Source organism: Myxine glutinosa, chromosome 3 (assembly GCF_964187855.1).
Source record: "Myxine glutinosa chromosome 3, kmMyxGlut1.1, whole genome shotgun sequence".
Classification (NCBI taxonomy): domain Eukaryota; kingdom Metazoa; phylum Chordata; class Myxini; order Myxiniformes; family Myxinidae; genus Myxine; species Myxine glutinosa.
Genome location: NC_136263.1, coordinates 37,948,791 through 38,224,613, shown reverse-complemented (window position 1 = coordinate 38,224,613; position 275,823 = coordinate 37,948,791). Strand labels below are relative to the sequence as shown.

General features: G+C 44.8%; 2 protein-coding genes across 4 annotated transcripts; one reads left to right on the top strand and one right to left on the bottom strand.

Moving 5' to 3' along the window:
* The first annotated feature begins 41,533 nt into the window (after positions 1–41,533).
* On the top strand, positions 41,534–254,997 carry LOC137417138 (CMP-N-acetylneuraminate-beta-galactosamide-alpha-2,3-sialyltransferase 1). 3 transcript variants are annotated; one of them, XM_078773902.1, is made up of 7 exons: positions 65,571–65,711; positions 74,554–75,119; positions 80,397–80,593; positions 89,871–90,035; positions 220,157–220,202; positions 236,805–236,924; positions 254,431–254,997. In XM_078773902.1, exons 2-7 carry the CDS (start codon positions 74,769–74,771, stop codon positions 254,599–254,601), a joined length of 1,050 nt encoding a protein of 349 aa, XP_078630028.1. In that variant the 5' UTR covers positions 65,571–65,711; positions 74,554–74,768; the 3' UTR covers positions 254,602–254,997. The 3 variants fall into 3 exon arrangements, with proteins under 3 accessions (XP_067959021.2, XP_078630028.1, XP_067959022.2); XM_068102920.2 differs by lacking the exons at positions 65,571–65,711; positions 74,554–75,119 and adding an exon at positions 41,534–42,139; XM_068102921.2 differs by lacking the exon at positions 65,571–65,711 and having other exon boundaries at positions 74,530–75,119.
* Positions 254,998–268,053: 13,056 nt separating this feature from the next.
* Positions 268,054–270,688, bottom strand: LOC137417137 (THAP domain-containing protein 1-like). Its single transcript, XM_068102919.2, has 3 exons — positions 270,492–270,688; positions 269,583–269,778; positions 268,054–269,246 (listed from the first exon to the last, which is right to left on the bottom strand). Exons 1-3 carry the CDS (start codon positions 270,557–270,559, stop codon positions 268,647–268,649), a joined length of 864 nt encoding a protein of 287 aa, XP_067959020.1. The 5' UTR covers positions 270,560–270,688; the 3' UTR covers positions 268,054–268,646.
* Between the last annotated feature and the right edge of the window lie 5,135 nt (positions 270,689–275,823).

Here is a 275,823-nt window from a genome sequence, read left to right as displayed (position 1 = left end):
TGGTGGGTTTTGTGAGGTTAAAGAAAACGAATTTAGAATACTGTTGTGAGATACTGATTGTTTCTTATTTGATGATCATTGGGTGCTTCTTCTTTTTCTTTTTCTTTTTATTGGCATTATTGATTTCATTGCAAAACGTGTATATTGTTACTTTTATATTTTTATATTTTTGTAATAAAAGGACTAAAAAGTCAAAGTCTCTCTCTCTTTCTCTCTCTCTTCTCTCAATCTTTCTCTCTCTCTTTCTCTCTCTCTTTCTCTCTCTCTTTCTCTCTCTCTCTCTCTCTCTCTCTCTCTCTCTCTCTCTCTCTCTCTCTCTCTCTCTCTCTCTCTCTCTCTCTCTTTTCTCTCTCTCTTTCTCTCTCTCTTTCTCTCTCTCTTTCTTTCTCTGTTTCTCTCTCTCTTTCTCTCTCTCTTCTCTCTCTGTTTCTCTCTCTCTCTCTTTCTCTCCCCCTCTCTCTCTCTCTCTCTCTCCTTTTCTCTCTCTCTCTCCCTCTCTCTCTCCCTCTCTCAATGTTTCGCTTAATTTAATTAAACGCTTAATTTGCTCTTGATGTGGTCATAGCACTTGCATGAGCATTTCCTTTAAAATTGTTTGTGGTTTTGTTTGTGTCTTCACCTTTGGTTTGTAAATTTTTTATACTTGCTGGTTTCCTTTAAATATCCTTTGCTCCTTTTGGTGAATTCATGATCCTTACGAAATGTTTCTTTAAACTGGTTGCTTTGCTTACAACCGCTTTGTGGAAATGGCTTGTATTTTTATAATAAAAGGGCACAAAAGTCTCTCTCTCTCTCTCTCTCTCTCTCTCTCTCTCTCTTTCTCTCTCTCTCTCTCTCTCTCTCTCTCTCTCCCTCTCTCTCCTTTTTCTTAAGTAGACCTTAGCTGCTTTGTTCTCGCTCCATTGGAATTCCGAAGTCACTTAACACAAGCCTTTCGGGCACCAAAGTCCATCTGGTTTCCATTATGGAGGACACAAAGAACTGATAAAATCCCTCCCCAAGTCCCACTAATGGTGGGATACATTCCAACTCCGCGTTCACATCCTTGGAGGTCACTGGGTCATCTCACAGATGGTTGCCTGCTTGGTCGAAGTTCTTTGCACATTTCCTTGCATGCTTTAAGAACAAAGTTCACATTGACGTACAATTAACTACTTGCATAACTCGCCGACCCTAATGAATATAGAAATCTGCCATAATTCCTCAATTTTTTTCTCTTTTGTTAAATTTAACAATTAATTAAAACAACTACCTACTAAATATTCAAACCACAAATTTGGTAATCCAATTTTCAATACATAAGGCATACACCGTCATCCTGGAAGAATCTGATCACAAAACATTTCTTTGTTCGTTGACTCTTCCATATTGATAATTCAGTTCATTTCATTTGCATCACAATATCTCTGCAAACAACACTTCACCTTCACCAAGACACAACAATTTTAATTTACCATTTTAAAATAATAAAGCATCTGCAACATTTGGCAATATAGTGCAGCAGATAAACACAAAAATTGTGCATTTTATGAGAAAGCATGAAATTTTTAACATAGTTAGTGCATACCATAAGGTTTATTTTCAGATGTGGAGGGAAGTCAGATTTGACCTCTCACGGTCCTCAGAGGTCAAATCTGACTTCCCTCCACATCTGAAAATAAACCTTATGGTATATACTAAATATGCTAGAAATTTCATGCTTTTCTCAAAAAATGCACAATTTGTTAAAATATGAGAGCTTATCCGCTGTACTAATAGTTTTTGCTTCAAAACAAATGTTGACTTTTTTGTTTGAAAAGAAGAGGCTGATCACTTATGTTTGAAATTCAAGTATGAAACATTTTCTTCTGATGTCTTCATAACACCTTCACTATTTCGTGTAGGGTTCCGCTGTTGTAATAGCTGAGCGGAGTCATAAACTGACCCTGCTCTGCATGTAGCACCCTTGCCACTCTTGCTGTGAGCCATAGTAGTTCTTGAAAAAGGCCTTCGTCCAGTTGTAGTCGACTTGCCTCCTCACTCATCATGAGTGGGCAGCAAGTATTGATGTGATGTTGGTTGACCAGCAAGATGTGGAACAGAGATGCCAGATGCATCCACAACGATGTTAGGACCATGGTGTTCAAGTTGTCCATGGTCCTTACCAGGAGCAACCAGCAGAATCGTGCACAGCCGTTGTGGAGGAAGAAACACAGCCGTTCGCTTATGGCCCCACGCTGGTTCCCCGGAAGTTGGTGGAGCAATGACACGTCACCGCATCCAGTAGAAGTTGCAGGTAAAATGTCGTCCCGCAATTACTGACGTGATGAATGTTCGAGGCATTCGAACAAAAATAAGTGATCGCCTTTCTTCCATACGTTGCAATGTGATCCAGGCAAATGGTCACATACATTTTCCTTGGTGAAGGTAAACATCCGTCTCCAATCTTGCAAAGGAGAATGTCTTCATCATTCTTTGAGAAGGAGGGTGTATGCCAAGATTAACTTCATTTTTAGCCACAAATTTTCTTTCTCGAACTTCTTCGCAATTTCCGTTATCACATCATTTGAGATGTGATCTGGTCTTATCCTCTACTCAGCCACATCTTTATCTGCTTTCCACACACACTGAATCAGATAGGGTACATCTTGACATGAAATTACCATGTATTAACTAATCATGTATATCTTATTACAGCTTCACATTTGACAATTTATTGTTTTCCTCAAAACATTCAAAAAGTTATATTCATTTATATACTTTACACGAATAATATCCAAATCTGTATTGATGTATTTTTACTGTATTGATGTAAAATCTGTATTGTACTGATGTATTTGAAACAAATACAGATCCAAATCTGTATTGATGTATTTGGATATTTAATAATATCCAAAATATATTTTGACTACTAAACTAAGAAGAGCATTTAAAGTTGCTTTCAGGTTAATATAATTTGAAAAACTAAACTCATGCAGTTATTTTAACACTACTCAAAGAAAATAAATGCATTAATAATGAGTATATATGATTAAAATCACAAACAGGAATATCTAATTCCCAACAAATTTTGCAAACAAACAAACTATGCATACTGCATCCATTATCATAGTTTCTCCCCCCCCCCCCCCCTTTAAAAAAAAAGGAAAAAAAAGAGTAATTAATGGTATAGTGTTAACTACTAGTATGTACCTTCATCACTTTAATTTTCATGGTGTGTAGCTTGTAGTAATACGAGTTCACTGATCTTGTAAAACTGACACAATTCATAACATTTTCGTTATGCCTTTATCTTAATTCTACTGTACTCATTTGCAACATTACTTGATTCAATCTTTTAATCTCGGTATTCATGTCATCATAAAAGTCTTCCTCTTTTGGTTCCACATTTTATTTCCTCATTTGTTTCTATTCTCATCAACATCCTATGATTTATCAATTGGTTCCAAAATGCTAGTTAAACAACAATTAGAAGAATTAACTTCAAAGGGTCAACAAATTCATTTTATAATCAGATCTAATTTTCATCCAATAGTTTTCCTTGCCAAATGTCATATTGTAACACTTTAATAAACCTTCGAAAAATGTCTCCCAGATCAATAAATTCCCTTTTTACTTTACAAATACCCATCTGTAAATTACGTATTCAATTACAGTTTCTCCCAATTTGTTTGGCCCAAATGGCCACAGAAGTGGCTGCCAACATGCAGTACCTTTTTATCTACCAAGCAAGTATTCTTCCACATAAGACCTCTACCAAATTTTTTTAAATCTGGGATTTCTAAATATATGGATGCACACTCTCAGGACATTTCAGGCTGCTGTTAACAATCCACTATGATAAATTAATTCCTTTACCCACAATTAATTAATTAATACAAATTGAGGATATTATCCCTATCACATTCATTTATAGTGTAACGAATTTGAGAAGTGTAACGGATTTGAGAAGTGTAACGAATTTGAGAAGTGTAACAATTTTGAGAAAGTGTAACGAATGTGAAAAGTATGGTTTTGTTATGTGTAACTGACCCTCGTAATGTAAAGAATGGTCGCAGCTCATCCTCTTAATTAATTCCATAAACCTACACACAGGACACGATATATCCTTTTAAATAGTTAGTCCCTTATTCTCTGTAGGTTAAGGATGTGTTTCCCACTAGTTTGACTCTTCATTGCACCGAATTAAATAAGAGTAGGCCCTCCGACGCCCCATGGCAGCTTCCAAGTGCCAGGTTTGCCACTTTGTTGCAATTGACACTTTAGGCACTTTGCTGCATTTTCATCTGCCGTCCACTTTGCAGCATTTGACTCCATTACGCACGAGGTAACGCCGAAGAAGAAAGGCGGGTCTCCACCTCGTCATAGAGGGGAGGAGTAAGTCGGCCCCGCTCATCCAACCCAGAACGAGGGGTTTGGCTTGAGAGGGCGGAGCGAGAACGCTTGGGGGAGGTTCGCCAAGGGTGAAGGGTGGGGCCTATATAACCCGCCACGGGACGCTCCCCAAGAGATGAGCTGAGAGGAGGGATGAGAGATGGGTCCAGGAGATGCGCTGGAGACGAGCAGGTGTGACCGAGCCGCCGTGAGACGTGCCGCGCAGCAGGAAAAGCGGACCGGGGCAACGCAAGGAGCGCACGAGGCAGCAGTACGGAGAAAGGAACTTCGCCCGCGCAGTTTGGGACCAAAGCTCGGCTTCTTGAGGGCGGTGCCTTCTGGCCCGACCGTGCCAGGTACCCGCTGAACCTTCCTTGCCTCTAAAAGCTACCCATTTCCAAGCCATTCCTTCCGGCCTGCATTTCCCCGTGTAAGTGTGATCGTCCGTCTGTCTTTCACGTTGTCCTGGGGTTTATTAATTAAGCTTGTATAGGTAAGCTAATGATTTCACTGTGTGTCTGCTCCTTCCATTTTCTGTATATAACCAACTGCTCTCTTTGCCTTGGCTTGTGAAAATAATTAATAAAACCTGTTATTCCTCCGTACGTCTTCTTCTTCTTCCTCTTTACATTCGGTCGCTTTAGAGGTTTCCAAATTGAATATCTGTGGCGCGATTTCGGCCAACGTCCAGGAATCGGGTTAGTCGGGGTAACTGTTATGGCCGCGGGGCCTCCGCTCGGCAAACCAACATCCTTAACCGTGGACCGTAACAATTGGTGTCATGAGTGGGATACGAGGCCCGAACCAAATTTTAAAAACATCTAGACAAAATCTGGTCAAAATTTGGAGCGGCCGAAATTTGTTTTGTTTTACAAAACACGAATTTTGAAATCGTGCCATGGCTGGTCAAGGCGACGGGATGTCGGTGGGAGAGATAGACGGGGTAGAATCGACCCAGGACCTTGGGGAAATGTATGTGGAGGAAAGAGAGGAGGAGAACATTGGCAATGTGGTTGAGGAGGTATCAGGCGCGCAAAATGGCGCTCTCGCGCACGAGGTTACGGGCGCGCAAAATGGCGCCTCACACATGGCTACGGCGACGGCGCCCGTGACCGTAGTATTGTTGGATTCGAACCTTTTGCTACAAATGGAGGCCCTCATGCTAAAAATGGAAAACAGAATAATCGAAATGAGGGCCGATAGGGAGGAAATGGAGCAGAGGGACAGAGACCGCAGGTTGGGCGAAAGGGTCCCAGGGGTGCACGAGGAGGTAACGCGGGTCGAGAAGCGCTGGTTGAGCGAAGCGGAGAAAAGCGCGGGTACAATGACGGGGGTAGAAATCGCGACACGGGGTTTGGAAAAGCCGGCGACCGATGAGGTAGAGGGAATTTTATTAAAGCCAACGGTCGTCGAGGTGAGTAAAGAAAAAGTGGAAGTGGGCATTGAAATTGAAGAGACCGGGGACTTAGAAAACCACTCGCAGCGGGAGGAAAAGATGGAATATGTACAAAGTCCCTGCTCAAATCATGATTATGTGCTCACTAACCAAATAAAGAGTTTGCTGGTGCGCGTGGAGAAAAGGATCCCCCCAGGTGAGTCGTGCTGTATATTGTGCGGGTAGATTTTGTAGAAGGGGGTTTGGCGCGACGAGAATAGTCGCGCGATTGGGATCGATATGGCACCCGGGCGTTGGTAAAGGGTCCCGTGTGAATGGAAATGGCACGCGTGTGAAAAAAAAGTGTGCATCAAGGGGTGAGCGTGTTACGCAGTGCGAGTGCGATACCGAGTGCGAGCGAGAATGCACGTCGGGGTGTACGGAGTGTGACACAGGGAGTGAGAGCAATACGGAGTGTACGTGCGAGGGTGAGTGTGACACGGAGAGTAAGGTGGTGGTCGAACGTGTGCGAGGAAGCACACCTGAGTTGGTGGTAGCGCGAGTGTGGGAGAGCCCATCTGAGCGCGTTAGTGGGTGGATGCCAGAGTGCACGCCTATGGTGAGTGGTACAGAGTACGTACCAAGGGAGAGTGCGCAAAACGGTGCGCGAGGTGTGTTAAAAGAGTGTGCGAACGGTGAGTGTGCGCGAGAGGTGTGGTGTGTAATGGGGAGAGCGTTGGTGGAATGTACGGACGGCGTTGTAGCACCGAGCTCGGTGAGGGTGAAAGAGGTAGCGTATGCGTGTGAGCATGCAGGTGAAGCATCGACGGTAACCGGGTTAGCGGTTAGGGCGACGGATAGCCGATGCGAGCACTCGGGGCGCGGTGTGCTTTGTTGGATGCCAGGCCCGGGGCGGATCGATGCTGCGTCGCTTCTCTTCGAAGCGTCGTTGTCGATTCGGGCTTGGCCCCGCCCCGCACGGTCGAGTCCGGGCCTTTTCGGGCGAGGCGTCCGGTCCGGTTCAAGGGCGAGTGGGAGGAAGCGGAACGGTGCCCCCTGGCGGGGACGGGGTTCCGACCAGGGGAGATTGAACCATCAGGCCCGGGACCGCAAGGTACCGCGCCGAGATGGTGCGTGGAATCTCGGCCCGACCAAACCACCTCCCTTGAACCGAAAGCCGGACGGATTCAACCTGCAGGTGACCAAACCACCCGAATTCATTGCTCGGCTTTACGAAGCCGAGTTTAATGATGTCATGACGCACTGAGGCTAGGATATAGCGGACTGTAATGATGATAATAGTGATAGTGGTTTTGATCCGAAATTTAGAAAAGTGAATAGAATTGGCAGTAATTGGAAAATTTTTGATTGGTTGGAATTTGGACGAGCCAAATTGGTAGTGGGTAATGCCCGATGTGGTGGGATGGCAACTCTGCCATCTCTCTCACATCGGGGGCAAAGGAGCACTAGATTTATGGGGTTTATGGCAGTGTAAGCTCGCCGAGGGAGGGTTTGGATAATGTGTAGGGACCTAGAAGATGACCTTAGGTGACGTTAAGATTAGGTAGTGACAATGACACCTGTAGTGGGGATGCAGAGAGGGTAGTGTGGATGATAATGACGTGGTATGTGCTTAGTTTAAAGGGAAGACGGGGAGCACTAAGTTAGCAGGGCACCAGGTAGATTAGATGATGCCGTGTGTATGGTGACCAGGTGTGATTGCACAGGTGTGCAACTGAACAGGTGTATGGAGCAGTGTATGAGGGAGTCGTGGTGATTGCATGTGGTGTTGACCAAATGGTCCAGGAAGGAAGGAGGGTGCAGGTGTGCACCAACAGGTGTATGGAATAAATGGTTGTGTGAAATACATGGAATGTGGAATACATGGAGTGTGGAGTATATGGAGTATTGGAATGGATGGTCGTGGAGTGAGTATGGTGGAAACTATGGAGTGGAGTGGATGGTGCGAAGGTGTGAGTGGGGGAAGGATGGACCCCCATCACGAATACCCGGGGAGGGTAGTGTAAGTGTTAGGTAGAGGGTATAGGTAAATTGTGGTTGGATATTGGCATCTGTGGTGCGTGGTGGAAGAATGGTATTTGGATGGGTGCATTAGTGTTGTGGAAATGGCTGGGCGTGTAGCCTGTTAGTGTGTGTAGTTGGTTTGGGCACTCCACCACTGTGAGGATGTCGGCCAGGTGAGGCCGCAGGTGGGCTCTGGGAGCCGGTAGTTGTGGATGGGGCCCGAGGATCCGGAGGACGGACCCGGGTAGCCCAGTGCCAGAGGGCACCAAGGGGTGACAGAGCCAGGAGGGGCCTTCCCCAGTTAGTTAGGTTAGGGTGAGGAGCTAGGTAAGCTCGGGTGGCAACTACAGTGCTGGAGGTGTGCAGGTGGGTAGACCTGCTGGGAGAGCTACACGTCTCAGCCCAGAAATTGTGCAAGGGCACCGGGAGATGAATCGGGGGAGTGAGACCCCAAATTGAGAAGCACCACAGTTTGGTCAATGGGAATTGGTTTTTAGAACCCATAGTGTAAGTTGGCCAATGGATTGGCAGGGAAAGACCCCGGGTAGTGTAAAGTGTGTTAATGTCATTTAGAAAGTAGTTAGGATGAAAATCTCCTTGCACAATCTGCATCCACTCACCTGAGGTGACAGGTACTCCACACCATGCCAGGTGGTTTTTATTATTTTTATTGATGCAAATGTTTGGAGTGTGAGACGCATCATGACGTGGGTGTGACATTGTGCCTTGATGTTCCATCTCTTCCTCCTTATGAGGGTTGATGATGAATTGGGTGATGGCAAATTTTGGATAGACGGATTGTGGAGACGAATTTGGTGTAGGGGAAATATGGGGAAGATGTGACGGTAGCGACGGATTTGTAAAGGTGTAGATTTTGTAAATATGGGGTAAGGGCAAGGGTAGAGTAGGTGACCGGGGGGGGGGGGGGTGACGTACGGTAGGGACGAGCTTTCTCACTTCGCTCTCCGTACGCACTTCGCCTTGCATTGCCTTGTTTGATGTGTACCCTTGTGACCTTACCCCTCGCTCATCTGTCTTTCCCCCCTTTTGTCTCCCACCTGAGGACTGTGCGCCACTGGGTGTTGAGGGGAGCGTGCGGAGGTCGTCTTGTGTGCCAGGACCCTCTCAACCAGCATGCATTGCATTGATGTACCACTTTATGGACCGCTGTTCTGCGGCCGAGTACCACTTGATGGACCCCAGGTTCTGGGGCAGGGCACCTCTGTTGGAGACCGGCCATAGTGGCCAGGTAATCTTGCTTGCGGACCTCGGTAAGGTGGCACCTATGCCAAACAGGTGGACCACCCTTAGTTGGCCCCTGTGGCCCTAAATAAAAATGGACACGGTTTGTGCTTTTTATATTTCCAAGTAGGCCGCATGAAGCAAGAAGACATCGGGAAGAACATCGGCCCAGCTGAGAAAAAGAAGACCACCACCAGTTGTTTTTTTTTGTGTGTTTATTGCAAACAGTAATGACTGTGCACTGGTTGGTGCGTTTGGGTGCTTTTGGGTGCTTTGGTGTTATTGGTACTGGTGCATCGATGCAATGCGTGCTGTCTCCTCCCTCCCAACAGGAATTTCCTTCTCTTTGTTTCCCTAAAAAGAAAAAAAGAAAAAAAGAAAAAAAAACACAGGTCCTGGGTTGCGTTGTAAATAAGAAAGAACATCACTGTAAATAATGCTCCCCACCGTAAATGTATAGCTTGAAAACAATTCCGTAATTCGGTTATCCTGTGGGCGCAAATCTGTTAGGCAGGGTGCAATGCAGCAGGGGGACATATTTATTTGTGTTTTAAGATTGTCACACTCAGGGTCAGGTTAATTGTAGAGGGAATTACACCTACGTGTCACACTAAGTTAAAGTTGTGTAGGCCCGAGGACGGGCCTGAAGAAAGGAGGGTGCAGTGTAACGAATTTGAGATGTGTAACGGATTTGAGAAGTGTAACGAATTTGAGAAGTGTAACAATTTTGAGAAGGTGTAACGAATGTGAAAAGTATGGTTTTGTTGTGTGTAACTGACCCTCGTAATGTAAAGAATGGTCGCAGCTCGTCCTCTTAGTTAATTCCATAAACCTACACACAGGACACAATATATCCTTTTAAATAGTTAGTCCCTTATTCTCTTTGGCTAAGGATGTGTTTCCCACTAGTTTGACTCTTCATTGCACCGAATTAAATAAGTGTAGGCCCTCCGACGCCCCATGGCAGCTTCCAAGTGCCAGGTTTGCCACTTTGTTGCAATTGACACTTAAGGCACTTTGCTGCATTTTCATCTGCCGTCCACTTTGCAGCATTTGACTCCATTATGCACGAGGTAACGCCGAAGAAGAAAGGCGGGTCTCCACCTCATCATAGAGGGGAGGAGTAAGTCGGCCCCGCTCATCCAACCCAGAACGAGGGGTTTGGCTTGAGAGGGCGGAGCGAGAACGCTTGGGGGAGGTTCGCCAAGGGTGAAGGGCGGGGCCTATATAACCCGCCACGGGACGCTCCCCAAGAGATGAGCTGAGAGGAGGGATGAGAGATGGGTCCAGGAGATCCGCTGGAGACGAGCAGGTGTGACCGAGCCGCCGTGAGACGTGCCGCGCAGCAGGAAAAGCGGCCCGGGGCAACGCAAGGAGCGCACGAGGCAGCAGTACGGAGAAAGGAACTTCGCCCGCGCAGTTTGGGACCAAAGCTCGGCTTCTTGACGGCGGTGCCTTCTGGCCCGACCGTGCCCAGTACCCGCTGAACCTTCCTTGCCTCTAAAAGCCACGCATCTCCAAGCCATTCCTTCCGGCCTGCATTTCCCCGTGTAAGTGTGATCGTCCGTCTGTCTTTCACGTTGTCCTGGGGTTTATTAATTAAGCTTGTATAGGTAAGCTAATGATTTCACTGTGTGTCTGCTCCTTCCATTTTCTGTATATAACCAACTGCTCTCTTTGCCTTGGCTTGTGAAAATAATTAATAAAACCTGTTATTCCTCCGTACGTCTTCTTCTTCTTCCTCTTTACATTCGGTCGCTTTAGAGGTTTCCAAATTGAATATCTGTGGCGCGATTTCGGCCAACGTTTGGGAATCGAGATAGTCGGGAAAAACTGTTCGGCCGCGGTGCCTCCGCTCGGCAAACCAACATCCTTAACCGCGGACCGTAACAATTGATTCATTGTTTTGGATCTGTCTTTCAACTGCTGCAAGGAAGAATAATAGCTCTTATGAGTCTTCGTAATATCTCACTTAATTTACCCAGCATCTAAAAATTATTTACTATCCATTCTCCTTCTGTTAACCAGCGACTTTGTTTAAACTCCAAAGCTTAATTTGGTGAATCACATGTGTACAACCACTACTTATTCAAACCCTTTTTTTTTATGTTGTAGAAAATATCCAAGTAGATGTTACACCCCCATAGCTGTTTCTCATCTATTTCTATGCAACTAGTGAGTACTAATGACACCAGTATGCCAATATAGGTGTTCCAGATTAACAAAATATGTTGCAGGTACACGTAACATTGCGTTCTGAGTTTGAACTACGTAACAACGCATTCATGTCTGTCCCTTGGTTTAAGATTCACAATGCATTCCGTTTTTAAAAACTCACAATAGTTCAATTCAGCAAGATTTTCTTTACTATTTTCCCATATCATCTACGTCTAATACACATACATACAACACAATTTGTATGCTGATAAAATTCAAGTTCATATATATCAAAAATCCGTGAACAGGGTATTCTGATAAATCCATGTAAGATCTCTTACAAATTTAGCTAATTTTGTACTCCCACATTTTTTATGAAGCTCATATCCATAAATAGCTTTTATTATCATATAAATTATATCAAAAATGGAATCCCAAGATTACTCACAATTTCTTTACTATTAATTAATGGCTGCTTATAACTCAGCACATCAAATCTTTATATTCCATCTGCCTTGACAAAAGAGATAATCTTCATAATCAAATTATGTTTTTATTTTATTTTACAGATTCTCTGGATATTTAATCCCATCCACATGAAACTATCTATTTCAAGACAGGCACACTGTCGGTTTCAACAATCTTTTGAGATTGACACAAAAAAACAAACAAAAACACAAACATTGACACACAAACAACAAACACACACAATTGACACACACACACACACACACACACACACACACACACACACACACACAACACCTTGACACACAAAAAATACACAAACTCATGCATTATGTATATTTGTTTGCGTTGGAACCATTATTTGCAGATCAAGATGGGTGTCAATTTCATTTCAATTTCATAAAATTTGTCCCTTAATTTTAGAAACGCAGATCCACAAACAGACAAAAAAAAAATTCTTCTTAGAAAACCCCGATTATGGCCACATTGAAATCACCCTTCTGTTTCCCACAATAATATCCAAATTTGAAAACACTCCCGTTTACATGTCAGTCGACCACTGACCTATCAATCATGCAAAACAATTAGTCCGAAATTCCCACCTGATCATCATGTGACTCTTGTCACTTGATTCCCAAAAATAATAATTTTGCAAAGCAATTATTCCAAACTCTGTAAATTCAAAAATTGTTTTGCCCAAAATGCTCCCTAAAGCCACATTTATAATTGGCAAATATGAGGCTTCCAGAATGAACTCTAATCCTGGATCTTTTAATTCTATGTTCCAAAAAATGTCCAATTTCGGCATTTGATCAATTAATTATTATTTTGCTAATAAGCAAAAAATAAATCATTCTTGGTCCGAAAACCTTTCAGACACAAGAAGCATCGACAGTTACTCATGTTAGTCTAGTGATCTAATCTGTTGAGGCCAATCGTAATTTGGGATCTGCAGCAATGAAGGCCTAATCGTTGTCTGAGGTACCAGTAAGCACTGGTACCCTTGATCTTGGTTTTTCCCTATGAACTAGTCTCCTATTTGAATATGGACAACGTCGTCTCCAGTGTCCCATATTTCCACAATTAAAACACCTGGTCTTGTCATTGCCTGTTCTTTCAGGGCTACCTATCCTATTACTTCCTAGTTTTCAGTTCTTGTACTAATCTATCCAATCGACTTCGTTCAAATGTACCATCTCTTGGAAACTCCTTGGCATGTCACCTTTGTCCACAAATACCAATTCTCAATCTCCCTAATGGCCTCTACACCATAATGGTTGTACATATAAGATGTACAAGTACCTTTTCGTGGAATATCTGGTTCAGCTTTTCTACCCCGACAGGCCCTATTTCCCATTTTCGCCTATAGGAATGTATTAGGCAAACCGCTGTGTGGTGTGTCTTCTGAGGTTGGTATGACAGTCGTTCTTCACTGGTGATTCCAGGAAGAGTCTCTCCAACTTTCAATTGATGATGGCAGCTGAGTCCAGGAACACCTCCTTTTTGTACCACCGTTTCACCAACCGATCCCCCAAACTGATCGGACAGGTAAATGACCACCGATAGGTGGGGAACCACGTATCTGTCCCTTGTCACCAAAGCCAAAACACTTTTGCGGAGGCCAGGTAATTGTGTTCCCTGTCAAAAAGGCACGCCAGATATTAAGCACAAATATAAAATATATTGTTGCGGATATGAGATTGGCATCCATCCATATCCGCTTGTAAATATTCCCCTATTTCCTCCATACTTCCCAACTATCCCCAATCCCCCATTCCCTAGTCCCATTTTCTGTAAACAACACTCTGTAGACCCGACCTCCCCCTATTTCCCCCATTAAATGTCGCATCCAGGTCCACCGCATCTCACGTAGACAACTATAGGACATCTTGCTAGTTATTCTTAGTCTATGTCAGTTAAGGACTCGTTTCCATTAATTGTGACTCTTCGTTGCACCAGAATGTGATTGTATGGCACCGTTAGGAAGTTTAGGACCTCCCAATACCTCCCCGCAGCTCTTCCTCACGGTTCAGCAACAACAACAGCAACAGCAACAACAACAACAGCGGCGGCGGCGCGGGGAGTGTGCGTCCTCACTCCGGCTTGGTTGGTGGGGGGTGTTGGGAGGGCACCATGCCTTTCCAACGAGCCGCCATCGAGCATGTTCTCGACGGGGTTACCAAGTAGGGGCTCGCTGTCAGTTCCTCGTCAAGGGCGGAGCCCGGTAACCCCTGCACCCAATAGAAGCGGCGGACCGATCCCATCTGGGGCGGAGCCAACGAGCCGAGGGCGTGTCACTCCCCGCTGAGCATGCGCAGGAAGAGGGAGGTGACATCAGATGCGCCCTGAGCTGGGAGAGAGAAGGACGCCACCTCCGAGCGCTGCAATACCTCCCCGCATCTCTGGACCGGACCGTGGTTGATTCTGCCCCTGAGCCAAGGTGCACCTTGTGCTATCGACTGCCTGTCCTTCCCTGCCATCAATCCCTGTGTAAGCCAGTCTTGTTCCGTTTGTCTGTGGTCTGTCTGGGATAGATAAGATTGTGTCTAAGTGCCTATCTCTTCTGTGTCTTTACCTCATTGCCTTGTAATCTACCCCTTTTCTCCCCCACTAATTATATCCTCCTCCGGAGGTCTTGAGATCTGTACCCCTTGCGTCGTTTCATTTATCCCAGTCGTTGTGTCCTTTCCTTCATTGATTTAGCATAGCGCGATTTGGTCAACGTCGGGTGGAATCGGGTAAGTTGGGGAAGAATCGGGTAAACTGTGCGAACACGGCGGCCATTCCGCTCGGCCCATCATAACATCTTAAGCCGTGTCCGTAACAATTGGTGTCGAGGAGTGAGATCGGACCCGAAGCGCGCTTAACGCGCTCAAAATTACAAGTAACCGAAATTTGTTTTGTTGTAAAATAAAAACCCGAATTTTGAAAGTCGCGCTATGGCGGATCAAGACGGCTGGGTTCCGGTAGAGGAGAGTGAGGCAGGGTCGATCCAGGACCAAATTGAGGGACATGAGGAGAGCGAAGCAGTGAGGGCGGTAGGTTCGCAAAATGGCGTGCTCGTGCACGAGGTTGCGGGCGCGCAAAATGGCGCCTCGCACATGACTACGGCGGCCGCACCCGCTGCACAAGTGGGAGGGATGGCCCAAATCCAGGCCCTCATGGAGCAATTTATGGCGCAAATGCAGGCGTCCCTCAAACTGCAGAGTGAGCAATTGGGGGTAATGGGGAACCGGATGGATGCTCAGGGTGAGCAATTGTGGGTAATGAGGGACAAAGCGAGGGGTACCAGTGAGGGGTTAGACAATGGGATAAAAGAGGTAAAGAATGGGTTAATGGGGGTAGAAAACAGAATGGCCGCTCAAGAGAATCAAATGGAAGGGATGCAAAAGGGGTTAGAGGGGTTAGAAAACAGTATGGAAGGCAAATTGAGGGACATGAGGGACCAAGCGGAAAGGGAAGTTAAAAAAATGGGGCAGCAGATAGAGGGAGTCAGAATGGGGGTAGAAACTAAATTGGATGCTCACAGGGAGGAAATGGAGCAGATGAGGGTGGCATCTGGGCAGGAGATGCAGGTGATGGGAGAAGAGATCAGAAGAGGTGTGAGTGAGGAGGTCGGAGGAGTGCGCGAGGAGGTGAGGCACTGTAAGGAGCGCATGGAGAAGGAGGTGAGAAAGGGGACTGTAAAATTGCAAGGTGGTATAGAGGAGTTGACGCTGGAAGTGGAACAGCTGACGGAGGGACAAAAAGAACTAACGGAGCAGGTTCAAAGGAACACTGCGGTACTAGGAGGGTTAAGAGCGACACAAAACGACATAAAAAATGACTTGATAGCGACACAGAGGCAATGTCAGATGGTACGTGAGGGACTGACAACGAGGTTGGACGAGGTGACAGAGGTAATGGAGACGAAGGACCGGCAGGTGAGGACGCACATAGAAACGGCCAAGGTGGCCTTAGAGGACGAACTTGAGGAGATGCACCGGGAAATAAAAGAGGTGAAGCAGAAATTAGAAGAAGTGGAGGAAGGGGTGAGCGAAATTAAGAAGCGACGGAGAGAGGATAAGAAAGAGATGAAGGAGGAAGTAAAAGAATTGGTCCAAAGTCTGTGTTCGGATCGTGATGATGTGCTCATTAACCGGATGAGGGATTCGCAGGTGATGGAGGAGAAGCGAAGGGAAAGAGGACCCGGTGTAAGTGGTGACCAATATGGTCGTGCGTATGATGTGCCAGGTGATTTAATGAGCTTGGGGGTCGAGATGGACCCGGGTGTTCGTGAGAGGCCGTTGGTGAAGTGTGCGACAGGTCCGGTGTGCGAAAAAAGAGGTGTGTGAGAATGTCCGACCATGGGGTGTGTGAGGAAAAAGTGCACGCCAAGGAGTGAGTGTGCCGTCGAGAGTGAGTCGGTCGTAGCGCGTGTGCGAGGGAGCATATGGAAGCGCGTAGTGAGGAGTGTTACGGAGGGTGTAAAGGGAGAATGCACGCCTGTGGTGAGTGTTACAGAGGATGTAATGGGAGAGGGTGTGCGAGAAAGATGTGTGACGGACAGGTGCATGGGGAAAGAGTGCGCTGTCAAAAGTAAGGAAGAGTGTACACCTGTGGTGAGTGTTACAGAGGGTGTAACGGGAGAGTGTGCGCGGGAAAGGTGTGTAACGGACAGGTGCATGAGGAAAGAGTGCGCTGTCGAGAGTAAGGGTGAGTGCGTTGTCAAGAGTAGAGGTGAGAGTAGTGAGAGTGACACGGAGCATGAGTTGGTTGTGACAGGTGAGAAAGGAAGCACACCTGGAATGGTAGAGCGTGTGTGGGAATGCACGCTGGAATTGGTAGTGAGGCACGTGGTTGGGTGTGCGAGTGAAAGCACACCTGTGATTGTCACAGAGGAGGTGACCGAGGAAGGGGCGCGAAGAGGTGTGTTGGTGAGGTGTGCGACCAACGAATGTGTGCCAAAGTGTTCGGTGGTCAGGTGTGTGACCAAGGCTGTGAGTGGAATGAGTGTACCGAGGTGTGTAAGGAAAGGTACGAGGAGCATGGGAACAGCTGGAGGTATGAGCAAGAAAGGGGTAGCGTATGCGTGTAAGCATGCAGGTGAGGCATCGACGGTAACCGGGTTAGCGGTTAGAGCGACTTATAGCCGAATCGGGCCCTCGGTGCGTGCCGGGCTTCCGTGCCGCGAGAACCAGCGGGAATCCGAGCCACGGCGGGTTCGAAAGGACCGCCGTACGCGATCCACGCTGGGCCTCGCTTTGAACGGCCGCGTCCGTGCTCCACTAGGCGGAGCGGGCAGCCCGATAGGAAGGGTCGTCATGGCGACCACTTTTTGGTGAGGCATTCCGGCAGGTCGAGATCGGGCCATGGGATGGCTCCGTGCCGAGATGGTGCGTGGGACCTCGGCCCGGGTAAACCTCCTTCCCTGCACCGAATGCGGGACGTATCCAGCCGCTGGCACCAAACAACCCGCATTCATGGCTTGGCTGTACGAAGCCGAGCTTTAGAAGTAAATTGGCGCACCGAGAGGCATTAGTAAGTAGACTGTAATGACGAGGATAGTGTTTTGGCCCCGAAATTAGAAAAACAAAATTTGATGATTGGCAAAGGATTGGCAGTAATGATTGGCAGATGATGGGTAGTGATTGGCAAATTTTTGATTTGTTGAAATTTGATGTGCAAAATTGGTAGTGGGAGATGCCCGATGTGGTGGGATGGCAACTCTGTCATCCCTCACAAAAGGGGGCAGATGCGCTATAGATTATGGGGTGTATGGCAGTGAAAACTAGCCCGGGTGGGTTAGGATATTGTGTGTAGGGGTCTAGCGAAGATGACATTAGGTAACGTTAAGGTTTAGATAGTGACTGATACCTGTAGTGGGGACGCAGGTAGATTAGAGTGGATGATAATGACGAGGGACCGCAATAGTTTAAAGGGGCGACTGGGAAGCGCAAGTTTCAGAGGGGAGTAGTTAGATGAGATGATGCCGTGTGTTTGAGGATTGAACAGGTGTGATTGAACAGGTGTGATTGCACAGGTGTGCAACTGAACAGGTGTATGGAGCAGTGTATGAGTGGTGAGTGTTGTGGATCAGCGCGAATGCGCTTGGGGGAGAGAAGGGTGCAGGCGGCACCAAGTATGAGAGCACAGGTGTGCAAGTACAGGTGTGTGGAATACATGGAGTATTGGAATGAGTGGTGTGGAGAGAGTTGGAGTAAGTGGTACGGAGTGGTGTGCATGGTGCGAAGGTGTGGATGGGGGAAGATTGGACCCCTTTCACGAGTACCCGGGGCGGGTAGTGTAAGTGTTAGGTAGAGGGTATAGGTAAATTGTGGTTGGATATTGGCATTTGTGGTGCGGTTGCAGAATGGTATTGTGGATGGGTGCATTAGTGTTGTGGAAATGGCTGGGCGTGTAGCCTGTTAGTGTGTGTAGTTGGTTTGGGCACTCCACCACTGTGAGGATGTCGGCCAGGTGAGGCCGCAGGTGGGCTCTGGGAGCCGTTAGTGTCAGTGGGTGCCTGAGGATCCCGGGTGTGGATCGGGCAGCCCGTGCCAGAGAGGGCACTGAGGGGGTGAGAGTGCGAGAGGGCCTTCCCCAGTTAGTTAGGTTAGGGTGAGGAGCAGGTAAGCTCGGGTGGCAACTACAGTGGTGGAGGTGTGCAGGTGGGTAGACCTGCTGGGAGAGCTACACGTCACAGCCCAGAAATTGTGCGAGGGCACCGGGAGATGAATCGGGGGAGTGAGACCCCAACTTGAGAAGCACCACAGTTTGGTCAATGGGAATTGGTTTTTAGAACCCATAGTGTAAATTGGCCAATGGATTGGCAGGGAAAGACCCCGGGTAATGTAAAGTTGTTAAAGTCATTTAGGAAATAGTTAGGATTGATGAACCTGTCGCACCATATGCAGCCATTTACCTGAGGTGATGATGATGACTCCACACCTGTGTTCCTTTGTTCTGTGTTGCAGGAAGGGAGAATTGCTGTTTGGATTTGTGAGACGCATCACGACGTGGATAAGATATTGGGGTGATTCCATCTCTCCCTCCTTAGGAGGGACTGATGATGAGTTGGTGATGGCAAATTTTGATGTTGAGTTGGAAATGGCAAATTTGATTGGTTAGGAGGGAGAGAAGACGAATTTGGTTTATGGGAGGAACGGGGAAGACAGTAGGGACGGTGGTTGATGTGTAAAGTAGATGTTTATGGGTAGTGTTGTGTTTTGTGGATACAGTAAGGGGTAAGGGAGGGGCAATGTAGGTTACCTGGTGGGGGGGGGGGGGCGTACGGTAGGAACGTACCTGTCTCACCTGGTTCCCATGTGCCCCCAGTGTGCATTACCTTGTATTGCGTGCACTTTTGCGCCCTTACCACCTTACTCACTTGTTTCTTTTGTCTCCCACCTCCGAGGATCTGGCTTTGGGGCGGAGAGAGAGGAGAGAGAGGTGCTGGCTCCGCAGTTGTGGGCCTGTACTTTCGCTGCTTGCTGCCTGGATCGATACACCATATGGACCGCAATTTTTGTGGCCGCCCACAATGGACCGCAGTTCTTTTGCGGGCAAGCACCACCCGTTGATGGACCTCTGGGTCAACGTGGCACCTATGCCATACAGGTGAACCACTTATAGTTGGCCCCCCTGACGGCCACAATTCAGAAATGGACGCGGTTGGCGCCTTTCTTTATTTTTAAAGAAGCCAGAAGGCCAAGTGCACTCCAGGAAGGCAAGACCAGCGGCAGAACCTCGGCCGGCTGCGACACCACCGGTGACCATGGACAATTAATTGTGCATTTTTATGAACACTTTATTGGTGCACCGGATGGTGCTGACTGTGTGTATGGGGTGGTGCTTTTGGTGCTTGGATGGGGTGCTCTGCACATTATTAAAGGCCGTAGGGCCACAGGGCACTCGTGGGTTGGTGTATCGATGCTGGCATGCGTGCTCTCTCTCTATGCATAACATCTGCATGTGTTCCTCAAAGAACAGGTCCTGGATCGTAGTGTAAATATCAGTCTTGTATAAATGATGCTCCCTACCGGCTGTATGTTTAGTTTGAGGATTCTTTCCTCGATTCGGTTATCCTGTGGGTGTGTTTCTGTTAGGAGAAGGGTGCAACGTCGCAGGGGGACATATTTACTCATTTGTGAACATCTGTAAAACTGTCGCACTCAGGGTTGAGTTAATAGTAGAGGGAACTACATCTGAGTGCCACACTAACGTAGGTAAAAATTTATCGGGTCGGGACGCCCCGAGGTAGAGAAGGGTGCAATGTTGCGGATATGAGATTGGCATCCATCCATATCCGCTTGTAAATATTCCCCTATTTCCTCCATACTTCCCAACTATCCCCAATCCCCCATTCCCTAGTCCCATTTTCTGTAAACAACACTCTGTAGACCCGACCTCCCCCTATTTCCCCCATTAAATGTCGCATCCAGGTCCACCGCATCTCACGTAGACAACTATAGGACATCTTGCTAGTTATTCTTAGTCTATGTCAGTTAAGGACTCGTTTCCATTAATTGTGACTCTTCGTTGCACCAGAATGTGATTGTATGGCACTGTTAGGAAGTTTAGGACCTCCCAATACCTCCCCGCAGCTCTTCCTCACGGTTCAGCAACAACAACAGCAACAGCAACAACAGCGGCGGCGGTGCGGGGAGTGTGCGTCCTCACTCCGGCTTGGTTGGTGGGGGGTGTTGGGAGGGCACCATGCCTTTCCAACGAGCCGCCATCGAGCATGTGCTCGACGGGGTTACCAAGTAGGGGCTCGCTGTCAGCTCCTCGTCAAGGGCGGAGCCCGGTAACCCCTGCACCCAATAGAAGCGGCGGACCGATGCCATCTGGGGCGGAGCCAACGAGCCGAGGGCGTGTCACTCCCCGCTGAGCATGCGCAGGAAGAGGGAGGTGACGTCAGATGCGCCCTGAGCTGGGAGAGAGAAGGACGCCACCTCCGAGCGCTGCAATACCTCCCCGCATCTCTGGACCGGACCGTGGTTGATTCTGCCCCTGAGCCAAGGTGCACCTTGTGCTATCGACTGCCTGTCCTTCCCTGCCATCAATCCCTGTGTAAGTCAGTCTTGTTCCGTTTGTCTGTGGTCTGTCTGGGATAGATAAGATTGTGTCTAAGTGCCTATCTCTTCTGTGTCTTTACCTCATTGCCTTGTAATCTACCCCTTTTCTCCCCCACTAATTATATCCTCCTCCGGAGGTCTTGAGAACTGTACCCCTTGCGTCGTTTCATTTATCCCAGTCGTTGTGTCCTTTCCTTCATTGATTTAGCATAGCGTGATTTGGTCAACGTCGGGTGGAATCGGGTAAGTTGGGGAAGAATCGGGTAAACTGTGCGAACACGGCGGCCATTCTGCTCGGCCCATCATAACATCTTAAGCCGTGTCCGTAACAATATATTCGGACCTTTCCTTCACTTTTACCTGCAGGACATATGTCCACCCAGGCAAAACCTACCCCAGTCAGTTCAACAAAACCCCCCAAAAAACTTATATAACGCTGATCTGGACCACACCCTACCACAAAACACCCACCAGCCTTTTTGGTGGGGTGTGGGTGGAGAAAAATGGATGATGAAAGGAATCAATTGTATCCAACACCAATCCATGTTGAACAAGGGAGGAATTCATGGTTAACATGCATCACATAGATTCATTCGTGAGACAAAATTAATCAGACAGATGTGAGACAGTTCATTGGAAAAAAATGTCTCAAATTTGTCAGATGTCATGTTTCAGTATGGCTGCATAATGAAAGCCACACCTTCACTAGTGGCTGCAGAATTGTCAACCTGTTGACTTTCCGATGGAAACAGTGCAAACAGGTAATACAGGTAGATTGGGAAGAGAAAGGTTTTTTTTTTTTTTTTTTTTTTTTTTTTCTATACTGAATCGAGGCTCGTAAAAGAGCTGACAACCGCGAGGGAAAGACAGCACATGGGGACCACGAGGGAAAGACAAAGACAGTACAGTGGGACCGCGAGGGAAAGACAGCACATGGGGACCACGAGGGAAAGACAAAGACAGTACAGTGGGACCGCGAGGGAAAGACAGCACATGGGGACCACGAGGGAAAGACAAAGACAGTACAGTGGGACCGCGAGGGAAAGACAGCACATGGGGACCACGAGGGAAAGACAAAGACAGTACAGTGGGACCGCGAGGGAAAGACAGCACATGGGGACCACGAGGGAAAGACAAAGACAGTACAGTGGGACCGCGAGGGAAAGACAGCACATGGGGACCACGAGGGAAAGACCAAGCTCTCCGCTTGTCGCTGTGTCGCATTTAAAGACCAACCGGCCTCGTTTGCAATGCCATGATCGAGGCAATGGATTGACGTGCGAAAGCGCGATTTTGCTAGAAAAACGACAAGCGCCGTCAAAAACCGGAAGCGGCGCTTCGAGGAGTCGCTGAGCACGGGCGAGGAAGGAGGCGGAAAGACGCATGCGCGGATGGCGTGTGGACAGGCCTTCGTGGCGGGTTCCTGCCGGAGAGCTCTCTCCGTGCGTGATTGAGCGGGAGAAACGGAAAATCGTGCTGATCGCGTGGCCGATAAGGAGAGCGGGTGGCCGCCATTTCGCGACGCTTGATGCGTGGCCGATAAGAGGGCGGGCCGCCATTTGGCAGACTGCAGGCCCAAGCGGGGCCTTCGAATCCGGCGACATCGGCTTGTTACGAGCTGCATTCGCCCTTTTCACATCTTCACCTCTCGTCCATCAACACCACCAAGTACCCCCTGTCTTGTATGAATGTTGTCCAGGCCTAAGGTTTATCTCGTTAGGGTCACCCCGCGAAACCCTTAATTGTAGCTCCCTAGATAAGAGCGGGTTATTACTCATAGTTGAATTATAATGTTATCATGAACGCCTTGCTTGTTTTGTGTACCCTAATGTTCCCCCATTAAATCTGGTTGATTCGTATGGAAGTTGCCGCACTGCATTCATCTGTGTCGCATTGAAGAGCAATCCGCTCGATTTGTAATTAAAACCAAGCTGGCTACAGGTTGCGGCAGACTTCGCTCGGTCTCTGACAAAACCCAACCTGTAGCGACGGGTGTCTCCCCAACTGGCAAGGCACAGGTGTAATTTGGTATCGCGATAGAGGCGCGTAACCCGAGATCTGTGTCGAACCAGCCGGCGTTGCACCCGTGGGACGGCCGTGCCGGGAGGCACGACCCGTCACCTACAACACTGGTTACCCAACCCAACAACAGATGCGCCCCCAGCTTGAAGAAGAGCCAGTCACCACCTCCGAGCGCTGAGTGAGACCTCCCGCATCTTTGGACTGGACCGGGTCGATTTTGCCCCTGAGCCAAGGTGCACCTTGAGCCATCGAAGACCTGCCCCTCCTTGCCATCAATCCCCGTGTGAGTCAGTTTTGTCCCGTTTATCTGTCGTCTGTCGGGGCTAATATAAGAGTGTGTCTAAGTGCCTGCCTTTCTATGCTGTCCCTCTTGTCGTTGTAATCTGACCTTCCGCCCTAATATAACCTCCTCCGGAGGTCTTGAGAACCGTATCCCTGGTGTCGTGTCATTTTAATCCCAGCCGTTGTGTCCTTTTCCTTCATTGATTTAGCGTAGCGCGACTCGGCAACGTTCGAGTATAATCGGGTAACTTGTGCGGACACGGCGGCCATTCCGCTCGGCCCACCATAACATCAAAGTCGTGTCTGTAACAATTGTTTGAATTGGTCGGACCGACCAACCTGGAGTCGGAGTTGGTCGGAGATGCCCCAGAGGAGTTGGTGAGAGATGCACTCTGAGTTGGTCTGAGTCGGTTGCCAGTAGAGGGTCTGAGTCGGTTGGTCACAAAGGGTTGGTCTTGGTGAGAGAGGTCTGAGTTGGTCTGAGTTGGTCGTCAAGAGAGTGGTGGTAAAGAGTGAGGGACCAAGAAAGAGTTGAGGGTTTAGACGAGTGGGACAAGGCCTGGCAAGGCAAGTGGAGGCGGCAGCAGCAGCGACACCCGGCAGCCGCTTGGGGCCTGGGCGGCGGTTTGGAGCAGGGCCGAAAAGGAACGGCGGCTGCTAAACGCGCCGATCGTGCTGCATGACCCCCCTTTGGACCTCCCTCTCCCTCCAGCCCTCCACATCCTGCGATTCCTGCAATTCCCCGCGTGAGTCAGTGTCTTTTGTTTGTTCTGTCCTGGGATAAGTTAAGCCTGTAGATAAGCTAGTATTTGCACTGTGTCACCTGCGTCTTATGTGTTGTAAATAAACTTAATTGCTCCTTTTTGCTTGTGTGTGTAAATAATAAACCCCATTACTCGTCTGTACGTCTTCTCGTTTTAATTCCTTTTCCTCTTTGCATTCGTCGTTTTTGTCTTTTCCCTCATTGAGCAGCTACGGTGCGATACGGCCAAAGTTCTGGGTGAATCGGGTGAGTTTTGTTAGGTCGCGGTCTTACACCACCGCTCGGTCTATAACATCTGTCCGCGACCTGTAACAATTGGTGTAACAAACACCAATGACACCTGAATGACCAATGAAACGTTCCACCAATTGTTACAGGTCGCGGACAGATGTTATAGACCGAGCGGTGGTGTAAGACCGCGACCTAACAAAACTCACCCGATTCACCCAGAACTTTGGCCGTATCGCACCGTAGCTGCTCAATGAGGGAAAAGACAAAAACGACGAATGCAAAGAGGAAAAGGAATTAAAACGAGAAGACGTACAGACGAGTAATGGGGTTTATTATTTACACACACAAGCAAAAAGGAGCAATTAAGTTTATTTACAACACATAAGACGCAGGTGACACAGTGCAAATACTAGCTTATCTACAGGCTTAACTTATCCCAGGACAGAACAAACAAAAGACACTGACTCACGCGGGGAATTGCAGGAATCGCAGGATGTGGAGGGCTGGAGGGAGAGGGAGGTCCAAAGGGGGGTCATGCAGCACGATCGGCGCGTTTAGCAGCCGCCGTTCCTTTTCGGCCCTGCTCCAAACCGCCGCCCAGGCCCCAAGCGGCTGCCGGGTGTCGCTGCTGCTGCCGCCTCCACTTGCCTTGCCAGGCCTTGTCCCACTCGTCTAAACCCTCAACTCTTTCTTGGTCCCTCACTCTTTACCACCACTCTCTTGACGACCAACTCAGACCAACTCAGACCTCTCTCACCAAGACCAACCCTTTGTGACCAACCGACTCAGACCCTCTACTGGCAACCGACTCAGACCAACTCAGAGTGCATCTCTCACCAACTCCAGCGTGCATTCCCACTCACGCTCTACCATTCCAGGTGTGCATCCTTTCTCACCTGTCACAACCAACTCACGCTCCTTGTCACTCTCACTACTCTCACCTCCATTCTTGACATCGCACTCACCCTTACTCTTGACAGCGCACTCTTTCCTCATACACCCCAGAGTCGGACTTTCTCGCACACCCCCTTTTCCGCACACCAGACCTGTCGCACACTTCACCAACGGCCTCTCACGAACACCCGGGTCCATCTCGACCCCCAAGCTTCTTAAATCCCCTGGCGCATCATACGCACGACCATATTGGTCACCACTTACACCGGGTCCTCTTCCTCTTCGCTTCTCCTCCATCACCTGCGAATCCCTCATCCGGTTAATGAGCACATCATCACGATCCAAACACAGACTTTGGACCAATTCTTTTATCTCCTCTTTTATCTCTTTCTTATCCCCTCTCCGTCGCTTCTTAATTTCGCTCACCCCTTCTTCCACTTCTTCTAATTTCTGCTTCACCTCCTTTATTCCCCGGTACGTCTCCTCAAGCTCGTCCTCCAAGGCTACCTTGACCGTTTCCATGTGCGTCCTCACCTGCCGGTCCTTCGTCTCCATTACCTCTATCACCTCGTCCAACCTCGTTGTCAGTCCCTCACGTACCATCTGACATTCCCTCTCCGTCGCTATCAAGTCATCTTTTAGTTCTTTCTGTGTCGCCTTTAAACCTCCTAATACCGCAGTGTTCCTTTGAACCTGCTCCACTAACTCCATCTGTCCCACCGTCAGCTGCTCCACCTCCTGCGTCAGGTCCTCTATGCCCCCTTGTAACTTTACAGTCCCCTTTCTCACCTCCTTCTCCATGTGCTCCTTACAGTGCCTCACCTCCTCGCGCACTCCTCCGACCTCCTCACTCACTCCTCTTCTGATCTCCTCTCCCATCACTTGCATCTCCTGCCCAGATGCCACCCTCATCTGCTCCATTTCCTCCCTGTGAGCATCCAGTTTGGTTTCTACCCCCATTCTGACCCCCTCTATCTGCTGCCCCATTTGTTTAACTTCCCTTTCCGCTTGGTCCCTCATGTCCCTCAATTTGCCTTCCATGGTGTTTTCTAACCCCTCTAACCCTTTTTGCATCCCTTCCATTTGATTCTCTTGAGCGGCCATTCTGTTTTCTACCCCCATTAACCCCTCCTGTATTTCCCCTAATCTATTGTCTAATTTCCCAAATTTCTCGTCTAATCCCTTAAAATTATTGTCTAACCCCTCACCGGTACCCCTCGCTTCGTCCCTCATTACCCCCATTTCGTTTCCCATTACCCCTATTTTTCCCTCCAATCGCTCACCCTGAGCTTCTATACTGTTTTTCAAACCTCCAATTTGGTCTCCCATTTGTTCCATAAAGGCCCTCATTTGCAGGAGGAAAAGGTTCGAATCCACCAGGGGCGCTGCCACGGTCGCGGGCGCGGTCGCCGTGACCAGCGAGGCGCCATTTTGTGCGTCCGCAACGTCGGGCGCAACGACGCTATTTTGTGCGTCTGCTACCCTCACTGCTTCGCTCTCCTTATGTCCCTCATTTTGGTCCTGGACCGACCCTGCCTCACTCTCCTCTACCGGACCCCAGCCGACTTGGTCTGCCATAGCGCGACTTTCAAAATTCGGGTTTTTATATTTTGTAAAACACAATCGAATTTCGCCGTTATAATTTCGAGCGCGGGAAACGCGCTCCGGATCGAATTCTACCTCCCCAACACCAATTGTTACCCTAGTGGTACAATTGGTGTTCCAAAATTTGGGCTAAATGAATTTAGTCCCAGGTCCGAATCCGACACTCCTGACACCAATACCATTCTTTCACCTCGCACCACAGATGCCAATATCCAACCACAATTTACCTATACCCTCTACCTAACACTTGCACTACCCGCCCCGGGTATCCGTGATGGGGGTCCACTCTTCCCCCATTCACACCTTCGCACCATCCACTCCACTCCACAATTTCCACCATACTCACTCCACGACCATCCATTCCAATACTCCATACCATTTATTCCATACACCTGTCTTTCATTCACCTGTCGTTGCACACCTGTGCAATCCTACCTGGTGCCACCTGCACCCTCCTCCTCTTCCTGGACCAGTTGGTCAACACAACACACAATCACCACTACTCCCTCATACACTGCTCCACACACCTGTTCAGTTGCACACCTGTGCAATCACACCTGTTCAATTCTCACACACACGGCATCATCTCAGCTAACTACTCCCTTCTGAATCTTGCGCTTCCCAGTCGTCCCTTTAAACTATTGCGCTCCCACGTCATTATAATCCACACTAAGCTACCTGCGTCCCCACTACAGGTATCAGTCACTAACTAACCTTAACGTCACCTAATGTCATCTTCTAGGGCCCTATCCATATAACCTAACCCACCCGGGCTAGTTTTCACTGCCATACACCCCATAAGCTATTGCTCCTTTGCCCCCACTCTGTGAGGGATGGTGGATTTGCCATCCCACCACATCGGGGGTCTCTCACTATCAATTTTGTTCGTCCAGATTCCAACCAATTCAAAAATTTTCCATTTACTGCCAATTCTACCCACCTTTCGAAATTTCGTATCAATTCACTATCACTATCACCATCACCCGTCTACTTATTACATCCTCTCGGTGCGCCAATTCACGTCTACAGCCCGGCTTCGTACAGCCGAGCAATGAACGCGGATTCTTTTGTGCCGGCGGCTGGATGCGTCCCGCATTCGGGGCAGGGGCGGGGGCTTACCCGGGCCGAGATCCCACGCACCACCTCGGCGTGGAGCCATCCAATGTCCCGATCTCGACCTGCCGGCACGTCTCAATAGAAAGTGGTCGCCATGACGACCCTTCCTATCGGGCGGTCCGCTCCGTCTAGTGGAGCCCGGACGCGGCCGTTCCACGCGAGGCCCAGCGTGGATCGCGCACGGCGGTCCTTTCGAACCCGCCGTGGCTCGGATCCCCGCTGGTTCTCGCGGCACGCGAAGCTGCCCGACGCGCACCGAGGGCCCGAGTCGGCTATAAGTCGTTCTAACCTCTAGCCTGGTTACCGTCGACGCTTCACCTGGATTCTTACAAGCATACGCTACCCCTTTCTTGCTCATACATGCAGCTGTTCCCATTCTCCTCGTACCTTTCCTTACACACCTCGGTACACTCATTCCGCTCGCCGACTTGGTCACACACCTGACCACCGAACACTTTGGCACACATTCGTTGGTCGCACACCTCACCAACACACCTCTTCGCGCCCCCTCCTCGGTCACTTCCTCTGTGACAATCACAGGTGTGCTCTCATTCGCACACCCAACCACGTGCCTCACTACCAACTCAAATGTGCCTTCCCACACACGCTCTACCATTCCAGGTGTGCATCCTTCCATTCCAGGTGTACATCCTCGCTCACCTGTCATAACCAACTCACGCTCCGTTTCACTCTCACTACTCTCACCTCCACTCTCGGTCGCGCACTCACCCTTACTCTCGACAGCACACTCTTTCCTCATGCACCCGTCCGTTACACACCTTTCTCACGCACACCCTCCCGTTACATCCTCTGTAACACTCACCACAGGCGTACACTTCCTCGTTACATCCTCTGTAACACTCACCACAGGTGTACACTCTCTCGTTACATCCTCTGTAACACTCACCACAGGTGTACACTCTCTCGTTACTTCCTCCGTAACACTCACCACACCGCGCTTCCATGTACCCCCTCGCACACGCGCTTCGACCAACTCGCTCTTGACGGCACACTCACTCCTCGGCGTGCACTTTTTCCTCACACACCCCATGGTCGGACATTCTCGCACACCTCTTTTTTCGCACACCTGACCTGTCACATACTTCACCAACGGCCTTTCACGAACACCCGGATCCAAACCAATCCCCAAGCCGACTGAAGCTTTCCTCACATCATATACATTGCCACTCACCTCCGTACTTCGTCTCCGCACCTCCTTTGCCACCTGCAAACTCTTTATTTGGTTAGTGAGCATCACATTATGAGTTGAGCACCGACCTTGCACATATTCCATTACCTCCTCCTGGATTTCTCTCTTAGTTTCTGTCCGTCCCTTCTTAATTTCACTCACCTCTTCTTCCACTTCCTCTAGTTTTTGTTTAACCTCTTTTATTTCTCGGTGCGTCTCCTCAAGTTCGTCCTCTAGGGCTACCGTGACCGTCTCTATGTGCATCCTCACCTGCCGATCCTTTGTCTCCATTATCTCTGTCACCTCGTCCACCCTCATTGTCAGTTCCTCCCGTACCATCTGACATTGCCTCTGTGTCGCTATTAATTCGTTTTTAATTTCTTTTTGTGTCGCCTTTAACCCTCCGAGTACTGCAGTGTTCCTTTGAACCTGCTCCACTAACTTAGTTTGTCCCTCTGTCAGCTGTTCCACCTCCTCCGTCAGATCTTCTATTCCCCCTTGTAATTTAGCCGTATTATTTCTCACCTCTTCCTCTATACGCTTTTCACCTCGCTTTACCTCCCCGCGTAGCCCCGAAACCTCCTCACCCACACCCCGTCGTATCTCCTCCTTCATCTCCCCCATCTCTTTTGTAGATGCCACCCTCATCTGTCCCAATTCATCCCTCTGAGCATCCAGTTTGGTTTCTACCCCGATTTTTACCTCCTCTATCTGCTCTCCCATTTGTTTAATTTCTCGGGCGGATTGCTCCCCTATCTCCCGCAATTTGCCTTCCATCCTGTTTTCTAGCCCCATTAACCCATTTTTCACCCCTTCTAACTGATTCTCCTGGGCAGCCATTCTATTTTCCACCCCCGTTAACCCATTCTTTACTTCTTTTATCCCGTTGTCTAACCCCTCAAAATTATTGTCTAACTTCCCAAATTTCTTGTCTAACTCCTCCCCAGTACCCCTCGCTTCGTCCCTCATTACCCCCATTTGGCCCTCCAATCGCTCACCCAATCGCTCATTATCAGCCCTCATTTCCTCCCTCATTTTCTCGCTATTCTGGGCCATAAGGGCCTTCATTTGTATGAAAAAAAGGCCCCAATCCATCGGCGGCGCTGCTACGGTCACGGGCGTGGCTAAATTTGGCGCCACAATAACCATGTGCGCGAGGCCGCCATTTTGTGCACCTGATACACACCCACCCTCATACAAGCATTACCATGGGCCACAAGACCCCGCACTTAATGGAGTCAGGAGTCAGGATAGTACTCAGTCAGACAACACATACATCCTATGGTAGGGGAGGGGGGAAAAGTGAGGCAAAGAAATGGGGCGGAGGAGTAGAGGGATGGATGGAGGAGGGAGGAGGGATGGGAGGAGTGGGAGGAGTAATGCTTGGGGGGGGGGGGGGGATGGGGCGGGGGAAGAAGAGAGATGAAGCATGGGGATTTGATAGGAAAGAGAAGTGATTTATGGGCGAAGTCAGACAAGGCATAGAAAAATAACAACAATAAAACTCTGGAAATTATTTGCACCATCGGAAGCATTCTTGACACATACATCCTATCTATAAACCCCATTGATGATTGACGTGAGGTATGAGAGACGGAGGATGGGTGGGGTGGGGTGGATGAGATGAGGGTGGATGAGGGGTGGGGGAGGCAGGAAGGCTGGGACAAGGGAAAAAGGAAAGATAGAAAGATAGGGAGAGAGAGGGATAGAGGAAGAGAGATGAAGAGGGGTACCAAACTCTCCTCCTATGGTATCCGTGGAAATCTCCACGCATGGCTTGCGGGCTTCTTCTCTGGTCATAGTCAACGTGTGGCCCTGAATGGTTTTCTCTCATCTCCCCTTCCTGTTCAGGCTGGAGATCCCCAAGGCAGTGTTCTGGGCCCTGTGCTTTTTCTGGTCTTCATCAATGATCTCTCCGACTCACTGGAAAATCCTCTCTATCTCCTTGCTGATTATTCCACTCTCTGCCACTCCATACCTCATCCCTAAGATCGGCAGTCTGCAGCCTCCTCACTCTCTGCAGACCTGGACAAAATCACAAGCCCACTCCATCCTTTACTGGTCAAACATGTGGAACATGTCTTTCAATCCTGACAAATCTCACACTCTTACTATGTCTCTCCGAAAAGAGCGACTAGACAACCCTCCCATCTACTTTCTGAACAATCCTCTCCAAGAAGTTCTGTCACTCAAGCTTTTGGGTCTCACTATGTGCCATGATCTTTCCTGGGAAAACCACATTTCTAAGCTGGCTTCCAAAGCCAGTCGCCGACTGGGCATCCTCCGTCATGTGAAGTCCTTCCTTGGCACACCTGAGCTCCAAACCACATGTACAAGGCTTTCATCTGCAGCTCAATGGAATACTGTATTCACCTCTGGGCCGGTGCTCCTGCCTCACACCTAGCTCAGCTTTACACTTTTGAAACAAAAGCTTTCAGAATCATTGGAATCTCCCGCCAGGAAGCTAACTCCAAGGGCCGTTCACTCACCCACTGCAGGCAGTTTGGTCGTCTTTCTGTCTTCTACCAACTCCTCTCTGGCCTTGCTCCCCCAGCTCTGTCTGTGCTCTGTCCCCCAAATATTCTTACAGGTCGCACAAGATCTGCCAGCAACCCTCTTATGGTTAAACTGCCAAAATCAAGACTCTCTATTCACCTTCACTCTTTCATTCCTCTTTTCTCCCGCCTCTGGAACAAACTCCCTCACTCTCTTCAATCACACTCCTACCTCCAGGTCTTTAAAATAGCTGTTCACCACCATCTCTTATCTTCCCCGATCCAAACCTTGATCTTTTCTACCCCCGTTAATTCACCCAAGAGCCACTTTTTTGAAATACCGACTTCTTTCCTGGAAGTCTTAGCAGTGTCCATGTGTTTTTTTTTTTAACCTCTTCCACCCCCCCCCCTTCCCATGCCTCCTCCCCCCAAGCCCCCCCCCGCCCATCCTACAGATCTCCCGATGTCGCTGCTCTCAAATGTTGTACTTGTGTGCTTCCCTCTCCCTCCCCATCTTGTCTCCCGCTCCCTTTATCATGTTTTTTATTTTATGTGTCATTTTGTCTTTTTGTGATCAATGTTAGCTCTTACACGAGCCTCGATCTTGTACACAAAAAAAAGAAGAAAAAAAAAAGAATTGATGAATGTGTAAAATTCGTTATATATGCTGATTTCGAGAGTATATTGGAATCAGTTGAAGATATTAAAAAGTATCAGAAACATGTTCCTTGTGGATTTTGTTATTATATTAAATCATCGGTTGGTGAAGATTATAACAAGTTCGAACTTTACAGAGGAGAAAATGCAGCTGAGGAGTTTGTTAAGAGACTTGAAGATGATTGTGTAAGACGTGTTAATATAATGTATAAAACAAATCAAGAAATGTCATTATCTAGTGAAGAAGAAGAAGATTATAAAAATAGTCATACTTGTCATATATGTTGAGATATTATTGAAGATAAAAAAGTTCGAGATCATTGCCATATATCGGGAAAGTTTAGAGGAGCAGTTCTTGTAATCTAAATTACAAAACAACTTCATTTATACCCGTAGTCCTTCATAACAATTTTCATTATGATACACATTTAATTTATTAAACAACTTAGTAAGACGCCTGGTGATATTTCAGCTATTCCAAACACGGATCAAAACTACATTTCATTTACAAAGAATATAAATACAAATCCTAGAACAAATATTAGATTTATTGATTCATATAAATTCATCTGACCCTAACCCTAACCCTAACCACAACCACAACCACAACCCTAACCCTAACCCTAACCCTAACCCTAACCCTAACCCTAACCCTAACAACAACCCTAACCCTAACCCTAACCCTAACCCTAACCCTAACCCTAACCCTAACCCTAACCTCCAGCTTCTCCAGTATCAAACATTATATCATTTCCTATTCTTTCAAATCATTTTAAAGATACCGACTTGTTAACTAAGAAGGGTATTTATCCTTGTGATTATATCAGTTCATTTGAATAATTTTTTGATACAAAACTTCCATCAAAATATTTTTTTATAATGAACTTAACAAGGCAAATATAACTGATGAAGAGTATAAAAGAGCACAGGAGGTATGGGCTAAATTAAACATAAATAATATGGGTGAGTATCATGATCTTTATTTAAAAACGGATGTTCTTTTGTTGGCTGATGTGTTTGAAACATTCAGACATGTTTGCCAAAATAAAGAATGATACGGTCTTGATCCTGTAAATTATTTCACAGCACCTGGTTTAGCTTGGTCTGCTATGTTGAAGATGACAAAACAACCGTTGGATTTATTAAGTGATGTTGACATGTTATTGATGATTGAGAAAGCAAAGAGGGGTGGTATATCACAAGTATGTAGTAAGAGGTATGCTAAAGCAAATAATAAATATCTTCCAGATTATGAGAAGGAAAAAGATTCATCATATCTTATGTATTTTGATGCTAATAATCTTTATGGATGGGCATTGGGCAATGTTGGAAGCATTACCATATGGTGGTTTTAAATGGATCAATGAGAATAAGCATGATGAGGTATTGAGAGATGTTCTAAGGCATACTGATAAAATTTTAGATAAAATAAAGTTTGGTTATTACTTTGAAGTTGATTTAAAATATCAGAAGAGAATTCATAATAAACATAAGGATCTTCCATTTGGTCCTAGTGGTGAAATTCCAAATTCGGATTTGTTTAGTGATTATCAAAAGTCATTCTTTGAAACAGCTAAATATGTTCCAACATCAAAACATTATATGATTAAAAGATTGAGGTTGTTCATCAAAGGAACCTTGTTCAAATGGTGGATTCTGTACTTGTAGTTAAGAAGAATATGAATGAATATTAAGTTTAATCAAAGGCATTGGTTGGGTAAATATTGTCGTGTGACTACCCTTGGTGAACACCGTAGGGTAGCACGGAGGACCAAACGAGCTTTAACACTCCAAGGCATTCAGTAACAAAAAATATAGCGGAGTTGATACGTGTGGGGAGCAAACGGGGAAGAAACCGGAGAGCTTACCTTTATGGATCCCACCGGCAGCCCTCAAAGCTGTAATAAATAAACTCATGCGAAATAGAATTAAATTGTACAAAAATAAACAGATTTGCCGGTCACAAAATAATGCATGATGAATAAAACTAAAATCCTAAATGGAACATCCCCACAAACAGACCCAAAGACAGACAAAAAGGGAAAAGAAATATGCATCTGTGTGCACTTAACTCTGAGCGTCTCCGAAACCTTGTCAGGATCGTCCAGGCCTCCACCCCCCCCCCTCCCCAAGCGCGCAGTGCGGACACGGCTCTGGTGTTCGCAGGAAAAAGGCCTCTCTACACCCTCGTTCCCTAGGCCGTGATCGCTGGCGTGAAACAGGCCTTACATGCAAAGAGAACGGAAGATGTGCAGCCAGCTCTTCCATGCCGTGCTCGTCCACCCGTCCTCTGCACGGAGAACCGCAATTCCCGGGCCGCAGCTCTTCCTCCGCACAACCACCAGCAAGATCCTGGAACATGGCCGTCCATGATAAAGCCTCCACAATGAGAGAAGGCAGGCGTGAGCAAGAGGGAAGGAAGAGAATACGCCGGCACACAACTGTTCACTGCCAGACCAAAACCGAGAAGGCGAGATGCACAACCGTTCACTATGACATCCAGTTCCAGAAGGGAAAATGTCCGCTGCTCCAACTCTTTTTACATGTGGCTCTGACGTCATCCGTGCCTGGTTCACCAGTCAGCGAGTGCCACCTCTTTGTAGTCCATCTCTGCTCCTATCAGCAAGTCCCATCTTACCCAAGCTTGTGCCAATCAACTCCCCCCCCATCCAATCACAGCTCCTCGGGCCGTGGCTCTCGGCCTTGCCTGCTTCGATGTTGCTATCCAAGTTGGGGTCGTCAGCGGTAGGGCTTGATGCATGATTTCCGGGGTGTTTTATTATTGATTAGTGTAGTTTAATGGCCGATTTTGGCTAGTGTCTAGTGCGGTGTCATTAGGAACAAAGGTATAGCTTATAGAGGTATTTACACACAGGGGATTAATTTACCCATAATCCCTGAGCTCCACCTGAGCTCCATTTACCCATAATCCCTGAACAATACCCCACCCCTCGTGATGGGAACGAAGATACACCTTACATAACATCCGGGCTAAACAAGTACTTATTGCATGGTGGTTCTTCTTCTTCATCGTGACATGCAGAGCATGCTAATTTATGCAAATCTACCTGGTTCTAGGTTATCACTACCCACAACATACTGTTATGGATTCGTCACTTCCGCTGGGGTGGTTTTCACCCACTGGACATGTTTCTGATATTATGTATTATTATTATTTTCAAAAGGTTTATTATTCACGAACGGTTATCAAAAGTTAAAAAGGATACCTGTAAGTGAAACAGGAAACCGAACGAGAAGACAATGAGGTGAAGAGGAAGAAGTGGGAGCAAAGTCGGAGAGGACACGTGACGTCAGCGCTCCATAACGGGCAAGGTTTACTGACAGCCGTGAGGGGATTTTGAGTTCCTGGAAGGGACATCCGGCGATAAGAATATTCGCTGGAGTGGAGAAATCTGCGTAGACAGATTTGGGGCGCTGAGATTCTGACGAATCCTCGCCTCATTGCATCGGCTCAAGCCAGAGCCGTCGGCCATCTTGAACCATGCTTCGGACACCTGTGAAGGTTTGCTTCGTGTCATCTTCACCCCAACATCCTACCGTCTGTCGGGGATGTGGGTGTGCGACCGCTTCATCTCCAATTACGTTGCGGTTTGCTGAGGGAGCGGTGAAGGTGCGCCTCTGGAGGGCGCCGTTGTACATTTTGGCGGGAAGAGCACCCTTGCCCACTGCACACGCTTCGGATATCGACTGGAGAGCGAGATTCAGGCTTCGACCGGATTTCGTTCCATCTACCGCTGGAGCGAATCCCATTCACCTTGGGAAAAGTCATAGAGACATTGAGGAGTGTCGTTGCACTCGCTGGCCGTGCCGTGAGTGACCTGACTTTATATAAGAGATATATAGAGTGCACTCTTAATGGCCATTTGTAGTACCGTTATACCTGTGTGTGATTTATAATACAAGTTTGTTCATTTATAATCATTGGTGTGGTTTCAGTATTGATTTTCAACACAGGGTAACATATTTTTTTACCGGGGTTCCTCTCGGGTTTCGGAGGTTACCGCGACCAGGAGATCCCTGAGGATTCCGTAACAATACGTAACAATATATCTTACTATAATTCACCAAATGTCCGTCCGTCCGTTCGAAGGTACCGCAAAAACGGCTCAACAGATCACTACGATATTTTGGCTCTGTATTCCTGGGACCCCTGGGAGTAAAATAGGCTATATTGTTTTTCCAATTTTTCCAAGTTTTCTAATTTTCCAATTTTCCCAAACACGATGGAATAATATTTACCGATATGAACAGTGATGTGGCATTTGTTGAAATTCTACAAATACTGTTTATTCTACGTACCAGGAGAGAGTAGATCGACTCCTGAAGAACTCTTCCTATATAAACGTGCGGCTCCGAAGTAACATGGCAGCGTGTGCAAAGCGACTGAGAAACAGGTGTAGTGGCCGCTTCCATGTTACAGATTCGGCGGGCACTCTTCACACATAAAGGTGCGACTGAGAAAGACGTGTAGCGGCCGCTTCCGTTTTGCAGAATTCAATCTTTTTTCAAAATGTGCGCCATGTACTGTTTAGATTTTGATGATTTGCATGTCATATGATTCAACGGATGTTTATATGAATCGTTTAAAACAAAAAAGCCTTCAATTTCTGATATTTTGCCTTTTCATTTGGGCTTCTCAATTGAAGCCGTGCCAATAGGGCGGGTACCGTTGCTAGTTGATTATAATACACAGATGAGAACAAAGGCAAATAATGATTTAGAAAAGGATTTTTACAAGTTGATGAATAATGCTGTATTTGGGAAAACTATGGAGAATCTAAGAAATAGACAAAATGTAAGATTAGCTACAACAAGAGAGAAACATTTTTATGTTTCTATTTACAGACTTGGCATTTAATATGGAATATTTTTTTTTCTTGACTTGGGTTTACTTTCTGAACTCGGTATATCAATCTGGTGAGTTTCTTTTACGCTTCGGTGATTTCTTTGTTAAAAGAACCATGTCACTGATTGTCTGTCGCAGCAAGAAGGCAATAACAGGATTATATCACAGGTGGCGTGACAAAATGTACGAACAGGTACATTTGACGATTGGCTTCACAATCGGGTATATAAGGGTTGTTGCGTTCTGTATTAGTGGAAAACAACTGCTGCACAGCTACAAAGGTTATTGCCGCTTCCTCTGGAGATGGTCCGTCAACTCGACAATGCTGTTTGTCATGGAGTGGTGGCTTTACGAAATTCCGGCATGAAACAGCGTGCTATTGCTTGGCAGTATGGCATCACTCAAGGTCAGCTGTCAAAGATCCTGAAACGAAATGCTCAGAGGGGTGTCCCTACTCCAATACCGAGGCCAGGACGTCCCCGCAGAACCACAAGGAGGGATGATCACCAGCTGCACCGGTTAGTCCGCAATGGCCGTACCAAGTCAGCTAATCGGCTTAGGGCTGAGTGGCAGCAACTGACAAATGTGCCTGTATCCACAAGGTTAGTCAACCAACGACTGGTTCAAGCAGGCTATCGTGCCAGGCGTCTCCTGAGAAAGCCACGTCTGACCAGATAACACCACCAGCGCTGATTGCAGTGGGCCAGAGAGCACCGTCAATGGCAGCCAGGACACTGGAATCACGTGATCTTCAGTGACGAGTCTAGATTTCTGGTCTATCGTCAAGATGGCCGCGTCCGAGTGTGCAGACAAGTGCATGAAGCCTACAACGAAGATTGTGTAGTGCCAAGAGTCCAAGCTGGAGGTGGTGGGGTGACCGTTTTGGCTGCTTTTCATGCAGGGGGCAAAACTGACCTGGTTGTTCTGAATGGAAACCTGAACCAGTTCAATCACAGGGCCATTCTGGAAGAAACATTGCTTCCATTTGTTCGTGCAGCCTTTCGAGGAAACTTTGTCTTCCAAGATGACAATGCACGGCCTCATCGTGCTCGCATGATCCAACACTTTCTTGCTGACCGTGGTGTAAAGCATATGGAGTGGCCTGCCATGTCCCCGGATATGAATCCGATAGAGAACTTGTGGGCAGAATTAACGCGTCAAATCGACAACTTGGACCAGCAGCCTGCCTCTGTGCGTGAATTGCAGCAGGCTATTGTAACTGCATGGCAAGCGATTCCTGTCCAAACCTTGGCAAATCTCGTGAACAGCATGCCTCAACATGTACGTGCTCTCCTGAATGCTCGTGGGGGTTACACGAAGTACTGAACTGTAATTTTACTGTGCGTAATTCCAGTCGTAATTTAACTTTTGTTTTAGTTTAAAAAAAATTGGCTAATGTGCAAAATAAAGAGATACTTCTGGAAAACGCACAGAAGTTTAACACAGTACTGTCCGTGAATTGAGTTCGATATCAGTTTACATCACTTTCAAGGATCAATTTATTTGCTTCGAAATGTCAAATGTGGTTTTTGTTTCTTTTAAAGGTCACATTAACAAAATCTAGAATAATTTCAACATAATTCCAATGAACTTTTGGTTCGAAGTCACCTTGAAAAGTAAGTTCACCCCCACAAAAAAAATATTCCATATTAAATGCCAAGTCTGTATATAGAAAAACAATCTACAACAAGGTTAGCTACAACCTAGTTTTAAAAGAGTTGTAATTTTCACTGAAAACTTTTGTGCAGTTCATCTAGTTAAAGAGTGTATACTTTTTTTTTCTTTTTTTTTGGGGATACAGAGTCGAGGCTCGTGAAAGAGCTAACATTTATCAAACAAACAAATCAAACAAGCAAGCAAACAAAGTATATAAAAAGGGGAGCGGTCGAAAAGATGGGGAGAGAAGGGGAGGAAGCACACAAACACAACATTTGAGAGCAGGGACATCAGGAGATGTGTGGGAGGGAGAGGGCCTGGGGGGAGGCAGGATAGGTATGAAACGTAAGGACACCAAGGACTTCCAGGAAAGAAGTCAAAAGTCACCTCAAAAAAGTGGATTTGGGGTGAAATTAGCGGGGGTAGAAAGATCAAGGTTTTGGATTGGGGAAGATAAGAGATGGTGGTGAACAGCCGTTTTAAAGACCTAGAGGGAGGAGTGGGATTGAAGAGAGTGAGGGAGTTTGTTCCAGAGGCGGGAGAAAAGAGGAATGAAGGAGTGAAGGTGAGCAGAGAGTCTTGATTTTGGCAGTTTAACCATAAGAGGGTTGCAGGCAGATCTTGTGCGACCTGTAGGAATATTTGGGGGACAGAACCCAGAGAGAGCTGGGGGAGCAAGGCCGGAGAGGAGTCGGTAGAAGACGGAAAGACCACCAACCTGCCTGCGGTGTGTAAGTGAAAGGCCGTCGGAGATAGCGTCATCGCGGGAGATTCCAATGATTCTGAAAATGGATAAACCAATTTATGTTGGAACAACGGTATTTGATTTATCAAAATATCTTATGTATGATAATCAGTATAATAATATAAAGAGAAGGTATGAAATTGAAGCATGTTTATTGTATATGGATACTGTTAGTTTTATATTAGAGATAAAAACTGATGATATTTATAATGATCTTAAAGAAGATATAGATTCTTATGATATGAGTAATTATAAGTAAAATAATGATTTATACTCTTCAAAGAATAAGAAGGTAATTGGTAAATTTAAAGATGAACTCGGAGGTAATATTCCAAGTGAATTTGTTGGGGTTAGATCAAAAGCATATGCTTATAAATATTTGGATGGAGGTAAATACAAGACTGATAAAAATACTAAAAGGTATTAAAAAGGGAATATTGAAGGAAACAATAAACTTTGATCATTATTATGATTGTATACATAAAGATGATGTAATCTTTAGAGAGATTAACCTTTTTAGAAGTTATGGTCATGAGATTTTTTAGAGACTGTTAATGAGAAAGCTCTTTCTTAATTTGATGATAAAAGGTATATAAAAGATGATAAAATAAATGCACATTCATACGGGTTTAAATCTATATAAATGAATCAAACTAAAGAATGGAGGAACAGTTCAGATTGGTATGTTAATGGTAAACATCACGAATGTGAAAAGTATCAAGCCAATTTAATTGAAGTAGAAACAGGTGTTAAACTATATAAAACAAATAAAAGAATAAATGTTGAAACAAATGAGTTAGCTTCTGTTTCTAGAAATTTTTACATTTTAAAATTGACTGAAGATTTCGATTATTGTCAATTCCTTAATGGTAATATTATTTATTATAATCTTAAGATGGTGTGTGGTTCTGGAGGAGCTCAGAAGAGAACTCTGAGAGAAGTTTATTATTTTATTAATCAACAAAAGAATTATCTTGAAGAAGAAAAAGATAAAGATGTTTTATTTGTAAATATTATTGATGGTGATTCCTGTGCTAAAAGGATGGATCTTATCATAGAGATAAAACATGATCAAATATTTATTGGATCTATGAATAGTTTTCTTAAATTCAATAAACTTGAATTTAGTTCTATATAAATATAAATTTTATTTTTAAAACTACTGTAAATGGCGAAGACAAGCCCCCGCGCAGTGGAGTAGGGACCTAAAGGAGGGACTGGACTGTGATTTGGTATCGGGGACTAAAAAGGAATGATAGTGAAAGGAGCGAAGCGAGTTGAGCTATTATGAGTTTTTGGGCTACGGTACCAAATCACGGGCCAGTCCCTCCTTTAGGTCCCTACTGGGGTGTAACTGTTGGGCGTTTGTTTCTCACGCGTTGATCAGGTCCAGATGTCTCGCGGCGCCCAGGATCACGTGTCATGTTAGCCATGACGTATGACGTGTGACGTATGATGTAGACATGTGTTTGAGGGGAAAAAGCGAAGGTGCTGGTGCTCCAAGGGACTGGACACAAAGGTAAACATGGTGAGAGCGAGCAAAGGTAAACGTGGTGACTGGTGAAAGTGAGACGCCTCAGCAAGTGTGATGGATTGGAAGGATACCTTTGAGGTAGCACAATCACCTTCAAGCTGTCCAGCCTGGGTTTGAATCCCGACCCAGATATAAACTGTTATCCTGGTATTTAACTGGAGGAGTGATTCATCAGTGTGTGCGCCATCCTTGGATGGACGTTAAGCTGGCCGTCCCATCTGTCAGCATTGTTTGATGGACGTTAAGCTGGCCGTCCCATCTGGCAGCATTGGTTGGTGGGCATTAAGCTGGCCGTCCCATCTGTCGGCATTAGTTGGTGGACGTTAAAGATCCCACGGTGTTTTTCGGAAAGAGTCGGGGAGATGTCCCCAGCCCAAGGCCTAATTACAGACAAGACAGTTTGCTTGGCTACTGAGGCCTACAACTACAATATTAATACCTTCGTGTTAATTTGTGATTGGAATGATGAATGATGCTGTTTGGAATGAAAATATAGTGTTTGAGGGGAAACACCAGGAAAAAAAATGCTGAGGGGAAAAATTCTATATAAATTTAACATTTTAAAGCTGGGGTTTAAGTATAAATTTAAGTATAAATTTAACATTCCCCATTTATTTATTTATTTAACATAACATTTAACATTTCCAGCTTGGCAAGCTTAAGCTCTTTCATATGGCTGGGGAAGCCTCAATAGGAATTTGTGACTATGTCAGCACCTGCAGGGGGCGTTATTTTTGGCTTTGGCCCAGCGCCGCAAAGCATTCCCAAGCCACTGGGCACACCCCCAAATTCCTATCCATATCAACACATCATCCCTCACCTGTAACCCGTTTAGCCCGGATGTCTCAGTACTGGTACCTTCTTTCCCCTGCAGGGACTACAAGGACCGTTTTGTGCGGTTTGGTGAACGATTAACATTTTATTTTTTTGAATCGTTACCTCGTAGATTACTAAATAAATAAATAAATAAAACGAAGTGAAAACGATTTTTTTTTAATTGTGGTTATTTTCACGGTAATTCGATCTACAGACTGTATAAGCGTCATGGCGATCAGAGTGAAACTGTTCTTTGGGATTTTGGCCATCGGCACCTTTTCCTGTAGTTTTCTCTTCTCGATGGTGAATCGATATTACGGGTTGAATATTTTGAACAATGCGATCGTGATGTCGATATTTGGAGAGAGAAACGACGAGACGGGATTTAGCGACAGTTGCCCAATGGGCATGACGAACTCATCTCACCTGTCCAGTTTCTTCAAACAGCTCTGCAACCGGGACACCTACGAGGAGATCCGCAATAACAGGTCGTCGCCCTGGTTCGTGAAGAGGTCCAACACATCCATCCGGCCATTCTTGTCACCTCTCTCACAAAGAATCGCTCGGGAAGACTTCAACTGGTGGCAGGTAAGATTGTTTTCACCCCTTTGGCTTTACCACTGCGTGAAAACGAATATTCTGTACGGTACACCTGGAGTTTGCTTCAAAATAATTATTTGTGTCATCTTGAAAAGTTTCTTGTGAAATCCATTTGTATTGTATTAAAGCGCGGCGTTACGCGCGCTGCTTGTGAGCAAGGAGGAAGCGGACAAGCGGTAACATATAAACGCCTTTATTCAAGACTACACTGTAACACTGTACCGCTCCGGGCTGGGCGCCCGGTGTCTCTCATGAGGCCACGCCTACCCCTCGGACGTGGCCACCGCCCACTTGGTGCGTGGAATGATGTCACCACGCCAGTGGGCTTTTGTGTCCGCCACACGCGCCCCCCCAGAATTCCCGCGCACCTGGAGGGCCAGTTTGCGGGGCAGACGAATGACCCGGCCGAAGCGCCCCCTGGCGATCGGCGGCGTCCGGGGTGCAGGGATGCCAGGTGGGATGCCCCTGGCTGCTCCTGGGATGGGTGCAGGACCGGGGGGCGGCGTGGCGGCGGGGCTGGGCGGTGCCGGGGGTCCGCCCGCAGGAGGGCGGCCCCGACGTGGGGGTCGGGCCACTGGCGGTGGATGGTCCACATCGAGGTGGGCCGGCTTGAGGCGGTCTACCGAAACGCGGTCAGGAGTACCGCCGATGTCCAGGGTGAAGTGCTTCGCCCCGGTCTCCAGCACGCGGAAAGGCCCGTCGTACGGGGGCCGCAGTGGTGTCCGATGGGCATCGTGGCGGACGAAGACGTACTCCGCCGTGCGAAGCTCCGGGGCGACGTGCGTCGGTGGGTGCCCGTGGCATGCCGTTGGCACCGGGGCGAACCTCTGGGCGGTCTCTTGCAGAGCGGAGCGCTGCTGTGCCGCGGACCATGGTGCCGTGGAGTCGGGGAGGAACTCGCCCGGCACCCGCAGCGGTTGCCCGAAGACCAACTCCGCCGCGGATGCGCGCAGGTCCTCCTTGGGCGCCGTCCGGAGGCCCAGCAGGACCCAGGGGAGCCTGTCGACCCAGCCGCCGTCGCGGAGGGTGGCCCGGAGCGCGGCCTTCAATGAGCGGTGAAATCGCTCACACAGGCCGTTAGCCTGGGGGTGGTAGGCCGTGGTTCGGTGCAGCCGGACCCCGAGCCCCTGCGCAACCGCCCCCCAGAGCTCCGAGGTGAACTGGGGGCCGCGGTCGGATGAGATGTCTGAGGGGGCGCCGAACCGGGCGACCCAGGTGGCGATGAAAGCCTGCGCGACATCGGCCGCCGTTGTCGACGCCAAGGGCACGGCCTCCGGCCACCGGGTGGTGCGGTCCACCATGGTGAGGACGTGGGTGAAACCCCGCGAGGGGGGCAGAGGTCCCACCAGGTCCACGTGGACGTGGTCAAACCGGCGTTCCGGCACCGTGAACGGGGCCAACGGGGCCTGGGTGTGCCGGTGCACCTTGGCGCGCTGGCACGCGAGGCATGTCCTGGCCCAGCCGCGGACGGCCTTCCGGAGGCCATGCCAGACGAACTTGTCGGCGATCAGCCTTTGGGAGGCCCTCGCGCCCGGGTGGGACAGGCCGTGGATGGCGTCAAACACCTGGCGCTGCCAGCCCGCGGGCACAATGGGGCGAGGACGCCCGAGGGAGACGTCGCACAAGAGGGCCGCGCCCGCGCCGTCGAACGGCACCTCGGTGACGCGGAGGCCCGTGACGGCGGTCCGCAAGGCCTGGACGTCGGGGTCAGCGGCCTGGTCCGCTGACATCCGGGCATAGTCGATGCCGAGGTGGACTGCGTGGGCGACGGCCCGGGAAAGGCAATCCGCCACCGGGTTGTCCTTCCCCGCGACGTGCTGGATGTCCGTCGTGTACTCGGACACGGCCGAGAGGTGACGCTGCTGCCGGGCCGACCACGGCTCGGTGACCTTGCCCATCGCGAAGATCAGCGGCTTGTGGTCGACGAAGGCAGTGAACGCCCGGCCCTCGAGCAGATGGCGGAAGTGCCTGACCGCCAAGTGAAGTCCGAGCAACTCGCGGTCGAAGGTACTGTAACGGCGTTCGGGCGGGCGAAGCTGCCGGCTAAAGAACGCCAGCGGTTGCCAAGCTCCACGCACCCATTGCTCGTGCACCGCGCCCACCGCGTAGTCCGAGGCATCGGTGGTGAGGGCGATCGGTGCATCGGGCGCCGGGTGCGCGAGCATGGTGGCGTTAGCCAAGGCGAGCTTCGCGCCCGTGAACGCCGTGTGCATCTGCTCGGTCCAGGTAACGTCGCCTTTGCCCGGCTTACCTCGGAGAGCTTCGTGCAGGGGGCGCAGGAGCTGGGCGATACGGGGCAGGAACCGATGGTAAAAGTTCACCATGCCCAGGAACTCCTGCAGCCCTCTGATCGTGCGGGGGCGCGGAAACCCCTTCACCGCCTCCACCTTGGCCGGCAGGGGGACGGCTCCGTGCCTGGTGACACGGCGCCCCAGAAAATCGATTGTGGCGGCGCCGAACCGGCACTTTGCGGGGTTCACAATCAGGCCATGCTGGCCCAGGCGTTCGAAGAGCGTGCGGAGGTGGCGTAGGTGCTCTTCGCGGGACGCGCTGGCGACGAGGATATCGTCCAGGTAGACGTAGACAAAATCCAAGTCGCGCAGGACGCTGTCCATCAGTCGCTGGAACGCCTGAGCCGCATTCTTCAGACCGAAGGGCATGCGCAGGAACTCGAAGAGTCCGAATGGCGTGATGACCGCCGTCTTCGGGACGTCCTCCGGCCTGACGGGGACCTGATGGTAGCCGCGTATGAGGTCCACCTTCGAGAAGAAGGACCTGCCCGCCAAACGGGCGGAAAAGTCCTGAATGTGGGGGACGGGGTAGCGGTCGGGAGTCGTGGCGTCATTGAGACGGCGATAGTCCCCGCACGGTCGCCATCCCCCGCCGGGCTTCGGCACGATGTGCAGCGGCGACGCCCAAGCGCTCTCTGAGCGCCGAACGATGCCGAGTCGCTCCAGGGTAGCGAACTCCGCTTTTGCCACCGCCAGCTTCGTCGGCTCGAGGCGGCGTGCCCGGGCGTAGACCGGTGGCCCGACGGTGGGGATGTGATGGGCCACCCCGTGCTTGACGGCCCCCGCCGAGAAGGTGGGCCGCGTGAGGGCCGGGAAACCAGCGAGGAGGCGGGTGAATGCGTCCGCTGCCGGAAGCGTACAGACCAACGTGGCCGGAACCGAATCGTTCGGCAAGCCGCTTGGCAAGCCGCTCGTTGAGCTGGGCAACGCACATGCGAGCGAGCTGAACGTCTCGGCCTGGAAAAGCCATCTGCGCTTGACGTCGACCAGGAGCCCATTAGCGCACAGGAAGTCCGCGCCAAGCAGTGCCATGGGCACGTCGGCGGTGACGAACGTCCATCGGAAAACCTGCCCTCCAAACCGCAGAGAGAGGCAGCGTTTTCCGTACGTACGGATGGGCGTCCCGTTCGCGGCAAGCAGCGCGGGGCCCCCACCCGCGGCGTGCTTGTCTGACATGCCGGCGGGAATGACACTCACCTGTGCTCCCGTGTCGCACAGGTAACGGCGCCCGGAGAAGGTGTCCGTTATGAACAGCAGGCTGCTCGAACGGCCGGCGCTCATCGCCACAATTGAGCGCCGGCCCGGGCGTTTCCCGACCCGTTGAAGGAGCACGGCGGATGACACCGCCGAGCTTCGTGGCCGAACTTGGCGTGGAACCAGCACCAGGTGGTGGAGCTGGAGGAGCGCGGCTGGCTCCGCCAGGCCGGTGGAGTCGACGGGTTTCCCCGCGGTGGCGGTTTTCGCCGCGGCGGTGGGCGGGGCGTGGCGGCGTTCACGAGGTGCGTATCAGCATGCTGCTGAACCACAGCGTGCTGTAGAAGATGATGCTGTGGAACATCAGCGTGCTGTAGAAGATGATGCTGTGGAACATCAGCGTGCTGTAGAAGATGATGCTGTGGAACATCAGCGTGCTGTAGAAGATGATGCTGTGGAACAGCAGCGTCGAAGGCCGTGACGGCCACGCCAACGCTCGCCCGCGTGTCCGAAGCGGCGAAGTACTTGTCCGCCTCGGCCGCCAATGCTCGGGGTTCCGTTAGCCCGGTCCCGGCCAACGCGAGGCGAACCTGCGCTGGAAGTTGGCGACGGAAAAGCGCCCGGAATAACGAACCGGGGGCTTCGTCGCCCAACAGTGACAGCATATGGTCCATTCGGACCGACGGGCGCGTCTCACCGAGCTCGGGGAGATCCAGGAGGCGGTCGGCCCGTGCGTCGTCCGTGAGGCTGAACGTGGCTAGGAGTAGCCGCTTGAGTGCCTCGTACTTGTGGCCGTCCGGTGGGTGGCGAAGGACGGACACAACTCGAGCGGCCGTGCCGGGCCCGAGGGAGGCGACGACGTGGCAGTAGCGCGTGTCATCGCCGGTGAGGTGCCGAAGCTGAAATTGGGCTTCGGCCTGGACGAACCAGACTTCGGCCTGAGCCTCCCAAAATTCCGGAAGTTTGACGAAGGCGGCCATGGCGATGGCGTCGCGTGTGGAAGGATCGCTCCGGCAGATCCAACGTCGAGGGTCACCAATAAAGCGCGGCGTTACGCGCGCTGCTTGTGAGCAAGGAGGAAGCGGACAAGCGGTAACATATAAACGCCTTTATTCAAGACTACACTGTAACACTGTACCGCTCCGGGCTGGGCGCCCGGTGTCTCTCATGAGGCCACGCCTACCCCTCGGACGTGGCCACCGCCCACTTGGTGCGTGGAATGATGTCACCACGCCAGTGGGCTTTTGTGTCCGCCACAGTATTAACGAAACCCTTGTCAATGCTATTTTGTATTTGTACTCTATTTCTGCTACGTATTCTTTTATATGTTCTTACCTGCGACACGTATTCTTTTATATGTTCTTACCTGCGACGCGTATTCTTTTATACATTCTTACCTGCGACGCGTATTCTTTTATACGTTCTTACCTGCGACATGTCGCACGTCCATAAGAGATTCGCGTTGCTGTTGTTGCGGTTCTTGTTGCACTTCGAATCCTGAAACGTGCACTGTACCACACCCGCATGTTTGAAAACTTTCCGAGAATGGTGAAAGTGTGAAATTATGAAATTGTAATATGGGTGCCAAACTACAAGCAAAGCAAGATATTCTGAAAGTTATGAAAGAGTGAAAAATGTTATCCAGGTCAATGTGCAACCATTTCTCAATTGCTAGAGATTTCCATGAAGAGCGCCATTTGGAATCTCAAAGATTGGTGTTTAACACTGATCTCCATACTAACTGGATTGGGGGTAATGCAACAGTAAACGAAGTCAATGAGCCGCCATCTCGGGACCATCAACAAAACATCACTTTGTAGTGTGTGCTGTGTTATAATCAGAGTATTGATATATTGAGACTGCAACATACTACATACTACTACTACAACATACTACCACGACAACATACTACTTCTACGACAACATACTACTACAACATACTACATACTACTACAACATACTACATACTACAACATACTTATACTACTACAACATACTACTACTGCAACATACTACATACTACTACTACAACATACTATATACGACTACAACATACTACTACTACTACTATTACTACATACTACTATTACTACATACTACTACTACTACTACTACTACTACTACTACTACTACTACTACTACTACTACTACTACATACTACTACTAATACAACATAGTAATACTACTACAACATACTAATACTACTACAACATACGAACACTACTACAACATACTATGACTACAACATACTAATACTACCACAACATACTAATACTACTACAACATACTTATACTACTAGAACATACTACTACTACAACATACTACATACTACTACAACTACAACATGCTACTACAACATACTACTACTGCAACATACTACCACTACAACATACTACTACTACTACTACAACATACTACTACTACTACTACAACATACTACTACCACTACTACTACATACTGCATACTACAATGACAACTTGGCACTACAACTACTCCTACTACCACTACATACTATTACTACCACTTCATACTACCACAACATACTACTACTACCGACATAATTACTACCTACATACATACTACCTACATACTTACTACCTATAAACATACTACCTACAAACATACTACCTACAAACATACTACCTGCACACATACCACCTACATACATACTACCTACATACATAATACCTACATACTTACTGTTGTCGTTTCCATTGTCCATTGTTTTTGTTGTTGACATGTTCTAATCCATTGTTTTTGTTGTTGACATGTTCTAACCCATTGTTTTTTGTTGTTGCCATGTTCTAACCCATTGTTTTTGTTGTTGACATGTTCTAATCCATTGTTTTTGTTGGTGCCATGTTCTAACCCATTGTTTTTGTTGAAATCCATGTTCCAGTTTATTGTTTTTGTTGTTTGGTCGATCATCTTTTCACTGCATACGTGCGTTGTGTTGGGTTCTCTGGACAGTCGCGAGCAAAATGAGTAGACTGATGACAGACATAGCAATCACAGAAACGAACAGACTTTCTTTCATCTGGTGTTGGAGACTGTGTTGAGAAACCATTAGAGTATTCTTGTGGGCTCGGGTAATGGTTATGAGATCTGTACTTGTTGCATGGGCTGGAATCTCTCTCCAGTTGATCGCTGATATGGCCTTGGGTTAGGGCAGAATACTTTCCTTTCCATCGAGGGGAATAGCGGCATGGTCCTGTCTTCTGGTGAGATAGACCCGTGTCGACCAGAAGCATGTGTCCGAAGCTCGTCGTCATATCCATGAGGTTCGTGAGTGTCTCCACAGGTATCATTATCGAAGTTATTTGAAGATAAATAAACAGATGTTTGATACTACAGAACTTTAATATACAGGAAAACAAACACGACATTGAAGGAGCTGTGCTCCAACTCGAATCGAAAGAATGGACGCGACAAAAAGCTGGAATTCGTCCGAGATTCTTTATTGCATCAAATCAACTCGGGTACTCTGAAAAGCCCGTTTATCGGGCAGCATTATATACAAGCACTCCAATATCTCATGCCAGAGCGTTTGCCCTTAAAAGGCGCGACTGGGCGTGTCCGGGAGACCTGGGCGAGTCTGGACATGCCCGGGAACGGCGAGACTGGGTGTCGCCGGACGGGCCGGGCGTGCCTGGACATGCCCGGGAACGGCGAGACTGGGTGTCGCCGAATGGGCCGGGCGAGCCCGGGAAAAGCGAGTCCGGGCATGCCCAGGAAAGGCGAGACTGAGCGTCTCCGGGCGGTCTGGGCGAGCCCGGCACAGCAATCGCTCCGTGGTTGCGTCCTCGGCAGGTGTAAGGCGATTGTGTATGTTCAGCGGCCACCGCTACAACATCTTCATATTAAAATACGCCATTTGCTGTCTGTCTGTCTGATGAATTTTTGACCGTGATACATTCCGTTCTTACTTATCCAATCTCAACCAAATTTGACAGGATGACCAAGGGTTACATAATGAAGGTTGTAGCGCATTCATTTTCCCCACCTCCCCAAGGGGGTTTTCTCCCCCGAGCGGGGTTTCCCCACCATTGCCGTCAATGGGTTGCGTGTTGAGGTGTATAGCCGTATTAAGTGAGCTTTATCGTGGCGTTTGTTCAAAGAAGAAGCTTTATCCTGGCGTTTTTCCAAAGACGCTTTGAATAACAAAATTAATGATAATCGCATATTATTAATGTTATGACAAAACAATATTAATACTAATAATGTCCCACTTCCCCAAGATGTTTTTCCTGCAGTGATAACGTGTTTAAATAGCTTATCGTTATAATGGCGTTTCCATGTGAGCAATGGCTTCTACAGGAAGTAAAAATATTATAAACCACAAACACGTATGATTTGCTTTTTAAACAGTCGCTAATGCTGTTTATAACACTAAATGAAGAAATTTGGAGGAATCCCGACATCCATGAAGTAAGGTTTACTTACAGAACTGAGCAAAGATCTATGGTACTCTATATAACCCACAAATGTTGAGTTCATAACATGGCCCTTTCTACCACTACCGTGGCATTTTTTGTCGCAAACTTTTGAAACTCGCTCCGCTGTTTAATACGAAACAAAGGGAGGAAGACCGGGATGTGCTCATTTACCAAGCAGCGATCTAGCGCATGCTAAGCCAGTCGTTCCTTAACGGTTTTGAATTCAGTGCTTGCTTGAATGCTTGAACAACTTGGGGATCTCTCCACAGGAAACTTGGTAAATGAACACACACCCAATGTTCTTGAGATCCGACCATAGATCGACTGTAATCTATATACCCCAAAGAGGAATGACCCTTTCTGCAACTCCCGTAGTGTGCAGGTGTACTCGTCCTAAAAATCTGAAATTGTATGCACATGATCTATTACCCATTTGTATTGCAATATTAAATATATGACATCATAGGTCACATGGTTTGGCAGCCATATTGGATTTAACCTAAAACCCCCAAAAAAACATCTTCTCCCAAATCACCAAATCGATTGACTCGAAAACTGACATGTGTCATTGACTAGGCATAGCAATTAAAAGATGACCACAAAAACATCATTGGTCACATGGTGTGGCAGCCATATTGGATTGAAGGAAAATATTAAATAATTATATCTCTGAAACCGCTTACCCTATCAACGCGAAACTTTACAAATAACATCTTCATTAATGTAATATTATTTATAATCAAAATTTATAAATGATATAAACAAATATCATTTATAATTATTTATAATCCTGTTCATTAATGTAATAGCAAATACACATTTTTCAAGAGCGTCAACAACAAAATTGGAGTATAGTCACAAATAACCATATCAATCCTATTATATTGTGAATAGCAGGCAGTCTAGCATAGAAAATGAACCAGGAAATGACACTTGTTCATATGATAACTTATTTGTATGTATCAGTACAGTTTGACATCATTCCAAGCCAAAACTGTACAAAGCCAAAATACAGCATGACGCAAAATCTTGATATTGCACTTATGGGGAGGAGGGGAGGGGGTGTACCCTCCACTTCAAGAGCAAATTGTGGAAAAACGTCCAAGTTGATTTTTGTCAGAAATGGATATTTGAATTCTACAGATAATTATACCCTGGAAACAACTCTCAGACCTTTTGGTAAATAAAAGGCAAATAAAACCCCCTGAGCTCTGGGACTAAAAGTAAAAAGACACAAAAGAGCAGACTTATCCTAGCAATTATTCTTACACAATCTTAAGACACAGAGAAAAACAATGTACCTGCATTCATTATGCAAAGAAAAAGAAAGAAGAAAACGAAAGAGGCAATCTGGAGTACCCTCGCTTTCCTCATCCAAACAGGAGGTTGGATCGGACCGAATAATATAATATAGGGGGGCATTCTCCAGACACGCGGGCATCCTCCAAGAATGTATGGCTTGCCCAAGACCCACAAAGAAAATGTCCCACTAAGACCGATATTGTCCAAGGATGGTTCAGCACAACATGAACTGGCCAAGTGGTTGGGAGAGGAACTGCAACCAGTACTGGATTCACTTTCACATTGCGTGATCAAAGAATCTTTCGCATTTGCACAAGCAATTTGTTCTACAACACCGACAAGTGCGGACAACATAATCACCTCCTTTGATATACAAAGTTTGTTCACAAATGTCCCACTGACGGAGACTATTGATATATGTGCACATCTGCTGTATCAGTGATCTGGAACAACCACAGATCTCAGAACAAGTCTTTGTGGAGTTAATGAACACAGCAACGAGGCAAGTTTTGACCTGTCAGATTTAACCTGTCTCCTTCCTCCAAATCCTGGTGGCGTCTGGTCAAATCCGTTTCTGGTGTTTGTTCCCCCTCAATCCCCTCCCTATATCAGGATGCCATGGAAAGGACAATCATCACGAAGGTTTGAAGAACAAATCAAACATACGATATCAAACGTGCAGTCACGGCTGAAAAATATTGCCACCCTTGCACTTTCTCAAATATCTCACAATTTTCTCTAAAAATAAGTTGAAATTAACAAAAGTATTTGGTCTCCACAATTCTTTATTTCACTGTTAATATTACAGAACCTTTGTTTTTGATTCAGAACCTAATATATCCTTTTAAATCAGAAAATAAAATGAAATGGCATTGACAAAATTATTGACACCCTAGACTTAATATTTGGTAGCACGGCCTTTGGACAAACTAACTGCAGTCAAGCGCTTCCTGTAGCAATGAATGAGCTTCCTACACCTATCTACTGGCAGTTTGGCCCACTCTTCTTGTGCAAACTGCTTCAGTTCTCCCAGATTTGAAGGGTGCCTTCTCCCAACTGCTGTTTTCAGATCTCCCCACAGGTGTTCAATGGGAGTTAGATCTGGACTCATTGCTGGCAACTTCAGAACAGTCCAGCGTTTTGTCTTGAACCATTCCTGGGTGCTTTTTGAAGTGTGTTTGGGGTCATTGTCCTGCTGCAACACCCATGACCTTCGACCCAGCTTTCTGACACTGGTTTGAACATTGTGCTCCAAAATGCCTTGGTAAACTCCCGATTTAATGATGCCCTGCACACATTCAAGGCACCCAGTGCCAGAGGCAGCACAGCAACCCCAAAACATCACTGAACCTCCTCCATGTTTGACTGTAGGGAAGGTGTTTTTTACTTTGAAGGCTTCATTTTGTTTTCTGTAAACATATAGGTGATGTGCTTTACCAAAAAGCTCTAATTTGGTCTCATCTGTCCACAGGACATTCTCCCAGAAGGATTTTGGCTTGTTCAGGTGTGTTTTGGAAAACTCCAGTCGGGCTTTCTTATGTCTCTCTCAGCAGTGGGGTCCTCCTGGGTCTCCTACCATAGAACCCCCTTTCATTGAGTGGGCGATGGATGGTGCGAGTTGAAACTGTCGTACCTTGTGTCTGAAGGTCAGCTTGAATTTGTTTGGCAGTTGATCAAGGTGCTTTCTCCAGCTATCGAACAATCCTTCGCTGCAATCATCGATCAAGTTTTCTCTTGCGGCCACGTCCAGGGTGGTTGGCTACAGTGCCATGGGCCTTAAACTTCCGGATAGCATTGCATACGGTGGACACAGGAACATCAAGGTCTCTGGAGATGGACTTGTAGCCGTGGGATTGTCCATGCTTGGCTATAATCTTGTGTATGGCCTCCTCAGACAATTCTCTGGTTTTCTTGCTTTTCTCCATCCTCATTGCGGTACACACAGCAACACAAACCAGCAGAGTGACTCCTTTTCTCTATTCAAACTGGTTGAATGATTGACTTTCATATTCCAGTCACCTGCAACTCACCACAGGTAAGTTCAATTCCCAAGTAAGGGAGAATCATCTGCTTGAAATCTAGTTATTTCTTACAACTTCTAAAAGGTGCCAATAATATTGTCCAGGCCATTTTAGGATTTCTGTGTGGAATAAGCTGAGAATTAATATTTTTTTCAGCTTTTTTTGTTTTACTGTATGAATGAATGAATGATCGTTTTAAGGCCATTTTTCCCCGCTAGAGCGGGGGTTAGCCTTGCGGGCCCCATTTCAATCATGGTTCTGTGGGAGCTGTGCTCGCACGATAAAATCGGACAAAATGGACGACGCCAGGAATTAGGTTTCTCTGAGCTATTTATTCCCAGCTCACTCAAACGAACTCCAAAGCACTGAATCAACCCATCGAACGGGCGGCAATATATATCAGAAACTCAACACACAAAAGCCACGCCTCTCAGGCGGGGCATGGTATGCAAATAGATAAGCCACGCCTCTCAACGGGGCGTGGTATGCAGGGCAAGCGTTCGCCTGGTAAAGGCAAGTCTCAACACGCCTGGGCGAGTCCGGACACGTGACCGCTCGCCGGTTGCGTCATCGGCCGGTGCAGGGTAATTGTGTCATGCTACCGGTAACCGCTACACGCACCCCCCCAGAATTAACATGCACCGGGAGAGTCAGTTTGAGGGGGGTCTTGATGACCCGGCCGAAACGACCCCTGACGATTCGTGTGGGGGTGGTAGGTGGCGGGGCGGTGGATGGTCGGGCGGGGGGCCTGGTTGACGGGGGACGGCCCTGACGTGGAGGAAGGGCCAACCGTGGACGTTGGTCGAGGTCCAAATGGGCCGGCTTGAGGCGGTCCACGGAGATGCGGTCTGCCTTGCCGCCGATGTCGATGGTGAACGACTTGTCGTCCCTCTTCAGGACCCGGAAAGGTCCATCGTATGGCGGCTGGAGCGGTCCCCGGTGTGCGTCGTGCCAGATAAAAACGTACTCCGCAGTGCGAAGTGCTGGGGGGACGTGGGGTTGGGGGCAGCCGTGGTGGGACGTGGGCACGGGGGCAAATCTCCTGGCGGCCTCCTGGAGGACCGAGCGTTGGCGAGCCGCGGACCAGGGGCCGGTGGTGTCAGGGATGAATTCGCCCGGCACGCGCAGTGTGTGGCCGTAGACCAGCTCGGCGGTGGAAGCCTGGAGGTCCTCTTTAGTGGCCGTTTGGATGCCCAATAGGACCCACGGGAGCCTGTAGGCCCAACCGTCATCCTGGAGGCTGGCCCTGAGAGCGGCCTTCATCGAGCGGTGGAACCGCTCGCACAAGCCGTTGGCTTGGGGGTGGTAGGCCGTGGTGCGGTGAAGCTTGACCCCCAAGGCCTGGGCGACCGCGCCCCAAAGCTCGGAGGTGAATTGCGGGCCTCTATCGGAGGAGATGTCTGAGGGGGCGCCGAAACGGGCAATCCAGGTGCCAATGAAGGCCTGTGCCACGTCGGCAGATGATGTTGATGCCAGCGGGACGGCCTCCGGCCACCTGGTGGTCCTGTCCACCATTGTGAGGAGGTGGGTGAAGCCCCGCGAGGAGGGAAGGGGTCCCACCAGGTCCACATTGACGTGGTCGAAGCACCGCGCGGGCACGTCGAATGGTGCCAATGGGACCTGGGTGTGCCGGTGGACCTTCGCGCGCTGGCAGGCAACACAGGTATTGGCCCAGTCGTGGACGTCTTTACGGAGCCCGTGCCAGACGAATTTCGCTGCCACGAGCTTCTGTGATGCTTTCCGGCCCGGGTGGGAAAGGCCGTGGAGGGCGTCAAAAATGTGCCGCCGCCATCCGGTGGGCACGATGGGGCGAGGTTGGCCCAGGGAGACGTCACACAGGAGAACTGTGCCTGTGTCCTCGAAGGGGACGTCGGCCAACCGCAGGCCTGTGTCCGCTGTCCGGAGGGCTTGCACCGTGGGGTCGGCGGTCTGGTCGGCCGCCATGCGGATGAAGTCCACACCCAGGTGGACGGCGTTTGCACCAGACCGGGAGAGGCAATCGGCCACAGCGTTGTCCTTGCCCGCGACATGCCAGATGTCCGTCGTAAATTCGGACACGGCGGAGAGGTGGCGCTGCTGGCGGGCCGACCACGGCTCCATAACCTTGGCCCTGGCAAAGACCAGGGGTTTGTGGTCCACAAACGCCGTGAACGGGCGGCCCTCCAAAAGATGGCGGAAGTGGGGAACAGCCAGGTAAAGGCCGAGGAGCTCGCGGTCGAAAGCGCTATACTTGCGCTCGTTAGGGCGAAGCTGCCGGCTGAAGAAGGCCAGCGGTTGCCAAGCTCTGTTCACCCACTGTTCATACACTGCGCCCACCACGTAGTCGGAAGCGTCCGTGGTAAGGGCGATGGGTGCGTCGAGCGCCGGGTGCACCAGCATGGTCGCGTTGGCGAGGGCCAGCTTAGCGCCCGTGAACGCCGCGTCCATCTCTGTGGTCCAGGCGACGACATGCTTGGCTGGCTTGCCCCGGAGGGCTTCGTACAGGGGGCGCATGAGTTGGGCGGCGCGAGGCACGAACCGGTGGTAGAAATTTACCATCCCCAAAAATTCCTGTAGGGCCTTGATGGAGCGAGGGCGTGGGAAACTTGTAACTGCCTCCACCTTGGTAGGCAGCGGGACGGCCCCGCGCTTCGTGATGCGGTGCCCCAGGAAGTCGACCAAAAGGTGTAATTACAGCCGTCTTCGGAATGTCGGCCGGCCGGACAGGTACCTGGTGGTAGCCCCGAATGAGGTCGACCTTGGAGAAGATCACCCGCCCCACCAAACGGGCGGAAAAGTCCTGTATGTGTGGTATCGGGTACCGGTCGGGGGTGGTGGCGTCATTGAGGCGGTGGTAATCGCCGCATGGTCGCCATCCGCCACCCGGTTTGGGCACGATGTGCAGGGGTGAGGCCCACATGCTATTCGAGCGCCGCACAATTCCCAATCGCTCCAGCACGTCGAATTCCGCCTTCGCTACGGTGAGTTTGGCCGGGTCGAGGCGGCGAGCCCTGGCGTAGACCGGTGGACCTGTGGTCGGGATGTGGTGTTCGACGCCGTGCTTGACGGCGACGGCCGAAAACGTCGGCTGCGTGAGGGCGGGAAACTCGGCGAGTAGGCGGGTGAAATCATCCACGGCCGGGAGCGCGCAGGCTAGCTCGGTCGGAGCGGAGCCGCTCAATGAGCAAGCGAGCGAGCTGAAGGTCTCCGCGTTGATGAGCCGACGCCGTTTGACGTCGACCAAAAGCCCATGCGCGCAAAGAAAATCTGCACCCAGCAAGGCCATGGGCACGTTCGCTGTGATGAAGTCCCACCTGAAGCGCTGGCCCCCAAAGCAGAATGCGACGCCGCGCGAACCGAAGGTGCGGATGGAGGAACCGTTTGCGGCGACCAAAGCGGGGCGCAAAGCGTGGCCTGTTTGTCCTCCACCGAGGCGGGTATCACGCTCAGCTGAGCGCCGGTGTCACACAAAAAATGCCGCCCGGACTCCGTGTCCGTGATAAAACAGAAGGCTGCCTGAATGGCCGACGCTCATGGCAGGCAGCGAGCGCCGGCCTGGTCGTTTCCCGATCCGCCGAAAGTGCATGGTGGGTGGCACGTTCTGGCCTTCTGCCCGAACCTGGCATGGTAATAGCACATGGTCCGCTCTTGTGGAGGCTCTGGCGGTCGAGTCGGGTTCGGTCGACGGGGCGTCGCGGCGGCCGCTGCCGCCAGTGGTGCTGACTCGGCTGGTGGAGTCGCCGGTCATGGCGCGGGCGTTGCCTCGGTCGGCCCAGGGTCCCAGGCGGCCGCTCCGACGTGCCGCCTGGCCGAGCAAAATTTATCGGCCTCCTTGGCCAGGGCGCGAGGGTCCGTGATGGGCGAATTAGCCAAAGCTAACCGTACCTGCCCGGGTAGCGGCTGGAGGAACAGCTCACGGAAGAGGAAGTCCGGGCTGTGGTCACCGAGAAGAGCAAGCATGTGGTCCATGCTTTCGGACGGATGGGCCTCGCCCAGCTCCGGGAGGTCGAGTAGTTGTCGTGCGCGTTCGGTCTCCGTGAGTCCAAACGCACCGAGGAGTAGGTCTTTGAGCGCGCCGTATTTGTCGGCGTTCGGCGGGTGCTGGAGGAAGCTCAGAACCCGGGCAGCGGAGGAGGCGGTGAGCGCAGAGACCACATGGTGGTAGCGCGTCGTGTCCTCCGTGATGTTCCGCAGGGCGAATTGAGAATCGGCTTGAGCAAACCAAACGGCCGCATGAGATTCCCAAAAGCCCGGGAGCTTCAAAGCTACAGCTGACTCCATCGCCTTGTTCGTAGAAAGGGGTTCACCAATTGTGGGAGCTGTGCTCGCACGATAAAATCGGACAAAATGGACGACGCCAGGAATTAGGTTTCTCTGAGCTATTTATTCCCGGCTCACTCAAACGAACTCCAAAGCACTGAATCAGCCCATCGAACGGGCGGCAATATATATCAGAAACTCAACACACAAAAGCCACGCCTCTCAGGTGGGGCGTGGTATGCAAATAGATAAGCCACGCCTCTCAATGGGGCGTGGTATGCAGGGCAAGCGTTCGCCCGGTAAAGGCAAGTCTCAACACGCCCGGGCGAGTCCGGACACGTGACCGCTCGCGTCATCGGCCGGTGTAGGGTAATTGTGTCATGCTACCGGTAACCACTACAGTTCCCTGTTTTGAGGCAATGATTTTTATGGCCGGATGCCCTTCCTGACGCCAACCCTTGGTCACGCTCTTACGATGCGCAGGGATACAGTGTGCATATTCTAAATCGGGGTACACACCGTGATCATTCATCCCAGCAAGCTGGTACTCAATTTGCCGACCTTGGAAGGATGACAGGCTGAGTCAACCCCCCTGGCGTTAATTCAGCGATCGACCGGGATTCGAACCCAGGATCCTAGGATCCCAAGCCGGCACCCTAACCGCTAAGCCAACACCAGGCTGTAAACAAAAGAAATACATATGTGGATACCAAATGGATATTTTGGGTCTAAAGGGTCTTTAAGGGTCTTCGGGGTCTTCAGTGTGTTTTGGGTCTTCAGGGTGTTTTGGGTCTTCAGGGTCTTTTGGGTCTTCATGGTCTTTTGGGTCTTCGAGGCCATTTGGGTCTTCAGGGTCCTTTTGGATCCTCAGGGCCTTTAATGGTATTTTGGGTCGTTGGGGGTATTTTGGGTCTTTGGGGGTGTTTTGGGTCTTTTGGGTCTTCAGGGTCTCTTTGGTCTTCAGGGTATTTTGGGTCCTCAAGGGTATTTTGGGTCTTCAGGGGTCTTGGTGGTCTTAAGGGTCTTGGGGGACTTAAAGGGTCGTCAAAGGTGTGAGGGTTCTCAGCAGTCTAAACGTAGTTAAGAGTTCACGGACTGTGTTTTGGGTGGTAATTTATTTGAAGAAGAATAAGACGTTTTGGTTGCATTTAAACATACATAAGCATATACGTTTGGTCTCTTAAAATACGAGTACACCCGCTAACTACGGAAGGGGCAGGAAGGGTCATTCCTCTTTGGGGTATATAGATTACAGTCGATCTATGGTCTGGTCTCAAAAACATTGGGTCTGTGTTCATTTACCAAGTTTCTTGTAGAGAGATCGTTAAGTGGTTGAAGCATTCGAGCAAGCACTCCATGCAAAACCCTTAATGAACGGCTGGCTTGGCAAGCGCTAGCAAGCTGCTTGGTAAATGAGCACATCCCGGTCTTCCTCGCTTTCAGTTTCGTATTAAACAGAAGGAGTGAGTTTCAAATGTTCACTACGAAAAACGCCACGGTAGAGGAAGGAAGGGTCATGTTATTAATCCAACACTTATGGGGTACCTAGAGTACAGTAGATCTTCGCTCAGTTCTTTAAGTGAAACGTACCTCAAGCATGTCGGGATTCCTCCAAATTTCTTCATTTAGTGTTATAAACAGCATCAGCGACTGTTTAAAAAGCAAATCATACGTGTTTGTGGTTCATAATATTTTTACTGTTCATTAATGTTCATTACCTCTGGTAGAGGCCGTTGCTCCCACGAGAAACGCCATGATAAGGCCAGATAAAAAAAAAGAGTTGGTGATCGTCCCCGCCCGACCCTACGAAACACACCCGACCCGAAACTTTTTTTATTTTTTATTTTGAAAAAAATCATTAAAAAACGATCTTTTCGCAGTCAAATTTGGCGCCGTTCTGCACCGCATGCGCAGTGCGTGCTGCGCAGAGCGTCGCAAGTGCCTCGGGCAACTTCACCCATTTTACGTTGGCCATTCATGGCGGCTATTGTGTGAGATTTTTCCCGCTGAAATCTATTGATTCGTGCTAGAATCGGCTTGAAATGCCTATTGTGATCGCATCAATAGCCCGTGAGGGCTCTTCCAAGATGGTGAAGGACTGGTTTGCGTGCAATATCGAGTTGGATGTGACAATCTCGGGACTTCTATGCAGAGTTCTCAGACGGCAAGTATGATGGGGATAGGGAGCCATTGCCTGACGATACACGCGGTACTTTTGTCAAAGTATTCGCCGGCCCCAGTAAAACTGACGTGACGAAAGTTTCACCAGCTTGCAAAGTTTCTGATGTGACAAAGACTCTTGGCTCATTTCTCAAATTTGTGTTGGCTGCAGACACGGCCACGGATCACAGGATGGAACCCGATAGTCGACCAACTGTTTTTAGTGTCCTCATGAATGCTGCCCACGATGATGCTTCTTGTACTTGCTTGCCACCTATATTCAGACTCGCTGATCTTTATGTTCGTGCCAATCTGAACTGTGCTTCCCCTATAGAACTAGCGTACTACTCTGCTGGCTATGAAATGCTCTGCGTCCACTGTGGTACTGAGGAGAATTTGGTTGAAAAGGCTGGGCAATACCCTCAATGTAACATTTGTACTGCAAAGCCAGTACCAAAGCGTGGCAGAAATCTTGTTCAACATGCTCAATAGTTTCAAGGTGCCAAGGGCATGGTGTTTATCTGTTTTTCCGATGTCATGGTGTATATACATGTACAGGTGTCTTGCCCTTTCACTACCAAGCTCAGCTAGGACATTCAACATCATCCAAAATCACACAAACACTGTTTCATAGAGATTTGGGCAATGTCTGTAAATCTGTGAGATGAATGAAGAAATTAAATCATTTTGAGGAGAAAGGAGTCTTTATTTCATATTTTTCCATGTCAACAAAACTCAATGGAAAGTAGGAAAAAAAAAACCCAAAAAATACCTCCCTCCCTACCCGAACTTTTGAGAAAAAAGGACGATCACCAACTCTTTTTTTTAATCTGGCCTAAGCTATTTATATACGTTGACTCACATTGTGTAACCAAACTTCATTGTGTAACCCTTAGTCATCCTGTCAAGTTGGGTTGAGATTGGATAAGTAAGAACGGAATGTATCAGGGTCAAAATTCATCAGACAGACAGACAGAGAGACACCAAATGGTGTATTTTAATATGAAGATGTCGTGTTTGTTTTCCTGTATATTAAAGTTCTGTAGTACCAAACATCTGTTTATTTATCTTCGAATAACTTCGATAATGATACCTGTGGTCTGTGGAGACACTCACGAACCTCATGGATATGGCGACGAGCTTCGGACACGTGCTTCCGGTCGACACGGGTCTATCTCACCAGAAGACAGGACCATGCCGCGATTCCCCTCGATGGAAAGGAAAGTATTCTGCCCGAACCCAAGGCCATATCAGCGATCAACTGGAGAGAGATTCCAGCCCATGCAACAAGTACAGATCTCATAACCATTACCCGAGCCCACAAGAATACTCTAATGGTTTCTCAACACAGTCTCCAACACCAGATGAAAGAAAGTCTGTTCGTTTCTGTGATTGCTATGTCTGTCATCAGTCTACTCATTTTGCTCGCTACTGTCCAGAGTACCAAACACAACGCACCTATGCAGTGAAAAGATGGTCGACCAAACAACAAAAACAATAAACTGGAACATGGCATCAACAAAAACAATGGGTTAGAACATGGCAACAACAAAAACAATGGATTAGAACATGTCAACAACAAAAACTGGGTTAGAATATGGCAACAACAAAAACAATGGATTAGAACATGTCAACAACAAAAACAATGGATTAGAGCATGTCAACAACAAAAACAATGGGTTAGAACATGGCAACAACAAAAACAATGGATTAGAACATGTCAACAACAAAAACAATGGGTTAGAACATGGCAACAACAAATACAATGGATTAGAACATGCCCACAACAAAAAACAATGGGTTAGAACATGGCAACAACAAAAACAATGGATTAGAACATGTCCACAAAAACAAACAAACAATGGGTTAGAACATGGCAACAACAAAAACAATGGGTTAGAACATGGCAACAACAAAAACAATGGGTTAGAACATGGCAACAACAAAAACAATGGGTTAGAACATGGCAACAACAAATACAATGGATTAGAACATGTAAACAACAAAAACAATGGATTAGAACATGTCAACAACAAAAACAATGGGTTAGAACATGGCAACAACAAATACAATGGATTAGAACATGGCCACAAAAAAAAACAATGGGTTAGAACACGGCAACAACAAAAACAATGGGGTATAACATGGCAACAACAAAAACAATGGGGTAGAACATGGCAACAACAAAAACAATGGGTTAGAACATGGCAACAACAAATACAATGGATTAGAACATGTAAACAACAAAAACAATGGGTTAGAACATGGCAACAACAAATACAATGGATTAGAACATGGCCACAAAAAAAAAACAATGGGTTAGAACACGGCAACAACAAAAACAATGGGGTAGAACATGGCAACAACAAAAACAATGGGTTAGAACATGGCAACAACAAATACAATGGATTAGAACATGTCCACAACAAAAAACAATGGGTTAGAACGTGGCAACAACAAAAACAATGGATTAGAACATGTCCACAACAAAAAACAATGGGTTAGAACATGTCAACAGGACTGTGTTGCGTCCAATATTGTTCTTGGTATATATCGATGATCTCCCTGATTGTATTCTTTCTCAATTAAGCATTTACGCTGATGACGCAACACGATACGACCTATCCAGAAACCTTGTCTCCTCCTACCTGTAACTATGCCAGTAACCCTCTCAATCAGAACCGAGAGAGTGTGATAAACTGTGGAAAAGACTGGCTTTTTACTTTCAACCAAAAAAGTTTGATGTGTCGAGTTCAAGATCACCTTGTTTTCCAACCTTGTCTGACTGCATCGTTCCTGGGCCATTTAAACCCTGGGTGATTTATTTATCACAACAGTCCTGTGAACAGACTGCGCAGGGAGGCAGGTGGAGTTTATTTTTCTCGACTCCATTCACATCAAATTGCACTTTGTGCCTGTTGGTGAGTGTTCTGAATGTGGACACTTCCCTTTTCCCTGCCACAAAGCCCTCCCCCTTCCTTAAAGCCTCAGCACGTGCATTTCTTTATCGGAACAAACAGTTTCAGCAGGAAATTGTGTTATCACAGTCAGCATGAAAGTGGTGCTTGCAGAGTTCAATATTTAAGCCAATGACCTCACCAGCAACTGAATTACGTACCAAGATCTGGAAACGTTTGTAAAATGTCTCGTGTCTATACCATTGTTCATTGTTGTGGTGGTTTGGGATCCCATTGTTGGGTCAGGGTTACTTTTATTCAAACTAGTCATGCCTCCCGTCATTTTGCTAACTTGTTTGATCAAAAGAGCATTTTGTACTTGTCACAAACATATTGCATGTCCATCTGTGAATGTCATCATATAGAAATATTTCATAAACACGCAATTGTTGTCGTTGTTGTTTGTTGTGCTCCTTAGTGAGCTCTTATATATTTTTTATTGCTTTGAGAAGTAACAAGTCAGGAGATGACGATGGTTCACGAGCGAGCGGTATTCAATGACAAAGGATGGACTATAACCGAAACAGGCCCAGACAGGCCAGGCTCGGGAATGTCAAAACGAAGGTTACTGACATTGAAATGAGATAGAAAATAATGTATAATCAGTTATGAGGTTAGTTAGCGACACAATACCGAAAATTCGGTGAAAAATGAAAAAAAAAAAAAAAAAAAAAGGAAAAATCGAGCTCTGTGGGGCTAGACACATGACATTGGCCTAACCAAATATCGAAACCCCTGTCAGATTCCACCAAACACCTCGGAGAAGATGTAGCTTGAAATCGATTACCCCCTAAAAAGACATCTTTTTCGGGCGTGGCTCCGCCCACAATGGACGCAATACGCCCACTCCAGGCAGGACACAACTAGATCATGATATCAACCTCCCACCCAAGTTTCATCAAGACCGGATGATATCATCGGGTAGTTATGCTGCGGACAGACAGACAGACACACACACAGACAGACAGACACACACACATGACGAATATAGTGGTCACTTGATAACTCGTGAACCAATTATTATATTTCCTTTTGTATGCTCCTCCCCCGTGGCCTTGTAAAGTGTTCCTGCTGTTGCAGAATAATAAATGTTTCTGTTGGAAGCGCTATATTAAAGCTCAAGGTCCCGCTTCTACTTCCTCAATCACAGAAACAGGCTTTCAACCCATAAAGCCCATCAGGCCACAATCGCGGCCGAAGCGCACAGGTCAACCGGCCACGATTGCGGCCCTACCAAATATGGTCATTATATGGGCGTGTTCAATTACTATTTGTATGCAAATTAGTTTAAACTGACGTCCACCCAAAGAACGAATCATGACCTTTCTTGAAATACTTAACTTATGTATAATACTGAAATTATGAAACTAATGAAATTATGAAAACTTATGAAACTTATGAAACTTTATGAGGAATGTAACTTACGAAAGCTTGCTTCTAATTGGCTGATCACAAAAAAGCATTTCTGGGTTACTAACCAGTAAATCCAGCACTTTATGGGTTAAAAGAGGAAAGTAAGTGTGATTAAAGGAACGATTTTTGTTCCAAGCAAATAGATTATTAATTTTCCAACCAAATAAATGGATTATTACCTTTTCAAGGGTACCCTTTTGTATTATTGTATGACAGTAGACGCTCTTTTGAATAAAGTGTTACGGACGGAGAAACTTGGCTCCTTTTATATACAAATGGGGCAAAGAATCCCATGATTTGTTATGATATATCTGTCATGGATCTCATGTTTTGTTATCTGTTGCGATGGATGTAAGGGAGGTCATATTGTAAGGGAGGCTGCCTTCATTGGCAGCTTGATGGAATACTGCTCTCCACTTTGGGCTGGCACCTCTAACTCACACATTGCCCTTATTGATTTTCTGTAAAGCAAGGCCCACAAAATCATTGTGATCTCCCGTGACGAAGCTGAGTGTCTAGGCCTGTTACTTTGCATCGCAGACACGTTGGTGACCTCTTTGTATTATACCCGGTCTTGCACCACTTGCCCTCTCTTGGCTCTGTCCCTCCCAGGTTTCTGCAGGGCCTACATGGTCTGCCAGTACAACCATCTTCTTGTTAAACTCCCAAAATCCAGGCTCACTGCTTACCTCCACTAATTTATTCCTCTTTTCTCTCGCATGTGGCCAAAACTTATGCAGCCTGTTTGCTCCCATTCTTCCTGCCAGAGCTTAAAGACAGTTGTTCACCTCTACCGCCATCCATACACATGATCTTCCCCAAATGACCCCATTCCCAAGTACTCCCTTTTTCCAGATAATTGTGATTTATCCCCCTGTCCTTCATGTTTTCATTTGTTAGTTGTCGATTGGTTTGCCCCTCTTGTTTTTTATCCCCACTTTCCTCTTTCTCTTCTTGCTGTGTTTCATTCTTCGTTGTGATGCTTCTTGTCCCCCAGCTCCAAGTGTCCTCCTCCCCCCCCCCCCCCCCCCCCAATTGATCTCACTCTCACTTCTACTCTGCTGTTGGTGTTTCCATCTTTTCATTTTGCTTCGTTACTTTTCTGCTCTAGCTCTACCACGAGCCTCAATCATGTATACAAAAAAGAGGAGGAACGATAAGCCACTGATGGTGAGAGGAGAGAAGCAAGGAGTGTAACTGAATTCAGGGAAGCCTTTCAGAGAGAGGGATGCATTTGTGTCAGGCCCACAGTGGAGAGGCCAGTTCATCGCTTTCCTGCCTTGCTCGGCTGGGCTACCGCATGCTTGGTGTGCTATGCCTTTGGTTCATGGGTCTAGAGGTGTTCTCAGGGTGTGCTGAATGTGGGGAATTGACCATGTTATTGGGGTGCGATTCTGTGGTGTAGGAGTCAGACTGCTTCCCATCACGAACCAGCTGACCCTCCGCTGGAATCCATCAACTCTTTCATGCTAAGGATTGTTTGCTTATGGAACATGCCACCTCTACACATGCTCAGCAGCTCCGTGAATAAACCCTGAAACCCAGGTGAACACCATAGCAGTGAAATCAAATACTCCCGATACCATCAATCCCCATTCCTAAGTGCAGACATAATTAATGCATTGCAATTCCACCTCGTGTACACCGTCCTTGTATCGAATGTGGGAAAGTGATGAGTACCTGTGTATAAAGGAATAATTGAGTTCAGGAAATTACCGATCGTTTGACTTTAGAAAGATATTTATCGAATTCGCTGTGGGACTAACTGTCATTAATACATTGATACATTGCTAGAGGGGCCCACCTAGCAACCCTCCCTCCCCCCAACCAATCAACGAAACTGTATTCTTTTGAAAGTTCGAAATGTACTGTTTGAGAAATTATATGTTAACATGCGATAAATTGGGACTTAGTATGGATTTTGATAGACTGAAAGTTGCTATTTCCTCTGTTATGCTGGTATATTGGTTATACTGTTATGTACAGATTGTTATATTGTTATGATGGTATATTGGTTATTTTGGATGTTATGATGGTTATACACGATGGTATACAAAAGCGGCGGATTTTGTTTTTTAATCCAACCAAAGATGGCTGACGAACAGCCTTTAACTACAGTGCATTCAGAAAGTATTCAGACCCCTTCACTTTTTTCACATTTTGTTGTGTTGCAGCAGCACCACAACAACAACATGCATTTTAAGGCCATTTTCCCTGCTAGAGCGGGGGTTAGCCTTGCGGTCCCCATGACAATCTTCTCCATTTTGCCCTATTTTCTGCATCTCCCCTTGTTAACCCCCTTGCCGGCATTTCTTCTTCCACCATCTTTAGCCAAGTCTTTCTCGGTCTTCCCCGTCCTCTACTTCCTTCTACATTCATTTCCATCACTCTTCTCAACCAGTCACTTTCATCCTTCCTCAACACATGACCAAACTATCTCAACCTGTTCCTCTTCACAGCATCAATCACAGGCTCTATTCCCATCATCTTTCGCAATTCATCATTTGTCTTTCTCTCTCTCAACGATACTCCGCACATCCACCGAACCATTCGCATTTCCACCCTTTCCAGCCTTCGTTGCTGCTCTACGTTCATTACCCATATCTCGCTCCCATAAATCAGAACACTTCTCACACATGCAGCATACACCTTTCTCTTCAGCTTCAACGACACTCCCCTCCTCATCAGCACGCCACTCAGTTCCCGAAACTTCTTCCATGCACATCTCACTCTTGCAACCGTTGCCGAGTCTGATCCACCTTCTCCATTCAGCATGTCTCCGAGGTAGCAAAATGTTTTCACACCTTCCAGCTTCACGCCGTCTCCAAGATCCAACTCAACATTTCCTCCATCTGCAGCTCCCTCTGTGCACACCTTACATTTGAATGTAGCTGCCATACTGGTTAATGACCCTCTCAGACCAATACATTTTTGATGAACCCACTCAGCGCACATTGTACACTGAATGGAGTTCACGCCGACACCCTTCCTGCACACAGCAGAAGGCCACTTCCCAGTTCTTTCCAACTCACCACATGCTTTACCACTTGCCATCACCTTCGTCTTTCCTATATTCACGTTCAGACCTTTTGTCTCCATACATTCCTTCCACTTGTTCATCTTTTCCTTCAGTCCATCCATACTTTCCGCAATCAACACCAGATCATCTGCATACTACAACTCCCACGGTAAACCCTCCTTTACGTTCTGAGCCAGCACCTCCATCACAGCTACAAATAGTAGTGGACTTAGTACCGACCCCTGATGCACTCCCACCTTCACCTCAAACTCACCACTGTTCCCATCCTTCGTCCTTACAGCTGTGCGCGCTCTTTTGTACATTGCCATCACTACTCTGATCAACCATTCCTCCACTCCTAACTTCCTCAAAGCCTTAGGTTGCAGCCTTATGCTGAAATCGTTTAAGTTCATTTTTTCCCTCATCAATCTACACTCAATACCCCATAATGACAAAGAGAAAACACGAATTTACAAAGTTTTGCAAATTTATTAAAAATAAAAAACTTAAATATCACATTGACATAAGTATTCATACACTTTGCTATGACACTTGAAATTTAGCTCAGGTGCCTCCCATTTCTCTTGATCATCTTTGAGATGTTTATTCACCTTGATTGGAGTCCACCTGTGGTAAATTCAATTGATTGGACATGATTTGGAAAGGCACACACCTGTCTATATAAGGTCTCACAGCTGACAATGCGTATCAGAACAAAAACCAAGCCATGAGGTCGAAGGAACTGCCTGCAGAGCTCAGAGACAGGATTGTTTCGAGGCACAGATCTGGGGAAGCCTACAAAAAAATCTCTGCTGCATTGAAGGTTCCCAAGAGCACAGTGGCCTCCATAATTCTTAAATGTAAGAAGTTTGGAACAATCAGGACTCTTCCTAGAGCTGGCCGCCCGGCCAAACTAAGCAATCGGGGGAGAAGGGCCTTGGTAAGAGAGGTGACCAAGAACCCGATGGTCACTCTGGCTGAGCTCCAGAGATCCTGTGTGGAGATGGGAGAAACTTCCAGAAGGACAACCATCACTGCAACACTCCACCGATCTGGGCTTTATGGTAGATTGGCCAGACGGAAGCCTCTCTTCAGTGAAAGACACATGAAAGCCCGCTTGGAGTTTGCAAAAAAGCACCTAAAGGACTCTCAGACTGAGAAACAAGATTCTGTGGTCTGATGAAATCAAGATTGAACTGTTTGGTGAAGCTAAATTTCAAGTGTCATAGCAAAGGGTATGAATACTTATGTCAAAGTGATATTTCAGTTTTTTCTTTTTAATAAATTTGCAAAACGTTCTAAAATCCTATTTTCTCTGTCATTATGGGGTATTGAGTGTAGATTGATGAGGGAAAAAATGAATTTAAACGATTTCAGCATAAGGCTGCAACATAACAAAATGTGAAAAAAGTGAAGGGGTCTGAATACTTTCTGAATGCACTGTAGTTAAAGGCTGTTCGTCAGCCATCTTTGGTTGGATTAAAAAACAAAATCTTCTGCTTATGTATACCATCGTGTATAACCATCATAACATCCAATATAACCAATATACCATCATAACAATATAACAATATATACTTGACAGTGAAAACCAATATACCATCATAACAATATAACAATATATACATGACAGTATAACCAATATACCATCATAACAATATAGCAATGTATACATCACAGTATAACCAATATACCATCATAACAATATGACAATATATACTTAACAGTATAACCAATATACCATCATAACAATATAACAATGTATACATAACAGTATAACCAATATACCATCATAACAACATAACAATATATACATAACAGTATAACCAATATACTGTAGCGGTTACCGCTGGATGCACACAATCGCCTTGCACCAGCCAGAACACGGCCAGACGCGCCTCTCCCGGGCATGCCCGGACTCACTGTTCCCGGGCACGCCCGAACCTCCCGGGCACGCCCGGTCTCGTCTTTCCCGGGCATGCCCGCTCTCGCCTTTCCAGGGCTCGCCCAGAGCGTCCGGGCATGCCCGCTATCGCCTTTTCAGGGCTCGCCCAGAGCGTCCGGGCATGCCCGCTATCGCCTTTCCAGGGCTCGCCCAGAGCGTCCGGGCATGCCCGCTATCGCCTTTCCAGGGCTCGCCCAGAGCGTCCGGGCATGCCCGCTATCACCTTTCCAGGGCTCGCCCAGAGCGCCCGGGCACGCCCAGCCTCGACTTGCCAGGCCGCAGCCAAACACGCCCGGGCAGGTCCAGACTCGCCTTTCCAAGGCTCGCCCTTGACACCCGGGCATGCCCGGTATAGCTTTTGCCGGGCAAACTTCCCGACATAAATGTGTATATATATTGCTGCCCGATAAACGGGCTTGTCAGAATACCTGAGTTGTTTTGTTTCAATAAAGCAACTCGGACGAATTCCGTCTTTGGTCGCGTCAATTCTTTCGACTCGCGTTGGAGCACAGTTCCTTCATTGGTGACCTACCGACATGGATACGGCAGTGACGCTTAAACTGCCTACCTTCTGGGAGGCTCACGCCGCTGTTTGGTTCGCTCAGGCGGACTCTCAGTTCGCCCTGCGAGGCATCACCGCGGACGACACTCGCTTCCACCATGTTGTGGCGGCGCTCGGTTCCGCCACCGCGGCCCGCGCCTTGAGCCTCCTCGAGCACCCGCCGGCTGCTGACAAATACGATGTGCTGAAGACACTCCTCCTCGATGCTTTCGCCCTCTCACCGGCAGCACGCGCACGGCGCCTGCTCGCTCTGCCCGAGCTCGGCGACACGCGCCCGTCAGAGCGCATGGACTATATGCTCTCGTTGCTCGGTGAGCACTCTCCGGATTTTCTGTTCCGCGAGCTGTTCCTTCGCCAGCTGCCTCACCTGGTACGCCTCGCCCTGGCTGGCACGTTGATCACGGATTCCCGCGCCCTCGCCAGGGAAGCCGATAAGATCTCCTCGGCGGGCCAGCACATCGGCGCGGTTACTTGGAGCCCGCCGCCGTCCGAGGCGACGCCCACGACGCCCGAGCGCCCTGCGCGGTTGGAGGCCGAACTGCCGGTGCAACTGGCGGCCGCCACGCCGCACCGCCCGCTTCCGACACGACGGCCGGGGCCTCCACCTGACCGTGCGTGGTGTTATTACCACGCCAGGTTCGGACACAAGGCTCGGACGTGCCGGCCCCCGTGCACTTTCGGCAGGTCGGGAAACGGCCGGGCCGGCGTTCATTCCCAGCCATGAGCGCCGGCCACTTGGGCAACTTGCTGTTTATTCGGGACAAAGCGTCTGGGCGGCGTTTCCTGTGTGACACCGGCGCCCAACTGAGCGTCATACCCGCCTCCGAGCAGGACAGGCGGGACGCCGTTTGCGGCCCCTCTTTGGTCGCTGCTAATGGCTCGGCCATACGCACTTTCGGCCCACGCGTCGTCACCCTCTGCTTCGGCAGCCAGCGTTTTCAATGGACTTTTGTGACCGCCTGCGTCCCCATGGCTTTGCTGGGCGCCGACTTCCTCTGCGCGCACGGGCTGCTGGTCGACGTCAAACGTCGTCGCCTTGTCAACGCCGAGACCTTCAGCTCCCTGGCGTGCACGATGAGCAGCTCCGCACCGACCGAACTGGCGTGCGCCCTCCCGGCAGCGAACGAGTTCGCTCGCCTGCTCGCGGAATTCCCGGCCCTCACGCGGCCGACGTTTTCGGCCGTCGCGGTGCGGCACGGGATCGAGCACCACATACCCACTACGGGCCTGCCGGTCTACGCCAGGGCCCGCCGCCTCGACCCGGCCAAGCTCGCCGTGGCGAAGGCCGAGTTCGACGCGTTGGAGCACCTCGGCATCGTGCGGCGCTCCGATAGCGCGTGGGCCTCGCCACTGCACATCGTGCCAAAGCCGGGGGGTGGATGGCGCCCGTGTGGTGACTACCGCCGTCTCAACGATGCTACCACCCCCGACAGGTACCCGATCCCGCATATTCAGGACTTTTCCGCCCGTTTGGCGGGACGGGTCATCTTTTCGAAAATTGACCTGATACGGGGCTACCACCAGGTACCTGTCCGGGCGGCCGACGTCCCGAAGACGGCCGTCATCACGCCGTTCGGCCTGTTCGAATTTTTGCGGATGCCGTTTGGCCTCAAGAATGCGGCCCAGGCGTTCCAGCGCTTGATGGACGGCGTGCTGCGCGACCTGCCGTTTCTTTTCGTCTATCTGGACGATATCCTCGTCGCCAGCACGTCCCGCGCCGAGCACCTCCTCCACCTCCGAACACTGTTCGGTCGCCTCAGCGAGCACGGCTTAATTGTCAACCCGGTCAAATGCCACTTCGGCGCGACGACCGTTGACTTTTTGGGCCACCGCATCACCAAGACCGGGGCCGTGCCGCTGCCGACCAAGGTCGAGGCCATCACCACGTTCCCGCGTCCCCGTTCCATCAAGGCCCTCCAAGAGTTCCTCGGCATGGTGAATTTTTATCACCGATTCGTGCCCCGCGCTGCTCAGCTCATGCGGCCCCTTTACGAGGCCCTCCGGGGCAAGCCGGCCAAGCATGACATTGTTTGGTCCGCGGCCATGGACGCGGCCTTCGCCAGCGCCAAACGGGCCCTCGCCGACGCAACGCTGCTGGCTCACCCGGTGCTCAACGCGCCCATCGCCCTCACTACGGACGCCTCCAACTACGCGGTGGGCGCCGTCCATGAGCAATGGGTGGACGGGGTTTGGCAGCCACTCGCTTTTTTCAGCCGGCAACTCCGGCCGACCGAGTTAAACTACAGCACGTTCGACCGCGAGCTGCTCGGGCTATTCCTGGCCGTTCGCCATTTCCGACACCTCCTGGAGGGCCGCCCGTTCACGGCTTTCGTCGACCACAAGCCGTTGGTCTACGCAATGGCTAAGGTCACGGAGCCGTGGTCGGCCCGCCAGCAGCGCCACCTCTCCGCCGTGTCGGAGTTCACCACGGACATCCAGCACGTCGCCGGCAAAGACAACGCCGTGGCCGACTGCCTTTCGCGGGCCAGCGCGAACGCGGTCCACCTCGGCGTGGACTTCACGCTCATGGCGGCCGACCAGACCACCGACGCCTCGGTGCAGGCACTCCGCGTGGCGGACACGGGCCTCCGCCTGGCCGACATCCCCTTCGCGGGCACCGTCCTGCTCTGCGACGTCTCCCAGGGCCAGCCACGCCCCATCGTGCCCGTTTCCTGGCAGCGCCGCATCTTCGCCTCCATCCACGGCCTTTCTCACCCGAGCCGGAAAGCTTCTCAGAAGCTGGTGTCGGCGCGTTTCGTCTGGCACGGCCTTCGACGAAACATCCGCGACTGGGCCAACGCCTGCACGGCCTGCCAGCGAGCCAAGGTCCACCGCCACACCCAGGCCCCGCTGGCACCTTTCGCCGTGCCTGAACGGCGTTTCGACCACGTCCACGTGGACCTGGTGGGTCCCCTGCCCCCCTCGCGGGGGTTCACCCACCTGCTCACCATGGTGGACAGGACCACCAGGTGGCCGGAGGCCGTGCCCCTCACCTCCACCACCACCGCCGACGTGGCGCAGGCGTTCATCGCCACCTGGGTCGCGCGCTTCGGCGCACCAGCGGACATCTCGTCCGACCGCGGCCCACAGTTCACGTCTGAGCTTTGTGGCGCGGTCGCCCGTTCGTTGGGGGTCACGCTGCACTGCACCATGGCCTACCACCCCCAAGCCAATGGGTTGTGCGAGCGGTTTCACCGCTCCATGAAGGCCGCACTCATGGCCGGCCTTCAGGACGACGGTTGGGCCGACCGGCTGCCGTGGGTCCTTTTGGGCCTTCGCACGGCCCCCAAGGAAGACCTCCAGGCGTCCGCCGCCGAGCTCGTCTACGGCCAGCCACTCCGCGTCCCGGGCGAATTCGTGCCTGACGCTACCAGTCCCTGGTCCGCCGCTCGCCAGCGCTCGGACCTCCAGGAGGCCGCCCGACGATTTGCCCCCGTGCCGACGTCCCGCCACGGTGGCCCCCAGTCCTACGTCCCCCCGGCGCTGCACACAGCGGAGTACGTCTTTGTGCGTCATGACGTGCACCGGGGGCCACTCCGGCCGCCGTACGACGGGCCCTTCCGGGTCCTGCGACGGGGCGACAAGTCTTTCATCGTCGACTTCGGCGGCCGGCCGGACCGGATTTCTGTGGACCGCCTCAAACCGGCGCACATGGACGTCGACCGACCACCACGGTTGGCCCTTCCTCCGCGGCGAGGCCGCCCCCCGTCCACAGTTCCCCCCGCTCGACCACCCACCACCACGTCAGACCCCTCCCCACGACCCTCCAGGGGTCGCTTCGGCCGGGTCATCCGGACCCCCCTTAAATTGACCCTGCCGGTGCAGGTCGATTCTGGAGGGGCGTGTGTAGCGGTTACCGCTGGATGTACATAATCGCCTTGCACCGGCCAGAACACGGCCAGACGCGCCTCTCCCGGGCATGCCCGGACTCACTGTTCCCGGGCATGCCCGAACCTCCCGGGCACGCCCGGTCTCGTCTTTCCCGGGCATGCCCGCTCTCGCCTTTCCAGGGCTCGCCCAGAGCGTCCGGGCATGCCCGCTATCGCCTTTCCAGGGCTCGCCCAGAGCGTCCGGGCATGCCCGCTATCACCTTTCCAGGGCACGCCCAGAGCGTCCGGGCATGCCCGCTATCGCCTTTCCAGGGCTCGCCCAGAGCGTCCGGGCATGCCCGCTATCGCCTTTCCAGTGCTCGCCCAGAGCGCCCGGGCACGCCCAGCCTCGACTTGCCAGGCCGCAGCCAAACACGCCCGGGCAGGTCCAGACTCGCCTTTCCAAGGCTCGCCCTTGATACCCGGGCATGCCCGGTATAGCTTTTGCCGGGCAAACTTCCCGACATAAATGTGTATATATATTGTTGCCCGAAAAACGGGCTTGTGAGAATACCTGAGCTGTTTGGTTTCAATAAAGCAACTCGGACGAATTCCGTCTTTGGTCGCGTCAATTCTTTCGACTCGCGTTGGAGCGCAGTTCCTTCAACATAACAGTATAACCAATATACCATCATAACAGAGGAAATAGCAACTTTCAGTCTCTCAAAATCCATACTGAGTCCCAATTTATCGCATGTTAACATATAATTTCTCATACAGTGCATTTCAAACTTTCAAAAAAATATAGTTTCGTTGATTGATGGGGGGGGGGGGGGGGGTGGGGGTGGTAGGTGGGCCCCTCTAGCTCATGGACTAATTATGTGATACCTTCACGTGGCTGTTATATGTTTGTGCCGGTTATCCCAATGGGATTATTTTGATGATTGTCAAGGACATTGGTTTTGCAGTCATGGTGTAAAATAAATTGGTAGTTTTTGCTTTTGAACTGCGTTTGTTTTAGACCTCATGGACTGGGCTATACTGTATTCCAGGGCGGTTATCCCTCATGGCGAGATGCAGTTGATAGCACCAGCATTCAGGATACAAAAGTTCCCTTCCGTCCTTCTGACTGCCCATACGCCACGACCCACAAAAGTGGAACGTCAGGGCCTCCCGAGTAAGTCAACTAGGATTTCTGGAGTCAATCGTTTTAAATACCTCCTGGGGTCTCAACACCAACCTACTGTATCTGTTTCGAGGCAGTGTTATGGAGAGGAAAGTGAAACTGTTTCTTTGGCTCATGGTAATCGGAGCTTTGTCCTACATCTTCAAGTTAACCATGGATCTTCAGCTTGGATTGAAAACCCAGGACAGTAATATCATGTGGTCGATATTCAAATTGGAAAATAAAGAATCGGATTTCATCGAAGGCTGCCCGAGGGATGTCGCTGACTCATCTCACTCGTTTGAATTATTTAAACGGCTTTTCAAGGTGCCCTGTGAGCCAGTCCGCAGTAAAAGGTCCCCTTGGTTCATGAAGCGATTCAACGCATCGATCCAACCATTTCTGTCGCCCCTCTCACAAGGAATTGTTCGAGAAGACTTTGACTGGTGGCAGGTAAGCTTGTTTTCCTTTGGTGGCGTGAGGGTGAGCTTATTTTCGTCCTCACACTTCCCGGTGTGGTTGATGTTTGCTGATTAAAATACATTTTCCATAGCAACAGAAATGAAGGTAAATGTTTTCAGGAACCCCGGTGCGGCGATATATGCGTGCACACACACATACATGAATCGTGATTTACATATATACACAAAGAATTAAGTTAAGCACCCCCCCCCCGTTTTTTTACAACCTCGCACATTACAAGTTTGTTGTCGTCAAAACAGTGTAATATACCCATGATATTGCTATATTTTCTGGAGAAGTGATATTATGGTCACATAAAAACATAACAATCATGCCGTTTTCAATATTTTATTCTGAATAATTTAAGGTGAAATTTTTTGGGAATTTTAGGCATATTTTCACCTCAATTTAAGTATGGAGCTATAGGTCCATCACGGACAGTGTGGATGACGTTTATGTTTTCTAACGTACAGTCATTGTTCTGAGAAGACCTCTAGCGATCTTTGCGTCAATAACGTGTGTAGGACCCACGTGATCGGATCACTGACTCAACCCTACGTCTCATAGACCCTGTAAGCCGTCGTATGCGTTGCTGTGGCAGGTTGTTCCATTCCCGATGTAATGCACGTTCCAATTCATCCAGATTGGCTATTGGAGGGACCATCTTCGCAATTTGTCGTCCCAACATGTCCCAAACGTGCTCGAGGGGGTTCAGGTTCAGGACAGGATTAGGGGGTGCTTAACTTAATTCTTTGTGTAGGGGTGCTTAACTTAATTCTTTGTGTATACAAATGCACGATTGTGATTTATACATATTATGTACATACATATTGATATGTGATCATACATATATACGTGACATATTATACACACACACATACGTACAAACACACACACATACGTACAAACACACGCACATCCACACAGGAGCATTAACAGAGACTAGCAACGGTACCCCGCCCTACGGGTGGGGCTTCAATTGGGAAGCCCAAATGAAAAGGTAAAATATCAGATATTGAAGGCTTTTTGATTTTAAACGATTCATATGAACATCCGTTGAATCATATCACATGCAAATCATCAAAATCTAAACAGTACATGGCTAAACAGTACATGGACGATGTACCACGTACGTCTTGCGTCTCGCTCACTCTCATGTTGTCCCGATAATGATCCTTCCGCAGGTTCACCGACGGAAATCTTGTTACGACTTTTACTTCCTCTAGACAGTCAAGTTCGCTCATCTTTTCGGTGCACCGGCACGAGCCGAGAACGGCCCGTGCAGGGGCTGATCCGAGGATCTCATCAAACCGTCCGATCGGTAGTAGCGACGGGCAGTGTGTACAAAGGGCAGGGACTTCATCAACGCGAACTGATGACTTGCGCTTCCTGGGAATTCCTCGTTCGTGGGACACTGTCTCAAGCCCCAGTCCCCATCACGGATGGGGCTCAGTGGTTTACCCGAGCCTGACGGCGAAGGGCAAGGTACACACTGGCCCATCCAGTGTAGCGCGCGTGCAACCCCGGACATCGAAGGGCATTGAACGTTCATTAAACATTAAACGTTCATTAAACATTAAATGTTCATTAAAGGATTACAAAACGAAAAACATTACGAAATTACGTTCACACCGTCATGTCAAACACTACCGTGAACACATACATCGTCAGAACATCGTCACAATGAACGTTATGCGAACGCGAATGTTTTGCGGGAGTACAAACCTGAGAATGCTGGAGATGAAAGCTGAAATTGGGAAAACTAAATAGCCTATTCTACTCCCAGGGGTCCCAAGATTACCCACCCAAAATATCTTTGCGATCGGTTCAGCAGTTTTTACGGTACCTTCGAACAGACAGATGGACATATGGTGAATTATAGTAAGATGGACACTTTGAGATCTGGTAGGTCTCCATTCCATCTCCTCAAACCAACCCACATGTGGAGGTATATATATCTATATATATAAAACACAGTTTGTGTGTGTGTAATGTTACCGATAGACTCCTAAACGGAGAGGCTCACGTGCTTGATATTTGGCATAGACATGGCCATTGAGCCTGGGAAGGACATGGCCTACCTAAAAATATTTGACAAGATCCATATTTTTTATTCATATTTACCTCAGCGCATTTCAGCGAGGAATATTATACACGGAATCTGAGCCGGTGGCAGAGCAGCGCGCTGATTCGCTCAGAGCGATCACGTGATGTTCCAGCCTTGCCGCCATAATCTCACAGTTACGTGTTCGCACGTAATTCAGAGCGAAAAGCGATTGCGTTTTTTCACATTTCAGCGAGGAACATTGCCATTCACACCACATAGGTTTTTTCTTTCTTTCATCTTTAGATCCATATTTTTAGCCATAACGTAGTGAACGTAGCGTAACGTAGCGAAGAATATTATACACGGAATCTGAGCCGGTCTATATATATAAAACACAGTTTGTGTGTGTGTAATGTTACCGATAGACTCCTAAACGGAGAGGCTCATGTGCTTGATATTTGGCATAGACATGGCCATTGAGCCTGGGAAGGACATGGCATACCTAAAAATATTTGATGAGATCCATATTTTTTATTCATATTTACCTCAGCGCATTTCAGCGAGGAATATTATACACGGAATCTGAGCCGGTGGCAGAGCAGCACGCTGATTCGCTCAGAGCGATCACGTGATGTTCCAGCCTTGCCACCATAATCTCACAGTTACGCGTTCGCACGTAATTCAGAGCGAAAAGCGATTGCGTTTTTTCACATTTCAGCGAGGAACATTGCCATTCACACCACATAGGTTTTTTTTTCTTTCATCTTTAGATCCATATTTTTAGCCATAACATAGCGAATGTAGCGTAACGTAGCGAGGAATATTATACACAGAATCTGAGCGGGTGGCAGAGCAGCGCGCTGATTCGCTCAGAGCGATCACGTGATGTTCCATCCTTGCTGCCATAATCTCACAGTTACACGTTCGCACGTAATTCAGAGCGAAAAGCGATTGCGTTTTTTCACATTTCAGCGAGGAACATTGCCATTCACACCACATGGGTTTTTTTTTCTTTCATCTTTAGATCCATATTTTTTAGCCATAACGTAGCGAACGTAGCGTAACATAGCGTAGCTAATGTAGCGTTAGCATAACGTGGCATAGCGTAGCGTAGCGATCCTCGCTCAGGATCTTCGTCAGGTTCACGAGCGAGTTAGCCAAAACGTAAAAGTGAAAATATATCGAATGCTGTTTTGATGCTTTTTACTGCTGTTTTGATGCTTTTACATTGCTGTTTTGATGCTTTTTCACTGCAGTTCTGATGCTTCTTCACTGCTGTTTTGATGCTTTTTCACAGCTGTTCCGATGCTTTTTTGCCGTTTTTTTAAATATAAAAATCTCATTTCAAAAAAAAAAAATCCAAAAAAATCTCACAATGATGACATATAATTCACAGAAAACGTTGAAGCAACCGCGTAATATTGCAGTGATGTTTAACTCTGAGTGAGAATAGTTCTATATTTTAAAAACTTTCATCTGATATTTGTGATTTATTTCAAGCAAACTGTATTTCCCATCTACACGGCCATGTATTCCTATTAACGTTATGTAAAGTACATAAATTGTGTGGATTACATCATTTGTGGATGTGATCAATTGCCAGTAACCATCAAAATCCCTCCCCTCCCCTTCCCCCCTCCCCTTCCCCCCTCCCCCTTCCCCTACCCCCTCCCCTTCCCCCTCCCTTTCCCTCTACCCCTTCCTTTCCCCCCTACCCCTTCCCCTTCCCCTCCCCCTCTCCCTCCCCCTGCCCTCCCCCCTCCCCTTCCCCCCTCCCTTCCCCCTCCATTCCCCCTCCCTTCCCCCTCCACCCTACTCTCTCCCCTTACCCCCTCTCCCTCCCCTCCCTCTCCCCTCCCCCTCCCCGTCAAAAAGGTCCCCCCGTCGAGGAAGTGATGTGAGTTGACAAAGTGCAAGACGCAGAAAACATGCTATGATATGATATTTCGCTCACAAGGTTCAGACATACATGGAGGCGGCCATCTTGGATTTTGACGTGGCGACCCAATTTGCAATAGCGTTCTTCCTTATGCCTAGATACACCGACACACCAGAGTAGAAGTTGGTACTTCGCTTATTTTTCAAGATATTCAGCTCACAACGTTCAGACATACATGGCGGTGGCCATCTTGGATTTTGACGTGGCGACCCAATTTTCAATAGAGTTCTTCCTTATGCCTAGGTGCACCCACACACCAGATTAGAAGTCGGTACTTCGCTTATTTTTCAAGATATTCCGCTCACAAGGTACAGACATACATGGCTTCAGACATACATGGCGGCGGCCATCTTGGATTTTGACGTGGGTTGCACCCACACACCAAATTCGAATGCGGTCCTTCGCTTATGCACGCACGCACGTACGCACGCACGCCCGCACGGACGGACGGACGGACGGACACACGGACGGAGGGGAAAACCATAGTCCGCCTTTCGCTCCGCGGTGCGACGGGGGACAAAAACAGGAAGGTTGTAGAAGGGGTGGTTAAAGTCGACCTAACAACAGCCCTCATTATGCATATGCCCCGTTTCCCTTAGACCATGGGTGGGGGGGTCTACCTGCAAAATACTCACAATATATCTAACTAGGGAACCTATGTGTCATGGAGTTTTCTTCACCAGGGGGCCGGTTTCCATAACCATCACAGTGAAGAGCCGGGCTCTTGCTTGAGACGGACAAAGTGACGGGCAAGACACAAACTCGTCCGAGAAGATGTTTATTGGAAAAACCAACTCGGGAACTCTCTCAAAAGCCCGTTTATCGGGCTGCATATATATCCACAACCAGAAAGCATAACCAAAACCGAAAGCCACGCCTCTCAGGCGAGGCGTGTTTCGGTGGTCACGTGACCGACAGGTGCAAAGGATTATAACCGCACGCGCGGCACGCTTTGGTGGTCACGTGACCAGCCACCCCGGCGCCGAGGTTGTCCGCCGGTGACGTCACCGGCTGGAGCAAGGAGATTCTGCTGCTGGTCTCGCTTGGGGGACCCATGGGTCGCTACAACAGTATGATTCTCTGATAATAAATAGTTACTTAATTGTTTATACATACAATTTCTAGCCCGATAAAGTGATGGTAACTGGAGTATTGCACATGGGTCTAGATTGAGTTGTGTACAATGAAAGATGATGAATTGTGCAAACACTGAACATTTTGGTGTTACCCTGCCCTCATTCCCTTTTCTCTCTCCCCCCCCCCCCCCCCCCCACACGCCCAGAAATTGCAGAAAAATGACATCAGCTATGAAGCATTTCTTGATTTCCTAAGAAAATGGGACAAGGTTCTGCCAAACTCAGAACTGCTGTTCAAAGAGAAGAGGAGCATATGTACAAGTTGTGCCGTAGTAGGAAATTCTCAGAACCTAAATGGATCAGGTTTTGGAAAAGCTATTGACTGCCATGACTACGTGTTCAGGTAGCTACCTATTATAGGGACTGAAAGATAGCTGCTGATATATGCATATAGCATGATTACCGTTGAACTGTCTTGGCCTGCTTCGTTCTTGATAAGGTATATAGTCTATAGATCAAACACCAACTATTAAAATATTGGTGAACTACCGTCCCCTACCTGCAGTTAGTCATTTGGTTAGTCATTATAGTCATTTGGGGGCCACATGCAAAATGCAATGGTGACAAAGTGGGGCCCCTGTGAGCCCTGCCAATCTGTCATCACGCTAAAATATGTAATTTGGTGTCCGTCTGTCTGATGTCGATGTATTCGGTAGTTGCTTATGCAATTTCAAACAACTAAACTTGTCAAGGGGATTACGTGTTGCAAGGCAAAGGTTGCAGCGACTCCAATATTCCGCCTCACCAGGAGTTCCGAAGGTGGGGTGATGCAAATTATCTTCGCAAATGTGTACTGCATACCGTGTAGTACCGATCCTGGTGGTAGTGATGCTTCAGAAACCACCATTGTATCATGAGTAAGAGGACTATGTACTATTTTCGCACTCTCTTAGCCTATGCTGTCTCTGCAGACTTGATGACAAAAAAATCTGGAGGAATTCCCATGTTAAGGTGTATATATAGCAGCTTGCATGTCGTTCCACCTTATATTGGCATCTTTTCAATGCCACTTCAAATGACAAAAGTAATAACAATAATATAATAGCATAATAATATTATGCAATAATAACATAATAATAATATTATTGCAAAATAATGATATTAACAATAATAATAGTACAGTAATTGTCAATCATTAAAATAATAATAGTGTAATCCCCACCTAACTGAAAAAACATAAAATGATGATATGATCGCAACCATTGAACTGAAAATACATGGAAATTATCATTGCCATTCACAACACACAGACCGCGGTGCAGTGCAGCTCCCGGGCGCCATCTTGTTTGGCACTAGATGCTGGGGGAAGAGCATTTCTGTCTTGCGTTTGCGTGTAATTCAGAACGAAAAACGATCGAGTTTTTACACCTTTTGTGCGATAGTTTTTCAATTATAAACTTATCATAGTAACTACTAGTACCCGACTGCAAAGCCGCAATGAGCCGGCGAAGCCAAAGCCTCTTGCCACTATTTTACCCATCACGATGGCATCAGTGGGTTAGGTAGTTGGTAGTAGGTAGGTGTAGTACTAGTAGGTACCGTACCTGGTAAGACTTGGTAAAAGAGAAGAGCAGACAGTCCTTCCCAATACCTACATACAATAAATGTCACAAAAAGCTTAAGGAAGTCTTTAAGGAAGGAAGTCTTAAGGAAGCTTAAGGAACTTAAGGAAATCCCCCCCCCCCCCCCTTCAAATGCCTCCCCCCCAAAGCCCTCTCCCTCCCACAGATCTCTCGATGTCTCCATGTCTCTCGGTCCCTGCTCTCAAATGTTGTGTTTGTGTCCTTCCCCCTCTCTCCCCATCTTGTCTACCGCTCCCGATGTTATTTGTTTTATGTGTCTGTTTGTCTTTCTGTGTGATTAATGTTCGCTCTTTCACGAGCCTCGATCTTGTATACAAAAAAAAAGAAAAAAAGAAAAGAAAAAAAAGGAACTATACGATGTGCTAGCTTAGGGCCTATTTTAAGAAATTTTAACTGGGCTTAATATACGTTTTCACAATATGTGTGTAGTCTTCTAACTTCAGTCGCTGTCAGGACTGGTTCTCTCCGGGCACTGGCTTCCTCCACCAGAGGAAGTTAGCTTGCAGTAAGATCAGTGCCGACAGATCAGATGATAGCGCCGTTTCAACGGCAATGTGTGACTGTCGTTAATCAAACCGTGTCGATGGCGCTGATTAGCTGACCTAAGCTGATCGATGATTGGTCAGCTCACAAAATTTCGCAAATTCAGACCTAAAATGACACCATTTGCATTCTGGATGAGATTAAAATTGATAAAATTTACTTCTTGATTAATTAGGTGAATTCCGTCTCAACTTCGGATATTTCCGGCCGTGAAAAACCATCCCCTACGGCCGCGAGATTTCTAAAAAATAATTCTTCGTCAATTTTAGAACATTTGATGCCGTTTTCAGCCTCCGAAACGCGTAATAAGCTTTTTTGAAGAATTTTTTCAAATGCTCGAATCTCATTGGTTCCGGTGTTTGGTGACGATTTTCGTTGAAGATAGCGAGGTTGGTCTAAAAGTATTTTAATTACAAATTAGAGGTGCATAAGATTGTAAATCAAACAAAGACAGGTGAAACAAACTCCTATTGAACTTTTTCGCAATTTTGTTATGCATACTTCCGCATCCAGAAGATGGCGGCCTCCATTGAGTGATTTGGTTTTTGAAATATTTTTTCAAATGCTCGAATCTCATTGGTTCCGGTGTTTGGTGACGATTTTCGTTTAAGATAACCAGGCCCGTGCGGGCCGAGGTTGGTCTTAAAGTATTTTAATTACAAATTAGAGGTGCATAAGAATGTGAATCAAACAAAGACGGGTGAAACAAACTCCTTTGGAACTTTTTCAAATTTGTTATGCATACTTCCGCATCCGCAAGATGGCGGCCTCCATTGAGCGATTTGGTGCGTCAAGGCTTCGAAATTCTCAAGCCAAAGGATCCAGCATAATCTGTTTTTTCAACATAATACATACGCGTTCATTGACAACACCGGCTTCGCCGGCTATAACACTTTACTTTGTACATTCCTTTTCACAATAACGTTTGAGAACAAATATTGTTCATTTGGGAGCGTGAAGAAGAAAACTGGGCCATTTTAATGAACCTTACGAAGATCACGTCTGTCCCGTTTATTTCACAAGGATTTGTTTTCGGTCAAAATTTAACAAATTAATTTAGGTACTTGCCGTTTTTAGGTTATTTCTAAGAAATATCGTACCTAGTTCAAAATGACACCATTTGCATTCTGGATGAGATTAAATTTATAAAATTTCCTTCTTGATTAATTCGGTGAATTCCGTCTCAACTTCGGATATTTCTGGCCGTGAAAAACTATCCCCTACAGCCGCGAGATTTCTAAAAAAATAATTCTTCGTCAATTTTAGAATATTTGACGCCGTTTTCAGCCTCCGAAACGCGGTAATAAGCTTTTTTGAAATAATTTATCAAATGCTCGAATCTCATTGGTTTCGGTGTTTGGTGAAGATTTTCGTTGAAGATAACCAGGGCCCGTGCGGGCCCGGGGAACGAGGTTGGTCTTAAAGTATTTATTATATTATTATATATTAATTATATTATTTCTAAGAAATAACCTCAAAGAGTGGGTCCCAGTGTCCGTCCATCCATATATGTCCATCCGTCCATACATCCGTCCGTTAACATTTGACTAAAACATCTCACAAGCTACCCGACTGATGTGGACCAAATTGGGTATGATGCATCAGGACAGCCAGGTCGCATGAGTTTGTGCTCCCCATTCCCATCCAGATGCACCTCCTATGGAGGGGGTTAAAGGGAATTTTGTTCCAAATGTTAGTATTTCATTCAAAAATCTTCTTCTCAAAAACTTCCAGACAGATCCAGACCAAACTCACCATGAGGCATCGTGACCATGCCCAAACTTTAAGTTGTGCTCCCCATCACCGTATCTCCCCTGGACAAAGGACTATGGGTTCCCTCCTCTAATCCCTTGTGGTGAGGCAGTTGCCATGAAACAACTTGCCTTCGCCTCAGCTGCTCCTGGACTCTGTGGCCTTCTCTCCTGACAAGGTATCGCTCTCTGTACCCACCTTACCCAGTCAAACCCAGCCGCTCCTGGACTCTGTGTCCTTCTCTCCTGACAAAGTGGAGAAGTTTTGTCAAACCTCGACTGATTCTGCAACTGGACCAGACGGCATCAGCCCACGAGTCCGAAAACTCTGCTCTGCCACTCTATCTCACCCTCTCTCTGTTCTCTTCAACCTCTCTTTTTGCTCAAGGTCATCTGCCATCTGCTTGAAAAATCAGCCATCACAAACAATTTACACAAAAAGGTGCAAAAAAAGAAACTTACAACTACAGAACAATCAGCCTGCTCCTAATTATCACAAAGTCATGGAATCCATCATTGCTTCGGATATCAAATCCTTCCTCTTCTCCAATGGCTTGGTCTCGGATCATCAATTTGGATTCAGACCCGGTCACTCTACTCTGGACATGCTGCTTCTGCTGTCTCAACAATGGATGGAGGTCCTCAATGCCAAACAGCAAATTAGAGCTGTCTCCCTTGACATATCACGTGCCTTCAATGCGGTCTGGCACCCAGGTCTGCTCACCAAACTCTCCTCCTGTGGTATCCATGGAAACCTCCATGCATGGCTTGCGGACTTCCTCTCCGGTTGCAGTCAACGTGTGGCCCTGAATGGAATTCTCTCATCTCCCCTTCCTGTCCAGGATGGAGTTTCTCAGGGCAGTGTTCTGGGCCCTGTGGTTTTTCTGGTCTTCATCAATGATCTCTCCGACTCTCTGGAAAATCCTCTCTATCTCTTTGCTGATGACTCCCACTCTCTGCCGTTCCATATCTCAACCCTCGGATTGGCAGGCAGCAGCCTCTTCACCTTCTGCAGACCTGAACAATATCACAAACTGGTTAAACAAGTGGAACATGTCTTTCAATCCTGACAAATCTCACACTCTCCAGATGTCTCTCTGTAAAGACTGTCTGGACAACCCTCCCATCTACTTTCTCAACAATCCTCTCAAAGAAGTTCTGTCACTCAAGCTTTTGGGTCTCACTATCTGCCATGATCTTTTCTGGGAAAACCATATTTACAAGCTGGCCTCCAAAGCCAGTCTCAGACTGGGCATCCTCCGTCATGCGAAGTCCTTTCTAGGCACTTCTGAGCTCCTCACAACATAGAAAGCTTTCATCTGCAGCTCAATGGAATACTGCTCTCCCCTCTGGCCTGGGGCTCCTGCCTCCCACCTAGCTCAGCTTCACGTGGTTGAAACCATAGCATTCAGAATCATTGGTGTCTCCCATGATAAAGCTGATTCTGAGGGCCTTTCACTCGCTCGCCGCTGTCAGGTTGGTGGCTTTTCTGTCTTCTACCGACTCCTCTCTGGCCTCACTCTGCCAGCTCTGTCTGTGCTCTGTCCCCCAAATGTTCCTACAGGTCACACAACATCTGCCAGCAACCCTCTTCTGGTGAAACTGCCAAAATCAAGACTCTCTGCTCACCTTCACTCTTTCATTCCTCTTTTCTTCCTCCTTTGGAACAAACTCCCTCACTCTCTTCCATCCCTCTCCTCCATCCAGGTCTTTAAAACTGCTGTTCACCACCATCTCTTATCTGTGCATCTTCCCCCATCCAAAACCTTGATCTTTTCTATCCCGTTAAAACACCCCAAATCCACCTGTTTCAATCTCCAATTTCTTTGCTGAAATTTCTAATAGTGTTCATTTGCTTTATACCGTGTAACCCTCCCTCATTCCCTAGTCCTCCCCCTTCCACAGATCTACAGACGTCCCTGTTCACTACTGTTGTTGTGCTTGTGTTCTTCCCTCTCTCTCCCTCTTGTCTCCCGCTCGCTTAATTGCATGTTTTATGTGTCTGTGCATGTTTTCATGTTCAATGTGTTAGTTCTTACACGAGCCTCGATTCTGTATTTAAAAAAAGAAGAAGAAGAAAAAAAAGTTTATTTTGCTTTCTTTGCCGCCTTTCTCGCCGGAAACGAAACAACATCTACGGCTGTTAATGGTACAGTTTCAAACTTTACAGAAAATGGTTATTAACCAGAAATGTGCATTACAAAGAAATGGGTTTGTGTCCTCTTGGTCCAAAAAAATAATGAACCATCTTCACACGTATTTTCTTGCCAACCTTATGGAGAAATAGTGTTCAACAGTCGAGGGTGCGAATTGATTCGATCGGTCCAAACGTCCCGCTATCTCCTTTATTTTTGATCATACGGCTAAATAAAAGTGACCATTTGTTTTTAAAAAGCTTTTTGTTTTTCATATGAAAGAAAGTTCCTTAAAAAGTTATAAAAGAGAGAAAGGGTGGGGTTGGGGGCCCCGAGGTTGTTTGTGCTGGGGCCTGTGCTGGCTCTAGACGCTCCTGCAGACGGGTGGGTGTTTGTTGTTAGATACCGCAACTGTATTAATACATGATGTTTCAAAAGTGAAAAATAATTAATAGGGATAATTATTTTACATATTGTATTATATTATAATGATTGCTAAATGATAATGTATTGTATTATAATGATTGCTAAAATTTTGACCCCTGCCATGCATACACGATTACGCGTATCAATTATTGTAGGTAAGTTTCTTTGAATGTTTCTTAACATTGACTCATCCATTTTAAGCATATTCCTTTCTGATTTAATCCTCTACATATCCAACTGTACATGGTCTCGGGCTATAAAGTACTGAATGCAGGTGCCCCCAAAGTGGCATTAAATGTGGACTACTGGGGGGCCATTCTCGGGGTCGGTGATGTTTTTTCCATCTCACAGGCATCGTCGATTTATTTTTTTGATTTTTTTTAACCTAAAACTATGAGGAGCATTAATAAACAAGTGCATATTGTACTTATTTTTGCAAAATGGTATCTATCTATAATTCCAGTAATCTCTGTACGTTTGTACGTTTGTCTGTGACCGCTGTTTCTCGACAACCACGGGTCCGATATACTTTTAACTTGCCAGGTATATTGCTGGGGACCCGAGGATGTGCCTTTTCAAGGTTTCATATTAATCGGACAATTACTTACCGAGCTATGTCCAAAAAACGATTCAACCAATCAGAGAGCAGCGAACTATCGCGTGTGCCGAACGTGGCGGACACACTCTGCCTCGGATGGCACATTTGAGAGCGTATTCATTTATTTCACGTTTGCAAACTATGTTGGCGCTATGTTGGCGTTAAACTATGTTTTAAAACTAATAAAAACGAATTTGCGATTCATTCGCTTTCCTGCGCGTTTGTGCACGCGATGGCGATTTCTTTACCAAACTCCGGAAGCCGTTCGCTTTGGACCAAACCATTTCATGTAAATAGAGGGGGGGGGGATATAATTTTAGATATAGATATAGTACGGGCAATGCCCTAGTGTTCCAAAAGAGTATTGTACACCGCTCCTTTCCTATGCCATCTCCAGGCATTGCAAATCGTCATTGCCGGGCACCAAAGGGGGCTCGGCAGTGACGCACGCTGAAAGAGAGTACTCAGTTTTCACTCTGGTTGTTTGTTTGTTGTACACCGCTCCTTTCCTATGCCATCTCCAGGCATTGCAAATCGTCATTGCCGGGCACCAAAGGGGGCTCGGCAGTGACGCACGCTGAAAGAGAGTACTCAGTTTTCACTCTGGTTTCTTTCTTTCTTGTTTGTTTTCTTTCTTGTTTTCTTTCTTTCTTGGTTGTCCGGGCGATATCTCAGCCATCCTTTGAGCTATGAGGCTGAAATTTCGGCACAGTAGTGAGCAAGTCTTTTGTCAAAAACAGTATTTTTTTTTTTTGATTAATCAATAAATTGAGGAGTTATTTAATTATTAGCGATTAATTAAGTACTTATTTAATTAATCAAATTTCCTTTCTCTTCTGACCATTAACTCAGGCACCTTTTGAGTTAGGAAGCTGATATTTGGACATGCCAATGACCAGGTGATTAGACTGCAAAGGATATTTTTGATTTATTAATTAATCAATTAATCGATTGATTATTTAATTATTCGATTAATGACAAAAAAATTTTTTTTTTTTAAGTTACAGATTCTGATGAAATAGTGGTAGTTTATGTGTTCTCTGACCAAATTGATTAATAATTTAATTTTTTTATGATTATTATTTATTTATTTTCATTATTAATCATTTATTTATTTTCTTTCTCATTTGGCCAATATCTCAGGCACCTTTTGAGCTGGCAAGCTAATATTTGGACATGAGTGACCAAGTGATGTGGCTATCAAGGATATTTTTGATTTATTGATTAATCATTTCATCTATTAATTATTTATTGATGAATCGATTAATTATTTATTGAGTAATCAATTAATTATTTAATTTTTTATAAATGACTTATTTAATTAAATTTCTAAAAGATACATCTTCGGACGAAGCACTAGTGGTTTAGTTATGCGATTAGCCAATTGATTATGAAAATATTTTGTGATAATCTTTTATTGATTTTAATTATACAATTAATCAATCAGTGTACACCTCTCCCTCCCAATGCAGCCTCAATGAGCTGCACTGCGGTATTGCCGGGCGCCAGAGGCGCCCCGGCAATGCCGCGCTGCAGCATATTTAATTATTTGGCATGGGGCGGTGTACTTTGAATGTATGTGTACTTGTTTGTTTTCTTGTTTGTTTTCTTTCTTGTTTCCTTGGTTGTCCGGAAGATATCTCAGCCATCCTTTGAGCTAGGAAGCTGAAATTTCGGCACAATGGTGAGCAAGTCCTTTGTCAAAAACAGTATTTTTTTTTTTGATTAATCAATTAATTGAGGAGTTATTTAATTATTAGCGATTAATTAAGTACTTATTTAATTAATCAAATTTCCTTTCTCTTCTGACCATTAACTCAGGCACCTTTTGAGTTAGGAAGCTGATATTTGGACATGCCAATGACCAGGTGATTTGGCTGCAAAGGATATTTTTGATTTATTAATTAATCAATTAATCGATTAATTATTTAATTATTCGATTAATGACAAAAACTTTTTTTTTTTTTTAAGTTACAGATTCTGATGAAATAGTGGTAGTTTATGTGTTCTCTGACCAAATTGATTAATAATTTAATTTTTTTATGATTATTATTTATTTATTTTCATTATTAATCATTTATTTATCTTCTTTCTCATTTGGCCAATATCTCAGGCACCTTTTGAGCTGGGAAGCTAATATTTGGACATGAGTGACCAAGTGATGTGGCTATCAAGGATATTTTTGATTTATTGATTAATCATTTCATCTATTAATTATTTATTGATTAATCGATTAATTATTTATTGAGTAATCAATTAATTATTTAATTTTTTATAAATGACTTATTTAATTAAATTTATAAAAGATACATCTTCGGATGAAGCACTAGTGGTTTAGTTATGCGATTAGCCAATTGATTATGAAAATATTTTGTGATAATCTTTTATTGATTTTAATTATACAATTAATCAATCAATTAGTGTACAGCTTTCCCTCCCAATGCAGCCTCAATGAGCTGCACTGCGGTATTGCCGGGCGCCGGAGGCGCCCCGGCAATGCCGCGCTGCAGCATATTTAATTATTTGGCATGGGGCGGTGTACTTTGAATGTATGTGTACTTGTTTCTATTTTTGTTTCATACAGAATGAACCGAGGTCCAGTAGAAGGCTTTGAGAATGATGTGGGGACCTTCACCACACATCGCTTTATGTATCCTGTGAGTGCCACAAAAGTTCCCCCAGGAACAGGTCTCATCTTCATCCCTTTCAAGATGAGTGATCTGAAATGGCTGAACAACACGCTGATGAAGTACGCTGGTATACCGACCCTTATTATCCAAAGGGAGAATGTTGTTTTCGACTTACTGAAACCTGTCGAGCTGTTATAATTTAAGGCCCAAGGTATTTTTTCTCAAATTCACAATATCGTAGGTTTCAATGCGAGTTCTTAAAGGTTCCGACAAAATGGGGGTAAATTATTAGATCAAAATTAGGAGACTTTACACAGAGCAGCACAAGCATAATGGTGTTTCGGGTGGGAGAGGGGGGGAAGATGTAAAATCGGATCGATTAGTATAGTATAGTATAGTTATTTATTGATGCATATGAAATAGTGTAAGTGTACTGTCATTTCCTGTGATAGGTAAAGTGTTCATTTGAGCTCTCGTCTTTCCTACCCAAATATCGGTTTCTGGGCCCCAGGCCTCCCCCTCCCCACATTCTTGAATCTTTCCCGATGTTTCTGTCCATATATGGTGTTTTCCTTTCAGTTAACGGCCAATAGGTGCACCCCACACTCCCTCCGCTGCGATCACTGGGGTGAGTGGCAGGTTGTCAGACAAGACAAGTGGTACCAGATGATGGCATGTCTGGTATGTGCCCAATCAGCACATAGCACAAGTATGCTGAACCCCAGAGGTAGGAGTATAAAAGAGCAACCAACACAGCATAACTGCACAAGGTTCTGTCCATCGTTCTCATGCATTCATGTTCTGGGCTCCCTGTGATATTTGTGGCTTTGGGGTTCTGTTCTGGAGTGTTCGTGCTGGAGAGAGTTGGTCCTGGTTCGGTCCCTTGTGCTGCAAAGCACAGCTGTCCAGTGATCTTGTCCAGCGGTGATCCTGCTCCGCTGTCCGGTGGTCCTGTACAGTGGTGATCCCGCACAGCTCTCCGGTGGTCCTGCATAGCTTTGGTGTGGTTATTCCTCTCAACTTGGCTGAGCGTGGTGAGCACAGCATGAGAAGCAGCCTGCACGGACCACTATACAAGCCCCTCCCCCCACCATGTGGCGATCAATTGCCTCCAGCTGAATCACATGTTTCCCGATATGAATGCGTTGTCATTATCCCCGCACTAAAAAAAAAAACCAGAGGGATATTGTAATTGGCTCCATCTGTCTGTCTCTCTGTCTGTCCATCCGTCACACCATCTCCTCCTAAACAGATGTGCAGAAATTCAAACTTGGTAGTTATGATCACCACACGGCAAGAAAGTGCCAGAGCAGTATAATTTTGGCCCCGCCGCTGGGGCCCTTGAGTGGGATCAAAAGTTAAAATACCAAAAATGCAATTACGGGTGCATTTTTAAACATTTTGTGATGAAACTGTGTATGCAATTAACATTGGGGGACATGAAATATGTCACGACTTTTCGACCGAAAGCACTGCGTAGAAAAATTGAGACATGGCTCATTGTAAAGAACTCTCCATGGGGAATAAAATATGTTAATGATGATGTCATAGGTGCCTCCATTATGACGTCATAATTCGACAAGTACAAAACTTCATCCGATCAAGATGAAATTTCTTGAGCATCATGAAGGCATAAATTGGTGGAGAAAAAAACCAATGATGACGTCATCGGTCTCGTGGTTCGGCCGCCATATTTGTTTTAACACAAAAGCCTTTAAAACCACTGAAAATACATCCTGGCGAGGGTTTGCAATCTCTGATTGCTCTTTTTCTTGTTTGATACTGTTGTTTCACACATGAGTTGTTATCTCCTCTTTCTCCCTAACCCCATTTTCTTGCAAATAAATCTTGTTACCTCTGCCACCAAAGGTGGATGGAGGTTATGTTTTCACCCCTGTCTGTTTGTCTGTCCGTCCGTTTGTTTGTAACTTGGCAAAAATATATGTTTTTTTGCAAGTATGTTGATCACGGTTTGTGTGCTTGTTACTTGCCGGAAAAAAATTCCGGCAAGTATGTTGATCTGTTCGTTTGTTCGTTTGTTACTCGCCGGAAAAGATTCCGGCAAGTATGTTGATCTGTTCGTTTGTTACTTGCCGGAAAAGATTCCGGCAAGTATGTTGATCTGTTCGTTTGTTTGTTACTTGCCGGAAAAGATTCCGGCAAGTATGTTGATCTGTTCGTTACTTGCCGGAAAAAATTCCGGCAAGTATGTTGATCTGTTCGTTTGTTTGTTACTTGCCGGAAAAATTTTCCGGCAAGTATGTTGATCTGTTCGTTTGTTACTTGCCGGAAAAATTTTCCGACAAGTATGTTGATCTGTTCGTTTGTTTGTCTGTCTGTCTGTTTGTCTGTCTGTTTGTCTGTCTGTTTGTCTGTTTGCAGCACTGCGTCTACACCGTTGCACGGAGAATCGCCAAACTTTGCACACATAATGGTCTTGCCCTCTAATATACTGTGCCTCAATGATGACGTCATCGGTGACGTGGTTCGGCCGCCATCTTGGAAAAACCGAATAAATTTGCACCTCTATATCTCCGAAAGTACTGAACAGAAAAAATTGAGACATGGCTCATTGTAAAGAACTCTCCATGGGGAATAAAATATGTTAATGATGACGTCATATGTCACGTGGTCGGCCGCCATCTTGGAAAAACGGCAAAAATTTGCACCACTATATCTCCAAAAGTGCTGAACAGAAAAAATTGAGACATGGCTCATTGTAAAGAACTCTCCATGGGGAATAAAATATGTTAATGATGACGTCATCAGTCACGTGGTCGGCCGCCATCTTGGAAAAACCGAAAAACTTAGCACCTCCATATCTCCGAAAGTGCTGAATAGAAAAAATTGAGACATGGCTCATTGTAAAGAACTCTCCATGGGGAACAAAATATGTTAATGATGATGTCATCGGTCAGGTGGTTCGGCCGCCATATTTGTCCTAAATGGCCGATAAAAAAGTAAATTCCGGCAAGTCCTCGGTCTCTGACCGATTTTTCATCTTTTTATTTGATTAACAGGCATTTCATCACGGTCCGGGCACCACTGTTGCATACATTCCCGCAATTCCTTTCGTAACTCATTCTCTGTCTCTCCTGTCTTTTTAATTTCTATTATTTCTTCTTATTCCACCTCCTCCAGCTTCTGTTTCCCCTCTGTTTCCCGTCGCGCCTCTACTATTTCCCCCTCTAACTCTACCATCGTCGGTTCCTCTACCTCCCGCGTCACTACTTCCATTGTCCCGGTCAGTTTGGCCATACTCTCCTTCAACTCTCGCTGGACGCTCATCTCACACCGCTTTACCTCGTCACGTGCACCCGCGACCTCCTCGCTCATTCTTCACCCAAACTCCTCTCCTTCACCCGCGACCTCCTCGTCCATCTGACTACCCCTTTTATTCATCTGTCTGTCTGTCTGTCTGTCTGTTTGTCTGTCTGTTTGCAGCACTGCGTCTACACCGTTGCACGTAGAATCGCCAAACTTTGCACACATATTGGTCTTGCCCTGGAATAGACTGTGCCCAATTGATGACGTCATCGGTCACGTGGTTCGGCCGCCATCTTGGAAAAACCGAAAAACTTTGCACCACTATATCTCCAAAAGTGCTGAACAGACAAAATTGAGACATGGCTCATTGTAAAGAACTCTATGGGGAATAAAATATGTTAATGATGACGTCATCAGTCACGTGGTCGGCCGCCATCTTGGAAAAACGGCAAAACTTTGCACCACTATATCTCCAAAAGTGCTGAACAGAAAAAATTGAGACATGGCTCATTGGAAAGAACTCTCCATGGGGAATAAAATATGTTAATGATGTCATATGTCACGTGGTCGGCCGCCATCTTGGAAAAACGGCAAAACTTTGCACCACTATATCTCCAAAAGTGCTGAACAGAAAAAATTGAGACATGGCTCATTGTGAAGAACTCTCCATGTGGAATAAAATATGTAAATGATGACGTCATCAGTCAAGTGGTTGGCCGCCATCTTGGAAAAACGGAAAAAAATTTCACCTCCATATCTCCGAAAGTGCTGAATAGAAAAAATTGAGACATGGCTCATTGGAAAGAACTCTCCAGGGGGAATAAAATATGTTAATGATGACGTCATCAGTCACGTCGTTCTGCTGCCATCTTGGAAAATTCGAAAAACTTTGCACCTCCATATCTCCGAAGGTGCTGAATAGAAAAAATTGAGACATGGCTCATTGGAAAGAACTCTCCATGGGGAATAAAATATGTTAATTATGACGTCATCGGTCACGTGGTTCGGCCGCCATCTTGGAAAATCCGAAAAACGTTGCACCTCTATCTCCAAAAGTTCTGAACAGAAAAAATTGAGACATGGCTCATTGTAAAGAACTCTCCATGGGGAGTAAAATATGTTAATGATGACGTCATATGTCACGTGGTCGGCCGCCATCTTGGAAAAACGGCAAAACTTTGCACCACTATATCTCCAAATGTGCTGAACAGAAAAAATTGAGACATGGCTCATTGTAAAGAACTCTCCATGGGGAATAAAATATGTTAATAATGACGTCATAGGTCACGTGGTCCGGCCGCCATCTTGGAAAAACCGTAAAACCTAGCACCATATCTCTGAAAGTGCTGAATAGAAAAAATTGAGACATGACTCATTGTAAAGAACTCTCCATGGGGAATAAAATATGTTAATAATGACGTCATAGGTCACGTGGTTCGGCCGCCATCTTGGAAAAACCGTAAAACCTAGCACCTCCATATCTGTGAAAGTGCTGAATAGAAAAAATTGAGACATGACTCATTGTAAAGAACTCTCCATGGGGAATAAAACATGTTAATAATGACGTCATCGGTCACGTGGTTTAGCCGCCATCTTGGAAAAACCTAGCACCTCCAGATCTCCAAAAGTGCTGAATAGAAAAAATTGAGACATGGCTCATTGTAAAGAACTCTCCATGGGGAATCAAATATGGTAATGATGACGTCATCAGTCACGTGGTTCGGCCGCCATCTTGGAAAAACCGAAAAATTTTGCACCACTATAGCTCCAAAATTGCTCAACAGAAAAAATTGAGACATGGCTCATTGTAAAGAACTCTCCATGGGGAATCAAATATGGTAATAATGACGTCATCGGTCACGTGGTTTAGCCGCCATCTTGGAAAAACCTAGCACCTCCAGATCTCCAAAAGTGCTGAATAGAAAAAATTGAGACATGGCTCATTGTAAAGAACTCTCCATGGGGAATAAAATATGTTAATGATGACGTCATCGTTCACGTGTTTCGGCCGCCATATTTGTCCTAAATGGCCGATAAAAAGTAAATTCCGGCAAGTCCTCGGTCTCTGACCGATTTTTCGTTTGTCTGTTTGTCTGTTTGTTACTTGCCGGAAAAGATTCGGGCAAGTATGTTGATCTGTTCGTTACTTGCCGGAAAAGATTCCGGCAAGTATGTTGATCTCTTCGTTTGTCTGTTTGTCTGTTTGCAGCACTACGTCTACACCGTTGCACGTAGAATCACCAAACTTTGCACACGTATTTGTCTTGCCCTCTAATATACTGTGCCCAAATGATGACGTCATAGGTCACGTGGTTCGGCCGCCATCTTGGAAAAACCGAAAAACTTAGCACCTCTATATCTCCAAAAGTGCTGAATAGAAAAAATTGAGACATGGCTCATTGTAAAGAACTCTCCATGCGGAATAAAATATGTTAATGATGACGTCATCGGTCATGTGGTTCGGCCGCCATATTTGTCCTAAATGGCCGATAAAAAAGTAAATTCCGGCAAGTCCTCGGTCTCTGACCGATTTTTCATTACTTGCCGGAAAGGATTCCGGCAAGTATGTTGATCTGTTCGTTTGTTTGTTACTTGCCGGAAAAATTTTTCCGGCAAGTATGTTGATCTGTTCGTTTGTTACTTGCCGGAAAAGATTCCGGCAAGTATGTTGATCTGTTCGTTTGTTACTTGCCGGAAAAGATTCCGGCAAGTATGTTGATCTGTTCGTTTGTCCGTTTGTTACTTGCCGGAAAAATTTTTCCGGCAAGTATGTTGATCTGTTCGTTTGTTACTTGCCGGAAAAAATTCCGGCAAGTATGTTGATCTGTTCGTTTGTTTGTCTGTCTGTCTGTCTGTCTGTCTGTTTGTCTGTCTGTTTGCAGCACTGCGTCTACACCGTTGCACGTAGAATCGCCAAACTTTGCACACATATTGGTCTTGCCCTGGAATAGACTGTGCCCAATTGATGACGTCATCGGTCACGTGGTTCGGCCGCCATCTTGGAAAAACCGAAAAACTTTGCACCACTATATCTCCAAAAGTGCTGAACAGACAAAATTGAGACATGGCTCATTGTAAAGAACTCTATGGGGAATAAAATATGTTAATGATGACGTCATCAGTCACGTGGTCGGCCGCCATCTTGGAAAAACGGCAAAACTTTGCACCACTATATCTCCAAAAGTGCTGAACAGAAAAAATTGAGACATGGCTCATTGGAAAGAACTCTCCATGGGGAATAAAATATGTTAATGATGTCATATGTCACGTGGTCGGCCGCCATCTTGGAAAAACGGCAAAACTTTGCACCACTATATCTCCAAAAGTGCTGAACAGAAAAAATTGAGACATGGCTCATTGTGAAGAACTCTCCATGTGGAATAAAATATGTAAATGATGACGTCATCAGTCAAGTGGTTGGCCGCCATCTTGGAAAAACGGAAAAAAATTTCACCTCCATATCTCCGAAAGTGCTGAATAGAAAAAATTGAGACATGGCTCATTGGAAAGAACTCTCCAGGGGGAATAAAATATGTTAATGATGACGTCATCAGTCACGTCGTTCTGCTGCCATCTTGGAAAATTCGAAAAACTTTGCACCTCCATATCTCCGAAGGTGCTGAATAGAAAAAATTGAGACATGGCTCATTGGAAAGAACTCTCCATGGGGAATAAAATATGTTAATTATGACGTCATCGGTCACGTGGTTCGGCCGCCATCTTGGAAAATCCGAAAAACGTTGCACCTCTATCTCCAAAAGTTCTGAACAGAAAAAATTGAGACATGGCTCATTGTAAAGAACTCTCCATGGGGAGTAAAATATGTTAATGATGACGTCATATGTCACGTGGTCGGCCGCCATCTTGGAAAAACGGCAAAACTTTGCACCACTATATCTCCAAATGTGCTGAACAGAAAAAATTGAGACATGGCTCATTGTAAAGAACTCTCCATGGGGAATAAAATATGTTAATAATGACGTCATAGGTCACGTGGTCCGGCCGCCATCTTGGAAAAACCGTAAAACCTAGCACCATATCTCTGAAAGTGCTGAATAGAAAAAATTGAGACATGACTCATTGTAAAGAACTCTCCATTGGGAATAAAATATGTTAATAATGACGTCATAGGTCACGTGGTTCGGCCGCCATCTTGGAAAAACCGTAAAACCTAGCACCTCCATATCTGTGAAAGTGCTGAATAGAAAAAATTGAGACATGACTCATTGTAAAGAACTCTCCATGGGGAATAAAACATGTTAATAATGACGTCATCGGTCACGTGGTTTAGCCGCCATCTTGGAAAAACCTAGCACCTCCAGATCTCCAAAAGTGCTGAATAGAAAAAATTGAGACATGGCTCATTGTAAAGAACTCTCCATGGGGAATCAAATATGGTAATGATGACGTCATCAGTCACGTGGTTCGGCCGCCATCTTGGAAAAACCGAAAAATTTTGCACCACTATAGCTCCAAAATTGCTCAACAGAAAAAATTGAGACATGGCTCATTGTAAAGAACTCTCCATGGGGAATCAAATATGGTAATAATGACGTCATCGGTCACGTGGTTTAGCCGCCATCTTGGAAAAACCTAGCACCTCCAGATCTCCAAAAGTGCTGAATAGAAAAAATTGAGACATGGCTCATTGTAAAGAACTCTCCATGGGGAATAAAATATGTTAATGATGACGTCATCGTTCACGTGTTTCGGCCGCCATATTTGTCCTAAATGGCCGATAAAAAGTAAATTCCGGCAAGTCCTCGGTCTCTGACCGATTTTTCATCTGTTTGTCTGTCTGTCTGTCTGTCTGTCTGTTTGTCTGTCTGTTTGCAGCACTGCGTCTACACCGTTGCACGTAGAATCGCCAAACTTTGCACACTTATTGGTCTTGCCCTGGAATAGACTGTGCCCAATTGATGACGTCATCGGTGACGTGGTTCGGCCGCCATCTTGGAAAAACCAAAAAACTTTGCACCTCTTTATCTCCGAAAGTACTGAACAGAAAAAATTGAGAAATGGCTCATTGTAAAGAACTCTCCATGGGGAATAAAATATGTAAATGATGACGTCATCAGTCACGTGGTTCGGTCGCCATCTTGGAAAAACGGCAAAACGTTGCGCCACTGTATCTCCAAAAGTGCTCAACAGAAAAAATTGAGACATGGCTCATTGTAAAGAACTCTCCATGGGGAATAAAATATGTTAATGATGACGTCATCGGTCACGTGGTCGGCCGCCATCTTGGAAAAACGGCAAAACTTTGCACCACGAAATCTCCAAAAGTGCTGAACAGAAAAAATTGAGACATGGCTCAATGTAAAGAATTCTCCATGGGGAATAAAATATGTTAATGATGATGTCATATGTCACGTGGTCGGCCGCCATCTTGGAAAAACGGCAAAACTTTGCACCACGAAATCTCCAAAAGTGCTGAACAGAAAAAATTGAGACATGCCTCATTGTAAAGAACTCTCCATGGGGAATAAAATATGTTAATGATGACGTCATAGGTCACGTCGTTCGGCCGCCATCTTGGAAAAACGGCAAAACTTTGCACCTCCATATCTCCAAAAGTGCTGAATAGAAAAAATTGAGACATGGCTCATTGTAAAGAACTCTCCATGGGGAATAAAACATGTTGATGACGTCATCTGTCACGTGGTTCGGCCGCCATCTTGGAAAAACCGAAAAACTTTGCACCTCCATATCTCCAAAAGTGCTGAATAGAAAAAATTGAGACATGGCTCATTGTAAAGAACTCTCCATGGGGAATAAAATTTGTTAATGATGACGTCATCAGTCAGGTGGTTCGGCCGCCATCTTGGAAAAACCGAAAAACTTTGCACCTCTATATCTCCGAAAGTACTGAACAGAAAAAATTTAGACATGGCTCATTGTAAAGAACTCTCCATGGGGAATAAAATATGTAAATGATGACGTTATCAGTCACGTGGTTCGGTCGCCATCTTGGAAAAACGGCAAAACGTTGCGCCACTATATCTCCAAAAGTGCTGAACAGAAAAAATTGAGACGTGGCTCATTGTAAAGAACTCTCCATGGGGAATAAAATATGTTAATGATGACGTCATATGTCACGTGGTCGGCCGCCATCTTCGAAAAACGGCAAAACTTTGCACCACTATATCTCCAAAAGTGCTGAACAGAAAAAATTGAAACATGGCTCATTGTAAAGAACTCTCCATGGGGAATAAAATATGTTAATGATGACGTCATCAGTCACGTGGTCGGCCGCCATCTTGGAAAAACGGCAAACTTTGCACCACGAAATCTCCAAAAGTGCTGAACAGAAAAAATTGAGACATGGCTCATTGTAAAGAACTCTCCATGGGGAATAAAATATGTTAATAATGACGTCATCGGTCACGTGGTTCGGCCGCCATCTTGGAAAAACCAAAAAACTTAGCACCTCGATATATCTCCGGAAGTGCTGAATAGAAAAAATTGAGACGTGGCTCATTGTAAAGAACTCTCCATGGGGAATAAAATATGTTAATGATGATGTCATCGGTCACATGGTTCGGCCGCCATATTTGTCCTAAATGGCCGACAAAAAAGTAAATTCCGGCAAGTCCTCGGTCTCTGACCGATTTTTCATCTGTTTGTCTGTCTGTTTGTCTGTCTGTCTGTTTGCAGCACTGCGTCTACACCGTTGCACGGAGAATCGCCAAACTTTGCAAACATATTGGTCTTGCCCTGGAATAGACTGTGCCCAATTGATGACGTCATCGGTGACGGTGTTCGGCCGCCATCTTGGAAAAACCGAAAAACTTTGCACCTCTATATCTCCGAAAGTACTGTACAGATAAAATTGAGACATGGCTCATTGTAAAGAACTCTCCATGGGGAATAAAATATGTTAATGATGACGTCATATGTCACGTGGTCGGCCGCCATCTTGGAAAAACGGCAAAAATTTGCACCACTATATCTCCAAAAGTGCTGAACAGAAAAAATTGAGACATGGCTCATTGTAAAGAACTCTCCATGGGGAATAAAATATGTTAATGATGACGTCATCAGTCACGTGGTCGGCCGCCATCTTGGAAAAACCGAAAAACTTAGCACCTCCATATCTCCAAAAGTGCTGAACAGAAAAAATTGAGACATGACTCATTGTAAAGAACTCCCCATGGGGAATAAAATATGTTAATGATGACGTCATCAGTCACGTGGTCGGCTGCCATCTTGGAAAAACGGCAAAACTTTGCACCACTAAATCTCCAAAAGTGCTGAACAGAAAAAATTGAGACATGGCTCAATGTAAAGAACTCTCCATGGGGAATAAAATATGTTAATGATGATGTCATATGTCACGTGGTCGGCCGCCATCTTGGAAAAACGGCAAAACTTTGCACCACTATATCTCCAAAAGTGCTGAACAGAAAATATTGAGATATGGCTCATTGTAAAGAACTCTCCATGGGGAATAAAATATGTTAATGATGACGTCATATGTCACGTGGTCGGCCGCCATCTTGGAAAAACGGCAAAAATTTGCACCACTATATCTCCAAAAGTGCTGAACAGAAAAAATTGAGACATGGCTCATTGTAAAGAACTCTCCATGGGGAATAAAATATGTTAATGATGACGTCATCAGTCACGTGGTCGGCCGCCATCTTGGAAAAACCGAAAAACTTAGCACCTCCATATCTCCAAAAGTGCTGAACAGAAAAAATTGAGACATGACTCATTGTAAAGAACTCCCCATGGGGAATAAAATATGTTAATGATGACGTCATCAGTCACGTGGTCGGCTGCCATCTTGGAAAAACGGCAAAACTTTGCACCACTAAATCTCCAAAAGTGCTGAACAGAAAAAATTGAGACATGGCTCAATGTAAAGAACTCCATGGGGAATAAAATATGTTAATGATGATGTCATATGTCACGTGGTCGGCCGCCATCTTGGAAAAACGGCAAAACTTTGCACCACTATATCTCCAAAAGTGCTGAACAGAAAATATTGAGACATGGCTCATTGTAATGAACTCTCCATGGGGAATAAAATATGTTAATGATGACGTCATCAGTCACGTGGTCGGCCGCCATCTTGGAAAAACGGCAAAACTTTGCACCACTATATCTCCAAAAGTGCTGAATAGAAAAAATTGAGACATGGCTCATTGCAAAGAACTCTCCATGGGGAATAAAATATGTTAATGATGACGTCATCGGTCACGTGGTTCGGCCGCCATCTTGGAAAAAACGAAAAACTTTGCACCTCCATATCCCCGAAAGTGCTGAATAGAAAAAATTGAGACATGGCTCATTGTAAAGAACTCTCCATGGGGAATCAAATATGTTCATCATGACGTCATTGGTCACGTGGTTCGGCTGCCATATTTGTCCTAAATGGCCAATAAAAAAGTACATTCCGGCAAGTCCTCGGTCGCTGACCGATTTTTCATCTGTTTGTCTGTTTGTCTGTTTGTCTGTTTGCAGCACTGCGTCTACACCGTTGCACGGAGAATCGCCAAACTTTGCACACATATTGGTCTTGCCCTGGAATAGACTGTGCCCAATTGATGACGCCATCGGTGACGTGGTTCGGCCGCCATCTTGGAAAAACCGAAAAACTTGGCACCTCTATATCTCCGAAAGTACTGTACAGAAAAAATTGAGACATGGCTCATTGTAAAGAACTCTCCATGGGGAATAAAATATGTTACTGATGACGTCATATGTCACGTGGTTCTGCCGCCATCTTGGAAAATCCGAAAAACTTTGCACCTCCATATCTCCGAAGGTGCTGAACAGAAAAAATTGAGACATGGCTCATTGGAAAGAACTCTCCATGGGAAATAAAATATGTTAATGATGACGTCATCGGTCACGTGGTTCGGCCGCCATCTTGGAAAATCCGAAAAACGTTGCACCTCTATCTCCAAAAGTGCTGAACAGAAAAAATTGAGACATGGCTCATTGTAAAGAACTCTCCGTGGGGAATAAAATATGTTAATGATGACGTCATCGGTCAGGTGGTTCAGCCGCCATATTTGTCCTAAATGGCCGATAAAAAAGTAAATTCCGGCAAGTCCTCGGTCTCTGACCGATTTTTCATTACTTGCCGGAAAAGATTCCGGCAAGTATGTTGATCTGTTCGTTTGTTTGTTACTTGCCGGAAAAGATTCCGGCAAGTATGTTGATCTGTTCGTTTGTTACTTGCCGGAAAAGATTCCGGCAAGTATGTTGATCTGTTCGTTTGTTACTTGCCGGAAAAATATTTCCGGCAAGTATGTTGATCTGTTCGTTTGTCTGTTTGTCTGTCTGTCTGTCTGTCTGTCTGTTTGTCTGTCTGTTTGCAGCACTGCGTCTACACCGTTGCACGTAGAATCGCCAAACTTTGCACACATATTGGTCTTGCCCTGGAATAGACTGTGCCCAATTGATGACGTCATCGGTGACGTGGTTCGGCCGCCATCTTGGAAAAACCGAAAAAATTTTGCACTTCTATATCTCCGAAAGTACTGAACAGAAAAAATTGAGACATGGCTCATTGTAAAGAACTCTCCATGGGGAATAAAATATGTAAATGATGACGTCATCAGTCACGTGGTTCGGTCGCCATCTTGGAAAAACGGCAAAAATTTGCACCACGATATCTCCAAAAGTGCTGAACAGAAACAATTGAAACATGGCTCATTGTAAAGAACTCTCCATGGGAAATAAAATATGTTAATGATGACGTCATCCGTCACGTGGTCGGCCGCCATCTTGGAAAAACGGCAAAACTTTGCACCACTATATCTCCAAAAGTGCTGAACAGGAAAAAATCAGACATGGCTCATTGTAAAGAACTCCATGGGGAATAAAATATGTTAATGATGACGTCATATGTCACGTGGTTCGGCCGCCATCTTGGAAAAACGGCAAAACTTTGCACCACAAAATCTCCAAAAGTGCTGAACAGAAAAAATTGAGACATGGCTCATTGTAAAGAACTCTCCATGGGGAATAAAATTTGTTAATGATGACGTCATATGTCAGGTGGTTCGGCCGCCATCTTGGAAAAACCGAAAAATTTTGCACCTCCATATCTCTGAATGTGCTGAATAGAAAAAATTGAGACATGGCTCATTGTAAAGAACTCTCCATGGGGAATAAAATATGTTAATGATGATGCCATCGGTCACGTGGTCGGCCGCCATCTTGGAAAAACGGCAAAACTTTGCACCACTATATCTCCAAAAGTGCTGAACAGAAAAAATTGAGACATGGCTCATTGTAAAGATCTCTCCATGGGGAATAAAATATGTTAATGATGACGTCATCAGTCACGTGGTCGGCCGCCATCTTGGAAAAACGGCAAAACTTTGCACCACGAAATCTCCAAAAGTGCTGAACAGAAAAAATTGAGACATGGCTCATTGTAAAGAACTCTCCATGCGGAATAAAATATGTTAATGATGATGTCATATGTCACGTGGTCGGCCGCCATCTTGGAAAAACGGCAAAACTTTGCACCGCTATATCTCCAAAAGTGCTGAACAGAAAAAATTGAGACATGGCTCATTGTAAAGAACTCTCCATGGGTAATAAAATTTGTTAATGATGATGTCATATGTCACGTGGTTCGGCCGCCATCTTGGAAAAACCGAAAAAATTTGCACCTCCATATCTCTGAATGTGCTGAATAGAAAAAATTGGGACATGGCTCATTGTAAATAATTCTCCATGGGGAATAAAATATGTTAATGATGATGCCATCGGTCACGTGGTTCGGCCGCCATCTTGGAAAAACGGCAATAACTTTGCACCACTATATCTCCAAAAGTGCAGAATGGAAAAAATTGAGACATGGCTCATTGTCAAGAACTCTCCATGCGGAATAAAATATGTTAATGATGACATCATATGTCACGTGGTTCGGCCGCCATCTCGGAAAAACCGAAACCTCCACATCTCCGAAAGTGCTGAATAGAAAAAATTGAGACATGGCTCATTGAAAAGAACTCTCCATGGGGAATAAAATATGTTAATGATGACGTCATCGGTCACGTGGTTCGGCCGCCATATTTGTCCTAAATGGCCAATAAAAAAGTACATTCCGGCAAGTCCTCGGTCTCTGACCGATTTTTCATCTGTTTGTTACTTGCCGGAAAAATTTTCCGGCAAGTATGTTGATCTGTTCGTTTGTTACTTGCCGGAAAAGATTCCGGCAAGTATGTTGATCTGTTCGTTTGTTTGTCTGTCTGTTTGTCTGTTTGCAGCACTGCGTCTACACCGTTGCACGTAGAATCGCCAAACTTTGCACACATATTGGTCTTGCCCTGGAATAGACTGTGCCCAATTGATGACGTCATCGGTGACGTGGTTCGGCCGCCATCTTGGAAAAACCGAAAAACTTTGCACCTCTATATCTCCGAAAGTACTGAACAGAAAAAATTGAGACATGGCTCATTGTAAAGAACTCTCCATGGGGAATAAAATATGTAAATGATGACGTCATCAGTCACGTGGTTCGGTCGCCATCTTGGAAAAACGGCAAAACGTTGCGCCACTATATCTCCAAAAGTGCTGAACAGAAAAAATTGAGACATGGCTCATTGTAAAGAACTCTCCATGGGGAATAAAATATGTTAATGATGACGTCATATGTCACGTGGTCGGCCGCCATCTTGGAAAAACGGCAAAACTTTGCACCACTATATCTCCAAAAGTGCTGAACAGAAAAAATTGAGACATGGCTCATTCTAAAGAACTCTCCATGGGGAATAAAATATGTTAATGATGACGTCATCAGTCACGTGGTCGGCCGCCATCTTGGAAAAACCGAAAAACTCTGCACCTCCACATCTCCAAAAGTCCTGCATAGAAAAAATTGAGGTATGGCTCATTGTAAAGAACTCTCCATGGGGAATAAAATATGTTAATGATGATGTCATCGGTCACGTGGTTCGGCCACCATATTTGTCCTAAATGGCCGATAAAAAAGTACAATCCGGCAAGTCCTCGGTCTCTGACCGATTTTTCATTTGTTACTTGCCGGAAAAGATTCCGGCAAGTATGTTGATCTGTTCGTTTGTTTGTCTGTCTGTTTGTCTGTCTGTTTGTCTGTCTGTTTGCAGCACTGCGTCTACACCGTTGCACGGAGAATCGCCAAACTTTGCACACATATTCGTCTTGCCCTGGAATAGACTGTGCCCAATTTATGACGTCATCGGTCACGTGTTTCGGCCGCCATCTTGGAAAAACCGAAAACATTTGCACCTCCATATCTCCGGAAGTGCTGAATAGAACAAATTGAGACATGGCTCATTGTTAAGAACTCTCCATGGGGAATAAAATATGTTAATGATGACGTCATCAGTCACGTGGTTCGGCCGCCATCTTGGAAAAACCGAAAATTTTTGCACCTCCATATCTCCGAAAGTCCTGAACAGAAAAAATTGAGACATGGCTCATTGTAAAGAACTCTCCATGAGGAATAAAATATGTTAATGATGACGTCATCAGTCACGTGGTTCGGCCGCCATCTTGGGAAAACCGAAAAACGTTGCACCACTATATCTCCAAAAGTGCTGAAAAGAAAAAATGGAGACATGGCTCATTGTGAAGAACTCTCCATGTGGAATAAAATATGTTAATGATGACGTCATCAGTCACGTGGTTCGGCCGCCATCTTGGAAAAACCGAAAAACTTTGCACATCCATATCTCTGAATGTACTGAATAGAAAAAATTGAGACATGGCTCATTGCAAAGAACTCTCCATGGAGAATACAATATGTTAATGATGACGTCATTGGTCACGTGATTCGGCCGCCATCTTGGAAAATCCGAAAAACTTTGCACCTCCATATCTCCGAAAGTGCTGAATAGAAAAAATTGAGACATGGCTCATTGTAAAGAACTCTCCATGGGGAATAAAATATGTTAATGATGACGTCATCGGCCATGTGGTTCGGCCGCCATATTTGTCCTAAATGGCCAATAAAAAAGTATATTCCGGCAAGTCCTCGGTCTCTGACCGATTTTTCATCTGTCTGTTTGTTACTTGCCGGAAAAATTTTCCGGCAAGTATGTTGATCTGTTCGTTTGTTTGTCTGTCTGTTTGTCTGTCTGTCTGTCTGTCTGTCTGTTTGTCTGTCTGTCTGTCTGTTTGCAGCACTGCGTCTACACCGTTGCACGTAGAATCGCCAAACTTTGCACACATATTGGTCTTGCCTTGGAATAGACTGTGCCCAATTGATGACGTCATCGGTGACGTGGTTCGGCCGCCATCTTGGAAAAACCGAAAAACTTTGCACCTCTATATCTCCGAAAGTACTGAACAGAAAAAATTGAGACATGGCTCATTGTAAAGAACTCTCCATGGGGAATAAAATATGTAAATGATGACGTCATCAGTCACGTGGTTCGGCCGCCATCTTGGAAAAACGGCAAAACGTTGCGCCACTATATCTCCAAAAGTGCTGAACAGAAAAAATTGAGACATGGCTCATTGTAAAGAACTCTCCATGGGGAATAAAATATGTTAATGATGACGTCATATGTCACGTGGTCGGCCGCCATCTTGGAAAAACGGCAAAACTTTGCACCGCTATATCTCCAAAAGTGCTGAACAGAAAAAATTGAGACATGGCTCATTGTAAAGAACTCTCCATGGGTAATAAAATTTGTTAATGATGATGTCATATGTCACGTGGTTCGGCCGCCATCTTGGAAAAACCGAAAAATTTTGCACCTCCATATCTCTGAATGTGCTGAATAGAAAAAATTGGGACATGGCTCATTGTAAAGAACTCTCCATGGGGAATAAAATATGTTAATGATGACGTCATCAGTCACGTGGTTCGGCCGCCATATTTGTCCTAAATGGCCGATAAAAAAGTACATTCCGGCAAGTCCTCGGTCTCTGACCGATTTTTCATCTGTCTGTTTGTCTGTCTGTTTGCAGCACTGCGTCTACACCGTTGCACGGAGAATCGCCAAACTTTGCACACATATTGGTCTTGCCCTGGAATAGACTGTGCCCAATTGATGACGTCATCGGTGACGTGGTTCGGCCGCCATCTTGGAAAAACCGAAAAACTTTGCACTTCTATATCTCCGAAAGTACTGAACAGAAAAAATTGAGACATGGCTCATTGTAAAGAACTCTCCATGGGGAATAAAATATGTTAATGATGACGTCATCAGTCACGTGGTCGGCCGCCATCTTGGAAAAACGGCAAAACTTTGCACCACGAAATCTCCAAAAGTGCTGAACAGAAAAAATTGAGACATGGCTCATTGTAAAGAACTCTCCATGGGGAATAAAATATGTTAATGATGATGTCATATGTCACGTGGTCGGCTGCCATCTTGGAAAAACGGCAAAACTTTGCACCACTATATCTCCAAAAGTGCTGAACAGAAAAAATTGAGACATGGCTCATTGTAAAGAACTCTCCATGGGGAATAAAATTTGTTAATGATGACGTCATATGTCACGTGGTTCGGCCGCCATCTTGGAAAAACCGAAAAACCTGGCACCTCCATATCTCTGAAAGTGCTGAACAGAAAAAATTGAGACCGCTCATTGTAAAGAACTCTCCATGGGGAATAAAATGTTAATGTTGACGTCATAGGTCACGTGGTTCGGCTGCCATCTTGGAAAAACCGAAAAATTTTGCACCTCCATATCTCCAAAAGTGCTGAATAGAAAAAATTGAGACATGGCTCATTGTGAAGAACTCTCCATGGGGAATAAAATATGTTAATGATGACGTCATCGGTCACGTGGTTTGGCCGCCATCTTGGAAAAACGGCAAAACTTTGCTCCTCCATATCTCTGAAAGTACTGAATAGAAAAAATTGAGACATGGCTCATTGTAAAGAACTCTCCATGTGGAATAAAAAATGTTAATGATGACGTCATCGGTCACGTGGTTCGGCCGCCATATTTGTCCTAAATCCCCAATGAAAAAGTAAATTCCGGCAAGTCCTCGGTCTCTGACCGATTTTTCATTACTTGCCGGAAAAGATTCCGGCAAGTATGTTGATCTGTTCGTTTGTTACTTGCCGGAAAAATTTTCCGGCAAGTATGTTGATCTGTTCGTTTGTTTGTCTGTCTGTCTGTTTGTCTGTCTGTTTGTCTGTCTGTTTGTCTGTTTGCAGCACTGCGTCTACACCGTTGCACGGAGAATCGCCAAACTTTGCACACATAATGGTCTTGCCCTCTAATATACTGTGCCTCAATGATGACGTCATCAGTGACGTGGTTCGGCCGCCATCTTGGAAAAACCGAATAAATTTGCACCTCTATATCTCCGAAAGTACTGAACAGAAAAAATTGAGACATGGCTCATTGTAAAGAACTCTCCATGGGGAATAAAATATGTTAATGATGACGTCATATGTCACGTGGTCGGCCGCCATCTTGGAAAAACGGCAAAAATTTGCACCACTATATCTCCAAAAGTGCTGAACAGAAAAAATTGAGACATGGCTCATTGTAAAGAACTCTCCATGGGGAATAAAATATGTAAATGATGACGTCATCAGTCACGTGGTTCGGTCGCCATCTTGGAAAAACGGCAAATCGTTGCGCCACTATATCTCCAAAAGTGCTGAACAGAAAAAATTGAGACATGGCTCATTGGAAAGAACTCTCCATGGGGAATAAAATATGTTAATGATGACGTCATATGTCACGTGGTCGGCCGCCATCTTGGAAAAACGGCAAAACTTTGCACCACTATATCTCCAAAAGTGCTGAACAGAATAATTGAGACATGGCTCATTGTAAAGAACTCTCCATGGGGAATAAAATATGTTAATGATGACGTCATCAGTCACGTGGTCGGCCGCCATCTTGGAAAAACGGCAAAACTTTGCACCACAAAATCTCCAAAAGTGCTGAACAGAAAAAATTGAGACATGGCTCATTGTAAAGAACTCTCCATGGGGAATAAAATATGTTAATGCTGACGTCATCGGTCACGTGGTTCGGCCGCCATATTTGTCCTAAATGGCCGATAAAAAAGTACATTCCGGCAAGTCCTCGGTCTCTGACCGATTTTTCATTTGTCTGTTTGTCTGTTTGTCTGTTTGTCTGTTTGTCTGTTTGCAGCACTGCGTCTACACCGTTGCACGTAGAATCGCCAAACTTAGCACACATATTGGTCTTGCCCTCTAATATACTGTGCCCAAATGATGACGTCATCGGTCACGTGGTTCGGCCGCCATCTTGGAAAAACCGAAAAAATTTGCACCTCGATATCTCAAAGTGCTGAACAGAAAAAATTGAGACATGGCTCATTGTGAAGAACTCTCCATGGGGAATAAAAGATGTTAATGATGACGTCATCAGTCGCGTGGTTCGGCCGCCATCTTGGAAAAACCGAAAAAATTTGCACCTCCATATTTCCAAAAGTACTGAACCAAAAAAATTGAGACATGGCTCATTGTAAAGAACTCTCCATGGGGAATCAAATATGTTAATGATGACGTCATCAGTCACGTGGTTCGGCCGCCATCTTGGAAAAACTTTGCACCTCTATATCTCCGAAAGTGCTGAACAGAAAAAATTGAGACATGGCTCATTGTAAAGAACTCTCCATGGGGAATAAAATATGTAAATGATGATGTCATATGTCACGTGGTCGGCCGCCATCTTGGAAAAACGGCAAAAAATTTGCACCACTATATCTCCAAAAGTGCTGAACAGAAAAAATTGAGACATGGCTCATTGTAAAGAACTCTCCATGGGGAATAAAATTTGTTAATGATGACGTCATATGTCACGTGGTTCGGCCGCCATCTTGGAAAAACCGAAAAACCTAACACCTCCATATCTCTGAAAGTGCTGAATAGAAAAAATTGAGACATGACTCATTGTAAAGAACTCTCCATGGGGAATACAATATGTTAATAATGACGTCATCGGTCACGTGGTTTAGCCGCCATCTTGGAAAAACCTAGCACCTCCATATCTCCAAAAGTGCTGAATAGAAAAAATTGAGACATGGCTCATTGTAATGAACTCTCCATGGGGAATAAAATATGTTAATAATGACGTCATCGGTCACGTGGGTTAGCCGCCATCTTGGAAAAACCTAGCACCTCCATATCTCCGAAAGTGCTGAATAGAAAAAATTGAGACATGACTCATTGTAAAGAACTCTCCATGGGGAATAATATATGTTAATGATGACGTCATCGGTCACATGGTTCGGCCGCCATATTTGGCCTAAATGGCCGATAAAAAAGTACATTCCGGCAAGTCCTCGGTCTCTGACCGATTTTTCATTTGTCTGTCTGTTTGTCTGTCTGTCTGTCTGTTTGCAGCACTGCGTCTACACCGTTGCACGTAGAATCGCCAAACTTTGCACACATATTGGTCTTGCCCTGGAATAGACTGTGCCCAATTGATGACGTCATCGGTGACGTGGTTCGGCCGCCATCTTGGAAAAACCGAAAAACTTTGCACCTCTATATCTCCGAAAGTACTGAACAGAAAAAATTGAGACATGGCTCATTGTAAAGAACTCTCCATGGGGAATAAAATATGTAAATGATGACGTCATCAGTCACGTGGTTCGGTCGCCATCTTGGAAAAACGGCAAAACGTTTCGCCACTATATCTCCAAAAGTGCTGAACAGAAAAAATTGAGACATGGCTCATTGTAAAGAACTCTCCATGGGGAATAAAATATGTAAATGATGACGTCATCAGTCACGTGGTTCGGTCGCCATCTTGGAAAAACGGCAAAACGTTGCGCCACTATATCTCCAAAAGTGCTGAACAGAAAAAATTGAGACATGGCTCATTGTAAAGAACTCTCCATGGGGAATAAAATATGTTAATGATGACGTCATATGTCACGTGGTCGGCCGCCATCTTGGAAAAACGGCAAAACTTTGCACCACTATATCTCCAAAAGTGCTGAACAGAAAAAATTGAGACATGGCTCATTCTAAAGAACTCTCCATGGGGAATAAAATATGTTAGTGATGACGTCATCAGTCACGTGGTCGGCCGCCATCTTGGAAAAACCGAAAAACTCTGCACCTCCACATCTCCAAAAGTCCTGTATAGAAAAAATTGAGGTATGGCTCATTGTAAAGAACTCTCCATGGGGAATAAAATATGTTAATGATGATGTCATCGGTCACGTGGTTCGGCCGCCATATTTGTCCTAAATGGCCGATAAAAAAGTACAATCCGGCAAGTCCTCGGTCTCTGACCGATTTTTCATTACTTGCCGGAAAAATATTTCCGGCAAGTATGTTGATCTGTTCGTTTGTTACTTGCCGGAAAAATATTTCCGGCAAGTATGTTGATCTGTTCGTTTGTCTGTTTGTCTGTCTGTCTGTCTGTCTGTCTGTCTGTCTGTCTGTTTGTCTGTCTGTTTGCAGCACTGCGTCTACACCGTTGCACGGAGAATCGCCAAACTTTGCACACATATTGGTCTTGCCCTGGAATAGACTGTGCCCAATTGATGACGTCATCGGTGACGTGGTTCGGCCGCCATCTTGGAAAAACCGAAAAACTTTGCACTTCTATATCTCCGAAAGTACTGAACAGAAAAAATTGAGACATGGCTCATTGTAAAGAACTCTCCATGGGGAATAAAATATGTTAATGATGACGTCATCAGTCACGTGGTCGGCCGCCATCTTGGAAAAACGGCAAAACTTTGCACCACGAAATCTCCAAAAGTGCTGAACAGAAAAAATTGAGACATGGCTCATTGTAAAGAACTCTCCATGGGGAATAAAATATGTTAATGATGATGTCATATGTCACGTGGTCGGCTGCCATCTTGGAAAAACGGCAAAACTTTGCACCACTATATCTCCAAAAGTGCTGAACAGAAAAAATTGAGACATGGCTCATTGTAAAGAACTCTCCATGGGGAATAAAATTTGTTAATGATGACGTCATATGTCACGTGGTTCGGCCGCCATCTTGGAAAAACCGAAAAACCTGGCACCTCCATATCTCTGAAAGTGCTGAACAGAAAAAATTGAGACCGCTCATTGTAAAGAACTCTCCATGGGGAATAAAATGTTAATGATGACGTCATCGGTCACGTGGTTTGGCCGCCATCTTGGAAAAACGGCAAAACTTTGCTCCTCCATATCTCTGAAAGTACTGAATAGAAAAAATTGAGACATGGCTCATTGTAAAGAACTCTCCATGTGGAATAAAAAATGTTAATGATGACGTCATCGGTCACGTGGTTCGGCCGCCATATTTGTCCTAAATCCCCAATGAAAAAGTAAATTCCGGCAAGTCCTCGGTCTCTGACCGATTTTTCATCTGTTTGTTACTTGCCGGAAAAAATTCCGGCAAGTATGTTGATCTGTTCGTTTGTTTGTCTGTCTGTCTGTCTGTCTGTCTGTTTGTCTGTCTGTTTGCAGCACTGCGTCTACACCGTTGCACGTAGAATCGCCAAACTTTGCACACATATTGGTCTTGCCCTGGAATAGACTGTGCCCAATTGATGACGTCATCGGTGACGTGGTTCGGCCGCCATCTTGGAAAAACCGAAAAACTTTGCACCACTATATCTCCAAAAGTGCTGAACAGACAAAATTGAGACATGGCTCATTGTAAAGAACTCTATGGGGAATAAAATATGTTAATGATGACGTCATCAGTCACGTGGTCGGCCGCCATCTTGGAAAAACGGCAAAACTTTGCACCACTATATCTCCAAAAGTGCTGAACAGAAAAAATTGAGACATGGCTCATTGGAAAGAACTCTCCATGGGGAATAAAATATGTTAATGATGTCATATGTCACGTGGTCGGCCGCCATCTTGGAAAAACGGCAAAACTTTGCACCACTGTATCTCCAAAAGTGCTGAACAGAAAAAATTGAGACATGGCTCATTGTGAAGAACTCTCCATGTGGAATAAAATATGTAAATGATGACGTCATCAGTCAAGTGGTTGGCCGCCATCTTGGAAAAACGGAAAAAAATTTCACCTCCATATCTCCGAAAGTGCTGAATAGAAAAAATTGAGACATGGCTCATTGGAAAGAACTCTCCAGGGGGAATAAAATATGTTAATGATGACGTCATCAGTCACGTCGTTCTGCTGCCATCTTGGAAAATTCGAAAAACTTTGCACCTCCATATCTCCGAAGGTGCTGAATAGAAAAAATTGAGACATGGCTCATTGGAAAGAACTCTCCATGGGGAATAAAATATGTTAATTATGACGTCATCGGTCACGTGGTTCGGCCGCCATCTTGGAAAATCCGAAAAACGTTGCACCTCTATCTCCAAAAGTGCTGAACAGAAAAAATTGAGACATGGCTCATTGTAAAGAACTCTCCATGGGGAATAAAATATGTTAATGATGACGTCATATGTCACGTGGTCGGCCGCCATCTTGGAAAAACGGCAAAACTTTGCACCACTATATCTCCAAAAGTGCTGAACAGAAAAAATTGAGACATGGCTCATTCTAAAGAACTCTCCATGGGGAATAAAATATGTTAATGATGACGTCATCAGTCACGTGGTCGGCCGCCATCTTGGAAAAACCGAAAAACTCTGCACCTCCACATCTCCAAAAGTCCTGCATAGAAAAAATTGAGGTATGGCTCATTGTAAAGAACTCTCCATGGGGAATAAAATATGTTAATGATGATGTCATCGGTCACGTGGTTCGGCCACCATATTTGTCCTAAATGGCCGATAAAAAAGTACAATCCGGCAAGTCCTCGGTCTCTGACCGATTTTTCATTTGTTACTTGCCGGAAAAGATTCCGGCAAGTATGTTGATCTGTTCGTTTGTTTGTCTGTCTGTTTGTCTGTCTGTTTGTCTGTCTGTTTGCAGCACTGCGTCTACACCGTTGCACGGAGAATCGCCAAACTTTGCACACATATTCGTCTTGCCCTGGAATAGACTGTGCCCAATTTATGACGTCATCGGTCACGTGTTTCGGCCGCCATCTTGGAAAAACCGAAAACATTTGCACCTCCATATCTCCGGAAGTGCTGAATAGAACAAATTGAGACATGGCTCATTGTTAAGAACTCTCCATGGGGAATAAAATATGTTAATGATGACGTCATCAGTCACGTGGTTCGGCCGCCATCTTGGAAAAACCGAAAATTTTTGCACCTCCATATCTCCGAAAGTCCTGAACAGAAAAAATTGAGACATGGCTCATTGTAAAGAACTCTCCATGAGGAATAAAATATGTTAATGATGACGTCATCAGTCACGTGGTTCGGCCGCCATCTTGGGAAAACCGAAAAACGTTGCACCACTATATCTCCAAAAGTGCTGAAAAGAAAAAATGGAGACATGGCTCATTGTGAAGAACTCTCCATGTGGAATAAAATATGTTAATGATGACGTCATCAGTCACGTGGTTCGGCCGCCATCTTGGAAAAACCGAAAAACTTTGCACATCCATATCTCTGAATGTACTGAATAGAAAAAATTGAGACATGGCTCATTGCAAAGAACTCTCCATGGAGAATACAATATGTTAATGATGACGTCATTGGTCACGTGATTCGGCCGCCATCTTGGAAAATCCGAAAAACTTTGCACCTCCATATCTCCGAAAGTGCTGAATAGAAAAAATTGAGACATGGCTCATTGTAAAGAACTCTCCATGGGGAATAAAATATGTTAATGATGACGTCATCGGCCATGTGGTTCGGCCGCCATATTTGTCCTAAATGGCCAATAAAAAAGTATATTCCGGCAAGTCCTCGGTCTCTGACCGATTTTTCATCTGTCTGTTTGTTACTTGCCGGAAAAATTTTCCGGCAAGTATGTTGATCTGTTCGTTTGTTTGTCTGTCTGTTTGTCTGTCTGTCTGTCTGTCTGTCTGTTTGTCTGTCTGTCTGTCTGTTTGCAGCACTGCGTCTACACCGTTGCACGTAGAATCGCCAAACTTTGCACACATATTGGTCTTGCCTTGGAATAGACTGTGCCCAATTGATGACGTCATCGGTGACGTGGTTCGGCCGCCATCTTGGAAAAACCGAAAAACTTTGCACCTCTATATCTCCGACAGTACTGAACAGAAAAAATTGAGACATGGCTCATTGTAAAGAACTCTCCATGGGGAATAAAATATGTAAATGATGACGTCATCAGTCACGTGGTTCGGCCGCCATCTTGGAAAAACGGCAAAACGTTGCGCCACTATATCTCCAAAAGTGCTGAACAGAAAAAATTGAGACATGGCTCATTGTAAAGAACTCTCCATGGGGAATAAAATATGTTAATGATGACGTCATATGTCACGTGGTCGGCCGCCATCTTGGAAAAACGGCAAAACTTTGCACCGCTATATCTCCAAAAGTGCTGAACAGAAAAAATTGAGACATGGCTCATTGTAAAGAACTCTCCATGGGTAATAAAATTTGTTAATGATGATGTCATATGTCACGTGGTTCGGCCGCCATCTTGGAAAAACCGAAAAATTTTGCACCTCCATATCTCTGAATGTGCTGAATAGAAAAAATTGGGACATGGCTCATTGTAAAGAACTCTCCATGGGGAATAAAATATGTTAATGATGACGTCATCAGTCACGTGGTTCGGCCGCCATATTTGTCCTAAATGGCCGATAAAAAAGTACATTCCGGCAAGTCCTCGGTCTCTGACCGATTTTTCATCTGTCTGTTTGTCTGTCTGTTTGCAGCACTGCGTCTACACCGTTGCACGGAGAATCGCCAAACTTTGCACACATATTGGTCTTGCCCTGGAATAGACTGTGCCCAATTGATGACGTCATCGGTGACGTGGTTCGGCCGCCATCTTGGAAAAACCGAAAAACTTTGCACTTCTATATCTCCGAAAGTACTGAACAGAAAAAATTGAGACATGGCTCATTGTAAAGAACTCTCCATGGGGAATAAAATATGTTAATGATGACGTCATCAGTCACGTGGTCGGCCGCCATCTTGGAAAAACGGCAAAACTTTGCACCACGAAATCTCCAAAAGTGCTGAACAGAAAAAATTGAGACATGGCTCATTGTAAAGAACTCTCCATGGGGAATAAAATATGTTAATGATGATGTCATATGTCACGTGGTCGGCTGCCATCTTGGAAAAACGGCAAAACTTTGCACCACTATATCTCCAAAAGTGCTGAACAGAAAAAATTGAGACATGGCTCATTGTAAAGAACTCTCCATGGGGAATAAAATTTGTTAATGATGACGTCATATGTCACGTGGTTCGGCCGCCATCTTGGAAAAACCGAAAAACCTGGCACCTCCATATCTCTGAAAGTGCTGAACAGAAAAAATTGAGACCGCTCATTGTAAAGAACTCTCCATGGGGAATAAAATGTTAATGTTGACGTCATAGGTCACGTGGTTCGGCTGCCATCTTGGAAAAACCGAAAAATTTTGCACCTCCATATCTCCAAAAGTGCTGAATAGAAAAAATTGAGACATGGCTCATTGTGAAGAACTCTCCATGGGGAATAAAATATGTTAATGATGACGTCATCGGTCACGTGGTTTGGCCGCCATCTTGGAAAAACGGCAAAACTTTGCTCCTCCATATCTCTGAAAGTACTGAATAGAAAAAATTGAGACATGGCTCATTGTAAAGAACTCTCCATGTGGAATAAAAAATGTTAATGATGACGTCATCGGTCACGTGGTTCGGCCGCCATATTTGTCCTAAATCCCCAATGAAAAAGTAAATTCCGGCAAGTCCTCGGTCTCTGACCGATTTTTCATTACTTGCCGGAAAAGATTCCGGCAAGTATGTTGATCTGTTCGTTTGTTTGTCTGTTTGTCTGTTTGTCTGTTTGTCTGTTTGTCTGTTTGCAGCACTGCGTCTACACCGTTGCACGTAGAATCGCCAAACTTAGCACACATATTGGTCTTGCCCTCTAATATACTGTGCCCAAATGATGACGTCATCGGTCACGTGGTTCGGCCGCCATCTTGGAAAAACCGAAAAAATTTGCACCTCGATATCTCAAAGTGCTGAACAGAAAAAATTGAGACATGGCTCATTGTGAAGAACTCTCCATGGGGAATAAAAGATGTTAATGATGACGTCATCAGTCGCGTGGTTCGGCCGCCATCTTGGAAAAACCGAAAAAATTTGCACCTCCATATTTCCAAAAGTACTGAACCAAAAAAATTGAGACATGGCTCATTGTAAAGAACTCTCCATGGGGAATCAAATATGTTAATGATGACGTCATCAGTCACGTGGTTCGGCCGCCATCTTGGAAAAACTTTGCACCTCTATATCTCCGAAAGTGCTGAACAGAAAAAATTGAGACATGGCTCATTGTAAAGAACTCTCCATGGGGAATAAAATATGTAAATGATGATGTCATATGTCACGTGGTCGGCCGCCATCTTGGAAAAACGGCAAAAAATTTGCACCACTATATCTCCAAAAGTGCTGAACAGAAAAAATTGAGACATGGCTCATTGTAAAGAACTCTCCATGGGGAATAAAATTTGTTAATGATGACGTCATATGTCACGTGGTTCGGCCGCCATCTTGGAAAAACCGAAAAACCTAACACCTCCATATCTCTGAAAGTGCTGAATAGAAAAAATTGAGACATGACTCATTGTAAAGAACTCTCCATGGGGAATACAATATGTTAATAATGACGTCATCGGTCACGTGGTTTAGCCGCCATCTTGGAAAAACCTAGCACCTCCATATCTCCAAAAGTGCTGAATAGAAAAAATTGAGACATGGCTCATTGTAATGAACTCTCCATGGGGAATAAAATATGTTAATAATGACGTCATCGGTCACGTGGGTTAGCCGCCATCTTGGAAAAACCTAGCACCTCCATATCTCCGAAAGTGCTGAATAGAAAAAATTGAGACATGACTCATTGTAAAGAACTCTCCATGGGGAATAATATATGTTAATGATGACGTCATCGGTCACATGGTTCGGCCGCCATATTTGGCCTAAATGGCCGATAAAAAAGTACATTCCGGCAAGTCCTCGGTCTCTGACCGATTTTTCATTTGTCTGTCTGTTTGTCTGTCTGTCTGTCTGTTTGCAGCACTGCGTCTACACCGTTGCACGTAGAATCGCCAAACTTTGCACACATATTGGTCTTGCCCTGGAATAGACTGTGCCCAATTGATGACGTCATCGGTGACGTGGTTCGGCCGCCATCTTGGAAAAACCGAAAAACTTTGCACCTCTATATCTCCGAAAGTACTGAACAGAAAAAATTGAGACATGGCTCATTGTAAAGAACTCTCCATGGGGAATAAAATATGTAAATGATGACGTCATCAGTCACGTGGTTCGGTCGCCATCTTGGAAAAACGGCAAAACGTTTCGCCACTATATCTCCAAAAGTGCTGAACAGAAAAAATTGAGACATGGCTCATTGTAAAGAACTCTCCATGGGGAATAAAATATGTAAATGATGACGTCATCAGTCACGTGGTTCGGTCGCCATCTTGGAAAAACGGCAAAACGTTGCGCCACTATATCTCCAAAAGTGCTGAACAGAAAAAATTGAGACATGGCTCATTGTAAAGAACTCTCCATGGGGAATAAAATATGTTAATGATGACGTCATATGTCACGTGGTCGGCCGCCATCTTGGAAAAACGGCAAAACTTTGCACCACTATATCTCCAAAAGTGCTGAACAGAAAAAATTGAGACATGGCTCATTCTAAAGAACTCTCCATGGGGAATAAAATATGTTAGTGATGACGTCATCAGTCACGTGGTCGGCCGCCATCTTGGAAAAACCGAAAAACTCTGCACCTCCACATCTCCAAAAGTCCTGTATAGAAAAAATTGAGGTATGGCTCATTGTAAAGAACTCTCCATGGGGAATAAAATATGTTAATGATGATGTCATCGGTCACGTGGTTCGGCCGCCATATTTGTCCTAAATGGCCGATAAAAAAGTACAATCCGGCAAGTCCTCGGTCTCTGACCGATTTTTCATTACTTGCCGGAAAAATATTTCCGGCAAGTATGTTGATCTGTTCGTTTGTTACTTGCCGGAAAAATATTTCCGGCAAGTATGTTGATCTGTTCGTTTGTCTGTTTGTCTGTCTGTCTGTCTGTCTGTCTGTCTGTCTGTCTGTTTGTCTGTCTGTTTGCAGCACTGCGTCTACACCGTTGCACGGAGAATCGCCAAACTTTGCACACATATTGGTCTTGCCCTGGAATAGACTGTGCCCAATTGATGACGTCATCGGTGACGTGGTTCGGCCGCCATCTTGGAAAAACCGAAAAACTTTGCACTTCTATATCTCCGAAAGTACTGAACAGAAAAAATTGAGACATGGCTCATTGTAAAGAACTCTCCATGGGGAATAAAATATGTTAATGATGACGTCATCAGTCACGTGGTCGGCCGCCATCTTGGAAAAACGGCAAAACTTTGCACCACGAAATCTCCAAAAGTGCTGAACAGAAAAAATTGAGACATGGCTCATTGTAAAGAACTCTCCATGGGGAATAAAATATGTTAATGATGATGTCATATGTCACGTGGTCGGCTGCCATCTTGGAAAAACGGCAAAACTTTGCACCACTATATCTCCAAAAGTGCTGAACAGAAAAAATTGAGACATGGCTCATTGTAAAGAACTCTCCATGGGGAATAAAATTTGTTAATGATGACGTCATATGTCACGTGGTTCGGCCGCCATCTTGGAAAAACCGAAAAACCTGGCACCTCCATATCTCTGAAAGTGCTGAACAGAAAAAATTGAGACCGCTCATTGTAAAGAACTCTCCATGGGGAATAAAATGTTAATGTTGACGTCATAGGTCACGTGGTTCGGCTGCCATCTTGGAAAAACCGAAAAATTTTGCACCTCCATATCTCCAAAAGTGCTGAATAGAAAAAATTGAGACATGGCTCATTGTGAAGAACTCTCCATGGGGAATAAAATATGTTAATGATGACGTCATCGGTCACGTGGTTTGGCCGCCATCTTGGAAAAACGGCAAAACTTTGCTCCTCCATATCTCTGAAAGTACTGAATAGAAAAAATTGAGACATGGCTCATTGTAAAGAACTCTCCATGTGGAATAAAAAATGTTAATGATGACGTCATCGGTCACGTGGTTCGGCCGCCATATTTGTCCTAAATCCCCAATGAAAAAGTAAATTCCGGCAAGTCCTCGGTCTCTGACCGATTTTTCATCTGTTTGTTACTTGCCGGAAAAAATTCCGGCAAGTATGTTGATCTGTTCGTTTGTTTGTCTGTCTGTCTGTCTGTCTGTCTGTTTGTCTGTCTGTTTGCAGCACTGCGTCTACACCGTTGCACGTAGAATCGCCAAACTTTGCACACATATTGGTCTTGCCCTGGAATAGACTGTGCCCAATTGATGACGTCATCGGTCACGTGGTTCGGCCGCCATCTTGGAAAAACCGAAAAACTTTGCACCACTATATCTCCAAAAGTGCTGAACAGACAAAATTGAGACATGGCTCATTGTAAAGAACTCTATGGGGAATAAAATATGTTAATGATGACGTCATCAGTCACGTGGTCGGCCGCCATCTTGGAAAAACGGCAAAACTTTGCACCACTATATCTCCAAAAGTGCTGAACAGAAAAAATTGAGACATGGCTCATTGGAAAGAACTCTCCATGGGGAATAAAATATGTTAATGATGTCATATGTCACGTGGTCGGCCGCCATCTTGGAAAAACGGCAAAACTTTGCACCACTGTATCTCCAAAAGTGCTGAACAGAAAAAATTGAGACATGGCTCATTGTGAAGAACTCTCCATGTGGAATAAAATATGTAAATGATGACGTCATCAGTCAAGTGGTTGGCCGCCATCTTGGAAAAACGGAAAAAAATTTCACCTCCATATCTCCGAAAGTGCTGAATAGAAAAAATTGAGACATGGCTCATTGGAAAGAACTCTCCAGGGGGAATAAAATATGTTAATGATGACGTCATCAGTCACGTCGTTCTGCTGCCATCTTGGAAAATTCGAAAAACTTTGCACCTCCATATCTCCGAAGGTGCTGAATAGAAAAAATTGAGACATGGCTCATTGGAAAGAACTCTCCATGGGGAATAAAATATGTTAATTATGACGTCATCGGTCACGTGGTTCGGCCGCCATCTTGGAAAATCCGAAAAACGTTGCACCTCTATCTCCAAAAGTTCTGAACAGAAAAAATTGAGACATGGCTCATTGTAAAGAACTCTCCATGGGGAGTAAAATATGTTAATGATGACGTCATATGTCACGTGGTCGGCCGCCATCTTGGAAAAACGGCAAAACTTTGCACCACTATATCTCCAAATGTGCTGAACAGAAAAAATTGAGACATGGCTCATTGTAAAGAACTCTCCATGGGGAATAAAATATGTTAATAATGACGTCATAGGTCACGTGGTCCGGCCGCCATCTTGGAAAAACCGTAAAACCTAGCACCATATCTCTGAAAGTGCTGAATAGAAAAAATTGAGACATGACTCATTGTAAAGAACTCTCCATGGGGAATAAAATATGTTAATAATGACGTCATAGGTCACGTGGTTCGGCCGCCATCTTGGAAAAACCGTAAAACCTAGCACCTCCATATCTGTGAAAGTGCTGAATAGAAAAAATTGAGACATGACTCATTGTAAAGAACTCTCCATGGGGAATAAAACATGTTAATAATGACGTCATCGGTCACGTGGTTTAGCCGCCATCTTGGAAAAACCTAGCACCTCCAGATCTCCAAAAGTGCTGAATAGAAAAAATTGAGACATGGCTCATTGTAAAGAACTCTCCATGGGGAATCAAATATGGTAATGATGACGTCATCAGTCACGTGGTTCGGCCGCCATCTTGGAAAAACCGAAAAATTTTGCACCACTATAGCTCCAAAATTGCTCAACAGAAAAAATTGAGACATGGCTCATTGTAAAGAACTCTCCATGGGGAATCAAATATGGTAATAATGACGTCATCGGTCACGTGGTTTAGCCGCCATCTTGGAAAAACCTAGCACCTCCAGATCTCCAAAAGTGCTGAATAGAAAAAATTGAGACATGGCTCATTGTAAAGAACTCTCCATGGGGAATAAAATATGTTAATGATGACGTCATCGTTCACGTGTTTCGGCCGCCATATTTGTCCTAAATGGCCGATAAAAAGTAAATTCCGGCAAGTCCTCGGTCTCTGACCGATTTTTCATCTGTCTGTCTGTCTGTCTGTCTGTCTGTCTGTCTGTTTGTCTGTCTGTTTGCAGCACTGCGTCTACACCGTTGCACGTAGAATCGCCAAACTTTGCACACATATTGGTCTTGCCCTGGAATAGACTGTGCCCAATTGATGACGTCATCGGTGACGTGGTTCGGCCGCCATCTTGGAAAAACCGAAAAAAATTTGCACTTCTATATCTCCGAAAGTACTGAACAGAAAAAATTGAGACATGGCTCATTGTAAAGAACTCTCCATGGGGAATAAAATATGTAAATGATGATGTCATCAGTCACGTGGTTCGGTCGCCATCTTGGAAAAACGGCAAAAATTTGCACCACGATATCTCCAAAAGTGCTGAACAGAAACAATTGAAACATGGCTCATTGTAAAGAACTCTCCATGGGAAATAAAATATGTTAATGATGACGTCATCCGTCACGTGGTCGGCCGCCATCTTGGAAAAACGGCAAAACTTTGCACCACTATATCTCCAAAAGTGCTGAACAGGAAAAAATCAGACATGGCTCATTGTAAAGAACTCCATGGGGAATAAAATATGTTAATGATGACGTCATATGTCACGTGGTTCGGCCGCCATCTTGGAAAAACGGCAAAACTTTGCACCACGAAATCTCCAAAAGTGCTGAACAGAAAAAATTGAGACATGGCTCATTGTAAAGAACTCTCCATGGGGAATAAAATTTGTTAATGATGACGTCATATGTCAGGTGGTTCGGCCGCCATCTTGGAAAAACCGAAAAATTTTGCACCTCCATATCTCTGAATGTGCTGAATAGAAAAAATTGAGACATGGCTCATTGTAAAGAACTCTCCATGGGGAATAAAATATGTTAATGATGATGCCATCGGTCACGTGGTCGGCCGCCATCTTGGAAAAACGGCAAAACTTTGCACCACTATATCTCCAAAAGTGCTGAATAGAAAAAATTGGGACATGGCTCATTGTAAAGAACTCTCCATGGGGAATAAAATATGTTAATGATGACGTCATCAGTCACGTGGTTCGGCCGCCATATTTGTCCTAAATGGCCAATAAAAAAGTACATTCCGGCAAGTCCTCGGTCTCTGACCGATTTTTCATCTGTCTGTTTGTCTGTCTGTTTGCAGCACTGCGTCTACACCGTTGCACGGAGAATCGCCAAACTTTGCACACATATTGGTCTTGCCCTGGAATAGACTGTGCCCAATTGATGACGTCATCGGTGACGTGGTTCGGCCGCCATCTTGGAAAAACCGAAAAACTTTGCACTTCTATATCTCCGAAAGTACTGAACAGAAAAAATTGAGACATGGCTCATTGTAAAGAACTCTCCATGGGGAATAAAATATGTTAATGATGACGTCATCAGTCACGTGGTCGGCCGCCATCTTGGAAAAACGGCAAAACTTTGCACCACGAAATCTCCAAAAGTGCTGAACAGAAAAAATTGAGACATGGCTCATTGTAAAGAACTCTCCATGGGGAATAAAATATGTTAATGATGATGTCATATGTCACGTGGTCGGCTGCCATCTTGGAAAAACGGCAAAACTTTGCACCACTATATCTCCAAAAGTGCTGAACAGAAAAAATTGAGACATGGCTCATTGTAAAGAACTCTCCATGGGGAATAAAATTTGTTAATGATGACGTCATATGTCACGTGGTTCGGCCGCCATCTTGGAAAAACCGAAAAACCTGGCACCTCCATATCTCTGAAAGTGCTGAACAGAAAAAATTGAGACCGCTCATTGTAAAGAACTCTCCATGGGGAATAAAATGTTAATGTTGACGTCATAGGGCACGTGGTTCGGCTGCCATCTTGGAAAAACCGAAAAATTTTGCACCTCCATATCTCCAAAAGTGCTGAATAGAAAAAATTGAGACATGGCTCATTGTGAAGAACTCTCCATGGGGAATAAAATATGTTAATGATGACGTCATCGGTCACGTGGTTTGGCCGCCATCTTGGAAAAACGGCAAAACTTTGCTCCTCCATATCTCTGAAAGTACTGAATAGAAAAAATTGAGACATGGCTCATTGTAAAGAACTCTCCATGTGGAATAAAAAATGTTAATGATGACGTCATCGGTCACGTGGTTCGGCCGCCATATTTGTCCTAAATCCCCAATGAAAAAGTAAATTCCGGCAAGTCCTCGGTCTCTGACCGATTTTTCATTTGTCTGTCTGTTTGTCTGTCTGTCTGTCTGTTTGCAGCACTGCGTCTACACCGTTGCACGTAGAATCGCCAAACTTTGCACACATATTGGTCTTGCCCTGGAATAGACTGTGCCCAATTGATGACGTCATCGGTGACGTGGTTCGGCCGCCATCTTGGAAAAACCGAAAAAATTTTGCACCTCTATATCTCCGAAAGTACTGAACAGAAAAAATTGAGACATGGCTCATTGTAAAGAACTCTCCATGGGGAATAAAATATGTAAATGATGACGTCATCAGTCACGTGGTTCGGTCGCCATCTTGGAAAAACGGCAAAACGTTGCGCCACTATATCTCCAAAAGTGCTGAACAGAAAAAATTGAGACATGGCTCATTGTAAAGAACTCTCCATGGGGAATAAAATATGTTAATGATGACGTCATATGTCACGTGGTCGGCCGCCATCTTGGAAAAACGGCAAAACTTTGCACCACTATATCTCCAAAAGTGCTGAACAGAAAAAATTGAGACATGGCTCATTCTAAAGAACTCTCCATGGGGAATAAAATATGTTAGTGATGACGTCATCAGTCACGTGGTTCGGTCGCCATCTTGGAAAAACGGCAAAACGTTGCGCCACTATATCTCCAAAAGTGCTGAACAGAAAAAATTGAGACATGGCTCATTGTAAAGAACTCTCCATGGGGAATAAAATATGTTAATGATGACGTCATATGTCACGTGGTCGGCCGCCATCTTGGAAAAACGGCAAAACTTTGCACCACTATATCTCCAAAAGTGCTGAACAGAAAAAATTGAGACATGGCTCATTCTAAAGAACTCTCCATGGGGAATAAAATATGTTAGTGATGACGTCATCAGTCACGTGGTCGGCCGCCATCTTGGAAAAACCGAAAAACTCTGCACCTCCACATCTCCAAAAGTCCTGTATAGAAAAAATTGAGGTATGGCTCATTGTAAAGAACTCTCCATGGGGAATAAAATATGTTAATGATGATGTCATCGGTCACGTGGTTCGGCCGCCATATTTGTCCTAAATGGCCGATAAAAAAGTACAATCCGGCAAGTCCTCGGTCTCTGACCGATTTTTCATTACTTGCCGGAAAAATATTTCCGGCAAGTATGTTGATCTGTTCGTTTGTCTGTTTGTCTGTCTGTCTGTCTGTCTGTCTGTTTGTCTGTCTGTTTGCAGCACTGCGTCTACACCGTTGCACGTAGAATCGCCAAACTTTGCACACATATTGGTCTTGCCCTGGAATAGACTGTGCCCAATTGATGACGTCATCGGTGACGTGGTTCGGCCGCCATCTTGGAAAAACCGAAAAAATTTTGCACTTCTATATCTCCGAAAGTACTGAACAGAAAAAATTGAGACATGGCTCATTGTAAAGAACTCTCCATGGGGAATAAAATATGTAAATGATGACGTCATCAGTCACGTGGTTCGGTCGCCATCTTGGAAAAACGGCAAAAATTTGCACCACGATATCTCCAAAAGTGCTGAACAGAAACAATTGAAACATGGCTCATTGTAAAGAACTCTCCATGGGAAATAAAATATGTTAATGATGACGTCATCCGTCACGTGGTCGGCCGCCATCTTGGAAAAACGGCAAAACTTTGCACCACTATATCTCCAAAAGTGCTGAACAGGAAAAAATCAGACATGGCTCATTGTAAAGAACTCCATGGGGAATAAAATATGTTAATGATGACGTCATATGTCACGTGGTTCGGCCGCCATCTTGGAAAAACGGCAAAACTTTGCACCACGAAATCTCCAAAAGTGCTGAACAGAAAAAATTGAGACATGGCTCATTGTAAAGAACTCTCCATGGGGAATAAAATTTGTTAATGATGACGTCATATGTCAGGTGGTTCGGCCGCCATCTTGGAAAAACCGAAAAATTTTGCACCTCCATATCTCTGAATGTGCTGAATAGAAAAAATTGAGACATGGCTCATTGTAAAGAACTCTCCATGGGGAATAAAATATGTTAATGATGATGCCATCGGTCACGTGGTCGGCCGCCATCTTGGAAAAACGGCAAAACTTTGCACCACTATATCTCCAAAAGTGCTGAACAGAAAAAATTGAGACATGGCTCATTGTAAAGATCTCTCCATGGGGAATAAAATATGTTAATGATGACGTCATCAGTCACGTGGTCGGCCGCCATCTTGGAAAAACGGCAAAACTTTGCACCACGAAATCTCCAAAAGTGCTGAACAGAAAAAATTGAGACATGGCTCATTGTAAAGAACTCTCCATGCGGAATAAAATATGTTAATGATGATGTCATATGTCACGTGGTCGGCCGCCATCTTGGAAAAACGGCAAAACTTTGCACCGCTATATCTCCAAAAGTGCTGAACAGAAAAAATTGAGACATGGCTCATTGTAAAGAACTCTCCATGGGTAATAAAATTTGTTAATGATGATGTCATATGTCACGTGGTTCGGCCGCCATCTTGGAAAAACCGAAAAATTTTGCACCTCCATATCTCTGAATGTGCTGAATAGAAAAAATTGGGACATGGCTCATTGTAAATAATTCTCCATGGGGAATAAAATATGTTAATGATGATGCCATCGGTCACGTGGTTCGGCCGCCATCTTGGAAAAACGGCAATAACTTTGCACCACTATATCTCCAAAAGTGCAGAATGGAAAAAATTGAGACATGGCTCATTGTCAAGAACTCTCCATGCGGAATAAAATATGTTAATGATGACATCATATGTCACGTGGTTCGGCCGCCATCTCGGAAAAACCGAAACCTCCACATCTCCGAAAGTGCTGAATAGAAAAAATTGAGACATGGCTCATTGAAAAGAACTCTCCATGGGGAATAAAATATGTGAATGATGACGTCATCGGTCACGTGGTTCGACCGCCATATTTGTCCTAAATGGCCAATAAAAAAGTACATTCCGGCAAGTCCTCGGTCTCTGACCGATTTTTCATCTGTCTGTTTGTCTGTCTGTTTGCAGCACTGCGTCTACACCGTTACACGGAGAATCGCCAAACTTTGCACACATATTGGTCTTGCCCTGGAATAGACTGTGCCCAATTGATGACGTCATCGGTGACGTGGTTCGGCCGCCATCTTGGAAAAACCGAAAAACTTTGCACTTCTATATCTCCGAAAGTACTGAACAGAAAAAATTGAGACATGGCTCATTGTAAAGAACTCTCCATGGGGAATAAAATATGTTAATGATGACGTCATCAGTCACGTGGTCGGCCGCCATCTTGGAAAAACGGCAAAACTTTGCACCACGAAATCTCCAAAAGTGCTGAACAGAAAAAATTGAGACATGGCTCATTGTAAAGAACTCTCCATGGGGAATAAAATATGTTAATGATGATGTCATATGTCACGTGGTCGGCTGCCATCTTGGAAAAACGGCAAAACTTTGCACCACTATATCTCCAAAAGTGCTGAACAGAAAAAATTGAGACATGGCTCATTGTAAAGAACTCTCCATGGGGAATAAAATTTGTTAATGATGACGTCATATGTCACGTGGTTCGGCCGCCATCTTGGAAAAACCGAAAAACCTGGCACCTCCATATCTCTGAAAGTGCTGAACAGAAAAAATTGAGACCGCTCATTGTAAAGAACTCTCCATGGGGAATAAAATGTTAATGTTGACGTCATAGGTCACGTGGTTCGGCTGCCATCTTGGAAAAACCGAAAAATTTTGCACCTCCATATCTCCAAAAGTGCTGAATAGAAAAAATTGAGACATGGCTCATTGTGAAGAACTCTCCATGGGGAATAAAATATGTTAATGATGACGTCATCGGTCACGTGGTTTGGCCGCCATCTTGGAAAAACGGCAAAACTTTGCTCCTCCATATCTCTGAAAGTACTGAATAGAAAAAATTGAGACATGGCTCATTGTAAAGAACTCTCCATGTGGAATAAAAAATGTTAATGATGACGTCATCGGTCACGTGGTTCGGCCGCCATATTTGTCCTAAATCCCCAATGAAAAAGTAAATTCCGGCAAGTCCTCGGTCTCTGACCGATTTTTCATTTGTCTGTCTGTTTGTCTGTCTGTCTGTCTGTTTGCAGCACTGCGTCTACACCGTTGCACGTAGAATCGCCAAACTTTGCACACATATTGGTCTTGCCCTGGAATAGACTGTGCCCAATTGATGACGTCATCGGTGACGTGGTTCGGCCGCCATCTTGGAAAAACCGAAAAAATTTTGCACCTCTATATCTCCGAAAGTACTGAACAGAAAAAATTGAGACATGGCTCATTGTAAAGAACTCTCCATGGGGAATAAAATATGTAAATGATGACGTCATCAGTCACGTGGTTCGGTCGCCATCTTGGAAAAACGGCAAAACGTTGCGCCACTATATCTCCAAAAGTGCTGAACAGAAAAAATTGAGACATGGCTCATTGTAAAGAACTCTCCATGGGGAATAAAATATGTTAATGATGACGTCATATGTCACGTGGTCGGCCGCCATCTTGGAAAAACGGCAAAACTTTGCACCACTATATCTCCAAAAGTGCTGAACAGAAAAAATTGAGACATGGCTCATTCTAAAGAACTCTCCATGGGGAATAAAATATGTTAGTGATGACGTCATCAGTCACGTGGTTCGGTCGCCATCTTGGAAAAACGGCAAAACGTTGCGCCACTATATCTCCAAAAGTGCTGAACAGAAAAAATTGAGACATGGCTCATTGTAAAGAACTCTCCATGGGGAATAAAATATGTTAATGATGACGTCATATGTCACGTGGTCGGCCGCCATCTTGGAAAAACGGCAAAACTTTGCACCACTATATCTCCAAAAGTGCTGAACAGAAAAAATTGAGACATGGCTCATTCTAAAGAACTCTCCATGGGGAATAAAATATGTTAGTGATGACGTCATCAGTCACGTGGTCGGCCGCCATCTTGGAAAAACCGAAAAACTCTGCACCTCCACATCTCCAAAAGTCCTGTATAGAAAAAATTGAGGTATGGCTCATTGTAAAGAACTCTCCATGGGGAATAAAATATGTTAATGATGATGTCATCGGTCACGTGGTTCGGCCGCCATATTTGTCCTAAATGGCCGATAAAAAAGTACAATCCGGCAAGTCCTCGGTCTCTGACCGATTTTTCATTACTTGCCGGAAAAATATTTCCGGCAAGTATGTTGATCTGTTCGTTTGTCTGTTTGTCTGTCTGTCTGTCTGTCTGTCTGTTTGTCTGTCTGTTTGCAGCACTGCGTCTACACCGTTGCACGTAGAATCGCCAAACTTTGCACACATATTGGTCTTGCCCTGGAATAGACTGTGCCCAATTGATGACGTCATCGGTGACGTGGTTCGGCCGCCATCTTGGAAAAACCGAAAAAATTTTGCACTTCTATATCTCCGAAAGTACTGAACAGAAAAAATTGAGACATGGCTCATTGTAAAGAACTCTCCATGGGGAATAAAATATGTAAATGATGACGTCATCATTCACGTGGTTCGGTCGCCATCTTGGAAAAACGGCAAAAATTTGCACCACGATATCTCCAAAAGTGCTGAACAGAAACAATTGAAACATGGCTCATTGTAAAGAACTCTCCATGGGAAATAAAATATGTTAATGATGACGTCATCCGTCACGTGGTCGGCCGCCATCTTGGAAAAACGGCAAAACTTTGCACCACTATATCTCCAAAAGTGCTGAACAGGAAAAAATCAGACATGGCTCATTGTAAAGAACTCCATGGGGAATAAAATATGTTAATGATGACGTCATATGTCACGTGGTTCGGCCGCCATCTTGGAAAAACGGCAAAACTTTGCACCACGAAATCTCCAAAAGTGCTGAACAGAAAAAATTGAGACATGGCTCATTGTAAAGAACTCTCCATGGGGAATAAAATTTGTTAATGATGACGTCATATGTCAGGTGGTTCGGCCGCCATCTTGGAAAAACCGAAAAATTTTGCACCTCCATATCTCTGAATGTGCTGAATAGAAAAAATTGAGACATGGCTCATTGTAAAGAACTCTCCATGGGGAATAAAATATGTTAATGATGATGCCATCGGTCACGTGGTCGGCCGCCATCTTGGAAAAACGGCAAAACTTTGCACCACTATATCTCCAAAAGTGCTGAACAGAAAAAATTGAGACATGGCTCATTGTAAAGATCTCTCCATGGGGAATAAAATATGTTAATGATGACGTCATCAGTCACGTGGTCGGCCGCCATCTTGGAAAAACGGCAAAACTTTGCACCACGAAATCTCCAAAAGTGCTGAACAGAAAAAATTGAGACATGGCTCATTGTAAAGAACTCTCCATGCGGAATAAAATATGTTAATGATGATGTCATATGTCACGTGGTCGGCCGCCATCTTGGAAAAACGGCAAAACTTTGCACCGCTATATCTCCAAAAGTGCTGAACAGAAAAAATTGAGACATGGCTCATTGTAAAGAACTCTCCATGGGTAATAAAATTTGTTAATGATGATGTCATATGTCACGTGGTTCGGCCGCCATCTTGGAAAAACCGAAAAATTTTGCACCTCCATATCTCTGAATGTGCTGAATAGAAAAAATTGGGACATGGCTCATTGTAAATAATTCTCCATGGGGAATAAAATATGTTAATGATGATGCCATCGGTCACGTGGTTCGGCCGCCATCTTGGAAAAACGGCAATAACTTTGCACCACTATATCTCCAAAAGTGCAGAATGGAAAAAATTGAGACATGGCTCATTGTCAAGAACTCTCCATGCGGAATAAAATATGTTAATGATGACATCATATGTCACGTGGTTCGGCCGCCATCTCGGAAAAACCGAAACCTCCACATCTCCGAAAGTGCTGAATAGAAAAAATTGAGACATGGCTCATTGAAAAGAACTCTCCATGGGGAATAAAATATGTGAATGATGACGTCATCGGTCACGTGGTTCGACCGCCATATTTGTCCTAAATGGCCAATAAAAAAGTACATTCCGGCAAGTCCTCGGTCTCTGACCGATTTTTCATCTGTTTGTTACTTGCCGGAAAAATTTTCCGGCAAGTATGTTGATCTGTTCGTTTGTTACTTGCCGGAAAAGATTCCGGCAAGTATGTTGATCTGTTCGTTTGTTTGTCTGTCTGTTTGTCTGTCTGTCTGTTTGCAGCACTGCGTCTACACCGTTGCACGTAGAATCGCCAAACTTTGCACACATATTGGTCTTGCCCTGGAATAGACTGTGCCCAATTGATGACGTCATCGGTGACGTGGTTCGGCCGCCATCTTGGAAAAACCGAAAAACTTTGCACCTCTATATCTCCGAAAGTACTGAACAGAAAAAATTGAGACATGGCTCATTGTAAAGAACTCTCCATGGGGAATAAAATATGTAAATGATGACGTAATCAGTCACGTGGTTCGGTCGCCATCTTGGAAAAACGGCAAAACGTTGCGCCACTATATCTCCAAAAGTGCTGAACAGAAAAAATTGAGACATGGCTCATTGTAAAGAACTCTCCATGGGGAATAAAATATGTTAATGATGACGTCATATGTCACGTGGTCGGCCGCCATCTTGGAAAAACGGCAAAACTTTGCACCACTATATCTCCAAAAGTGCTGAACAGAAAAAATTGAGACATGGCTCATTCTAAAGAACTCTCCATGGGGAATAAAATATGTTAGTGATGACGTCATCAGTCACGTGGTCGGCCGCCATCTTGGAAAAACCGAAAAACTCTGCACCTCCACATCTCCAAAAGTCCTGTATAGAAAAAATTGAGGTATGGCTCATTGTAAAGAACTCTCCATGGGGAATAAAATATGTTAATGATGATGTCATCGGTCACGTGGTTCGGCCGCCATATTTGTCCTAAATGGCCGATAAAAAAGTACAATCCGGCAAGTCCTCGGTCTCTGACCGATTTTTCATTACTTGCCGGAAAAATATTTCCGGCAAGTATGTTGATCTGTTCGTTTGTCTGTTTGTCTGTCTGTCTGTCTGTCTGTCTGTCTGTCTGTCTGTTTGTCTGTCTGTTTGCAGCACTGCGTCTACACCGTTGCACGTAGAATCGCCAAACTTTGCACACATATTGGTCTTGCCCTGGAATAGACTGTGCCCAATTGATGACGTCATCGGTGACGTGGTTCGGCCGCCATCTTGGAAAAACCGAAAAAATTTTGCACTTCTATATCTCCGAAAGTACTGAACAGAAAAAATTGAGACATGGCTCATTGTAAAGAACTCTCCATGGGGAATAAAATATGTAAATGATGATGTCATCAGTCACGTGGTTCGGTCGCCATCTTGGAAAAACGGCAAAAATTTGCACCACGATATCTCCAAAAGTGCTGAACAGAAACAATTGAAACATGGCTCATTGTAAAGAACTCTCCATGGGAAATAAAATATGTTAATGATGACGTCATCCGTCACGTGGTCGGCCGCCATCTTGGAAAAACGGCAAAACTTTGCACCACTATATCTCCAAAAGTGCTGAACAGGAAAAAATCAGACATGGCTCATTGTAAAGAACTCCATGGGGAATAAAATATGTTAATGATGACGTCATATGTCACGTGGTTCGGCCGCCATCTTGGAAAAACGGCAAAACTTTGCACCACGAAATCTCCAAAAGTGCTGAACAGAAAAAATTGAGACATGGCTCATTGTAAAGAACTCTCCATGGGGAATAAAATTTGTTAATGATGACGTCATATGTCAGGTGGTTCGGCCGCCATCTTGGAAAAACCGAAAAATTTTGCACCTCCATATCTCTGAATGTGCTGAATAGAAAAAATTGAGACATGGCTCATTGTAAAGAACTCTCCATGGGGAATAAAATATGTTAATGATGATGCCATCGGTCACGTGGTCGGCCGCCATCTTGGAAAAACGGCAAAACTTTGCACCACTATATCTCCAAAAGTGCTGAATAGAAAAAATTGGGACATGGCTCATTGTAAAGAACTCTCCATGGGGAATAAAATATGTTAATGATGACGTCATCAGTCACGTGGTTCGGCCGCCATATTTGTCCTAAATGGCCGATAAAAAAGTACATTCCGGCAAGTCCTCGGTCTCTGACCGATTTTTCATCTGTCTGTTTGTCTGTCTGTTTGCAGCACTGCGTCTACACCGTTGCACGGAGAATCGCCAAACTTTGCACACATATTGGTCTTGCCCTGGAATAGACTGTGCCCAATTGATGACGTCATCGGTGACGTGGTTCGGCCGCCATCTTGGAAAAACCGAAAAACTTTGCACTTCTATATCTCCGAAAGTACTGAACAGAAAAAATTGAGACATGGCTCATTGTAAAGAACTCTCCATGGGGAATAAAATATGTTAATGATGACGTCATCAGTCACGTGGTCGGCCGCCATCTTGGAAAAACGGCAAAACTTTGCACCACGAAATCTCCAAAAGTGCTGAACAGAAAAAATTGAGACATGGCTCATTGTAAAGAACTCTCCATGGGGAATAAAATATGTTAATGATGATGTCATATGTCACGTGGTCGGCTGCCATCTTGGAAAAACGGCAAAACTTTGCACCACTATATCTCCAAAAGTGCTGAACAGAAAAAATTGAGACATGGCTCATTGTAAAGAACTCTCCATGGGGAATAAAATTTGTTAATGATGACGTCATATGTCACGTGGTTCGGCCGCCATCTTGGAAAAACCGAAAAACCTGGCACCTCCATATCTCTGAAAGTGCTGAACAGAAAAAATTGAGACCGCTCATTGTAAAGAACTCTCCATGGGGAATAAAATGTTAATGTTGACGTCATAGGTCACGTGGTTCGGCTGCCATCTTGGAAAAACCGAAAAATTTTGCACCTCCATATCTCCAAAAGTGCTGAATAGAAAAAATTGAGACATGGCTCATTGTGAAGAACTCTCCATGGGGAATAAAATATGTTAATGATGACGTCATCGGTCACGTGGTTTGGCCGCCATCTTGGAAAAACGGCAAAACTTTGCTCCTCCATATCTCTGAAAGTACTGAATAGAAAAAATTGAGACATGGCTCATTGTAAAGAACTCTCCATGTGGAATAAAAAATGTTAATGATGACGTCATCGGTCACGTGGTTCGGCCGCCATATTTGTCCTAAATCCCCAATGAAAAAGTAAATTCCGGCAAGTCCTCGGTCTCTGACCGATTTTTCATTTGTCTGTCTGTTTGTCTGTCTGTCTGTCTGTTTGCAGCACTGCGTCTACACCGTTGCACGTAGAATCGCCAAACTTTGCACACATATTGGTCTTGCCCTGGAATAGACTGTGCCCAATTGATGACGTCATCGGTGACGTGGTTCGGCCGCCATCTTGGAAAAACCGAAAAAATTTTGCACCTCTATATCTCCGAAAGTACTGAACAGAAAAAATTGAGACATGGCTCATTGTAAAGAACTCTCCATGGGGAATAAAATATGTAAATGATGACGTCATCAGTCACGTGGTTCGGTCGCCATCTTGGAAAAAACGGCAAAACGTTGCGCCACTATATCTCCAAAAGTGCTGAACAGAAAAAATTGAGACATGGCTCATTGTAAAGAACTCTCCATGGGGAATAAAATATGTTAATGATGACGTCATATGTCACGTGGTCGGCCGCCATCTTGGAAAAACGGCAAAACTTTGCACCACTATATCTCCAAAAGTGCTGAACAGAAAAAATTGAGACATGGCTCATTCTAAAGAACTCTCCATGGGGAATAAAATATGTTAGTGATGACGTCATCAGTCACGTGGTCGGCCGCCATCTTGGAAAAACCGAAAAACTCTGCACCTCCACATCTCCAAAAGTCCTGTATAGAAAAAATTGAGGTATGGCTCATTGTAAAGAACTCTCCATGGGGAATAAAATATGTTAATGATGATGTCATCGGTCACGTGGTTCGGCCGCCATATTTGTCCTAAATGGCCGATAAAAAAGTACAATCCGGCAAGTCCTCGGTCTCTGACCGATTTTTCATTACTTGCCGGAAAAATATTTCCGGCAAGTATGTTGATCTGTTCGTTTGTCTGTTTGTCTGTCTGTCTGTCTGTCTGTCTGTTTGTCTGTCTGTTTGCAGCACTGCGTCTACACCGTTGCACGTAGAATCGCCAAACTTTGCACACATATTGGTCTTGCCCTGGAATAGACTGTGCCCAATTGATGACGTCATCGGTGACGTGGTTCGGCCGCCATCTTGGAAAAACCGAAAAAATGTTGCACTTCTATATCTCCGAAAGTACTGAACAGAAAAAATTGAGACATGGCTCATTGTAAAGAACTCTCCATGGGGAATAAAATATGTAAATGATGACGTCATCAGTCACGTGGTTCGGTCGCCATCTTGGAAAAACGGCAAAAATTTGCACCACGATATCTCCAAAAGTGCTGAACAGAAACAATTGAAACATGGCTCATTGTAAAGAACTCTCCATGGGAAATAAAATATGTTAATGATGACGTCATCCGTCACGTGGTCGGCCGCCATCTTGGAAAAACGGCAAAACTTTGCACCACTATATCTCCAAAAGTGCTGAACAGGAAAAAATCAGACATGGCTCATTGTAAAGAACTCCATGGGGAATAAAATATGTTAATGATGACGTCATATGTCACGTGGTTCGGCCGCCATCTTGGAAAAACGGCAAAACTTTGCACCACGAAATCTCCAAAAGTGCTGAACAGAAAAAATTGAGACATGGCTCATTGTAAAGAACTCTCCATGGGGAATAAAATTTGTTAATGATGACGTCATATGTCAGGTGGTTCGGCCGCCATCTTGGAAAAACCGAAAAATTTTGCACCTCCATATCTCTGAATGTGCTGAATAGAAAAAATTGAGACATGGCTCATTGTAAAGAACTCTCCATGGGGAATAAAATATGTTAATGATGATGCCATCGGTCACGTGGTCGGCCGCCATCTTGGAAAAACGGCAAAACTTTGCACCACTATATCTCCAAAAGTGCTGAACAGAAAAAATTGAGACATGGCTCATTGTAAAGATCTCTCCATGGGGAATAAAATATGTTAATGATGACGTCATCAGTCACGTGGTCGGCCGCCATCTTGGAAAAACGGCAAAACTTTGCACCACGAAATCTCCAAAAGTGCTGAACAGAAAAAATTGAGACATGGCTCATTGTAAAGAACTCTCCATGCGGAATAAAATATGTTAATGATGATGTCATATGTCACGTGGTCGGCCGCCATCTTGGAAAAACGGCAAAACTTTGCACCGCTATATCTCCAAAAGTGCTGAACAGAAAAAATTGAGACATGGCTCATTGTAAAGAACTCTCCATGGGTAATAAAATTTGTTAATGATGATGTCATATGTCACGTGGTTCGGCCGCCATCTTGGAAAAACCGAAAAATTTTGCACCTCCATATCTCTGAATGTGCTGAATAGAAAAAATTGGGACATGGCTCATTGTAAATAATTCTCCATGGGGAATAAAATATGTTAATGATGATGCCATCGGTCACGTGGTTCGGCCGCCATCTTGGAAAAACGGCAATAACTTTGCACCACTATATCTCCAAAAGTGCAGAATGGAAAAAATTGAGACATGGCTCATTGTCAAGAACTCTCCATGCGGAATAAAATATGTTAATGATGACATCATATGTCACGTGGTTCGGCCGCCATCTCGGAAAAACCGAAACCTCCACATCTCCGAAAGTGCTGAATAGAAAAAATTGAGACATGGCTCATTGAAAAGAACTCTCCATGGGGAATAAAATATGTGAATGATGACGTCATCGGTCACGTGGTTCGACCGCCATATTTGTCCTAAATGGCCAATAAAAAAGTACATTCCGGCAAGTCCTCGGTCTCTGACCGATTTTTCATCTGTTTGTTACTTGCCGGAAAAATTTTCCGGCAAGTATGTTGATCTGTTCGTTTGTTACTTGCCGGAAAAGATTCCGGCAAGTATGTTGATCTGTTCGTTTGTTACTTGCCGGAAATTTTTTTCCGGCAAGTATGTTGATCTGTTCGTTTGTTTGTCTGTCTGTCTGTTTGTCTGTCTGTTTGTCTGTCTGTTTGTCTGTTTGCAGCACTGCGTCTACACCGTTGCACGGAGAATCGCCAAACTTTGCACACATAATGGTCTTGCCCTCTAATATACTGTGCCTCAATGATGACGTCATCGGTGACGTGGTTCGGCCGCCATCTTGGAAAAACCGAATAAATTTGCACCTCTATATCTCCGAAAGTACTGAACAGAAAAAATTGAGACATGGCTCATTGGAAAGAACTCTCCATGCGGAATAAAATATGTAAATGATGACGTCATCAGTCACGTGGTTCGGTCGCCATCTTGGAAAAACGGCAAAAAGGTTGCGCCACTATATCTCCAAAAGTGCTGAACAGAAAAAATTGAGACATGGCTCATTGGAAAGAACTCTCCATGGGGAATAAAATATGTAAATGATGACGTCATCAGTCACGTGGTTCGGTCGCCATCTTGGAAAAACGGCAAAACGTTGCGCCACTATATCTCCAAAAGTGCTGAACAGAAAAAATTGAGACATGGCTCATTGGAAAGAACTCTCCATGGGGAATAAAATATGTTAATGATGCCATCATATGTCACGTGGTCGGCCGCCATCTTGGAAAAACGGCAAAACTTTGCACCACTATATCTCCAAAAGTGCTGAACAGAAATAATTGAGACATGGCTCATTGTAAAGAACTCTCCATGGGGAATAAAATATGTTAATGATGACGTCATCAGTCACGTGGTCGGCCGCCATCTTGGAAAAACGGCAAAACTTTGCACCACAAAATCTCCAAAAGTGCTGAACAGAAAAAATTGAGACATGGCTCATTGTAAAGAACTCTCCATGGGGAATAAAATATGTTAATGATGACGCCATCGGTCACGTGGTTCGGCCGCCATCTTGGAAAAATGGGAAAACTTTGCACCACTATATCTCCAAAAGTGCAGAATGGAAAAAATTGCGACATGGCTCATTGTAAAGAACTCTCCATGGGGAATAAAATATGTTAATGATGACATCATAGGTCACGTGGTTCGGCTGCCATCTTGGAAAAACCGAAAAACGTAGCACCTCCATATCTCCAAAAGTGCTGAATAGAAAAAGTTGAGACATGGCTCTTTGTAAAGAACTCTCCATGGGGAATAATATATGTTAATGATGACGTCATCTATCACGTGGTTCGGACGCCATATTTGTCTTAAATGGCCGATAAAAGAGTACATTCCGGCAAGTCCTCGGTCTCTGACCGATTTTTCATTTGTCTGTCTGTTTGTCTGTCTGTCTGTCTGTTTGCAGCACTGCGTCTACACCGTTGCACGTAGAATCGCCAAACTTTGCACACATATTGGTCTTGCCCTGGAATAGACTGTGCCCAATTGATGACGTCATCGGTGACGTGGTTCGGCCGCCATCTTGGAAAAACCGAAAAACTTTGCACCTCTATATCTCCGAAAGTACTGAACAGAAAAAATTGAGACATGGCTCATTGTAAAGAACTCTCCATGGGGAATAAAATATGTTAATGATGACGTCATATGTCACGTGGTCGGCCGCCATCTTGGAAAAACGGCAAAACTTTGCACCACTATATCTCCAAAAGTGCTGAACAGAAAAAATTGAGACATGGCTCATTCTAAAGAACTCTCCATGGGGAATAAAATATGTTAGTGATGACGTCATCAGTCACGTGGTCGGCCGCCATCTTGGAAAAACCGAAAAACTCTGCACCTCCACATCTCCAAAAGTCCTGTATAGAAAAAATTGAGGTATGGCTCATTGTAAAGAACTCTCCATGGGGAATAAAATATGTTAATGATGATGTCATCGGTCACGTGGTTCGGCCGCCATATTTGTCCTAAATGGCCGATAAAAAAGTACAATCCGGCAAGTCCTCGGTCTCTGACCGATTTTTCATTACTTGCCGGAAAAATATTTCCGGCAAGTATGTTGATCTGTTCGTTTGTCTGTTTGTCTGTCTGTCTGTCTGTCTGTCTGTTTGTCTGTCTGTTTGCAGCACTGCGTCTACACCGTTGCACGTAGAATCGCCAAACTTTGCACACATATTGGTCTTGCCCTGGAATAGACTGTGCCCAATTGATGACGTCATCGGTGACGTGGTTCGGCCGCCATCTTGGAAAAACCGAAAAAAATTTGCACTTCTATATCTCCGAAAGTACTGAACAGAAAAAATTGAGACATGGCTCATTGTAAAGAACTCTCCATGGGGAATAAAATATGTAAATGATGACGTCATCAGTCACGTGGTTCGGTCGCCATCTTGGAAAAACGGCAAAAATTTGCACCACGATATCTCCAAAAGTGCTGAACAGAAACAATTGAAACATGGCTCATTGTAAAGAACTCTCCATGGGAAATAAAATATGTTAATGATGACGTCATCCGTCACGTGGTCGGCCGCCATCTTGGAAAAACGGCAAAACTTTGCACCACTATATCTCCAAAAGTGCTGAACAGGAAAAAATCAGACATGGCTCATTGTAAAGAACTCCATGGGGAATAAAATATGTTAATGATGACGTCATATGTCACGTGGTTCGGCCGCCATCTTGGAAAAACGGCAAAACTTTGCACCACGAAATCTCCAAAAGTGCTGAACAGAAAAAATTGAGACATGGCTCATTGTAAAGAACTCTCCATGGGGAATAAAATTTGTTAATGATGACGTCATATGTCAGGTGGTTCGGCCGCCATCTTGGAAAAACCGAAAAATTTTGCACCTCCATATCTCTGAATGTGCTGAATAGAAAAAATTGAGACATGGCTCATTGTAAAGAACTCTCCATGGGGAATAAAATATGTTAATGATGATGCCATCGGTCACGTGGTCGGCCGCCATCTTGGAAAAACGGCAAAACTTTGCACCACTATATCTCCAAAAGTGCTGAACAGAAAAAATTGAGACATGGCTCATTGTAAAGATCTCTCCATGGGGAATAAAATATGTTAATGATGACGTCATCAGTCACGTGGTCGGCCGCCATCTTGGAAAAACGGCAAAACTTTGCACCACGAAATCTCCAAAAGTGCTGAACAGAAAAAATTGAGACATGGCTCATTGTAAAGAACTCTCCATGCGGAATAAAATATGTTAATGATGATGTCATATGTCACGTGGTCGGCCGCCATCTTGGAAAAACGGCAAAACTTTGCACCGCTATATCTCCAAAAGTGCTGAACAGAAAAAATTGAGACATGGCTCATTGTAAAGAACTCTCCATGGGTAATAAAATTTGTTAATGATGATGTCATATGTCACGTGGTTCGGCCGCCATCTTGGAAAAACCGAAAAATTTTGCACCTCCATATCTCTGAATGTGCTGAATAGAAAAAATTGGGACATGGCTCATTGTAAATAATTCTCCATGGGGAATAAAATATGTTAATGATGATGCCATCGGTCACGTGGTTCGGCCGCCATCTTGGAAAAACGGCAATAACTTTGCACCACTATATCTCCAAAAGTGCAGAATGGAAAAAATTGAGACATGGCTCATTGTCAAGAACTCTCCATGCGGAATAAAATATGTTAATGATGACATCATATGTCACGTGGTTCGGCCGCCATCTCGGAAAAACCGAAACCTCCACATCTCCGAAAGTGCTGAATAGAAAAAATTGAGACATGGCTCATTGAAAAGAACTCTCCATGGGGAATAAAATATGTTAATGATGACGTCATCGGTCACGTGGTTCGGCCGCCATATTTGTCCTAAATGGCCAATAAAAAAGTACATTCCGGCAAGTCCTCGGTCTCTGACCGATTTTTCATCTGTTTGTTACTTGCCGGAAAAATTTTCCGGCAAGTATGTTGAGCTGTTCATTTGTTACTTGCCGGAAAAGATTCCGGCAAGTATGTTGATCTGTTCGTTTGTTTGTCTGTCTGTTTGTCTGTCTGTCTGTCTGTTTGCAGCACTGCGTCTACACCGTTGCACGTAGAATCGCCAAACTTTGCACACATATTGGTCTTGCCCTGGAATAGACTGTGCCCAATTGATGACGTCATCGGTGACGTGGTTCGGCCGCCATCTTGGAAAAACCGAAAAACTTTGCACCTCTATATCTCCGAAAGTACTGAACAGAAAAAATTGAGACATGGCTCATTGTAAAGAACTCTCCATGGGGAATAAAATATGTAAATGATGACGTAATCAGTCACGTGGTTCGGTCGCCATCTTGGAAAAACGGCAAAACGTTGCGCCACTATATCTCCAAAAGTGCTGAACAGAAAAAATTGAGACATGGCTCATTGTAAAGAACTCTCCATGGGGAATAAAATATGTTAATGATGACGTCATATGTCACGTGGTCGGCCGCCATCTTGGAAAAACGGCAAAACTTTGCACCACTATATCTCCAAAAGTGCTGAACAGAAAAAATTGAGACATGGCTCATTCTAAAGAACTCTCCATGGGGAATAAAATATGTTAGTGATGACGTCATCAGTCACGTGGTCGGCCGCCATCTTGGAAAAACCGAAAAACTCTGCACCTCCACATCTCCAAAAGTCCTGTATAGAAAAAATTGAGGTATGGCTCATTGTAAAGAACTCTCCATGGGGAATAAAATATGTTAATGATGATGTCATCGGTCACGTGGTTCGGCCGCCATATTTGTCCTAAATGGCCGATAAAAAAGTACAATCCGGCAAGTCCTCGGTCTCTGACCGATTTTTCATTACTTGCCGGAAAAATATTTCCGGCAAGTATGTTGATCTGTTCGTTTGTCTGTTTGTCTGTCTGTCTGTCTGTCTGTCTGTTTGTCTGTCTATTTGCAGCACTGCGTCTACACCGTTGCACGTAGAATCGCCAAACTTTGCACACATATTGGTCTTGCCCTGGAATAGACTGTGCCCAATTGATGACGTCATCGGTGACGTGGTTCGGCCGCCATCTTGGAAAAACCGAAAAATTTTTGCACTTCTATATCTCCGAAAGTACTGAACAGAAAAAATTGAGACATGGCTCATTGTAAAGAACTCTCCATGGGGAATAAAATATGTAAATGATGACGTCATCAGTCACGTGGTTCGGTCGCCATCTTGGAAAAACGGCAAAAATTTGCACCACGATATCTCCAAAAGTGCTGAACAGAAACAATTGAAACATGGCTCATTGTAAAGAACTCTCCATGGGAAATAAAATATGTTAATGATGACGTCATCCGTCACGTGGTCGGCCGCCATCTTGGAAAAACGGCAAAACTTTGCACCACTATATCTCCAAAAGTGCTGAACAGGAAAAAATCAGACATGGCTCATTGTAAAGAACTCCATGGGGAATAAAATATGTTAATGATGACGTCATATGTCACGTGGTTCGGCCGCCATCTTGGAAAAACGGCAAAACTTTGCACCACGAAATCTCCAAAAGTGCTGAACAGAAAAAATTGAGACATGGCTCATTGTAAAGAACTCTCCATGGGGAATAAAATTTGTTAATGATGACGTCATATGTCAGGTGGTTCGGCCGCCATCTTGGAAAAACCGAAAAATTTTGCACCTCCATATCTCTGAATGTGCTGAATAGAAAAAATTGAGACATGGCTCATTGTAAAGAACTCTCCATGGGGAATAAAATATGTTAATGATGATGCCATCGGTCACGTGGTCGGCCGCCATCTTGGAAAAACGGCAAAACTTTGCACCACTATATCTCCAAAAGTGCTGAACAGAAAAAATTGAGACATGGCTCATTGTAAAGATCTCTCCATGGGGAATAAAATATGTTAATGATGACGTCATCAGTCACGTGGTCGGCCGCCATCTTGGAAAAACGGCAAAACTTTGCACCACGAAATCTCCAAAAGTGCTGAACAGAAAAAATTGAGACATGGCTCATTGTAAAGAACTCTCCATGCGGAATAAAATATGTTAATGATGATGTCATATGTCACGTGGTCGGCCGCCATCTTGGAAAAACGGCAAAACTTTGCACCGCTATATCTCCAAAAGTGCTGAACAGAAAAAATTGAGACATGGCTCATTGTAAAGAACTCTCCATGGGTAATAAAATTTGTTAATGATGATGTCATATGTCACGTGGTTCGGCCGCCATCTTGGAAAAACCGAAAAATTTTGCACCTCCATATCTCTGAATGTGCTGAATAGAAAAAATTGGGACATGGCTCATTGTAAATAATTCTCCATGGGGAATAAAATATGTTAATGATGATGCCATCGGTCACGTGGTTCGGCCGCCATCTTGGAAAAACGGCAATAACTTTGCACCACTATATCTCCAAAAGTGCAGAATGGAAAAAATTGAGACATGGCTCATTGTCAAGAACTCTCCATGCGGAATAAAATATGTTAATGATGACATCATATGTCACGTGGTTCGGCCGCCATCTCGGAAAAACCGAAACCTCCACATCTCCGAAAGTGCTGAATAGAAAAAATTGAGACATGGCTCATTGAAAAGAACTCTCCATGGGGAATAAAATATGTTAATGATGACGTCATCGGTCACGTGGTTCGGCCGCCATATTTTTCCTAAATGGCCAATAAAAAAGTACATTCCGGCAAGTCCTCGGTCTCTGACCGATTTTTCATCTGTTTGTTACTTGCCGGAAAAATTTTCCGGCAAGTATGTTGATCTGTTCGTTTGTTACTTGCCGGAAAAGATTCCGGCAAGTATGTTGATCTGTTCGTTTGTTTGTTACTTGCCGGAAAAATTTTCCGGCAAGTATGTTGATCTGTTCGTTTGTTACTTGCCGGAAAAGATTCCGGCAAGTATGTTGATCTGTTCGTTTGTCTGTCTGTCTGTCTGTTTGTCTGTCTGTCTGTTTGCAGCACTGCGTCTACACCGTTGCACGGAAAATCGCCAAACTTTGCACACATATTCGTCTTGCCCTGGAATAGACTGTGCCCAATTTATGACGTCATCGGTCACGTGTTTCGGCGGCCATCTTGGAAAAACCGAAATAATTTGCACCTCCATATCTCTGAAAGTACTGAATAGAAAAAATTGAGACATGGCTCATTGTAAAGAACTCTCCATGGGGAATAAAATATGTGATTGATGACGTCATCAGTCACGTGGTCGGCCGCCATCTTGGAAAAACCGAAAAACTCTACACCTCCACATCTCCAAAAGTCCTGAATAGAAAAAATTGAGGTATGGCTCATTGTAAAGAACTCTCCATGGGGAATAAAATATGTTAATGATGATGTCATCGGTCACGTGGTTCGGCCGCCATATTTGTCCTAAATGGCCGATAAAAAAGTACATTCCGGCAAGTCCTCGGTCTCTGACCGATTTTTCATTTGTCTGTTTGTCTGTTTGTCTGTCTGTTTGTCTGTCTGTCTGTCTGTCTGTTTGCAGCACTGCGTCTACACCGTTGCACGTAGAATCGCCAAACTTTGCACACATATTGGTCTTGCCCTGGAATAGACTGTGCCCAATTGATGACGTCATCGGTGACGTGGTTCGGCCGCCATCTTGGAAAAACCGAAAAACTTTGCACCTCTATATCTCCGAAAGTACTGAACAGAAAAAATTGAGACATGGCTCATTGTAAAGAACTCTCCATGGGGAATAAAATATGTTAATGATGACGTCATCAGTCACATGGTCGGCCGCCATCTTGGAAAAACGGCAAAACTTTGTACCACGAAAGCTCCAAAAGTGCTGAACAGAAAAAATTGAGACATGGCTCATTGTAAAGAACTCTCCATGGGGAATAAAATATCTTAATGATGATGTCATATGTCACGTGGTTCGGCCGCCATCTCGGAAAAACCGAAACCTCCACATCTCCGAAAGTGCTGAATAGAAAAAATTGAGACATGGCTCATTGAAAAGAACTCTCCATGGGGAATAAAATATGTTAATGATGACGTCATCGGTCACGTGGTTCGGCCGCCATATTTGTCCTAAATGGCCAATAAAAAAGTACATTCCGGCAAGTCCTCGGTCTCTGACCGATTTTTCATCTGTTTGTCTGTTTGTCTGTTTGTCTGTTTGTCTGTTTGCAGCACTACGTCGACACCGTTGCACGTAGAATCACCAAACTTTGCACATGTATTTGTGTTGCCCTCTAATATACTGTGCCCAAATGATGACGTCATCGGTCACGTGGTTCGGCCGCCATCTTGGAAAAACCGAAAAATTTTGCACCTCGATATCTCCGAAAGTCCTGAACAGAAAAAATTGAGACATGGCTCATTGTAAAGAACTCTCCATGGGGAATAAAATATGTTAATGATGACGTCATCAGTCACGTGGTTCGGCCGCCATCTTGGAAAAACCGAAAATTTTTGCACCTCCATATCTCCGAAAGTCCTGAACAGAAAAAATTGATACATGGCTCATTGTAAAGAACTCTCCATGGGGAATAAAATATGTTAATGATGACGTCATCGGTCACGTGGTTCGGCCGCCATCTTGGGAAAACCGAAAAAATTTGAACCACTTTATCTCCAAAAGTGCTGAACAGAAAAAATGGAGACATGGCTCATTGTGAAGAACTCTCCATGTGGAATAAAATATGTTAATGATGACGTCATCAGTCACGCGGTTCGGCCGCCATCTTGGAAAAACCAAAAAACTTTGCACATCCATATCTCTGAATGTACTGAATAGAAAAAATTGAGACATGGCTCATTGCAAAGAACTCTCCATGGAGAATACAATATGTTAATGATGACCTCATCAGTCACGTGGTTCGGCCGCCATCTTGGAAAAACGGCAAAACTTTGCACCACTATATCTCCAAAAGTGCTGAACAGAAAAAATTGAGACATGGCTCATTGTAAAGAACTCTCCATGGAGAATAAAATATGTTAATAATGACGTCATCTATCACGTGGTTCAGCCGCCATATTTGTTCTAAATGGCCGATAAAAAAGTACATTCCGGCAAGTCCTCGGTCTCTGACCGATTTTTCATTACTTGCCGGAAAAAAATTTCCGGCAAGTATGTTGATCTGTTCGTTTGTCTGTCTGTCTGTCTGTTTGTCTGTTTGTCTGTCTGTCTGTTTGCAGCACTGCGTCTACACCGTTGCACAGAAAATCGCCAAACTTTGCACACATATTCGTCTTGCCCTGGAATAGACTGTGCCCAATTTATGACGTCATCGGTCACGTGTTTCGGCGGCCATCTTGGAAAAACCGAAATAATTTGCACCTCCATATCTCTGAAAGTACTGAATAGAAAAAATTGAGACATGGCTCATTGTAAAGAACTCTCCATGGGGAATAAAATATGTGATTGATGACGTCATCAGTCACGTGGTCGGCCGCCATCTTGGAAAAACCGAAATAATTTGCACCTCCACATCTCCAAAAGTCCTGAATAGAAAAAATTGAGGTATGGCTCATTGTAAAGAACTCTCCATGGGGAATAAAATATGTTAATGATGATGTCATCGGTCACGTGGTTCGGCCGCCATATTTGTCCTAAATGGCCGATAAAAAAGTACATTCCGGCAAGTCCTCGGTCTCTGACCGATTTTTCATTTGTTACTTGCCGGAAATTTTTTTCCGGCAAGTATGTTGATCTGTTCGTTTGTTACTTGCCGGAAAAAATTCCGGCAAGTATGTTGATCTGTTCGTTTGTTTGTCTGTCTGTCTGTCTGTCTGTCTGTTTGTCTGTCTGTTTGCAGCACTGCGTCTACACCGTTGCACGTAGAATCGCCAAACTTTGCACACATATTGGTCTTGCCCTGGAATAGACTGTGCCCAATTGATGACGTCATCGGTCACGTGGTTCGGCCGCCATCTTGGAAAAACCGAAAAACTTTGCACCACTATATCTCCAAAAGTGCTGAACAGACAAAATTGAGACATGGCTCATTGTAAAGAACTCTATGGGGAATAAAATATGTTAATGATGACGTCATCAGTCACGTGGTCGGCCGCCATCTTGGAAAAACGGCAAAACTTTGCACCACTATATCTCCAAAAGTGCTGAACAGAAAAAATTGAGACATGGCTCATTGGAAAGAACTCTCCATGGGGAATAAAATATGTTAATGATGTCATATGTCACGTGGTCGGCTGCCATCTTGGAAAACGGCAAAACTTTGCACCACTATATCTCCAAAAGTGCTGAACAGAAAAAATTGAGACATGGCTCATTGTGAAGAACTCTCCATGTGGAATAAAATATGTAAATGATGACGTCATCAGTCAAGTGGTTGGCCGCCATCTTGGAAAAACGGAAAAAAATTTCACCTCCATATCTCCGAAAGTGCTGAATAGAAAAAATTGAGACATGGCTCATTGGAAAGAACTCTCCAGGGGGAATAAAATATGTTAATGATGACGTCATCAGTCACGTCGTTCTGCTGCCATCTTGGAAAATTCGAAAAACTTTGCACCTCCATATCTCCGAAGGTGCTGAATAGAAAAAATTGAGACATGGCTCATTGGAAAGAACTCTCCATGGGGAATAAAATATGTTAATTATGACGTCATCGGTCACGTGGTTCGGCCGCCATCTTGGAAAATCCGAAAAACGTTGCACCTCTATCTCCAAAAGTTCTGAACAGAAAAAATTGAGACATGGCTCATTGTAAAGAACTCTCCATGGGGAGTAAAATATGTTAATGATGACGTCATATGTCACGTGGTCGGCCGCCATCTTGGAAAAACGGCAAAACTTTGCACCACTATATCTCCAAATGTGCTGAACAGAAAAAATTGAGACATGGCTCATTGTAAAGAACTCTCCATGGGGAATAAAATATGTTAATAATGACGTCATAGGTCACGTGGTCCGGCCGCCATCTTGGAAAAACCGTAAAACCTAGCACCATATCTCTGAAAGTGCTGAATAGAAAAAATTGAGACATGACTCATTGTAAAGAACTCTCCATGGGGAATAAAATATGTTAATAATGACGTCATAGGTCACGTGGTTCGGCCGCCATCTTGGAAAAACCGTAAAACCTAGCACCTCCATATCTGTGAAAGTGCTGAATAGAAAAAATTGAGACATGACTCATTGTAAAGAACTCTCCATGGGGAATAAAACATGTTAATAATGACGTCATCGGTCACGTGGTTTAGCCGCCATCTTGGAAAAACCTAGCACCTCCAGATCTCCAAAAGTGCTGAATAGAAAAAATTGAGACATGGCTCATTGTAAAGAACTCTCCATGGGGAATCAAATATGGTAATGATGACGTCATCAGTCACGTGGTTCGGCCGCCATCTTGGAAAAACCGAAAAATTTTGCACCACTATAGCTCCAAAATTGCTCAACAGAAAAAATTGAGACATGGCTCATTGTAAAGAACTCTCCATGGGGAATCAAATATGGTAATAATGACGTCATCGGTCACGTGGTTTAGCCGCCATCTTGGAAAAACCTAGCACCTCCAGATCTCCAAAAGTGCTGAATAGAAAAAATTGAGACATGGCTCATTGTAAAGAACTCTCCATGGGGAATAAAATATGTTAATGATGACGTCATCGTTCACGTGTTTCGGCCGCCATATTTGTCCTAAATGGCCGATAAAAAGTAAATTCCGGCAAGTCCTCGGTCTCTGACCGATTTTTCATCTGTTTGTCTGTCTGTCTGTCTGTCTGTCTGTTTGTCTGTCTGTTTGCAGCACTGCGTCTACACCGTTGCACGTAGAATCGCCAAACTTTGCACACTTATTGGTCTTGCCCTGGAATAGACTGTGCCCAATTGATGACGTCATCGGTGACGTGGTTCGGCCGCCATCTTGGAAAAACCAAAAAACTTTGCACCTCTTTATCTCCGAAAGTACTGAACAGAAAAAATTGAGAAATGGCTCATTGTAAAGAACTCTCCATGGGGAATAAAATATGTAAATGATGACGTCATCAGTCACGTGGTTCGGTCGCCATCTTGGAAAAACGGCAAAACGTTGCGCCACTGTATCTCCAAAAGTGCTCAACAGAAAAAATTGAGACATGGCTCATTGTAAAGAACTCTCCATGGGGAATAAAATATGTTAATGATGACGTCATCGGTCACGTGGTCGGCCGCCATCTTGGAAAAACGGCAAAACTTTGCACCACGAAATCTCCAAAAGTGCTGAACAGAAAAAATTGAGACATGGCTCAATGTAAAGAATTCTCCATGGGGAATAAAATATGTTAATGATGATGTCATATGTCACGTGGTCGGCCGCCATCTTGGAAAAACGGCAAAACTTTGCACCACGAAATCTCCAAAAGTGCTGAACAGAAAAAATTGAGACATGCCTCATTGTAAAGAACTCTCCATGGGGAATAAAATATGTTAATGATGACGTCATAGGTCACGTCGTTCGGCCGCCATCTTGGAAAAACGGCAAAACTTTGCACCTCCATATCTCCAAAAGTGCTGAATAGAAAAAATTGAGACATAGCTCATTGTAAAGAACTCTCCATGGGGAATAAAACATGTTGATGACGTCATCTGTCACGTGGTTCGGCCGCCATCTTGGAAAAACCGAAAAACTTTGCACCTCCATATCTCCAAAAGTGCTGAATAGAAAAAATTGAGACATGGCTCATTGTAAAGAACTCTCCATGGGGAATAAAATTTGTTAATGATGACGTCATCAGTCAGGTGGTTCGGCCGCCATCTTGGAAAAACCGAAAAACTTTGCACCTCTATATCTCCGAAAGTACTGAACAGAAAAAATTTAGACATGGCTCATTGTAAAGAACTCTCCATGGGGAATAAAATATGTAAATGATGACGTTATCAGTCACGTGGTTCGGTCGCCATCTTGGAAAAACGGCAAAACGTTGCGCCACTATATCTCCAAAAGTGCTGAACAGAAAAAATTGAGACGTGGCTCATTGTAAAGAACTCTCCATGGGGAATAAAATATGTTAATGATGACGTCATATGTCACGTGGTCGGCCGCCATCTTCGAAAAACGGCAAAACTTTGCACCACTATATCTCCAAAAGTGCTGAACAGAAAAAATTGAAACATGGCTCATTGTAAAGAACTCTCCATGGGGAATAAAATATGTTAATGATGACGTCATCAGTCACGTGGTCGGCCGCCATCTTGGAAAAACGGCAAACTTTGCACCACGAAATCTCCAAAAGTGCTGAACAGAAAAAATTGAGACATGGCTCATTGTAAAGAACTCTCCATGGGGAATAAAATATGTTAATAATGACGTCATCGGTCACGTGGTTCGGCCGCCATCTTGGAAAAACCAAAAAACTTAGCACCTCGATATATCTCCGGAAGTGCTGAATAGAAAAAATTGAGACGTGGCTCATTGTAAAGAACTCTCCATGGGGAATAAAATATGTTAATGATGATGTCATCGGTCACATGGTTCGGCCGCCATCTTGGAAAAACGGCAAAACTTTGCACCACTATATCTCCAAAAGTGCTGAACAGAAAAAATTGAGACATGGCTCATTGTAAAGACCTCTCCATGGGGAATAAAATATGTTAATGATGATGCCATCGGTCACGTGGTTCGGCCGCCATCTTGGAAAAACGGCAAAAACTTTGCACCACTATATCTCCAAAAGTGCAGAATGGAAAAAATTGAGACATGGCTCATTGTAAAGACCTCTCCATGGGGAATAAAATTTGTTAATGATGACATCATATGTCACGTGGTTCGGCCGCCATCTTGGAAAAACCGAAACCTCCACATCTCCGAAAGTGCTGAATAGAAAAAATTGAGACATGGCTCATTGAAAAGAACTCTCCATGGGGAATAAAATATGTTAATGATGACGTCATCGGTCACGTGGTTCGGCCGCCATATTTGTCCTAAATGGCCAATAAAAAAGTACATTCCGGCAAGTCCTCGGTCTCTGACCGATTTTTCATTACTTGCCGGAAAAAATTCCGGCAAGTATGTTGATCTGTTCGTTACTTGCCGGAAAAATTTCCGGCAAGTATGTTGATCTGTTCGTTTGTTACTTGCCGGAAAATTTTTTCCGGCAAGTATGTTGATCTGTTCGTTTGTTACTTGCCGGAAATTTTTTTCCGGCAAGTATGTTGATCTGTTCGTTTGTCTGTCTGTTTGTCTGTTTGTCTGTTTGTCTGTCTGTCTGTCTGTCTGTCTGTCTGTCTGTCTGTTTGCAGCACTGCGTCTACACCGTTGCACGGAGAATCGCCAAACTTTGCACACATATTCGTCTTGCCCTGGAATAGACTGTGCCCAATTGATGACGTCATCGGTGACGTGGTTCGGCCGCCATCTTGGAAAAACCGAAAAACCTTGCACCTCTATATCTCCGAAAGTACTGAACAGAAAAAATTGAGACATGGCTCATTGTAAAGAACTCTCCATGGGGAATAAAATATGTAAATGATGACGTCATCAGTCACGTGGTTCGGTCGCCATCTTGGAAAAACGGAAAAACGTTGCGCCACTATATCTCCAAAAGTGCTGAACAGAAAAAATTGAGACATGGCTCATTGTAAAGAACTCTCCATGGGGAATAAAATATGTTAATGATGACGTCATATGTCACGTGGTCGGCCGCCATCTTGGAAAAACGGCAAAACTTTGCACCACTATATCTCCAAAAGTGCTGAACAGAAAAAATTGAGACATGGCTCATTGTAAAGAACTCTCCATGGGGAATAAAATATGTTAATGATGACGTCATCAGTCGCGTGGTCGGCCGCCATCTTGGAAAAACCGAAAAACCTAGCACCTCCATATCTCCGAAAGTGCTGAATAGAAAAAATTGAGACATGGCTCATTGTAAAGAACTCTCCATGGGGAATAAAATATGTTAATGATGACGTCATCGGTCACGTGGTCGGCCGCCATCTTGGAAAAACCGAAAAACTTAGCACCACGAAATCTCCGAAAGTGCTGAATAGAAAAAATTGAGACATGGCTCATTGTAAAGAACTCTCCATGGACAATAAAATATGTTAATGATGATGTCATATGTCACGTGGTCGGCCGCCATCTTGGAAAAACCGAAAAACTCTGCACCTCCACATCTCCAAAAGTCCTGAATAGAAAAAATTGAGGTATGGCTCATTGTAAAGAACTCTCCATGGGGAATAAAATATGTTAATGATGACGTCATCGGTCACGTGGTTCGGCCGCCATCTTGGAAAAACTTAGCACCTCTATGTGTCCAAAAGTGCTGAATAGAAAAAATTGAGACATGCCTCATTGTAATGAACTCTCCATGGGGAATAAAATATGTTAATGATGACGTCATCGGTCACGTGGTTCGGCCGCCATATTTGTCCTCAATGGCCAATAAAAAAGTACATTCCGGCAAGTCCTCGGTCTCTGACCGATTTTTCATCTGTTTGTCTGTCTGTCTGTCTGTCTGTCTGTCTGTTTGTCTGTCTGTTTGCAGCACTGCGTCTACACCGTTGCACGTAGAATCGCCAAACTTTGCACACATATTGGTCTTGCCCTGGAATCGACTGTGCCCAATTGATGACGTCATCGGTGACGTGGTTCGGCCGCCATCTTGGAAAAACCGAAAAACTTTGCACTTCTATATCTCCGAAAGTACTGAACAGAAAAAATTGAGACATGGCTCATTGTAAAGAACTCTCCATGGGGAATAAAATATGTTAATGATGACATCATCAGTCACGTGGTCGGCCGCCATCTTGGAAAAACGGCAAAACTTTGCACCACGAAATCTCCAAAAGTGCTGAACAGAAAAAATTGAGACATGGCTCATTGTAAAGAACTCTCGATGGGGAATAAAATATGTTAATGATGACATCATCAGTCACGTGGTCGGCCGCCATCTTGGAAAAACGGCAAAACTTTGCACCACGAAATCTCCAAAAGTGCTGAACAGAAAAAATTGAGACATGGCTCATTGTAAAGAACTCTCCATGGGGAATAAAATTTGTTAATGATGACGTCATATGTCAGGTGGTTCGGCCGCCATCTTGGAAAAACCGAAAAATTTTGCACCTCCATATCTCTGAATGTGCTGAATAGAAAAAATTGAGACATGGCTCATTGTACAGAACTCTCCATGGGGAATACAATATGTTAATGATGATGTCATTGGTCACGTGGTTCGGCCGCCATCTTGGAAAAACCGAAAAACTCTGCACCTCCACATCTCCAAAAGTCCTGAATAGAAAAATTGAGGCATGGCTCATTGTAAAGAACTCTCCATGGGGAATAAAATATGTTAATGATGTCATCAGTCACGTGGTCGGCCGCCATCTTGGAAAAACCGAAAAACTTAGCACCTCCATATCTCCGAAAGTGCTGAATAGAAAAAATTGAGACATGGCTCATTGTAAAGAACTCTCCATGGGGAATAAAATATGTTAATGATGATGTCATCGGTCACGTGGTTCGGTCGCCATCTTGGAAAAACCGAAAAACTCTGCACCTCCACATCTCCAAAAGTCCTGAATAGAAAAAATTGAGGTATGGCTCATTGTAAAGAACTCTCCATGGGGAATAAAATATGTTAATGATGACATCATCGGTCACGTGGTCGGCCGCCATCTTGGAAAAACGGCAAAATTTTGCACCACTATATCTCCGAAAGTACTGTACAGAAAAAATTGACACATGGCTCATTGTAAAGAACTCTCCATGGGGAATAAAATATGTAAATGATGACGTCATCAGTCACGTGGTTCGGTCGCCATCTTGGAAAAACGGCAAAACGTTGCGCCACTGTATCTCCAAAAGTGCTCAACAGAAAAAATTGAGACATGGCTCATTGTAAAGAACTCTCCATGGGGAATAAAATATGTTAATGATGACGTCATCGGTCACGTGGTCGGCCGCCATCTTGGAAAAACGGCAAAACTTTGCACCACGAAATCTCCAAAAGTGCTGAACAGAAAAAATTGAGACATGGCTCAATGTAAAGAATTCTCCATGGGGAATAAAATATGTTAATGATGATGTCATATGTCACGTGGTCGGCCGCCATCTTGGAAAAACGGCAAAACTTTGCACCACGAAATCTCCAAAAGTGCTGAACAGAAAAAATTGAGACATGCCTCATTGTAAAGAACTCTCCATGGGGAATAAAATATGTTAATGATGACGTCATAGGTCACGTCGTTCGGCCGCCATCTTGGAAAAACGGCAAAACTTTGCACCTCCATATCTCCAAAAGTGCTGAATAGAAAAAATTGAGACATGGCTCATTGTAAAGAACTCTCCATGGGGAATAAAACATGTTGATGACGTCATCTGTCACGTGGTTCGGCCGCCATCTTGGAAAAACCGAAAAACTTTGCACCTCCATATCTCCAAAAGTGCTGAATAGAAAAAATTGAGACATGGCTCATTGTAAAGAACTCTCCATGGGGAATAAAATTTGTTAATGATGACGTCATCAGTCAGGTGGTTCGGCCGCCATCTTGGAAAAACCGAAAAACTTTGCACCTCTATATCTCCGAAAGTACTGAACAGAAAAAATTTAGACATGGCTCATTGTAAAGAACTCTCCATGGGGAATAAAATATGTAAATGATGACGTTATCAGTCACGTGGTTCGGTCGCCATCTTGGAAAAACGGCAAAACGTTGCGCCACTATATCTCCAAAAGTGCTGAACAGAAAAAATTGAGACGTGGCTCATTGTAAAGAACTCCACATGGGGAATAAAATATGTTAATGATGACGTCATCAGTCACGTGGTCGGCCGCCATCTTGGAAAAACGGCAAAACTTTGCACTACGAAATCTCCAAAAGTGCTGAACAGAAAAAATTGAGACATGGCTCATTGTAAAGAACTCTCCATGGGGAATAAAATATGTTAATGATGACGTCATCGGTCACGTGGTTCGGCCGCCATATTTGTCCTAAATGGCCGACAAAAAAGTAAATTCCGGCAAGTCCTCGGTCTCTGACCGATTTTTCATCTGTTTGTCTGTCTGTTTGTCTGTTTGTCTGTTTGTCTGTCTGTTTGCAGCACTGCGTCTACACCGTTGCACGTAGAATCGCCAAACTTTGCACACATATTGGTCTTGCCCTGGAATAGACTGTGCCCAATTGATGACGTCATCAGTCACGTGGTTCGGTCGCCATCTTGGAAAAACGGCAAAACGTTGCGCCACTATATCTCCAAAAGTGCTGAACAGAAAAAATTGAGACATGGCTCATTGTAAAGAACTCCACATGGGGAATAAAATATGTTAATGATGACGTCATCAGTCACGTGGTCGGCCGCCATCTTGGAAAAACGGCAAAACTTTGCACTACGAAATCTCCAAAAGTGCTGAACAGAAAAAATTGAGACATGGCTCATTGTAAAGAACTCTCCATGGGGAATAAAATATGTTAATGATGACGTCATCGGTCACGTGGTTCGGCCGCCATATTTGTCCTAAATGGCCGACAAAAAAGTAAATTCCGGCAAGTCCTCGGTCTCTGACCGATTTTTCATCTGTTTGTCTGTCTGTTTGTCTGTTTGTCTGTTTGTCTGTCTGTTTGCAGCACTGCGTCTACACCGTTGCACGTAGAATCGCCAAACTTTGCACACATATTGGTCTTGCCCTGGAATAGACTGTGCCCAATTGATGACGTCATCAGTCACGTGGTTCGGTCGCCATCTTGGAAAAACGGCAAAACGTTGCGCCACTATATCTCCAAAAGTGCTGAACAGAAAAAATTGAGACGTGGCTCATTGTAAAGAACTCTCCATGGGGAATAAAATATGTTAATGATGACGTCATATGTCACGTGGTCGGCCGCCATCTTCGAAAAACGGCAAAACTTTGCACCACTATATCTCCAAAAGTGCTGAACAGAAAAAATTGAAACATGGCTCATTGTAAAGAACTCTCCATGGGGAATAAAATATGTTAATGATGACGTCATCAGTCACGTGGTCGGCCGCCATCTTGGAAAAACGGCAAACTTTGCACCACGAAATCTCCAAAAGTGCTGAACAGAAAAAATTGAGACATGGCTCATTGTAAAGAACTCTCCATGGGGAATAAAATATGTTAATAATGACGTCATCGGTCACGTGGTTCGGCCGCCATCTTGGAAAAACCAAAAAACTTAGCACCTCGATATATCTCCGGAAGTGCTGAATAGAAAAAATTGAGACGTGGCTCATTGTAAAGAACTCTCCATGGGGAATAAAATATGTTAATGATGATGTCATCGGTCACATGGTTCGGCCGCCATATTTGTCCTAAATGGCCGACAAAAAAGTAAATTCCGGCAAGTCCTCGGTCTCTGACCGATTTTTCATCTGTCTGTCTGTCTGTTTGCAGCACTGCGTCTACACCGTTGCACGTAGAATCGCCAAACTTTACACACATATTGGTCTTGCCCTGGAATAGACTGTGCCCAATTGATGACGTCATCGGTGACGTGGTTCGGCCGCCATCTTGGAAAAACCGAAAAACGTTGCACCTCTATATCTCCGAAAGTACTGAACAGAAAAAATTGAGACATGGCTCATTGTAAAGAACTCTCCATGGGGAATAAAATATGTTAATGATGACGTCATATGTCACGTGGTCGGCCGCCATCTTGGAAAAACGGCAAAACTTTGCACCACTATATCGCCAAAAGTGCTGAACAGAAAAAATTGAGACATGGCTCATTGTAAAGAACTCCACATGGGGAATAAAATATGTTAATGATGACGTCATCAGTCACGTGGTCGGCCGCCATCTTGGAAAAACGGCAAAACTTTGCACTACGAAATCTCCAAAAGTGCTGAACAGAAAAAATTGAGACATGGCTCATTGTAAAGAACTCTCCATGGGGAATAAAATATGTTAATGATGACGTCATCGGTCACGTGGTTCGGCCGCCATATTTGTCCTAAATGGCCGACAAAAAAGTAAATTCCGGCAAGTCCTCGGTCTCTGACCGATTTTTCATCTGTTTGTCTGTCTGTTTGTCTGTTTGTCTGTTTGTCTGTCTGTTTGCAGCACTGCGTCTACACCGTTGCACGTAGAATCGCCAAACTTTGCACACATATTGGTCTTGCCCTGGAATAGACTGTGCCCAATTGATGACGTCATCGGTGACGTGGTTCGGCCGCCATCTTGGAAAAAGCGAAAAATTTTGCACCTCTATATCTCCGAAAGTACTGAACAGAAAAAATTGAGACATGGCTCATTGTAAAGAACTCTCCATGGGGAATAAAATATGGAAATGATGACGTCATCAGTCACGTGGTTCGGTCGCCATCTTGGAAAAACGGCAAAACGTTGCGCCACTATATCTCCAAAAGTGCTGAACAGAAAAAATTGAGACATGGCTCATTGTAAAGAACTCTCCATGGGGTATAAAATATGTTAATGATGACGTCATATGTCACGTGGTCGGCCGCCATCTTGGAAAAACGGCAAAACTTTGCACCACTATATCTCCAAAAGTGCTGAACAGAAAAAATTGAGACATGGCTCATTGTAAAGAACTCTCCATGGGGAATAAAATATGTTAATGATGACGTCATCAGTCACGTGGTCGGCCGCCATCTTGGAAAAACGGCAAAACTTTGCACCACGAAATCTCCAAAAGTGCTGAACAGAAAAAATTGAGACATGGCTCATTGTAATGAACTCTCCATGGGGAATAAAATATGTTAATGATGACGTCATCGGTCACGTGGTTCGGCCGCCATATTTGTCCTCAATGGCCAATAAAAAAGTACATTCCGGCAAGTCCTCGGTCTCTGACCGATTTTTCATCTGTTTGTCTGTCTGTCTGTCTGTCTGTCTGTCTGTTTGTCTGTCTGTTTGCAGCACTGCGTCTACACCGTTGCACGTAGAATCGCCAAACTTTGCACACATATTGGTCTTGCCCTGGAATCGACTGTGCCCAATTGATGACGTCATCGGTGACGTGGTTCGGCCGCCATCTTGGAAAAACCGAAAAACTTTGCACTTCTATATCTCCGAAAGTACTGAACAGAAAAAATTGAGACATGGCTCATTGTAAAGAACTCTCCATGGGGAATAAAATATGTTAATGATGACATCATCAGTCACGTGGTCGGCCGCCATCTTGGAAAAACGGCAAAACTTTGCACCACGAAATCTCCAAAAGTGCTGAACAGAAAAAATTGAGACATGGCTCATTGTAAAGAACTCTCGATGGGGAATAAAATATGTTAATGATGACATCATCAGTCACGTGGTCGGCCGCCATCTTGGAAAAACGGCAAAACTTTGCACCACGAAATCTCCAAAAGTGCTGAACAGAAAAAATTGAGACATGGCTCATTGTAAAGAACTCTCCATGGGGAATAAAATTTGTTAATGATGACGTCATATGTCAGGTGGTTCGGCCGCCATCTTGGAAAAACCGAAAAATTTTGCACCTCCATATCTCTGAATGTGCTGAATAGAAAAAATTGAGACATGGCTCATTGTACAGAACTCTCCATGGGGAATACAATATGTTAATGATGATGTCATTGGTCACGTGGTTCGGCCGCCATCTTGGAAAAACCGAAAAACTCTGCACCTCCACATCTCCAAAAGTCCTGAATAGAAAAATTGAGGCATGGCTCATTGTAAAGAACTCTCCATGGGGAATAAAATATGTTAATGATGTCATCAGTCACGTGGTCGGCCGCCATCTTGGAAAAACCGAAAAACTTAGCACCTCCATATCTCCGAAAGTGCTGAATAGAAAAAATTGAGACATGGCTCATTGTAAAGAACTCTCCATGGGGAATAAAATATGTTAATGATGATGTCATCGGTCACGTGGTTCGGTCGCCATCTTGGAAAAACCGAAAAACTCTGCACCTCCACATCTCCAAAAGTCCTGAATAGAAAAAATTGAGGTATGGCTCATTGTAAAGAACTCTCCATGGGGAATAAAATATGTTAATGATGACATCATCGGTCACGTGGTCGGCCGCCATCTTGGAAAAACGGCAAAATTTTGCACCACTATATCTCCGAAAGTACTGTACAGAAAAAATTGACACATGGCTCATTGTAAAGAACTCTCCATGGGGAATAAAATATGTAAATGATGACGTCATCAGTCACGTGGTTCGGTCGCCATCTTGGAAAAACGGCAAAACGTTGCGCCACTGTATCTCCAAAAGTGCTCAACAGAAAAAATTGAGACATGGCTCATTGTAAAGAACTCTCCATGGGGAATAAAATATGTTAATGATGACGTCATCGGTCACGTGGTCGGCCGCCATCTTGGAAAAACGGCAAAACTTTGCACCACGAAATCTCCAAAAGTGCTGAACAGAAAAAATTGAGACATGGCTCAATGTAAAGAATTCTCCATGGGGAATAAAATATGTTAATGATGATGTCATATGTCACGTGGTCGGCCGCCATCTTGGAAAAACGGCAAAACTTTGCACCACGAAATCTCCAAAAGTGCTGAACAGAAAAAATTGAGACATGCCTCATTGTAAAGAACTCTCCATGGGGAATAAAATATGTTAATGATGACGTCATAGGTCACGTCGTTCGGCCGCCATCTTGGAAAAACGGCAAAACTTTGCACCTCCATATCTCCAAAAGTGCTGAATAGAAAAAATTGAGACATGGCTCATTGTAAAGAACTCTCCATGGGGAATAAAACATGTTGATGACGTCATCTGTCACGTGGTTCGGCCGCCATCTTGGAAAAACCGAAAAACTTTGCACCTCCATATCTCCAAAAGTGCTGAATAGAAAAAATTGAGACATGGCTCATTGTAAAGAACTCTCCATGGGGAATAAAATTTGTTAATGATGACGTCATCAGTCAGGTGGTTCGGCCGCCATCTTGGAAAAACCGAAAAACTTTGCACCTCTATATCTCCGAAAGTACTGAACAGAAAAAATTTAGACATGGCTCATTGTAAAGAACTCTCCATGGGGAATAAAATATGTAAATGATGACGTTATCAGTCACGTGGTTCGGTCGCCATCTTGGAAAAACGGCAAAACGTTGCGCCACTATATCTCCAAAAGTGCTGAACAGAAAAAATTGAGACGTGGCTCATTGTAAAGAACTCTCCATGGGGAATAAAATATGTTAATGATGACGTCATATGTCACGTGGTCGGCCGCCATCTTCGAAAAACGGCAAAACTTTGCACCACTATATCTCCAAAAGTGCTGAACAGAAAAAATTGAAACATGGCTCATTGTAAAGAACTCTCCATGGGGAATAAAATATGTTAATGATGACGTCATCAGTCACGTGGTCGGCCGCCATCTTGGAAAAACGGCAAACTTTGCACCACGAAATCTCCAAAAGTGCTGAACAGAAAAAATTGAGACATGGCTCATTGTAAAGAACTCTCCATGGGGAATAAAATATGTTAATAATGACGTCATCGGTCACGTGGTTCGGCCGCCATCTTGGAAAAACCAAAAAACTTAGCACCTCGATATATCTCCGGAAGTGCTGAATAGAAAAAATTGAGACGTGGCTCATTGTAAAGAACTCTCCATGGGGAATAAAATATGTTAATGATGATGTCATCGGTCACATGGTTCGGCCGCCATATTTGTCCTAAATGGCCGACAAAAAAGTAAATTCCGGCAAGTCCTCGGTCTCTGACCGATTTTTCATCTGTCTGTCTGTCTGTTTGCAGCACTGCGTCTACACCGTTGCACGTAGAATCGCCAAACTTTACACACATATTGGTCTTGCCCTGGAATAGACTGTGCCCAATTGATGACGTCATCGGTGACGTGGTTCGGCCGCCATCTTGGAAAAACCGAAAAACGTTGCACCTCTATATCTCCGAAAGTACTGAACAGAAAAAATTGAGACATGGCTCATTGTAAAGAACTCTCCATGGGGAATAAAATATGTTAATGATGACGTCATATGTCACGTGGTCGGCCGCCATCTTGGAAAAACGGCAAAACTTTGCACCACTATATCGCCAAAAGTGCTGAACAGAAAAAATTGAGACATGGCTCATTGTAAAGAACTCCACATGGGGAATAAAATATGTTAATGATGACGTCATCAGTCACGTGGTCGGCCGCCATCTTGGAAAAACGGCAAAACTTTGCACTACGAAATCTCCAAAAGTGCTGAACAGAAAAAATTGAGACATGGCTCATTGTAAAGAACTCTCCATGGGGAATAAAATATGTTAATGATGACGTCATCGGTCACGTGGTTCGGCCGCCATATTTGTCCTAAATGGCCGACAAAAAAGTAAATTCCGGCAAGTCCTCGGTCTCTGACCGATTTTTCATCTGTTTGTTACTTGCCGGAAAAATTTTCCGGCAAGTATGTTGATCTGTTCGTTTGTTTGTCTGTCTGTCTGTCTGTCTGTCTGTTTGTCTGTCTGTTTGCAGCACTGCGTCTACACCGTTGCACGTAGAATCGCCAAACTTTGCACACATATTGGTCTTGCCCTGGAATAGACTGTGCCCAATTGATGACGTCATCGGTGACGTGGTTCGGCCGCCATCTTGGAAAAACCGAAAAACTTTGCACCTCTATATCTCCGAAAGTACTGAACAGAAAAAATTGAGACATGGCTCATTGTAAAGAACTCTCCATGGGGAATAAAATATGTAAATGATGACGTCATCAGTCACGTGGTTCGGTCGCCATCTTGGAAAAACGGCAAAACGTTGCGCCACTATATCTCCAAACGTGCTGAACAGAAAAAATTGAGACATGGCTCATTGTAAAGAACTCTCCATGGGGAATAAAATATGTTAATGATGACGTCATATGTCACGTGGTTGGCCGCCATCTTGGAAAAACGGCAAAACTTTGCACCACTATATCTCCAAAAGTGCTGAACAGAAAAAATTGAGACATGGCTCATTGTAAAGAACTCTCCATGGGGAATAAAATATGTTAATGATGACGTCATCAGTCACGTGGTCGGCCGCCATCTTGGAAAAACGGCAAAACTTTGCACCACGAAATCTCCAAAAGTCCTGAACAGAAAAAATTGAGACATGGCTCATTGTAAAGAACTCTCCATGGGGAATAAAATATGTTAATGATGACGTCATCAGTCACGTGGTTCGGCCGCCATCTTGGAAAAACCGAAAAACTCTGCACCTCCACATCTCCAAACGTCCTGAATAGAAAAAATTGAGACATGACTCATTGTAAAGAACTCTCCATGGGGAATAAAATATGTTAATGATGATGTCATAGGTTCCTCCATTATGACGTCATAATTCGCCAAGTACAAAACTTCATCCGATCAAGATGAAATTTCTTGAGCATCATCAAGGAATAAATTAGTTTAGAAAACAAGTAATGATGACGTCATCGGTCACGTGGTTCGGCCGCCATATTTGTCCTCAATGGCCGATAAAAAAGTACATTCCGGCAAGTCCTCGGTCTCTGACCGATTTTTCATCTGTCTGTTTGTCTGTTTGCAGCACTGCGTCTACACCGTTGCACGGAGAATCGCCAAACTTTGCACACATAATGGTCTTGCCCTCTAATATACTGTGCCTCAATGATGACGTCATCGGTGACGTGGTTCGGCCGCCATCTTGGAAAAACCGAATAAATTTGCACCTCTATATCTCCGAAAGTACTGAACAGAAAAAATTGAGACATGGCTCATTGTAAAGAACTCTCCATGGGGAATAAAATATGTTAATGATGACGTCATATGTCACGTGGTCGGCCGCCATCTTGGAAAAACGGCAAAAATTTGCACCTCCATATCTCCGAAAGTGCTGAATAGAAAAAATTGAGACATGGCTCATTGTAAAGAACTCTCCATGGGGAACAAAATATGTTAATGATGATGTCATCGGTCACGTGGTTCGGCCGCCATCTTGGAAAAACCGAAAAACTCTGCACCTCCACATCTCCAAAAGTCCTGAATAGAAAAAATTGAGGTATGGCTCATTGTGAAGAACTCTCCATGGGGAATAAAATATGTTAATGATGACGTCATCGGTCACGTGGTTCGGCTGCCATCTTGGAAAAACCAAAAAACTTAGCACCTCGATATATCTCCGGAAGTGCTGAATAGAAAAAATTGAGAGGTGGCTCATTGTAAAGAACTCTCCATGGGGAATAAAATATGTTAATGATGATGTCATCGGTCACATAGTTCGGCCGCCATATTTGTCCTAAATGGCCTACAAAAAAGTAAATTCCGGCAAGTCCTCGGTCTCTGACCGATTTTTCATCTGTCTGTTTGTCTGTTTGTCTGTTTGTCTGTCTGTTTGCAGCACTGCGTCTACACCGTTGCACGTAGAATCGCCAAACTTTGCACACATATTGGTCTTGCCCTGGAATAGACTGTGCCCAATTGATGACGTCATCGGTGACGTGGTTCGGCCGCCATCTTGGAAAAAGCGAAAAATTTTGCACCTCTATATCTCCGAAAGTACTGAACAGAAAAAATTGAGACATGGCTCATTGTAAAGAACTCTCCATGGGGAATAAAATATGGAAATGATGACGTCATCAGTCACGTGGTTCGGTCGCCATCTTGGAAAAACGGCAAAACGTTGCGCCACTATATCTCCAAAAGTGCTGAACAGAAAAAATTGAGACATGGCTCATTGTAAAGAACTCTCCATGGGGTATAAAATATGTTAATGATGACGTCATATGTCACGTGGTCGGCCGCCATCTTGGAAAAACGGCAAAACTTTGCACCACTATATCTCCAAAAGTGCTGAACAGAAAAAATTGAGACATGGCTCATTGTAAAGAACTCTCCATGGGGAATAAAATATGTTAATGATGACGTCATCAGTCACGTGGTCGGCCGCCATCTTGGAAAAACGGCAAAACTTTGCACCACGAAATCTCCAAAAGTGCTGAACAGAAAAAATTGAGACATGGCTCATTGTAAAGAACTCTCCATGGGGAATAAAATATGTTAATGATGATGTCATATGTCACGTGGTCGGCCGCCATCTTGGAAAAACGGCAAAACTTTGCACCACTATATCTCCAAAAGTGCTGAACAGAAAAAATTGAGACATGGCTCATTGTAAAGAACTCTCCATGGGGAATAAAATATGTTAATGATGACGTCATCGGTCACGTGGTTCGGCCTCCATATTTGTCCTAAATGGCCGATAAAAAAGTACATCCCGGCAAGTCCTCGGTCTCTGACCGATTTTTTCTGTCTGTTTGTTACTTGCCGGAAAAGATTCCGGCAAGTATGTTGATCTGTTCGTTTGTCTGTTTGTCTGTTTGTCTGTTTGTCTGTTTGCAGCACTACATCCACACCGTTGCACGTAGAATCGCCAAACTTTGCACACGTATTTGTCTTGCCCTCTAATATACTGTGCCCAAACAATGACGTCATCAGTCACGTGGTTCGGCCGCCATCTTGGAAAAACGGCAAAAATTTGCACCACTATATCTCCAAAAGTGCTGAACAGAAAAAATTGAGACATGGCTCATTGTAAAGAACACTCCATGGAGAATAAAATATGTTAATGATGACGTCATAGATAACGTGGTTCGGCCGCCATTTTGGAAAAACCGAAAAACTTAGCACCTCCATATCTCCGAAAGTGCTGAATAGAAAAAATTGAGACATGGCTCATTGAAAAGAACTCTCCATGGGGAACAAAATATGTTAATGATGACGTCATCAGTCACGTGGTTCGGTCGCCATCTTGGAAAAACGTCAAAAATTTGCACCACCATATCTCCAAAAGTGCTGAACAGAAAAAATTGAGACATGGCTCATTGTAAAGAACACTCCATGGAGAATAAAATATGTTAATGATGACGTCATAGATAACGTGGTTCGGCCGCCATTTTGGAAAAACCGAAAAACTTAGCACCTCCATATCTCCGAAAGTCCTGAATAGAAAAAATTGAGACATGGCTCATTGTAAAGAAATCTCCATGGGGAATAAAATATGTTAATGATGATGTCATCAGTCACGTGGTTTGGCCGCCATCTTGGAAAAACCGAAAAACTTTGCACGTCCATATCTCCGAAAGTGCTGAATAGAAAAAATTGAGACATGGCTTATTGAAAAGAACTCTCCATGGGGAATAAAATATGTTTATGATGACGTCATCGTTCACGTGTTTCGGCCGCCATATTTGTCCAAAATGGCCGATAAAAAGTACATTCCGGCAAGTCTTCGGTCTCTGACCGATTTTTCATTACTTGCCGGAAAAATTTTCCGGCAAGTATGTTGATCTGTTCGTTTGTTACTTGCCGGAAAAGATTCCGGCAAGTATGTTGATCTGTTCGTTTGTTTGTCTGTTTGTCTGTCTGTCTGTTTGTCTGTTTGTCTGTCTGTTTGCAGCACTGCGTCTACACCGTTGCACGTAGAATCGCCAAACTTTGCACACATATTGGGCTTGCCCTGGAATAGACTGTGCCCAATTGATGACGTCATCGGTGACGTGGTTCGGCCGCCATCTTGGAAAAACCGAAAAACTTTGCACTTCTATATCTCCGAAAGTACTGAACAGAAAAAATTGAGACATGGCTCATTGTAAAGAACTCTCCATGGGGAATAAAATATGCTAATGATGACGTCATCAGTCACGTGGTTCGGCCGCCATCTTGGAAAAACCGAAAAACTTTGCACCTCCATTTCTCCGGAAGTGCTGAATAGAAAAAATTGATACATGGCTCATTGGAAAGAACTCTCCAGGGGGAATAAAATATGTTAATGATGACGTCATCAGTCACGTGGTTCTGCTGCCATCTTGGAAAATCCGAAAAACTTTGCACCTCCATATCTCCAAAAGTGCTGAATAGAAAAAATTGAGACATGGCTCATTGGAAAGAACTCTCCATGGGGAATAAAATATGTTAATGATGACGTCATCGGTCACGTGGTTCGGCCGCCATCTGGGGAAAACTTTGCACCTCGATATCTCCGAAAGTGCTGAACAGAAAAAATTGAGACATGGCTCATTGTGAAGAACTATCCATGGGGAATAAAATATGTTAATGATGACGTCATCGGTCACGTGGTTCAGCCACCATATTTGTCCTAAATGGCCGATAAAAAAGTAAATTCCGGCAAGTCCTCGGTCTCTGACCGATTTTTCATCTGTTTGTCTGTCTGTCTGTCTGTTTGCAGCACTGCGTCTACACCGTTGCACGGAGAATCGCCAAACTTTGCACACATATTGGTCATGCCCTGGAATAGACTGTGCCCAATTGATGACGTCATCGGTGACGTGGTTCGGCCGCCATCTTGGAAAAACCGAAAAACGTTGCACCTCTATATCTCCGAAAGTACTGTACAGAAAAAATTGAGACATGGCTCATTGTAAAGAACTCTCCATGGGGAATAAAATATGTTAATGATGACGTCATATGTCACGTGGTCGGCCGCCATCTTGGAAAAACGGCAAAACTTTGCACCACTATATCTCCAAAAGTGCTGAACAGAAAAAATTGAGACATGGCTCATTGTAAAGAACTCTCCATGGGGAATAAAATATGTTAATGATGACGTCATCAGTCACGTGGTCGGCCGCCATCTTGGAAAAACGGCAAAACTTTGCACCACGAAATCTCCAAAAGTGCTGAACAGAAAAAATTGAGACATGGCGCATTGTAAAGAACTCTCCATGGGGAATAAAATATGTTAATAATGACGTCATATGTCACGTGGTTTAGCCGCCATCTTGGAAAAACCTAGCACCTCCATATCTCCGAAAGTGCTGAATAGAAAAAATTGAGACATGACTCATTGTAAAGAACTCTCCATGGGGAATAAAATATGTTAATGATGACGTCATCGGTCACGTGGTTCAGCCGCCATATTTGTCCTAAATGGCCGATAAAAAAGTAAATTCCGGCAAGTCCTCGGTCTCTGACCGATTTTTCATTACTTGCCGGAAAAAATTTCCGGCAAGTATGTTGATCTGTTCGTTTGTTTGTTACTTGCCAGAAAAAATTTTCCGGCAAGTATGTTGATCTGTTCGTTTGTCTGTTTGTCTGTTTGTCTGTTTGTCTGTTTGTTACTTGCCGGAAAAAATTCCGGCAAGTATGTTGATCTGTTCGTTTGTTTGTCTGTCTGTCTGTCTGTCTGTCTGTTTGTCTGTCTGTTTGCAGCACTGCGTCTACACCGTTGCACGTAGAATCGCCAAACTTTGCACACATATTGGTCTTGCCCTGGAATAGACTGTGCCCAATTGATGACGTCATCGGTCACGTGGTTCGGCCGCCATCTTGGAAAAACCGAAAAACTTTGCACCACTATATCTCCAAAAGTGCTGAACAGACAAAATTGAGACATGGCTCATTGTAAAGAACTCTATGGGGAATAAAATATGTTAATGATGACGTCATCAGTCACGTGGTCGGCCGCCATCTTGGAAAAACGGCAAAACTTTGCACCACTATATCTCCAAAAGTGCTGAACAGAAAAAATTGAGACATGGCTCATTGTAAAGAACTCTCCATGGGGAATAAAATATGTTAATGATGATGTCATATGTCACGTGGTCGGCCGCCATCTTGGAAAAACGGCAAAACTTTGCACCACTATATCTCCAAAAGTGCTGAACAGACAAAATTGAGACATGGCTCATTGGAAAGAACTCTCCATGGGGAATAAAATATGTTAATGATGTCATATGTCACGTGGTCGGCCGCCATCTTGGAAAAACGGCAAAACTTTGCACCACTATATCTCCAAAAGTGCTGAACAGAAAAAATTGAGACATGGCTCATTGTGAAGAACTCTCCATGTGGAATAAAATATGTAAATGATGACGTCATCAGTCAAGTGGTTGGCCGCCATCTTGGAAAAACGGAAAAAAATTTCACCTCCATATCTCCGAAAGTGCTGAATAGAAAAAATTGAGACATGGCTCATTGGAAAGAACTCTCCAGGGGGAATAAAATATGTTAATGATGACGTCATCAGTCACGTCGTTCTGCTGCCATCTTGGAAAATTCGAAAAACTTTGCACCTCCATATCTCCGAAGGTGCTGAATAGAAAAAATTGAGACATGGCTCATTGGAAAGAACTCTCCATGGGGAATAAAATATGTTAATTATGACGTCATCGGTCACGTGGTTCGGCCGCCATCTTGGAAAATCCGAAAAACGTTGCACCTCTATCTCCAAAAGTTCTGAACAGAAAAAATTGAGACATGGCTCATTGTAAAGAACTCTCCATGGGGAGTAAAATATGTTAATGATGACGTCATCAGTCACGTGGTCGGCCGCCATCTTGGAAAAACGGCAAAACTTTGCACCACTATATCTCCAAATGTGCTGAACAGAAAAAATTGAGACATGGCTCATTGTAAAGAACTCTCCATGGGGAATAAAATATGTTAATAATGACGTCATAGGTCACGTGGTCCGGCCGCCATCTTGGAAAAACCGTAAAACCTAGCACCATATCTCTGAAAGTGCTGAATAGAAAAAATTGAGACATGACTCATTGTAAAGAACTCTCCATGGGGAATAAAATATGTTAATAATGACGTCATAGGTCACGTGGTTCGGCCGCCATCTTGGAAAAACCGTAAAACCTAGCACCTCCATATCTGTGAAAGTGCTGAATAGAAAAAATTGAGACATGACTCATTGTAAAGAACTCTCCATGGGGAATAAAACATGTTAATAATGACGTCATCGGTCACGTGGTTTAGCCGCCATCTTGGAAAAACCTAGCACCTCCAGATCTCCAAAAGTGCTGAATAGAAAAAATTGAGACATGGCTCATTGTAAAGAACTCTCCATGGGGAATCAAATATGGTAATGATGACGTCATCAGTCACGTGGTTCGGCCGCCATCTTGGAAAAACCGAAAAATTTTGCACCACTATAGCTCCAAAATTGCTCAACAGAAAAAATTGAGACATGGCTCATTGTAAAGAACTCTCCATGGGGAATCAAATATGGTAATAATGACGTCATCGGTCACGTGGTTTAGCCGCCATCTTGGAAAAACCTAGCACCTCCAGATCTCCAAAAGTGCTGAATAGAAAAAATTGAGACATGGCTCATTGTAAAGAACTCTCCATGGGGAATAAAATATGTTAATGATGTCATCGTTCACGTGTTACGGCCGCCATATTTGTCCTAAATGGCCGATAAAAAGTAAATTCCGGCAAGTCCTCGGTCTCTGACCGATTTTTCATCTGTTTGTCTGTCTGTCTGTCTGTCTGTTTGTCTGTCTGTTTGCAGCACTGCGTCTACACCGTTGCACGTAGAATCGCCAAACTTTGCACACTTATTGGTCTTGCCCTGGAATAGACTGTGCCCAATTGATGACGTCATCGGTGACGTGGTTCGGCCGCCATCTTGGAAAAACCAAAAAACTTTGCACCTCTTTATCTCCGAAAGTACTGAACAGAAAAAATTGAGAAATGGCTCATTGTAAAGAACTCTCCATGGGGAATAAAATATGTAAATGATGACGTCATCAGTCACGTGGTTCGGTCGCCATCTTGGAAAAACGGCAAAACGTTGCGCCACTGTATCTCCAAAAGTGCTCAACAGAAAAAATTGAGACATGGCTCATTGTAAAGAACTCTCCATGGGGAATAAAATATGTTAATGATGACGTCATCGGTCACGTGGTCGGCCGCCATCTTGGAAAAACGGCAAAACTTTGCACCACGAAATCTCCAAAAGTGCTGAACAGAAAAAATTGAGACATGGCTCAATGTAAAGAATTCTCCATGGGGAATAAAATATGTTAATGATGATGTCATATGTCACGTGGTCGGCCGCCATCTTGGAAAAACGGCAAAACTTTGCACCACGAAATCTCCAAAAGTGCTGAACAGAAAAAATTGAGACATGCCTCATTGTAAAGAACTCTCCATGGGGAATAAAATATGTTAATGATGACGTCATAGGTCACGTCGTTCGGCCGCCATCTTGGAAAAACGGCAAAACTTTGCACCTCCATATCTCCAAAAGTGCTGAATAGAAAAAATTGAGACATGGCTCATTGTAAAGAACTCTCCATGGGGAATAAAACATGTTGATGACGTCATCTGTCACGTGGTTCGGCCGCCATCTTGGAAAAACCGAAAAACTTTGCACCTCCATATCTCCAAAAGTGCTGAATAGAAAAAATTGAGACATGGCTCATTGTAAAGAACTCTCCATGGGGAATAAAATTTGTTAATGATGACGTCATCAGTCAGGTGGTTCGGCCGCCATCTTGGAAAAACCGAAAAACTTTGCACCTCTATATCTCCGAAAGTACTGAACAGAAAAAATTTAGACATGGCTCATTGTAAAGAACTCTCCATGGGGAATAAAATATGTAAATGATGACGTTATCAGTCACGTGGTTCGGTCGCCATCTTGGAAAAACGGCAAAACGTTGCGCCACTATATCTCCAAAAGTGCTGAACAGAAAAAATTGAGACGTGGCTCATTGTAAAGAACTCTCCATGGGGAATAAAATATGTTAATGATGACGTCATATGTCACGTGGTCGGCCGCCATCTTCGAAAAACGGCAAAACTTTGCACCACTATATCTCCAAAAGTGCTGAACAGAAAAAATTGAAACATGGCTCATTGTAAAGAACTCTCCATGGGGAATAAAATATGTTAATGATGACGTCATCAGTCACGTGGTCGGCCGCCATCTTGGAAAAACGGCAAACTTTGCACCACGAAATCTCCAAAAGTGCTGAACAGAAAAAATTGAGACATGGCTCATTGTAAAGAACTCTCCATGGGGAATAAAATATGTTAATAATGACGTCATCGGTCACGTGGTTCGGCCGCCATCTTGGAAAAACCAAAAAACTTAGCACCTCGATATATCTCCGGAAGTGCTGAATAGAAAAAATTGAGACGTGGCTCATTGTAAAGAACTCTCCATGGGGAATAAAATATGTTAATGATGATGTCATCGGTCACATGGTTCGGCCGCCATATTTGTCCTAAATGGCCGACAAAAAAGTAAATTCCGGCAAGTCCTCGGTCTCTGACCGATTTTTCATCTGTCTGTCTGTCTGTTTGCAGCACTGCGTCTACACCGTTGCACGTAGAATCGCCAAACTTTACACACATATTGGTCTTGCCCTGGAATAGACTGTGCCCAATTGATGACGTCATCGGTGACGTGGTTCGGCCGCCATCTTGGAAAAACCGAAAAACGTTGCACCTCTATATCTCCGAAAGTACTGAACAGAAAAAATTGAGACATGGCTCATTGTAAAGAACTCTCCATGCGGAATAAAATATGTAAATGATGACGTCATCAGTCACGTGGTTCGGTCGCCATCTTGGAAAAACGGCAAAACGTTGCGCCACGATATCTCCAAAAGTGCTGAACAGAAAAAATTGAGACATGGCTCATTGTAAAGAACTCTCCATGGGGAATAAAATATGTTAATGATGACGTCATATGTCACGTGGTCGGCCGCCATCTTGGAAAAACGGCAAAACTTTGCACCACTATATCGCCAAAAGTGCTGAACAGAAAAAATTGAGACATGGCTCATTGTAAAGAACTCCACATGGGGAATAAAATATGTTAATGATGACGTCATCAGTCACGTGGTCGGCCGCCATCTTGGAAAAACGGCAAAACTTTGCACTACGAAATCTCCAAAAGTGCTGAACAGAAAAAATTGAGACATGGCTCATTGTAAAAAACTCTCCATGGGGAATAAAATATGTTAATGATGTCATATGTCACGTGGTCGGCCGCCATCTTGGAAAAACGGCAAAACTTTGCACCACTATAACTCCAAAAGTGCTGAACAGAAAAAATTGAGACATGGCTCATTGTAAAGACCTCTCCATGGGGAATAAAATATGTTAATGATGATGCCATCGGTCACGTGGTTCGGCCGCCATCTTGGAAAAACGGCAAAAACTTTGCACCACTATATCTCCAAAAGTGCAGAATGGAAAAAATTGAGACATGGCTCATTGTAAAGACCTCTCCATGGGGAATAAAATTTGTTAATGATGACATCATATGTCACGTGGTTCGGCCGCCATCTTGGAAAAACCGAAACCTCCACATCTCCGAAAGTGCTGAATAGAAAAAATTGAGACATGGCTCATTGAAAAGAACTCTCCATGGGGAATAAAATATGTTAATGATGACGTCATCGGTCACGTGGTTCGGCCGCCATATTTGTCCTAAATGGCCAATAAAAAAGTACATTCCGGCAAGTCCTCGGTCTCTGACCGATTTTTCATTACTTGCCGGAAAAAATTCCGGCAAGTATGTTGATCTGTTCGTTACTTGCCGGAAAAATTTCCGGCAAGTATGTTGATCTGTTCGTTTGTTACTTGCCGGAAAATTTTTTCCGGCAAGTATGTTGATCTGTTCGTTTGTTACTTGCCGGAAATTTTTTTCCGGCAAGTATGTTGATCTGTTCGTTTGTCTGTTTGTCTGTCTGTCTGTCTGTCTGTCTGTCTGTCTGTCTGTTTGCAGCACTGCGTCTACACCGTTGCACGGAGAATCGCCAAACTTTGCACACATATTCGTCTTGCCCTGGAATAGACTGTGCCCAATTGATGACGTCATCGGTGACGTGGTTCGGCCGCCATCTTGGAAAAACCGAAAAACCTTGCACCTCTATATCTCCGAAAGTACTGAACAGAAAAAATTGAGACATGGCTCATTGTAAAGAACTCTCCATGGGGAATAAAATATGTAAATGATGACGTCATCAGTCACGTGGTTCGGTCGCCATCTTGGAAAAACGGAAAAACGTTGCGCCACTATATCTCCAAAAGTGCTGAACAGAAAAAATTGAGACATGGCTCATTGTAAAGAACTCTCCATGGGGAATAAAATATGTTAATGATGACGTCATATGTCACGTGGTCGGCCGCCATCTTGGAAAAACGGCAAAACTTTGCACCACTATATCTCCAAAAGTGCTGAACAGAAAAAATTGAGACATGGCTCATTGTAAAGAACTCTCCATGGGGAATAAAATATGTTAATGATGACGTCATCAGTCGCGTGGTCGGCCGCCATCTTGGAAAAACCGAAAAACCTAGCACCACGAAATCTCCGAAAGTGCTGAATAGAAAAAATTGAGACATGGCTCATTGTAAAGAACTCTCCATGGGGAATAAAATATGTTAATGATGATGTCATATGTCACGTGGTCGGCCGCCATCTTGGAAAAACCGAAAAACTCTGCACCTCCACATCTCCAAAAGTCCTGAATAGAAAAAATTGAGGTATGGCTCATTGTAAAGAACTCTCCATGGGGAATAAAATATGTTAATGATGACGTCATCGGTCACGTGGTTCGGCCGCCATCTTGGAAAAACTTAGCACCTCTATGTGTCCAAAAGTGCTGAATAGAAAAAATTGAGACATGCCTCATTGTAAAGAACTCTCCATGGGGAATAAAATATGTTAATGATGACGTCATCGGTCACGTGGTTCGGCCGCCATATTTGTCCTCAATGGCCAATAAAAAAGTACATTCCGGCAAGTCCTCGGTCTCTGACCGATTTTTCATCTGTTTGTCTGTCTGTCTGTCTGTCTGTCTGTCTGTTTGTCTGTCTGTTTGCAGCACTGCGTCTACACCGTTGCACGTAGAATCGCCAAACTTTGCACACATATTGGTCTTGCCCTGGAATCGACTGTGCCCAATTGATGACGTCATCGGTGACGTGGTTCGGCCGCCATCTTGGAAAAACCGAAAAACTTTGCACTTCTATATCTCCGAAAGTACTGAACAGAAAAAATTGAGACATGGCTCATTGTAAAGAACTCTCCATGGGGAATAAAATATGTTAATGATGACATCATCAGTCACGTGGTCGGCCGCCATCTTGGAAAAACGGCAAAACTTTGCACCACGAAATCTCCAAAAGTGCTGAACAGAAAAAATTGAGACATGGCTCATTGTAAAGAACTCTCGATGGGGAATAAAATATGTTAATGATGACATCATCAGTCACGTGGTCGGCCGCCATCTTGGAAAAACGGCAAAACTTTGCACCACGAAATCTCCAAAAGTGCTGAACAGAAAAAATTGAGACATGGCTCATTGTAAAGAACTCTCCATGGGGAATAAAATTTGTTAATGATGACGTCATATGTCAGGTGGTTCGGCCGCCATCTTGGAAAAACCGAAAAATTTTGCACCTCCATATCTCTGAATGTGCTGAATAGAAAAAATTGAGACATGGCTCATTGTACAGAACTCTCCATGGGGAATACAATATGTTAATGATGATGTCATTGGTCACGTGGTTCGGCCGCCATCTTGGAAAAACCGAAAAACTCTGCACCTCCACATCTCCAAAAGTCCTGAATAGAAAAATTGAGGCATGGCTCATTGTAAAGAACTCTCCATGGGGAATAAAATATGTTAATGATGTCATCAGTCACGTGGTCGGCCGCCATCTTGGAAAAACCGAAAAACTTAGCACCTCCATATCTCCGAAAGTGCTGAATAGAAAAAATTGAGACATGGCTCATTGTAAAGAACTCTCCATGGGGAATAAAATATGTTAATGATGATGTCATCGGTCACGTGGTTCGGTCGCCATCTTGGAAAAACCGAAAAACTCTGCACCTCCACATCTCCAAAAGTCCTGAATAGAAAAAATTGAGGTATGGCTCATTGTAAAGAACTCTCCATGGGGAATAAAATATGTTAATGATGACATCATCGGTCACGTGGTCGGCCGCCATCTTGGAAAAACGGCAAAATTTTGCACCACTATATCTCCGAAAGTACTGTACAGAAAAAATTGACACATGGCTCATTGTAAAGAACTCTCCATGGGGAATAAAATGTGTAAATGATGACGTCATCAGTCACGTGGTTCGGTCGCCATCTTGGAAAAACGGCAAAACGTTGCGCCACTGTATCTCCAAAAGTGCTCAACAGAAAAAATTGAGACATGGCTCATTGTAAAGAACTCTCCATGGGGAATAAAATATGTTAATGATGACGTCATCGGTCACGTGGTCGGCCGCCATCTTGGAAAAACGGCAAAACTTTGCACCACGAAATCTCCAAAAGTGCTGAACAGAAAAAATTGAGACATGGCTCAATGTAAAGAATTCTCCATGGGGAATAAAATATGTTAATGATGATGTCATATGTCACGTGGTCGGCCGCCATCTTGGAAAAACGGCAAAACTTTGCACCACGAAATCTCCAAAAGTGCTGAACAGAAAAAATTGAGACATGCCTCATTGTAAAGAACTCTCCATGGGGAATAAAATATGTTAATGATGACGTCATAGGTCACGTCGTTCGGCCGCCATCTTGGAAAAACGGCAAAACTTTGCACCTCCATATCTCCAAAAGTGCTGAATAGAAAAAATTGAGACATGGCTCATTGTAAAGAACTCTCCATGGGGAATAAAACATGTTGATGACGTCATCTGTCACGTGGTTCGGCCGCCATCTTGGAAAAACCGAAAAACTTTGCACCTCCATATCTCCAAAAGTGCTGAATAGAAAAAATTGAGACATGGCTCATTGTAAAGAACTCTCCATGGGGAATAAAATTTGTTAATGATGACGTCATCAGTCAGGTGGTTCGGCCGCCATCTTGGAAAAACCGAAAAACTTTGCACCTCTATATCTCCGAAAGTACTGAACAGAAAAAATTTAGACATGGCTCATTGTAAAGAACTCTCCATGGGGAATAAAATATGTAAATGATGACGTTATCAGTCACGTGGTTCGGTCGCCATCTTGGAAAAACGGCAAAACGTTGCGCCACTATATCTCCAAAAGTGCTGAACAGAAAAAATTGAGACGTGGCTCATTGTAAAGAACTCTCCATGGGGAATAAAATATGTTAATGATGACGTCATATGTCACGTGGTCGGCCGCCATCTTCGAAAAACGGCAAAACTTTGCACCACTATATCTCCAAAAGTGCTGAACAGAAAAAATTGAAACATGGCTCATTGTAAAGAACTCTCCATGGGGAATAAAATATGTTAATGATGACGTCATCAGTCACGTGGTCGGCCGCCATCTTGGAAAAACGGCAAACTTTGCACCACGAAATCTCCAAAAGTGCTGAACAGAAAAAATTGAGACATGGCTCATTGTAAAGAACTCTCCATGGGGAATAAAATATGTTAATAATGACGTCATCGGTCACGTGGTTCGGCCGCCATCTTGGAAAAACCAAAAAACTTAGCACCTCGATATATCTCCGGAAGTGCTGAATAGAAAAAATTGAGACGTGGCTCATTGTAAAGAACTCTCCATGGGGAATAAAATATGTTAATGATGATGTCATCGGTCACATGGTTCGGCCGCCATATTTGTCCTAAATGGCCGACAAAAAAGTAAATTCCGGCAAGTCCTCGGTCTCTGACCGATTTTTCATCTGTCTGTCTGTCTGTTTGCAGCACTGCGTCTACACCGTTGCACGTAGAATCGCCAAACTTTACACACATATTGGTCTTGCCCTGGAATAGACTGTGCCCAATTGATGACGTCATCGGTGACGTGGTTCGGCCGCCATCTTGGAAAAACCGAAAAACGTTGCACCTCTATATCTCCGAAAGTACTGAACAGAAAAAATTGAGACATGGCTCATTGTAAAGAACTCTCCATGGGGAATAAAATATGTTAATGATGACGTCATATGTCACGTGGTCGGCCGCCATCTTGGAAAAACGGCAAAACTTTGCACCACTATATCGCCAAAAGTGCTGAACAGAAAAAATTGAGACATGGCTCATTGTAAAGAACTCCACATGGGGAATAAAATATGTTAATGATGACGTCATCAGTCACGTGGTCGGCCGCCATCTTGGAAAAACGGCAAAACTTTGCACTACGAAATCTCCAAAAGTGCTGAACAGAAAAAATTGAGACATGGCTCATTGTAAAGAACTCTCCATGGGGAATAAAATATGTTAATGATGACGTCATCGGTCACGTGGTTCGGCCGCCATATTTGTCCTAAATGGCCGACAAAAAAGTAAATTCCGGCAAGTCCTCGGTCTCTGACCGATTTTTCATCTGTTTGTCTGTCTGTTTGTCTGTTTGTCTGTTTGTCTGTCTGTTTGCAGCACTGCGTCTACACCGTTGCACGTAGAATCGCCAAACTTTGCACACATATTGGTCTTGCCCTGGAATAGACTGTGCCCAATTGATGACGTCATCGGTGACGTGGTTCGGCCGCCATCTTGGAAAAAGCGAAAAATTTTGCACCTCTATATCTCCGAAAGTACTGAACAGAAAAAATTGAGACATGGCTCATTGTAAAGAACTCTCCATGGGGAATAAAATATGGAAATGATGACGTCATCAGTCACGTGGTTCGGTCGCCATCTTGGAAAAACGGCAAAACGTTGCGCCACTATATCTCCAAAAGTGCTGAACAGAAAAAATTGAGACATGGCTCATTGTAAAGAACTCTCCATGGGGTATAAAATATGTTAATGATGACGTCATATGTCACGTGGTCGGCCGCCATCTTGGAAAAACGGCAAAACTTTGCACCACTATATCTCCAAAAGTGCTGAACAGAAAAAATTGAGACATGGCTCATTGTAAAGAACTCTCCATGGGGAATAAAATATGTTAATGATGACGTCATCAGTCACGTGGTCGGCCGCCATCTTGGAAAAACGGCAAAACTTTGCACCACGAAATCTCCAAAAGTGCTGAACAGAAAAAATTGAGACATGGCTCATTGTAAAGAACTCTCCATGGGGAATAAAATATGTTAATGATGATGTCATATGTCACGTGGTCGGCCGCCATCTTGGAAAAACGGCAAACTTTGCACCACTATATCTCCAAAAGTGCTGAACAGAAAAAATTGAGACATGGCTCATTGTAAAGAACTGTCCATGGGGAATAAAATATGTTAATGATGACGTCATCGGTCACGTGGTTCGGCCTCCATATTTGTCCTAAATGGCCGATAAAAAAGTACATCCCGGCAAGTCCTCGGTCTCTGACCGATTTTTTCTGTCTGTTTGTCTGTTTGTCTGTCTGTCTGTCTGTTTGCAGCACTGCGTCTACACCATTGCACGGAGAATCGCCAAACTTTGCACACATATTGGTCATGCCCTGGAATAGACTGTGCCCAATTGATGACGTCATCGGTGACGTGGTTCGGCCGCCATCTTGGAAAAACCGAAAAACGTTGCACCTCTATATCTCCGAAAGTACTGTACAGAAAAAATTGAGACATGGCTCATTGTAAAGAACTCTCCATGGGGAATAAAATATGTTAATGATGACGTCATATGTCACGTGGTCGGCCGCCATCTTGGAAAAACGGCAAAACTTTGCACCACTATATCTCCAAAAGTGCTGAACAGAAAAAATTGAGACATGGCTCATTGTAAAGAACTCTCCATGGGGAATAAAATATGTTAATGATGACGTCATCAGTCACGTGGTCGGCCGCCATCTTGGAAAAACGGCAAAACTTTGCACCACGAAATCTCCAAAAGTGCTGAACAGAAAAAATTGAGACATGGCGCATTGTAAAGAACTCTCCATGGGGAATAAAATATGTTAATAATGACGTCATAGGTCACGTGGTTTAGCCGCCATCTTGGAAAAACCTAGCACCTCCATATCTCCGAAAGTGCTGAATAGAAAAAATTGAGACATGACTCATTGTAAAGAACTCTCCATGGGGAATAAAATATGTTAATGATGACGTCATCGGTCACGTGGTTCAGCCGCCATATTTGTCCTAAATGGCCGATAAAAAAGTAAATTCCGGCAAGTCCTCGGTCTCTGACCGATTTTTCATTACTTGCCGGAAAAAATTTCCGGCAAGTATGTTGATCTGTTCGTTTGTTTGTTACTTGCCAGAAAAAATTTTCCGGCAAGTATGTTGATCTGTTCGTTTGTCTGTTTGTCTGTTTGTCTGTTTGTCTGTTTGTCTGTTTGTCTGTCTGTTTGCAGCACTGCGTCTACACCGTTGCACGGAGAATCGCCAAACTTTGCACACATATTGGTCTTGCCCTGGAATAGACTGTGCCCAATTGATGACGTCATCGGTGACGTGGTTCGGCCGCCATCTTGGAAAAACCGAAAAACTTTGCACCTCTATATCTCCGAAAGTACTGTACAGAAAAAATTGAGACATGGCTCATTGTAAAGAACTCTCCATGGGGAATAAAATATGTAAATGATGACGTCATCAGTCACGTGGTTCGGGCGCCATCTTGGAAAAACGGCAAAACGTTGCGCCACTATATCTCCAAAAGTGCTGAACAGAAAAAATTGAGACATGGCTCATTGTAAAGAACTCGCCATGGGGAATAAAATATGTTAATGATGACGTCATCAGTCACGTGGTCGGCCGCCATCTTGGAAAAACCGAAAAACTTAGCACCTCCATATCTCCGAAAGTGCTGAATAGAAAAAATTGAGACATGGCTCATTGTAAAGAACTCTCCATGGGGAATAAAATATGTAAATGATGATGTCATCGGTCACGTGGTTCGGCCGCCATCTTGGAAAAACCGAAAAACTCTGCACCTCCACATCTCCAAAAGTCCTGAATAGAAAAAATTGAGGTATGGCTCATTGTAAAGAACTCTCCATGGGGAATAAAATATGTTAATGATGACGTCATCGGTCACGTGGTTCGGCCGCCATATTTGTCCTAAATGGCCGATAAAAAAGTACATTCCGGCAAGTCCTCGGTCTCTGACCGATTTTTCATTACTTGCCGGAAAAATATTTCCGGCAAGTATGTTGATCTGTTCGTTTGTCTGTTTGTCTGTCTGTCTGTCTGTCTGTCTGTTTGTCTGTCTGTTTGCAGCACTGCGTCTACACCGTTGCACGTAGAATCGCCAAACTTTGCACACATATTGGTCTTGCCCTGGAATAGACTGTGCCCAATTGATGACGTCATCGGTGACGTGGTTCGGCCGCCATCTTGGAAAAACCGAAAAACTTTGCACTTCTATATCTCCGAAAGTACTGAACAGAAAAAATTGAGACATGGCTCATTGTAAAGAACTCTCCATGGGGAATAAAATATGTAAATGATGACGTCATCAGTCACGTGGTTCGGTCGCCATCTTGGAAAAACGGCAAAACTTTGCACCACGATATCTCCAAAAGTGCTGAACAGAAACAATTGAGACATGGCTCATTGTAAAGAACTCCATGGGGAATAAAATATGTTAATGATGACGTCATCAGTCACGTGGTTCGGCCGCCATCTTGGAAAAACCGAAAAACTTTGCACATCCATATCTCTGAATGTACTGAATAGAAAAAATTGAGACATGGCTCATTGCAAAGAACTCTCCATGGAGAATACAATATGTTAATGATGACGTCATCGGTCACGTGATTCGGCCGCCATCTTGGAAAATCCGAAAAACTATGCACCTCCATATCTCCGAAAGTGCTGAATAGAAAAAATTGAGACATGGCCCATTGTAAAGAACTCTCCATGGGGAATAAAATATGTTAATGATGATGTCATCAGTCACGTGGTTCGGCCGCCATCTTGGAAAAACCGAAAAACTCTGCACCTCCACATCTCCAAAAGTCCTGAATAGAAAAAATTGAGGTATGGCTCATTGTAAACAACTCTCCACGTGGAATAAAATATGTTAATGATGACATCATCGGTCACGTGGTTCGGCCGCCATATTTGTCCTAAATGGCCGATAAAAAAGTACATTCCGGCAAGTCCTCGGTCTCTGACCGATTTTTCATTTGTCTGTCTGTCTGTTTGTCTGTCTGTCTGTTTGTCTGTCTGTTTGCAGCACTGCGTCTACACCGTTGCACGGAGAATCGCCAAACTTTGCACACATATTGGTCTTGCCCTGGAATAGACTGTGCCCAATTGATGACGTCATCGGTGAGGTGGTTCGGCCGCCATCTTGGAAAAACCGAAAAACTTTGCACTTCTATATCTCCGAAAGTACTGAACAGAAAAAATTGAGACATGGCTCATTGTAAAGAACTCTCCATGGGGAATAAAATATGTTAATGATGACATCATCAGTCACGTGGTCGGCCGCCATCTTGGAAAAACGGCAAAACTTTGCACCACGAAATCTCCAAAAGTGCTGAACAGAAAAAATTGAGACATGGCTCATTGTAAAGAACTCTCCATGGGGAATAAAATATGTTAATGATGATGTCATATGTCACGTGGTCGGCCGCCATCTTGGAAAAACGGCAAAACTTTGCACCACTATATCTCCAAAAGTGCTGAACAGAAAAAATTGAGACATGGCTCATTGTAAAGAACTCTCCATGGGGAATAAAATATGTTAATGATGACGTCATCAGTCACGTGGTCGGCCGCCATCTTGGAAAAACCGAAAAACTTAGCACCTCCATATCTCCAAAAGTGCTGAACAGAAAAAATTGAGACATGACTCATTGTAAAGAACTCCCCATGGGGAATAAAATGTGTTAATGATGACGTCATCAGTCACGTGGTCGGCCGCCATCTTGCTAAAACGGCAAAACTTTGCACCACAATATCTCCAAAAGTGCTGAATAGAAAAAATTGAGACATGGCTCATTGCAAAGAACTCTCCATGGGGAATAAAATATGTTAATTATGACGTCATCGGTGACGTGGTTCGGCCGCCATCTTGGAAAAACCGAAAAACTTTGCACCTCTATATCTCCGAAAGTACTGAACAGAAAAAATTGAGACATGGCTCATTGTAAAGAACTCTCCATGGGGAATAAAATACGTTAATGATGACGTCATCGGTCACGTGGTTCGGCCGCCATATTTGTCCTCAATGGCCAATAAAAAAGTACATTCCGGCAAGTCCTCGGTCTCTGACCGATTTTTCATTTGTCTGTTTGTCTGTCTGTTTGCAGCACTGCGTCTACACCGTTGCACGTAGAATCGCCAAACTTTGCACACATATTGGTCTTGCCCTGGAATAGACTGTGCCCAATTGATGACGTCATCGGTGACGTGGTTCGGCCGCCATCTTGGAAAAACCGAAAAACTTTGCACTTCTATATCTCCGAAAGTACTGAACAGAAAAAATTGAGACATGGCTCATTGTAAAGAACTCTCCATGGGGAATAAAATATGTTAATGATGACATCATCAGTCACGTGGTCGGCCGCCATCTTGGAAAAACGGCAAAACTTTGCACCACGAAATCTCCCAAAGTGCTGAACAGAAAAAATTGAGACATGGCTCATTGTAAAGAACTCTCCATGGGGAATAAAATATGTTAATGATGACGTCATCAGTCACGTGGTCGGCCGCCATCTTGGAAAAACCGAAAAACTTAGCACCTCCATATCTCCGAAAGTGCTGAATAGAAAAAATTGAGACATGGCTCATTGTAAAGAACTCTCCATGGGGAATAAAATATGTTAATGATGATGTCATCGGTCACGTGGTTCGGCCGCCATCTTGGAAAAACCGAAAAACTCTGCACCTCCACATCTCCAAAAGTCCTGAATAGAAAAAATTGAGGTATGGCTCATTGTAAAGAACTCTCCATGGGGAATAAAATATGTTAATGATGACGTCATCGGTCACGTGGTTCGGCCGCCATATTTGTCCTAAATGGCCGATAAAAAAGTACATTCCGGCAAGTCCTCGGTCTCTGACCGATTTTTCATTTGTCTGTTTGTCTGTCTGTCTGTCTGTTTGTCTGTCTGTCTGTTTGCAGAACTGCGTCTACACCGTTGCACGGAGATTCGCCAAACTTTGCAAACATATTGGTCTTGCCCTGGAATAGACTGTGCCCAATTGATGACGTCATCGGTGACGTGGTTCGGCCGCCATCTTGGAAAAACCGAAAAACTTTGCACTTCTATATCTCCGAAAGTACTGAACAGAAAAAATTGAGACATGGCTCATTGTAAAGAACTCTCCATGGGGAATAAAATATGTTAATGATGACATCATCAGTCACGTGGTCGGCCGCCATCTTGGAAAAACGGCAAAACTTTGCACCACGAAATCTCCAAAAGTGCTGAACAGAAAAAATTGAGACATGGCTCATTGTAAAGAACTCTCCATGCGGAATAAAATACGTTAATGATGATGTCATACGTCACGTGGTCGGCCGCCATCTTGGAAAAACGGCAAAACTTTGCACCGCTATATCTCCAAAAGTGCTGAACAGAAAAAATTGAGACATGGCTCATTGTAAAAGAACTCTCCATGGGTAATAAAATTTGATAATGATGATGTCATATGTCACGTGGTTCGGCCGCCATCTTGGAAAAACCGAAAAATTTTGCACCTCCATATCTCTGAAAGTGCTGAATAGAAAAAATTGAGACATGGCTCATTGTAAAGAACTCTCCATGGGGAATAAAATATGTTAATGATGACATCATAGGTCACGTGGTTCGGCCGCCATCTTGGAAAAACCGAAAAACGTAGCACCTCCATATCTCCAAAAGTGCTGAATAGAAAAAATTGAGACATGGCTCATTGCAAAGAACTCTCCATGGAGAATACAATATGTTAATGATGACGTCATCGGTCACGTGATTCGGCCGCCATCTTGGAAAATCCGAAAAACTATGCACCTCCATATCTCCGAAAGTGCTGAATAGAAAAAATTGAGACATGGCCCATTGTAAAGAACTCTCCATGGGGAATAAAATATGTTAATGATGATGTCATCAGTCACGTGGTTCGGCCGCCATCTTGGAAAAACCGAAAAACTCTGCACCTCCACATCTCCAAAAGTCCTGAATAGAAAAAATTGAGGTATGGCTCATTGTAAACAACTCTCCACGTGGAATAAAATATGTTAATGATGACATCATCGGTCACGTGGTTCGGCCGCCATATTTGTCCTAAATGGCCGATAAAAAAGTACATTCCGGCAAGTCCTCGGTCTCTGACCGATTTTTCATTTGTCTGTCTGTCTGTTTGTCTGTCTGTCTGTTTGTCTGTCTGTTTGCAGCACTGCGTCTACACCGTTGCACGGAGAATCGCCAAACTTTGCACACATATTGGTCTTGCCCTGGAATAGACTGTGCCCAATTGATGACGTCATCGGTGAGGTGGTTCGGCCGCCATCTTGGAAAAACCGAAAAACTTTGCACTTCTATATCTCCGAAAGTACTGAACAGAAAAAATTGAGACATGGCTCATTGTAAAGAACTCTCCATGGGGAATAAAATATGTTAATGATGACATCATCAGTCACGTGGTCGGCCGCCATCTTGGAAAAACGGCAAAACTTTGCACCACGAAATCTCCAAAAGTGCTGAACAGAAAAAATTGAGACATGGCTCATTGTAAAGAACTCTCCATGGGGAATAAAATATGTTAATGATGATGTCATATGTCACGTGGTCGGCCGCCATCTTGGAAAAACGGCAAAACTTTGCACCACTATATCTCCAAAAGTGCTGAACAGAAAAAATTGAGACATGGCTCATTGTAAAGAACTCTCCATGGGGAATAAAATATGTTAATGATGACGTCATCAGTCACGTGGTCGGCCGCCATCTTGGAAAAACCGAAAAACTTAGCACCTCCATATCTCCAAAAGTGCTGAACAGAAAAAATTGAGACATGACTCATTGTAAAGAACTCCCCATGGGGAATAAAATGTGTTAATGATGACGTCATCAGTCACGTGGTCGGCCGCCATCTTGCTAAAACGGCAAAACTTTGCACCACAATATCTCCAAAAGTGCTGAATAGAAAAAATTGAGACATGGCTCATTGCAAAGAACTCTCCATGGGGAATAAAATATGTTAATTATGACGTCATCGGTGACGTGGTTCGGCCGCCATCTTGGAAAAACCGAAAAACTTTGCACCTCTATATCTCCGAAAGTACTGAACAGAAAAAATTGAGACATGGCTCATTGTAAAGAACTCTCCATGGGGAATAAAATACGTTAATGATGACGTCATCGGTCACGTGGTTCGGCCGCCATATTTGTCCTCAATGGCCAATAAAAAAGTACATTCCGGCAAGTCCTCGGTCTCTGACCGATTTTTCATTTGTCTGTTTGTCTGTCTGTTTGCAGCACTGCGTCTACACCGTTGCACGTAGAATCGCCAAACTTTGCACACATATTGGTCTTGCCCTGGAATAGACTGTGCCCAATTGATGACGTCATCGGTGACGTGGTTCGGCCGCCATCTTGGAAAAACCGAAAAACTTTGCACTTCTATATCTCCGAAAGTACTGAACAGAAAAAATTGAGACATGGCTCATTGTAAAGAACTCTCCATGGGGAATAAAATATGTTAATGATGACATCATCAGTCACGTGGTCGGCCGCCATCTTGGAAAAACGGCAAAACTTTGCACCACGAAATCTCCCAAAGTGCTGAACAGAAAAAATTGAGACATGGCTCATTGTAAAGAACTCTCCATGGGGAATAAAATATGTTAATGATGACGTCATCAGTCACGTGGTCGGCCGCCATCTTGGAAAAACCGAAAAACTTAGCACCTCCATATCTCCGAAAGTGCTGAATAGAAAAAATTGAGACATGGCTCATTGTAAAGAACTCTCCATGGGGAATAAAATATGTTAATGATGATGTCATCGGTCACGTGGTTCGGCCGCCATCTTGGAAAAACCGAAAAACTCTGCACCTCCACATCTCCAAAAGTCCTGAATAGAAAAAATTGAGGTATGGCTCATTGTAAAGAACTCTCCATGGGGAATAAAATATGTTAATGATGACGTCATCGGTCACGTGGTTCGGCCGCCATATTTGTCCTAAATGGCCGATAAAAAAGTACATTCCGGCAAGTCCTCGGTCTCTGACCGATTTTTCATTTGTCTGTTTGTCTGTCTGTCTGTCTGTTTGTCTGTCTGTCTGTTTGCAGAACTGCGTCTACACCGTTGCACGGAGATTCGCCAAACTTTGCAAACATATTGGTCTTGCCCTGGAATAGACTGTGCCCAATTGATGACGTCATCGGTGACGTGGTTCGGCCGCCATCTTGGAAAAACCGAAAAACTTTGCACTTCTATATCTCCGAAAGTACTGAACAGAAAAAATTGAGACATGGCTCATTGTAAAGAACTCTCCATGGGGAATAAAATATGTTAATGATGACATCATCAGTCACGTGGTCGGCCGCCATCTTGGAAAAACGGCAAAACTTTGCACCACGAAATCTCCAAAAGTGCTGAACAGAAAAAATTGAGACATGGCTCATTGTAAAGAACTCTCCATGCGGAATAAAATACGTTAATGATGATGTCATACGTCACGTGGTCGGCCGCCATCTTGGAAAAACGGCAAAACTTTGCACCGCTATATCTCCAAAAGTGCTGAACAGAAAAAATTGAGACATGGCTCATTGTAAAAGAACTCTCCATGGGTAATAAAATTTGATAATGATGATGTCATATGTCACGTGGTTCGGCCGCCATCTTGGAAAAACCGAAAAATTTTGCACCTCCATATCTCTGAAAGTGCTGAATAGAAAAAATTGAGACATGGCTCATTGTAAAGAACTCTCCATGGGGAATAAAATATGTTAATGATGACATCATAGGTCACGTGGTTCGGCCGCCATCTTGGAAAAACCGAAAAACGTAGCACCTCCATATCTCCAAAAGTGCTGAATAGAAAAAGTTGAGACATGGCTCTTTGTAAAGAACTCTCCATGGGGAATAATATATGTTAATGATGACGTCATCTATCACGTGGTTCGGCCGCCATATTTGTCCTAAATGGCCGATAAAAAAGTACATTCCGGCAAGTATGTTGATCTGTTCGTTTGTCTGTTTGTCTGTCTGTCTGTCTGTCTGTCTGTTTGTCTGTCTATTTGCAGCACTGCGTCTACACCGTTGCACGTAGAATCGCCAAACTTTGCACACATATTGGTCTTGCCCTGGAATAGACTGTGCCCAATTGATGACGTCATCGGTGACGTGGTTCGGCCGCCATCTTGGAAAAACCGAAAAACTTTGCACTTCTATATCTCCGAAAGTACTGAACAGAAAAAATTGAGACATGGCTCATTGTAAAGAACTCTCCATGGGGAATAAAATATGTAAATGATGACGTCATCAGTCACGTGGTTCGGTCGCCATCTTGGAAAAACGGCAAAACTTTGCACCACGATATCTCCAAAAGTGCTGAACAGAAACAATTGAAACATGGCTCATTGTAAAGAACTCTCCATGGGAAATAAAATATGTTAATGATGACGTCATCCGTCACGTGGTCGGCCGCCATCTTGGAAAAACGGCAAAACTTTGCACCACTATATCTCCAAAAGTGCTGAACAGGAAAAAATCAGACATGGCTCATTGTAAAGAACTCCATGGGGAATAAAATATGTTAATGATGACGTCATATGTCACGTGGTTCGGCCGCCATCTTGGAAAAACGGCAAAACTTTGCACCACGAAATCTCCAAAAGTGCTGAACAGAAAAAATTGAGACATGGCTCATTGTAAAGAACTCTCCATGGGGAATAAAATTTGTTAATGATGACGTCATATGTCAGGTGGTTCGGCCGCCATCTTGGAAAAACCGAAAAATTTTGCACCTCCATATCTCTGAATGTGCTGAATAGAAAAAATTGAGACATGGCTCATTGTAAAGAACTCTCCATGGGTAATAAAATATGTTAATGATGATGCCATCGGTCACGTGGTCGGCCGCCATCTTGGAAAAACGGCAAAACTTTGCACCACTATATCTCCAAAAGTGCTGAACAGAAAAAATTGAGACATGGCTCATTGTAAAGATCTCTCCATGGGGAATAAAATATGTTAATGATGACGTCATCAGTCACGTGGTCGGCCGCCATCTTGGAAAAACGGCAAAACTTTGCACCACGAAATCTCCAAAAGTGCTGAACAGAAAAAATTGAGACATGGCTCATTGTAAAGAACTCTCCATGCGGAATAAAATATGTTAATGATGATGTCATATGTCACGTGGTCGGCCGCCATCTTGGAAAAACGGCAAAACTTTGCACCGCTATATCTCCAAAAGTGCTGAACAGAAAAAATTGAGACATGGCTCATTGTAAAGAACTCTCCATGGGTAATAAAATTTGTTAATGATGATGTCATATGTCACGTGGTTCGGCCGCCATCTTGGAAAAACCGAAAAATTTTGCACCTCCATATCTCTGAATGTGCTGAATAGAAAAAATTGGGACATGGCTCATTGTAAAGAATTCTCCATGGGGAATAAAATATGTTAATGATGATGCCATCGGTCACGTGGTTCGGCCGCCATCTTGGAAAAACGGCAATAACTTTGCACCACTATATCTCCAAAAGTGCAGAATGGAAAAAATTGAGACATGGCTCATTGTCAAGAACTCTCCATGCGGAATAAAATATGTTAATGATGACATCATATGTCACGTGGTTCGGCCGCCATCTCGGAAAAACCGAAACCTCCACATCTCCGAAAGTGCTGAATAGAAAAAATTGAGACATGGCTCATTGAAAAGAACTCTCCATGGGGAATAAAATATGTTAATGATGACGTCATCGGTCACGTGGTTCGGCCGCCATATTTTTCCTAAATGGCCAATAAAAAAGTACATTCCGGCAAGTCCTCGGTCTCTGACCGATTTTTCATCTGTTTGTTACTTGCCGGAAAAATTTTCCGGCAAGTATGTTGATCTGTTCGTTTGTTACTTGCCGGAAAAGATTCCGGCAAGTATGTTGATCTGTTCGTTTGTTTGTCTGTTTGTCTGTTTGTCTGTCTGTTTGTCTGTCTGTCTGTCTGTCTGTTTGCAGCACTGCGTCTACACCGTTGCACGTAGAATCGCCAAACTTTGCACACATATTGGTCTTGCCCTGGAATAGACTGTGCCCAATTGATGACGTCATCGGTGACGTGGTTCGGCCGCCATCTTGGAAAAACCGAAAAACTTTGCACCTCTATATCTCCGAAAGTACTGAACAGAAAAAATTGAGACATGGCTCATTGTAAAGAACTCTCCATGGGGAATAAAATATGTTAATGATGACGTCATCAGTCACATGGTCGGCCGCCATCTTGGAAAAACGGCAAAACTTTGTACCACGAAAGCTCCAAAAGTGCTGAACAGAAAAAATTGAGACATGGCTCATTGTAAAGAACTCTCCATGGGGAATAAAATATCTTAATGATGATGTCATATGTCACGTGGTCGGCCGCCATCTTGGAAAAACCGAAAAACGTTGCACCTCCATATCTCCGAAAGTGCTCAATAGAAAAAATTGAGACATGGCCCATTGTAAAGAACTCTCCATGGGGAATGAAATATGTTAATGATGATGTCATCAGTCACGTGGTGCGGCCGCCATCTTGGAAAAACCGAAAAACCTCGCACCTCCATATCTCCGAAAGTGCTGAATAGAAAAAATTGAGAAATGGCTCATTGTAAAGAACTCTCCATGTGGAATAAAATATGTTAATGATGACGTCATCTGTCACGTGGTTCGCCCGCCATCTTGGAAAAACCAAAAAACTTTGCAATTCCACATCTCCAAAAGTCCTGAATAGAAAAAATTGAGACATGGCCCATTGTAAAGAACTCTCCATGGGGAATGAAATATGTTAATGATGATGTCATCAGTCACGTGGTGCGGCCGCCATCTTGGAAAAACCGAAAAACCTCGCACCTCCATATCTCCGAAAGTGCTGAATAGAAAAAATTGAGAAATGGCTCATTGTAAAGAACTCTCCACGGGGAATAAAATATGTTAATGATGACATCATCGGTCACGTGGTTCGGCCGCCATATTTGTCCTAAATGGCCAATAAAAAAGTACATTCCGGCAAGTCCTCGGTCTCTGACCGATTTTTCATTACTTGCCGGAAAAATTTTCCGGCAAGTATGTTGATCTGTTCGTTTGTTACTTGCCGGAAAAATTTTCCGGCAAGTATGTTGATCTGTTCGTTTGTTTGTCTGTCTGTTTGTCTGTCTGTCTGTTTGCAGCACTGCGTCTACACCGTTGCACGGAGAATCGCCAAACTTTGCACACATATTGGTCTTGCCCTGGAATAGACTGTGCCCAATTGATGACGTCATCGGTGACGTGGTTCGGCCGCCATCTTGGAAAAACCGAAAAACTTTGCACTTCTATATCTCCGAAAGTACTGAACAGAAAAAATTGAGACATGGCTCATTGTAAAGAACTCTCCATGGGGAATAAAATATGTTAATGATGACATCATCAGTCACGTGGTCGGCCGCCATCTTGGAAAAACGGCAAAACTTTGCACCACGAAATCTCCAAAAGTGCTGAACAGAAAAAATTGAGACATGGCTCATTGTAAAGAACTCTCCATGGGGAATAGAAGATGTTAATGATGACGTCATCAGTCACGTGGTCGGCCGCCATCTTGGAAAAACGGCAAAACTTTGCACCTCCATATCTCTGAAAGTACTGAATAGAAAAAATTGAGACATGGCTCATTGTAAAGAACTCTCCATGGGGAATAAAATATGTGAATGATGACGTCATCAGTCACGTGGTCGGCCGCCATCTTGGAAAACGGCAAAACTTTGCACCACGATATCTCCAAAAGTGCTGAACAGAAAAAATTGAGACATGGCTCATTGTAAAGAACTCTCCATGGGGAATAAAATATGTTAATGATGACGTCATATGTCATGTGGTCGGCCGCCATCTTGGAAAAACGGCAAAACTTTGCACCACTATATCTCCAAAAGTGCTGAACAGAAAAAATTGAAACATGGCTCATTGTAAAGAACTCTCCATGGGGAATAAAATATGTTAATGATGACATCATATGTCACGTGGTTCGGCCGCCATCTTGGAAAAACCGAAAAATTTTGCACCTCCATATCTCTGAAAGTGCTGAATATAAAGAATTGAGACATGGCTCATTGTAAAGAACTCTCCATGGGGAATAAAATATGTTAATGATGACATCATCAGTCACGTGGTCGGCCGCCATCTTGGAAAAACGGCAAAACTTTGCACCACGAAATCTCCCAAAGTGCTGAACAGAAAAAATTGAGACATGGCTCATTGTAAAGAACTCTCCATGGGGAATAAAATATGTTAATGATGACGTCATCAGTCACGTGGTCGGCCGCCATCTTGGAAAAACCGAAAAACTTAGCACCTCCATATCTCCGAAAGTGCTGAATAGAAAAAATTGAGACATGGCTCATTGTAAAGAACTCTCCATGGGGAATAAAATATGTTAATGATGATGTCATCGGTCACGTGGTTCGGCCGCCATCTTGGAAAAACCGAAAAACTCTGCACCTCCACATCTCCAAAAGTCCTGAATAGAAAAAATTGAGGTATGGCTCATTGTAAAGAACTCTCCATGGGGAATAAAATATGTTAATGATGACGTCATCGGTCACGTGGTTCGGCCGCCATATTTGTCCTAAATGGCCGATAAAAAAGTACATTCCGGCAAGTCCTCGGTCTCTGACCGATTTTTCATTTGTCTGTTTGTCTGTCTGTCTGTCTGTTTGTCTGTCTGTCTGTTTGCAGCACTGCGTCTACACCGTTGCACGGAGATTCGCCAAACTTTGCAAACATATTGGTCTTGCCCTGGAATAGACTGTGCCCAATTGATGACGTCATCGGTGACGTGGTTCGGCCGCCATCTTGGAAAAACCGAAAAACTTTGCACTTCTATATCTCCGAAAGTACTGAACAGAAAAAATTGAGACATGGCTCATTGTAAAGAACTCTCCATGGGGAATAAAATATGTTAATGATGACATCATCAGTCACGTGGTCGGCCGCCATCTTGGAAAAACGGCAAAACTTTGCACCACGAAATCTCCAAAAGTGCTGAACAGAAAAAATTGAGACATGGCTCATTGTAAAGAACTCTCCATGGGGAATAGAAGATGTTAATGATGACGTCATCAGTCACGTGGTCGGCCGCCATCTTGGAAAAACGGCAAAACTTTGCACCTCCATATCTCTGAAAGTACTGAATAGAAAAAATTGAGACATGGCTCATTGTAAAGAACTCTCCATGGGGAATAAAATATGTGAATGATGACGTCATCAGTCACGTGGTCGGCCGCCATCTTGGAAAACGGCAAAACTTTGCACCACGATATCTCCAAAAGTGCTGAACAGAAAAAATTGAGACATGGCTCATTGTAAAGAACTCTCCATGGGGAATAAAATATGTTAATGATGACGTCATATGTCATGTGGTCGGCCGCCATCTTGGAAAAACGGCAAAACTTTGCACCACTATATCTCCAAAAGTGCTGAACAGAAAAAATTGAAACATGGCTCATTGTAAAGAACTCTCCATGGGGAATAAAATATGTTAATGATGACATCATATGTCACGTGGTTCGGCCGCCATCTTGGAAAAACCGAAAAATTTTGCACCTCCATATCTCTGAAAGTGCTGAATATAAAGAATTGAGACATGGCTCATTGTAAAGAACTCTCCATGGGGAATAAAATATGTTAATGATGACATCATCAGTCACGTGGTCGGCCGCCATCTTGGAAAAACGGCAAAACTTTGCACCACGAAATCTCCCAAAGTGCTGAACAGAAAAAATTGAGACATGGCTCATTGTAAAGAACTCTCCATGGGGAATAAAATATGTTAATGATGACGTCATCAGTCACGTGGTCGGCCGCCATCTTGGAAAAACCGAAAAACTTAGCACCTCCATATCTCCGAAAGTGCTGAATAGAAAAAATTGAGACATGGCTCATTGTAAAGAACTCTCCATGGGGAATAAAATATGTTAATGATGATGTCATCGGTCACGTGGTTCGGCCGCCATCTTGGAAAAACCGAAAAACTCTGCACCTCCACATCTCCAAAAGTCCTGAATAGAAAAAATTGAGGTATGGCTCATTGTAAAGAACTCTCCATGGGGAATAAAATATGTTAATGATGACGTCATCGGTCACGTGGTTCGGCCGCCATATTTGTCCTAAATGGCCGATAAAAAAGTACATTCCGGCAAGTCCTCGGTCTCTGACCGATTTTTCATTTGTCTGTTTGTCTGTCTGTCTGTCTGTTTGTCTGTCTGTCTGTTTGCAGCACTGCGTCTACACCGTTGCACGGAGATTCGCCAAACTTTGCAAACATATTGGTCTTGCCCTGGAATAGACTGTGCCCAATTGATGACGTCATCGGTGACGTGGTTCGGCCGCCATCTTGGAAAAACCGAAAAACTTTGCACTTCTATATCTCCGAAAGTACTGAACAGAAAAAATTGAGACATGGCTCATTGTAAAGAACTCTCCATGGGGAATAAAATATGTTAATGATGACATCATCAGTCACGTGGTCGGCCGCCATCTTGGAAAAACGGCAAAACTTTGCACCACGAAATCTCCAAAAGTGCTGAACAGAAAAAATTGAGACATGGCTCATTGTAAAGAACTCTCCATGCGGAATAAAATACGTTAATGATGATGTCATACGTCACGTGGTCGGCCGCCATCTTGGAAAAACGGCAAAACTTTGCACCGCTATATCTCCAAAAGTGCTGAACAGAAAAAATTGAGACATGGCTCATTGTAAAAGAACTCTCCATGGGTAATAAAATTTGATAATGATGATGTCATATGTCACGTGGTTCGGCCGCCATCTTGGAAAAACCGAAAAATTTTGCACCTCCATATCTCTGAAAGTGCTGAATAGAAAAAATTGAGACATGGCTCATTGTAAAGAACTCTCCATGGGGAATAAAATATGTTAATGATGACATCATAGGTCACGTGGTTCGGCCGCCATCTTGGAAAAACCGAAAAACGTAGCACCTCCATATCTCCAAAAGTGCTGAATAGAAAAAGTTGAGACATGGCTCTTTGTAAAGAACTCTCCATGGGGAATAATATATGTTAATGATGACGTCATCTATCACGTGGTTCGGCCGCCATATTTGTCCTAAATGGCCGATAAAAAAGTACATTCCGGCAAGTATGTTGATCTGTTCGTTTGTCTGTTTGTCTGTCTGTCTGTCTGTCTGTCTGTTTGTCTGTCTATTTGCAGCACTGCGTCTACACCGTTGCACGTAGAATCGCCAAACTTTGCACACATATTGGTCTTGCCCTGGAATAGACTGTGCCCAATTGATGACGTCATCGGTGACGTGGTTCGGCCGCCATCTTGGAAAAACCGAAAAACTTTGCACTTCTATATCTCCGAAAGTACTGAACAGAAAAAATTGAGACATGGCTCATTGTAAAGAACTCTCCATGGGGAATAAAATATGTAAATGATGACGTCATCAGTCACGTGGTTCGGTCGCCATCTTGGAAAAACGGCAAAACTTTGCACCACGATATCTCCAAAAGTGCTGAACAGAAACAATTGAAACATGGCTCATTGTAAAGAACTCTCCATGGGAAATAAAATATGTTAATGATGACGTCATCCGTCACGTGGTCGGCCGCCATCTTGGAAAAACGGCAAAACTTTGCACCACTATATCTCCAAAAGTGCTGAACAGGAAAAAATCAGACATGGCTCATTGTAAAGAACTCCATGTGGAATAAAATATGTTAATGATGACGTCATATGTCACGTGGTTCGGCCGCCATCTTGGAAAAACGGCAAAACTTTGCACCACGAAATCTCCAAAAGTGCTGAACAGAAAAAATTGAGACATGGCTCATTGTAAAGAACTCTCCATGGGGAATAAAATTTGTTAATGATGACGTCATATGTCAGGTGGTTCGGCCGCCATCTTGGAAAAACCGAAAAATTTTGCACCTCCATATCTCTGAATGTGCTGAATAGAAAAAATTGAGACATGGCTCATTGTAAAGAACTCTCCATGGGTAATAAAATATGTTAATGATGATGCCATCGGTCACGTGGTCGGCCGCCATCTTGGAAAAACGGCAAAACTTTGCACCACTATATCTCCAAAAGTGCTGAACAGAAAAAATTGAGACATGGCTCATTGTAAAGATCTCTCCATGGGGAATAAAATATGTTAATGATGACGTCATCAGTCACGTGGTCGGCCGCCATCTTGGAAAAACGGCAAAACTTTGCACCACGAAATCTCCAAAAGTGCTGAACAGAAAAAATTGAGACATGGCTCATTGTAAAGAACTCTCCATGCGGAATAAAATATGTTAATGATGATGTCATATGTCACGTGGTCGGCCGCCATCTTGGAAAAACGGCAAAACTTTGCACCGCTATATCTCCAAAAGTGCTGAACAGAAAAAATTGAGACATGGCTCATTGTAAAGAACTCTCCATGGGTAATAAAATTTGTTAATGATGATGTCATATGTCACGTGGTTCGGCCGCCATCTTGGAAAAACCGAAAAATTTTGCACCTCCATATCTCTGAATGTGCTGAATAGAAAAAATTGGGACATGGCTCATTGTAAAGAATTCTCCATGGGGAATAAAATATGTTAATGATGATGCCATCGGTCACGTGGTTCGGCCGCCATCTTGGAAAAACGGCAATAACTTTGCACCACTATATCTCCAAAAGTGCAGAATGGAAAAAATTGAGACATGGCTCATTGTCAAGAACTCTCCATGCGGAATAAAATATGTTAATGATGACATCATATGTCACGTGGTTCGGCCGCCATCTCGGAAAAACCGAAACCTCCACATCTCCGAAAGTGCTGAATAGAAAAAATTGAGACATGGCTCATTGAAAAGAACTCTCCATGGGGAATAAAATATGTTAATGATGACGTCATCGGTCACGTGGTTCGGCCGCCATATTTTTCCTAAATGGCCAATAAAAAAGTACATTCCGGCAAGTCCTCGGTCTCTGACCGATTTTTCATCTGTTTGTTACTTGCCGGAAAAATTTTCCGGCAAGTATGTTGATCTGTTCGTTTGTTACTTGCCGGAAAAGATTCCGGCAAGTATGTTGATCTGTTCGTTTGTTTGTTACTTGCCGGAAAAATTTTCCGGCAAGTATGTTGATCTGTTCGTTTGTTTGTCTGTTTGTCTGTTTGTCTGTCTGTTTGTCTGTCTGTCTGTCTGTCTGTTTGCAGCACTGCGTCTACACCGTTGCACGTAGAATCGCCAAACTTTGCACACATATTGGTCTTGCCCTGGAATAGACTGTGCCCAATTGATGACGTCATCGGTGACGTGGTTCGGCCGCCATCTTGGAAAAACCGAAAAACTTTGCACCTCTATATCTCCGAAAGTACTGAACAGAAAAAATTGAGACATGGCTCATTGTAAAGAACTCTCCATGGGGAATAAAATATGTTAATGATGACGTCATCAGTCACATGGTCGGCCGCCATCTTGGAAAAACGGCAAAACTTTGTACCACGAAAGCTCCAAAAGTGCTGAACAGAAAAAATTGAGACATGGCTCATTGTAAAGAACTCTCCATGGGGAATAAAATATCTTAATGATGATGTCATATGTCACGTGGTCGGCCGCCATCTTGGAAAAACCGAAAAACGTTGCACCTCCATATCTCCGAAAGTGCTCAATAGAAAAAATTGAGACATGGCCCATTGTAAAGAACTCTCCATGGGGAATGAAATATGTTAATGATGATGTCATCAGTCACGTGGTGCGGCCGCCATCTTGGAAAAACCGAAAAACCTCGCACCTCCATATCTCCGAAAGTGCTGAATAGAAAAAATTGAGAAATGGCTCATTGTAAAGAACTCTCCATGTGGAATAAAATATGTTAATGATGACGTCATCTGTCACGTGGTTCGCCCGCCATCTTGGAAAAACCAAAAAACTTTGCAATTCCACATCTCCAAAAGTCCTGAATAGAAAAAATTGAGACATGGCCCATTGTAAAGAACTCTCCATGGGGAATGAAATATGTTAATGATGATGTCATCAGTCACGTGGTGCGGCCGCCATCTTGGAAAAACCGAAAAACCTCGCACCTCCATATCTCCGAAAGTGCTGAATAGAAAAAATTGAGAAATGGCTCATTGTAAAGAACTCTCCACGGGGAATAAAATATGTTAATGATGACATCATCGGTCACGTGGTTCGGCCGCCATATTTGTCCTAAATGGCCAATAAAAAAGTACATTCCGGCAAGTCCTCGGTCTCTGACCGATTTTTCATTACTTGCCGGAAAAATTTTCCGGCAAGTATGTTGATCTGTTCGTTTGTTACTTGCCGGAAAAATTTTCCGGCAAGTATGTTGATCTGTTCGTTTGTTTGTCTGTCTGTTTGTCTGTCTGTCTGTTTGCAGCACTGCGTCTACACCGTTGCACGGAGAATCGCCAAACTTTGCACACATATTGGTCTTGCCCTGGAATAGACTGTGCCCAATTGATGACGTCATCGGTGACGTGGTTCGGCCGCCATCTTGGAAAAACCGAAAAACTTTGCACTTCTATATCTCCGAAAGTACTGAACAGAAAAAATTGAGACATGGCTCATTGTAAAGAACTCTCCATGGGGAATAAAATATGTTAATGATGACATCATCAGTCACGTGGTCGGCCGCCATCTTGGAAAAACGGCAAAACTTTGCACCACGAAATCTCCAAAAGTGCTGAACAGAAAAAATTGAGACATGGCTCATTGTAAAGAACTCTCCATGGGGAATAGAAGATGTTAATGATGACGTCATCAGTCACGTGGTCGGCCGCCATCTTGGAAAAACGGCAAAACTTTGCACCTCCATATCTCTGAAAGTACTGAATAGAAAAAATTGAGACATGGCTCATTGTAAAGAACTCTCCATGGGGAATAAAATATGTGAATGATGACGTCATCAGTCACGTGGTCGGCCGCCATCTTGGAAAACGGCAAAACTTTGCACCACGATATCTCCAAAAGTGCTGAACAGAAAAAATTGAGACATGGCTCATTGTAAAGAACTCTCCATGGGGAATAAAATATGTTAATGATGACGTCATATGTCATGTGGTCGGCCGCCATCTTGGAAAAACGGCAAAACTTTGCACCACTATATCTCCAAAAGTGCTGAACAGAAAAAATTGAAACATGGCTCATTGTAAAGAACTCTCCATGGGGAATAAAATATGTTAATGATGACATCATATGTCACGTGGTTCGGCCGCCATCTTGGAAAAACCGAAAAATTTTGCACCTCCATATCTCTGAAAGTGCTGAATATAAAGAATTGAGACATGGCTCATTGTAAAGAACTCTCCATGGGGAATAAAATATGTTAATGATGACATCAGAGGTCACGTGGTTCGGCCGCCATCTTGGAAAAACCGAAAAACGTAGCACCTCCATATCTCCAAAAGTGCTGAATAGAAAAAGTTGAGACATGGCTCTTTGTAAAGAACTCTCCATGGGGAATAATATATGTTAATGATGACGTCATCTATCACGTGGTTCGGCCGCCATATTTGTCCTAAATGGCCGATAAAAAAGTACATTCCGGCAAGTCCTCGGTCTCTGACCGATTTTTCATTACTTGCCGGAAAAATTTTCCGGCAAGTATGTTGATCTGTTCGTTTGTTTGTCTGTCTGTCTGTCTGTCTGTCTGTCTGTCTGTCTGTTTGTCTGTTTGCAGCACTACGTCTACACCGTTGCACGTAGAATCGCCAAACTTGGCACACATATTGGTCTTGCCCTCTAATATACTGTGCCCAAATGATGACGTCATCGGTGACGTGGTTCGGCCGCCATCTTGGAAAAACCGAAAAACTTTACACCTCCATATCTCCGAAAGTGCTGAACAGAAAAAATTGAGACATGGCTCATTGTAAATAACTCTCCATGGGGAATAAAATATGTTACTGATGAAGTCATCAGTCACGTGGTTCGGCCGCCATCTTGGAAAAACCGAAAAAGTTTGCACCTCCATATCTCCGAAAGTGCTGAACAGAAAAAATTGAGACATGGCTCATTGTAAAGAACTCTCCATGGGGAATAAAATATGTTAGTGATGATGTCATATGTCACGTGGTCGGCCGCCATCTTGGAAAAACGGCAAAACTTTTGCACCACTATATCTCCAAAAGTGCTGAACAGAAAAAATTGAGACATGACTCATTGTAAAGAACTCTCCATGGGGAATAAAATTTGTTAATGATGACGTCATCGGTCACGTGGTTTAGCCGCCATCTTGGAAAAACCTAGCACCTCCATATCTCCGAAAGTGCTGAATAGAAAAAATTGAGACATGACTCATTGTAAAGAACTCTCCATGGGGAATAATATATGTTAATGATGACGTCATCGGTCACATGGTTCGGCCGCCATATTTGTCCTAAATGGCCGATAAAAAAGTACATTCCGGCAAGTCCTCGGTCTCTGACCGATTTTTCATCTGTCTGTTTGTCTGTCTGTCTGTCTGTTTGCAGCACTGCGTCTACACCGTTGCACGTAGAATCGCCAAACTTTGCACACATATTGGTCTTGCCCTGGAATAGACTGTGCCCAATTGATGACGTCATCGGTGACGTGGTTCGGCCGCCATCTTGGAAAAACCGAAAAACTTTGCACCTCTATATCTCCGAAAGTACTGAACAGAAAAAATTGAGACATGGCTCATTGTAAAGAACTCTCCATGGGGAATAAAATATGTAAATGATGACGTCATCAGTCACGTGGTTCGGTCGCCATCTTGGAAAAACGGCAAAACGTTGCGCCACTATATCTCCAAAAGTGCTGAACAGAAAAAATTGAGACATGGCTCATTGTAAAGAACTCTCCATGGAGAATAAAATATGTTAATGATGACGTCATATGTCACGTGGTCGGCCGCCATCTTGGAAAAACGGCAAAACTTTGCACCACTATATCTCCAAAAGTGCTGAACAGAAAAAATTGAGACATGGCTCATTCTAAAGAACTCTCCATGGGGAATAAAATATGTTAATGATGACGTCATCAGTCACGTGGTCGGCCGCCATCTTGGAAAAACCGAAAAACTCTGCACCTCCACATCTCCAAAAGTCCTGTATAGAAAAAATTGAGGTATGGCTCATTGTAAAGAACTCTCCATGGGGAATAAAATATGTTAATGATGATGTCATCGGTCACGTGGTTCGGCCACCATATTTGTCCTAAATGGCCGATAAAAAAGTACAATCCGGCAAGTCCTCGGTCTCTGACCGATTTTTCATTTGTCTGGCTGTTTGTCTGTCTGTTTGTCTGTCTGTTTGTCTGTTTGCAGCACTGCATCTACACTGTTGCACGTAGAATCGCCAAACTTTGCACACATATTGGTCTTGCCCTGGAATAGACTGTGCCCAATTGATGACGTCACCGGTGACGTGGTTCGGCCGCCATCTTGGAAAAACCGAAAAAATTTGCACCTCTATATCTCCGAAAGTACTGAACAGAAAAAATTGAGACATGGCTCATTGTAAAGAACTCTCCATGGGGAATAAAATATGTTAATGATGACGTCATATGTCACGTGGTCGGCCGCCATTTTGGAAAAACGGCAAAACTTTGCACCACTATATCTCCAAAAGTGCTGAACAGAAAAAATTGAGACATGGCTCATTGTAAAGAACTCTCCATGGGGAATAAAATATGTTAATGATGACGTCATCAGTCACGTGGTCGGCCGCCATCTTGGAAAAACGGCAAAACTTTTCACCACGAAATCTCCAAAAGTGCTGAACAGAAAAAATTGAGACATGGCTCATTGTAAAGAACTCTCCATGGGGAATAAAATATGTTAATGATGATGTCATATGTCATGTGGTCGGCCGCCATCTTGGAAAAACGGCAAAACTTTGCACCACTATATCTCCAAAAGTGCTGAACAGAAAAAATTGAGACATGGCTCATTGTAAAGAACTCTCCATGGGGAATAAAATTTGTTAATGATGACGTCATATGTCACGTGGTTCGGCCGCCATCTTCGAAAAACCGAAAAACTTAGCACCTCTATGTGTCCAAAAGTGCTGAATAGAAAAAATTGAGGCATGGCTCATTGTAAAGAACTCTCCATGGGGAATAAAATATGTTAATGATGACGTCATCGGTCACGTGGTTCGGCCGCCATATTTGTCCTCAATGGCCAATAAAAAAGTTCATTCCGGCAAGTCCTCGGTCTCTGACCGATTTTTCATTTGTCTGTTTGTCTGTTTGTTACTTGCCGGAAAAATTTTCCGGCAAGTATGTTGATCTGTTCGTTTGTTTGTCTGTCTGTCTGTCTGTCTGTCTGTTTGTCTGTCTGTTTGTCTGTCTGTCTGTTTGCAGCACTGTGTCTACACCGTTGCACGTAGAATCGCCAAACTTTGCACAAATATTGGTCTTGCCCTGGAATAGACTGTGCCCAATTGATGACGTCATCGGTGACGTGGTTTGGCCGCCATCTTGGAAAAACCGAAAAACTTTGCACCTCTATATCTCCGAAAGTACTGAACAGAAAAAATTGAGACATGGCTCATTGTAAAGAACTCTCCATGGGGAATAAAATATGTAAATGATGACGTCATCAGTCACGTGGTTCGGTCGCCATCTTGGAAAAACGGCAAAACGTTGCGCCACTATATCTCCAAAAGTGCTGAACAGAAAAAATTGAGACCTGGCTCATTGTAAAGAACTCTCCATGGGGAATAAAATATGTTAATGATGACGTCATATGTCACGTGGTCGGCCGCCATCTTGGAAAAACCGAAAAACTTTGCACCACTATATCTCCAAAAGTGCTGAACAGAAAAAATTGAGACATGGCTCATTGTAAAGAACTCTCCATGGGGAATAAAATATGTTAATGATGACGTCATCAGTCACGTGGTCGGCCGCCATCTTGGAAAAACGGCAAAACTTTTCACCACGAAATCTCCAAAAGTGCTGAACAGAAAAAATTGAGACATGGCTCATTGTAAAGAACTCTCCATGGGGAATAAAATATGTTAATGATGATGTCATATGTCACGTGGTCGGCCGCCATCTTGGAAAAACGGCAAAACTTTGCACCACTATATCTCCAAAAGTGCTGAACAGAAAAAATTGAGACATGGCTCATTGTAAAGAACTCTCCATGGGGAATAAAATATGTTAATGATGACGTCATCAGTCACGTGGTTCGGCCGCCATCTTGGAAAAACCGAAAAACTCTGCACCTCCACATCTCCAAAAGTCCTGAATAGAAAAAATTGAGGCATGGCTCATTGTAAAGAACTCTCCATGGGGAATAAAATATGTTAATGATGACGTCATCGGTCACGTGGTTCGGCCGCCATCTTGGAAAAACCGAAAAACTCTGCACCTCCACATCTCCAAAAGTCCTGAATAGAAAAAATTGAGGTATGGCTCATTGTAAAGAACTCTCCATGGGGAATAAAATATGTTAATGATGACGTCATCGGTCACGTGGTTCGGCCGCCATATTTGTCCTAAATGGCCGATAAAAAAGTACATTCCGGCAAGTCCTCGGTCTCTGACCGATTTTTCATCTGTCTGTTTGTTACTTGCCGGAAAAGATTCCGGCAAGTATGTTGATCTGTTCGTTTGTCTGTTTGTCTGTTTGTCTGTTTGTCTGTTTGCAGCACTACATCCACACCGTTGCACGTAGAATCGCCAAACTTTGCACACGTATTTGTCTTGCCCTCTAATATACTGTGCCCAAACAATGACGTCATCAGTCACGTGGTTCGGCCGCCATCTTGGAAAAACGGCAAAAATTTGCACCACTATATCTCCAAAAGTGCTGAACAGAAAAAATTGAGACATGGCTCATTGTAAAGAACACTCCATGGAGAATAAAATATGTTAATGATGACGTCATAGATAACGTGGTTCGGCCGCCATTTTGGAAAAACCGAAAAACTTAGCACCTCCATATCTCCGAAAGTGCTGAATAGAAAAAATTGAGACATGGCTCATTGAAAAGAACTCTCCATGGGGAACAAAATATGTTAATGATGACGTCATCAGTCACGTGGTTCGGTCGCCATCTTGGAAAAACGTCAAAAATTTGCACCACCATATCTCCAAAAGTGCTGAACAGAAAAAATTGAGACATGGCTCATTGTAAAGAACACTCCATGGAGAATAAAATATGTTAATGATGACGTCATAGATAACGTGGTTCGGCCGCCATTTTGGAAAAACCGAAAAACTTAGCACCTCCATATCTCCGAAAGTCCTGAATAGAAAAAATTGAGACATGGCTCATTGTAAAGAAATCTCCATGGGGAATAAAATATGTTAATGATGATGTCATCAGTCACGTGGTTTGGCCGCCATCTTGGAAAAACCGAAAAACTTTGCACGTCCATATCTCCGAAAGTGCTGAATAGAAAAAATTGAGACATGGCTTATTGAAAAGAACTCTCCATGGGGAATAAAATATGTTTATGATGACGTCATCGTTCACGTGTTTCGGCCGCCATATTTGTCCAAAATGGCCGATAAAAAGTACATTCCGGCAAGTCTTCGGTCTCTGACCGATTTTTCATTACTTGCCGGAAAAATTTTCCGGCAAGTATGTTGATCTGTTCGTTTGTTACTTGCCGGAAAAGATTCCGGCAAGTATGTTGATCTGTTCGTTTGTTTGTCTGTTTGTCTGTCTGTCTGTTTGTCTGTTTGTCTGTCTGTCTGTTTGCAGCACTGCGTCTACACCGTTGCACGTAGAATCGCCAAACTTTGCACACATATTGGGCTTGCCCTGGAATAGACTGTGCCCAATTGATGACGTCATCGGTGACGTGGTTCGGCCGCCATCTTGGAAAAACCGAAAAACTTTGCACTTCTATATCTCCGAAAGTACTGAACAGAAAAAATTGAGACATGGCTCATTGTAAAGAACTCTCCATGGGGAATAAAATATGCTAATGATGACGTCATCAGTCACGTGGTTCGGCCGCCATCTTGGAAAAACCGAAAAACTTTGCACCTCCATTTCTCCGGAAGTGCTGAATAGAAAAAATTGATACATGGCTCATTGGAAAGAACTCTCCAGGGGGAATAAAATATGTTAATGATGACGTCATCAGTCACGTGGTTCTGCTGCCATCTTGGAAAATCCGAAAAACTTTGCACCTCCATATCTCCAAAAGTGCTGAATAGAAAAAATTGAGACATGGCTCATTGGAAAGAACTCTCCATGGGGAATAAAATATGTTAATGATGACGTCATCGGTCACGTGGTTCGGCCGCCATCTGGGGAAAACTTTGCACCTCGATATCTCCGAAAGTGCTGAACAGAAAAAATTGAGACATGGCTCATTGTGAAGAACTATCCATGGGGAATAAAATATGTTAATGATGACGTCATCGGTCACGTGGTTCAGCCACCATATTTGTCCTAAATGGCCGATAAAAAAGTAAATTCCGGCAAGTCCTCGGTCTCTGACCGATTTTTCATCTGTTTGTCTGTCTGTCTGTCTGTTTGCAGCACTGCGTCTACACCGTTGCACGGAGAATCGCCAAACTTTGCACACATATTGGTCTTGCCCTGGAATAGACTGTGCCCAATTGATGACGTCATCGGTGACGTGGTTCGGCCGCCATCTTGGAAAAACCGAAAAATTTTGCACCTCTATATCTCTGAAAGTACTGAATAGAAAAAATTGAGACATGGCTCATTGTAAAGAACTCTCCATGGGGAATAAAATATGTGAATGATGACGTCATCAGTCACGTGGTCGGCCGCCATCTTGGAAAACGGCAAAACTTTGCACCACGATATCTCCAAAAGTGCTGAACAGAAAAAATTGAGACATGGCTCATTGTAAAGAACTCTCCATGGGGAATAAAATATGTTAATGATGACGTCATATGTCATGTGGTCGGCCGCCATCTTGGAAAAACGGCAAAACTTTGCACCACTATATCTCCAAAAGTGCTGAACAGAAAAAATTGAAACATGGCTCATTGTAAAGAACTCTCCATGGGGAATAAAATATGTTAATGATGACATCATATGTCACGTGGTTCGGCCGCCATCTTGGAAAAACCGAAAAATTTTGCACCTCCATATCTCTGAAAGTGCTGAATATAAAGAATTGAGACATGGCTCATTGTAAAGAACTCTCCATGGGGAATAAAATATGTTAATGATGACATCAGAGGTCACGTGGTTCGGCCGCCATCTTGGAAAAACCGAAAAACGTAGCACCTCCATATCTCCAAAAGTGCTGAATAGAAAAAGTTGAGACATGGCTCTTTGTAAAGAACTCTCCATGGGGAATAATATATGTTAATGATGACGTCATCTATCACGTGGTTCGGCCGCCATATTTGTCCTAAATGGCCGATAAAAAAGTACATTCCGGCAAGTCCTCGGTCTCTGACCGATTTTTCATTACTTGCCGGAAAAATTTTCCGGCAAGTATGTTGATCTGTTCGTTTGTTTGTCTGTCTGTCTGTCTGTCTGTCTGTCTGTCTGTTTGTCTGTTTGCAGCACTACGTCTACACCGTTGCACGTAGAATCGCCAAACTTGGCACACATATTGGTCTTGCCCTCTAATATACTGTGCCCAAATGATGACGTCATCGGTGACGTGGTTCGGCCGCCATCTTGGAAAAACCGAAAAACTTTACACCTCCATATCTCCGAAAGTGCTGAACAGAAAAAATTGAGACATGGCTCATTGTAAATAACTCTCCATGGGGAATAAAATATGTTACTGATGAAGTCATCAGTCACGTGGTTCGGCCGCCATCTTGGAAAAACCGAAAAAGTTTGCACCTCCATATCTCCGAAAGTGCTGAACAGAAAAAATTGAGACATGGCTCATTGTAAAGAACTCTCCATGGGGAATAAAATATGTTAGTGATGATGTCATATGTCACGTGGTCGGCCGCCATCTTGGAAAAACGGCAAAACTTTTGCACCACTATATCTCCAAAAGTGCTGAACAGAAAAAATTGAGACATGACTCATTGTAAAGAACTCTCCATGGGGAATAAAATTTGTTAATGATGACGTCATCGGTCACGTGGTTTAGCCGCCATCTTGGAAAAACCTAGCACCTCCATATCTCCGAAAGTGCTGAATAGAAAAAATTGAGACATGACTCATTGTAAAGAACTCTCCATGGGGAATAATATATGTTAATGATGACGTCATCGGTCACATGGTTCGGCCGCCATATTTGTCCTAAATGGCCGATAAAAAAGTACATTCCGGCAAGTCCTCGGTCTCTGACCGATTTTTCATCTGTCTGTTTGTCTGTCTGTCTGTCTGTTTGCAGCACTGCGTCTACACCGTTGCACGTAGAATCGCCAAACTTTGCACACATATTGGTCTTGCCCTGGAATAGACTGTGCCCAATTGATGACGTCATCGGTGACGTGGTTCGGCCGCCATCTTGGAAAAACCGAAAAACTTTGCACCTCTATATCTCCGAAAGTACTGAACAGAAAAAATTGAGACATGGCTCATTGTAAAGAACTCTCCATGGGGAATAAAATATGTAAATGATGACGTCATCAGTCACGTGGTTCGGTCGCCATCTTGGAAAAACGGCAAAACGTTGCGCCACTATATCTCCAAAAGTGCTGAACAGAAAAAATTGAGACATGGCTCATTGTAAAGAACTCTCCATGGAGAATAAAATATGTTAATGATGACGTCATATGTCACGTGGTCGGCCGCCATCTTGGAAAAACGGCAAAACTTTGCACCACTATATCTCCAAAAGTGCTGAACAGAAAAAATTGAGACATGGCTCATTCTAAAGAACTCTCCATGGGGAATAAAATATGTTAATGATGACGTCATCAGTCACGTGGTCGGCCGCCATCTTGGAAAAACCGAAAAACTCTGCACCTCCACATCTCCAAAAGTCCTGTATAGAAAAAATTGAGGTATGGCTCATTGTAAAGAACTCTCCATGGGGAATAAAATATGTTAATGATGATGTCATCGGTCACGTGGTTCGGCCACCATATTTGTCCTAAATGGCCGATAAAAAAGTACAATCCGGCAAGTCCTCGGTCTCTGACCGATTTTTCATTTGTTACTTGCCGGAAAAATTTTCCGGCAAGTATGTTGATCTGTTCGTTTGTTACTTGCCGGAAAATTTTTCCGGCAAGTATGTTGATCTGTTCGTTTGTTTGTCTGTCTGTCTGTTTGTCTGTCTGTTTGTCTGTTTGCAGCACTGCGTCTACACCGTTGCACGGAGAATCGCCAAACTTTGCACACATAATGGTCTTGCCCTCTAATATACTGTGCCTCAATGATGACGTCATCGGTGACGTGGTTCGGCCGCCATCTTGGAAAAACCGAATAAATTTGCACCTCTATATCTCCGAAAGTACTGAACAGAAAAAATTGAGACATGGCTCATTGTAAAGAACTCTCCATGGGGAATAAAATATGTTAATGATGACGTCATATGTCACGTGGTCGGCCGCCATCTTGGAAAAACGGCAAAAATTTGCACCACTATATCTCCAAAAGTGCTGAACAGAAAAAATTGAGACATGGCTCATTGTAAAGAACTCTCCATGGGGAATAAAATATGTTAATGATGACGTCATCAGTCACGTGGTCGGCCGCCATCTTGGAAAAACCGAAAAACTTAGCACCTCCATATCTCCGAAAGTGCTGAATAGAAAAAATTGAGACATGGCTCATTGTAAAGAACTCTCCATGGGGAACAAAATATGTTAATGATGATGTCATCGGTCACGTGGTTCGGCCGCCATCTTGGAAAAACCGAAAAACTCTGCACCTCCACATCTCCAAAAGTTCTGAACAGAAAGAATTGAGACATGGCTCATTGTAAAGAACTCTCCATGGGGAATAAAATATGTTAATTATGACGTCATCGGTCACGTGGTTCGGCCGCCCTATTTGTCCTAAATGGCCGATAAAAAAGTACATTCCGGCAAGTCCTCGGTCTCTGACCGATTTTTCATCTGTTTGTCTGTCTGTTTGTCTGTCTGTTTGTCTGTTTGCAGCACTGCGTCTACACCGTTGCACGGAGAATCGCCAAACTTTGCACACATAATGGTCTTGCCCTCTAATATACTGTGCCCCAACGATGACGTCATCGGTGACGTGGTTCGGCCGCCATCTTGGAAAAACCGAATAAATTTGCACCTCTATATCTCCGAAAGTACTGAACAGAAAAAATTGAGACATGGCTCATTGTAAAGAACTCTCCATGGGGAATAAAATATGTAAATGATGACGTCATCAGTCACGTGGTTCGGTCGCCATCTTGGAAAAACGGCAAATCGTTGCGCCACTATATCTCCAAAAGTGCTGAACAGAAAAAATTGAGACATGGCTCATTGGAAAGAACTCTCCATGGGGAATAAAATATGTTAATGATGACGTCATATGTCACGTGGTCGGCCGCCATCTTGGAAAAACGGCAAAACTTTGCACCACTATATCTCCAAAAGTGCTGAACAGAAATAATTGAGACATGGCTCATTGTAAAGAACTCTCCATGGGGAATAGAATATGTTAATGATGACGTCATCAGTCACGTGGTCGGCCGCCATCTTGGAAAAACGGCAAAACTTTGCACCACAAAATCTCCAAAAGTGCTGAACAGAAAAAATTGAGACATGGCTCATTGTAAAGAACTCTCCATGGGGAATAAAATATGTTAATGATGACGCCATCGGTCACGTGGTTCGGCCGCCATCTTGGAAAAATGGGAAAACTTTGCACCACTATATCTCCAAAAGTGCAGAATGGAAAAAATTGAGACATGGCTCATTGGAAAGAACTCTCAATGGGGAATAAAATATGTTAATGATGACATCATATGTCACGTGGTTCGGCCGCCATCTTGGAAAAACCGAAAAATTGTGCACCTCCATATCTCTGAAAGTGCTGAATAGAAAAAATTGAGACATGGCTCATTGTAAAGAACTCTCCATGGGGAATAAAATATGTTAATAATGACATCATAGGTCACGTGGTTCGGCTGCCATCTTGGAAAAACCGAAAAACGTAGCACCTCCATATCTCCAAAAGTGCTGAATAGAAAAAGTTGAGACATGGCTCTTTGTGAAGAACTCTCCATGGGGAATAATATATGTTAATGATGACGTCATCTATCACGTGGTTCGGACGCCATATTTGTCTTAAATGGCCGATAAAAGAGTACATTCCGGCAAGTCCTCGGTCTCTGACCGATTTTTCATTTGTCTGTCTGTCTGTTTGTCTGTCTGTTTGTCTGTCTGTTTGTCTGTTTGCAGCACTGCGTCTACACCGTTGCACGGAGAATCGCCAAACTTTGCACACATAATGGTCTTGCCCTCTAATATACTGTGCCTCAATGATGACGTCATCAGTGACGTGGTTCGGCCGCCATCTTGGATAAACCGAATAAATTTGCACCTCTATATCTCCGAAAGTACTGAACAGAAAAAATTGAGACATGGCTCATTGTAAAGAACTCTCCATGGGGAATAAAATATGTTAATGATGACGTCATCAGTCACGTGGTCGGCCGCCATCTTGGAAAAACCGAAAAACTTAGCACCTCCATATCTCCGAAAGTGCTGAATAGAAAAAATTGAGACATGGCTCATTGTAAAGAACTCTCCATGGGGAACAAAATATGTTAATGATGATGTCATCGGTCACGTGGTTCGGCCGCCATCTTGGAAAAACCGAAAAACTCTGCACCTCCACATCTCCAAAAGTCCTGAATAGAAAAAATTGAGGTATGGCTCATTGTAAAGAACTCTCCATGGGGAATAAAATATGTTAATGATGACGTCATCGGTCACGTGGTTCGGCCGCCCTATTTGTCCTAAATGGCCGATAAAAAAGTACATTCCGGCAAGTCCTCGGTCTCTGACCGATTTTTCATTTGTCTGTTTGTCTGTTTGTCTGTTTGTCTGTTTGTCTGTTTGCAGCACTACGTCTACACCGTTGCACGTAGAATCACCAAACTTTGCACACGTATTTGTCTTGCCCTCTAATATACTGTGCCCAAATGATGACGTCATCGGTCACATGGTTCGGCCGCCATCTTGGAAAAACCGAAAAATTTTGCACCTCCATATCTCCAAAAGTCCTGAACAGAAAAAATTGAGACATGGCTCATTGTAAAGAACTCTCCATGGGGAATAAAATATGTTAATGATGACGTCATATGTCACGTGGTCGGCCGCCATTTTGGAAAAACGGCAAAACTTTGCACCACTATATCTCCAAAAGTGCTGAACAGAAAAAATTGAGACATGGCTCATTGTAAAGAACTCTCCATGGGGAATAAAATATGTTAATGATGACGTCATCAGTCACGTGGTCGGCCGCCATCTTGGAAAAACGGCAAAACTTTTCACCACGAAATCTCCAAAAGTGCTGAACAGAAAAAATTGAGACATGGCTCATTGTAAAGAACTCTCCATGGGGAATAAAATATGTTAATGATGATGTCATATGTCATGTGGTCGGCCGCCATCTTGGAAAAACGGCAAAACTTTGCACCACTATATCTCCAAAAGTGCTGAACAGAAAAAATTGAGACATGGCTCATTGTAAAGAACTCTCCATGGGGAATAAAATTTGTTAATGATGACGTCATATGTCACGTGGTTCGGCCGCCATCTTCGAAAAACCGAAAAACTTAGCACCTCTATGTGTCCAAAAGTGCTGAATAGAAAAAATTGAGGCATGGCTCATTGTAAAGAACTCTCCATGGGGAATAAAATATGTTAATGATGACGTCATCGGTCACGTGGTTCGGCCGCCATATTTGTCCTCAATGGCCAATAAAAAAGTTCATTCCGGCAAGTCCTCGGTCTCTGACCGATTTTTCATTTGTCTGTTTGTCTGTTTGTTACTTGCCGGAAAAATTTTCCGGCAAGTATGTTGATCTGTTCGTTTGTTTGTCTGTCTGTCTGTCTGTCTGTCTGTTTGTCTGTCTGTCTGTTTGCAGCACTGTGTCTACACCGTTGCACGTAGAATCGCCAAACTTTGCACAAATATTGGTCTTGCCCTGGAATAGACTGTGCCCAATTGATGACGTCATCGGTGACGTGGTTTGGCCGCCATCTTGGAAAAACCGAAAAACTTTGCACCTCTATATCTCCGAAAGTACTGAACAGAAAAAATTGAGACATGGCTCATTGTAAAGAACTCTCCATGGGGAATAAAATATGTAAATGATGACGTCATCAGTCACGTGGTTCGGTCGCCATCTTGGAAAAACGGCAAAACGTTGCGCCACTATATCTCCAAAAGTGCTGAACAGAAAAAATTGAGACCTGGCTCATTGTAAAGAACTCTCCATGGGGAATAAAATATGTTAATGATGACGTCATATGTCACGTGGTCGGCCGCCATCTTGGAAAAACCGAAAAACTTTGCACCACTATATCTCCAAAAGTGCTGAACAGAAAAAATTGAGACATGGCTCATTGTAAAGAACTCTCCATGGGGAATAAAATATGTTAATGATGACGTCATCAGTCACGTGGTCGGCCGCCATCTTGGGAAAACGGCAAAATTTTGCACCACGAAATCTCCAAAAGTCCTGAACAGAAAAAATTGAGACATGGCTCATTGTAAAGAACTCTCCATGGGGAATAAAATATGTTAATGATGATGTCATATGTCACGTGGTCGGCCGCCATCTTGGAAAAACGGCAAAACTTTGCACCACTATATCTCCAAAAGTGCTGAACAGAAAAAATTGAGACATGGCTCATTGTAAAGAACTCTCCATGGGGAATAAAATATGTTAATGATGACGTCATCAGTCACGTGGTTCGGCCGCCATCTTGGAAAAACCGAAAAACTCTGCACCTCCACATCTCCAAAAGTCCTGAATAGAAAAAATTGAGGCATGGCTCATTGTAAAGAACTCTCCATGGGGAATAAAATATGTTAATGATGACGTCATTGGTCACGTGGTTCGGCCGCCATCTTGGAAAAACCGAAAAACTCTGCACCTCCACATCTCCAAAAGTCCTGAATAGAAAAAATTGAGGTATGGCTCATTGTAAAGAACTCTCCATGGGGAATAAAATATGTTAATGATGACGTCATCGGTCACGTGGTTCGGCCGCCATATTTGTCCTAAATGGCCGATAAAAAAGTACATTCCGGCAAGTCCTCGGTCTCTGACCGATTTTTCATCTGTCTGTTTGTTACTTGCCGGAAAAGATTCCGGCAAGTATGTTGATCTGTTCGTTTGTCTGTTTGTCTGTTTGTCTGTTTGTCTGTTTGCAGCACTACATCCACACCGTTGCACGTAGAATCGCCAAACTTTGCACACGTATTTGTCTTGCCCTCTAATATACTGTGCCCAAACAATGACGTCATCAGTCACGTGGTTCGGCCGCCATCTTGGAAAAACGGCAAAAATTTGCACCACTATATCTCCAAAAGTGCTGAACAGAAAAAATTGAGACATGGCTCATTGTAAAGAACACTCCATGGAGAATAAAATATGTTAATGATGACGTCATAGATAACGTGGTTCGGCCGCCATTTTGGAAAAACCGAAAAACTTAGCACCTCCATATCTCCGAAAGTGCTGAATAGAAAAAATTGAGACATGGCTCATTGAAAAGAACTCTCCATGGGGAACAAAATATGTTAATGATGACGTCATCAGTCACGTGGTTCGGTCGCCATCTTGGAAAAACGTCAAAAATTTGCACCACCATATCTCCAAAAGTGCTGAACAGAAAAAATTGAGACATGGCTCATTGTAAAGAACACTCCATGGAGAATAAAATATGTTAATGATGACGTCATAGATAACGTGGTTCGGCCGCCATTTTGGAAAAACCGAAAAACTTAGCACCTCCATATCTCCGAAAGTCCTGAATAGAAAAAATTGAGACATGGCTCATTGTAAAGAAATCTCCATGGGGAATAAAATATGTTAATGATGATGTCATCAGTCACGTGGTTTGGCCGCCATCTTGGAAAAACCGAAAAACTTTGCACGTCCATATCTCCGAAAGTGCTGAATAGAAAAAATTGAGACATGGCTTATTGAAAAGAACTCTCCATGGGGAATAAAATATGTTTATGATGACGTCATCGTTCACGTGTTTCGGCCGCCATATTTGTCCAAAATGGCCGATAAAAAGTACATTCCGGCAAGTCTTCGGTCTCTGACCGATTTTTCATTACTTGCCGGAAAAATTTTCCGGCAAGTATGTTGATCTGTTCGTTTGTTACTTGCCGGAAAAGATTCCGGCAAGTATGTTGATCTGTTCGTTTGTTTGTCTGTTTGTCTGTCTGTCTGTTTGTCTGTTTGTCTGTCTGTTTGCAGCACTGCGTCTACACCGTTGCACGTAGAATCGCCAAACTTTGCACACATATTGGGCTTGCCCTGGAATAGACTGTGCCCAATTGATGACGTCATCGGTGACGTGGTTCGGCCGCCATCTTGGAAAAACCGAAAAACTTTGCACTTCTATATCTCCGAAAGTACTGAACAGAAAAAATTGAGACATGGCTCATTGTAAAGAACTCTCCATGGGGAATAAAATATGCTAATGATGACGTCATCAGTCACGTGGTTCGGCCGCCATCTTGGAAAAACCGAAAAACTTTGCACCTCCATTTCTCCGGAAGTGCTGAATAGAAAAAATTGATACATGGCTCATTGGAAAGAACTCTCCAGGGGGAATAAAATATGTTAATGATGACGTCATCAGTCACGTGGTTCTGCTGCCATCTTGGAAAATCCGAAAAACTTTGCACCTCCATATCTCCAAAAGTGCTGAATAGAAAAAATTGAGACATGGCTCATTGGAAAGAACTCTCCATGGGGAATAAAATATGTTAATGATGACGTCATCGGTCACGTGGTTCGGCCGCCATCTGGGGAAAACTTTGCACCTCGATATCTCCGAAAGTGCTGAACAGAAAAAATTGAGACATGGCTCATTGTGAAGAACTATCCATGGGGAATAAAATATGTTAATGATGACGTCATCGGTCACGTGGTTCAGCCACCATATTTGTCCTAAATGGCCGATAAAAAAGTAAATTCCGGCAAGTCCTCGGTCTCTGACCGATTTTTCATCTGTTTGTCTGTCTGTCTGTCTGTTTGCAGCACTGCGTCTACACCGTTGCACGGAGAATCGCCAAACTTTGCACACATATTGGTCTTGCCCTGGAATAGACTGTGCCCAATTGATGACGTCATCGGTGACGTGGTTCGGCCGCCATCTTGGAAAAACCGAAAAATTTTGCACCTCTATATCTCCGAAAGTACTGAACAGAAAAAATTGAGACATGGCTCATTGTAAAGAACTCTCCATGGGGAATAAAATATGTAAATGATGACGTCATCAGTCACGTGGTTCGGGCGCCATCTTGGAAAAACGGCAAAACGTTGCGCCACTATATCTCCAAAAGTGCTGAACAGAAAAAATTGAGACATGGCTCATTGTAAAGAACTCTCCATGGGGAATAAAATATGTTAATGATGACGTCATATGTCACGTGGTCGGCCGCCATCTTGGAAAAACGGCAAAAATTTGCACCACTATATCTCCAAAAGTGCTGAACAGAAAAAATTGAGACATGGCTCATTGTAAAGAACTCTCCATGGGGAATAAAATATGTTAATGATGACGTCATCAGTCACGTGGTCGGCCGCCATCTTGGAAAAACCGAAAACTTAGCACCTCCATATCTCCGAAAGTGCTGAATAGAAAAAATTGATACATGGCTCATTGTAAAGAACTCTCCATGGGGAATAAAATATGTTAATGATGATGTCATCGGTCACGTGGTTCGGCCGCCATCTTGGAAAAACCGAAAAACTCTGCACCTCCACATCTCCAAAAGTCCTGAATAGAAAAAATTGAGGTATGGCTCATTGTAAAGAACTCTCCATGGGGAATAAAATATGTTAATGATGACGTCATCGGTCACGTGGTTCGGCCGCCATATTTGTCCTAAATGGCCGATAAAAAAGTACTTTCCGGCAAGTCCTCGGTCTCTGACCGATTTTTCATTTGTCTGTTTGTCTGTCTGTCTGTCTGTTTGCAGCACTGCGTCTACACCGTTGCACGGAGAATTGCCAAACTTTGCACACATATTGGTCTTGCCCTGGAATAGACTGTGCCCAATTGATGACGTCATCGGTGACGTGGTTCGGCCGCCATCTTGGAAAAACCGAAAAAATTTGCACCTCTATATCTCCGAAAGTACTGTACAGATAAAATTGAGACATGGCTCATTGTAAAGAACTCTCCATGGGGAATAAAATATGTTAATGATGACGTCATCAGTCACGTGTTTCGGCCGCCATCTTGGAAAAACGACAAAACGTTGCACCACCATATCTCCAAAAGTGCTGAACAGAAAAAATTGAGACATGGCTCATTGTAAAGAACTCTCCATGGGGAATAAAATATGTTAATGATGACGTCATATGTCACGTGGTCGGCCGCCATCTTGGAAAAACGGCAAAACTTTGCAAAACTTTGCACCACTATATCTCCAAAAGTGCAGAATGGAAAAAATTGAGACATGGCTCATTGTAAAGAACTCCCCATGGGGAATAAAATATGTTAATGATGACGTCATACGTCACGTGGTCGGCCGCCATCTTTGAAAAAAAAAAACTTTGCAAAACTTTGCACCACTATATCTCCAAAAGTGCAGAATGGAAAAAATTGACACATGGCTCATTGTAAAGAACTCCCCATGGGGAATAAAATATGTTAATGATGACGTCATACGTCACGTGGTTCGGCCGCCATCTTGGAAAAACCGAAAAACTTTGCACCTCCACATCTCCAAAAGTCCTGAATAGAAAAAAATTGAGACATGGTTCATTGTAAAGACTCTCCATGGGGAATAAAATATGTTAATGATGACGTCATCGGTCACGTGGTTCGGCCGCCACATTTTTCCTAAATGGCCGATAAAAAAGTACATTCCAGCAAGTCCTCGTTCTCTGACCGATTTTTCATTTGTGTGTTTGTTTGTGTGTTTGTTTGTCTGTCTGCTCACTTATACTTCCCTACAGGTCACAATTTGAAACCGATCTTCATGAAACTCTACCAAATGGTAGAGTTCGTGGTCCGACAAAATCCTATATATTTTTGAGGTGAAAAGGTCAAAAGGTCAACAGAGGCCAAAGGTCAACCACTTCTTTTCAAATTTCTAAAATCCTCAATTTAAATCCGATTCACTTGAAATTTGAATGCGATTTACATATCAGAAAACTGAATTCAACCACCAACTATTTTTGAGATCAGCATCGGCCAAAAAGTCCACATAGGCCAAAGGTCAACAACAATTTCAAATTTCTAAAATCCTCTATTTTAATCCGTTTGACTTGAAATTTGAATAGGATTTTCATTTCAGCTAACTGAATTCAACAACCAACTATTTTTGAGATCGGCAAAGGCCAAAGGTCAACAACAATAAATTTCAAATTTCTAAAATCCTCAATTTTCATCCGATTCACTTGAAATTTGAATGGGATTTACATATTAGCAAACTGAATTCAAACACCAACTATTTTTGAGATCAGCATAGGCCAAAAGGTCAACATAGGCCACAGGTCAACCAATTTTTCAAATTCCTAAAATCCTCAATTTTCAGCAGATTGACTTGAAAGTTGAAAAGGATTTACATATCGGCTAACTGAATTCAACCGCCGACTATTTTTGAGATCAGCTTTGGCCAAAAGGTCAACATAGGCCAAATTTCTAAAAGTCAATTTTCATCCGATTAACTTAAACTTTGAAGACGATTTGCATACCGGGTCACTGAATTCAATCACCAACTATTTTCAGATCAACATAGACCAAAAGGTCAACATAGGTCAAAGGTCAACAACAATTTCAAATTTCTAAAATCCTCAATTTTCATCCGATTGACTTGAAATTTGAATTGGATTTTCATATAATCTAAGTGAATTCAACCACCAATTATTTGTGAGGTCAAAAGGATGCTCTACTGAGTGCCATTCTGCTATGTTCTCTTTTGACAAGTGTCGCTCTACGAGTGATTTTTCATTTGTTTGTTCGTTTGTGAACAAAATATTTCAAAATGTCGTGGACGGATTTGGATGAAATTTGGCGGAGATGTAGCGTATGTGACAAGGACGAAATTATTAGATTTTGGTGAAGATCCGGATTTGGATCCGGCCAATATAATTTTTAAAGTGATTTTTCACTATTGGAAGATAGGGACAAAAACGATACATAGCAGGATATCTCAAAAGGTTGTGGACGGATTTGGACAAAACTTGGTGAACAGGTCGTGTGTGTGTGTGACAAGGAAGAATCGATTTGATTTTGGTCAAGATCGGAATATGGATTCGGATATGATAATTTTTTAAATTTTAAGTGATTCTTCACCATTTTCTTTTGTTTTAATTATTCAATTAATTCACTCATTCAACGTAACTCATTCACTTCGTTTTTTCATGAACATCCCTTTTACCTTTATATATGTCGTTAAACAAATGTAGGCAGTGTGTTTATATAAATATAAACAGTATATGAATATGTGCTTGTATCTGTTTATATATGTACGCATGCACAAACTAATGTAAAACTGTAACTGTAAACTGTAGCTCACTTTTGTTGAGGCGGATACTCAGTGCCCGGGGTTGCGAGTGTGACACTCGCTGAGTGCAAATTGCGCTCAGCATTTGGACTCAACATTTTAAACAGTTGTCTTTCTCTCATTGAGGGGGAGGTGATCGTAGTGACCAGGGTGTCCACATTTTAATTGATTGGTGTTGGGAAAGGCAGCGGATCGCTAAATTAAAAAATTGGTAAAGATCTGAGGTAAAGTACGCGCATGCGGGAAAACTGCTCGTCACGTAATGGCAGACGTGCACGACATGGCGGAGCACATTGAGGCCTCTGAAGGACAAGGAAGCAGGTCGGGGGTAAAGTTCTATGAAGGTAGGGCTGGAGCCTCCCCCGTCCCGAGCGATCGAACTCCCTCGCCCCGTAATGCCGGAGTCTGAGACGCGTGGAGCAGATCTGATGGGCATCCAGCCCATGCTAAAACAGCTAATGTCAATGAGAGAACAAAATGGGAAAACCACATTTCCAAGCTGGCCTCCAAAGCCAGTCGCCGACTGGGCATCCTCCGTCATGTGAAGTCCTTCCTTGGCACACCTGAGCTCCAAACCACATGTACAAGGCTTTCATCTGCAGCTCAATGGAATACTGTATTCCCCTCTGGGCTGGTGCTCCTGCCTCACACCTAGCTCGTCTTCACGCTGTTGAAACTAAAGCTTTCAGAAACATTGGAATCTCCCGCGATGAAGCTAACTCCGAGGGCCTTTCACTTACTCACCGCAGGCAGGTTGGTGGTCTTTCTGTCTTCTACCGACTCCTCTCCGGCCTTGCCCCCCCCCCCCCCCAGCTCTCTCTGGGCTCTGTCCCCCAAATATTCCTACAGGTCGCACAAGATCTGCCTGCAACCCTCTTATGGTTAAACTGCCAAAATCAAGACTCTCTGTTTACCCTCACTCATTCATTCCTCTTTTCTCCCGGCTCTGGAACAAACTCCCTCACTCTCTTCAATCCCACTCCTCCCTCTAAGTCTTTAAAACAGCTGTTCACCACCATCTCTTATCTTCCCCCATCCAAAACCTTGGTCTTTTCTACCCCCGCTAATTTCACCCCAAATCCACTTTTTTGAAATACCAACTTCTTTCCTGGAAGTCCTTGGTGTCCTTGTGTCCGATGTCCCTGCTCCCAAATGTTGTGTTTATGCGCTTCCCCTTCTCTCCCCATCTTGTCTACTGCTCCCCTTTTTATATACTTTGTTTGTTTGTCTGTTTGATTTGTTTGTGTGATAAATGTTAGCTCTTTCACGAGCCTCGATTATGTATCCAAAAAAAAAAAAAAAAAATGGAACAAATTAATGCCAATAGTGGAGAACTGAAGGGAGAAATTAATGGAATGAATGAACGATTGGAAAACAAAATTGAGGGAATAAACGAACAATTGAATGAACAAAGGAATGAAATGAGGAAGATGAAGGAGCAATTGGAAGGCAAAATTGAGAGGAAAATAAATGACATTGCTGATCAAATGAACGGAATTAAGGAGGGGATAGCACAATAACTGGGGGGGAACTAATTGATTAAATAGAGGGGAGAATGCAGAATCAAATTCAGGACAGACTGGGTGAATTTGAGGTCAAATTGGAGACTAAATTCAGGGAAATGGAGAAGTCCATGGGGATAGAATTTGAAAATGGGAGGAAATGACATTAAAAATAGAGGGCATGACCCAGGCTGTCCGAATGGGGAAGAATTTGGACGCCTTTTGGAATTTCCCCTCTTGTCTCCCGCTCCCTTTATTATATGTTTTATGTGTTTGTTTATGGTTTTATGTGTTTTGTGTTAGCTCTTACACGAGCCTCGACTTTGTATACAAAAAAAAGTGAAAGTGTAACTTCATTGAATGCAACAAAAATAATTAACAAGCGGGATCACCGCGAAGGCGGCCGTGGTTGGGTTGTCCATGGTGAAATCTCCGGGGTGAGGAAGGCAAATTAAATTAAAGCGCAAATTAAAAGAACGAGTGCAAGGGAGAATTGGAAAATGTAGTCTTTCAAAAATTTCTACTTGATTTTTGTTTTCTGTTAGGAATGCATTCACCTTTTAATACATTTAAAAAGTACCCCCTTTTTAAAGTACCCTTAAAAAGTACCTCTCTCTGTCTCTTCCTCACACCCCCTCCTAATAAAGTGCAGCACCCTCCTCCCACACCTCTCATTCTCTCTTTCACACCCTCCTCTCTCTCTTTCTCTCACTCCCACAACCCTCCTCACACCCCTACCTCCCAGAGTGTATAGCAATGTACTGTGAGGTGTTGCTCTCCCCCACCCTCTTCCTCGTTCTTTCCCCCTTCTTGGCTCTCCCCCACCTCTCTCCCCCACCTCTCTCTCCCCCACCTCCTCTCTCCCCCACCTCCTCTCTCTCCCCCCTCCCCCCCCCCCCGCCTCCTCTCCCTTAATATTCCCATCAGCAAAGTGATGGGAGGTGCTATATATGCACATATATATATATATATATATACACATTATACATACATATACAAATATGTATACAGTGCATGTGATGGGGCTCCTATACCGAATGTGGTACTTATTGCGATGACATGAACATTGCTAAGATAACAATTGTTGTCACAAACCAGACTTGAATGACATGTCAGATTGAGAATGTGCTTTTGCTTGCAGAGTATCCAACGAAGAGAAGAATATTAACGCCACAGAAAGGAAAAAGGTGAAACACCTAAGCTAAGCTTTCTGTCTCATAATAAATTAGTGGGCACTCCTGCCCGCCGGTATCCTTCCCGACCTATCTTCAGTGGGCAATGCATTGCGGCACATTCTTGGAAATGCACTTTATAATTTTTGTCATTTTTGAAAGGCATTTTATTGATCACAACATATTGTAACAGTAACTCCAGACCGACCATGTTGGCCAGTTCAAATCCAGTGAGTCGCTGAGCGACCATGTCAGTTCCCCACCTCAGAGATCCTTGCATCCAATGCTGCGTTACCATGTGGATTGAGATCTGCGCCGGGCAAGTGGCATGCCAAGGGCAATCACGGGATATATTTTACCTTTAGCAACAAAATCTGACAAGATGCAAGGAAATCTAGCGGTACAAGACTGCGGTCAATATCTACTTTCAACAGGTCGTACCTCAGAGCCACCAGATAAAACTATCAGGGCAAGCAGGATGAGTCAGAGACCAAGGCACTTTATACATGTGTTGTAAATAAATTAACCAAGAAACAGGATTTTTATGTGAACAATGATCTCAATTCCCCTTACCCTGCGTGACACATAGAATGGATCAGATATATACAGTCAACTTAGCGAAATATCGTGGGCCCTCGTTCATTCGATATAAAGAGACAAACAATATTGTGGATATACAAGACGCCCTCCCTCGCCTCCTCCTCCCTGAGCTGGTGCGATGGGTGCTGGGACCTATTCACCAACAGCCACAATGGTTGTTCCAGCTCCCCCCAGAACACTGAGATCTCAATAGGTACCACCACACGCCTGTGCCAGGTCCATCCCAGAACAGCACAATACGTTCAGGATGCAACGCAGCAACCAGTGCAGAGCCATCGATCCAAAACGCAGTGAGAGAGGTGAGGCAAGAGGACCTGCAACCGACGACCGACCCAAGCAAGCAATCCCTTGCGCTTTTATTTCTGGCCCGGCACCTCCTACAGGTCATTCTTTATCCACTTGTATCGCCTCCGATTTGTTGCATGAGTAGCGTGAACGCACTCTGATCTGATTGAAACTACTCCCCGATTGGTGGAATTATCAAGGCGCATGAATATACTGTAATCCCATCTTTCTGCAGGAAAAAGAGCTATGCCTCGGACCGGTTTAAAGTGGTTATGACTTGCTCAGGCCGGGAAGAGAATGCATGGAATGAGATGTTAACTATGGCTGGAAAAGCACTCGGAAGGGGGGACGGCTATCTATTACATAGGCAACACATTTCTATTCGCACGTAGTATGATGCACTTAACAAAACAAAAACTTATGAAATAACTGCTGTTATACTAAAGATTATGTAACCACTAAGGATCATTCCCACAACACGATCATGCGTCCATGTTAAAATTTTGAAAAGGATCCCTTATATTATGAAGAAGATATAGGAGGACGATTTGTAATACCGGCTCCCACCAGAGGTAGCGCCATGTATGTATATAGATATATATATATATATATATATATATATATATATATATATATATATATATATATATATATATATATAGTTGCAGATATGAGGACTGCATTTTTTTGATTGTGTGTATTGTGGTGGTAAATTGTTGTGTAACATTGGTTGGATATGGCCCCTCCTGCCTCCAGAGTTGTGTAAAGGTAAAAAGGGCGTCTCGGTAGTTATTCCATGAAACACCACATTGAAGGACCCGATAAAACCCTTGTTCAGTAGCTTATATCTTATTATGTGTTTTAGGGTAAGGCCTTGTCTTCCATTAAAATAATACTCCATTGCACCGAATCAATTAAGAATAGCTCCCCTTCAATACTTCCATTTCCCAGCTAAACTCTCTATCTGCGGGTAAAGCAGTTCACAAGCGTGGGGTGCACGCCCTCTCATTTCGCTGCTATAGTGAATATGTGCTCCGTGCTCTGTTTGAACAGGAAGGGCGGGGTCGCCCGGGAGAGGCAAGCCCAGGGCGCGCCACGAAGGGCGGGGCTGTTCAGCCCCATGCCCAAATAAGGAAACAAGCCCATGGCTCGCCACGAGGGGCGTGCCGTCGGCGCCATGCCCAAATAAGGAGACAAGCCCGTGGGATTACCATACAAGGTCACGAAACAGAGCACGGGGGCGGAGGGCGGTACCGAAACCGAGGGGGGCGTGTCAGACCCGCGCTGAAGGTTTGGAGAGAAGGGTGCGACGATCGCTGGGACAAGCTACACCAGAGATACGGCAGATGAGTCCAGGTGCGTAAGAGGGTCGGCAGTCCACCGGGAGAGAGTTCAGAGTAGCACAGGAGTTGCGTGAGAGATACGAAAAGCCTTTGACAAAGAGCCGCTTCAACCAGCCGCGTGAAGCCCTGACGGGGCAGCGAGTGACCCTGCCGGCGTGCGCTGGAAAGCCGAATACCAGGAGCTGCCGGCGTGCGCTGCAAAGCGGCTTACAAGGAGCTGCTGGCTCCCCGCTTCCCGCCCGGAGTGGACCTGCTCGCTGTGCCCTGTGATCCCACCTGCTCATCCTTTCCAGCCATTCCTGCCTGCAAGTTCCCCATTTGCGTACGTGAGTTTGTTTTGTTCGTGCTGTCCTGGGTAGTAACTAAGTCTGTATAAGCTAGTAATTTTCACTGTGTCACCTGCGTTTTCATGTCCGCTGCAAATACCCGTGACTGCTCTTTTTGCTTATGTGTGTAAATAATAATAAACCCCGTTACTCTTCTGTACGTCTTCTTCTTCTTCCTCTTTGCATTCGTCGTCTTAGTCTTTTCCACATTGAGTATCTGTGGCGCGATAAGGCCAACGTTTGGGTGAATTGGGTTTAGTCGGGGAACAACTGTTCGGTTCGCGGAGCCTCCGCTCGGCAAATATAACATCCTTAACCGCGTACCGTAACAATAAATAAATAAATAAATATATATATATATATATATATATATATATATATATATATATATAGTCTTGGATCTCGAGCGACCTCGCACGAGTGACGCTGGTATTTAACGCCTGAGCAGTTGTGTGTCGCGTAACTCGTGCCGTTTTTTTTGTTGTTTTTTTTTGGTATACAGAATCGAGGCTCGTGAAAGAGCTAACATTTATCAAACAAACAAATCAAACAAACAAGCAAACAAACAAAGTATATAAAAATGGGAGCGGTAGACAAGATGGGGAGAGAAGGGGAGGAAGCACACAAACACAACATTTGAGAGCAGGTACATCGGGAGATGTGTGGGAGGGAGAGGGCTTGGGGGGAGACAGGATAGCTATAAAACGCAAGAAGTTGGTATTTCAAAAAGGTGGATTCGGGGTGAAATTAGCGGGGGTAGAAAAGATCAAGGTTTTGGATTGGGGAAGATAAGATGGTGGTGAACAGCTGTTTTAAAGACCTAGAGGGAGGAGTGGGATTGAAGAGAGTGAGGGAGTTTGTTCCAGAGGCGGGAGAAAAGATGAATGAAGGAGTGAAGGTGAGCAGAGAGTCTTGATTTTGGCAGTTTAACCATAAGAGGGTTGCAGGCAGATCTTGTGCGACCTGTAGGAATATTTGGGGGACAGAGCCCAGAGCGAGCTGGGGGAGCAAGGCTGGAGAGGAGTCGGTAGAAGACGGAAAGACCACCAACCTGCCTGCGGTGAGTAAGTGAAAGGCCCTCGGAGATAGCGTCATCACAGGAGATTCCAATGATTCTGAACGCTTTGGTTTCAACAGCGTGAAGACGAGCTAGGTGTGAGGCAGGAGCACCAGCCCAGAGGGGAGAGCAGTATTCCATTGAGTTGCGGATGAAAGCCTTGTATGTGGTGAGGAGCTCAGGTGTGCCAAGGAAGGACTTCGCACGACGGAGGATGCCCAGTCGGGGACTGGCTTTGGAGGCCAGCTTGGAAATGTGGTTTTCCCAGGACAGATCATGGCAGATAGTGAGACCCAAAAGCTTGAGCGGAAGCACTTCTTGTAGAGGATTGTTGAGAAAGTAGATGGGAGGGTTTTCCAGTCGATCTTTTCGGAGAGACATCCTAAGAGTGTGAGATTTGTCAGGATTGAAAGACATGTTCCACTTGTTTGCCCAGTCTGTGATTTTGTCCAGGTCTGCAGAGAGTGAGGAGGCTGCAGACTGCCGATCTGAGGGATGAGGAATGGAGCGGCAGAGAGTGGAGTAATCAGCAAAGAGATAGAGAGGATTATCAAGAGAGTCGGAGAGATCATTGATGAAGACCAGAAAAAGCACAGGGCCCAGAACACTGCCTTGGGGAACTCCAGCCTGAACAGGAAGAGGAGATGAGAGAAACCCATTCAGGGCCACGCGTTGACTACGACTAGAGAGGAAGTCCGCCAGCCATGCGTGGAGATTTCCATGGATACCAAAGGAGGAGAGTTTGGTGAGCAGTGCGGGGTGCCAGACCGTATCGAAGGCACGTGATATGTCGAGGGAGACAGCTCTAATTTCCTGTTTGGCATTGAGGACCTCCATCCATTGTTGAGACAGCAGAAGCAGCATGTCCAGAGTAGAGTGACCTGGTCTGAAACCAAATTGATGATCAGAGATCAAGCCATTGGAGAAGAGGAAAGATTTCATATCCGAAGCAATGATGGATTCCATGACTGCTGATAATTGGTAGAAGGCCGATTGGTCTGTAGTTGCTCGGATCGGTTTTTGCACCTTTTTTTGTGCAAAGCGGTGATGTTGGCTGATTTCCAAGCAGATGGCAGTTGACCTTGTGCGAAAGAGAGGGTGAAGAGAACAGAGAGAGGGAGTGAAAGAGCAGAAGAACAGGATTTTAGGACCCGTGGGCTGATGCCGTCAGGTCCAGTTGCAGAATCAGAGTCGAGGGTTGACAGAAACTTTTCCACCTTGTCAGGAGGAAAGGACACAGAGTCCAGGAGCAGCTGGGTACGACTGGGTACAGTGGGTACAGAGAGGGATGGGTTTGGGACACAAGATTTAGAGGCAAACACAGAGTTGAGGCATTCAGCTTTTTCACGTTCGGAGTCAGCTGTGTAGCCGTTTGAGGTAAGGGAGGGGATGGAGGGGGAACAAACACCAGAAACAGATTTGACCAGATGCCACCAGGATTTGGAAGAGGGAGACAGATAAGAGAGTTCGGTCTTGAGAACGGAGAGATATTGTTTCCTGGCTCTCCTGAGGGTGGACACCCACTTGTTTCGGGCTTTGTGAAAGGAAATGAGATTTCCTTCCTTTGGATTTGCTTTCCAGGAGACGAAGGAAAGTTGTTTCTGGGCAACAGCCTCCCCACAAGATTCCGTGTACCATGGACGGGAGGAAGGGTATGACAACTGAAGATGAGATGGGATAAATCTGTGCATGAGAGAGCAAGTTACTTTGGAAGGATTCCCAGGGAAAAAAAAGAAAAAAAAAAGGGCAAACCAAACTAAATGTCTGAGGTTTAAATAAGACAGGTTCCTCCAAGATCCTCTCTAACGATGTTCTCATCATTTGCACCTGAGCTGGTGCACCTGATTCTAATTTTAGGTATTTGAAGTAATGATAAATGTAGATTGTAGGGGTGTACTTACTTTTTCCACATGCGAAATTTGCATTTATGTTTATTTAAATTATACAATGGACTACAAAATGTAAATGTTTCATGATATTTGTTATATTATATCACCTTTATCTATCAATATTGTTGAAATGAAGATCAAATAGCTGTAGGTTGAAATATATTGAAAAAGTCAAAACTTTAAATGGGGTGTACTTACTTTTTCACGTGACTGTATATATATATATTATATATATATATATTTTATATATATATATATATATATATATATATATATATATATATATATATATATATATATATATATATATATATATATGTTGTTACGGCCTGAAGCACACCAAGCCAAGCCTTCAAACACACTGTCTTTATTTATGGATTATCACACGAAAATGTCTTCCCACACATAAAACCAAGAAGGGAGAAAAAAGGGAAAAACCCGAATAGGCCAGTCCAGGAGCAGGCCGGTCCAAGAGCAGGCCGGTCCAAGAGCAGGCCGGTCCAAGAGCAGGCCGGTCCAAGAGCAGGCCGGTCCAAGAGCAGGCCGGTCCAAGAGCAGGCCGGTCCAAGAGCAGGCCGGTCCAAGAGCAGGCCGGTCCAAGAGCAGGCCGGTCCAAGAGCAGGCCGGTCCAAGAGCAGGCCGGTCCAAGAGCAGGCAGGTCCAAGAGTAGGCCGGTCCAAGAGTAGGCCGGTCCAAGAGTAGGCCGGTCCAAGAGTAGGCCGGTCCAAGAGTAGGCCGGTCCAAGAGTAGGCCGGTCCAAGAGTAGGCCGGTCCAAGAGTAGGCCCCAGGGCAGGCCCAGTAGTCGGCCTCATGGCAGGCCCAACAGTAGGCCCCAAGGCAGGCCCAGCACAAGAGGGTAGGAGTCGGCAAGTCCACAAGTAGGCCCCAAGGCAGGCCCAACAGTAGACCCCAGGGCAGGCCCAACAGTAGGCCCCAGGGCAGGCCCAACAGTAGGCCCCAAGGCAGGCCCAGCACAAGAGGGTAGGAGTAGGCACGTCCACGAGTAGGCCCCAAGGCAGGCCCAACAGTAGGCCCCAGGGCAGGCCCAACAGTAGGCCCCAAGGCAGGCCCAGCATGAGAGGGTAGGAGTAGGCAAGTCCACGAGTAGGCCCCAAGGCAGGCTCCAGTGGTGGGCAGCCAGAGTTCGATCAACGTCACCCTTCAGGTGGAGAGATTGCAGCTGGACACTCCACAACCCCCGAAAAAGCACTCTGCCATAAGCCCTCCTCCAAAATGGCCACTCACTCGTCTGAATCAACTTCCTGGCCACTCCCCTGCCCCACAGCCAATCATAGGCTTTGCACACATGGACCAAACAACTTAGTCTAACTCACAGGGGGGTGTGGGGGAAGGAAGAAGAAAAAGGTCACAAACCATAACACCTCCCCCCCTTAAAGAAGAAAACTTTACCCCAAGAAAAGTTTTATTTTACAAAGGCAGGATAAACAGTGCAAGAATAAACTTAACCCAGCATAAACAGTGCAATTAACAAACAGCTATCTCTCCTTTGTGACATTTATAGGCATCATAGCTGATGTGCAGGGGCATGAAAAAAAAAATCTGAAACTCGAGATAGAGCATCTACAATGACATTATCTTGACCCGAAATATGTACAATTTTCAAGGGGTACGGTTGTACTAAAAGCCCTCATCGGTTCCCTATCAGGTGCTTGTAGAGCAACGCTGTCTAATTCATGAGTCAATATCTTGATGCTTTTTTGACCTACCAACTGGCCGGCCGAGGTCAGCCTCATGCTCATAGTACCTTTTAAGCGTATTAACGTGGCACACCCGGTGGAGTTTCCATCTGTCATGGGTCCGCACCACGTAGTTCACCTCAATCAGCTTTTTTTCGACCAAGTAGGGACCACTAAACTTCGCCAATAGTGGCTCCCCAGGCAGAGGTAGTGAAACTAGCACTTTGTCTCCAGGCCTAAAATTACGAGCTGTCGTATTCAGGTCAAAACGGGCCTTCATTACTCGCTGAGATACTTTCAAATGTTCCTTGGCGACATTTCAGGCGGTGGTAAGCGTTTCCCGGAAAGTACCTACATAGTCCCAAAGGTTAGGGTTCTCCGTCTCTTCGAGGAATCTCTCTTTCACTACTGGGGAAACACAAACCCTATTGCCAGCCAAATCATTTCCCAATAGGAAACTAATACCCTCTATGGGGAGAGTGGGGACTATTCCTACCATCACGGGTCCTGTGACCAAATCAGACTTCAAGTTCACCCGATGTAAGGGGACTGAGACATAACAACCTGCAATGCCCTGGATTAAGGCACTCGCTTTCCCCGAACTACTCAAAGTCAATGGTAAAACGTTAAACATCAACGACTGGGCGGCCCCAGTATCCCTCAAAATAACGATGGACTTGACTTCCCCGTCCCAAGACACTTGGCCCTTGGACACAAAAGGTTTATAACGGTCCTGTCCGGGGCTCGTAAAGTCAGCAGTATCCTCAGCTTTAACTGAAAGGGCACAATCATGGTGACTGTCCACTTTGGTTCGAACCAATGCAATAGGTCGAACGGAGTCTCCCTGCTTCTCCTCTCGTTGCAATTTCCAACAATTCGACTTCAGATGTCTCCTCTGTTTACAGTAATAACACGTGGGGGCCGGTCCCTGGCGAGATGCCTGACTCGACCACTCAAACTGTCTACCCAGAGACGGCCGCACCAATGGAACCCTATGGTCTGTCCACTTCCCCTCTGACCGGTCCTCACTAACCCCCTTCTTGTTATCCCAGGTAGTACCGTAATGAGGAAAACCAAGGCCTCTCTTATGGGTAAGTTCATAATCATCTGCATCAACAGCAGCTTTTTTCAACTCACCAACCATATGATCCGTAAGGTGTGTCCTAATGTCCAAGGGGATACTGTTCCTAAATTCTTCCATCAAGATAACCTCCCTTAGATTACCATAGGTCCTATCCACTTGTAGAGAACGATACCACCGATCAAAACTCATTTCATTCTCCCTCGCAAATTCAACAAATGTCTGCCCAGCCTGTCTTTTTAAGGTTCGGAACTTCTGCCGGTATGCTTCCGGAACTTGCTCATAGGCTGACAAGAGCCTTTTTAACAGCCTCATAATTCTCTGACTGATCCTCCGACAGAGCTGAATACACTTCCTGGGCTCTCCCAATGAACCCACTTTGTAGTAGCAGGGTCCAGTATTGTACGGGCCACTGAAGACGTTTTGCTATCTTTTCGAAAGACAGAAAAAACGTTTCCACCTCCCCCTCGTTAAACTTGGGAACAAGCCTAATGTTCCGAGCCACATCAAAGGAACTGGGGAGATCATTTTGACCCCCACCTGAATCGATGGAAACCGGTTGGGCGTGTCCCACCTGAATTTCTAATTTTCTTAACTCAAACTCTCTTTCCCTTTCTTCCTTTTCTCTTTCAAACTCTTTGCCATTCCTTGTCTTCTAACTTTAGTCTGAGCTGTCTTTCTTCTGATTCTATCCGGGCCAATTCCAAGGCTTCACTCCTGAATCTTACCCATGGTTCTAAACCCATGTGACTGACAATAGCCGAAACAATCTCCGCCTTTTTCATATGAGATGTCCATATGAGATGTCCCTGCCAACATCACCGCTTTGCACAAAAAAGGTGCAAAAACAGATCCTAGCAACTACAGACCAATCAGCCTTCTCTCAATTATCAGTAAAGTCATGGAATCCATCATTGCTTCAGATATGAAATCTTTCCTCTTCTCCAATGGCTTGATCTCTGATCATCAATTTGGTTTCAGACCTGGTCACTCTACTCTGGACATGCTGCTTCTGATTTCTCAGCAATGGATGGAGGTCCTCAATGCCAAACAGGAAATTCGAGCTGTCTCCCTTGACATATCACGTGCCTTCGATACGGTCTGGCACCCCGCCCTGCTCACCAAACTCTCCTCTGTTGGTATCCATGGAAATCACCACGCATGGCTGGCGGACTTCCTCTCTAGTCGTAGTCAACGTGTGGCGCTGAATGGGTTTCTCTCATCTCCTCTTCCTGTTCAGGCTGGAGTTCCCCAAGGCAGTGTTCTGAGCCCTGTGCTTTTTCTGGTCTTCATCAATGATCTCCCCGACTCTCTTGAAAATCCTCTCTATCTCTTTGCTGATGACTCTACTCTGTCGCTCCATTCTTCATCCTTCAGATCGACAGTCTGCAGCCTCCTCACTCTCTGCAGACCTGGACAAAATCACAGACTGGGCAAACAAGTGGAACATGTCTTTCAATCCTGACAAATCTCACACTCTTACAATGTCTCTCCGAAAAGACCGACTGGACAACCCTCCCATCTACTTTCTGAATAATCCTCTCCAAGAAGTTCTGTCACTCAAACTTTTGGGTCTCACTATCTGCCATGATCTTTCCTGGGAAAACCACATTTCAAATCTGGCCTCCAAAGCCAGTCGCCGACTGGGCATCCTCCATCATGCGAAGTCCTTCCTTGGCACACCTGAGCTCCTCACCACATACAAGGCTTTCATCCGCAGCTCAATGGAATACTGCTCTCCCCTCTGGGCTGGTGCTCCTGCCTCACACCTAGCTCGTCTTCACGCTGTTGAAAGCAAAGCATTCAGAATCATCGGAATCTCCCGCGATGAAGCTAACTCCAAGGGCCTTTCACTCACTCACCGCAGGCAGGTTGGTGGTCTTTCCGTCTTCTACCGACTCCTCTCTGGCCTTGCCCCCCCAGCTCTCTCTGGGCTCCGTCCCGCAAATATTCCTACAGGTCGCACAAGATCTGCCTGCAACCCTCTTATGGTTAAACTGCCAAAATCAAGACTCTCTGCTCACCTTCTCTCCTTCATTCCTCTTTTCTCCCGCCTCTGGAACAAACTCCCTCACTCTCTTCAATCCCACTCCACCCTCCAGGTCTTTAAAACAGCTGTTCACCACCATCTCTTATCTTCCCCCATCCAAAACCTTGATCTTTTCTATCCCCGATAATTTCACCCCAATTCCACTTTTTGAAATACCAACTTCTGACCTGGAGTCCTTGGTGTCCTTGTGTTTTATACTTCTCCCACCCCCCACCCCTTCCCACGCCTCCTCCCCCCAAGCCCTCTCCCTCCCACACATCTCCCTGCTCTCAAATGTTGTGTGCTCTCAAGTGTTTGTGTGCTTCCCATTCTCTTGTCTTCCGCTCCCTCTTTTTATATATTTTGTTTGTCTGTTTGATTTGTTTGTGAAGTAAATGTCAGCTCTTTCACGAGCCTCGATTCAGTATCCAAAAAAAAAAAAAAAAAAAAAAAAAAAAACTAACGCCAAGATGATCAGCTACAGCTCGTAACTCTACCTTACGTAACAGTTCTACATCTTGCACCGATTGCCCCTTCTCCACAAATTCCTTCACTTCAAAATCGATCTCCTCAGCCATGGTGTACAACAACAACAACAACAACAACAACAACATGCATTTTAAGGCCATTTTCCCTGCTAGAGCGGGGGTTAGCCTTGCGGTCCCCATGACAATCTTCTCCATTTTGCCCTATTTTCTGCATCTCTCATTGTTAACCCCCTTGCCCGCATTTCTTCTTCCACCATCTTTAGCCAAGTCTTTCTCAGTCTTCCCCGTCCTCTACTTCTTTCTACATCAATTTCCATCACTCTTCTCAACCAGTCACTTTCATCCTTCCTCAACACATGACCAAACCATCTCAGCCTGTTCCTCTTCACAGCATCAATCACAGGCAATATTCCCATCATCTTTCGCAATTCATCATTTGTCTTCCTCTCTCTCAACGATACTCCGCACATCCATCGAACCATTCGCATTTCCACCCTTTCCAGCCTTCGTTGCTGCTCTACGTTCATTACCCATGTCTCGCTCCCATAAATCATAACACTTCTCACACATGCAGCATACACCTTTCCCTTCAGCTTCAGCGACACTCTCCTCCTCATCAGCACGCCACTCAGTTCCCGAAACGTCTTCCATGCACATCTCACTCGAGCAACCGTTGCCGAGTCTGATCCACCTTCTCCATTCAGCATGTCTCCGAGGTAGCAAAATGTTTTCACACCTTCCAGCTTCATGCCGTCTCCAAGATCCAACTCAACATTTCCTCCATCTGCAGCTCCCTCTGTGCACACCTTACATTTGAATGTAGCTGCCACACTGGTAAATGACCCTCTCAGACCACTACATTTTTGATGAACCCACTCAGCGCACATTGTACTTTGAATGGAGTTCACTCCGACACCCTTCCTGCACACAGCACACGGCCACTTCCCAGTTCTTTCCACCTCACCACATGCTTTTCCACTTGCCATCACCTTCGTCTTTCCGATATTCACCTTCAGACCTTTTGTCTCCATACATTCCTTCCACTTGTTCATCTTTTCCTTCAGTCCATCCATACTTTGCGCAATCAACACCAGATCATCTGCATACAACAACTCCCACGGTAAACCCTCCTTTACGTTCTGAGCCAGCACCTCCATCACAGCTACAAATAGTAGTGGACTTAGTACCGACCCCTGATGCACTCCCACCTTCACCTCAAACTCACCACTGTTCCCGTCCTTCGTCCTTACACCTGTGCTGCGCTCTTTTGTACATTGCCATCACTACTCTGATCAACCATTCCTCCACTCCTAACTTCCTCAATGCCCATGTCAATACTTTGCGTGGAACCCTATCGAATGCTTTCTACAGATCAACAAACCCAAAAAACAACTTCTTCCTCTTCTCCATGTACTTCTCCTGCAACTGCCTCACAATGAAAAGCGCATCTGTCGTTCCTCTTCCTGGCATAAATCCAAACTGCATTTCATCGATCTTCACTTTCTTCCTTATCCTCCTCTCCAACACCCTTTCCAATACCTTCATTCCATGCTCCAATAACTTTATCGCTCGGTACGAGCCACACTCCAGAGGGTCACCTTTCCCCTTGTATAGAGGGATGAGGGTACTCAGTTCCCAATCCACTGGAATGCAGCCTTCTTTCACCACCAGATTACAGATCTCTGTCATTCTCTTCACACCCCAACTTCCTGCTACCTTCAACATATCTCCCACAACTCCAGTCAGCCCTCCGCTTTTCCACTCTTCATTGCTTTTATCGCTTCCTCAACTTCCTTCTCAGTTATCTTCTCTGCCGGTCCTAAAACTGGGTTACTCTCTATGTTGCCATCCCACTCATTCTCTGTATTCAACAGCATTTCCACATATCTTTTCCATCTTCCTTTAATTCCATCTGGGTCGACAACGATTTGTCCCACTTCATCCTTCAAGCAACTCACCCCCATCACATCACACCTCTCTTTCGCTATGTGCTTTGCAATCCTGAATACTGCTTTTTGACCCTCTTCCGAATCCAAGCGTTCTCCGAACATTTTCCTACATGCCTCCTGCGCCTTTGCTACCTCTTTCTTTGCAGCCTTCCTGGCTGCCTTATAACTTTCATGCTCTGCTGTTTCTGCTCCCGTACCCTTCGCCTCCTGCCACTCCTTGAACATCTTCCTCTTCTCGTCAATCCTCTTTCCAACTTCATCATCCCACCACCATGTTTCCGAGTGCCTCGGTGGTCCTTTTGTCCATCCACAAACCTCACCAACGGCTCCCAACAGACTAGCTTTCATTGACATCCAACCACTTTCAAGCTCAACCACTTCATCCTCTACCCTACTCAGCCTCTCTTTTAATGCCTCCCTTACTGTCACCTCTTTCAACCTCCACACCTTCATTCTTGGTTGGTACTTCACCCGCCGAGCTCTCCTCGCACCTTTCACCCTTATGTCGCAGACAACCAAGTGGTGCTGTGAAACAGCCTCCTCCCCCGGGATCACCTTTGTGTCCCGGAGGTGCCCCCTATCTCGCCTACGCACCATCAGGTAGTCAACGGTTGTCGTCGACCCACCTGACGTGTATGTAACAAGCTTATTATCCTCTTTCTGGACCTGAGTATTACAAATCAACAAATCAGCTCCATCAGCAAACTCCAAAATCCTTTCACCTTCTCCATTTCTCACACCATATCCGTAACCCCCATGAACTCCCTCAAAACCATCCATACTCCATCCCACATGTCCATTCAGGTCTCCTCCCACCACAACAACTTCCTAATCTTTCACGTTTTCCATCAGCTTCTCTATCGCACACCAGAACTTGTCCTTCTCTTCATTGCTTCGACCAACCTGCGGAGCATATCCCGAGATGACGTTCACAAAGAGCTTTCCAATCATCATTTTCACCATCATCAACCTATCACTCACTCTAGTCACACTCACCACACTGTCTACAAACTCCTCAGAAAACAGGACACCAACACCATTCACGCCCTCCGGGCACCCCTGCCACACAAACTTGTATTTCTGTCCCTGCCTACCCTTCACCATTCTCACACCACTTCCCTTCCATCTCGTCTCTTGCACACAACATATGTCCACTCTTCTTCTGACCAATACTTCCACCACTTCTCCTGATCTCCCTGTCATTGTCCCTACATTCCATGTCCCAAACCTCAGAAACTGATCTTCACTTCAGGCTGCACCCTGCCAATATGTAGTTGTAATTGTCATGGTTATCTTTTTGAGGCAATGTTTTTATGGCCGGATGCCCTTCCTGACGCCAACCCTCTTAGTCGTCTCTTACGACACGCAGGTATACGGTGTACCTATTCTGACCAGGGTACACACTGGGAAACGTTTAAAACACGGAAATTCTGGGGGGGGGGGGGGGCGTCAGCATCACGGCTGCAGTTTAAACATATTCCAACAATATCCAAACAGAACCATGAAAACCATGAAAAACAATCTGGGAAAAGTCTCCAAGCGAGAACGTGGATTTGAGAAGGAAGGAGCAGAGGCGGAAGAGAAACGAGATACAGGGGGCGGGGCACAAGCCGAGACGAGGAGGAGAGCGAACAAGCACGTGTCCGGGAGGAGAGAAAGAATCAATATAGAATTCTTTGTCTCGGGAGGTGAGGTGAGGGGGAGAAAATAAAATAAAAGAAACAAGCAATACAGCGAAGGAAATAACCCAAACCGACAAAACACCGAAGGGGTGAGGGAAGCCCCAAGTTACCAGGCCGCGCACGAGGTACGACCCAGAAAACGATTAATGACACACAAGTTTGTACGAATTACAAACCAATACCAACCAGAAACACACAACACGTACACAGCAAAATAACCAGTGGAAATTTGACAAAGACAAGAATGGGAAAACACTTAAACTTCGATGCCGTGGAGAGCTCGAAGTACGCTTCACTCACCCGAGGAACCGGAAACCTGGTGTACGACATGGTGTACAACTGTAGTAAATATAGAAGTATCAGCACCGTAAACAAAAGTCAAATTATCTGCCAATGAGAAAACTTACTACTGCGAAAAAAAACCAAAAATCCAAGACAGGTATCATGTAATCCAGCTCCCGGATGTGCCCCCAATTTGTTACGGCCTGAAGCACACCAAGCCAAGCCTTCAAACACACTGTCTTTATTTATGGATTATCACACGAAAATCTCTTCCCACACATAAAACCAAGAAGGGAGGAAAAAGGGAAAAACCCAAATAGGCAGGTCCAAGAGTAGGCCGGTCCAAGAGTAGGCCGGTCCAAGAGTAGGCCTGTCCAATAGTAGGCCGGTCCAAGAGTAGGCCGGTCCAAGAGTAGGCCGGTCCAAGAGTAGGCCGGTCCAAGAGTAGGCCGGTCCAAGAGTAGGCCGGTCCAAGAGTAGGCCGGTCCAAGAGTAGGCCGGTCCAAGAGTAGGCCCCAGGGCAGGCCCAGTAGTAGGCCCCACGGCAGGCCCAACAGTAGGCCCCAAGGCAGGCTCAGCATGAGAGGGTAGGAGTAGACAAGTCCATGAGTAGGCCCCAAGGCAGGCCCAACAGTAGGCCCCAAGGCAGGTCCAGCATGAGAGGGTAGGAGTAGGCAAGTCCATGAGTAGGCCCCAAGGCAGGCCCAACAGTAGGCCCCAAGGCAGGCCCAGCACGAGAGGGTAGGAGTAGGTAAGTCCACGAGTAGGCCCCAAGGCAGGCCCCAGTGGTAGGCAGCCAGAGTTCGATCAACGTCACCCTTCAGGTGGAGAGATTGCAGCTGGACACTCCACAACCCCCGAAAAAGCACACTGCCATAAGCCCTCCTCCAAAATGGCCACTCACTCCTCTGCATCACCTTCCTGGCCACTCCCCTGCCCCACAGCCAATCATAGGCTTTATACACATGGACCAAACCACTTGGTCTAACTCACAGGGGGGTGTGGGGGAAGGAAGAGAGAAAAAGGTCACAAACCGTAACAATATATATATATATTTATATAATGGGACGGCTTGATAGATGACACGTCCACAGCCACAAATAGCCAACGATAGGGATCCTCTGTGTATGAGGGCAGCCCCAACGTTTACAAGAGCTGTGACCACAATTGAAAGATCAGTTGGGGTAGCAGCTGTAGATGGAAATTGCCCTTTGCAGAGGCAGCATCCTGCTCCTCATCACCATCCTCCAGCACTGTGGCAGAAAAGGCTTTTGAAACACCAACCTGCACAGGCCAGACTGGACCCACAACGAGCTCATGCCTTGCCCTAAGTCGTTGCTCATTCCCCATTGTTTTGCGAGTTCTGGTATTTATTGTTGACTGTAGTTGGGTTAAGTTTTAGTCATTCATCTCCGAGTCATTTATCTATCCATAAGTTTGCATGCCCCATCATCCCTATCTTTCCCACCTCTTGCCTCCCGTATGTTCTGCCAAGTTCAGACATAGAACGGAGCTTTCCTTGTTTGTCATGGTAAAGAACAGTTAGTTGAACGCAGTGTGAATTTGGTGAGCTCGGCGATCTTCAGGAGAAGCAAAAGCTACTGGCTCAACCGGTGACGTTACTCAGACCCGTCGACATGACAGTATATTTCCTACTGGATGGTGGGTGATATGCATCATCTTGTTGCAGGATAGCAACAGGGACCTTTTGCTTTTGAGAAAGGCACCCTCTACTTTGTGAGAAAAACTAATTATCTGCATGATGCAAGCTGGGGGAGGGGAGCGAGGGAGCTTTGATCTTGTTTGTTTTTTTCACTGTCAACATATTTTTCATCATTATGGAGAAGTCCACTTTGATTGAGCATGCATGACTAGACTTTTTTGAAAGTTTAACGGATGTCTCTGCAGGTGATTGTCTACAATCCAGCATTCATGCACTACGTACACAACAACTGGGGAAACAAAAAGGGCCACTACCCTTCCACAGGTCTTTTCGCTATCATTTCTGTTCTGCACTCCTGTGACAAGGTGTGTGCCCCATCATTTTTACATAAATGATATTGCATAGTATGTAATGATACTTCATCATACACATGGATAGCATGGATCATAAACCAAATAATAGGGGCAATACCCCTGGGCGCTCACCTGGTAGAATGTATCACTATGTTTTAAACCAATTTCAATGGTTGCTAGGAGACAGGGCAGCATGTAGAATCATACTAACGTAATTATAAGACTTTAAACAAAAATATACAGTATATTTTGGAGGATAACCTCTTGCCCCCTTCCCCCCCCCCCCCCCCCCTTTCTGCTCATTGACCGTCTTCGACCCGATTTCTCTAATGCCGTAAACAAACTTTGGTGCATCACGGGTAATGAAGGTTGTGGTCAAGTTTTATCGAAATAGTGTGTGTAGTTTTGAAGGAGAAAGCAAATACATATTATGGGAGGCAACCACTTCATCCCCGTAGACATCCATTTTTTAAATGTTGTGAACACACTTTGGTACACCACAGGTGATGAAGGTTGCAGTCAAGTTTCATCAAAGTTGTGTGTTTAGTTTCAGAGGAGAGAGCAAATACATACTGTCATGTGGTTCCCTCAATTAATACTGAAAGAACCACAGAAGGCAATCAAGCGTTACTTTGAGGCATTCAGTTCAATAGCGGATTGTACTATATACGCGCGGGGGGAAGAAAGAAGAAGAAGAAGCTGGAAAGCCTTACCTGGTCGATCCCGCCGGCAGTTCCCGAAGCTGCAAAAATAACTCAAGCAAAAAACGGACTTAGAATGTACAGGGAAAATAATGAAAAGATTTATTCAAACGGAACTCGATAACAAGAAAGGCATGCCAATAAACTAAAACCTAAATGTAGCACTCCCTCACCAGACTTAAAACACAGACACAGGAAGAAGATAACTTGAAAATAATGGTGTGTGGTTTTATTTAGTGCACTTAGCTCAAATGAGCTGAAGTATCCTGTCAGGAACAGTGTCGGCCCCAAACTCACCGTCTGGACGCGGCTCCGTGCTTGGCGGGAATAAGGCCGCAGTCTACTCGCTCGCTGCTCGGCCTCACCGAGCGCCTCGCTCACCCCAGCCTCGTGGTGTCCCAGTCGAGCCGCCCTCGGTCACGCATCGTTCCTGCCTGGCAAAACTCTCAAAATCTCCTGGTGGTGTCTCTAAACTCTTCGTCTGTCCACCAAAGTCCAAAGGCAAGAGAATATAGAGGAACGCAAGGGAAGTCCAGGGCAAGCAGAAGGTCCAGAGCAAGAGAGAGAAAATGTCCGTCAGAGGGTTCTTTTATCGATGGAGTCGTGACGTCATCAGTCCTTTCCACCAACCCCTGCAGGCCACCGCCACATTTTCCAGCCCTCCACCAACCAGCGGCCCACCCGCCTCCGCCATCCTCGGCGATACCCGGCTAACCGGCATGCCGCCTCCCCCTCAGCCCCCCCCCCACCCCTTCACCAATCAGAGGGCCGCCTCCTGCCTTGCCCTCCGGCTGTCAACTTCCCCCCAATGATGTCCTTCTGGGCGTGGCTCCCGGCCTGCCTGTGCGATGTGTGTACAACCAGGTGGGGTTGTTAGCCCTGGTCTTGATGTCTGTCTTCCGGTTAGTTATTATTTCTTAATTGTTTAATTAGTGTACTAATGGGCCTTTCTCACTAGCGTCTATGTGCAGTGCCATAAGGGACAACGGGATGATCACAAGGTTTTACGAGCCGGGGAATTAACATAATCCCAACGATAATTAGCACAAGGGTCATCCTTGTATGACCACAGAGCTACACTTACGTGGACAAACCACCTAAACAAACTTATTACATGTGGGGTTCCCTATCACGATAAGCACACTACCTATACAGATCTACTTGACTCTATATATCACTCTATCCCACCGACATAACAATACATACTTTGGGGGGAAACACCCTCCCCCCCCTAGACCTCCCACGTTGACCCCCCTCCCACCCCCCATAGACCCCTCCAGACATCGATTTTCTTCATGCCGTGAACAAACGTTGGTGCATTATGGGTGATGAATGGAATGTTGATGTCAAGTTTCATCGGAAATAGATGTGCAGTTTCTGAGAAGAAAGCCAATACCGATTTTGGGGGTGCAACTCCCCTATAAATCCCTTTAGGCTCTGATTTTTTAAATGCCGTGAACAAACTTTGGTACATCACGGGTGATGAAGGTTGTGGTCAAGTTTCATCGAAATCGTGTGTAATAAATATAAATTGTGCCAAGTTTTTTCACAATCCCATCAGCAGTTTCTTTTTTTTTTCTTTTTTTTTTTCTTTTTTGAATACTGAATCGAGGCTCGTGAAAGAGCTAACATTTACTTCACAAACAAATCGACCAGACAAACAAAATACACAAAAAGAGGGAGCGGAAGACAAGATGGGGAGAAAAGGGGAAGCACACAAACACACAGACAAACACAGACAAAACACAAACACACAGACAAACACAGACAAACACAGACAAACACTTCTTTGAAGAAGTTGCAAGTATTTACAGACTGACTGACTGACAGACATGGAATGCACCCTCTTGCAAATGTTCTTGGCCAAGGATATCAAGTGCAAACTCATTGACTATATAAAATATATGTCCCAGAGGAGATGTCCAGACAGCAGATTTAAAATGCCTCAACTCTGTGTTTGCCTCAAAATCTTGTGTCCCAAACCCATCTCTCTCTGTTCCCACCTTTCCCAGTCGAACCCAACTGCTGGACTCTGTGTCCTTCTCTCCTGACAAGGTGGAGGAGTTTTTGTCTAACCTCGACTCTGATTCTGCAACTGGACCAGACGGCATCAACCCACGGGTCCTAAAATCCTGCTCTGCCGCTCTATCTCACCCTCTCTCTGTTCTTTTCGCCCTATCTTTTGCTCAAGGTCATCTGCCAGCATCCTGGAAATCAGCAAACATTACCGCTTTACACAAAAAAGGTGCAAAAACAGATCCTTGCAACTACAGACCAATCAGCCTTCTCCCAATTATCAGCAAAGTCATGGAATCCATCATTGCTTCGGATATGAAATCTTTCCTCTTCTCCAATGGCTTGATCTCTGATCATCAATTTGGTTTCAGACCAGGTCACTCTACTCTGGACATGCTGCTTCTGCTGTCTCAACAATGGATGGAGGTCCTCAACGCCAAACAGGAAATCAGAGCTGTCTCCCTTGACATATCACGTGCCGTCGATACGGTCTGGCACCCAGCTCTGCTCACCAAACTCTCCTCCTATGGTATCCATGGAAATCTCCATGCATGGCTTGCGGACTTCCTCTCTGGTCGTAGTCAACGTGTGGCCCTGAATGGATTTCTCTCATCTCCCCTTCCTGTTCAGCCTGGAGTTCCCCAAGGCAGTGTTCTGGGCCCTGTGCTTTTTCTGGTCTTTATCAATGATCTCTCCGACTCTCTGGAAAATCCTCTCTATCTCTTTGCTGAGGACTCCACTCTCTGCCGCTCCATTCCTCTTCCCTCAGATCGGCAGTCTGCAGCCTCCTCACTCTCTGAAGACCTGGACAAAATCACAGACTGGTCAAACAAGTGGAACATGTCTTTCAATCCTGACAAATCTCACACTCTTACTATGTCTCTCCGAAAAGATCGACTGGACAACCCTCCCGTCTACTTTCTCAACAATCCTCTCCAAGAAGTTCTGTCGCTCAAGCTTTTGGGTCTCACTATCTGCCATGATCTTTCTTGGGAAAACCACATTTCCAAGCTGGCCCCCAAAGCCAGTCGCCGACTGGGCATCCTCCGTCGTGCGAAGTCCTTCCTAGACACACCTGAGCTCCTCACTACATACAAGGCTTTCATCCGCAGCTCAATGGAATACTGTTCTCCACTATGGGCCGGTGCTCCTGCCTCACACCTAGCTCGGCTTCACGCTGTTGAAACCAAAGCTTTCAGAATCATTGGAATCTCCCGTGATGAAGCTATCTCTGAGGGCCTTTCACTTACTCACCGCAGGCAGGTAGGTGGTCTTTCTGTCTTCTACCGACTCCTCTCCGGCCTTGCTCCCCCAGCTCTCTCTGTGCTCTGTCCCCCAAATATTCCTACAGGTCGCACAAGATCTGCCAGCAACCCTCTGATGGTTAAACTGCCGAAATCTCGGCTCTCTGCTCACCTTCACTCTTTCATTCCACTTTTCTCCCACCTCTGGAACAAACTCCCTTACTCCCTTCAATCCCACTCCTCCCTCCAGGTCTTTAAAACAGCTGTTCACCACCATCTCTTATCTTTCCCCATCCAAAATCTTGAACTTTTCTACCCCCACTAATTCACCCCAGATCCACCTTGTTTGAAATTCCAACTTCTTTCCTGGAAGTCCTGGCAGTGTCCAAATGTTTTATACCTCTCTCACCCCCCCCCCCCCCCCCTTCCCATGCCTCCCCCCCAAAGCCCTCACCCTCCCACAGATCTCTCATGTCTCCATGTCTCTCGGTCCCTGCTCTCAAATGTTGTGTTTGTGTCCTTCCTCCTCTCTCCCCATCTTGTCTACCGCTCCTGATGTTATATGTTTTATGTGTCGGTTTGACTTTCTGTGTGATTAATGTTCGCTCTTTCACGAGCCTCGATCTTGTATACAAAAACAAACAAAAAAAATCACAAATTAGATGGTATTCATAGAATACTTCCACCACACAGTCTTACAAATATGCAATCGCATGTATCTACACTTCTGAGACAGATGTCTACAAATTATACTTTAAAAAGTCTGCTATGGAGTATATTCACAAGCCTTTACAAAGTCGGTTTTGTTCTCCTTTGAGTATTTTCATAACTACCAAGCCTTTACAAAGTCGGTTTTGTTCTCCTTTGAGTATTTTCATAACTACCAAGGCTGATAGATGCCAACATCGATCGCTAAAGTATAAATCGGAAGATCGTTAAATGGGAAATTGAACTCTACTGCTTTTTTCACCAGCCAAGCAAGGCTGAGGCGATTACAATGATTCTAATTTTGCACGGTTTTCGATATACGCTCAATATGCGCTGTATCAAATGGACATGTAACATTTGGTAAAGTTTCAATTTTCGCCGTTGCATGGTTTTTGATGTATGCCCAATATGCGCTATATCAAATGGACATGTAACATGTGGTAAAGTTTCAATTTCCTCCGTTGCACGGTTTTTGATGTACGCCCAATATGCGCTATATCAAATGGACATGGAACATGTGGTAAAGTTTCAATTTCCTCTGTTGCACGGTTTTTGATGTACGCCCAATATGCGCTATATCAAATGGACATGTAACATGTGGTAAAGTTTTAATTTCCTGCGTTGCACGGTTTTCGATGTACGCTATATCAAATTAACATGTAACATGTGCTAAAGTTTCAATTTCCTCCGTTGCACGGTTTTCGATGTATGCTATATCAAATAGACATGTAACATGTGGTAAAGTTTCAATTTCCTCCGTTGCACGGTTTTCGATGTACGCCCAATATGCGCCACATCAAATGGACATGTAACATGTGGTAAATCTTAAATTTCCTCCGTTGAACAGTTTTCGATGTATGCTCAATATGCGCTATATCAAATGGACATGTAACATGTGGTAAAGTTTTAAGTTTCCTCCGTTGCACGGTTTTCGATGCACGCTATATCAAATTGACATGTAACATGTGCTAATGTTTCAATTTCCTCCGTTGCACGGTTTTCGATGTACGCTATATCAAATGGACATGTAACATGTGGTAAAGTTTCAATTTCCTCCGTTGCACGGTTTTCGATGTACGCCCAATATGCGCTATATCAAATGGACATGTAACATCTGGTAAATCTTAAATTTCTACCGTTGCACGGTTTTCGATATATGCTCAATATGCGCTATATCAAATGAACATGTAACATGTGGTAAAGTTTCAATTTTCTCCATTGAATGGTTTTCGATGTACGCTCAATATGCGCTATATCAAATGGACATGTAACATGTGGTAAAGTTTCAATTTCCGCCATTGAACCGTTTTTGATGTATGCTCTTAACAAAATGCAGATGCGTACGTACGATTGCTTAACCCTGCTTTTCACTTCAAATTCATTACCACGTGCTTGCAAAGATAGTAAACCCTAGGTCCCTCAAGGATAACGAGGGTGGTGCTAGTAATATTTGCCAGGTTCAGGTTGAAAAAAAATTGCTTATGTGCAAGAAATTAGATGTTGCTCTATTGAAGGAAACTTGTGTACTTACTATAATTCAGGTCAGGTCAGTCTCTCGACTGCCACTGGTAACATGTAACCCAGTGCTACCTGCCACCATGGTCGGGTAGTCGGCAACTAAACCGACTACCGTCACTGTCTTGCCAGTGGGGAGGGTGACTGTGTCAACCTGCATGACAAAAAAACAATACCTGTTAAAGGGTGGATGAGCTCCCTTCAGGAGCCAACGGCCATCCAAGTAAGGAGATGGTGTCTCCTAAAAAATATGTTTTTTTTAGGTAGTGGGTTATAGATAGCAACCGTCCAGGGTAGTACTACCTTTCTGACTTAGGAGCGTTAAAGTGGTGCATGGAACCATATCTTACACTCTCCTTGTCAGGATTGCTGAACTTTCTTTTGTCTCACTCAAACTATCGCTACCGGGCTAGCTTTAATCTCTCTTTCTTGCAAACAAACATCATGCACTTTTCCTCATAGACCTTTCATCATACACTTTTCATCATACACTTTTCATCATTCACTTTTCTACATACACTTTTCATCATATACTTTTCATCATAAACATAATTTATTCCCCATAAAGAGTTCTTTACAATGAGCCATGTCTCTATTTTTCTATTCAGCGCTTTCGGAGATATGGAGGTGCAAAGTTTTTCGGTTTTTCCAAGATGGCAACCGAACCACGTGACCTGTGACGTCATAATTATCATTAACGTTTTCTACAGGTGAAGTTGCACCTATGGTCAAAATTTCCTGTCAATCGGACCAACGGTTGCAGAGAAAATCATATTTATTCTGTGTGGACAAACAGACAGACAGACAAACAGACAAATGAATGAAAAATCACTCATAGAGCGACACTTGGCAAAACAGAACAAAGTAGAATGGCACCCAGTAGAACATCCTTTTGACCTCAAAAATAATTTGTGGTAGAATTCAGTGACCTGATATGCAAATCGTCTTCAAAGTTTAAGTTAATCGCATGAAAATTGTCAATTTTAGAAATTTGGCCTATGTTGACCTTTTGGCCGATGTTGACCTCAAAAATAGTGGGTGGTTGGTTTCAGTAAGCTGATATGAAAATCATTTTCACATTTCAAGCCAATTGGATGAAAATTGAGGATTTTATAAATTCGAAAAAAAGTGGTTGACCTTTGGCCTATGTTGACCTTTTTTCCCATGTTGATCTCAAAAATAGTTCGTGGTTGAATTCAGTTGGCTGATATGAAAATCCCATTGAAATTCCAAGTCAATCGGATGAAAATTGAGGATTTTAGAAATTTTAAATAGTTGTTGACCTTTGGTCTATGTTGACCTTTTTGCCTATGTTGACCTCAAAAATAGTTGGTGGTTGCTTTCAGTAAGCTGTTATGCAAATCCTATTCAAATTCCAAGTCAATCGGATGAAAATTGAGGATTTTAGAAATTTTTTAAAAAGTGGTTGACATTTGGCCTATGATGACCTTCTACCTTTTGATCTCAAAAATATATAGGATTTTGTCGTACCACGAACAATACCATTTGGTGAAGTTTCGTGAAGATCGGTTTAAAATTGTGACCTGTAGGCAAGTATAAGTGAGCGGACAGACAAACACACACACACACACACACACACACACACACACACACACACACACACACACAAACAAACACACAAACCGTAGTGATCAACATACTTGCAAAAAAAAAAAAAAAAAAATTGCCAAGTAATGAAAAATCACTCATAGCCGACACTTGGCAAAACAGAACAAAGTAGAATGGCATGCAGTAGAACATCCTTTTGACCTCAAAAAAAATTTGTGGTAGAATTCAGTGACCTGATATGCAAATCGTCTTCAACGTTTAAGTTAATCGGATGAAAATTGACAATTTTAGAAATTTGGCCTATGTTGACCTTTTGGCCGATGTTGACCTCAAAAATAGTTGGTAGTTGGTTTCAGTAAGCTGATATGAAAATCATTTTCACATTTCAAGCCAATTCGATGAAAATTGAGGATTTTAGAAATTCGAAAAAAAGTTGTTGACCTTTGGCCTATGTTGACCCTTTGGCCTACGCTGATCTCAAAAATAGTTGGTGGTTGAATTCAGTTAGCCGATATGAAAATCACATTCAAATTCAAAGTCAATCGGATGAAAATTGAGGATTTTAGAAATATGAAATTGTTGACCTTTGGCCTATGTTGACCTTTTGGCCTATGCTGATCTCAAAAATAGTTGGTGGTTGAATTCAGTTAGCCGATATGTAAATACTTTTCAAATTTCAAGTCAATTGGATGAAAATTGAGGATTTTAGAAATTTGAAAAAAGTGGTTGACCTTTGGCCTATGTTGACCTTTTGGCCTATGCTGATCTCAAAATAGTTGGTGGTTGAATTCAGTTAGCTGATGTGTAAATCCTCTTCAAATCTCAAGTCAATTGGATGAAAATTGAGGATTTTAGAAATTCAAAAAAAAGTGGTTGGCCTTTGGCCTATGCTGACCTTTTGGCCTATGCTGATCTCAAAAATAGTTGGTGGTTGAATTCAGTTAGCCGATATGTATATCCTATTCAACTTTCAAGTCAATCGGATGAAAATTGAGGATTTTAGAAATTTTATAAAAGTGGTTGAACTTTGGCCCATGTTTACCTTTTGACCTTTTCACCTCAAAAATATATAGGATTTTGTCGGACCACGAACTCTACCATTTGGTGAAGTTTCGTGAAGACGGTTTCAAATTGTGACCTGTAGGCAAGTATAAGTGAGCGGACAGACAAACACACACACACACAAACAAACACACAAACTGGAGCGATCAACATACTTGCAAAAAAAAAAAAAGTTTTGCCAAGTAATAAACGGACTCAAATGCAACACCCTCTCCTCTGGCGGGGGGAATAATTCACAGATGGGTGTCGCAAATTGTCGATGTCCTTGTGCATCGTGTGGAGCCTCCTCCACGTGGGAGAGGGTATGACAAGTCCCCACATTTGCAGTACAGTTTTCCTGTCCCCACGTTTTCCAGTCCAGTAAGGTGTTTTGAATTACAAACAGTTGGCATGTTTTTGCTTCATGCACGTAACACGGGTTAGGCATTCGGGTGCGTACGTCCGTACGTGTGGCAGACTTGTCTGCATTTTTTAACTTCATTTTCTCGGCAACCGTTGGTCCGATTGACACGAAATTTTACTTCAGGAGTGCCTCTGCCTGTTAGTCGGGTCAATGTAAGGTTTGACCCCCAAAAAAATTATAATAAAGGTTTTTTTGTTTTAGGTGTATCATTAGGTTGTACTAGACCCCTGAAAAAAAGTTTACCAAAATTTGACTCCGGGAAAGTGGTTAATTAGCATATTTTCAAAATGGCACCCCCCCCCAAATTTTCAATGTACAGGAAACTTTTTTATAATTCAAATTAGACCCTATAAATGTATTACAAATAGATAGAAACATGGTTGGTTTACATAATGAACACATCAGAAAACTTCTATGACGTCATTATGACGTCAATGATGACGACAATGAATAATACATGCATTTTTATCAACTTTTTTCAACAAATACACACTTTGTGAAAAAAAAATTTTGAAAATTTGATCTGCCTATACAATACAGTATTTTCTGAAAGGTCTGTGAATAATACATGGTTATTGGTAGTGACGTCATGACACCATGCAACCTAGGAACAAATCCCTGCATCACCGTATGACCATATGAAGGGAAATATCATGTCAGCTGGTTGTCCTTACAGAAATAGGCAATGAAATCAAACTCGTCCATAACACACTGAATGTCAGAAACCACTAAGAGCCTTTAAGTTATGATTGTCACATACCATTAGTCATCATCGTCACTGTCTTCTGTGTCATCTTGATCCATTGGACGAACGTTGTTTGGGTTTTCACAGGATTCAAGTTGGCATTCTCCACAAGCAGAGGTGCAAGGTTATCCTTTCGTTTGCTTGCATACGTGAAAATTGGCTGACCCTCCATTTTGTCTATGATTTGTCTCCCGACTTTCTGATAGTCGTCAACATTTACGCCATCCTGTGCAACCACTCCTGTGATGATGTTCCTCAATGTTGGATCAGCAGAGAATGGACTGCATGATTCGAGCTTTTCTTTGATTTTTGCAAGGTCGGCCTGATCTCTCTTCATCCTTGCTCCACTCATATCCTTATGTTGCACACTCGTTGAAAAGGCACGCTTGTTGAAGTCCCCCATCGCATGATTGTACTCAGAACAAACCGGTGATGATAACACCCACAAGGCTCGCTGCTCTTCACTCATCCCACTTCCCCGTGTCAAGCCACCGGTTGACTTTAGCGAGCGCATCAAGGTCTGCTCAATCACAAGGTCGGAACCCAGGCCAGCCCAGAATTTGTCTGAACGCCTGATTACATGGAATCCATCTTGAAATTTCCTGAATACAGCAGGATCCTTTGTTTCAAGGTTTTGCATGTTTTGCAAGTACAAGTGTGCTGATTTTAGGTAATTGTAGTGTCCTGTTGCAGCAAATATTGGCAAACATTCGGCAACAGCACTAAGATGTCTTTCCCATGAGCCCATTCGATCTGCCATCAAAAGCATTCTTGCACTTTTTACCATGTTCATGTAAGCAACCCAAAGCTTACTTGTCCTGGATTGGTCAGACAACTCAAGTTTCTTTTTGTCAAGTGTTTGCTGAAGTTTTGCGTTTTTCTCCGAGGTAGCTACTGTTTCTAATGTGGTCTTGCCTTCTAACAACGAGTTGTACATGTCCTCACACGTCTTCACTGAATTAGCGAACTCGGGATCGCTTTCCATCATTTCACAGACCAGCATTCCATTCAAGCATTTTTCAACCAAGAGATGGCCCCGCAATGCTCTCTGCACAGCTTTACCACCAATCATATGCTTTACTGCATTGTCACCATAAACAGTTTCGAGGCTGTCCGTCAGACCCGAACCTTGCATAAGTGTGCCAATAGCACCGAGCACGTTCATCAACGTATGGAAACTTCCTAACATCAACGTAATGTTCTTCAGGTGGCTCCACTCTGGTGAATTGTAGATTATTTCCGAGGCCTTAAAGAACAAGGGTTGGTCGAATGTCACGATTGGCGCAATCTTGTGTTTCGCTGCTAGGTCACAAATGAAACTAAGTGTGGAGAGTATGCAAGTTGGCTCACTTGGATACATGTCGATCATTGGTAGGAATGTGACAGATGATTTTCCAGGGTGGTCAGATACGCTATGAACTATGTTCATCATTCCCTGCCAGTTGGGTGTGTCCATGTGGAAACAGAATGAGAGCTCCCATAGAATGTCTACAACTGGGACAGGACAGTGAAGTTCTGGAAGTTTTTCAAACATAATGTTACGACGTGCAAATGTGGAGAAGCGATTAATCAATGATATCAACCCGTGACATTTCTTTCACATTCAATTTGGAAACGTTTTTCCTATTGACAACATGGGTTGTCACCTGTCCTGGTGTTGTTGCTGCCACCATTCCCATTCCATGGAAGGTTCCTTTTCCATCCAGAGTTATGATATTGTGGTCAACATTATCAGCAGCGAATAATACTGTACCAGATGATCCTTTCCCAAGTAACTCTGGTGCAACCACATCAGCAGCATTTTGCAAGAATCTCTGCACCTCCCCATAAGAAGAGCTAAACCCCATCACAGACAAGGTGTCAATGAGAAATCGTGACTTATAGACATGGTGTAGCTGAGTAGCAAGTCCTATTTGAAGTGGCACTACAAGTGCCCGCGGGCGAACACCTTGTATTATTGACTGCCCGATAGCAGCAACTTTTTCATCTTTATCTGTCCCCACAAACAGTTTATTCAACATGGTACGCAGTGAAATCGGCAAGTAATCTAATGTAGTGTCTAGTTTGAGGCTCTGCGAAGAAGGATATCGATCAGTGACTGATGGGATTTCAGTCTTGATATCGCACATTGATGATATCAGATATCAGATATCGAAGAATGATATCAGAACATTACCAAGATAATGATTTCAAACACCTACTTTAACCGTTCCTAAAAGGGTCTTGTCAATTTCTTCTAGTCCTCTACTTATCAAACAATGCGGTTGCAATAAAGGTACCTGAACATCATTTTTTACCTGTTTACTAGCCCAGAGTGCTTAATGTTGTGCAGGAAAAAGCTTACCATTTTTTGTTCTTTTTTTGACTGATTTCTGAAAAACATCATGTCCATGAGTACCCTTAGAAATTTCATGGCCACAGAAGAGGCAGTCCTTTTTAGGGTCATATGGCCCTAAGCTAATACGGCGGCTCTTCTTCTTTACAGGTGATGATGATTCAGAAGAACGTTTTAAAGCCTGTTTGATTGCTTTTTCATTTGTCCACGAGGATCGACATTTCTTGTGTACTCGTTGGTTTGGTCTTGCGACAACATCATCACAACCCCTTTCTTGGCTTGATTTGTTGATTTTTTCAACACCCTTCCTTGAAAGTTTGGAAACATCAGTGTCCTTGGCGTCTTCCAAACTCGCTTTGCAAATTGGGCAGACGTCTTCGTCAAGCTCTCCGTTATCCATTTTCAAATCCTGAAACAAAAAATATTTATTTAAGTCTTGGTAGTAAGGAAAAACAGTAATGATTCATGATATCATATGACGTAATTGAGACAGCAACGTCATTATGACGTCACAATGACGTCATATAAATTTTCTGATGTGTTCATTAGGTAAAGCAACCATGTTTCTATCTATTTGTAATACATTTATAGGGTCTAAATTGAACAAGAAATTTTTTTTCTGTACATTGAAAATTTTGGGGGTGCCATTTTGAAAATATGCTAATTAACCACTTTCCCGGAGTCAAATTTTGGTAAACTTTTTTTCAGGGGTCTAGTACAACCTAATGATACACCTAAAACAAAAAAACCTTTATTATAATTTTTTTTGGGGTTAGGCCCTTATTTTTCATATATTGACCCGTCTATGTTGAATTTTTATTAATAATTGTGATGTCATGGGTCACGTGGTGCCATCTTGGAAAAACGTTACACCTCTATATCTCCCAAACCGCTCAATGGAAAAAATTGAAACATGGCTCATTGTCAAGTATTCCCCATAAGGAATAAGATATGTTGACGATGATGTCATAATTCGACAGGGACAACGCTTAGTCTGATCAGTTTGAAATTTATTGAGCGTGAGCTATGCAACAATTATGTTAGAGAATATAAATTTATAATGTCATCGCCCACGTGGTCTGGCAGCCATATTGGATCAAAGGAAAAAAACGTACAAAAACAAGAGTTGGCTCACACCAAGTTGACTGCACAAGGTAAGTATTCTATGAATGCCATCTAGTTTTTAAAAAAAAATTCGGGGGCGATTGAGGGAGATATCCCTTAAAAGCTGTCAATTGCCTATACACCACCCAAATAAAGGTATGTGTCATAAGAACGTGTTGCATGCTTAGAACAAGGTTGCCCTTCGGGTGGGTACTCTGCTCGTAATGTTAATAGCACAGCTTTAGTCTTTGTAAGGAACAGATTTTTTTTTTTTTTTTTTTTAATTGTACACTGAATCGAGGCTCGTGAAAGAGCTAACATTTACTTCACAAACAAATCAACCAAACAAACAAAATATATAAAAAGAGGGAGCGGAAGACAAGATGGGGAGAGAAGGGGAAGCGCACAAACACAACATTTGAGAGCAGGGAGATGTGTGGAAGGGAGAGGGCTTGGGGGGAGGAGGCGTGAGAAGGGGGGGGGGGGGAGGGAGAAGTATAAAACACAAGGACACCAAGGACTTCCAGGACAGAAGTTGGTATTTCAAAAAAGTGGAATAAGGGGTGAAATTAGTGGGGGTAGAAAAGATCAAGGTTTTGGATGGGGTAAGATAAGAGATGGTGGTGAACAGCTGTTTTAAAGACCTGGAGGGTGGAGTGGGATTGAAGAGAGTGAGGGAGTTTGTTCCAGAGGCGGGAGAAAAGAGGAATGAAGGAGTGAAGGTGAGCAGAGAGTCTTGATTTTGGTCTATCATACCGGAGGAGGGAGTAACCTGGGAGAGATACCAAGGAATCAGAGACATCATGAGGGAGGAAAGTTTCTGTTAAGCAGATCACGTCTGGTTTGTCAGAAGCAACCTGTATGCAGAGATCAGACAAGTTTGAGCGAAGGCCCCGGATGTTTGAGGTCCATACTGTTAAGGAAGAGGAAGGGGGAGCATCGGATACAGAACAGGGGGGGGGGGGGGGAGCGGTAGGGTAAGATGTGGAAGAGGAGGAAGAGGTAGGGAGAGCTGTTGAAGGTGTGTCAGAGATTACAGAATAGCTTGGAGAAAGGGAAGAATGGGGCGGACAAAAGGTTTGATGGTGATTGGGTGAGGCGCAGTGAGGTGTTATTTGACGAGGGGGAAGAGTGAGGCAGACGTTTGAGGGAGATGCAGGTGAAAGTTGGAAGGGGGAAGAAGCGGGGAGGATGCTTTGAGGAGGAGGGGTGAGAGGGGAGTGTTGGAGGGGAGGAGCGAGGGAGAGTCTCGGAGGGAGGGGTGTGGGGGGAGATTTGAAAGGAGTGGGTGATTGGGAAGATTTGGAGGGGAGGGGCAAGGGGGAAGATTTGAAAGAGATGGGTGATGGGGATGATTTGGAGGGGAGGGGCAAGGGGGTAGATTTAGAGGGGAGGGGTGATGGGGAAGTTTTGGAGGGAAGGGGTGATGGGGAAGATTTGGAGGGGAGGGGCAAGGGGGAAGATTTGAAAGGGATGGGTGATGGGGAAGATTTGGAGGGGAGGGGCAAGGGGGAAAATTTGAAAGAGATGGGTGATGGGGAAGATTTGGAGGGGAGGGGCAAAGGGGTAGATTTGGAGGGGAGGGGTGATGGGGAAGATTTGGAGGGAAGGGGTAATGGGGAAGTTTTGGAGGGAAGGGGTGATGGGGAAGATTTGGAGGGAAGGGGTGATGGGGAAGATTTGGAGGGAAGGGGTGATGGGGAAGTTTTGAAGGGAAGGGGTGATGGGGAAGATTTGGAGGGAAGGGGTGATGGGGAAGCTTTGGAGGGAAGGGGTGATGGGGAAGTTTTGGAGGGAAGGGGTGATGGGGAAGATTTGGAGGGGAGGGGTGATGGGGAAGATTTGGAGGGGAGGGGTGAGATTGGATTTTGAAAAGTGTACGATTAATGGGAAACGAACATTTATTGCAAAACGAGTTTCTTGAGACATTCGAGTCAAAAATACGTTTGAGGACGCTGAAGGATGGGTGGAGTGCTGGAGAGTTTAGGGAATGAATGAAAGATGCACTATAAGAGATGGAATTTTTTTTGGAATGAATAAATTTGGTGAGCAAGTCGAAAGCATCTTTTTCTAGAAGAAGAAGAAGAAAAAGGTGTTATAGAATATGACAGAATACAGTTCTTCAGGGGACAGATTAGACATTTTTTAACAACGTGATCATGTGATCACAACAACGTGGTCGAAGAACGAACGAACAAATAAGAACAACGAATAAACGAATAAGAACAGAGAAGGAAATATTTTTTTGGTTTTTTTTTTTTGAGGAGATTTTAAAACAAGGAGGTATGGGGTGAAAAGACCGGGAAAACCAGAGACCAGAAAGTAATTGCAGCGTGATCGAAGAACCGCTGAGACAAGAACAAAGCCTCAAGCCAAGGTCGGACACGGTAGCCTACTACACTAGGCCTCAGAATACGCGATACGAAAGACCGACGATTCTGTACACAGGTATGAAAAACCAACACCAAGAATACTATTGAAGACACCCCAATAGGTACATACACCGAGAGAAAGATACAGTTTCGACAAAAACACAATTGTGAAAAGTTACTTAACTTCGAAAGCGTGCCGCATGGACAGCTTTGAAGAGACGAGACCTCCCAACAGATTTCTATTTTGGAAACGTCCTCATCTTCACATAGTATTGCCTTCCTACTTCTTCCAGGGTTTATACCCCATCATGAGATTGATAAAGGGTACCTTGCATCTCAGGAGCAAAATTATGTTCCAACAATTCTAATGATGAAAACAACTCCTAATCTTAACCCCACACTATTTCCTTTCTCCCAACGTTTATCTGCATGTAAGTGATAGTGTGGCACCAAAGGTATTCTTTCCTTCATTAGATATAACTACCTATCAGTAGCTCATTTCAACCAGTGCATCTACATTGGTGGTGATTTTATTTGTGTGCTTGACACACTCTTAAACTAAACAGACCATCCATTAAATAAATGATCTCAAATTTGTTCGATTTATGGCTTAATCAATACAGATCGGCTTCAATACTCTACTGAGATTCAATGCACATGCTGCCATTGTACAAATGGTCTGTTATCACTTGCAAGGCTTGACAGTTTATTTTAATTATCCCCATGTAAAAAAAAAAAACCGGGAGGAATATTGAATTCGGCTCCATCTGTCGCGCTATCTCCTCCTAAACGGTTGTGCAGAAATTCACCAAGCTTGCTAGTTATGATCAGCAGATGGCAAGAAGGCGCAAGAGCAGGATCATTTTTCGCCCCGCCCCCTGAGTCCCTGAGGTAGGGTAAAAAGGTCAAATACCAAAAAATGCAATTGCAGGTACATTTTTAAACATTTGTTCAATTAAACTTCGTATATGCAATCAATAATGGGGGACGCATGAAATATGTAATGTTTTCTTTTTTGGATGTGAACCCCCCGCTCATGTTCCAGAGGGAGGGAACTTTTGGTTACAGTGGTCAAAACAGAAGACTTTAAACTCAAAATTTGATATTGGTTCATTCCTAGTGGGAATTTTTGCTTATTCAACTTTACTTTAGGTGGGAATCGTGGGGATTTGTGATGGTGCACTATTTGTGATGGGCTTTGCTCTAGTTCTCCATTTAGAAACGGCGTAGTATATTGTAACTGTTATTAACCCCCATTGGACTTAGTCCAAAATGGGGGCTTATGGATTTGGTCTCATCTGTGTATCAGAAACTTGAAAAAAGTTCTCGAAACTCGAAAGTCCCTGTTTCGAAACAAGGTCTTGAAACTTGGAAAGTTTCCACAGGAATATCTTAATAATGCTGGTCGTTAATATTTTGAAGGTTTTCATGACACTTCTGAGTTCTGACATCCCCACACTTCTTTTTCAAAATACTGGATCTGTCTCTGACATCAATAAATGCAATAATTCTTTCAGATATCTTTTTTTTGCCTCATTTATGTTTTGCCAACAACAATCTCATTTTGCCTACAACTATTTTGCTTATTACTCTTTGCTAACAAGAAAGTTGGCTTTCCATTTGTATTTAATGTTTTACTTCCACGAAATGTACGAAAGCAAAATGTTTAAAGGAAAAAAAAGAAGAAAAAAATGTTTATTCATTCAGTCTAACTTTGCCCCTTTCATTTTGGTCTGACCTGCAGGTAGATGTGTTTGGATTTGGCCAGAACAGTCATGGAGCATGGCCACATTACTGGGACAAAAGGTACAAGGAAAAGAAGGGACAGGGATATGTGCACAATGCTGGCAATGAAAGGGAAATGCTTGAGAGGCTGAAGGACAACGGAATTATTCGTATGTTCGGGAAAACATGAGAGCAGGACATAAAGAGGTTGCCATTTCAGATGTTGAATGACATATGATTGACTCTTCTACTTGTGATGACAACTGTGATGCTAATCACACTGATGTGATGCCAAGATGCAAATGCTAATCGAGTCTGGTACCTTAACATTTAAACATTCTAATAGGTTTGATTTATTAACTTACAGTTCATCTAACATTAAATGCTTTGTAAGAGTTTTACAGAAGCAGTGTCTCGGGGTTTTCTTTCTCATATCTAACGGTAATTCATTAAAAAAATTCATACCTGGAATCTGTATATAATATCGAAAATATCCCAAGAGATGCACGATATTTTGGTACATGCAGTTTTTCATTTGACCTTTTGTCTGGTATTATATGTTGTATTAAAGGGCAATATTGAACAATTGAATGTGGAACTGTGTTATTTATCAAATCATACATAAAGCTACAAACACACAGGCTATGCAATTGAAACACATTCAACAAATTCAATTCTTTAAAGACCTAGAGGAAGGAGTGGGATTGAAGAGTGCGGGAGTTTGTTCTAGAGGAGGGAAAAAAGAGGAATGAAGGAGTGAAGGTGAGCAGAGAGTCTTGATTTTGGCAGTTTCACCAGAAGAGGGTTGCAGGCAGATCTTGTGCGTCCTGCAGGAATATTTGGGGGACAGAGCACAGACGGATCAGGGGGAGCTAGGCCGGAGAGGAGTCGGTAGAAGACAGAAAGACCACCAACCTGCCTGCGGTGAGAGAGTGAAAAGACCTCAGAATCAGCTTCATCCTGGGAGATTCCAATGATTCTGAATGCTTTGGTTTCTACAGTGTGAGGCCGAGCTAGGTGTAAGGCAGGAGCACCAGCCCAGAGGAGAGAGCAGAACTCCATTAAGCTGTGGATGAAAGTATCACAGATTGGGATGGAGAAAGACAGTAGATGATGTTTGAAGCCCTGGAGGAAACACTGATTGAACCATTTCCAGAAGGCAGTTACGATATAAGCAGGGTGTTTGAAAAGTAACAATGTACTGAACGAAATACTTATGTTCCATGTTTGTTAATCTTAAAATTAAAAGGTATGCTTGTTTAATTGCAGGTATCATTGACTCGCTTGAGTGATAAACCCACCCGCTGAGAACTGATGGGTATCAATAAATACTTTTCTCTTTTTTTTTCTTTTCTGTTTTCTAAATGTGTGTGTGTGTCTGTATGTGTGTGTCGTTGATTGTTATCTCCATAATTTGGGTTTTAGAAGGTGGAACGGAGTCCTCCCAGGACTCAAAGTATCCACTTCCGTTTCGTTGAAGGATTCATCGGCTAAGTTGTGAAGTTTTCTTGTTATAAAAGTTTTGTTCCAAGGGCTCTTTTCAGGATCATCACGGAACCCCGTACAGCCTTCAACTCTAGTTTGTTTGTGGTAATGTTCTCAGGGATGGTTTGTCGGATCTTTGTGAGGATCTTCTTTATCGTTCCCAATGCTCCAATTATCACTGGTACAATTTCTGCATTCTTCAGCTTCCAGGATATTTTTGCTTTATTATTGAGATCCTGATATTTGGTCATTTTCTCCATTTTTTCATTATTTAGATCAAAATCACTGGGTACTGAAACCTCAATTATCAATGCTTTATTTTCCTTTTTTAAAATTTTTATCTGAGTACTAGTCTATGGTTGCAGTGCTTTGTTTTCTATGTTCACTCTGGATGGGATAATCAGGTCATACGTGAGCATTACTTCGAGGCCGTGGGAGTAGAAGCTTGTCATCCCGTAGCAAGTTATTGTTGTCAACCTGATATTGATTCCAGAAGTACATAATAATGTGGTGATGAGAAAACATCAATGTTCCCGCATTTCTCTTTTCACATTAATTAGAGAACAAAGGCCAAAGAAAAGGTTTCAAATGCCTCGTTATGGTATTCCTTCCATAGGTGTCGCTAGTGAGTAAGTGGTGATCAGCCAATCAGTGACGTTGATTGACTCGGTGGAGAACGGTCTCTCGCTCGCCCCAATATGGCAGCACCCTTGCATTGTTGTGTACACATTGTTCCCTCTGAAAACATCCTAATTACGCAATATTCTTCGATTCATTTTCAACGATTTAAACAATGTTCTGAAAGATGGAAGAGTCTGGATGTTTATATAGAGAAAATCTCTTTGCAGTACGCTGCTACGAACGAGGAAGGCCCTCTGAAACCCGATCTCAGTTATCATCGAAAGTGTTACGCAAGCACCAAAAATGCGCAACCACTTGTCAAATATTTGGCCGAGGGTATTCACCATCTTACTGGTGATTTTTAATGCCAGTCAGAGCAGTGATTGTGAAAAAATCCAATCAGAAGTCATTAGTTGAACTGTCAGTAAGGTATGCCGAGGTCCTGGTACTACCTGATAATGATCAACACGTCTGTATCTCCAAAGAAGTATTTGTAATGAATTCTCCAAATTGTGAATTGTAGATGTTGAGATATAATACCCAGAGATCAAATACCACAGCTAATAATTTGTTTCATGATACTGTATCTTGAGCAGCAGATATTAATTTAGCACACGTATCCTCGATGTTCCAGGTTTTTTTTTTTTTTTTGTTTTTTTTTTTTTGTATACAATATCGAGGCTCGTGAAAGAGCGAACATTAATCACATGAACACACAGAAAGACAAACCGACACATAAAACATATAACATAGGGAGCGGTAGACAAGATGGGGAGAGAGGGGGAAGGACACAAACACAACATTTGAGAGCAGGGACCGAGAGACATGGAGACATCGAGAGATCTGAGAGAGGGCGAGGGCTTTGGGGGGGGGGGGGCGTGGGAAGGGGGCAGTGGGAGAGGTATAAAACATATGGACACTGCCAGGACTTCCAGGAAAGAAGTTGGAATTTCAAACAAGGTGGATCTGGTGAGTAAGTGTTACAGACAGCAATGTTACAGGTAAGCAATGATGGATTCCATGACTTTGCTGATAATTGGGAGAAGGCTGATTGGTCTGTAGTTGCTAGGATCTGTTTTTGCACCTTTTTTGTGCAAAGCGGTGATGTTGGCTGATTTCCAAGCAGATGGCAGTTGACCTTGAGCAAAAGAGAGGGTGAAGAGAACAGAGAGAGGGTGAGATAGAGCAGCAGAGCAGGATTTTAGGACCCGTGGGCTGATGCCGTCGGGTCCAGTTGCAGAATCAGAGTCGAGGGTTGACAGAAACTTTTCCACCTTGTCAGGAGGAAAGGACACGGAGTCCAGGAGCAGCAGGGTACGACTGGGTATGGTGGGTACAGAGAGGGATGGGTTTGGGACACAAGATTTAGAGGCAAACACAGAGTTGAGGCATTCAGCTTTTTCACGTGCGGAGTCAGCTGTGTAGCCGTTTGAGGTAAGGGAGGGGATGGAGGGGGAACAAACACCAGAAACGGATTTGACCAGACGCCACCAGGATTTGGAAGAGGGAGACAGATAAGAGAGTTCGGTCTTGAAAACGGAGAGATATTGTTTCCTGGCTCTCCTGAGGGTGGACACACACTTGTTTCGGGCTTTGTGAAAGGAAATGAGATTTCCTTCCGTTGGATTTGCTTTCCAGGAGACGAAGGCAAGTTGTTTCTGGGCAACAGCCTCACCACAAGATTCCGTGTACCATGGACGGGAGGAAGGGTATGACAACTGAAGACGAGATGGGATAAATCTGTGCATGAGAGAGAGCAATTTACTTTGGAAGAATTCCCAGGATGAGTTGATGTCAGAGGTGGTAGAGATGGGAGACCAGTCCAGATGATTGATGGCTGCTTGAAGACCGTGCCAGTTGGCCTGAGTGAAATGCCAGACTCGTCGACGCTGAGCAGTGACGTTGCAGACAAAACTAAATTAACTAGAGCAGAGAAGCTTTTATCAAAGACTGCATCGACTTTTTCAGCATTACTATCTGTCATCATCTCTCTCCGAATGATAATTATAAGCGTCAGAAAACATCTCCTAATAAGTTGTGGTCTACCTTCCCACAATCCATGCCGACTACCAAGAGATGACTTCATGGCCTCCAGTTTTGAGTCCATTATTGGCAATATGGACAAGTACATTCATCAGAATCATGACAAAAAGAGCTGAAGGAAAGACTATCAACCAGTGAATATGAGTTTTGTCGGCAAACTAAGATTGACGGTTCACATTATTGGGTCTACTTGTTATGATAAGTGTAACATAAGCAGGACTGCAATGTTAGGCCACCCGGTCCGTGCCGGAAGTCCGTCAATTTTTCTGGTTCCTCGGGACAACCAACAACAACAACCAACAATAACAACCGTGTAGTTGCTTCTCAATTGCAGGCACTTCAAACATACATTACATCTTTCCCCTCAAGATGGAAAACTGCAGTGACCAAGTTATTGTTACACAAGCAAATAGTACAGATGCAAACCAATGCAGTAACAAAAGTAGAAGCATAGATCGCTTGCAAAGTCCAACTTAGTACAAAACCATAAACAACAGATCAAACTCGTAAATGCACATAACATTGCAACAAATCAAATCCAACTTGGTGTTAGCAAACATCCAATATTGGTAAGGACAATATTTACAGTTCACTACAAGTCGAGTCTGTCTGGTCGACGACTGATACGACCACTTTGTGTCCGAGTTACGCACGGGGTAACTGAGCGAGCTGTAGACACTGGCTGGGTGACTGCTCTGCCAGGATCATCCAGATCTACAGCAGGTGCAGTATCACAAGCTGGAGGCTTCAAGTCTGATGAACAGCTTGAGCCATCATGTACCTCACTGGTAACGTTATCAGTATCAACGAAAGACTGATAGAGGGCAGCACCCTCATTGGCTACACTGGTGCTCTTACGTAAATGTCGACGGTTACGGCGATAAGCATCACCCGTTTCTCTGGACCGAACAATGCACGAACATGGCTCAGAAAGCTGCTTCACAATCACACCTGGTATCCACCGTTTGGAACCCTAAGGGGGCTCCATTCTAACATCATTCGGATGTAATAGTGGAAGATCTTTGAGCATGTGACGATCATGGTAGAACTTCTGTTTCACCTTTTCTATGTTGAAGTGTCTTTTCACAGCATCACGGTCATAAGCCATAGGCACCAGAAGACCTCGGGCAATAGGGAGGGTATTCCTAGGACGTCTTCCCATCAGTAGTTGAGCCGGGGATAGGTGAATGCCTTCCAATGGTGTTGTCTGATAATCCAGCAATGCCAGGTGCTTGTCTGTAGATTTTTGCCAGAGTCGTTTAACAGTTTGTACAGCCCTCTTGACCTCTCCATTTGTACGTGGATATATGGGACTCGAAGTTCTAAGAATGATTCCGTGATCTTTGCAGAATTTTCTCACAAGTTGCGAGTTGTACATAGTCCCATTATCACTCAATAGAGTCTCCGGTAGACCATGTCGACTGAACTGGGCTTTCAGTCGCTCAAGAGTTGTACTACAGCGTAAATCCTTCACTTCATCCACCTCAATGAATCTGGAGTAATCGTCAACCATTATCAGGTATGTCTTAGCATCAAACTGGAACAGATCTGTCCCAATTTCACTCCAAGATAGATCTGGTGTCGGAGTCGGTTTCAGGGGCTCAGCAGGTAGGCGATTTTAATAATCTGCACACTTGGAACAGTTCTGAACAGTTTGCTCTATGTCCACATTCATAGAGGGCCAGTATAGAAACTCCCTACCTCGTTGCTTACACTTGACTATTCCGAGATGTGATTCGTGAATCAGGCTCAGCATGCGGGGTCTCAGAGTAGGTGGGGCAACATTTTGCATGCCTTTGTATCGGATGCCATCCGTAACTGAAAGTTCACTTCGGGAATCCCAGTATGGTCGAAGACAGGGTTATACACCTTGCCTGGTGTCTGGCCATCCATCAAGAAGCATGCACTGCAACTGAGTGAGTTCTGACTGAGTAGCTTTTTGAAGATCTGCATACCTCTCGTCAGAGATAGACAGAAAGTCCAACATTGAAATATGCTCCAAGTTGTCCAGTTCCGAACGAGTATCTGGCAGATGGGCTCTCGAAAGGGTGTCTGAAAGCTGCATATCCTCCCCTCTTCTGTACCGAATATTGAGACCATACCATTGCAATCGTAGTAGCATGCTCTGTCGTCTCATCGGAGCGGACAGCAATGGCTTTCTGGCGATAATTTCCAGAGGCTTATGGTCATTGTCGACGGTGACCGTTTTCCCAAATATATAACAGTGAAACTTCTTACAGGCATAGACGATGGACAGCATCTCCTTCTCTATTTGTGCATACTGTGTCTCCGTCTCTTTGAGAGTCCTGGAATTGTATGCAATGGGTCGGTTGTCCTGGATGAGAACTGCACCAAGTCCACTTCGGCTAGCATCACAGTGGATCTCGACTGGTTTGTTGAAGTCGTAGTATGTAAGAACAGGCGGATGACAGCAAAGTTCCTTCAGTCTCTCAAATGCTCTCACTTGAGCTGGTTGCCATTGATATTCAACGTCCGATTTCAACAGCTCTCGGAGTGGAGCTAACTCATCACTCAAACGAGGGATGAATTTTGACAGAGACGTGATAAATCCGACGAACCGTCTTATAGCTTCTTTATCGGTTGGAATCGGCATACTGTGAACTGCCTCTACTTTGGCCGGATCGGGAGATATTGCATCAGCAGACAGTATATGCCCTACATACTGCACCCGTGACTGGCGGATTTTACACTTCTGCAGATTCAACTTCAGATTGTAATTTGTTGCTCTATCGGTGACCGTTTTCAGAATTCGATCATGGAACTCCACGTCTGGACCAGCTACAAGAATGTCATCCATGATTGCAAATGCTCCATCAATGCCTTCAATCATCTGGTCTATGATCCTCTGAAAAATTTCAGGTGCACATTTCAATCCAAAGGGAAGATGAAGCCACCTATACCTACCAAACGGTATATTGAAACATATCAGATAAGATGATTCCTCGTCCAGTTTGATTTGTAGGAATCCTGACTTTGCATCAAGCACTGAGAACACCTTGGCATTAGGTATACTTGCAACGACCTCCTCAACAGTGCGCATGGGATGGTGCTACTGCTCCCTCTTGATGACCTCGCTCAGATCAGACGGATCAAGACAGATTCTCAGTTTGTCATTTCTAAGAGAAACTACCATTGAGCTGACCCATTCAGTTGGTTCATTAACTTTGGCAATGTATTCATCGGATTCCACCTCCTCCAGTCGGGTTTTAATACGTGGCAAGAGGGAAGCTGGTTGTCGCCGCGAAGCGTGTACTACTCCCTTTGCACCAGATTGCACTTTGATTGTATACATTTCTGGCAGAGTTCCAGTAGTTCGCACTAGATCCGGATACTACTTCAGCTCAGTAAGAACGTCACCGGAGTCCACCTCAGTTCCAACGGAATAGAGTCTGATGATCAGACCCAGAACTTCAGCTGTATCTCCGGATATTATGTTTTCCCGTGGAAGAGCAACCACTTCAAACGTTGTGGTGACTGTCTTGCCACGGTACTGAACAGGAAGATCCACGGCTGCGACGGGTTTTATCCTGTGATTAGAGTAGGTACACAATACCTTAGCTGATTGATGGAGTTCACCAGTGTGAGCGAGACGCTGATAATCAGATAGTGTCATTGTGTTGCAGCGAGCTCCGGTAGCAATTCTGAAGGTCACTTGCCTTCCTGATACCAAGAGAGATTGCCTCCATTTATCACCAAAAGATGCAGCCATTGTCTGCAGTGCACTGATCCACAGAATGTTCCCATGAGTTTCATCCATATACTCGGTTGTATCAGCATAAGCACCGTCCAACCGAACGTATGCTCGCACGTCGACGGCAACCTGCAAGCCAATGATTCGGTTTCTTGCAGTAAGAGCATGTGGATCCAAATGCTGGACATTCACCGTGATTCCATGCATGCTTAAGATCTTTACCAGTATTGGCATCTTTCCTTGAGCCATGGTCTATTCGGGGTTGGTCTCCTGCGTGATGGTGGTAGTGGCGCTGGGTTCAAGTGTGGTTACGGCCTCACTTGTTTGTAATGTACAGCAGCGACACTCGTGTCCTCATCACGGACAATGCGAATTTGAGTCTTTGAAAGTTCATATTGCTGACCCACTTGAAGAGCTTTGGCCAGTGTAAGTTCCTCACCTCTGTCCAGCAGGCATTCCTGTACCTTCTCCTCATACACACCTTGGATGATCGCATCCACGAGCGCATCTTCAGGTTGCGCATACTCGCAGTCCAAGAGAATAAGACGCAAGCCCTTAACAAAGTTGTCAAACGATTCCTCGGAGCTTTGTTTCCTCTTGAACATCCGATGCGTCGCGATGCGCTTGTTTTAAAGTGGACGAATATACAATTCAAATTTGTCCAAAACTTTGTTGGGATCATCCTTCTCACCTTCAATCCACTCAAAGGTCTTGTATATCTCTCGTCCTTGTTCTCCGATCCATGTTCCAAGCCAGCCTGCCTTGCGTTTGTCAGGCAGATCGGCCAACGGACCGTCGAACACAAATCCAACGTGGTTTCGAAATCAAACAAATTCCTGATATAAGGAAGCCGAATCCCAGTCAATCGTGGGGTGCTCAAAGTTAACGGATGCCAAAGTTTATGTATCTCAGATACCAGATTCAGATGCCATGGATGGACGGAGTTATTTGCAGATTATTTCTGACACCATGTAACATAAGCAGGACTCCAATGTTAGGCCATCCAGTTCACGCCGGAAGTCCGTTTATTTTTCTGGTCCCTCGGGACAACCAACAACAACAACCAACAACAACAACCATGTAGTTGCTTCTCAGTTGCAGGCACTTCAAACATACTGTAACGAATTTGGAAAGTGTAAAGAATGTGAGAACTGGTTTGCTGTGTTTTAACTGACCCTCGTAGAGTAAATAAGATCGAAAGACGTCCCCCTAGTTAATTCCATGAAACTTACACACAGGCCACGATATATCTTTTTAAATAGCTTATTTCCTTATTCTATGTAGGCTAAATATGTGTTTCCCACTAGATTGACTCTGCATTGTATCAAACGAAATAAGCGTAGGCCCCTTTCAATTTCCCCAATCATCTCCGCTCTCCAAAGTTCCTTTCAAAAGCGGTGCGAGTGGTGTTCAATCCCGCAAGCCGCCATTGCCCATGTGCTAATCTCGGAGAAGAGGGGGGTAGGAGCCGCCAACTCACGGGCGTGGCACGTCGTCATGATCAAAGGGGGAATCGGACAGCCCTAACAGCCAACCAGCACCGCGGTGAGCGACCCGGTAGGCGTGCCCTCGCAGCCGGCGGCTTGATTCCGACCCGAGTAATAAAAGCGACTGGAAGGGACTGCTTCGGGAGATGAGAGAAGAGATGAGAGGAGAGATGAGCTGTGAGATGAGCTGTGAGCTGTGAGATGAGAGATGAGAGACGCTCCAAACCAAAAAGGAGAGGTACTTGGAGATGAAACAAGCTTTGGAGAGAAGCGCTGAGAGGAGGGAGACGGCTCCACCAGAAGGAGAGGAGCAGGTGTGACCGAGCCAGCGCGTGACGTCCACAGCATCAGCAGCGTCGACGCGACCGAGGGTTTTCCCGCCAAAAAGGAGCTGCTACCTCCAGCCCTGCCGGTTGCAGGGACCTGACCCTGCCTCCCTCTCCAGCAACCCACCTCCGCCATTCCTGCCTGCAATTTCCCCCGTGTAAGTGTGAACGTTGTCTGTCCTAATCGTTGTCCTAGGGTTAAGTAAATTGAATAGTATAAGCTAACGATTTACTGTGTGACTGCTTCTTCCATCCATTGCTTGTAAATAACTTTGATCGCTCCTTCTTTTTGCTTGTGTGTATAATAAATCCTGTTGTTCCTCCGTACTCTGTCTTCTTCTCTCTTCCTTCTCTTTCGGTCGCTTTAGAGGTTTCCAAATTGAATATCTGTGGTGCGATCTGGTCAACGTTGGGGGAGTCGGGCCAATCGGGGATCCTGTAACGGTCGCGGTTGACCATCCGCTCGGCCCAAAGTAACATCTTGTCCGCGACCCGTAACAATTGGTGTCGAGGAGTGGGATACGAGGCCCGAACCAAATTTTTGAAACGTGTAGAAAAAAAATTGGTCAAAATTACGAGCTGCCGAAATTTTGTTGTTTTATAAAACCCGAATTTTGAGATCGCGCCATGGACAATCAAGGCGATCGGATGTCGGTGGGGGAGATAGACGGGTTAGGGGTAACCCAGGACCTCGGGGAAATGTATGTGGAGGAAAGGGAGGAGGAGAGCAATGGCAATGTGGTTGAGGGAGTATCAGGCGCACAAAATGGCGCCCTCGCGCACGAGGTTATGGGCGCGCAAAATGGCGCCTCGCACATGGCCACGGCGACCGCGCCCGCAACCGTAGCAGCGCCACCGGTGGATTTGAACCTTTTTTTTATACAAATGAAGGCCCTTATGGACAAGAATAATGAAGAAATGGAAAACAGAATGATGGGGGCCCTTATGGGACAAATGGGAGACCAAATTGGAGGTTCGAAACACAGTATGGGGGTAATGGGGGGCGAAATGGGGGGCAAAATGGGAGAAATGGGGGAACGGCTAGAAGCTAAATTTGAGGGGTTAGACAATAATTTAAAGGGATTAGACAAGAAATTTGGGAAGTTAGACGACAAATTTGAGGGGTTAGACAATGGGATAAAAGGGGTGAAACATGGGTTAACGGGGGTGGAAAATAGAATGGCTGCCCAGGAGAATCAGTTAGAGGGGGTGAAAAATGGGTTAATGGGGTTAGAAAGTAGGATGGAAGACAAATTGCGGGAAATAGGGGAGCAATCCGCCCGGGAAATCGAACAGATGGGGAACCAGATAGAGGAAGTGAAAATCGGGTTAGAAAGTAAACTGGATGCTCAGAGGGATGAATTGGGACAGATGAGGGTGGCATCTACAAAAGAGATGGAGGAGATGAAAGAGGGGATACGACGAGGTGTAAGTGAGGAGGTTTCGGGGCTACGCGAGGAGGTAAAGCGAGGTGAGAAGCGTATGGAGAAAGAGGTGAGGAATAATACGGCTAGGTTACAGGGGGGCATAGAGGGTCTGACGAAGGGAGTAGAGCAGCTGACAGTAGGACAAAGGGAACTAGCGGACCAAGTGGAAAAGAACACTGCAATCACCGGGGGTTTAAAAGCGACACAAAAGGACATTAGAAATGAATTAATAGCGACACAGAAGGAATGTCAAACGGTACATGAGGGATTGACGAAGAGGTTGGAAGAGGTGACAGAAGTAATGGAGACGAAGGACCGGGAGGTAAGGACGCACATAGAAACGGTTAAAGTAGCGATGGAGGAAGAAATAGAGGGGGCGCACCGGGAGCTGAAGGAGGTAAAGGAAAAATTAGAGGAGGTGGAAGAGGGGGTGAGTGAAATTAAGAAGAGACGGAGGGAAACTAAGAGGGAGATAAAGGAGGAAGTCATGGAATATGTACAAGGTCTGTGTTCAAATCATGATGAGGTGCTCACTAACCAAATAAAAAGTTTGCAGGTGGCAGAGGAGGTGCGACGACGAGGTACGGAGGTGAGTGGCAATGTATATGATGTGAGGGGAGATTCAGTCGGCTTGGGGGGTGGTGTAGACCCGGGTGTTTGTGAGGGACCAATGGTAAGATGTATGACTGGTCCGGAGTGTATGGACAGAGGAGGTGTGCAAGGTTTGGCTATGGGGAGTGAGGGGGGTGCTGGTGAGCAAGGATGTGGGGGTATGGCGTGGGTAGCGGGTTGCGGAGGGGCGACCCAGGCATCGACACCAGGAGGGGTAGTGTTTGGAGGGACGGGGGACGCGCGGGAGCCCCCCGGGAATAGCGTACTGTGGGAGCCCGAACGGTTTGGTCCCGCGTTGATCCCGCAAGGAGTGACGCGCGGAGCCCGACCTTCGGGCGCCCACAAGGTCCCACTCGCGCCGTATGACGGCAAGAGTGATTTGAGGGCGTACCTGGCGCAGTTTGAGTACGTGTGTAAAGGCAACGGTTGGAATCCGGACGAAGGTGGAGTACACCTGGTGGGGGCACTGCGCGGTGCGGCGGCGGAGGTGCTGACGGCTTTACCACCTGGTGCTCTCACCCTGCCAGCTCTCCGTGTGGCATTAATTAATCGTTTCGGCATTGAACAGCAAAGCGAGCTTGTTAAAGCTCAACTTGCGCAGCGAAAACGCAAGCCCCAGGAGACCATCGGGGAACTTGCTCACGATATTCGCCGCGCGGTCGGGATTGCACACGCGGACATGGCAGCGAGTTCCCAGGAAAGCCTGGCGCTGGATCACTTTATTCAGGCCCTTCCGGATCTGGAGCTCCGGCAACAGCTCGCCATGTGGCGCCCGCAAACCATGATTCAGGCGGCCGACGCTGCAGCCCGTTGGGAAGCAGCGCGGCCCCTGGCCCGGGGAAGCGAGCGCCACGCAGTGGCGGTGCGTCAGATGGGGGGCGGCCCCCCAAGGGGGCCCGCCCCCGACGGGGGCCCTGACCTGGAGAGCATGGTCCGGAGGTTAGTGGATCGGCGCCTGGCGGGACCTGGACCATGGCAGGCGGCCCCAGCGGTGGCACCCGGTAGTCCCCGACAGAGTACCCCAATTCGGACATACAGGGGGGGGGGAATTTGGAATACCGGAGGCAAGCACCTTACCAGGTGAGGTCACAGAACTCAAATAGACGTAGAAGAACTATGCCCGTTCACGACACACACACAGCGGTGGCCCCGCTCGCGCGCTCACGCCGCCATTTTAGTTAGCGCAAGAACTGAATAGGCGAACGTGTGCGCTAGCTAGGCCTAGTGGAAGTGGATGAGTGGACGTGAATTTTTATATTGGACGGCGTTGTGTTGCTTTTAAACACTATTTTATGAATTCTATTCATAATTTAAATCTCTGTCGAAGCATTTTCCTGGCATCTTGACATAGTTTATCCGAATTCCCCGGTAGTTTTCCATTTCATCTCTAGCTGCTAATCTCTCACTCCTTACTATTTGCTGGTTCTTGTACCCCCTCTCCCTCTCTTTCTCTTTCTGCCTATTGCTCCTTTCTCATGTACTTTTTACCACTCTCTCCCTCCTTCTCTTTCCTGCTCCTCTCTTCCTCTATTATTTTCCAGTTCTCAACATAATTGTCTCTCCAGCTCTAAAAACAAACACACAACCCCCCCCCCCTCTCTCTCTCTCTCCCCCTTTCCACTCCCTTCTCATGCCAATTCTCAGTATGATAGTTTCTCCATCACAGAACTTGACTTTTTTTGCTCTCCACTACCCCCCCCCCCTCCTCCCCCTCATTCCTGTTCCCTTCTCTCACTCTACTATCTTCCCCTTCTGGTCATGTTTTTACATCTTCCCTCCCTCCCCCCCCCCCCCCCCCCCACACACACTCACTCTCTCTTTCTCTCTCTCTTTCTCTCTCTCTCTCTCGCTCTCTCTTTCTACTATATGCTCTCTCCCTCTCTCTTTCTACTATTTGCTAATTCTTTAAATCTATTCTATGAATCTAAAATGATGAATGCAATTTAATATGCACGTTAAAACACAAGAACAAACATGAATATTTTTCTTAGTTTTCTAGTAATGTATTTTCCAATATTTCCATTCAGTCAAAATACAATACAGATATATATATTTCCCGTAGAAAAAGCATTAAAAACATATGCCATTACAATGTGTGTTACATTGTAATGTAAGTGTTACATTGTAAGTGTTACAAACAATAATGATGCCATTACAACATGTGAATGTCATTTTCACAAGCCATCCGAAGAAATCTCTGTATAAAAGCTCACTGGTGTTTGAACAAGATTAATTTTGATAATTGTTTTCTTACAAATGGTCCACTCAACTTCTCATTCTTCAATCGGGCAAGATGATGCATTCGGATCTTGACGTACGATGAAGCAATACGCTTTATGAGAATGTACACATGATTCTTATCTGCCTCGCAATCAAACATATGATCGGACAGGGAACCAAAAATGGTGTGGCAATTCACTTCGGCAAGAACAGCAGATGAAATGGCCTGAGTAAGACGAGACGCTTGAGGGAGTTCACCTCCAGTCACACTTAGCATCCTCTGGAAACACCTCTCTGTTGTTTTACAGACTTTCACCACGTCTGGAGAAGGCCTCACTAGACCACTCTGTAGAGTACAACTTCCGAATGACCGATGGGTGAGGAAGCTGGAGATCAAACGTCTTGCGGACGAACCGATATGCCTTCGCCGAGTAGAAATTTAGGGTTAAGGCAAAGGCTCGAAGAACGGGAGGATACTTCTCCTTGGTGGGTCCATCTTTACTTTTGGCCTTCACCAAACGCTTCATCAGTTCTGCGGGGACATTGCAGGATGCTTGAAGCATGTCTAGTCCTTGCTCTGACATAAGATTTTTCTGTTTCAGGGTGTTTACCACGGTCTCTAGAGTGTCGACTTTTTTCCGAAGTCTACGAGATTTACGTTGAGTGTTTTTGAGTCGCTTTTGATGAGAGATGACAATATCTTGCATTTTGTCCAGCTTACGTTTCACACCCCTTGGACTATCCGAAACAAAGTAAGTGTGGTCATGATGATGTTGCTTGATTGGAGATGTAGGCAGTGCCTTGCTGGATGAACCCGCCAAGCACTGTGGTGTTTCTGAAGACGAAGTTGGAGAGTCGTTCTGGCTGGTTCTTGGACGAGGTGGTTTGCGCTGTTTCACAGTCTAAAAGTGACAAAGATAAAAATAAACAAAAGAAAATGTATAACTAGACTAGTTCAGTTTCCCAAAATTCACAAATTATATATGTATAGTACATGTATGTGTTACTGCCTTTGGAATGGATCAGACAATTTGTCTGCATTTCAATGGTAGCTTAAACTTCATCGGAACTTTAGATTGATAAAAATGTTTATTTTGTATTTTTCATTCATTCATTTATTATGATATATATTTTTGGTTGTCAGAAAGTTTGGAAGGAAAATTTTATTTTATTTTATTTTGGCCTCTATTCTTTAGTTAGTAAACCGGCCTAATGCAAGAATTCTGAATTTTACTTACCTTTTGGAGATGATTTGGGAAGTTGAAAATGGTTGGAATTGAACCTTGGCGAAGTCTGGTTATCAGGCCAGTACGGTCAAAGCACTCAGCATCAAAATGATCCGAGCATAGGCTGGCATACTTGCTGGGTGTCCACTTGTCCCTCCTCATCTTTACGAGCCATTCTTTCTGAAGGGTTGAACCATCCTTGGGAAATCTATATTCAAAAGAAAAGACAAAATTTGTGAGCCCCCTTGGGTCTTTGCCCCCCCCCCCCAACCAAAACTGCTTCCTACGCGCCTGCCCCCCACATGTTTTCTACACTCTATATACGGTACAGTGTCCGAAAATTCAATCACTAGACCATACTCTAGCCCCCAATATTTTTTGCTTGGCGACATTGTACACACAGCAAGGGAAACACTTTATCAAGCTTTATTTCTTTTATCAGTTAAACTCGTAATGTTATCTTGGCTCTCACCCTACATTATGATTAACTAGGGCAAATGGGCACATATTGCACTCACTCACGCGTCACACCAATATTTTCCACAAAGTAACAATTACTAACGATAAAGAAAGCGATTACAAAATACAACCCTATTAGTCTAATTAGACGACAAATGTTAACCTAGATCCTTGATAACTGAACATGTTTATGCATCTCCTAACAGCCCAAAATTGTGTGTGGCTCAACAAAATTGGGAGAGAAGAGATTAAGAGCTAGAGTCCTTAAGTTCAAGCAAAGGCACGGCCTTTGGTTCAAGTCAAAATGCACTGACAAATCCGCAAACACACACACACACACAAACACACACAAACTAACAGATGGGACTACATAAACGAAAAACTACATCTGTGCATAACGTGAAAGTTTAACTAGAGTTTGGCGAGTAAACTCTTCATAATTAAGAAAAATAAATTACTTACCTGTGGAATGTTTTCCCAGAACCTTTCACAAGTCGATTTGTACAGTTTATTGCAGCACAAGAAGGCATATTGCTGATATTTGTTGAACATTCACACTGCTCATGTTAACAATAGGCCTATCTGTACGCAGAAAGCGGAGGTGTCTTGCGCTAACTAAAATGGCTGCCGCGTTGCGGCGGAGGGGCCACACAGCGGCCTGCATAGTGCTTCTACGTCTATTTGAGTTCTGTGGGTGAGGTGCTATAATTGTGCTCGGATGGGTCACCGTGCATGGGAGTGTCGAGCTCCGCGCCGGGACGTTTCCCGCCAACCGATGCCCTCAACTCTGCCCCGTATCGATCGGCCTAGCCGACCACAGACACCCCCCCCCCCCCCGCCAGGGCCCGGGAAACTAGAACGTGCCGGGCATGCAGGGCGGTGTTCAGCAGTAGGGGATGGAGAGAAGCCCTCGTTGACGCGACAGGTCATTCATTGTGGCCAAATTGGGACGGGTAGTTTGACAATTCGGTGCAAAATTGCCGGCGTGGGGGTAGACGCCGTGGTGGACACGGGAGCCAGCGCCACGGTCATCAGCCCCGTGGTCCTTAATTCGAGTGCAGACGGCTGGGGTAAAATCCAGCGTCTGGAAAATCATAGTTTGCAGTTGGCTACCGGGGCAACGGCTCCGATCATAGGGCGTGGTTTTGTGACCCTCAAGTTGGGATCGGTAAAGCAAGAGATAGAGGTTTGGGTGGCGGAGGTGTGCGACCCATGCTTAATAGGGTTGGATTTGTTGACTGCCAGCGGTTGTAAAATCGACTTGAGTCGGGGGATCCTGCGATGGGGAGTGGAAGAGCTACCATTGGAGGGGGTGAGCACGGCCGAGAGGGTGGAGCTGGAGGCTCCTGAGGCCGTGACCATCCCTCCGGGGGCCGAGGCCATAGTGCCGGCCCGATGGTCAGCTCGCCCGACATGGCAGGAATCCTGCGGCCTGGTCGAACCGGTGGCAGCGCGATCCATACCTGGTTTAATCGTGGGCCGTACCCTTGTAAAAACGGACGGGCCGGTGGTGGCCGTCCGAGTAATAAATATTAGCACAGAACCACGCACTATAGTGAGGGGCACGAAGGTAGCTGGCTGCACCCCAGTTAGAGAAGTCGCGTCAGTGAGGGGCGAGAACGTCCAGCCGAGCCGGCCCCAGGGGGAGCCTTCAATAAGTTCTAGGAATTGGTCCGATCCCATTTGCGAGATGGTAAATCGTAGTAGTGTAGAGTTGGGAGGTACCCAGAGGGAGGCCTTACACAAACTGGTTGGGTCCCATTTGGACCTCTTCTCCTTGTCCACCGAGGATATTGGACGTACGGGCCTGGTGAAACATCAGATCCACACCGGTGAGGCCCGGCCTATTCGTCAGGCCGCCCGACGGCTCCCTTGGAGCAAGAGGGCGGAAGCTGACGAGCAGGTTGAAAAAATGCTCGACGCAGGCGTGATCGAGCCCTCGGGAAGTCCTTGGATGTCACCTGTTGTGCTGGTCAAAAAGAAGGATGGGACCACGCGGTTCTGCGTGGACTATCGCCAGCTAAACAGCGTGACACTCAAGGACTCATATCCCCTGCCAAGGATTGATGACACCCTCGATGCCGTTGCGGGCTCAAATTGGTTCACAACTTTGGACCTCAAGAGTGGGTATTGGCAGGTGGAGATGGATCGGACAGGGAAGGAGAAAACGGCATTTTCCACAGGTAAGGGACTGTATCAGTTCACTGTGATGCCGTTTGGGTTGTGTAACGCCCCCGCCACCTTTGAGCGATTAATGGAACATGTACTAGGCGGCATGCCATGGCAATCATGCCTGGTATACCTGGATGACGTCCTAGTACATGCCAAGACCTTCCCCCAGGCGGTAGCTAATTTGGACCAGGTGTTCGGGTGCCTCAGACAGGCAGGGTTGAAGCTGAACCCGAGTAAGTGCACTTTGTTTGCAAGAGAGGTGGCCTATCTAGGTCACGTGATCGGCCGCGAGGGGGTAAAAACGGACCCAGACAAAATTAAAGCGGTAGAGGAGTGGCCCGCACCACGTACCATCAAGGAGGTGCGAGGATTTTTGGGACTCTGCTCCTACTACCGGCGCTTTGTGGCGAAATTTGCGGAGTTGGCCCGTCCCCTCCACCGGCTTACGGAGAAGGGGACGCGATTTAATTGGACACGGGAGTGCCACGAGGCCTTCCAAAAATTGAAGGGGTGTTTAACATCCGCACCCCTTCTAGCTTACCCCACTAGCGACGGGACATTTACCCTGGACACGGATGCGAGCCAGGAAGGATTGGGCGCAGTTTTGTCCCAGACACAGGAGGGCGTGGAGAGAGTGATTGGTTATTATAGTCGGGCCTTAAGTAGGCCCGAGCGAAATTATTGTGTCACTCGCAAAGAGTTATTGGCTATGCTGGCTGCCATGAACCATTTCCTGTACGGGCGGAAATTTTCGGTTCGAACTGACCATTCCTCCTTGCAATGGCTCCTTCGGTTCAAGGAACCGGAGGGCCAAATTGCAAGGTGGTTGGAAAAGTTGCAGCAGTACGATTTTAATGTGACCCATAGGGCCGGGAAGGCCCATGGTAATGCAGACGCACTCTCTCGGCGTCCTTGTCTGGGGGAAAACTGTAAATTTTGTGCGAGACACGAGGAGAGGGAGCAATTGGGCGATTCTGCCCCGATTCTCGTCGTCCGGGCAACCCGGGTGAGAGGGCCAATTTTGCCACTAACCGCGGATGAGGAATTTGGAGAGTTGGCTTGGAGCACGGCCCAGCAGGAGGATCCTGTTCTGGGGCCGGTGTTCCAATGGGTCAAATTGGGGCAAAGACCAAAGGGGGAAGAGGTCACCCCCCTCGGGGCGCAAACAAAGGCGTATTGGGCTCAGTGGCAGATCCTGGAATTGAAAGGCAACATCTTGTATCGCAAGTGGGTGGAGGTTCCCTCTGATAGAACTTCCTGGCTGGTGATAGTCCCTGACAAATTTAAGAACGTCATATTGCAACAGGTGCATGGTACCCGCTCCGGCGGCCATTTGGGCAGGACAAAGACAATATCTCGGGTCCGCCGGAGGTTCTATTGGGTGAATATGGGGCGCGACATACAGGACTGGTGTCGGAGATGCGACGCCTGTTCTGCCAAAAAGGGACCAGCACGGAGGATGAGGGCCCCCCTTCAATTACATCAGGTGGGGGCCCCCCTTGAGCGGGTGGCTATGGATATTCTAGGACCGCTGCCCCGCACCCGCCAAGGTAATAAGTATATCCTCGTTGTGATGGACTATTTCACCAAGTGGCCGGAGGCCTATGCCCTCCCCAACCAAGAAGCAGGGGTGGTAGCACAGGCCTTCGTGGAAGGATTTGTATGTCGGCACGGGATTCCACAGGAGCTGCACACCGATCAGGGACGAAATTTTGAGAGCCAATTACTAAAAGATGTGTGCAGACTCCTGTCAATTCGGAAAACAAGAACCACGCCCTTGCGGCCACAATCTGACGGGATGGTGGAACGGTTCAACAGAACATTGATACAACAACTAGCATTGTTCACCACCACCCGTCAGGATGACTGGGACGAACATCTCCCGTACTTGTTGATGGCCTACCGAACTAGCCAGCACGGGGCCACCGCATGCAGTCCAGCGTTGCTTATGTATGGGCGGGAGTTACGGGCTCCCGCCGACTTGCTATGCGGTCCCGTGCCAGATACCACGGATACACCGCCGAGGGAGGGTTACGCACGTCACCTGGAGGAAGGCATGGAGAGGGTCCATGCCTTCGACCGCCGCCAGCTCCATCTGGCGGGGGCCAAGATGAAGCGCAGGTACGACGACCGGAGCCAGGGGAGTCAATACGCTCCGGGGATGAAGATTTGGTTCTTTAATCCCCGGAGACGGAAGGGCAGGTGCCCAAAACTCACCTCCCCCTGGCAAGGCCCGGGAGTCGTCCTGTCGCAAATCTGTGACGTGGTCATTAAGATCAAAATGGGGCCACGGGCCCTCCCTCGGATCGTCCATGCCGACCGGATAAGACCTTATGCCGGCGAGCAGGCGCCCTCATGGATCGCCTCGGCTCTAGAGGCCGAGGCAGGACCCAGTACCTCTTGCGACGGGGGCTCGTAGCGTCAGAGGACTGGGGGGATAGTAGTAAGGGATGCCCCACGTGATGGGATAGCAACTCTGCCATCCCTCACGGGGGGGCAAAGGAGCACTAGTTTATGGGGTTGATGGCAGTGAAAACTAGCCCGGGTGGGTTAGGATATTGTGTGTAGGGACCTAGAAGATGACATTAGGCAACGTTAAGATTAGTTAGTGACAAGGATACCTGTAGTGGGGACGCAGGTAGATTAGTGTGGATGATAACGACGAGGGAGCGCAATAGTTTAAAGGGACGACTGGGAAGCGCAAGTTTCAGAGGGGAGTAGTTAGCTGAGATGATGCCGTGTGTTTGAGGATTGAACAGGTGTGATTGAACAGGTGTGATTGCACAGGTGTGCAACTGAACAGGTGGATGGAGCAGTGTATGAGTGAGTGATGGTGATGTGTATTGTGATGACCAAATGGTCCAGGAAGAAAGGAGGGTGCAGGTGGCACCAGGTATGATTGCACAGGTGTGCAACGACAGGTGAATGGAGAACAGGTGTATGGAATAAATTGTATGGGGTATTGGAATGGATGGTCGTGGAGTGAGTATGATGGAAATTGTGGAGTGGAGCGGATGGTGCGGAGGTGTGAATGGGGGAAGAGTGGACCCCCCATCACGGATACCCGGGGCGGGTAGTGTAAATGTTAGGTAAGAGGGTATAGGTAAATTGTGGTTGGATATTGTCATCTGTGGTGCGAGTGGAAGAATGATATTTGGATGGGTGCATTAGTGTTGTGGAAATGGCTGGGCGTGTAGCCTGTTAGTGTGTGTAGTTGGTTTGGGCACTCCACCACTGTGAGGATGTCGGCCAGGTGAGGCCGCAGGTGGGCTCTGGGAGCCGGTAGTTGTGGATGGGGCCCGAGGATCCGGAGGACGGACCCGGGTAGCCCAGTGCCAGAGGGCACCATGGGGTGACAGAGCCAGGAGGGGCCTTCCCCAGTTAAATAGGTTAGGTTGAGGAGCAGGTAAGCTCGGGAGGCAACTGCAGTGGTGGAGGTGTGCAGGTGGGTAGACCTGCTGGGAGAGCTACACGTCACAGCCCAGAAATTGTGCAAGGGCACCGGGAGATGAATCGGGGGAGTGAGACCCCAAATTGAGAAGCACCACAGTTTGGTCAATGGGAATTGGTTTTTAGAACCCATAGAGTAAGTTGGCCAATGGATTGGCAGGGAAAGACCCCG

What these genes read in the sequence shown, in the direction of transcription:
- LOC137417138 (XM_068102920.2), top strand. Translation starts at nt 41,780, where the DNA reads ATGGCGATCAGAGTGAAACTGTTCTTTGGGATTTTGGCCATCGGCACC. An exon ending in TGCCATGACTACGTGTTCAG is followed by an intron (nt 80,594 to 89,870) that starts GTAGCTACCTAT and finishes TGTTTCATACAG; the next exon opens with AATGAACCGAGGTCCAGTAG. An exon ending in CTGAACAACACGCTGATGAA is followed by an intron (nt 90,036 to 220,156) that starts GTACGCTGGTAT and finishes TTTTGCTTGCAG; the next exon opens with AGTATCCAACGAAGAGAAGA.
- LOC137417137 (XM_068102919.2), bottom strand. Translation starts at nt 270,559, where the DNA reads ATGCCTTCTTGTGCTGCAATAAACTGTACAAATCGACTTGTGAAAGGT. An exon ending in TCTGGGAAAACATTCCACAG is followed by an intron (nt 269,779 to 270,491) that starts GTAAGTAATTTA and finishes TTTTGAATATAG; the next exon opens with ATTTCCCAAGGATGGTTCAA. An exon ending in TCCCAAATCATCTCCAAAAG is followed by an intron (nt 269,247 to 269,582) that starts GTAAGTAAAATT and finishes TGTCACTTTTAG; the next exon opens with ACTGTGAAACAGCGCAAACC.